Source organism: Melospiza melodia, chromosome 18 (genome assembly GCF_035770615.1).
Source record: "Melospiza melodia melodia isolate bMelMel2 chromosome 18, bMelMel2.pri, whole genome shotgun sequence".
NCBI classification, from domain to species: Eukaryota; Metazoa; Chordata; class Aves; order Passeriformes; family Passerellidae; genus Melospiza; species Melospiza melodia.
In genome coordinates this window covers 13,201,820-13,468,533 of record NC_086211.1, presented here as the reverse complement: position 1 = coordinate 13,468,533, position 266,714 = coordinate 13,201,820, and the positions used below count along the sequence as shown (strand labels likewise).

Sequence of the window (266,714 nt, the reverse complement as noted above, 5' to 3'; positions counted from 1 at the left end):
AAAAGCCCTTAAATCATTGTAAAGCATGATAGCACTGCTACTGTAATGGTGTAAAAAAAAGGGGGGGGGGAAGGAAACATGAATAAATCTTAAAGGTATTGATACTAGAGATCTCTGTGTGATGCTTTAGTTAAAATAGATAAAAATACACTCACAAGAGTGAGAAATCCCTGGAGGGAGGTTACCTGCTGGCTGCACAGATGTGTTTAGCTCCAGTCTGAAACGAGCTGTTTGTGTATTAGCAAAGAAAACAATCATTTAAAAATGATTAACAATGTTGACTGAGTGTCTTTGAAAGAGCATCTCGGACTTCCTGACTTGCATGGTTCACATCCCAGCTTTAATGTGGTAATAATATAAAAGAGGAAGACCAGGAAAGTGCGTGAAAAGGAAGATAACCAAACATCAGACTGATCTTTCAGCGAATTATGAAACTTAAAGGAGAAACTGAGCAATAAGCAGAGCTGTGGGGAGGATTTCCTGGGGTCAGACTAGTTCAGCTCTGCAGACATTTCCCCTGTGGGAGGCTGTGGGACAGGCACTCTCAGGATGCTGGCTTCTTTGGCAGCAGATCTATTTCATGCCCAAAGGAAGTATTTAAAGCTTTTAGCACCTGAGGAATGCAAATTGCTCCAAGCGACAGCATATGCCATGTTCTTCATTTGTCCAATAACTTCACTGTTACAGAATCAATGCCTAAAATAGCCTCCTGTAAAAGCAGATCTGTTTGAGAAGATTAAAGTTCCCCTCCCTGTGGGGCAAAAACTTTTTAATGTGAGAGGAATGACTTGGAATCTGCAGTTAGAAAATCTGGCTGGTGGAGACCCCGGGGTCTGTGGCACAATGGCTGCACACAGCACGCCAGGCTTTTCTTGGAGCAAAAACTGTTTGCAGAGTGGTTCCCTACAGCTCCCAGGCTGTGCAGAGCCCTGACTTATCATCCTTTTCCAGCCAGCACAGCAGAGCAGCGTGGAAGCAGGACAGAGCAGTAGGGGCAGATTTTCAAGTTTTCTCTTTGTAAGGTGCCAAGTGAAGCTCAGCAGTGTCTGCTGAAAGCCTCCTCTGTCCCGTTAGGAAGAGCCACGGAATTCCCCACCGGCCATCGCCTGGACACTTCACGTGGCCACGCTGCTCTTGCCAGCAGCATGGGACAGCTGCAGCTCTTCATGAGCCAACTCCTGAAGAATTCCTGTGGATGAAAGCACTCCAAGCAGCACAGGGTTTTTATGACATCCCCTCCTGGCCTCTCCTGACATCCAGTCTTGGCTGCCGCTTCCTGCTTATCCGCAACTGCCAGTGTGTCTTATCCAGAGCTATTTCCAACCAGCGTCTGAGGTACATGCAGCACTCCAAAACCTGGTGCTAGGAGGGAGAGGTGCTTGTAGCTACTTTGGTATCCCCCACACCCAAGCTGAGCCACAGATCAAATGTTCAGGTCTGTAAAGCAAGTCCATTCAATTCGTTATGTGAGCAGATGTGAGTGTATTATCCTAAATTTGGGGGTATCCATGGTAGGTACCGGTCCACCTGCTTTGCACTCAGGATGCAGGGAATTCTTCCAAGTGCACTGCAAGCAATGGGAAAACCCAGTAAAGCAACACAGCTTCTGGGAGCCTCAGCTCTGGACCAGACAGGGCAACTAAGTCCTATTCAGTAACCTATTAATGGATTCTACTCAGTCTTATTTGTTTGTTTGCTTTGTGTGAAAGACATTTTTGTCCTCTGACAAGAAGAAATGGTTGACTTCACAGGATTGCTCAATGCAGAGAAACAAATAGGTTAGATATTAGGAAGAAATTCTTTCCTGTGAGGGTGGGCAGGCCCTGGCACAGGTTGCCCGGAGAAGCTGTGGCTGCCCTGTCCCTGGAAATGTCCAAGGCCAGGTTGGATGGGGCTTGGAGCAGCCTGGGATAGTGGAAGTTGTTCCTGCCCATGGCAGGGGGGGGAACTGGATGGGCTGTAAGGTTCCTTCCAACACAAACCATTAAAAAAGAACAAAAGCTAAAAACCCAGGTGAGCAGAGCAAACTGCTGAGCTCTGCTCCCTACATCTGTAGGACTGACAGCTTACTTGGTATCCCTGGTAAAACTGGTTTTGGTGGTACCATAGGATATCTGTGCCTGGGAGCCTCTCCCAGCTGCACAGGAGCAATGGGAAGCTGGAGAGTGAGACCAAAGGCTCAGCTAAACTACCAGGAGGTGAGGAAGGATGAGATGGAGCTGTACCAACAAACAGCCAAGCTTTTTAAAATACAGTAGTTTCCTGTTCTGAAGGGGTTAAAGACAATTCATTCAGTATTTTCTAGATCAAGATGCAATCATGCTTATAAATCAGTCAGAACAGAGAGAGGGTATTCATGGGAGTGTTGGGGGGATTTGTGGAGAAATCTGTAAATGTCTGTCCAGTCAGAGCATTGCAAGCCTGAGAGCTGCTAAGCATCTCCAGCTCTGCCCCTCTGCTGACAGTGCTCAGAATGTGCTGGATGCAGGGAGAAAGCCAATTAAAGAAATTCCTCTGGCTCCTTACCCCTAACCACTTATTCTTGCCTCTCCTTCAGGAGAGTTTCCTGAAACTCCACTGTTCCAGTGCAGTGACGTGCTGAGCTGTGCTTAAACCAGGTCCCTGAGCTGGAGGAGGGTCACATCCCTTCTCTGTGTCTGTGCCCTCTGCACTGAACCACACCTCACCTTTGACATGAGTGGCCTGGAGCAGTAAGAGCACAAACAGGCATAAATGGGGTGCAAAGCTGAGGTCAGGGTAATGCACTGAGGAATCACCATTTTCCTGCATCCTGTGCAATGTCAGCAGACAGCAGCAGTGCAGATAAGCTCCTCCAGTGACTCATAACAGATCAAAAATTGTGCAGATTAGGATGCAGTTGAGCTGATGATGATCATTTGTTTTTACAGGAGTAATCCTGTACCTTTTGCAATACAGAAATGCTGCTGGGAGGGAACTTTCAAAGATGATGCTTATGTGTATGAGTGTACTGGGATAAAAATTGGTCACATTCTTACTGGCTCCCCTGGGATAAAACATCAGAGCATTTTCCAAAGGAGACCAGAAGTTAAGTAGTGAGTGGGGGCTTGCTCACTCTCTGTCTCAGAGGTTCATTACAAACTTGGCATGGAGAGTGGGCAAAGACTGAAAAGGAAAGAAAGTGGCCTAGAAAGTGCCAGGATCAGAAAGACAGGGACAATTTACACATAGACCGAGGAGCTGATTTCCACAGGACACTGTGAGTACTAAAATGTTTGGGTTCAAGAACCTATTGAAGAAATACCAGGAAGAAAAGTCTGTCTAGGCTGTTACAGACAGACAGCATCTCTGCTTCAGGAAGTCCCTGAGCCACAAACCACTGGGTCTGGTGGAGTATTTAGGAGAAATATTACTCCATACATGATCTGTTTTCATACTGTCTGTAAGCTTTGACAGTTGGCTGCTGTAGGGGGTGGATATCTTCTGCTCTGTGGATCTGTTATCTGACTCATCCACCTCTTAGAAACATTTTGCAGGAGTCACAATTGGTTTGCTCATCTGCTTAGCTGATATCTTCTAGTAAATCTGAATTCATCCAGGAAATGCTCAAAGAGCAAAAATACCCCAAATTCTTCTTTGGTGAAACAGGAGTGCCCACCCAGCCCCTGGTGTTTGCTATCACAGACATCCAAATTTAGGAAATATATGGGCGTGGGCATACTTAGAGTCATTGAACACAGGCATGACATAGCACTGGTTACTAAAACTGACCTGAAGCTGTTTGCCTTGCAGGATATGGTAAAGAGACTTGGATTGAATATCATTGAGTAGGGTCACAAGAGTTAAGCTTGAAATAGCAGAACTTGAGAACATTTGGGATGTAAACAGGTGACTGGGGGGAGTATGTCACAGGCTTTTTGCAAGGGATAATCATTGACCAGAACTGTTGGCACACAGGACCTGGTCTGAGAAAGGCTTTCCTGCCTGAATCCGTGCTGCCAACGCAAAGATTAGCTCTGCATACACTGCAAGTTAATTATAGTTGGAGTAATTTGTGACTCCATCCTGCTTGTCCTCTTAGGTTAAAAGAAAAATTAAAATGCTTCAAGAGACAAGCTCATCTAAACTCACAAGGCAGAGCAAAAGACAGAGAGCCCTTCTCTTGGGGTCTGCTTTTCAAGTTTAGTTGTTGTAACTTAAATTGCTGCTACATTTCCCTGTTAACTTTATTTCTCAGGGTAAGAAAATTTACACACTCACCTTGCCTATCTCCTTCTCTTTTAAATCTGCAGGTTGAGTTCCTGTAGTTTCTGTAATAAAACCTGGTTTCTGGATAGAGGGAAAAGAACTGGAATCACACCCTCCTTCCAAAAAGAAACAAGAATGTGCTCAGCAGTTCCCTGCACTGTTTGAAGTGTTCTGGGTGATCAGAACTGGCCAGCCAGTGCATGCACTGGCATGCAGCCTGTGGGACACAGGAGGTGGATGGTGTGGGAGGGCTGGGGACAGGGCAGCTGTCAGCATCACCAGGTCCTCAGGAAAGCAAGAGGAGACAGAGGTTATTGTGGGAAGGAAGGGAAAGGAAATGGGACAGAGGAGCCTAGGAAACTGTACTTTGTTCCATTGCTCAAAGAGCAACTTAAACATGAAGGATCTCCAGTTTCTGTCTGAGGCCTCATTTAAACAAAAGGGTTCTTGAATCCTCAAATCTGTCTTCAAACAAATCCCTTAGGTTTGATGTGATTATTTGTTTCCCAGAAAAGCACAGGCAGCCAGAGCTCCAGGGTAAGAATTCAAGTAACTGGAAAGCAGCAGGGTGCACCCTCTGCATATCAATTTTTCAGTTGGCATCAGACTTAATGTTCCAGTTCCAAGAACTGCCACAGAAAACAAACTCCTCCTTTTGAAGAGATGGGAACTCACATATTCCCAGGGAAAAAAAAACGGTCTAGGGACATAAATACAATATAGGTAAAGTTTGCTTTTGCATGTAAATCACTAATGCTTTTTGCAGTGCTCACTCATTTTTAACATCTCCATCCTCACCTGCTGCTTCAGTCAGGATGGGTCTGTGTTGTGGCTCTGCAAGACAGCAAAGCTGTCTTTTACTTTAGAAATGTAAAAAATAAATTAAAAAAAGAAGAAAGAAAATATCATATTCTCACCAAAAACCCCCTATGTTGGTAAAGCCCCAGCGTAAATGTAATTGATAGTGAAAAATGAGTCCCTTTGCTAAGGGATCTTGCTCTCTTTGAGGTACTAATTCCTCCTAAGTAACCAGGAATGCTTCTTGGCAGTGTAAGCCTGATCTCTGTGTAAGTGGATTTTATCCAGGTTCAGGAGTAAATCAAGTGCCTAAGGAATCACCTCTGCTGAGATTTCTTCTGAAACTGGGCAAAGATGGTGGCTGAGCTCCAGCTCTTTTGGGCCATCCAAGCCTCTCTGCAACCAACTTTCAGATGACCTTGTCTGGGTTACCAAGATTAAACCCAAGACACCTTCTCTGCCAAGCAAAGCTAAGGCAGCCTCTCGTGGCATTACTGGGCAGTTTTGGGTCATTATACTGAAATCAGCAATTCCCTGGGGCATATCTACCCTAACCAAAGGTCTAGATACACCTGAAGCAGCCAATTTAACCAGAGCTGCTGAATCTGCTGCTTCCCCATCTGCTCCAGTGTCATGGGTGGCCAAAGAGGACAGGTAAGAACTGCATCAGAAGCAGCTTTTATTCCCATAGCAGAATATGTGAATTTCCATAAGGAATGTAAACTGTGCTCCCTTTCCAAACAGGAATCCCTTTCCCCTACTGCAGATTGCTGCCCATCAGAGCTTGGTTTCTCTTTTTGGTCTAGGAGCTGATTGAGATCAACACCACATCTGCTTGCAATGATCTGAAACTTTCTTGCCTTTCTCTGGGCACCCTCTCTGAAGGCAAATCATGTGTGTACAACGTGCACATCCATGTTGCTTTAGTTGGAATATGAATCCCTTTTGGCCTCATGTTAAAATACATCATCACGTGGTGAGAAACAGAGTTTTGACTGGAAAGATAGGAACACAGAGCCAATATAAATATTCACTGAAAAAAATAGGAATTACTTTCAAAAGAGCTAAACTCCCAATTTATTTCTTCCTGCTTCCTGAAAATTTATCACACTTGCCTAGCTCATGGCTTTTTCCTACTTACCTGTTTTCTCTCTGCTGATGTGTTTCAGAAAGTGCAGCAGGAGCTGTCACTTGCTACTTTTGTGGGCTGCAGTAGCTATTTAAATCAAAACTTGAAGTTGTGTCTTTAGTGGGATTGTGGGTTAGTTCTACTCTTAACAAATTTGTAGTGACACACAGTAACCAAAAATACTTTGGAGTAAGTCAGAATTCCTGCATTCCTCTTTGTGTATATAAAATGACCAGAGTTGGGGTTTGGGGTTTTCTTTTTTGGTCTGATCTGCTGGAGAATTCTTCAGCATATCTACAGAGAAAAAGAAAATAAAACTGCCTTGGTGCAGTCAACACATTTGTTTCACTTTTCTCTCCACCTTTCTGAAGAGTAAAGCAACCAGTACTGGAGAGAGAAGGACAAAATGAGGAGTTCAGTGGCCGTGGGAGAGTGGTTTTTGTCACAATGGAGGAGGTGAGGGAGGGGGATGAAATCCTGGAGCTTACAAGGACCTCATAAATGCAGGCAGCCACTAGTAGTAACAAGGACATTCTGCTTGCCATGCACCAGACAGGCCTGGAATGGTGGTGGGACCTCCATCCCTGGAGATTTTTAACTCAACTGGGCAAGGCACTGACCAATTTGCTCTGGCTTTGCAGCCAGACCTGCTTGGAGCAGGAGACCTCCAGAGCTCCTGTGCCACCAAAATCCTTCAGTAATTTTTTTGTATGACTTAAGAATCAAGCAGTCCATTGCTGCTGTCAACCACAATCACCACTTTACCCAACTCAAAGCACACAGATTTGCAGTTTGCAGGCCCTCTACTGCAAGAATCCCACCAGCAATGGTTTCCTTGATTTCACCAAAAAGGCAACTGCTGCTCCAGCAGAAATGTTCATCTTTCACAACCTGATGAGTGCAGGTTTCTTACAAAGAGTGCACAGAAATCTGCTCTTTCTGCCCATGGTGGAACTCAAAGAGCAGTTGCCTGTTGTTGCCTGAGGGACTGTTCTAAGCCCTTCTTTGTGAAACTCTTCCTTAAAGGGGGTCTTCCTACCTCCATGCCCCATGTCCCCTGCCTGCAGTCTCATCTCCTGAGATGCTAAGGCCCCAAAGCACCACGGAGGAGCTATTTCAGAGGTTCTTTTGCCTTGAGAGAAATGGCTGCAGAGGATGAAAGGATGGGAGAGGACCAGGGTGGCTTAACCAGCCTGTGGGAGTGAGGAGCAGAGAGGGGCACTGGAAATGTTGAGTGACTTGGGGGACTCAGATTGCAGAGTGTGCCTTTTTTCCAGAAACTGGGACTGGCCAGATGTCACATCCCTCCTGGGAGGGCTTGCAGTACAACAAGGTTTCATGCCTGTTTTTGCATTAGGAGCCTCCTGACAGGCACTTTATCACTTACTGCCTTGCATCTGGATGCCCATTAATTTTGTTCTGTCACTTCTGTCATTTTCATTTCCATAGCATATCCCATATTTGGCCTGCTGATGTGTAGCATTTCTACAACATCCCTTCTCCAGATGTCAGCTTCAAACTGGAGATTGAAACATCTGGGGGGGGACAAAAAAAGGCAGAAGCTTTGGCAGCAGCTGAGGTGGTGCATGTTATGACAGGTTTGGAAGGGAAGCACAATAGCCTGATGTATTTGCTGCAGTGACTACAGCCAAATAGCTGAGGTGTTATTTACACATGCTATTTACACACCTCACACTGGCATCCACACCAAATTCATTACAACCCAGCTCCTATTGGAATTGAGCTTAAGCTTTTTGACTAAGAGGTTTAGAAGTTAAATGTTGTATAACCAATTTTTGGAGTCGGTGCTGCCTGTCTGGAGCAATTTCTCTGGATTAGTTGAGCTCTCACAAATGCTTTCCACAAGCAATTTGCTGGACAGTTAGAAGAACTGCCATCCTATTTTCCCAGGCTGACTGATTGAAGTTTAAAAAACCCCAGCTCTAATCAGAGATAAACGGAGTGATCATGAGAAAGGAAATGCTTCAGTGAGTAACTCCTCTGTCCTGCCCTGCCACCCCACAGCGTGCTGTTTGTCTGCCCTTTCCCAGGAGAAGGACATCCTTGTGGCTGATCCCACTATTTTGGGATAATGTATATTCTGGAGATTTGCTGTGGGTGGGAACAAGAGAAGCTGAGCTTCCATGGCAGCCCTCTCCTGTGCTCTCCTGGCCATGGCACAGTGAGGTGCTCCCAGTGAGGCTACTTTGGAACCTGGGTCTCTGCTGCTGGAATCCACAACAGATTTTGAGCCTGACCTCTAAAAATGGAAAGGAGTTAAACTATTTTAGGGACTGCAGGGAGGAAGGTCAAGGGAGTTTCAGAGCTATGGGGAAAGAGCAGGATGCCAGCAGAGAGGGGTGGGAGCAGTGATGTGGACTGCAGCCACAAGCCTGGGATATGGAAATATTCCACAGTGAGAAACAAATGAGCCACTGGCACGGTGGGCTAGGGTAACCAAAAACCTGAGGCATTAAAGAAACTGCAGAGCAACATTTTACCCAGTTGGTGTCCATGGGATGGGTCTTCCCACAGCTAAAGGCAGGTGCTAAAGTGGCATTGCAGACCACAGGAATCTGAGCAAAACAAAAAAAAACCCTCCAAAGCTCCAAGGTTTGTCTTTAGCCATCCCAGTGCTGTCAGAATTCTTGGTCCATGCGCTCTGAGATGTGTTCAGGAAAATCCCTTATGTCTGAGACCCCCCTGGAGCTTTCCAGGGCTGCTCTTGCATTAGCCAGCAGCTATTTTCTAAGAGGTTTGGAAAATGGGCAGCACAGGAAGATGTTACCTTGCACAGGTGAGGGTCACTTGTCTGGACAATATATTTTTTCAATTCCCAGTTTTCTGCATAGAGCTGTGCTGAAGGTGACACAAGTTTAACACTGGTGAAATGCATCCTCTGGAAGCTGTCTGCTGTGGGCTTTTGCAGCTGAGCATCCCAGGGGCTTTCTCAAGGAGCCTCTCTGCCCAATTGCACACAAGTTTCTAGAGCTGCCCTGTGCTCCCAGCAGCTCTGGAAACCTGTGTGCAATTGATCCCCAGTGCCAGGGAGCTGCCCTGGGTGTCCCTGGGGAAGCAGAATGGGCACATACCCAATGATCTGTCCAAAAAATTCATCCAGCATCCCAAGCTGGACACAGGCCTTCAGCTGGTGTGGTGCCATCACTCAGCTGGCTGCAGAGACATCTCTGTGCCCCCTGGGGACCACCAGACCCCCACCTGAAAAGGGACAGGGTGTGGGGCAGTGAAAGGGCTTTGAGACTTAAACTGAGCTGGCATCCTGCAGCTGTAAAATAAGATGTAAACTCTGTGTATATTTGGAGCTAAGTTTAACCCCAGTCCTTCCAAACCTGTGCCCACATAATTGGAGATTTGCCAGCCTAGCCCACTGTAGACCATGTGTGATATTTTGGGAAGAAGAAGGGATTTTTTTTTTATCCCCAGAGCTTTTGCCAAACCTCAGTTTCTGAGCATGAGGATGTAGCTTAGGCAGCAGGGTCCTGTGCAGGAGCTCTCTGCGTGGCCTAGGAAAAGCAAGGCAGGATGAAGCCCAGTGGGGGTGGGTGGCTGCAGGCCCATGGCTTTGCCAGGCTGCCTGAGCTGCCCAGCACCACGGCACTGAGGGATTGAGGTCGGGCAGGACTCACTGCTGCTCCCTCCTGCTCTGCTCCCAGCCTGAGCTCTGAGGGAGCCCAGCATTCCCAAGCTGCTCTGGGCACTAAGCCACTGGCCTCCTTCCCGTTAGCCATAATCACTGGTTTGCTGGAAAGTTTATGGGACCTGCTCTAGTGATATTCACAAATACAGAAGCTGTTGTAAATGTAATTTGTTTCTAGCATTTGACACTCTTTATCTGAGCCACTCCAGGCACCCATCATTTGCAGTGGTTATGACAGAGCTTCTGCTGATGGACTTAGATAGCCCTGAGCTCCTGTCAAGGGTTGCAGGTTGATCCCTGACTCTCCCAGAGTCCAGCTTGTGCCAAGAAGCATGGCAGTTATTCCCTCTGCTTTGGAGCTATTGCTGGAAATGTTGTTGTTAGCCATTAAAGTCACTAACCCTATTTTCAGGGTTATTACAGTATTTAACTTGGCTGCTCCAGCGTGGTTTTAAAGTTGTATTTCCAACATATGATATGGGGTAAAAATAGTTGGTGTCTAATTAGAATAATCCCTGGAGAAACTCAGATTCTTCAATTGCACAGTGAGTTGTTCTCCTCACAACATGGCAGGCACATTTCAGTCAGTGACAGGATGTCAGCCTGGACAAGGAGAGGCTGCAGTCAGAGACCCCAGGAGAAAATTCCTGAGAAAGCCACGGGAGCATTTCACATCTCAGGAGACAGCAGCTTTTCCAGGCTGGATGCTTAGGTAGGACTTAGGTGACCATCATCAACAGCTTCTGCATATACATTTAGCTTTTCCTTCTCTAAGTTCCTGTGTGGGTGTGTGAGAAAAATCCCCGGCCTCATCCATTGCTGGAATTTCTGGGAATCAGGCAGACTGTGGCTGCAGCATTGCAGTTTGGGCTTTGGGATGCTGCTGGTGCCACAAATAGTATTTTGCAAGCAGCAGCACGCAGCGCTCCGGCGGGCAGTCACATTCCACTGGGCTATCACTGTCCCATGGAACATTCCTGTGTCTGCAGTGGGGCACGGGGGCTGAGGGCCAGTGGTGGCCTTGGGGCTGGCCATCATCCCGGCTCCATCCCGGCTCCATCCCGGCTCCACCCCAGCTCCACCCCGGCTCCATCCCAGCTCCATCCCGGCTCCATCCCGGCTCCACCCCAGCTCCATCCCGGCTCCATCCCAGCTCCATCCCGGCTCCATCCCGGCTCCATCCCAGCTCCATCCCGGCTCCATCCCGGCTCCATCCTGGCCCCATCCCAGCTCCATCCCAGCTCCACCCCAGCTCCATCCCGGCTCCATCCCAGCTCCACCCCAGCTCCACCCCGGCTCCATCCCGGCTCCATTCTGGCTCCACCTCAGTTCCATCCCAGCTCCATCCCGGCTCCACCCCGGCTCCATCCCAGCTCCATCCCAGTTCCATCCCGGCTCCACCCCAGCTCCATCCCGGCTCCATCCCAGCTCCACCCCAGCTCCATCCCAGCTCCACCCCAGCTCCATCCCAGCTCCATCCCAGCTCCATCCCAGCTCCATCCCGGCTCCACCCCGGCTCCATCCCGGCTCCATCCCGGCTCCACCCCGGCTCCATCCCAGCTCCATCCCAGCTCCACCGCGGCTCCATCCCAGCTCCATCCCGGCTCCATCCCAGCTCCATCCCGGCTCCATTCCAGCTCCATCCCGGCTCCATCCCAGCTCCATCCCAGCTCCATCCTGGCTCCATCCCATATCCACCCCATCTCCACCTCAGCTCCATCCCAGGTCTACCCCAGCTCCATCCCACAGAGGGAGATGAGTCAGGGCCTCTGCTCTGCTGCTCTGGTAGCTGGAGAATGGTCCAGATCTATGATTCCCAAAGAGCAATCAGGGACTGTGCTCTGGGGAGCTCTGGTGCAGGTGATGAAGTCTAAGAGATCTGGATGAGCTGCTGGCTGTGCTGGGCAGCCCCCAGTCCATAGGTGGCTCCTGAAGTCCTGCTCAATCCCACATCCTGAGGGATCATGGGGAACATTCTTTTGGAGAAGATGAGAAGGGCTGGAGGGTTGCTTAGCTTTCCCTCTCAAAGCCTGCCAGCTTGGGCTTACCGTGGCTTTGCCCAGACACCCTCAGCAAGTGCTCTCCAGGGCTCAGTCTTGTTTCATTTTTTTGTTCAAGACTGAAACCAGATACACAAACAAAAATGCGAGGCAGATGCTATCAAGTTAGCAAGAAGTTGTTTGGACATCCCCTCCCTGTGCTTCCCAGGGCACTGGGAAGTGTCCTCAGCTGGCCAGGACCCCCTGTCCTCCAGAATGACAGCCCAGGGCTCAGAGCTGTGCTGGGATTGTGCTCTGTGGGGGAGCCACAGACTCCCTCCCCCAGATGGATGGAAATACTTCTGTTGTCCAAAATTAGTTTCCAAATGTGGTGGAATTTTCTTTCAGCAGGAATTCTTGAAAATCTGGTCCTCATTGTGAAGTGGAATGGCAACTTTTTCCAAACCCTTTTCCTTGGAATGTCTCACCCAAAGAGAAGAGCAGATTTCAAGCATTTTGTCCCAGGGTAGCTCTCAGGATATCCCAGAGAGGCTGAGGCGGGGGTGCTCTGAGGCTGATTGGATTTTCACTCCTAGGAGTGTTTTGAGTGTTACAGTTACAAAACAATATTACTGTGCTGGTGTGAAAGATGCTTCTCATCTCCCCCAGTGAGACTGGGCTGCTTGGAACCCCACACAAATCCCTCAAGACACCCCCTCTTTGCAAAGGGCTGCAGAGCTTTGGGTCATGCACCCCAAACCCACGCCGGTACAATGAGAGCACAGCAAGGCAGAGTGTCACTAATCTTATTTAAGAATGACATCTCTTATTTTCCATGTCTTTTTGTACCATCTGGACCTCTGGGGAAATATCTGGAGCGGCCTGGCAAATCCCCAATTGCACATCTGAAAAGAGTTATTTTCAAAAGGCCACAAAACCAACTGTTTGTGAGGGCTGATTTCAGAGTCTGACCTCACTTTGAGCAGTGGCTCCTCAGCAGTTTGGTTACCAGGGTCAGGCTTTTTTTTAAAATTTATGACAAAACTCAAGCTCAAGACAGAAAACACAACTGCCTTTCAATATTAAGATGGACTCTTTGGCCCTGAACAACAAGGCAGATAATTTTATTTGAAGCCTTGATTACAGAATCTCTTTGTGTGAAATCCTTCCAGAGAAGCATTATCTCATTGCACTGAACAACCAGCCTCAGTGGGCTCCAAGGGAGCATCCATGACCAGGCCTATTTTGGAACTCTGATCCCAATGGCTCTCTTGCTCAAAAGTAGGTCAGATTTTAGTCCTTTTCCAGAAGGAAAATTTAAGAGCAAGTTCAGATGCAAGATTTCCAGGAAACCAGAAGAAATTGCTGCTTCTATTTCTAGAAGCCCTGCCAGGGAGAAGCTCCTTTGTACTCAGGCTAACTCTTCTCATAACTTTACCTAACTGTATGATTGATGACTCAAATTATGAGGTTTCATTTCCCATTTCTACCTGAGATTTCCTGTTTGGGCCCTTCCCAGATGCAATGAGAAAGGTTACCACAAAGATATTTATGGACCTAGAAACTAGAGCTGCTAAATTTGTAATTGGCCAGCCCCAGGGCAGAACACGCTTTTAGCTGAATCAGTAGCTGCAAGAATACAGCACATACCATGAAAAACTGGCCTCACTTGCACCACCACTCACCTACCAAGGCTCCTTGGGGGTGATGATGCGCAACAAAATTAAATTAGACTTAGTGAGGGCTGACTCTGAGGCAGCAGCACTGGATGCTGTGGTCTCTCCGTCTTCCCTGGTCCCTGACATGTCCACAGTGCTGTGCTGGCACTCTCCTGCCTTTCAAATGCTTCTCCTGGAGGAGTTTCTGAAGTGTTTGGTTTTGATGTTTCTGGGGATTGCTGATTTTTCCTTGGAAATGTCCATTTGGAATCAGAAGCACTGCTGCTGTGCACAGCACAGTGTGTGTATCAGCCAGTGGTTCATACAAGACCAGTGCTTAAGATGCTGCAGGTCAGTCTCAGCTCAGCACCAAGGCTGAAGAGCTAATGCTGGAGATGTGCCCCATGCAGGAGCTCTGTCCCAGCAGCCTGGGATCCCTCCCACGTGTCCCAGCCATGCTCCTGTTGGAATGCCACTGGGGCTGATGCCATGAGCCCAAAGGATGTGTGCACACCTGGGACCTGGAGCATTACCACCAAGCAATATATCAAGTCACCTTTGCTAATCAATTCCACTTGCAGCTAGATCCAAACTTACCTCAGGAAAGGCACAAAAACATTTGTTCTCTCCATGGCAACACATGGAAAGGATGATGGTGGGGACAGGCCCATTTCCAGAAAGGAGGGATGCACACTTTCCAAACAAACAGGGCAGGAGTGGCTCCTCTCTGCCAGGGCAGGAGGCCTGATCCAGGAGGTGTGAGTACCAACATGCCTTGGCTGTCTGCCTGCAGCACCCCTGTCCTCATCTCTGGTGTCTGAGCTGTCAAATCCTTCCACATTCCTCACCTAATCCACCCTCAGCAGTACTTGCTGCTCCTGCCAGGGCCATGTGTGCCCCTTGTCTCAGGAGCTCCCCGTGGCAGAGTGGGATGCAGTGGTGTGCCTGGGTGCCTGTCCTGTGACTGAGGGGCGCCAGGCTCCTCTGGCCCTGTCACTGCTGCAGCCAGGCTCAGGTGTGAGCACTGCTGGCATGTACAAATAGCCTCTGCTGAAAGAACTCAGTGAGCAGAAAGTGTCCCTTGCTGCCAGGAAAGCACATCTGAGCTCATTTAGCACTGCCCTGCCACTAATGATCATCAGTGAGCAGCTTTGGTGGTCAGCTTATCAGCACAATGCTGATTAAATAGCTCCAGCTTGGACAGCCTGAGCCTCCCACAGAATGAGTTGGGTTGGAAAAGACCTCTGAGATTGAGTCCAACCTATGACCAAGCACCACCTTGTCACCCAGCCCTGAACACCGAGTGCCACATCCAGCCTTTGCTTAAACACCTCCAGGGATGGTGACTCCACCACCCACCTGAGCAATCCATTGCAATCTAATCATATTTTCTGTGAAAAATTCCATCTAATTGTCCAACCTAAACCTACCATGGTGCTACTTCAGACTGTGTGCTCTTGTCCTGTCCCTGGTTGTCTGGGAGCAGAGCCCAACCCTTACCTGGCTGCCAGTGTGGTGTGTGCTCCTGTGAAAGAGCACGGAGCCTCTGGAGTGAAATCTGAAATCCTGCTGGGAAAGGGCACGAGGTCCCAGCTTGCTCAGTTACAGCACTTGAGTTGGAGAGATGGTGGCACTGTGGAAGAAATATCCACCAGCACAGCAATCCTTCCCATGGGCTGTGGCCTGCTCTTGGGAAGGCTGTCCCTTGCCTGAGGCAGGTTGTGTTCCTGGAGATGTCACGGACATGAAGAAGTTTGTGGTTCCTCCCTGGGAGCTGAGCAGTGAGCGTGGCTGCAGGGGCTGCAGACACTACAGGGGTGTTTTCCAGCAAAAGGCCATGTAGGAGGCTGAGGAGGGAAACCATACTGCTAGCAGTCACAGATGGTGAAAAAACCACAGAACCAAAAGCCATCCCTGAGAAAACCAAAAGCCATCCCTGAGATCACCTCCCGCTGCAACCAGGAGTCACTACTGAGCCATTCACAGCAGACATTCTTTTTTCTGTGAGCTTGCACAGACCCAGGGGTTCCTTCTCCTCAGCAAACCCATGGTGTGCCCAGCAGGGACACCCTGCCACCCCACACCACTCCTGAGAGCTCAGCTCCCACATAAAAAGCATCTGGACAATCTTTATCCTGGTCTTTCCTACACTTCTCCAAACCATGATGGAGCTGAGAGCTACGAGGAAGGATCTGAGGCTGCCAGTATGAAGGTGGCATTGTGGTGAGCAAGGTTTGTCCATTTTTCCTGATTTCCCTGCTATAAATGAACCTATGAGCTGAAGGACAGCTTTGTCCCTGTTCCCTCAATGTCTTCCTGTAGGTTTTTAGACAAGACATTGAGTCTCTTGATCCCAGGGAGGATAATCACTTCCATGGCTGTTGGCAAGGGTAGGAGCTGGCTGCCCTCCGTGCTCAGTAGCTTGAGGCTGAGCATTTGCTCCATTCCCTTGGTGAGAGGAGGAATTATTTACTAGGGAAAAGATCCTCATTAGAGCTGGAACATATCCCAGGGACCAGTGACCTCAAGAAAAAGCAAATTTGCTGGTGAAACCAAGAGCAGAGGTGAAAAGGCCAGTCTGGTGCTGGGGTCTCTGCCCAAGCCAAGCCTGGTCAGCAGTGGCTGATGCTCTGCCAGGCTCAGGGAGCACCAGGGGCACAGGGTGCCCACAGCAGCGTGCCTGGTGGTGGGGTTTGTGCCCCTGCTCCATCCCCCCCTGCTCTGCAAACAGGAAGCTGGCAAGCAGCTGCTGAATAAGTCATTTTGGGGAGTTTGTACCAAACTGGCTTTCAACTCCTGAATGTGTAGGAAGGAAAAAGCCGTGAATACGCCTTTGTGACCATGTCTGGCACCAGTCACGCTCTGCAAAAGGGACAAGAATGTGGCCATTTAGAGGGGATTCAGCTGCCCTTTAAGAAATGAAATGATCCCTTCCCTTTCCTGCAAGGCTTTATTTGGGGGAGAATAGGACTGAGACAGTGAGCAGCTTCTTTCTCTTTCTGGCACTGAGGGCTGTGATCCAAACTGTCGATATTGGAGCACCCCACTCCAGGGAGCTGCAGACCCCAGGGATGTCCCTCCTGCTGCAGCCTGGCTGGGAAGAAATTGCACTGGGGCAGCAAAACTCCAGATCTGCCCTTTTCTGACCTATCACATGCACACTGAGGTGATTCCAGTCAGATTTCAGCAAAATATCTGTCTGCCTCCTCCACAGGGCTCAGAGGGCTTTTGGAGCAAGCAGTTTGGAAGGTTTTGCCCTTTTCTGAAACAATTCTCCACCCAGTTTTTGAGAAGTTTCTGTATATTACATGAAAAAATGGACCGTGTCCAAGCATTTGCGGGATTTGGTTTGTTTTTATTTTTGGAAAGGCTTAGATATTTCATACAGATCTTTGCTTTGTGAACAACTTGAAATCCAGGGGCTCTGTCGTAATTTGGAATGAAGACACACTCTGTTTTATCAAACCCTTCAGGATGCTGGCTGCCTGCCTTCTGCCTAGCTGAAGCTTTGACCACATTCACTGGTGCAATTGTCACATCCAGTGACAGAGGGAGTGGGTCTCTGGGACAGCCAGTCTGCTTCAGCCGAGGCTCCAAGGGAAAAGCTTGGTCACACATACACCCAAAAGTTTTCCAAAGGGTGACTTAGGAGTCTTCTGAATCATGGGCTTTGGGACCTAGTAAGTCCTGAAGCAGTAGGAAGTTCCAGATGATTTCAAAATGCTTCATGTGCCAGGAAAAAGGAAAATCAAGCAAGACAGATATTAGTAGGTTGGCTAGTGCTGAACCATGTCACTCCACTGGGATCATTTGATCCATGTGTGGACTTTTTGTAAGAAATGTTTCTAATAAAATGTAATACATGCAGTAGGCTTGGGTAGGAGTCAAGATTAACAGTTGCTTTCTTCTGGGCTTTCATTCCTTTCTTGCCTTCCCCTTGTTCGGCATCTTATGACAATCATCAACAGAGTATTTGTTAAAAACTTTGCTGTCAGCTTCCTCTTTCTGCCATGTCCTGCAGAAGGTCTGGAAAGGCAGAGACAGCTCCACCAGCACTTCCTCAGCTAAGGTCAGCTACAGCTTCCTCAGTTCCTGCTCTGAAAGTCCTGCTGGAAAGCAGGGAGCCTTTACAGCTCAGCGTGTGTGCCAGATGTTTGTAGGCTCGCTGCTGATGGGGTTAAAGTACAAATAATCTTTCTGTTCCTGTTTGCATAGCACCAGCGTTTCAGTGCACATCACAGCATCCCACCTCGGATCTCTGTACAGGGGAGAGGCACTGGAGAGCCCAGGAAGGGCCACTGGGAGCACTGGGGAGAAGAGCTGAGGGGTGGCTTTGCTGTCCTGCAGGATGAGGTGGAGAGGATGAAACCCAGGGGTGCTGGAAGGGCAGGAGGCACAGGAGTGACAGGGAGTGCTGGGATGGGACCTGTCCCTGTGAGAGTGGCCCAGCTCTGGGACAGCACCCAGGACCCAGGCCCAGGTGGGAACTCTGTCCTTGGAGGCCTTCAAAATCCAACAGCAAGGCCACGCTCCAGACATGCCAGAGACAGAGCTCAAACACCTTTGGAAGCTGGGAACCCCCTCCTCTTCCATGGCTCCTGTTTCAACCTGAAAAATCAGGAGTAGTGCAGAAGGGACCAAGCAGCAAAGCAGTGACAGACTGGGAAAGAGGAGCCATTTCCTGGCAGCACAGGGGGATTGGCAAAGCCTAGATCAGAACCCATAAAATTCGATTGTTTGGAATTGTTTTTACACTAAATATTATTGTTCCTTCAGTCTAACTAACTGCAGGGTGACATGATTAAATTAATTTTTGCTGGAGATAGGATCTCTGTTACTGACTCTGAGAGAGAGTTGATTTTACTTTGAAATTTCAGCTTCTTACTTTGTTACTTGCCTATGCCAAAATTATTCTTACAGATTTGTGTAAAGATTTGCTGGATTTACACAAAGCCCTGTTATTTTAGCTGAGCAAGTTCTTTACAAGCTTGTTGTCAGTAACTGAATTATTTTTTCTCCAATTACTGAGTTCATATTTTTACATCAAGATAGCATAACTCTCCACTTTCTTCAAAAAGTAGCTTACTGCTGACAGACAAACCAAAATTCCTCAGTTCCTTTATGAACTCTTTCATTTTTGAATAATTGAACTGGAATTTTTTTTTTGTTAGTTTCAATTAAATCCCTTGTAATTAATACAGGAATTTAGGAGATGGTGAGCTTCACTGTGCCTGATTCAAAGTCTGGGTCCTTTCTGCAGTGTTCTGTCTGAACTGGATCACTCTTATTGCCAGTTTTGAATGTTCTCCTTCAAGGCTTGTCCACTGCAGCAGGTTAGAAGCCAGGTTAGTAGAACCTGGACATTTAAATGAAAGTGTCTGCTCAAAACCCAGGAGGCCCAGGATTACAGATCAACAACTAAAAGGTAATTTGTGCAATTTGGATTCAGGCTCTCCCAGGCCTGCATTCCAACAGTGAAGGTTTGATCACACCCTTGGCCACTGCTCTCTGTATTTGACTGCTTTATAAGAGTCCTTGTGTGCCTCTTGGAAATAAATCTGCTCAGTTTTGAAATTCTGAAGCAATATTATTTCATCTCTTGCCAAGAGTGGATTGGAAAATGATAAGAGTCTTTCAGGCTACATAAGAGATATTTTGGGAGTTTTATCTTACTTCTTCCATGACATTTTTATTCCTTCCATATGAGACACACACATATATGTATGTTAAAAGCACCTTTTTGTGTTGAAGTAAACTGGGGAGAAAGAAGCTATTTTGCTAAGTGACATTTCCTAAATATTTTGGAAATCACAGTTTGCTTACACATGCTCTTTTTTTATTTTTCTTTTCCCTTTTTTTTGGCCAATTCCCTCAATGAGTTCACCAAAATGAAAATTGCTATTTTGATCTGAGTGGATTTTCTGGGTAAAATACAATTGAAAATAAATATTTCTTTATGGGCTAGCCATGAAATCCTAGTTGTATCTCATTTCCACTCCTCCACCTCCTCCTGGCACTGCAAGCACACACATTCCCTGTGGCTAGAGCCAGGAATGATTAATTGCAATTAATCTGGGCAGAAAATGAAGGGCCTGAGTTTTGATGTGATTTCCTTGTGCTCTGCTGGGCAGCAGCTCCTGTGGCTGTGAGTGGTCTGGGGCACCACCATCTTCCCAGATCAGCATTTTGGCTCCTCTCCCTGCTTGTCTCCTGCTCCCCAGCCCCAGGTGGACTCATTGATGATGTCTGTGAAGGGAATTATCTGTGCTGATTTGGGCTGAATAACCTACAGGCAAGGATGGTGGGGCTTGGCTTTATTTTTGAACCTCTTCCATGGGCTTAAACCCCCAATCCCTGCAGGCCTGCTGCCAGCTCAGCCCCTGGCACATCCTGAGCAGGTGCATGGAACTGCCAGGCCAAAGTCACCTCTGTGTCCCTCTTGCCACAGGTGTGGTCCCACACAATAATGTCTGCACTGTCTGCTGCTGCCTGAGGCTTCCAAAGACCTTCCACCCAGTTTGAGGTTTCTGAACTTCATGTAAATTGAGTGGGTTATAGGAAATGGAAGTTGCGACATAGCTGCTTGTTAATAGAAGTTGTTTGGTTCTTTGGGTTTTTTTTTTTGGGAAGTGAAAGGTTTGCGCTCCAAAAAATGTCAATATTTTTTTTGCAGGTCAGCAGCACCATTCCCAGTTTTACATCCACTCTGGGGGACTCCAAGCATGTTGCACCAACACTCCCATGGTGTGTGAGGAAGGGCACTGCTGAGGCTGGGTGCTCAGAGCACCCTCACTGCCCTCCCTGGGGCAGAAAGCTGGGCCAGCTGCTCACCAGGAGCTGCAGGTTAGTGAGGAACAGGGGCAGATATGGAGATATTTCTGTAACAGCTCTGGTCAACAGATCCTGCTGTGCCATCCCCACTTTTCCTGTCCACAGGGTCCCACACACCCATGTGCAGCTGGGGGTGAAAAGCTGATTTGCTGTTGGTACCAGGAGCCTGGTTTGCTCCCCAGCAAGGGGCTGCAGGTCAGCCATCCACCCTGGGAAGGCATTTCCCAAAGGGAATCCCCGTCCTTTCCCTCCTGGCAGTTCCCTCTCTGGCTCCCGGCCAGGCCACCTGCCTTTGAAACTCCGTGGGACTTTGCCTGGGTTTCTGTGTTATTAATCCTCCCCAGAAGAAATCCCAGGCCTTTCTGGACCTCTTCCCTGTTTGCTAGGACAGCTGCCAGGGCTGTGCTGCTGCTTCATGTCAGCACAGGAGGCACTGCAAAGCCCATGTATTTCCAGAGGGCAAGGGGAACTCTGTTTTTACTGGTCAAGGCTGCAATCTGACGCTCTCTGCTGTGCTTGCCAGGTACTGGGATGCCTTCTTGGCCCAAACACTGAACAAAGCAGGTTGGAATAGAATCATCTGTCCAGGGAACTAGTGATCCTGATAAAAACAGACCTCTGTGCTCCTATCTGTCCTCACAGAACTGTCAGGCAAGGCACACAGGCTGTAACACCACCAGTTCTCTGCCTGGATTATAATCCACATTCAGTGGAGCCACAATTTAACACTTGATGACACAGGATCAATGCTCCAAGGAGTGTTGCATAGAAATGTGCATGCAGGAGGGGATTCAGCAGGAGTTGAGGTGTTGAACAATTCTGTCCAGCACCTGAGGGCCATTGTGCAGCACTCCTGGCTGGTGCAGACCCAGCAGAGCCTGGCTGGAAGCAGGCAGGTGTGTGGCTCATCAGGCCTTGAAGCAGTTTTAGCAAGCTGCAGCAGTGAAAGTGCTGCATTCACATGCTGATGGATATCTATTTCATTGGGTCTTTAACCATGTCTTGTGGCAAGATCACAGTTTCTCATGGGTTTCAAGTAGGGAGGAAATTCCAGTTTCCAGCAGAGAAGAATGAAACAAATTCATGTAATCACATGTTCACCTTAAACATAACAAGCAGCAGGAAAGAGCCCTCCTTCAGCTGGTCCACATTTCAAATAGAAGTATTCCCTGAAGAGAGAGAAAACAAACAAGGTTTTTGGGCTAGATGAGCTGCTCCAGGCCAGGAATGGTGGGTGCTCAACACTGAACTGCTGCCATTCAGCATCTCGTGCTTGAGCAGTCAGAACCTGGCCTGAAATCACCTTATTCCATCTATTTTAGGCTAGGAGCACTCAGTGCACTGAAGGAGAAACACTCTGGCTGGGGATGGCAGCGATGTAGGTGTATGCTTTACCAACAGGGTAGATTTTATCCAGCTCTGCAGATTCCTCCAGCTTGGGTAAAAAAGCTTGGGAGCTGGGTAGGGAAGCACTGGGGAACAGGAATTTGTGGGATGGGGTTAGCAGCACTGTCTGCAAGAGTTTTCTACAGGAGCAAGTCACGTTTCAGTGACAGAGCTTTGCTTTTCTTGCAAAACGCACATACTATTGGCAGGAGGCAAAGAACGAGCAGGGGTGGGTCAGATTCCTACTCCAGCTCCAGAGTGTTCCTCCTGGGAGATGCTGAAGGGCCCTATGAGTGCATTACTGGATGCTTCTTTTCCTTGTTTATGTGGTAGAAACATCTGAAAATAATTTGTGCCTGTTAAGCTTTGCGGACAGTCAGGGTTCTGCGTGCTATTTGCTCTCCACCTCAGCCAGGACTAGCTGGGGCTGCTCTGGGTTTGCTCATTAGCTAATGAGACATGATATGGTTAGCAGGGCTCTCTGGGGGCTGCCTTCGACGTGTGGCTGCCGCGGGCACGCGCAGGGCTGGGTGCGGTACCGATGAGCTCAGCTCGGCTGAGCAGGTCGTGGGGAAGATGCAATGAGATGGGAAAGGAACATCATCCCCCCCAGTTATTACTAACATTGAAAGCATCTGGAGCTGTGGGTTGGGGACCTGCTCAAGAGGGATGTGCACCCTGCAGGCCTCGCTGGAGCTCCAGCAAAGCTCTGCGTGAGCAGTTCATGGTGACTGATGCTCCTTGGAGGATGGATGGAGAAATCTTCTGCAGCAGTCCCAGGACAAGGGAGAGGATGGCTGAGCAATCGAGGTGGGAGGATGGCCTCCAGAAGGGAAAAATGTTTAAACTGGGAGGAAAGAAACAGCTTAGAGGAGGGATGACACGCTAACCACATGGCTGGAAGAGGAGGTGTGAAGGCTCGGTAGGAAACACGGCACTAAGCGTAGGAGAATTGGCGAGAAGAAGGTAAAGTACAATGAAACAGCCAGAAAGAGTGAGGGACCGTGAGCATCACAGCCCAGTGGACGGGAGGCTTAGCGGGGAAGGCTCCCGCGTGGAGCAGCGGAGCCAGGGCTTGGCAGCTCAGCGGTGCCCAGCCAAGGGGACTCCCGGCACGGGAATCCCCGCAGCTCCCGCGGGCACGGCAGCGGTGCCAGCACCCGCAGGGCCGATGCTGACGGGAGCCGGCGCTCAGCCCCAGCGCAGCGGCGGGGCTACAGGGCGCTGCCCACCGCCGCGGCAGCGGGGAAGGCGGGGGCTGCGGGGGCCGCGGGCGGGCCGGTGGCTTCCGCCCGGCGCGGCGCATTCCTACCCCGTGAGTCAGGGCGGCGCGGCGGGATGCGGCGTCCCGCGGCCCCGGGCGCTGGCAGCTCCCCGCCGGGACTCTCAGCGCCCAGCGCCGCTCGGCTCCCGGCTCCCATTTGCATGCCGAGGCTGTGAATGGCGTGCCCGCCCGGCCGGCCCCTGGCACGGGGGAGGAGTCTCCGCGCCCTCCGCGGGCCGAGCTCGGCGGCGCCGGTCCCTTAAGCCGCACCGGGGGGCGGCTCGAGCCGAGCGGCCGCTGCGCTTCGCCCTCGCCTGCACGGTGAGTGCGGGGCCGGGGGGACGGGAGGGGCAGCCCGGGAGGGGCAGCCCGCGGGGGCCGCTCCTGCCCCGCCGAGGTACCGGGAGCGCCGGGCGGGGAGCGGCCCGCGGGGTGAGAGCGGGGCCGGGGCAGGTGCTGCCCCGTGCGTGGATGTCGGAGCTTGGCGATCGCAGTGCTTTCGGCTGTAGGTGGAGGTGCGCCTTCGCGGCTTGTTTCGGCTGATCCGAGTCCACCCCATCCCCACGCTTTCCCAGCCGTCCCTCCCCTGATGCTGGCACCCAGTCGCGCTTTGGCAGCGACTTTGGGAGATGATCTGGTGGAAAATATATGGCTTTATACATGTTAAGGTTAGTTTTCCTGCCGGATCGAGTCTCTGAACTGAGTTCTCACACTGTGCGCTGCTGGCACGAAGCAAGGGGATCACGGCAGCCTGACGCGAGCACGACCAAAGCTTTTGCAGGGTGCAGCTCAGTGCCAAGTCCTTTTGTAGCAGCCCCATCCTGCCACACACATCCCTGCAGTGCAAAGTGCCCCATGTGTACATTTTGCCCCGTGTTTTTCTCCAGTGTAACTCAGGAGAGGTGAGTGGCAGCACAGATGAGTTTTGTCTGGTGCTCGTCCTGGTGCCCCGCTCGGTTCTGTGGCCGCTGCTTCTCTTGCAGGTTGGCTTCGTGGCGGGGTGCACGGTGCCGGTCAGAGCTGTCTCCAAGCCGGGTCTTGGAGCAAGCAGGAAGTTGTTTCCTTTCTTCCTGTTTTTGTCCCCATGCCTGCTAATTTCCTCTGGGAAGAAAAGTGCATTCTGCAGTAAAGGGAAAAAATAGTCACACGTAACGGGAAAGGACAAAACAGCAAAGCTTCTGAATGAAGCATGGGACAAGGAAGGAGCACGGGGTGTTAACTGCAGTAACGCTGATAGGGCAGCAAGGACAAATAGCTGCCTATGAACTGTGACCACGGGGATAAAAATGGCCCAGTTGGGACAAGCTGGGGAGCAGACCCTTGGAAGAATTGCATTTCCACTCCAGTGTATGGAGGATGCTGCTCTCCAGCTGTTCTGTCTCAGTGATGCAGGTTTGCAGGAGGAGGGGATGACTCGTGTTAGATTGGTTGATATAGTTGGAAGAAAGAGGTGAACTGTAGATACTTCCTTTAAGCTTTGATTGTTAAATGGACTTTATGAAAGGGCTTGTCTGCCTTTTTATTAACCCTCAGTTGCTCTAATAACAGCTATCATCTCTCCTTCCTACTGCATCCCTCATGCCCTTAAATCCTCATGGCTGCTGCTGCTTAGCCCAGGTCTGCCCTGTGTGTGCAGGCTCTTGGGAGCCTGTGCCATTTCTGAGCTGGGATACTGCCAGCTTTCCAGGAGGTGCTGTGCATTTGGAATAGGTCCCCGGCTTTTTTCCTGGCCCCTGTGCTCATTTGTCCTGAGCCCCCAGGAAGGCAGCAGCTCTGGCATGTGGACGTGTGTCCGTGCTGTTCCTGCTTCTGTGCGTTCCCATGAAAGGAGGTTGATGCTGTGCAGCGTAAAAGCAACTCCCACAAAACTAGTTCTGCTCTGGGACTTCCCATGACAGGCCTTTTTTTTTTTTTTTTTTTTTAAGCAATCCACTTGCAAGAGATCTGCCTACAAACTGGCTTTTCAGGTTCTGGGGAAAGCCATGGGTTGGCCCTGCTCTCGGGAATGTCTTGCTGTGTGCTGGGTAGGCTTCAGCCAGGGGGATGAGCTTTGAATATGCAGAGTGCTGCTGGCCTGCAAGCACAGCAGAAACCTCTTCTCCAACGAGCTTGTCCTCTCTGTGTCTTGGTACTGAGACTGTGTGGCCCCGATGTGTCACCTCAGGCAGGAATTATGTCCCTCAGGGAGGGCCAGCACCTCGTCACTGGCCTTGGCAGACAGCTCGTTTCGCTTTCGTGGCAGGGACCGCGACGGGGCTGCAGCCTCGCGAGGTCGCCGGGCAGGAATAGGAATTCCTTTTGGGGTCATCAGTCCTGTTCCTCTGGAATCCAGCCCCGGAAAGCAGCCAGCAAGTCCCAACATGTTCCCTTGAGAGAGGCAGGGTCTGCCTAGTGTGGCATGATAGGGCAGTTTATTCTGGGCACAGAGCCCTCATGCTCGGATATAATTAGTAAAAGTTTGATTCTCTTCAGTGTGTTGGATTTGTCTGCAGTGCAAACACAGCCTGGTTAGTGCTGAAGGCCTGAGATGGGCAACATGGCCAGGATTACCAGCTTGTTTTCCTCTTCCATTCAGTGTGTCCAGCAAGGAGTTGAGCAGAGCCTGTGTTGTGTGAGCCCTGTGTTGCTGGGGATGTGCCTGCCAAGCAGGACTGGCTGTGAGCTGAAGATCCTGACATTTCTTTATCTGTCACTCTACAGCTTTTATCCAGCAGACTGGTCTTTTGATAAGATTCTTCCCTTGTGGTTGCTGCCTTTCTTCCATAGCTATCTCTGGAGGCCTTGGCATCCCGTGGAGACCATGCATCTTTCTCAGAGTTTCCAGCATTAATTGTGGCCTGACATGACACCTCTGTTAATTGCTGTTCCTGCAGCCACCAGCCTGTCTCCTGTCTCCTGACACATTTCAGTAGAAATACTTAAAACTCAAGGATGGATTCCTTCCTTAACATTTTCCCTGAGCTCAGAAGTGGATTAGTTTCCTTTCTTTTCAGTTGAAGAGGTGCTGGACTCCAAGTCTAACATTTATCATCATCTAGTTGGAAGGAAAGGAAACATGAACTGTGCAGATCTCACACAGTTGCTGTGAGGTTGACTCCCAGCTGCTGGGTATGTACATGTTGGAGTTTTAAGGAACCCATGGAATGCATGTGTTGCCTGCCTGCTCAGGGAGCTGTATGAAAACATCTCAGTGTGTGCTGTGGGTGCTGCAGCCTGAATTTAATGGGATTTGTGTCTGGGTTGTGGGTAAAACATCCCAGTGCTGCTGGAAGGTAGGATGGAGATGGTTTCTTTCTACAGAGCAGGGGAAGCTCTGGTGTCCAGGGTTGTGCAGGTAGTTCTCTCCCTGGTGGTAGGCTTCATTTTTAGCCTTGTGGTTGGTTCTTTTGTTTTGTTTTCTTTTTGTTTGTTTATTTTTTGCCTCGTTCAGAACTAGCAGACCTGAATGGGCACCAGGTTGCTTACTCTGCTAGTGCTCAATAACTCCCCTCTAAGAGAATCACATTTAAAAGGGACAGGATTAACCCTGCAGCTCTTAGTCCCAAGAGATTAGGCTGGCAATAGGCAGATTTAACCTTGGAAGGAAATGGATCTGTTTGGCAGCATTTCCCATGGTCATGCTGGCAGCTCTGTTTCCATGTCCTCGAAGAACCCCAGGCTAATTTGGTGTGTGGTGTGTGCTCAGACCATGCAGGCCTGCTTGCATGGAGTGTGGAGAGCCTCCCTCAGTGCAGCCTGAGCTGGGCAGGGCTTGCCTGCCAGCCTCTCTGTTTTCCCAGGCAGAATGTCTGTGCCCCTGGGGGTGAGGTTTCCAGAGGGAGAAGTGGAAATGCGTCTGTGCTGATTGCCCATTGTCATTTCCTTGGTAGTCGAACTTCTGACTGTTTGCTCCTTTTTTTGGTCCTACCCACCTTGTTGCTGTCCAGGAGCAGTTGAAGCTTCAGCTCACACCTCTCATCTTTGTTTCAGTTCATGCTGCTGTAGGAATGAGGAGGTGGTTTTGGTTTTTTTTTTTAATGTGTGTTGGGATGATGCAACAAAGAGCAAATCAGCAGCTGAGTTTTTGACCAAATCATCCAAACTATGGTCAAATCCGTCTGAGTAACAGTGTCTGTTTCCCACTGGGTGAAGACAGAGAGCTTATTCTTCACATTTATCTTAGTGGTCCAATCTCCTAAAGCTGTAAGAGTGCAAGTTTCATTGCTTGTGTGCTCTACTTGCTGCACAGACAGCAAATGTCACATTGACATAGGGCTTGTTTTTGCTGTAATTTCCTTTGGATGCACTCTTCAACTATCTAGGTAAACAATTTATTTCAAATATAATTACAGCTCCTTTTTGCCTACCAGAGAGATGTTGGAAGTGCGGTGATGCAGACCTAGCAGCGGATATGTTCCTGAATTCTGGGGCCTTCAGCAACAAACAGACCTTGCTTTAGTAATCAGAGCATCTCCAAAGCACAGTGTTTATTAAAGGAAATGTAATTTCTTCTCAGTGAAGTCTGAGGTATTATTGCACAATACTTCCCTGGCACAGCAGAGCCTTCCCAGGGGGAGAAGAGATAGCAAGCCATGCCTGATCTTGCCTTTTCTGGAAAGCTTACCTTTGCCACCTCCTCCCCTTCCTGTTTCCACTGTGCTCAGAGCCAGCCCCTTGCTCTGCTGGTCAGCAGCAATCCCTGCTTTGAAGGTTTGCTTTCCTTTAAAAAGGAACAATCCCTATGAGGTCATCCTGAAACTGCACAGGACGCTGCACTTACAGTCCTCCAGGTCTGGCACTTCCTTGGCTTTGGCTCAGTGGAAGTTAGAGCTGCTTGGATTTTAAAATCTGGAGGGCTCAGACAAATGCAGCTTCTGTATTTCAGGAGTCACTGCCCTGTAGCAGTCAGCACACGGGAGATTTGTTACTCTGTTGCTTAAATTCAGAGCCCTAAAGTGAACTGTAGAAAACTGGGAGTTGTTTTGCCAAAAAGTGTGAGTGTACCTTCCTTTTCCCTGGCTGTTCTGGGACTATAATTTCAGGGAGTACAGTGAGTAAGGATGTGCCATTCACTCAGCCTGAAGAAGTGTGGTTCACTTAGAATTTTAATTTTTTTTTTTTTTTTTTTGCTAAACCAAGCTAGAATTCTGATTACTTCTATTTGCATTATGAATGAGTTGTTGCACCGGGCACATGATGAACGTGCAGAGGTGTGCACACACCTGCAGAGCAAGACAAGCTCTTCCTGCAGCTATTTCCAGTTGGACACAGCAGGAGATGGTGTGTGCCTGGCCATCAAGCAGAGCCAGAGGGGAATTCAGAGCACCAGAATGGCTCTCCTGTCCTTGGCTGCATCCCCTAATGGTGAGGGACAGCAGCCAAACCAGCTCTGCTCTGAATTCTTGGCTGTTTAATTGATCCTTTGAAGGATCTCCCCCAGGCCTTGGCTGCTGTGGGCATTTTTTATTCTCTCCCTTGTGCCCAGGTGGCAGAACTGTGGTGGTGCTGGAGAAAGCCAGGTGCGTGATGGGGAGTGAGGATGCTCTGAGTTTCAAAGGAGCACTCCAAGAAAGTTGTTCTGAGTGGCTCTGTGGCTTCCATCCTTCCTGAATATCAAGTCTGTCTTCTGGTGGCTCCAGCATTTGTTATTGTTATTTCCTCTAAGATTTTTTTTTTAGGTTGCTATTCAGAGTGGTTTTATGTAACTTTCCATAGGAAATGTTGTCATTTGTGGCAGTTTTGATCTCTTTTGCCATTGAAACGTTTTTATTTAGCACAACAAACAGTGATTCTTAGCTGCTTTTAGTATCCAGAGTCTTTGCTGTAGAGGATGAGTGGCTTTTGCTCTAACATAATTGTTGGTTTGGCTTATTGTCATCTTTTTAGGGGAGTTGCTTTTCCATCAATTGTTTATTGATATTGTATTTCTAAATGAACAATGTTGTAATCACTAAGACACATTACCAAGAAAATGGCTCTTGAGCTGGGTGCACAGACAGCTGTTCCAAAATCAGCCAGAGCCAGTGTTTACTTCTGTCCTGAGTGTCATCCCAGCTTGCCTTGTGTCCTGAACCCTTACAGTACTTGTGATGAGTATGAGAGCTGGTAGAAAAAAACCCTTCAAAATGCAAAATTTCAATGAAAATAAAACCTTTGTTGGGTTTGTCTTTTGTTTCCTAGTGTGGGGTCATGGCTGCACTGACAAAAGCCTTTTTGTGACTCTCACCTTGCTGTATAATTGAGGCAGTGACTGTGCCCATGGTACTTAACCAGGCATCTGCTTCACTAGTAATGGGAATAAATCTGGAACAGAGTCCTCTGAAGTCCCATGGAATCGTTTAAATGAGTTAAATGTGCATTGCAATAGTGTCTGTGATCACTCTTTCCTGAAGAAGGTGCAGAGCATTGTGACAACTGTGCTTAGAGGCTGCTGGGGACCCAAAGGGCTCTGCTGGCTCAGCCCAGGCAGCACTGAACCATCAGGCAGCTGTGGTTGCCTTCAGCCAGGGTGCAGGAGCAAGGCTGGCACAGATGATCCTTCCCCTGGTAGCTGGTAATGGATCTCTTGGTGGAAACAGCTGCTGTGGAGGACCAGGCAGAGCTCTGCTGGCTTCCCTGAGGAATGGCAATGCTGCTCAGAGCTTGGTGTGCCATCACTGCAGCTGTTGGCAGGTATCTCATCATGCTGTGCCCTGATGGAGCTTGTAAGTGCCAGGCTGTGACCAGACTTTTAGGATGTGGCTGCTGGAAATGTGGCTGTTGGATGTGGTGGCAAAGCCACAGGGTGTGTCACAGAGAAACATAAACAGGGTGAGAGCCAAAGTGCTCCAGAAGGTTTTCCACTGCTCCCCCCTTGTTGTTGGTTGGTTTGTGTGCAGGCTGTTGCCCTTGCTGGTATCTCAGTAGGTTGTGGATGGCTCTGGGCTGGATTTGCTCTGGAAGGTGGAGTTGGAGATCCCTCATTGCCCGTGCCCTGTGTGGGCCCTGGGTGTGCTTGGCTGGTGCTGCAGACCTGCCCCTGTCATCTGGGCCACACATGCTGAGGACATGGAGAAGGCTCCTCTGCCATTCTGCTCTGCTTGGCTCCCCTCACCTCCTTCCTTGGGGTGCTCCAGGCCATGGGTGAGCAGGGGAACTCATGGAAAAAGACCCCTCTGCTCAGCCTGCTCTGCTTGGCTCCCCTCACCTGCTTCCTTGTGGGTGCTGCAGGCCAGGGGTGAGCAGGTGAAGCTCCTCCCTCTGTGGAAGCTGCCCTGGTGTGAGGCTGGGCTGTCAGCACTGGAGCAATCTGTGGATGGTTTGGGTGTTTTCCCATCTAATGACCCCACCAAAAAATTCCCTCTGCCTCTGGTGGTACAGCAGTGTTTTATTGCTGTTGCACTCAACACCTGCACTGAGGGTGCTTCTCAGAAGATTAGAGATGCTGAACCCACCACCTCCCTGGGATAATTGTTGGCTTCCCACAGTGCTACAAATCTGAGTTTTGGCCATGTTTTCAACAATCACTTCAAACTATTCTGCCTTGAGAAGCAGTCCAGTCATCTGGCTCCAGCTGCTCTGTTTGTTCCTGTGCTTTCTCCTTTCCTTCTGCTGGCACCAGTGTTTGTGGAGCCATGTGGGAAGGAGCTGGGGCTGGAAGGAGCCATTTTCTCTGCTGAGCTCATGTGGGTCAGTTCCCAGTGTGGATCACCCAACAGCTGTGGGGATGCTGGTGCCAGCAGGAGGAGGAGGGCAGCACACAGGGTTTGGTCACTGCTCCTTCTGTTGGCTTGCATCTCTTTCAAGTGTTCAAGACATCTTTTTAGCTTGAATTTTGAGCATTGGTTTCCAAATTCTTGTTTCTATTTTGCACTTTGTCTGCTGCAACAAAAGGACCTTGAAGATCAGCCTGTTGCTTGTGAGTGTTTGCATGTTGCAGTTGGGGGTCATCTTTTAACCTGTGTTTGAAGGAGCTCAACTACAGATCTGGGGACTATCAGAAATCAGAAGAGGTTTTTGAGCTTCCTGTTTTTCCTCTCTCTGCTATATGAGGGCAACACATCTTCAGGTCCCAGGTGAATCTGCTTTGAAAGCTTTTAATGCTGGTGTTCAAGTAGGAACTAAATTTCGTTTGATTTCTGTCATAACCTTCATGTTTTTCTGAAAATCAAGAAATTCAGTTGCTCAAAGGGATATCAGATCTCCTTTCTTGATCATGGGATTGGCTCACGTACATTCAGTCTTCACTGGTGGATATTTTCATTACCTGTGCTTAAAGCCCTCTGTCTCTGTATGCAGCTGAACCTTTTCCAAGTTCAGTGAGTCCCAGCTGAAGCTTCTGAAGCTTTGCACTCCTGCTGTGCCTCTTTGAACACCATCCCTCTACAAGGCTTTGCCTGAAATACCAACCCAGTGTAGCTTCCCATTTCCTGTCTAGGGCTCTGCCTGGCCTCTCCAAACCGGGCAGTGTCAGCTGCTGTTTCTCAGCTCATTCAATTCAGTGGCTCACGGTGAGATCCCCAGTGGGGATGGAGCAGGACAGTTTCACACAGGCAGGGGATGACAGCTCAGGGCTGTATTTGATGCCTCACCTGAGCTGTTGTCATGCTGAGCCATCGCTGAAGAGGTTGGTCCTACCCTTCCTCTCTGGGTTGCACAGGGCTTATCTGAAATTATCTAACACTCTTCAGGCTGCCAGATCAACAGGAAATAATTTACTAGGGTTAATTTGTGCTGGTAAAACACCTTGTGGAGCAAGGCAAGCCTGCTCCCTGGGCAGCAGCTAGCTGGCAGATGGGTTTGCTCACGAGCAGAGCCCTGAGGAATTGCTGCCTGTGTGATTTGGTGCAGGCTCTTGGAAGTGGCATCAGCCTCCGGCAGAGCTCGTGTGTGGCAGGGAGCAGTGAGAGGGACAGTGGGGTGTGTGTGGGCATGGCAGTGCTGCCAGCTCCCTGCAGGGCAAGGCTCACAGGGCACTGTGTCTGCACAGCTCTCAGAGCTGCTTGGACTGCTCAGACCCAGCTCCTGCAGAGCCTCCCAGCATTGCCCAGCTCCCCAGCCAACCTTGGGAAAGCAGGAGAGGGCCCTGGGCAGTGCTGATGGCTTTGTTTAATTTTTCAGGTATTTTCTTAGGGTGGGCAGTGGTGGTGGGCTCAGCCAAAGCCTGAGTGTTGCTGAGCCTTTAGCAGCTTTCCCCAGGAGTGGCCTGTCCCACCTTCCCTGTCCCTGCCTGCCCTCAGCCCCTCCATCTGGCCCGTTTCAAAGGGCTGGCTCATGCCTGGTGTTTGGGATATTGTTTGGAGCTCCTTGGGTCTGATCCATGCTAGATGGTTTTATTGGCAGCCTAAAAACCCATTGCTCCTCTTCTCCTTGGACTTCCTGCCTTTTCCCTGCTGTGCCAGCAGCAATCCTCCTGGAGAGAGGCACAGCCAGGAGCTGTCTCCTCCTGTCTGGAGGGCACTGTGAGGATCCTGCTTTCTTTGCTGGATTCCTGTGCCTCAGCCAGACCCCTTCAGGTACATGGAGCTTCCCTGGGACTTTGTGTAGCAGGCGCTGTAAATAAGATTGTTGCAGTGATGGAGTTTGAAAAATGGAGAAAAACAGCTGCAGTCTGAGCATGGTGCTCAGATTGCAGTGGAATAACCCCTGTGTGTGTTACTCCTGGGGGTGTCTGGAGGAACATGCACACACTGTGCTGGAGAGGAGCAGTGCTGTTGGAAAAAACAGATGCTGTTTGTTTGTGTCGTGTTGAATTAAGTTGGGGTTTTGTTTTGGTTTGGTTTTTCTTTGGAATGTTTCTTGGGGGGGAAAAAACCAGCATTATTTTAAATGGGAATGCTGGTGAAATGGAGATTTTGGAAGTAAAGAAATCAACATGGGAATAGCTTCAGTTGTCTCTTTAAATGGAAGGATGGTCTTTCTTTGAAATGACTGTGCAAGCTTCTAAGTGTGTTTAGGATGCCTGTCAGTTTTAGGAACATGCTCAGGCTTCTGGGCAAAGCTTTTCCTTCGCTCTTTGGGTCAGTAGATTTCACTAAGCAGCTTTCCTTGATCATGTGCCAACTTTGGTATTTAATGTGCTCTCCCCTTTCTTAGCCTGACCCACAGCACAGTGGATTTGCCTTTCATTCTGCTTCTGTGACCTTGCTTTGGCACAGACCTTTTGAAGATGAATTTCCCAGACTATCTGCCATTGATATGTTTTTTCTTTTGTTTGTTTATTTTAATTGAAATGGACATTATTAGTAATTTTTATGTTGCTACCAGCTGATCAGTTAGAAGAAGCTGGATTTGCAAATACCTCATTCAGCCTTATATTTGCATATTCCTGAGTTTTGTGATGCTGGTGGAACAAAGTCCAAACTAAGCAAGTGCAAGAGGTCTGAAACAGCCCCTGTATGAGGACTGAGCTTCTGGATGTGGGAAGAAGGAGTGGTAGGAAGACATGGAAAAGATCTGTAGGGTCAGGACTTGCATTGAGAAAGAGGATAGGGAGAAGCTGATCATTCTCCTAGTCCAAGAACTAGAGCAGCAAGTGGAGCCAGGGATGGCAGGTTTGCAGATGAGATGGAGTCACACAGCATGTGTTTCAGCTCTGGAGCTTTGTCATGTGCAGTTATGAACACTAGAAGTTTGCTTGGATTAAAAAATGATCTGGATAAATTCTGGAATAATAACCACTGGATGGATGTAGAGATGGATACAGAACTGTTACGTGCAAAGATTTCTGGCACAAGAAGCCTGTGAGTTATTCACAGCATGTGCCATGGGAGAAAGGACTGTTGAGTGATCCTGTACTCCTACCCTGTGCCAGGCATGCTTAGCTGGAAATGAGGCACTGGCTTTAGAGGGACCCTGAGCTGACCCTGCATGGGTCTGTGTGTTCCCTGTGCTCTGTGTGTTCCCATCCTGCTGCTCTTGGTGGCCTCTTGACAGTACTGAGAAATTGAGATTGATGGTATGGGACCATTCAAACAAAATATGCATCGATGCAGTCAGCTTTGAAACAAAGCCCACTGGCCTGATGAAATGCATGGACACTGGACCCTGAAACACTGACCCCTAAAATAACCAAGGGGTCAGTGTGAAACTCAGCAAGTGCTTTCACTGCAGTGCTGGGGCACAAATTAGCAGCACTTTGAGTGAGGGCCAGGTGTGGTAATGGTTGCTACCTGCCATGCAAGGGCTGTTGGACCATGCTGCTGTACATCTGTGCACACAGCTATGCACTGATGCTCCTCTGGTCTGTATATCCATTTATTCAGCTGGATCCACATCAGGCTCCCTGTCAACCCCTGGAGACCTGTCTCCCATGACCATACCCCAGGCCTTTTTGTGCCTGGGGCAGAGGCAGCTGCCTGACCTGTGCTGTGGCTGATTATTCACACAGAATTCACAGTGCTTGCCCTGGCAGGGCCTGATGCAGTCTTGGGTGTTTGTAGGGTTTATTTTTGGCCACTCCAAATGCATGCAGGGAGTTGGGAATGCTGAACAGCTCTGCCTTCACTGCACTCTTTTAGTGGGAAATGAACCTGATAGTGAGTAAAGAAGGTTGAACTGGTAGAGGGATTTGCTCCTACATACTCTGGTTTCCAGCCACCCTGGAAATTTATCTGAGGTTTAAATACTGAATGCATTTAGAGAGTTATTATATATGCATTTTTGTGCTTTGCTACTTAAAGAACTCTTTAACTGCTGAAGCGAGGAGAAAGCAGAGCAATCCATTGCTCTGTCAGAATGTGAATTTCATATTGACATCTTCACCTTGCCTAAAATGCAAAGTTAAGTCAACTTTGGGGGTAATTACAAGGCCACAGGCTTTACCCTTGTGTGTGTTTGTCCTCGTTGGCAGGTGTGTACACCCACGTGCAAGTCTGCAAGGATGGCAGGGAAGCCAGTGAAGATACATGGACATCACTGTCTGTGGTCTGTGGCAATTTAGGAGGGGAAACTCAAACCAGATTTAATCAGAAGTCTTTCACAGGGTTTCATGTTATTGCAGCAACTTTCGGGCAATACGGGCGTGATTCATCCTCTGCCTTCCTGGCCTGGCCTCACTGATTGATAGAGCTGCAAATCCTACACATTTGTATTCTTTACACCCAGAGCTCCTGCTCACAAAGGCTGCTCTGTAGGTAGACAGGAAGGATGTTGAGTGATGTTGGCTCAGTGGTGAGATGCTGGAAAAAGCAGAGTTGCTACTTTGGAGGCTCTGAGTTTGCCCTTGAAGGCACAGGAAGGAGGCTCTTGAGTTGTGTGAAATAGATTGTGTTTGGTCATGCCAGTGTGGTGGCTCTGTCTCTCTTGGCTGGTCTCTGATTAGGACACCCTGAGGACATGTGGTGTTTGTGATCCTCAGAGGTAAATGCTGAGGCTCTTTGCTGGAGTATTTCAGGTATGAGAAATCTGCTTTGCTTTCTGACCTCACTATGAAGACAAATTTGCAAGACCTTTCAGTAAATTGTGTCTCATGGCAGATTTACTCATACCAAGCACAGGCAGGAGTTCCCCTAATACTCTCACTGTCCTTATCTTGCAGGAAGTTGAACAGTTGTATTTAGCCACCCCTGCAGCTCGGCAGGGAGGGAAGGAAGGATTTGTGTCCCTCTCATGCACAGCGCTGCATCTGTGCAACAGGACTGTGGTGCATGTATGAAGGGCATGTCTGTACAGGCCAGATCATGAATTCCCAGACTTTTGGGGGCCTGTGGTATTTGCTGAAACCCAACCTTCATCCACCTACAGCTGAGTCCTCCCTTTCTGTCGTTCTGGCTCAGCTGAGCACAGCGCTCCTGGCAGCCGGCCCAGCCCCGCGACTGAACCAGCAGCTGGCCTTCAGCTCCTTTTAGATGAGATTCTCTCCTAACCCAATCCAGATCATCCCCCACTCCCATTTGTTGACCTGTTTCCCCCCTGCCTGCCCCCCTGCCCTGTACCTTTTGCAGTGGTGTGTGCAGTTCCCTCTGCAGAGCTGCGGGAAGATGGTGGCAGTGCCCTGCAAGGCTGTGCACGTTTCACAGAACCAGTGCCTAATTTAGGTTGGGAGGGACCCGTGCAGGTCGACTGGCTCAGCCACTGCAAGGCTGGGATAATTCAGGCAGCTCAGGGCCTTGTTTTGTTGCATGCCAAATGTCTCAGAGGGTGGAGATCCCTCTGGTCCTGGCCTAGGACTTGGCTTCTCTCAAGGAAGAATCCTTACGTGTTAAACTCACTCTGCATTTAAAATAAATGGCCTGTGTTAACAATGTAAGAGCGCTAAGTTTTAATTCCAACAGAGTTTTTCTCCTACTCCCTGTCAAAGCATGTGTGCCTGCTGATTTAACTGGTTGCTTATTCCATCTGTCCACTGTGGTGAAGAGGCTGGGGCACTTGATTATTTTTGTCCCCTGTGGCTAAGGGCTGCAGGCCAGGCTAGGGCCATGCAAGGAGAGAGCCCGCAGGGAATGGAATCTCTTGTCCCATTCAGCACACACGCTTCCCACTGTTCACTTGAAGCTGTGTGTGTGATAGGAGAGGAAGAAATACAAACTTGTAGCATAATTTAGGCTGGAAAGTACCCGTGGAGGCATCTGAGCTGATCTGCCTCCAGTGAAACCTGTTTTCTCTGAGCATGCACAGTGAAGTGGGTGCTCTGCCAGCCTGAAGGACTCCTGTGGTCCCAAACAGGAGGGCAAAACTGCAGCAGAGTGGGCAAGATGACAGCGAGTCACTCTGCTCTCTGCGGCGTTTGGATTACACAGCGGTTTTTATTTAAATACCATATCATTATTATTTATGTATGAAAACCACTCTTAGTTAAGGATTAGTGCCAGTTCTCTAATGTTCATGCTATACTGGTATTGCTCTGTGCACTGTATTATGTTTCTAGAAAATCACTACATTTAAAAGAGATTAGAAACAGCGATGAGAAATGGCCACTTGTTAATTGCTAAGTGGTGGGTGGGTTGGAAAGTGTGGTGCTTGGCTTTGGGTGGGCAGAAAAGGGTGTTGGTGAGTCACAAGCTGGTTTTAGAGGGAGGTCAGTGGCTTTTGATACTGCAGTTACTTAGCTGGTTGGTCTGGATCCAGATCTCATTAAGATTTAATTCATGGCTTGTTCTTAAGGAATCTGGATCTCACAGTAGTCTCAGCAAAAATCTTAATGGGAGGCAGCTCAAACTTGTGACTGCAGTGCCTGTATCTGGCTCGAGGTTCTGTGTCCTTTAGTGTCAGGTGCTGAATGAGCAGTGTGGGCACAAGCTGTGACCCCCGAGCCCTCATGAGGCACTTGGGGAATTCATCCCCCATAATAAGGGGAGGGGTTAGATGCAACTGCCAGCCCCCCTAAAACAAAGCACAACCCTAAAAATAAAACAAATTCTATCATAAATTCCTACTCGGCCTCTCTCCAAGATCTATGGCCTGAAAAACCATTGTTACAAAATTTAACTACAGGAACACCTAACTCTACCCTTTCTCCCCACACTCCCCATTCCCCCCCCAGCATAATTTCTTCATGCTTCACACTGTCTGCCCCATCAGACAGTCCATGAAATGTGGGATAGTCCACAACATACGCTATGCCTGTCCATCAAAAACCCAGACATTATCTCCCAAATGGATGATATTTGGTTGGTACACCCACCAGATACCTTCTTGTTTCAGGTACCACATAGCCCAAGTGTACCTTCCTACAGCCAAGCTGCAAGTGTTACCCACAGACCCAGAAACTTATCTACTGTGCACAACACAGATTTAATTCATGGCTTGTTCTTAAGGAATCTGGATCTCAGTAGTCTCAGCAAAAATCTTAATGGGAGGCAGCTCAAACCTGTGACTGCAGTGCCTGTATCTGGCTCGAGGTTCTGTGTCCTTTAGTGTCAGGTGCTGAATGAGCAGTGTGGGCACAAGCTGTGACCCCCGAGCCCTCATGAGGCACTTGGGGAATTCATCCCACGTGGGGCTGGGGGCCCATCAGTCACAGCTGGGAGGAGAACCCTCTGCTCACCCTCTGCCAGCATGGGCTGTGAGGGGTGAGCCAGATTCCCTCCTGACTCTGGTGTCTCTCCTCTCTAGGCCTGAGGACAAGCGTGGGACGATGTCGGAGGCGCGGCACGACAGCACGAGCAGTTTACAGCGCAAGAAGCCGCCATGGCTAAAGCTGGACATCCCGGTGCCAGTGCCCCTGCCCGTGCCAGAGGAGACCCTCCAGCCCGTGCAGGTACAGAGGGAAGGGTTTGTGGAGCTGGGGAGGGATGTGCTGGGGGCATCCCTGTGCCTGGGATCCCCATCAGGGAAAGGCAGCGTGTGATGGCAGGTCGTGAGGCCACATGAGAAGGGGAAGAGCCTTTGAGTAAATTTATGAGCAGTAATTAACTCCCCTTGAAGGGGATGTGGGAGGGATGAGGGTGGGTGGCTGATGTGCTCACATCAGTGGATGTGAGTGTTTGGATGTGGGATATGAGAGTGAGGTATTCAAACAAGCATTTCTTAAGGGAACTGGAGGATTGAAGGTCTCCCAGACAAGCATGAGGGCCTGGAAGTGCTGGAGCTTGTGCTGAAATGAGCAGGGTATGAATCTGACTTGAATAGCCAAGATAATGACAGACTTTCATCAGCAACAGCAAAGAACAGTTACTGGCAACAGAAAGCTGTTAGCAGCAGGAGGAACATAAGAGGACCATGTGGGATGGGAAATACATAACATTTAGGAGTGCTGAAGTGGAGATGAGGTGGTAGGTTAATAGGAGCAGTGCAAAGCACGAGGGTCAAACACCCTCATTTGTGCTGGGGATAGGGAGAATATCAGGAATAGCTGCTACAAGGTATTAAAAACTGCTCTTGGGATGAGACCTGGGTATGAATGCTGGCTGCTTGTGTGGCCTTGCTGCAGGAGCAGAGGCTTTGTGCACCGAAGGCAGAGCCAGAGGGTTCTTGCTGCCCAGCTCCATTGACCTGGGTTCAGTCACTTATGTGAAAAAAGTTTAGTCCTTAGAGAAATGGAGGGTTATACAGCTTCCCTGGAGGGGGCTGAGGACAAGCTTCAGAGGGAACTTTTATTGGAACATCAAGGACTGTCCTCTTCATCATTCTGTGATCCAGGGACTCAAATGCACTTCACTCACATGACAGCTCCTGGCAGATAAATCTTGGTTCTGGCCTTCCCTTGGAAGGAAAGAGTTTGGAGGTCAGTCTGTAGGGATTAGAAGTGGAGTTCAGGGTTTTACCAGTGCAAGTTGAAACTTTCTGAATCAATTATTTAAGGCTCTGATGGATCTTGCCTTGTCTGGAATCTCTAAATCCAGCTGGGCACCTGGAGGGACACTCCGTGCTTATGATGGAAACTGGTGGAAGTGATGTTCTCTGCATAGCCCAGCTGTCAGGATAAGAGTGCATTGTGTGCACCTCTGACTTACAACCTGAGTATCTGTGTGCTGCTTTTACATAAAAGATATCAAAACTGTTAATGTAAATAGAAATCATTATCTTTCTGGGCTAGAGAGGCTGAAGTAGTCTTGAGGCAGAGACAGTGTCTGACCAGAGGATCGATCAGAGCTTCCCTTGCCAGAGGGGCAGTCTGCTCAGCCTGCCCTGTACAAATGGGACATGGTGTCTCTGCTGAGCTGATAAAAATGAAATCCAGAGCAGCCCTGGAGAGGCAGTTGTGTGAGCTGAGAACAGCGTGGTGAGTTGTGTCACATTTGGTAGGTGACATTTAGCCATGACATGTGAGTGTGCCCAGGCTGTTAGGCTATGAACAAAGCCTTTCCCAGCTTCCTTAGGCTGCACCAGGCATCAACTGCAGACCCACCCACAGCTCTCACAGGCTTTTAGTGCAGCTCCAGAGCTACTTAAGAAGCAAATCCCACTGACTGCGTTTCTCTTGACCTTGTGGAGCGGCCTATTCTCTTGACCTTGTGGAGCAGCCTAGGAGAGTGTGGTTTGGGCAGCCAGCAGCCAGGAGGATGTGCTGCAGGAGCTCAGGCAGTCCATGTTGAATTTTTGACCTGCCCACCCCAGGAGTCTGACTCTGGCTCCCTCCCTTCCCTCGCAGCCGACGCGGCGCCAGGCGTTCCTGCGGAGCGTGAGCATGCCGGCCGACAACAGCCGCGCGCCGTCCCTGCCGCACGACCCCGCCAGGAGAGCGGGGCTGCAGCGCCAGACCTCCATCACCCAGACCATCAAGAGGTGAGGCACGGAGCTCCCGGGGCCTGCTGCACTGTGTCCTGCCGTCCTGCAGTCCCTCATGGCCTTGGGAGGTGGTGGGAGGGTGGGTGCAGGTTGGTCCCCAGTGTAGAAGCCCAGTGGTGCTGTACAGCCTGTCTGCAGTGCATGAGGAGGAAAGTCCTGGCAGGAAGATGCTGGTGACCAGGACAATGAATGGTGTTTGCCACTTACAGACAGATTTTGGCTGCCCCCATGCCCTGGAGGGGCTGTTTCCCAGTAACAGGATGTGTCAGGCCCTGATGTTTAGCTGTGAATTTAGGTGGGGTGTGCTGGGTGTGCTTTGGTGAAGTGTCTGAGAGCACATGGTTGCTGGGGGAGGCAGAACCCATTGGAGCTGTGCAGGGCTCTCAGCAGCTTGGCTCCTAGCACTGGCAGGTCCTTGAGATGGATCTGAGGTGGAGAGCAGGGAGAGGCTGCTCTGGTCCTGTGTCCCACTCCTGCAAAGGGTTGTCATTATGAGACTCTGGAGACATGGCCACACAGAGCTGGATGCTCTTTCCCTCACCATGGCAAAGGCTTATCCCAGTTTGCCCAGAGGGAGTGGCTCTCCCAGCCTCCCTCCTGAGAGGGCTCATTTCTGTCCCTGGCAGTGTGTCAGGCCTGCCTGGATCCCAGGAGCATCCCTGGAGCTCCAGGGGTCAGGGTTACTTTCAGCCAGCCAGGCTTCGCCCCCTCACAAAGGAGCAGCTTTCCAGCTCTGGGACATCTCCCACACACTGTTTTCCTTTGCCTCAGACCTTCCCCAGCTGCCTTGGTGCTGAAACTCTCCTGCATCAGCCCACTCTGATCCTACTTCTTGTGAGGTTGAGAGGGCTGAGCCTGTGAAATGGTGTCTGCTCTTTTCAGGGCTGTGGGCAGCCTCTGGGGCTGCTGAGGCTGTCCTTGCACACTTACTCTGCCTCCTCCCTTGCCTCCCTGCTCCTGACGTGTTCCTTGCCAGGACAGCTAGGCAAGAGCACGTCAAGGATGAGGGGATATCCTGGGAGGGTGCTGTGGAGGCCCTGACAAGAAGCATTGGGTAGAAAAACCTGGCTAACCTGTCCCAGAAGTCCTCACAACCTGCAGTTTGTATGTAGGAGAGTGAGGAAATGTGAACTGCTTTGGTGCTACTGTGACAGATTTACTTTGGGAAGGACTTAACAAGGAGCAGAACTGCAGGAGATGCACACATTACACAACACTGGCAATAAAAGCATGAAATGAGTGGATCAGAAACAAGGCCAGGGAAATGGAAAGTATCAAGGCCTAAATCCCTGTTTTCCATTTAGCAGAGCTAGGAATACAGTGGAGAATGCAGACCATACATCCCTAAATTGTGTTTTGGGATTTGTTTTGTGAGTCCAGGAAGGCTGACTGCCAAGTTTTCTGTTTAACACAGCCCTCAGAATACACAGAATGTGAAACTGCAGCAGGACTCCATATCATCTTCCCTGGAGGACACAGATCAACTGTGAACATAATGTCAAGCCTGTGTAGTCCAGAACAAGGCATGGGAGTGATTCATATGAAAGCATCTAACACCATTTCCAGTCTTCCAGGGTGTCTGAGATGTCCATGCAAAGCAGCAGATGTGCCACAGATACACTTGTGCACCAGGCAAGATCCTGTCAGGGCACCAGTCACCTGTCTCTAAGCAGATCATATCTCAGCCTGCTGACACCTCCATGGATTCACACTGGTGTGCAAAGCCAGTTGTGGAATCTGTAGCCATGTCTGGGCTGAAGAAGGCAGCTCTTACAGGGGAGCTGAGGGGGATGGCAGTACCCCTGGTACCTTCCAGAGCAATGTGAGACATGTCACAGGTGCACCAAGAGGATTCAGCAGCCTCCTGGGCTCAAAGATGCTGTTTCTGTGTGGCTTGAGCTTGGTTGTTTCTCTTAGGTCGTGCTCTCAGCTCAGGCCACTGTCACATGCAGTGGGGCACCGCTGCTGCCCGTGGGCTATGGAAGGAGATGCAGTGGCTGCTCCTCCCCAGAGCCCTGGAGGTTCCTTGCCCTCAGCTCTCTTTTCTTTGCAGCAGGCAGGTTCGGTTTCAGAGGAGTCAGACCCTGCCCGCGGGTGGGCGCCGGGGGGGCAGGAGCTCCCTGCGAAAGCGCCAGTCCCTGCCCCGATCCTTCTTCAGGTACTGGTAGCACTGAGTGTGACACCCACCCTGCATGTGTGTGCCAGGGCTGTTGTGAACTGCGCAGAGGCTGCCTGCTGCTGAGAGCACATTGCCTTCCCAGGGCTGCCCAAGAGGCCTACAGACAGGCAGAGTGAGAAAGTTCATGTGTGCCTCTAACAGAAAACAATTGTCACTCCTACTAAATGTGTAGGCAGCTGTCAATAAGTAGCATGGACTAACAAGCTGTCCACCCGCCAGCCTCACTCCCTCCTGCCTTTCCTAACAAGCTGTCAACCTCCTGGTGTTCACCATAGCTGGAATATCTCCCCGGGGCAGTCTCAGCCCAGCCTGCCTTTGCTGGCAGCAGTGCAGCATATGTTGGCCCCAAAGCCTTCTTGGGGCAGGAGGGGAATGAGAGGAAGCAGCACCAAACAGATGCTGTTGTGTTGGTGCAGAGGAGCTCAGAGCTGATGAATGGAATACAGCATCCACTCTTTCCCTGTTGACATCATGGCTTTTTCTAATGCAAATGTGATTGTCTTCTTTTTGAGGTGGAGGTCTTTGTTTACTTAACACCAAGGAGATGAGCCACTCCAGGAGGCCAGGGCACAACGGGCCCATTGACCATCACCCCAAATCTAGAGTTTAGGAAACTTTTAAACCAGACAGACAGTGTGACTTGGACCTACTGCCCTGTATTCCTGTCTTACCATGCTGCCCTTGGCCAGCTGCCACTCTGGCACTGTCACCACCTTTGGGGCTGCCTGTGTTTGGCCTTGGGCTTTCAGGGCTGCTTGGCTCATCGTGACAGAAGGGTGACAGCTGACTCTGATGTTGGTTGTTACAGTGCCCTGGCGACTCCACAGGATGTGAATGAATGCCAGCTGAACAGAGGCATTCAGCATCTTCCCAGGGTGCCCTAAACTCTTTAGTGGATTATTTTGGCTATGATCAGGGAGGGGTGGGACAGCTCTTCACCCTGGCCCTGGCCCAGCAGTGGTCTCTGGCTGTTTTGGAGTGTTCCTCACAGTCCCAACACCTGTGATGGTGTTTGTACTTCCAGACCAGTGGGAGCACAGCTTTGGAGATCTCTGAGGCTCATATGGGCCCAAATCACCCTCAGCCCCTCTCCCTTTGAGGCCCTGTGTACAGACTTGTCACCCAGGGTCACCTTGCTGTTGAAATCCTGGTTACAGCAGTCTGTGGGGAGCCCTCTGAGTGCTCAGGCTGTTCTGTGAAGTTTGTGTTGTGCCAGAGCAACTTGACCTCTGTGCTGTGGGCTTGGTGGGTCTGTCAGGGCAGGGGCTGGCCCTGGGCCTTTGCTCTGGATGGAGAGGAAGATTGCTCCAAGGAGATGTGGGTCTGTGGGAGCACAGAGGTGCCCCAAGATTTTCACATAGCCCCATCTCCAAAGGCTGGCACGTTGACTTGCTGGTGGCATTTGGGTTTTAGCCATCAAGGCTGTGGATTTCAAACACACCTTTTGACATGGTGGCAGAGCACCTTCACCTGTTGGTTTGTGGGGTTTTTGCTTGGAAGTGTTCAAAACCACAGGATTAATTTCCTGTCTCTGTTGCACTATCTCAGTTCCCCTGTGTGGCCTAATTCTAGATTTATCCCAGCCTTTACTCCAGTGTGTATTTTAACGCTCACTTTGTGATCTGTGAGGTCTTGCTTCTCAGCAGCTGGAGATCCTGCCCCTGAGCAGGGGGGCTGAGGCCAAGGGTTTGGATTTGGCTTGGACTTTCAACACCTGGGCCAGTCTGTAGGCTGGGACAGCTTGTCATCTCCTGAGGATGGATCAGCCATGGTGGGAACTGCTTGGCAGGGCTGCCATGACCCCTGTGAGTTTAGGGTACCAGCTGTCCTGCAGGATTTGAAATAGGCTTTTAGTCTGACTTATCCTGATCCCTCCCTGCCTTCCTGGGATTTTGCTTCTGATCCACTGCTCTTCTGTGGCAGCAGGCACTTGGCAGCAAACCTGCCTCGTGGCTGCAGCCTTGTGCTCCTGCTTCTGCAACCAGCAGCTTAGAAGTGTGTGTGTCTGCCTTTGCAGAGACCAGAACTGCAGCAAGTTTTGCTCTTTATGCTACCCTTGAGGAGGTTAGAGACCCTGCAGCATGAGATGGAAGTTAGGGAGGTTCTGGGAGTGTGGAGGGGAGGCTGGGAGAGAAAAGAGATTTCTGGTGGCTTTTGGGACAAATCACAGAGCTGTGAAACAGTACAGTCTCACAATGGGGACCTAGAGCTGGCCTGAAGATGGTAAGTGTTTGCAATAGATGGTTTTTAAAGTAAAAAAACACCTTTCACCAAGTTACTTTCTGAATTTCTGTACCATTTCTTTTCCTTTATTTTTAGAAAAACTCGGAACAAACTGTCCTTTGCCCACAGTGAATATCTCCTGTCATTTTTCTTCTGTCCTAAGAGACAGAACGCTGTTGATGGTCAAGCATTTCTGGCCAGCATCTGTCAGGTTGAGGACAAACTGCGAGATGCTCCTGGGCAAGAGTTCTGTCTCTGAATTGGGGTGGGCTGGAAGTGACCACCAGGGCTTTGTCTTTTCACCTGCACAGTCCAAGCAAACATCCTTCTCCTTAGCACTTGTCTGCTGGCATCTTTCAGAGGCACAGCAGACTGGTTTGGGGTGAGCAAAGACAGCGATGCAACTCAGAAATGGCAGAGGAAGAGCCTCCGGCACTGCAGCCTGCGCTACGGGAAGCTCAAGCCTCAGGTCATCCGGGAGATGGACCTGCCCAGCCAGGACAACATTTCCCTGACAAGCACAGAGACCCCTCCTCCTCTCTACGTGGGACCCTGCCAGCTGGGCATGCAGAAGGTGAGTGACCTGGGACAGAGGGACAGAGGGACAGGGGCAGGGCCATGGCTGAGCTCCCTGCTTGGTGCGTTCAGCGCGTTGGCAGCCGTGACCTGTCTGCGGGGTGAGCTCTGCCTCGACACGTCTGGGCCCTGTGCTCAGACACTTCTCACGGCCCAGGTACAGTTTGGCAGCTCTCTCTCCCCCAGTCTCGTTGGCTGAGATCCCTCAGCTGTTGTGGTGGCTCAGAGCTGTGTTTGTCATGCTGTGACTGTGGTGATCAGGGGTGTGCAGCATGAGCAGCAGCTCTCAGCTTAGGTTTCCTGCTGCCATTTTGAAGGACAGAATTGTGTTCTGCTATGTTGGACCCAAATGTGCAGTAGCAGGGCTGGAATCACTGGGGACATTTGCCCTGCCCCAAGCAGAATGCAGGCTGTAGCAGAGCTACTGTCCCCATAGAAACCTGGTTATATTTCAGGACTTTGAAAAGTGTTGCATCAGTGGTGCTATAGCCCTGCTTATGGGTCCTCAGAAGTGGTTTTGAGTGTCTGCAAAGGGCACCTGGGTTTGGTGCTGCCTCCTGCTCATTACCTTTAAGTGTGACCCAAGGGGGCAGGGCCCAGCTGGGCACATGCAGTGACCAGAACTAACCACAATATCCAGCTCTTCCCACTGCTCCTCTCAGTGACACTAATTGGTGTGGTTGATGGCTGTGCTTTACTGAGTGAGTGAGTGAGTGAGTGGGAAAACAATTCCTTCCAAAGCAGATCAGTCTGTGACCTGCAGCCTGGTGGCAGCACTACAGCAGAGGAGAGTGTAGTGAATTTTTCCATCACATTTTGCCTTGTTGTCTTCTTTTCTGTTAAATGTCTTGCACCTAATCTTTGCTCACAGGAGTCTTAGAAATATTGTTGAGCTGTATCTGGGCTAACATTAAATCAGAACGTGGTGTCAGTAGGTGTGAGCCCATTAAGCTTCCTGTTGAGTGTGCAACTGTGGATTAAAAAAGCTCGTAAAACCTTGGGATAAAGCACAGAGGTCTTATGGAAACCACAGCTGTGATGATGTAAGGACAGAGGCAAGGTTTGTAGCTGAAGGCAATATTTTCATTACGTTGATTCGTATGTTTGGAATAAGTGAGAGCACTGGCCTGAGGAGTCCCAAAGAAGGGCTTGCAGCTCCTGGAAGCTTGCCTGCTTTATCCAGCTGTTAAATTAAATTAATGGAAGCAGATGTAAATATACAGTATAGTTTCAACAGGATAACAGGAAACTGCTTAAGTCCTGGGTTGCCCAGTATCAGGAAGGAAACTAACTAAAGAAAGAACATTTCTGTTTTTAGGGATTTCTCAGACTCCTATTTAGGCAGCACATTCTCTGACTGTTGAGCTCATTGGCATGGGAGACAATGAAACCAAGAGCTTAGTGTGACTGTGTTCACAGGGGTCTGAGGATAAGGGAAGAGGTGAGGATCTGACTCCATGTTTCAGAAGGCTGATTTATTATTTTATGATATATATTACATTAAAACTATACTAAAAGAATAGAAGAAAGGATTTCATCAGAAGGCTAGCTAAGAATAGAAAAAGAAAGAATGAACAACAAAGGCTTGTGGCTCGAACAGAGAGTCTGAGCCAGCTGACTGTGATTGGTGTTAATTAGAAACAACCAACATGGGCCAATCACAGATGCACCTGTTGCATTCCACAGCAGCAGATAATCAATGTTTACATTTTGTTCCTGAGGCCTCTCAGCTTCTCAGGAGGAAAAACTCTAAGGAGAGGATTTTTCATAAAAGATGTCTGTGACAGCTTAGGAAGAGCTGGAGGAGGTTCGGAGTCTTATGTGAGGTACTGAAACAGACTGGTTGACAATAGTCAATACTAGCAAAAGAAAAAACAAAAACAAATATAGGTTATTCCTATTGTAGAATTGCTTGTTGGTCCCTCCAGGCTGGTTCTTGGTCAATGCCTGGGCCGTGGTCTCAGGAGGAGAGAGGAGGTTTGGCAGGACAGGCTTTGGGGGTGGCCGGGCTGACGGGCTGCTCCTCTCGGCAGATCATCGACCCCCTGGCGCGGGGCCGGGCGTTCCGGATGGCCGAGGACACGGACGGCTGCAGCATCCCCCACACGCCCATCACCCCCGGGGCCACCTCGCTGTGCTCCTTCACCAGCTCCCGCTCCGGCTTCAACCGCCTCCCGCGGCGCCGCAAGCGCGAGTCCGTGGCCAAAATGAGCTTCCGGGCGGCCGCCGCGCTGGTCAAGGTACTGCCTGCCTGCCACAGGGGTCTCTGCCCTGGACGTGGGCAAGGAGCTGCTCAGCAGAAGGGTGGGGAGAGCTGTGATGGAGGGAGGAAATGGAGTCACCTCCTGCTGGGTTTCGGCCGCGTGTACAGGAGGCAGGATTGGGAAGAAAGTGGGAGTGGTGGTTTGGTTTTGGTACGGGTCTTGGCATTCTAGCAGGTCCAGTTCAGCCTGTCTGGGCTTTTGGGTGGTCCATGTGCACCTGGTAAGCAGCCAGGGAAGAGCAGAAGTACCTGAGGCTCTTGCTGTACAAGTGTCCTGGTTTGAAAGGAGGTGAGTTTTTTGGGATGCTGCGGTCAAACCAATGGGTGCTCAGATTTGAATATTGGCACCTGGTGTGGCCACTGAGGACATGGATACGCCTCTGAGAACACAGAGGGTTAAAAGCAGAGAACTCTCAGGGGGAAGCTCTCTTGGTTCCAGTGGGTGAAAGAGGTCTCTCCATCCTGCCCTGTGCCTGCTGTCCTGGGCTCAGTGATGCTTTTTGCTGTGTCCAGTAGCAGCCATCACTGTGGTTTGGCCAGACACATTGTCCAATATGTGCTAGAGGAGCACATGGCAAGCCTGGAGGTGGGTGCTGTGGGTTGAGAAATGGGGTGACAGCTGTGTGTGTCACCAGAAAGGTGTCACACATCACATCTGCTGTGCTCCAACCAAGCTCAGCACGTGGGCTGCCTGTGCACTGGCTGGGGTGGGTTTGTGAGGTTCTGGCAGTGCCCCATGTCCCTGTCCCTGGCTGCAGGGCCGCTCTGTGAAGGACAGCACCCTGAGGAGGGCCCAGCGGCGCAGCTTCACCCCCGCCAGCTTCCTGGAGGAGGACACGGTGGATTTCCCAGATGAGCTCGACACGTCCTTCTTCGCTCGGGTGAGGGGCAGGTCTGGCGTGGTGCTGCCAAAGGCAGAGCAGGACTCTGGTTCTGGCAGGCCTGTGTGTTGCAGAGAGCAGCACTGCTGTCCCAAGGGGGATGTTGGCCTATTCTGATGGGGCTGCTGTCTCTCTGCCCAGGAAGGAGTCCTTCATGAGGAGCTCTCCACTTACCCGGATGAAGTGTTCGAGTCGCCGTCAGAAGCTGCGATCAAAGATGCGGAGGTGAAACCTCCAGATCAGACAGATCTCACAGGAGGTGCTTTGGACAAAAATGAGCTTGAGAGAAGCCACTTACTACTGTGAGTATCTTCATGGTAGCTGCCAAAGCTTAGCATGGGGTAGCCAACCCATTTGGAGTGGGGAGGCCAAGATGTGAGTGCTGTGGGTGCTTGGTGCAGAGCTCAGAGCAGTGCAGGGATGGGTTTTCTTTAAATCCAGCTGAAGACCTCCTGCCCCAGCTACCCATGATGTGAAAGGTGACTCTGAGGCCACTTCTGCAGTCACTCCAGCAACTTCCAGCTTCATACTAATGTGTTTCAGAGATTGTATTATGCCTTGAGGAAGCAAAAGACACTTAAATCAACTGTGAGGATGCTGAGGGCCCAGCCTTTGGCTATGGAGAGCAAAAGTGAGAAAGCTGTTGCCATTGCCACAGTCACCAGTAACTGTTCTCATGCTCCAAGGAGTGGTGAAGCATTGCAGAGTGTCAAGCTGGGCTGCATTCCTCACTTGAAACGAGAGAAAGGTGTGGCACTGGTGCTGAGAGCCCTACAAATATGTGGGTGGTGCTGTACTGTGTGCCTGGATTTTTTCCACCTGAGTAACTGGTACTGAGTAATTGCTCTGTGCTGCTTCCGAGTCAGCTCACCCCAGCACAGGGCTCTGCTGGGTGTGAACATGGAGCAGACAGGGAGGTCCTTGTTGTGGTTCTGCTGCTCTCAGCCTGTCTTGCTGTGCTGGCACTTTCCCTTCAAGTGTTTCCAAGAACTTCACTGTGTTTAACATAAGGGGAAGCACAAATGGTGGGAGTTTGTTGTCACTCCTCTGAGATGGTTTCAGTCTTCTTGGTTCCCTTTCAATCTCCTTAAATAGTTTTATTTCTTGAGGAAAATACATTTTTTTCATGTTTCAGAGAGCTGTTATCAGAGTCACAGTTGGGTGTCCTTTCACGTGGTGAGGTGTTTGTTTGGGCATGGGGAGATTTCCAGCACTGCAAACACTGGGAAGCACCATGTCCACCCCACAGAAACCACTTGACCTCTTGGGCAAGAGCAGGCTGCAGTTGAACCTGCACCTTCTGCTGCAGAAGAACTTCCAAGGGCAGGTTGGGATATTCAAATGCATCTTCTGCAAGGTGCAATATGACAAGAGCTGAAGTTTCCAGCAGTAATTTGGCTCCAGAGGTTCAGATTCTCCCTTATGCTGCTGCTTGCCTGTACTTCAGAGCTGTCATGATCTCTGCAGATACTCCAGTTGTGTTTCAGAAGAAGGGTTGTTGGCTGTTTTCTCTCAGCACTTCTGACAGGCACTGTCTTTGTGCAGAGTGGGACATTTGGGGAGCCAGAGGGGGTACACTGGACTAGAGCAGGTCTCAGCAGCATGCCTCCTGCAGGGCCAGGCAATGAGGAGGGGGAAATGGGAGGGAGTTGGGTTTTTTTGGTCAGATCTGACTGCTGCAGATGTGACCTTCACTCTGCTGTCTAAGAGCAGGGAAATACAAATTGATCTGGATGTGATAGAGTCTTAAAAAGTAGGTGTCATTCACCAGTAACCTGTGCAATGTTAATCAGATCTATTTTGACAAAAAAGCCTTGTTTTAGCTCGGGATGCTCAGGATTTTTATTGTGTTGATGAGGCCTGCTTTGCTTTATTCTGAAAAATGCACACATTGGTACAAATAAGGGAGGAATGGAAGAAATATTGGGAGAGGTAGCTGGTACAGCTTGCAGCCTGTGACAGTGCTGCTTTCTTGGTCTGGGAAGCTGCTTGGATTCACTTTTGTCCAATTTGCCAGTCCAGTGACATTGAAGTGAGACATTGAAGTGACATTTAAAGGTATTTCCACTGCTGAGCTAAACTCCACTTGCATTTCATAGCAGAGGGCAGAGTAAGAGGATTGGAGTAGGGGAGGAAGCAGACACACCTGAGGCTGCAGAGGTGCCTGTTGCACCCCAACAGGCTGCAACTTAAAAGCCTCGAGAGCTCCTCAATGGTGGAGCTTAGTTTGGCACAGCAGCCTTGTGCCACTCTGTGTGTTTGCTGTGCTTTCTGCCACTTCTGTGCTTTCCTGTCCTGACTCTGTGTTACCCTTTGAAATACAGCTCCCACTTCAGGGCTGCTGGAGTGGGTGGGACAGACAGAGGCTCTGCTACCACCAAATGCCATGCAAAGGCTGCTCCCTACTGCTGTGCTTTCTGCCCTCAGCTGCTGCCCAGCCTGGAGGGGATGGGACCCTGCTGCCACCAAAGGCCACGCAAAGGCTGCTCCCTACTGCTGTGCTTTTTGCCACTTCTGTGCTTTCCTTTCTTGGCTCTGTGCAACCCTTTGAAACACAACTTCAGGGCACCTTGTCTGCCATCAGCAGGTGGCACAGACAGAGGCTCTGCTGCCACCAGAGGCCACAGAAAGGCTGGTCCCTACTGCTGTGCTTTCTGCCACTCCTGTTCTTTCCTGTCCTGGCTGTGTGTAAGATTTTCGAACACAGCTTCAGGACACCTTGTCTGCCATCAGTGGGTGGTACAGACAGAGGCTCTGCTGCCACCAAATACCATGCAAAGGCTGGTCCCTACTTCTGTGCTTTCTGTCACTTCTGTGCTTTTCTTTCCTGGCTCTGTACAACCCCTTGAAATACAGCTCCCACTTCAGGGCACCTTGTCTGCTATCAGCTGCTGCCCAGCCTGGAGGGGGTGGCACAGACAGAAGCTCTGCTGCCACCAAAGGCCACGCAAAGGCTGCTCCCTACTGCTGTGCTTTCTGCCATTTCTGTGCTTTCCTTTCTTGGCTCTGTGCAACCCTTTGAAACACAACTTCAGGGCACCTTGTCTGCCATCAGCAGGTGGCACAGACAGAGGCTCTGCTGCCACCAGAGGCCACGCAAAGGCTGCTCCCCACTCGTGTCCTGCTTTTGTTTCAGCCCCCTGGAGCGCGGCTGGAGGAAGCAGAAGGACGGGGCCCTGGCGCAGCCCAAGGTGCGCCTGCGGCAGGAGGTGGTGAGCGTGAGCCCGCAGCGGCGCGGGCAGCGCATCGCCGTGCCCGTCAGGAAGCTCTTTGCCAAGGAGAAGAGGCCCTACGGGCTGGGCATGGTGGGCAAGCTGACCAACAGGACCTACCGCAAGCGCATCGACAGCTACGTCAAACGGCAGATCGAGGACATGGATGACCACAGGTGGGAGCTGCGCTCACGGGGGTTCCGCGTTTTGGGGGAACCTGTGGGAGTGTTCCTCACTCGGGGTCACCAAATGTGGTGGTGTTGGCAGGGAAGAGATGAGAATCTTGACTCCGTGTTTCAGAAGGCTGATTTATTATTTTATTATATATGTTATTTTAAAAGAAAATATAATTCGTACTCCTACGGAGCCTCTACCGACAAGAAAATATCTAACTCTCAATGGCACACCAAGCACATTCTTATCACATAGTAGACCCTAGCCCCTGACCACCTCAGGACTAACAATGATTCCACTACAACTCCCCGTGACTCCTTATTCTAGGCCTACTTTCCACTATTCTTGTCATGTTCCACGATGACGTGACATTGTACAAGAAAGCACATTCCAAGGCCACCATACTCCCACTGTACAGAAATAACTACAAAAGAAAATGATATATTAAAACTGTGCTAAAGGAATAGAAGAAAGGATTTAATCAGAAAACTAGCAAGGAAAAGAATGGAATGATAATAAAATCTTGTGACTGACCAGAGAGTCCAAGACAGCTGGATGTGATTGGCCATTAATTAAAAACGACCACATGAGACCAATCAAAGATGCACCTGTTGCATTCCACAGCATCAGATAATTATTGTTTATGTTTCGTTTCTGAGGCCATTCAGCTTCTCAGGAGAAAACATCCTAGCAAAAGGATTTTTCATAAAATATGTCTGTGACAGGTACCAGTCGTGGGTTTCTCTAGGTCTGGATTGAAGGCACTTGGGACATTAATTCATGTTCAGACTCGTGTGTTTATTATTTATTATCAGTAAAACAGTCTCACTACTGTGAGTTTGGCAGCTTTTCATTAGAAGGTACAAAATGGCCAACAATCTCTTGTTCCAAGGTATTTTAATACTGAACTATTCAATTAAGAGCTGACACCTAGATTATTTCCCTTTCAAACCAATAACTGATCCCACAGAGCCTGCAATGTGGACTTTTCTGTCCAATTACAAAATGCTACCCAAACCCATAAAGAAGAAGAAAGAAAAAGCATGAAAAAAAACCTAGGATGACACCCTGTGCCCTCTATCTTGCTTCCACCCACAACATACTAAAAATCCCAAAAGCTAAATTTCTCACCAAGTGATACACATACACTACTCTCTATAATCTGTTTCACACTTTTGTGGATTCCAGTCTATCTTGAAGTCTAGGAAACTTTCTCCATGAATGAGGGTCAAAGTCAGTGCTGCCTGGGGGTCAGGACACCCCAGAGCAGAGAGAGAAATATTGGAGTGCCTTGGATTTCCACACCCATGAGCTGCTGAGTGAGGGATTGCTGCTGGCCCTGGGGAACTCGGGGTGCTGCTGTGCCCCCCATCTTTGTCCCTGGGAGAGCAGAGCCAGCTGCAGCTGACAGCAGTGTGTTTGTGTCCTCAGCCAGCTGTTTGGGACCTCACCCAGCTCCCCACGGTGTGCCTGTGTCTCTGTGCCACCAGCACTGTCCTGTGGTGAACAGCAGGGCTCAGCTGTCCCTGCCTCTGGGCATTCCCCTAGAGTGATTATTTCAGAAACACAGCACAGTTCAGCAGTGGGCTTTGATGTTCCCATGGATATTTTGTTGGGAAAGGGTGCTTGTCCAGGGTGATGGGGGAGTCAGAGTAAACAGGTTATTGCCTCCTGTCCTGAGCACTCCTCGGTGATCCTGGCTGTGTACCCCAGATTTTGGCAAGGTTTCTGGGGGAAAACAGCAGCTTTTCCCCTCTATTCTGTTAGCAGATGTAATGGCCTGTGTTTCTGCCTCTGATCTTTTTCCCTTCCCTCCTTGCAGGCCTTTCTTCACTTACTGGGTCACCTTTGTGCACTCCCTCATCACCATCCTCGCTGTGTGCATCTACGGCATCGCCCCTGTGGGGTTCTCACAACACGAAACTGTTGATTCAGTAAGTGATGCCCCTGACCTGCCTGGAGCGTGAGTTTAGCCCTCAGCTGTTGTGTCACAGCTTGTGGCTCCTTGCCTGCCTGGCTGGGTGCCTGCTGTCCAGCCTGGGGGGCTGCCTGCAGGGTCCCTGGGAGCCCCACACCCCCTTCTGTCCCTCCTGCAGCTCCCTGATGTCAGATTTTATCTGGCACAAAGCTTCCAAACAGCTTGTTCCCCTCCTGGTGGAGACCAGAAGGATGATCAAGGCAGGGAAATACTTCAAACCAAAGCTAAGTTTTTGCTACAGTTGCAAGATTTTGCTTCTGCCAGGGGCAAAACTGACTTGTCTGTCTGACTTTGGGAGCTGATTTGAAGCTGTTTTTAGCCTTCCCACACGTTGTTAAAGGTTTCTGGGGTACAGATATCTCTACAGCCATGTCCTTGCTCCATGCAGGAGATGCCTGGGGAGCTTCTCAGCTGTACATCTGACAGCTTTCAGAACACCTGGGCCTGCACTGCCTCTGGGTGCTGCCTGTGCTGCTCAGCTCTGTGGAGCTTTGTGCAGGCTCAGGCCACTCCAAGGGCTCCAGGCCCTGGCATTTCTTGAAAGCTGAAGCAGACAAAGACAGACATTTTGAATAAAACCTTAACTTGAAGGTGCCCACACCTTGATGGCTGCAGAAAAACAGATGGAGGGAGTTGTGGGTCCTGTCTTTGGCTGTGGGGATTCCTGTTCATCCTGGAGCCTATTTTCACCAGTCCCTGGGGGCTGGAGCTCACAGGGCTCTTGCTTCCTCCCCTTGTAGGTCTTGAGAAACAGAGGAGTTTATGAAAATGTCAAATATGTTCAGCAGGAAAACTTCTGGATCGGCCCCAGCTCAGTGAGTGCTGTTGGTGGGACTGTTGGTGGGTGGGGGATTGTTCTGCAGCTGGGCCACCCCATGGACCAGAGCCCTCTGCTGGGTGGAGTTAGGGATCTGCTGTCACTGTCAGGGAGCAGCAGTGCTCCCAGCCCACAGCTGCCCTGTAGAGTGGGGTGCCTGGAGGTTGGGATGAACCTTGGAGCCTGTTCTTACAAAGACAAGCATGAAGTTAGAAAAAATGCAGGAGTTGTATGGTGTGGGACAGCTTTCCTGATGCCATTCCCCTGGGAAACACAAAAATGAAGAGAAAACCTCTCAAAGTTTTCTTTCCCAGCCGTTTTGCTGGCCTTTTCTGGGGCTATGGGCAAAGAAATCCCTGAGCTTTTGTTCTGGACCTGTCTCCAAAGCAAATATGGAGAATGTGCATGGTGTGTGTTGGGCCTCATCATGCAGGACTCGTCCCTGGCCCTTGAGTCTGGATAGGGCTACCCCAGCAGCTCCCCCAGCCTGCTCTGCCCAGGCAGTGATTGCCTTGGCAGAGCTGAGTGTTTCCATGTCTGGTAGGAGGCCCTGATCCACCTGGGGGCCAAGTTCTCCCCGTGCATGAGGCAGGACCAGCAGGTGCACAGCTTCATCAGCGCCAAGCGCGAGAAGGAGAAGCACTCGGCGTGCTGCGTGCGCAACGACAAGTCCGGCTGCGTGCAGACCTCGGAGGAGGAGTGCTCAGTGAGTGCATGGCCCTGCTCCTGCCAGCCCTGCAGCCTCAGGGCCACTTCTGCTCGTGCTTCTTCCCCTGGCCTTCCTGGTGACACCTCTCCTCTCTCCTGCAGTCCACGCTGGCCGTGTGGGTGAAGTGGCCCCATCACCCCAGCACGCCGATGCTGGCAGGGAACAAGAGGCAGTTTGGTTCTGTCTGTCATCAGGATCCCAGGTAGGTCCTGCTGGCCCTGCTGCCATCCTCGGGGGGACAGGGCTGCTGTGCAGTCAGTCCCAGGCCAGTGGATTGCTGGATGAGGCAGCAGCAGCTCTGGAGGGGTGTGGGGCAGTGATGTCCTACACTGCAGGGGAGGCTGATGCAGGATGTGACCATATTTCTGCTAACCTCTGGTCTCTGTTGTGGGCTGCTCACTTGAACAGAAGCCTGTTGTGAGCTGCTCTTAACCCTGTCCTTCAGCCACTGTGACTGTAAAAGCATAATTTAAAACGTACTAAGCCTGAGAGTCTTGGGTGCCTTCCTCAACCCTCTCCCTGTCCTCACCTGCTCCCTGCACAATCCCCTGCTTGGGGAGCAGCAGTCCTGAGCCTAGCACCCCTCTGTCCAGGAGCCCAGCCAGCTGCTGGCTGCCCTGGCACAGTCACTGTGGGCTGATGTAGAGCTGAAACCAGCTCAGTTCCTGCCCTTGGGGTGTGTCCACCTGGAAGGGATCCAGTTTGTTGCTGGGCAGCTGTGTGCTCTCTGCCTTTGTGATCTCTGCTGGAAGGAGGCTGAGGCTGTGACCAGCATGGCCTTGGCTGATCTGGTCTGGTGTGGCAGTGTCACCACCCAGGGACACAAGGAGCTGTGGAATGGGCACAGGCAGAGTGTGCAAACTACCTGGTGCTGGGGAAGGGTATTTCTCAGGCTGATGTGTGCTTTGTGTGCTTTGTTGCTGCAGGGTGTGTGAGCAGCCAGCCTCGATGGAGCCCCACGAGTGGCCAGATGACATCACCAAGTGGCCGGTGAGCATGGCCAGGGGGACAGTGTGCCATGGGCAGCTGCCATGTGGCATTTGCATCCCTCTGTGCAGAGCCCAGCTGTGCTGCTGGGAGGGCTGGCCCTCTGGTGCAGCTTCTGCTGCTTGTCACAAACACCAGCTCAGGGCAGCCGTGCTCTGCCCAGCCAAGACAGAACAGCAGAAGCTGTCCTGTGCCAGCTAAAGCCCTGGATCCTGTCAGGGTAACGGGGAGATGGAAACCAGCTCAGCCTCGGGCTGGAGAGGAGGTGTCAACTGATGCTCAGGCAGATGGAGTATCAGGCACCATCCTGCTGTCACAGGGAGCTGTGTCTGGGATCTGGCTTCTCCCCAAGGGGCTGGTTTGATTTTACCCAGCCAGCGAGCAAAGCTGTGGCTGTCTGACTGCAGCCTGTTGTTGTTTTCCAGATCTGCACAAAAAACAGTGCTGGGAATTACACCAACCACCTCCACATGGACTGTGTGATTACAGGCCGGCCCTGCTGCATTGGGACCAAGGGAAGGTAGTGAGTTTTCCTCTATGGAGGGGCTGGGTGTTGGGGTGAGACATGGGGCCCTTTCAGGTTTTAGACACAGCCATTGCCCTCCTTGTCCTTTCCACCCACAGCCCAGAGCCCTGCTGGGAAGGGGAGTTGCACAGAGCCATGACAGGACTCCCAGGTGGAGCAGGAGTCTGGGATGAGCAGGAGTTAACAGCCAGCCTGAGGCTGGCACAGCAGGGTATCTCACTCAGCTGCTCCTGCAGTATGGAGGGATTTGGGTACCAGTTTGGAGGGATTTGGGTACCAGTTTGGAGGGATTGAACCATTCTGCTGGGGAGTCCTGCACTTTTCCTTGGGAATGGCCAGCTTGTTCCTGACAGGCTCCATTGTCCCCAGCCTGCAGTCCCTAGGCACTCAAAGGAGATGGCAGGAAATGGTCCACTCTGGGTTTGCAAAAGAGGAAGATTCTGTTTTTCTCATGTTATCCCTGAGCTTGATTACTAACCCAGTGCTTGGGCTTGGCTTTCCCTGCTAGGGAGAAAAATGTGTGTTGCCCCAAGGAGTTTCTCTGTCCCTGAGGGTCATGACCAGGACACTCTTGACATAGCCCCCCTTCCCCTCTGCCAGCTGCAGAGGCACAAGACTCCCCCAGTCTGAGACACAGCTTCCCCAGGCTCTGGTGGTTATTCCCAGCTCCAAACAGCAGCTTTAGGATCTGTCTTGGAGCCATGGCAGGTCTGTGGAGCTTTCCTGGAGGAGAGAAGCAGCAGGAGTGTGTGAAGAGGCACTGGGCTCCAATGGGAATGTGTTTGTGCCTTTGCTGTGACACTGCAGCATGTCAGGGGCAGCTGAAGGCATCAGTTCTCATGGATGGGATGGGAAAAGGAGAGAGGATGGCCTGGGAGGGCACAGGAATGATGTATTGTGCTTTCCCTGTGTGACTTGTGCCTCCTGCAGGTGTGAAATTACCTCCAGGGAGTATTGTGAATTCATGCGGGGCTATTTCCACGAGGAGGCGACGCTCTGCTCTCAGGTGAGGCTGCACACGGGGGGTTCTGTGGCTGCCCTCCTCCCTCCAGTGCCCTCAGCAGCTTGGCAGATCTGGGGTGGCAGTGCTGCAGATCGGGTGGGACTCCTGTGCCCTGTCCCACCCTGCTGCTCCCGGCTGGAGTGGCTGAGTGGCTGCATCTGTCCCCATTTGGGGCCAGTTTGGGACTTGGGCTGGCAGCTGTGACAGCCAGCATGGGGCCACTGTGACAGCAGTAGGAGAAGGATCCACAGTCTGCTCTGTGGGCAAGCAGATACCTCAGCTCTGGGTGCTGGGGTAAAAATGAGGGCTTAAAGCTGCCACAGAGAAGGGATGGGGTTGTGTAAATTTGTTTTGGAGGCAAGGCCTGGTACTTGGTTCAAACACAAGTGGGAGGGGAGCCCCTCTTCCAGAGCTATGTGCAGTGTGCCCTGGGCTTGGAGAAGGACCCCTCTCCACACCCACTTCTGCCATAGGTGCACTGCATGGATGATGTCTGTGGGCTCCTTCCTTTCCTCAATCCAGAAGTCCCTGACCAGTTCTATCGCCTCTGGCTCTCCCTTTTCCTCCACGCTGGGTAAGCAGAGGTGTAAAACTTCCACTGTTGGGGTGGGGGCACCCTCAGCCTGGGGATTGCTGTGAGGGTTGTGGCTGTCCCTCGTGGGGACACAGGGATCTGAGCTGTGCTCTCTGCCAAGGTTTGCCATCCTGTGTTTGTTGGGAGGGATTAGCAGCATGGCTAAGGCCAGAGCAGGGACTCTGAGCGAGGCTGGGGACAGAACATGAGCACAGGGGTGACTTCAGTGGCTGCTGCTTCAGCTCCTGTATCTGCACTTGGCAGGATCCTGCACTGCCTGGTTTCAGTGTGTTTCCAAATGACGATCCTGCGGGACCTGGAGAAGCTGGCAGGATGGCACCGCATCTCCATCATCTACCTGCTCAGTGGCATCACTGGCAACCTTGCCAGTGCAATATTCCTACCCTACAGAGCAGAGGTGGGTCTCCTGCAGCCCAGGCTCCTGGTAACTTGTCCTGAGCACAGCCCTCCTCTACATGCCTGTGCCTCTGTGGCTGAGGCAGAGCCACCAGAGCTGGGCTCAGCACTGCAGCCTTGGCACTCAAAGATGGCACCACACCAGCATTTAACTGCTGAGCAGCACCATCCCCCAGGCACCATGGGCTGTCCAAGTGACTGGCCTGGGCTGGCTGCAGGAAAAAGGCTGCCTCTCCTAACAGATGGGGGATTGTCCAGCCATGGGGTCAGAGAGGACCCAGGCAGGCTCAGAATCAAGTGTGGTGTTACACACCCTGCACCTGAGAGTGGCAAAGAGCAGAGCTCACCATGCCCACAGGACACTGCAGGGCTGGAGCTGCAGGAGCCTTCCAGCTCCTTTCATAAGGAAAGCTACATGGTGGGTGGGGGGAGCCAGGACACTGCCTTCAAGGGCTTCTCCCCTCTGGAAACTTGAACCAGATCTGCCCTCCTTAGTCTGTTCCGGCCTCACACCTTGATCCTAAATCCAACCAGGCCCCTTTACTCCTGGCACCCCATTACATGGATGAAGTTGCAGAGTCTCTTTGCCAAGAACCACTGAACAGGAGTTGAGTAAGAAGTAACTAACTCCTGGAGCTGGCTGCAGAGGCCAGGCAGGTGGCACGAGCCTGACATTATCTGTAATGCTCTTCTTCTGCAGGTTGGCCCTGCAGGATCCCAGTTTGGAATTCTGGCCTGTCTCTTTGTGGAGCTCTTCCAGAGTTGGCAAATCCTGGCACGCCCATGGAGGGCTTTCTTCAAGCTGCTGGCTGTGGTGCTCTTTCTTTTTGCCTTTGGCCTCCTGCCTTGGATCGATAATTTCGCTCACATTTCAGGATTTATCAGTGGTTTCTTCCTCTCCTTTGCCTTCCTGCCCTACATTAGCTTTGGGAAGTTTGATTTATATAGGAAACGGTGCCAAATTATAGTTTTCCAGCTCATCTTCATTGCACTCTTCTCAGGACTGGTGATTCTGTTCTATTTCTACCCCATCAAGTGCGAGTGGTGCGAATTCCTCACTTGTATACCCTTCACAGACAAATTCTGCGAGAAATACGACCTGGATGCACAGCTCCACTGACAGCAAAGACTGCCTTCTCGAGCAGGCCCTGGAGATGGACTGTCTTTGCATTTGCTGTGCCATGGGGACAAAGCCTCTAATCCAATGACACTTCTAACCCTGCCCGTGGTTAATTTAAACTGTCTCCTTAGCACTTGGCAGGCATGGTTTGCCTTATCTCAGAAGACTCTGAAAAACAGAACGTTTGTGCCTTGTTCAATTGTATTGAACCTTTTCTGCTGCCATTATTTTTATTACACTAGTTTCAATACTACATTTTTAACCAGAGTTGTTTACTACTGCTAAGGTGGTGATTAAACGGTGAGTAGCGTTTTAGCTACTGTGAATTGTTCTGAGTAGTCTGTGCCTACCTTTGTTATTTAATCTCACTCCTGCTGTTTCATGTACCCTGTGGAGCACCCAAACCAGCCAGATACACATCTGCAGCTGGAAATAAGGGCCTGAAAAGCTTTAGAAAACTAGAGGGTCTCTTTAATCCCTGGAATCCACGTACAGCTCAGAGGCAAACACAAACAGCAACTGTAAAAAATGTGAGAATGTCCAGGCAATGGAGTTTGTTCCTCTTTGAAGTGTGACAGCCTTTTCCTCCAGGAAGATGCTGAATCCACTCTGGTCTTGGTAGGGCTGGATTCTCTGCTCTCTCTGTTTAAGAAAGAAAATATTTGTCAGTGACAACAATTACTGCATGCTGGGCTTTTCTCACCACGCTGCCATGAGGGTCCAGGAGGGACCAGCCAGTGCCAGAGGTGACTGCTGGTCACAGGCACCCTGGGGCAGGTGGCTGTTGTTAGGGCACACATGTTATTACATTGGATCTTGAAAATATGGCAGTGTTGAAAGAAGAATTAAAGGTAACTGTGGTCCAAAAGGAGCAGTTTTTAACCCAGCTACCCAAAGCAGCAAAACAACACAAGGCTGTGGACAAGCTGCTCTTACCTCTGTTCTTCAGCCACTGTGGCTATTTCTAAAAGCATAATTTAAAACTTACTAAGCCTTAGAATCTTGGCCACATCTTGTGTTTGTGTGCACAACCTTCTCAAAATAGCAATGTTAATACCAGAATTATGTCTGCATGAGTTAGAAACCCAGCCATGCTCCTGAAAATGATTTCCAGACATTTAAAAAGCCTAAAAGAAAGCAAGGTCCTGGAAGCAATCACAGCAGCCAAGGAAGACTGTACTTAATGAGTCTCAAGACAATGTAGAAGCAGACTGAGAGTCTAAACATAGAGGCAGCTATTCCTGCTGCTGCTCCCAGTGTGTGTTACCTGAAGTAGCTGAATTATCATTCCCTGCCCAGAGGAGCACAAACAACACTACCAGGATCTGGAAACAGGCACCAGCCTCCTGCAGACATTGAGAAATACTCTGCCAGCCAGCAGGGAGCAGCAGCATCAGCTCAGAGCCTCAGCACCATGGCCTGGGGGAGATGAGGATGGGAGCTCTCAGGGGACATTCAGCACTTACCCCACAGGTCACTTGCGGAGCTTCTTTATGAAGCTGACCTCGTCCCGGTTCCTGATGCCGTAGCTGCACACAGAGTGAGGCTGTTACATGCCAGCTTCCCAGGGAAAACAGCTGTGAAACCCCAGAGCTTCATCTTTCCCAGGGACAGAGGGACTCCTACCGTCCCATGCTGTGCTCTACTCGAGGACACATTAAAATTCTCACTCGTGTATCTGGGATGTGCTGCCAGCACTGAAGGAGCCGCTGATCTGCCTTTAACTGCAACAATCCTTTAAATGCAACATCTGTGCCCTAGGCTCACTCTTCCAAGTGATTTGGGCTTTGATTTGGGCTGTCTTGCTGAATTTTTAGTACTTCAGACCAACTTTTCTTGCTGGTTTGCAAGAGGCTGGCAGACCCAGCACTGCAGGGAAGTGCTTCATCCCACCTCACCTCAAGAATGGGTAGGGAAACATGGGAGTCACCTGGCAGTGTTGTTACCAGACTGTCTGAGCAGCTCCAAAGATCAACACCAATCCCTGGGTTTCCTCTTTGCTTGGTGTTCTTCATAGAATCACAGAACGTTATGGGGTTGGAATGGACCTTACAGAGCATCCAGTCCCAACACCCTGCCATGGACAGGACACCCCTCACTAGGCCAGGTTCCTCAAAGCCTTATCTAACCTGGCTTTGGCCACTGCCAGAGCTGGGGCATCCACAACCTCCCTGGGCAACCTGTTCAGTTCCTGTTTGCTGCTCTTTCCTATCCTATTCTGTACTGAGCTGAGTAACTGTGGCCATGTGCAGGAGTTCGGGAGGGATGGCCAAGGGTTCTGTGGGGTGCTCTGAACTGGCTGAACCCAGCACAGGATGGTGCTGGCTGAGGATGAGGAACCCCCATAGGCCAGCCCGTCCTGCAGAGAGCCTCTGGGTCTGTCTGTCCCACTTCTGTGGGCAGTGGTGTCCCACCTCCCAGCCAATGTCCAGCACAGGACCCCCGATCCAGGGCACACTCCCAGCTCAGCCCTGCCCCGGGGATGCTGCGTGGGCTCCTCTCAGCCCCCCAGCGCTGAGAGTTACTCACTCTCTCAGCTTCTTCCTGTCATCCGCCAGCTTCTCTCCATTGAAGGTGAGGTGGTACGTCCTCCATATGTACTTCCTGCGGGAAAAACCCTCAGGGGCAGCCGCGGAGCGGGGCCGGGCTGGGATGCGCTCCCTTGCCGTCCCCCGGCCCCGCTCACCAGCTGAGGTGCTGGACACCGCCCTGCCGGGCCTGCCTCAGCTGGATGTGCCGCCGCAGCGCCTTCTTCAGCTCCAGCACCGAGGCGTTCTGCACCACCACCACGGCTGCGGGCGGAGAGAGCCGGGTCAGGCCCGCCGCCCCCGGCCCGGCCCGGTCCGCCCTGCCCGCCCCCTCACGTACGCACGGTCTCGCCGTCCGCCTTGCACACCCGCACCGTCATGGCCTGCCCGTACTCCAGGGCCACCTGCGAGCCGATCTCCTCCGCCGTCACCTGCGGGCGAGTGGCACGGCCGTGAGGGCAGCCCAGCCCAGCCCAGCCCCATCGGCCCGGCCCGGCCCCGCGCCCCGGGCGCACCTGCGGGGGGAGGTCGCAGAGCAGCGGGTCCTGCACCAGCCGCGCCAGCGCCGCCTGGAACAGCTCCAGCACCTCGGCGTGCGCCAGCTCCTCCGCCGGCTCCTCGGCCGGCTCCTCGGCCGCCATCGCCGGAAGGGGCGGGCGGCGCGGCGGAACCGGCGATGCTGCTCTTCTGCCCGGCCTGCGGGAACGTGCTGGTGGCCGAGGAGGGGCCGCGCTGCCACCGCTTCGCCTGCACCACCTGTCCCTACGTGCGCAATGTCACGCGGAAGGTACCGGGGCGCGGGGGGTGCGGGGACGGCCCGGGGCGGGGGGCCCAGTGCCGTGTGCCCGGGGCCCGCTGAGCCGCTCCCGGTGCCGGTTCCGCAGGTGACGAGCAGGAAGTACCCGCGGCTGAAGGAGGTGGACGATGTGCTGGGCGGCGCCGCGGCCTGGGAGAACGTGGACTCCACGGCAGGTAGGGCCGGGCCGCGGGGCCGCGCGGGGCTCGCCGGGCCCTGCCGGCCCCTCACGGCGCTTTCCCGCAGAGCCGTGCCCCAAGTGCGAGCACCCCCGCGCCTACTTCATGCAGATCCAGACGCGCTCGGCCGACGAGCCCATGACCACCTTCTACAAGTGCTGCAACCCGCAGTGCGGGCACCGCTGGCGGGACTAAGGGGTAATGGGATCGCAGTTATTGCTGCTCCTGCAATAAACGCGGCACTGCGGGCAAGCTGCGGCTCTGCGTGGTTGTTTGGGCCGGGCAGGGAGGGGAAGCGGGCTCAGGCTCCAGCAGGGCTCTGTGCCCGTGCTGCGGCCCCGGGGGTACACGGCGTAGGGGTGATAAAGTCGTGCCCTGCACACTGAAACACCCGTGCTGAAAACACAGACAGGCCTGAAGGTAACAGAGCTGAAGCACGGTGAGGAAACCCTAGCCCTGAGCACAGCACAGAAGGCAAAGCAGAGGTAAAGTGTAACCACTGTGGCCTTACAAAGAACCAAAAATGAAAAAAGGGGCTTTGCTGTGACCTGTGAAAACCCCCTCAGTTAAAGCAGGAACTACAAACTACACACTGCAGCCAGTTACTGATAAAAGGAGAATGTGCTTCAGGTAGGATCATGAATCACTTGTGTTTTCACATCAAGCTTTATTCTCAGTTTAAATACATTCAGAAGTAAAAACGATAAATAACTTAATAAAAACATGATGGAGCACAAATTGTAACATTTAATCTCCATGAACACTCCCTCCCACAGGCTAAGCCAATTTCCTATGACCCCTTCTATCCAGGGATAATCTGCACCCATTTATTCCAATTCATGTCACAGGGGAACACTCTCCCCAGCCTGAGAGTACAGTCTATTGTAGGCTCATAGTAGATGGTTGGGCTTTCACTCAGTTTGGGATTCTGTAGTTGTTCATCCACAACTGGCTGAGAAAAAAGTGACACTGGGGATGGCTTTTTCATGTAGAATCGTCTGATGCAACCAAGAGTTTCCAGACCCTGCAAAAAAATTCACATATTTTAATATGCTGTGAATGCTGCTCTAGCTACAATGTTCTCAGAAATACTGGATAGTTTATACCAAAAGTGACTTCACTTAAGCCCCTGAAGAGCCCATGGTTACAACACAGAGGTAAAAAGGATAAACAGCTTAATAAAACCATGCAAGTTCTGACTATAACTGGATAGATCTAGTTACTTTCAAGCACAGTGATTGATACATGGTTACTGACACAGAAGTTGCTCAGCAACAGATGTTGACATTTAGGACCAGTTACAAAAAATCTTAAGGCTGCTCTAGATGTCAGTTCCAGACTTCTGTGCCAGTCCTTGTTAATGGTTAATAGGTGTATGACAAGCTCTGTCTGTGGTTTCCAAATTCTTAGTGAATTTATTGGTGCAGAAGTTACACTGAAGTTCCCCACTCTGTAAAATGTAGAGGTAATTAATTGTTTGATTTTGTGGGTTTGAATTCACATTGCCCAGGAATCCATTCTGGAACAGCCAGAACAGGACTGGCAGCACTCCCAGCTGCCACTGTCACCTCAGGGTACAAACCCTGGGGGAAAAGTGGCACATGGACACTGGAAAATGGATTTCCAATTAGCAGGGAAGTCATGCTTTTGGGAAGGCCTGCAGGATTACTGCTCTGCTTCAGATTCTGAATATTTATAGGAAAAAAATATAAATCAAAGTTCCATTTTCAGTGTAGTGGCAACTGAACGTCAAGATGTGGGAATAAAATTACAAGAAACTCAAAATTTTCTTGCCATCCTTTGTTTGACAATTAAGGACCTACAGGCAGGTCAGAAGGTCTGATTTACACATTGTCTAGCACAGACACATGGCAGTTTGATTCTCATGGCAGATTACCCATCTAGAAGGCATATAAGAAAAAAAAAATTAAGAAGAATTAGATTATCTGTGGTATATGTATTATCTGTATCCCCCAGAGTGGGGACTGGAACCAGAGGATCTTTAGGGGGCTGAGCAGCTCCAAAGATCAACACCTGTCCTTGGGTTTCCTCTTTGCTGGGCATTCTTCACAGAATGCTATGGGGTTGGAATGGACCTTACAGACCTTGGGTTTCCTCTTTACTGAGCATTCTTCATAGATCATAGAATGTTATGGGGTTGGAATGGATCTTACAGATCTTGGGTTTTCTCTTAGCATTCTTCATAGGGTCATAGAATGTTACAGGGTTGGAATGGATCTTATAGACTTTCCAGTCCCAACACCCCTTCCAACCCAAACTATTCCATGATCCTGTGATTAACACTGCATCAAACAGTCAGTTTCATGGTGAAAGCCCCACTCTTCAGCAACGACCTGGACTCCACCTCCCTGCAGATCCATTTCAGAATCAGGTTCAGAGTGTGGAATCACGGGTGCCCCAGGCTTCCCTCCTGCCTCCCTGCGAGCACTGGCTCGCTCTGGCTGTGGCTCCCTGGCCCCAGAGGGAGCACTGGGGTGTTCTCCCCGTGCCCTGGGCTGGCATGCTGTGCTGCTGGCTGTACCTGCAGGATCTCCAGCACGGCCACGGGCTGCAGGACTCCGCTGTAGTGCTGCAGCAGCCGCGCCTGCGGCACGCCCGGCTTGCTCATCACGTGGTAGAGCACGGCCTCCATCATGCCCTTGCACACCGGCTGGTTCAGCCTCCCATCCACGATCCTCCACGGCCTCCCGATGAAGGAAATGCTCTCACAGGCCCTGCCAGACACAGGGGAAGCTCAGCTCTCAGGAATTCTTTGGGATGGGTTTCTCATGCCCAACAGATCACTGCATCCCTTTAAACACAAGTGTAAATCCCGTAGCTGCTCTGAGCAAGAGCTGGTGCTGCTCTACCAAATTTGCATTTTTCACCCATTTCAGCACCATTATAAACCCAGCAGCTGCCCTAGGTCTTAATGAACAGGAAAGCTTTGTTTGGTATAAGCTCCAATATCCTCCAAAGGTTATCCAAGACCTGCACCATGCAGCACCAGTGCTCTGATGGGAAGCAAATCCCTCATTTTTAGCATTGTGGTGTCCAAAAGACAGTCCCTGCATGGAAATTCACATTCACAATTTCTAATACTGCAGGTTCCTAGGCACCTTGAAGCTGGCATTGGGCTTATTTGTGCTGTAAAATCAGTTTTGGTCCCCTGATATTTGGAACTTGTTGGTTTTTGGGTAAAAATATCTCTCAGAGACATTTTTTCAGCATGCACAGGAGCACAAGGAACATTAACAGGAACAATGGAGTGGGGTTTCTCCATCACTGCTCATCAGAGCACAAAAGTGAGGTTTCCAAACCACTGCTCCCAGTACTCTTTTGGCAGAGCCAAGTGTTTGGTATTCTGCAGACATCTCTGTTACTCACCGGTCCCTGGCTGCCTGGGAGACATCTGTCATGGAGCTTCCTGGAAAGAAAAGCACACATATTTTCTAATTAACTCAAATTCCTTATCTAATGGAAGGAGAGTTAAAGGTGGCTAAGCTGGGAAGTGCAAGAGCTTGCTAGAAAACCACAGCAGCAAACTACTCCACGTGCTGCTCTCAGTTTTGGGGAGCTCTGAGCTGCCCCTCTGCCCTGCCTGCAGCACACTCTCCCCACACCTCCTCCCACAGCCACATCTCTTTACTCAACCACACTTTCTCTGGATCCTTTCCCCACTTCCAGCAGGTTTTATTCCTGGAAGTCTGATGCTGTGGCTGAACCATGGTGACTGTATGGGCTGAAGGAGCTGAGGTGCACAGAGAGATGTGCAGGGTCTCAGCCTGGAGCTCTCCAGGGGTCTGGGTAACCTAAAGCTCCTAAATCAGCTAAAATCAGCTCCTAAAGCTAACCTAAATCAGAGGGATGTAGGGCAGACCTCCCAGGAGCTGGAGATGTGAATGCAAACTCAGGATTCCAGCAGGGCTCACTTTCAAAGCAATGGCTGTCTCTGCAACTCCCATTACATTATGTCATGGGTTTTAATTAGACAATTACTTAATGAGGTATTCCTACCACACCCAGAGGGTAACAGCTTTGGCTTAAGCACATGTAAACATTCACTGGCCAGGGAGGACTCTGTGTTTGATAACAGAACTCCTGTTTTTTCCCTCCTATGCTTCAAACAAGTCAAGGATGTTAAATCCAGGGAATATTTCAGTAGTTTAATTTAAGAACTGCTGAGGTCTCTGATGTTTAGACAGCCCTGAGTGCATTTCCTGCAGGAAGGCTCCAGTTAAACAATCCCAAGCTGTGGGATCTTAGGGATCACCCTCTGGACCTGGGTTCTGGCAGGGCTTGGCAAGGTACCACAGGAGCAGTGAGCTTGTGGTTCAGTCTGAGATTAGAGCTCATAAAATCCAAACCAAAATGAAATCCCTCACAAAATACTAAATGTAAAGCTTGGCAAGAACTACCAGCTATTAGAAAACTGGCAGTAAAAAGGAAAGGAAAATGAAGTCCAATTGGGTTACAAATGAGGCTGTTAAATCTCACTGGCATGTGCTGCTTCCTGGTGAATGCTTTAATGAGTTTAGGATTTTCAGCCATGGACATTCCAGCTAAATGCACACCAGCAGGGCTGTGTTTTCTAGGCTTAGAGAGGCCTGACCTTTGAACTGAAGCCAGAGATGAGAAACTTTGGATCCAAATTATTCTGGAAAAATTTAAGACATGGAAACAAGTTTCTAAGGAAAACATACTTCTGCACTAGTCATTCCAGCAAAAGGCATAGGAAGGATTATGGGATGTATTTGAAAACTCAGAGACTTTCCAGATAAACTAGTGTTATGCCAATTTATCTGTGAGAGAAGACAACCTCTCTGGTACAGCTGCATAAAGAATAGCATTTGCTTATAAAGTGGAGCTACTGGTTTGGGATCACCTGCTGATGAGCTGGTTTGTATTTCAGGGATGCAGAGGGCTCTCCATACCTTTAGAGACTCCTGGGTTCTCCTGGAAGCAGCAAAGATCATCATCCTGCTCACTGGCTGATTGTTCAGGGACAGGGATCTGCTTGCTGTGCTCAGCGCTGAGCTCATCGTTCTCTGCTTCGGGTTCTTTCCCCTCAGAATGAGATTGGGCTTGTTCCTTGTAAGTGTCCCCATCCCCAGCCTCTGGGGGTTCAGCTGGGGGCTCCAGGGAGCCTCCTCCTGCAGCTTCTTCACCCCCAGTAACAGCTTCCTTCCTTGGGGCAGGCTCAGAACCAGCTGCATCCAGGTTCCTGCCATCTGCAGGTGCCAGAGCAGGCAGTGCACCCTGGCAGAGGTGACTGTCACCCTCAAGGACATCAGTCCTACATCTCTTCCTCGGGGGCTCATCATCACTGGCACACTGTGTGTCTTTGCCCAGCTGCTGGTCCTGTCCCTTCTCTGGCTCTGAGGGCAGATGTTCCTGTGGCACATCTGGGGGAGCAGGCTCTGCCCCTGGCTGCTCAGCCTCCTCTGCTTTGCTCTTCAGGCACACCGAGCGCAGCAGCCAGGGCTTGGCAAACACCACTGCCACCAGCCTGACACTGTGGCCTCCTACTTCTAAAACCTGCTGCATGTCAATGAGGTCCTGTAAAAACCAAACAAAAAACCCCACAAGAAATTATGTCAGGAGCTTTCACTGAAAAATGTCACTTTAACCCAGTGTCATGGAATTGTCATGATTTAACAGGCAGCAAGGGAGAGCAAAGTTTAGTAGAATATTCAATTTTGCCTCCAGCTGCACTGAAGTTGAAAAGATGCTTTACCCCTAAAGCTTCTTGAAATTACAGCATGAGATGTTTTTCTTCAGCTTAAAGTTAAAAATATAACTGGGAACAAGTACTTTGCTTCCAAAGGTTGATGTTAGCACCTCTAGGTTTCTGAAACAGTTCATTCCTATCTTTGATTAAGAGCTGCTTGAATTTTTGGCCTTCCTAACTTTGAGACAAGATTGCTCTCAGGTGTGGTGTGTTTCTCCTGCCTAACATAAATAACTTTGTTCAATTTATAGCTGCTTCCAACAGCCTGGAAGCTCATCCTGTTCAAGGGGAATACTAAGCATGCAAACATTAATGTATGGAAAGCAGCTGGCTGTAAACCCACCTGGATGTACTGCTCCAAGCTCCTGCTGCGTTCAGCTCCCACCTGCTCATAGCTGCAGAAATGTTTGCTCAGCTCAGCTTTGCAAATCCCAAAGTGGGAAGTGGCCTCTATGGCCTTCCTGATCTCCAGAGCAGCCTCCACATCCCCAGGGCTGTACCCATAACGCTCCGTACACTCGTGGAGAAACTTATCCACATCATAGTTCTCTTCCTGGATTTTTATCAGCCTGGTGAAAGTTTCAGGGAGGCAGGAGATGCCCACAGCCATGTGATCCAGCAGGGAAGGAACTGCAAAGCAAATAAACCATGGGAGTTTAGGCTGTGAAGCAGCAGTTACTGTGCAACACATAGCAGGAAGACAAACAGATTAGAGGCGCTCTAAACCAATTAAAAACAGAGCTCAGCTTTCCCTCTTCATTACTGCAGTTCCCTTTTTTTCCTTCTGCCTTGCATATCTGACTGAAAAGACCTGCAAAGAGGAGCAAACTGGTTCACAAGGGCTCACCCTCCCAGCAAAATGAATCATGGCTGGAAGGCAGTGAGCACCTGGGGGTGTTCTCTCTAACACTGGGTAAGCTCAGCTCTGAGCTAATGAGGGAATTCTCTCCTTTGTTCTTGAAGGTCAAGTAAAAATCCCAGGGCAAGGAGATGCTGTGGAGGACACTTTTAATCAAAAATCCACAGCAGAAAGCTGTTGGCCAGATCTGGTTTGAACTACCACCTGACAATGCTTCAGACAGTTAGTTCAACAAAACATCTCTGTGTTCAGTGACAGGTCCAGCACTGCCCCAAAGTGACCCTGTACAGAATATCCACAGCTGGAGCCATGGAACCCCTATCCCAGTCCTGGCTGATGAGGGGACAGCTCTGGCACTGCTCCCTTCCCTTTTACCTGCAGGCTGCTCCACATTTGCCTCTGGAACTTTTGGAGCCAGGAAAAATGGGCTCAGCTGTAATGAGCAGTCAGCTCAGCACAGCTGGAGGGCATGAGAGGCAGCACAGACAGGAGAAAGAATTTCTGTTGTACCTGTCACAACAGCCATGGAAATGGGCAGGGGCAGCACCAGATGATTTCAGCTGCAGAGCTCAAGGCTCTGGTTACATTTGCATTACAGCTGAAAACAAGATGCTCTTCCAGAAGGGGAAGTGATGATGAACTGCAGACAGTCAAGCTCTAAATATTATAAAAATGTTTAAATTACTGACCTAAGAGGCCAGACATTAGACACCACTACTTCAGGCTCTTGCATGAGACAAGTTAAATGAGAATTTCCATTCAATGAACTCTGAAAGATTTTCTTTTGACAGAAGAGAAAGCCTGGCTGTTACATCATATGCTATTTTAAGCTGCTGTAGGGACTGAAAAACCTCCTGGAGAGGGTTAACAGAGCAGAGGAAAGCCTGCACTAACAGTTTAACACAACATCAAATAGAGGCAAGGCCTTGTTACCAACAAAAAGCCTAAGTCAGCCATCTGTTGTAAGTCAGGAGAGAAAGCCTTACAGACTTGATGTGTAATGCAAACAGAATGTTCCTGTCAGGAGGCTTTGTTTAAATCAATTCCTCAGCAGGTGAGCTCACCATCCCTCCTGCTCCAAGCCACTTCTGGGCACTTTAGACCAAGCAGAACTAACCTGGAGAGCTGAGCCTTCCTGGGATGGGGGTGCACCTGAGCCTGACCTTCACCTGGCAGGAGTTGACCACGATGTTGTCGCTGGGGCTCAGGTTGCGCGTGCTGACGATGCCAGGGCAGTAGTAGCCTCTCATCAGTAAATAATTGGTGTGGGAGGCCTGGCGGGGCTTCACCTCAATCCTGCGCTTGCCTCCAGAGCTCTCTTCCAAGTCATCATCCTCATCATCCTCGTCCTCCAGGCCTTCTTTTCCCAAGCTGCAGCAAACACACAGGTTGGATTTGTTTGTGGGGTTTTCCCCAAAGAAGGAGGTGATTGATGACACTGAGGACACGGCGCTCCTGCGCTCTGGGCAGTGGGGCAGTGTCCACACCAGGCTGATGCAGAGCACTGAGAACAACAACTACACAAAGGGAAATACACTAAAGGTCCCTGGGAAAGGAAACTCTCTCTTTTTTTTGCAAAATGTGTAGAAATGAACCCAAAATATCTCAGCTTCCACTGCTGAAGCTCTTTGGTTCAGCAAGCAGATGCTTCATCTTGAGGGAACATCTGTTAGACACTGAGAGCACAAAGGATGCTGCAGGATAGGGCAGACTGTTTATTTTTCAGGGCGAAAAGGAGGAGAGAGAGTTACAGATTTCAGCTACTTTAAAAAATAATAATTAAAAAACCACCAAAAACCAAACTGCAGACATCCTCCAAGTAAAGAAAAGAATAGCAGTAGCAGCCAGGGTGGATTTCCCAGAATCAAACTTAGTCAAACCAACATATTTTATTCTAGGACATGACAAGAGCCACTATGGATAAAAGTGAAGGCTCTGAACAACCTGATCTAACTCTGAAGTGGCCTCTGTTTCAAGCAGATTATGCCAGGGACTATGAAAGGTTCCTTCAACCTTTTCTAACATGAATTAGACTTTAAGTACTTCCTTTTAAAATAAAAAAGGGAACACATCACTTAGAAAATAAAAAAGGGAACATATCACTTAGAAAAAACAATGAGTGCACTACTCAAGATGCCCCTAACTCAGCAATGGGACCAGGCCAGGGCTCAGTGTATTTTGTTAATGACCTGGCTGATAAAACAGCTCATTCAGCTTGCACAGGATCACCCAGCTGAGGACACTGCAAGTATATGAGAAGCTGGGATTTGCATTCAGAACATCTCCAGCACCCTGGAGAGCCAGCCTGGAAAAGAGCAGGGAGCAATTCCCTATGACAAATCCATGTTATTTGTATTATAGTACTCTGCATCTGTCCTTCCACTGAGAGGGAACAATTCAGCAGATAAAGGAAAAGAAGCTTGGGAGGTGAGTCACAGTGCATGGATCACTGCACTGGGGGGCTTGGCTGGTTTTTTTTTGCAAGGCCATGGCCCTTCAGAATCTTGGGATGCATTAGCAGCTATTTCACCTGTATGACAGGAGGGAATTGGCACAGAGCTGCCAGCAGGAGCATGGCTTTTGTTTCTTGACATCATAATTCAGTGCAGGAGAAAATAATGAGAAAGACAGAGAACTGGTTAACATCAATGAAGTGAAGGAACTGAAGCTGCTCATTTTAAAGAACAGCATGTTATGGGAGAGGGGCCACAAGAACAATCCTCAAGGTGGAATTAAGCTGCCCTAGAGAGAAAGAGAATAAAGTATTTTCCATGTGTACTCACACTAGGAAGCAGCAGGTCAGCTGAGATTTTAGTTGCACTTTTAAGAAAGCACATAATGGCTGTAAGGAAAAGGGCTCACAGGCTCCCACTGCCTAGGGACAGTTTCAGTTCATGCCATTATTGCAGGCTTGCAGGAAAATGAAATCCAAGAGGAGAGAAAAGCACTGCTGTGGTGAGAGGTTCCACTGATAAAGCTGAAGCCTTGTTACCAACCCTCTCATCTGTCACATGCCAAGGCACAGTGCTGATGAAATGCTCCTGTAGCACCCAGTGCTCTCCTTTCCATGCCAGCTCTGATGGCACTGAAGTGTCAAGCCATTGAAATGTCACATGAGAAGGGAAATGCAGCCCAGGGCTATAATGACAGACACTGACTTAGGTGCCATTAAGTCTTCAGAGCACCCCCTCAGAAATAAAAATCAAAACAATAGCACAGTAAAAATGCCACAGTGCAGTGCAGGAAATCCCAATTCCTGTCCAATTTCATCCAAGTTATCCCCAAACTGAATTTTCTAATAGAAATAACAGCATTTACCTTTTTATCACTTCATTTTCCACCATGGAGCTGTCCACCACAATGATCTGCTCTGGGATTCTCACATGCACAGCCAGCAGTCCCAGGGAGAACAGGGAGAGCATGGCCACACACTGGCCACCAGGGCCATCCATGGGAAATGCCACCATGCCTTCTGATGATGCATTTTCTTCATCTTTAAATGAGAAACTGTGTGGCTGGTCTGATTTTTCAGCATCCTTGAGCTTCTCCAGGAACTGGAAGGACTCTGTACAAATGGTACTGGGGAAGCGCCACGTGAAAACTCTGCACAAAACCACAAAGAAGCACAAATGCTTCAAAATCTGCTCTGACTTTTACAATTATGCTGGCACAAAGGAGCCAGACAGTTGAAGTTTCATTCTAGAACTGGTGACCAAGCACACTCCACACCTGCTTTCACAGTTCTTTTACTATTTCCAGCACATTAGGTGTTTATGCACTGTGTAAAGGTCAGGTAGCATACAGCAAATAAAAAGCAAAGCTATCATCTTCTGCTTCACAGGAGTGCTAAAGAAATCTTCCCATCACATCTACAACTGTGCTGCTGCATCTCCTCCCCTCTCCATGTGTCTCTGAGCTCCTGCCCAGCACTCTTGGCTCCATTCCCTCACTGCCCTCCCCATATAAGGACTGCCTGATGTGATGCCAGCTTCATCTTCACCTTCCTCTGCACCCTTAGCTGAAGGTTCCTTGCTCTGGACACTTCTCCTGTGTTATCACCATTAAGAGCTTAAATGAGGGATGTGGGACTCCAGGCAGCTCTCCAAACTGCAGTTTATTGTATCCAAGGTGTTACAGCAGTCCAGGGTTGTGGGTGGCAGAGCTGTGCCTACAGCTGTCAGCTTCAGCTGCAGGCAGGCCTGGAGACCTTTAATTTAGGTTACATTGCATTATATACTTTTCTTTTGGTTACATTGCATTATATACTTTTCTTTTGGTTACACTGCATTATATACTTTTCTTTGCTGAGCATCTTAATACAGTAGAACCAATCTATACCTTAACTTTTACCTATAGCCTATCATAACTACTATAATTACCATAACCACTATAATTACCATATTCATGTTACTGTTCTCCAATCACTAAAAGTCAGTACATTACAGTTTAGGCTAGAAGTTGCTTTTCAGTGTTCTTGCAGTGGAAAATTCTGAGACCTTTTTTCTGCCAAGAAGGCATGAAACCTTTGTGATAAGGAGACAACAGCATGGAGCCCCTGCAGGAGGCTGGCACCCACCTGTAGTAGCTCTGGGACAGCTGGTAGGACATGGGCACGAAGGGCAGCGCGCGGCTCTTCTTGGGCCCCAGCGTGTGGTTGACCCTGCGGCGGTTCACCAGGCTCCTCCTCTGGCACTCCAGGAAAGCCTTCACCAGGATGTCATCCCGGTACTCCTGGTACAGCCTGAACGTCTGCAACACACCAGGGACAGCCCTGCACCCCCTGCTCCAGCCACGTGCACCCAGGGGTGGGAGGACACAAGCCAGGATGAAAATCATCCATCAAAATTCACTTTACTGCTCTGCTCCTTCTATGGCCTTCCAGGCGTGTTACATGTCAATTAAATTAACTAAATACAGAACACTTGATATTCAACATGGGATTGGGCTCCCACTGCAATTATAGATGTGAGAAATGCTCCTCTGCCACACATTTTAGTAAATTCTTCCCCTCATTTCAGCAAGAACACTTGGTTCTGAGAGCTTGGCTATCCAGGTTCCACTCTTGCTTAGGAGCTGTTAAACTCCCTTTGAACCTTGACCTTACTTAAGCACTTGACTGATTGATAATCTCTTTTTGTAGTCCCCAACACTGAAGGAGAGACCTCCAACACCACTGCTAGCTGGGTATTAGGATTGTTTTTGTGATATTTCCTCCAAAACATTCCAGATGCTCTCATAGGCACGAAAGCATGGTACAGACTGACCCACTGGAAGTGATGTGGAGCTTATTTCATATGGTTTTAAGTGACTGAATCAACATCACATCTTGCAATTTCATACTCAGAGAGAAAACAACAAACTGAAAATCTTCCCACAATATTTAATTTCCTAAAAGCAGAATACTCCCCACAGAATGGATACAAATCCAAGCTTCCAAGTTTCTTTTCTCCCATTTGAAAGAGGAATGTGCAAAGGGAGGGAGGAGAAACTTTAGGGCTGTATGACCTGACATGGATGTGGCACTTGGAAACATGGTTTAGTGGTGGCCTTGGCAGTTCTGGACTTGATGATCTTACAGCTCTTTTCCAACCTAAACAATTCCATGATTCCATGAGCAGTTACTAGACACTGTACCTGAAATGACTGGCAAGATTCCATCTGGTGATCTGAGAGTGCCAGTGTGCTCTGAATCAGATTCTGTAGCACCAAAAAATGAATATCATAAATACTGAAAGAAAAAAAATAAAAAGAGAAAAATATTTATTCCAGGTGATTTTTGAAGGTGAGGTACCCATTAAACCAGCACAAAAATCTACAAACTCCACCACCTGCTTCTGAAATAAAAGAATAGAGGCACAAGATTTACAGCTGAGGATCACTCATGTAAAGGAATCTGTTACATTTTCCTTCACCTTCCACCCTGAATTTCTGGATTAGTCCAGATAATGTGACACAAAGTTCTCCCTGATAACATCTCCTCCTGTTGAGATACAACACCCACATAGAAAATGTACAGTTGTCCCAGTGATAAAATCATTTTGAGGTCACAGCTGTTATCATTTTATCTGCCAAATCTATGTCAGAGGTCCCTACAGTCTTGTCAAAGTATTTTTCTGTTAATAAATTTATGCACTGCAACAAACAGATGGAAACACTGAATTAGGACACTCTTTATATGACTTCCACAGAAGAGAGGGGCTGATGTGGCCTGATCCTAAAGAGGAAAATGGTGCTACTGCTACTCACCTGCTCAGATTATCCTCTTTTGTGCCTTGATCTGTGTCTTCTCCAATTGCCAGCACTCGAAATCTAGTTAAGGGAAGGGAAAGAGAACACTGGAACCAGATTTTCTATGATTTGCTGTGATTTTGCATCAGCCATGAAGCCCAGAGGCTGATGAGCACAACTGCTAATGAGGCAAGGGCTGGGCCAGCCCAGGGGACTGTGTGCTCCAGCAGCCCTCAGCACCAGGGTCAGAGAGGAAAAGAACTGTCCACATCCATCTCCACTCAAATATCTGCTGACAAGGAGACAGAAAAATGGACAGGACACAGATCTAGCACTGAAAGGATTTGTCATTTTATTGAGGTTTTGGACTTCCAGTTATGGCCAGCAGCACCTTTGCTGTAATACACAGCTCTTCCCAAAATAAGAAAAATTACAAAGGTGCTAAATTTGTTATCATAAAATGGTCTGAGACACAATTTTTCCACACTTCTTTTCAAGTGTTAATCATCATGAAAAAGCTTAATGACTTGGAGCTGGAGAATGCTGCACAAGGCTGAGTGCTCTTCCTTATCAATACTTTTAGCAGCACTGAAATGATTCAGCTGAGCAACCAGCTACAAATTGTGATAGAAAATGGGGCCAGTTAATCTGAAAAATGCTAGATTTCTATTGCAATGGAAGTTACACTTGAGTAGCAACATCTCTAACAGTAAGGTTGAGGACTTGACAATTTAGGAAAATCTGCTGTAGTGAATTTCTGGTTTAAAAGTTTTATTTAGCAATAAGAATGGTTTGAAATCAGTAAAATTGTGCAAATAACTGAAAATCACTTATATGTATTTAGGAAGTGTGGAAATGAAGGAAACATTGCTGGTTGTATTTAGCAAAACTTGTTTTCTTACTAAGGGTACAGGTACAGAGGGTGTAAATCATGCCCAGAGAGGAGACCTGCTCTGAAGTGCTGTCCCCTGCCTCACCCCATGTGCAGAGCCAAAAGCACCAGGATTTAAATACCTGGCAAAGAGTTCCTCCAGAGTGTCAGGAATCTCCAGTTTGGGGTTCCCCAGGGTTGAACTGAATTTTTCTTTCAGTCTCTCCACAAACTCTTTAAACTCATTTGCACAAACCTTCGAAAAGAGGAGACAGAAATGTCATCAACCTCAATTTCTTAGAGTGGAAAAACCTCTCTACTTCTAAAGTGTGCATGAAAATTCCTGTAGCAATAGCTGAATTCTGAAGTCAGAAGCAGTCCAACAGGCAAGGCAAGGCAGGGAGAAGCTGGTGCAGTTTGTGTTTGCTGATTCAGTGAACAGTTGCAGGTTCCATCTGTAACCAGCTCACAGCTACAAGCCAAGCACCATGAACATATGTTCTAAGACAATTGCCTGAATTAACAGCAAGATCTCTTGCTAGAGCTATGTTTAAGTTTCTGCTCAAGCCCTGCAGGCTTTTCCATGTTCTCCATGAAGTGTTTGCACAATCATGGCTGGGGCAACACCTGTTACATGAGAGGAATCATCTCTGGAAACAAGTTTCTATTTGCTTCCAAGGACAGACTTTGGGGATGGGGACACATATTTATTTTAGTGATGTCTCATTAATGAACAACTGCTCTTCCTTTAAGTAACATGAATCTAACAACAGAACTGATGGGCTTTTCTGACAATGGTATGAATTGTCATTATTAAATAAAAATGATCTTGTTATGACACTGTCCCAGTTCTGAGAAAATTCTGAAAATCAAAATGGAATTGCTTGCACTGGAAGTGTAAACAACTTTTCAATTTGAAATAATGGTTAATTTAAATGGAAAAAAAAGAAATAAAATCTTTTAGCTGCTCAAATCAAGTCTGATAAAATTTGCTTGTGTTCCTGCATTCATTCACAGAAGCTAAGGTGCCAGTTCAACACACAACCAGAATAAAAATTAGAAATTACAGAACAAAAATGTTTTCTTGCTCAAATAACAATGTGGCTGAAAGGATAAAAAAGGAATCAGCAGATAGAGATGTTTGGTCATGGATATTTATAAACAAGCACATTGAAGACACAATGGTTGTTGCACAAGGGGCTGTTTATGTGCCTTTGGAAAGCTGCCCTGTGTCCACTTTATCCCAAACCAGCCATGATGCTGCATTTTTACAGTGATGCTATTTTAAAAATAGCTAAAGGTTCAAGGGAGAGAAAAGACATGAAATCAGTGCAAGTACTCAGTTATCCAAACAGCATAAAGTACTCTATGAACTTTTGGAATACTTCCTCCTACCTGTGGATCTTCATAATTATTTTCTCTATTCATGAAATCTTCAATGAGGGCTTTATCTTGGTAAACCTCAGCAAGGCAAACTCTGCAAGAGATAAAATGGAAGGTGTTGCTCAGAGCTGAAATTCTCCCAACTCAAAACAGACCCGACAGAAGCAGGATGCAAACAAGATGCAATTTTTAAGCAACATGAAACAAAAGAAATATGTGGGAGGATCATGTCCCTCCAGGAGAATTTAGCCTGTATATAGAACACAGAAAACTTCTTACTTGTAATTGAGGTAGGTCTGTGGGTTTCTGACAATGTAGCGGGCTCTGCGCCCCACGGAATGGGAGGTTTTATCCAGGGACTCCTCGAAGCTGGAGTGCATCAGGTCCCTCACCACCTGCCAGGGCACAAAGGGCCCTTTCACCTGCAGGAGGAACAGAGTGTCTGCAGTTAAACCTTGCTGTGTGTGCACATGGTGAGAGCAGGATGAAGCCCTGGCTGGTGAAATGTGTGTGTAGCACCCAGCAGCTCTGTGCTTGTTGGACAATGCCCTTTTGTGACCCAGAGATGGGGCAACTGAGAGGTGTTTTAAGAACTTTCATTCCATTTTCAGTCTCATGGGAAGGGTGAGATAACACAGATGTTATAATTCATGCCATCACAATCAGAAGCCAACTATTTCCTAATTACAATATATTATAAGTGTTCCTTGGCCTATCAGCTTTAGCCACACCATGCTGTAGATGCCTTAAAGACAATAATCAAAAGCAACTCCTTGTGGGTCCTATTACAATGCATCTTTCACAGTTCTATTTCTCCAAAGTATCCAGTCTTATTTGCAAGGCCATCCTTTGAAATGTTTTTCTAGCTCCATTTTTCTCTCAATAGTATCTGTCCTATCCCATGGCATTTCTAAGTCAGCATTTCTTATCTCAGTTTGCATACAGTGTGGGCTTCTGTCAGGCCCTGACAACTCTCTACAAATCCATTTCCCCCTCTCTCTTGGATAGAAAAAACTTCTCTGATGACAGGTACTATCACTAACATTGTGATGATAATAGTCAATGTATATAAACTTATTTTGTAAAACTCTTTTAACTAAGGTGCAAAACTCCATCCTTCAAACAAGTCCCTTAACCATGATCCATCGTTATTTTAATTTGATTTGTCAAATCTCTTAGATTTTGAAGCTGTTTGTGGATGGATACTGAATGGTTAGACAAGTTCATAGAACACAGCCTTTCAAATTCAGCAGTGCATCACCTTGGCACTGAGCACGTGGCTGGCAATCCTGCAGAGCATGAGCAGGCTGTCCTCCTGCGCCGTCCAGGTCACGTGCAGCCGTGCCATCCTCTCTACAAATCCATTTCCCCCTCTCTCTTGGACAGAAAAAACTTCTTTGATGGCAGATACTAACATTGTGATGATAATAGTCAATGCATATAAACTTACTTTGTAAAACTCTTTTAGCTAAGGTGCAAAACTCCGTCTGTCAAACAAGTCACCTAACCGTGAGCCATCATTTGTTTTAACTTGGTTTGTCAAATCTCTCAGTTTTTGAGGCTGTTTGTGGATGATACCGAATGGTTAGACAAGTTCATAGAACACAGCCTTTCAAATTCAGCAGTGCATCACCTTGGCATTGAGCACGTGGCTGGCAATCCTGCAGAGCATGAGCAGGCTGTCCTCCTGCACCGTCCAGGTCACGCGCAGCCGCGTCATCCTCAGCAGCGCGCTCTGGTCAGCCTTGTCATGGTAGCGCAGCCGTTTGCTTTTGTCTGCAGGATCCTCTTCTGGCAAATCCAGAGAAACAAAACCAGACACTTATCTCAGCACCTTGTATTCTGATTAACTCAAACTTCTAGCTCAGGCTCAGCAGCAGTTTCAAGTTTGTAAGAATGAGAGGCAAGCAGGGAAGGAAGTTGCAGTCTAGAAGTGAAATGCAGCAAGAGCTCTCCCAGGCATGAGAAAAAGAACACTTTAATTGGCAAACTGACAACCTAGAGCATCATTCCAAGGAGAATCTTTAAGCCAGCTATCAAGAGCTGATAATGGATTGCAGGAGCTGCTCTGGCACAGGCTCCATGAGGATTCCTCCAGCCTGTGCAGCCGTGGCTCACACACACAGCTCATGGGCACAAGGTGCTGCTGCTCCTCCCCACTGACTGAGGCAGCCCACAGACACAGCCACAAAGCTGCCCTGTCCTGCCCTCTTTGCCAAAGCACCTTCCTGCAGGGCTAGGCATAGTAAAGAATGCTGCTTTTTCATGTTTCTTACCTTTCTTTTTCTTCTTTGGCTTCTTTCCAACATCTTTCCTAAGCCTTTTCCTCTTTTGGCTTTTTCCACCTCTCACTCGTTTAGTTCGATCCTGGGTTGGTTCTTTAGTTATTTCAATGCATTCCTCTTTCTGGAAAAGTGACTCTGCTCCTGCCTTTGCTTCTCCCAAAATATTAATTTTGTTACCTAAAATGACACATATTTACAGCAGTGGAGCTTTATAGCAATGACATTCTACAATGTTAAGGTATAGATACCAAATGACAAATTTCAGTAAATTAAAAGACAGATGTTCTCTCAGAACTGCTCTTTGTTAGTCCCATCATTTCATGCCCCTTCTCAGCAGCTCACAGAAGAAATTCCTACATTAATGAGGAATCATCAAGTAATTAAGCCTAGTTTACAGTGCACAAACACAAGGGAACAGAGCTGAGGTTTTACATTCAACCTGAAGCATTTTCTCCTCCTTAGCTCAAACATTAGGCTGGAAAACAGTGCTACAAAACATTGGTCCCTCTGGACTTTCTGCAAACTGCACATCAGAAATTACAAAGGATAGAAATGATTGTTTTATAAAAATTTATTTACACATCTATTTTACAGCCCCAGAAGTACTCTAGATCACTGTAAAGAGACAGGACCAGCCCATGTTATCAATACTAGATAAAAAATTATTGTTCCATATAGTCAGTAATAGGGAATGAGATCATTTATCTGTTTTACTGCCCCAGGAGCATCCCAGATTACTGGAAGGAGACAAGAACAACCCTCACCCTTCATGCTGGGTTTGACAAAGGCAGGAGAAGCTGTGGCAGTCTCAGGCCTTACCTCCAGTACTGAGTGGCAGGGAGTGTTTGGTGAGGAAGGTTGGGAGTCTTGCTGTCAGCCCATTTTCAGGACCTGTATTTTCCTAAGACAATATAACTTTAAAAAAGGTAACATACAACAACAATCTACTTTTATAATCTCAGTAGTGTCAGCAATAAATTTTCAGTTTAAAGGAAAAGATCCTTGGCTATAAGATAGAACTCATTTGTATTATTACTACCACACATTAAAATGGCTCCAGAGCTTTTCTTAAATCACCCTGGAATGACCACTAGACTGTGAAGGTTAGAAATGTCCTCAGGTTAAAAGCAGTAATTACTGGAAAAGAAATGCTTGATTATTTCATTGCTGCAGAGGCTGAGCAGAGTTTGCTGTAAAACAGTGCTAGCATTTTACATTCCAAAGGAACTTCTGAAAAGCACAAAACCAAAATGCAAACACAAACAGAATGTGCTATAGGAGGAGTAAATCCCTCCTATAGCACATTCTGCCCATCCTAAATCTGAGCCTGAACCAACTGCAATGTGTTGGGAGTTTTGCCATTCTCTCCTAAACCCATTTCTCTTGTTGGGGGCAGAAGTTGGTCACAAGATGTGGAGAGGAAAGCAGAGAGGAAAGAGCTGCTGGAGGTTGTGCTACTGCTCAGAAATGAGGTGACTGAACAGCAGAAAGAATTAAGAGTGAAATGATCCTGCCTGAGGGAAATAAATTAGCACCTTAATTTTACATCCATTGATAGGCTCTGATTTGTGCACTGCTTAGGGGAGAGTAATTACAGGCAGCTCTGTGAAAGTCCCTGCTCAATGCATGGTAATGGTGAAAAAGCAAAGGAAATGCATGGAATTCTTAGGGAAGTAAAGCAACACTAAGCAGCTGCAAAAATCTGTGCTTGGCCACAACCTTAAAGCACTCTCAGACTGTATTTCCACCTTAAAAAGGACAGGTGGAACTATCACAGATTAAAATAAAGGCAACAAGAATGATTAAAGACAGGACAGTTCCATGCTGGGAATGGCAGATGTCAGTCTTAAAAAAAGGAGACGAATATGAGAGACATGAGAGATGTGTACAAAAATCCAGTGAAACAGTGAGATAAATGAAGAATGTATTTTTCACAGCTTCCCTCAGTTCTTCAATTACTGAGGAGCTTAAGGCATCAAAAGGAAGTGGTGGCACATAGCAGGAATTTGAAACACTTTGCCACAGGAGGCTGGGGATAGTGAAGACTTACATATGCTCAAAAACCAGACATATTAATACTAAAAGAAAAAAAGCTATTACTGCTTTGAAACATCAGTCCCAGATTTAGAATGGCCTTGAGCCAAAATTGCAGACAGCTGGGAGAGCATTCTGAGGAAATATCCCTTGCTCTTACAAGCTTCCATCAGAGACAGGACATTAGCCAGAGTCCTGATTTGCATGTGTTGGGCTCCCTATTTTTTAAAAATATTTTTCCTTGTGTATTTCCTTGTTTTGGATGTTTTGCTTTTTGTCTGACAACTTCTACATTCCAGAAAGGAAAGAGGAACCACTGAGTAGTGTGAACTGCTTGCTCATTGAAGTATTTCTCCTTTGGTTGAATGTATTAACAAATTCAAAGTTCAGTTTCAAATAAAATTTATATCCAATTCTTTCATTCACTTCAGCACCAAGATTTGTGAACATCTGGCACTCATTTTGTTCCAGTGCTGCAAACCCTTACTGAGAGCACACAAATGGAATTTGGTGTCACTACCTCAACCTTAAGAACATTAAAATTTGGAGAAGTGTACAAATTTTAAAATACCCACCTTCCTGGTCTTGTTGATGATGTAGCTTGTCCAGATCCAGTTGCGTTTCAGATGCCCATAAAAGCTGGAATCCAGACCTGCAGCTCCCAGCCCATCTCCAGGGATGGATCCATCATCAACCACCTCCCTGCTGCCTCTGCCAGCAAGAAGAACAAACCCACAGGAATTATTTTGTGCAGATTCCTTCTCAGAGCTCTTACTGGTGTGTGTGCAATGTGCAGAACTCTCACCTTGCCCTCCCAGTTTAGGGGGTAATATTATACCTAATTACACCATTAATTACATCCCTAAACTGTTTCTTTCTTAAAGATGTCACAGTCATCCCCAGCCTAACTGCAAGTAAATACCAGAAATCCAATTTAAAAGATTTACTGCCACACATATGCAAGTTCAAGCAAGGATCAGTGGAATTGGGTCCCTCAACTCCATTATTTTTTTCAAGGTAACTTGATATATTTACCTGCAACATGGAACTAACTGAAAATACTTTTAAACAGACTGTTTATTGAAACAGAATAGAATATTGACAGAGCTAAACCACAGTGCACAACACAATCAAAAAAATTTAGCTGGTATTCTGCATGGCTGTCAGATGTTGTGAGCATGCAACTCTCACAGGTATTCTGGGTGTGATTAGGTAGAAGATTAAATGCTCCAGAGATCACCTCCAGATCACAGTGCACATTAGAAATTAATCTGCAACCAATTACAGCCGAGTGCAGCACAAAGGGACAGGATTCAGGCTGTGGCACTGGGGAGCTGCTGAAGCTACTTGAGATACCATGATAAAAAGCACAGGAACAGGGAAGCCTTCCCTCCCTCCCATTTCTGCTCTCCTCAGGACTCTTCCAACACACATTTGTACTGCTCTGGAAAGAAATCCCAATCTGCTCATCCCATCCCTCCAGCACAACAACCTGGCAGCCAAATTATTGGGAACATGAAACAGAACAACATCTCCTCAGATTCAGTTCAGCTCTGAACTCCACAGAGCACCCAGCTGAGACTCTCCAGTCTCAAGGGCTTTTGCTATTGAGTAACATCCTGAACCCCTGCACAGCTTCTCTGGCCTGCCCTGCTGCAGCACCTACGTGGTGTATTCCAGCATGGCACACTTTCTTTCCAGGTTGTGTTTGTTCACTGCTGACTCCTGCTCCTTCTCCACATCCAGGGCACTCTCCTCCCCTGCAAGGTTGCTCCTCTTTGTCCGAGGACAGCGGACAACTCCTGCACAGACAAAGGGGTTGCACCGTCAGCATGACAGCTCAGAATTCAGCTTATCTCCAATCCACCTTGCTCTGGCAAACTGCTACTCCCACATAGTGCTGCCATTCTTACCCCTTCTCAATACAACATGGCTGCTTCTCACTGAGAAGGGCTACTGTCAACTTTGATACTTCCAAGAGGGCAACAATGCTTTGAACACAAGTGGATCACAACTTTATAGAATTATATGGACACAGCTCCCATTTTTTTTTTTATGATGCACAGGACAACATTCCAAAACTGTAGAAGTGGAAAAGTGTGGTATTCACATGCCCTCTGAACAGAGAGAGATTTAGCTTCCTCAGATTTCTCCTGAGAGAAGCTGTGAGAGAAGCAGAGAAAAGAATGATCAAAACAATTCTTATCTGCTGCTCCTGTGTTTGTGCCCATGTGGAATATGTTCTGGAGATTGTTTACCCGAGGTGATTGCTTGATTGGATTCTGGTGATGGTGTTTGGATTCAATGACCAACTGGATCCACGTGTGTGTGTCAGGACTCTTGGGGAGAGAGTCATGGGTTTTCTAGGTAGTTAGTGATAGTGTAAAATAATGAAATATAGTTTTAATATAATATAGTATAATGAAGTAATTAATTAGCCTTCTTATATAATGGAGTTCTGTGCATCATTCTTCCTATCTGTTGGGCATCGTAGCATCCGACAGAAAACCAGAGCCTGGCTCAAGTTTTAGGAAGGGAAGAGGAATTGGGGTGTGCCCAGAAGGGGCAGAGAGGGTGCTCAGGGGGTCCAGGTGTGCCATACCCAGGGGTGTGTTCAGGCAGACACACTGCAGATCAAACCAGAAGTTCTCCACATCCTGCAGGGTGTTGAGGACGTAGGAGCGGCGCTCGAAGGGGCGGCTGCTCTGGGCCAGGTTGTAGTGCAGGTCACAGATGGTGGTGTCCACAATCACAGCATTTCTCTTCATGTACACAAACACCTGCCACACACAGCACAGCTCAGGCTGTAAACATCACTGAAATTACCTAATCAGCAGGACACACCAGCTGGGTTAGGACTGGACAGTTTCTGTCTTTGCTGTTTTTAGGCACTGCTCTGACAGAGGCCACACCCATTCCCACACTATTGCTCTGTATTCCCAAATTCCCTTGACAGCAATTCAGAAATTTCCTTTCTAGATTTAGAACAGTTTCTTTTCTCCCTTGTGCACAGGATATGCCAAGTTTCCAGAGAGTGGCTATTTCCTGCAAGTCCTCACTTGGGATTTGAGTGGATGTGTTTGGGGCCTCATTACCTTTCTGCTTTCTCCTTTGCAGGTGCTCCCTATCTAAAAATATGCATATGAATCTCATTATTTTACTCTGATCAGTGTCTTTATTCTGTGTCAGACATCCAAGCTTAACAGCCTGATGGAAAAGAATCTGTCATACTCATTTTTCATTAAGTCTTGCCAGTCTGGGACATCCTGGGTCATTATTGTGTGCAGTGTTCAGCATTATACATTTGAGGAGTTCCCTTCCAGAGAAAAGAGGTGAAAAATTACCTGCACAACTTTCAGTATCAGTTGGATCTGGAGGTTTGCACATACCTCTGAAACATCACGAACTCCAACACAAAATCTTGGAAGATTCATAAAGAGTAATTGCCTTTTAAATTTTAATTACCTGGTCTTTGTCTTGAAACTTCTCTGTTGGGCCAAACTGCAGCAGTCCCATGTAACATAATCTCTGAAGGTTTTCTACCACTGAGAAGATGTACCTCCTGTAGCAATGGCAGGAGTGTTACAATTAGCACCCATGAAAATAGAGAAGTGATACCAGAAAATTCAACATTTTCATGTAGCAACCTGAGCTTTCAGCAAACCACTGAGTTATACAATTTCTGAAGTGGTGTGGAAAACATGTAATACCCCAAGGGTCCAAACTTCCTCTCCTAAAATCACAAACCCAGTATTTTAGTCAAATACTGAGCAAAATTTTGCTAGCAAGAAAGAAAATAAGACATAAATAACATATGTAAAAATGAATTAAATATGGCCAACAGCAGATCTGCAGACAATTTCATGTTACGTAAAGAAGACAGGAGTAAGCAAACATGACTGCTAAGTACAGGCCTTCATACATGTATGTAAGGAGAACTGGGCAATGATTCTTGGAGTTCAGATTGTTTAAAATTACTGCTCCAAGAAGCTGCTTTCAGTTGCTCAAAGCTTTGGCAGTGCAAAAAGTGCAGCATTTTCCATCCTGCATTCCTACATCTATAGCAAAATTCTGGCAGTTGCAGGAACCTTCTGCAAGATTTAGTTTCTGAAACAGTTTGTAAAAAATTAGCTTTGCCCACATTTACCTTCACTAAGATCTAATTAAATGCAGTTAAATGGGAGTTGGATTTTGGCAGGAGTTTTCTCTGGGGGTCAGAAAGATCAAGCTTAGAAATTTGGCTCAGTTAGAAGTTTTAGTGAAAGGAGGCTGAAGAGACAGCTTGGTTATGTGTCATATTGTTTTGCATCACCCCATCAGATGGAGCCTGCAGATTTCAGAAAATGCCATCAATCCAGTTTCTAATTGCTAAGATTTAACAATAGGTTTGGAATTGCAAACCTGGGGTGCCCATGAGCCTTGGCTGCTGATACTGCCCAGCTCTGTTCCCTCACCAAAGGCACATTTGCAAGTTTGGAAAATGTCATCTAAACCTCCAACCATTCACAAATTGTCAGCAGTGACTTTTTGGGGAAAGCTAACATGGTGCTCTTGATTCCATACATTCACATCACTCTCCTTTCTTCAGTCCAACCTCGTTTTACATCTCCTGGAAGAGAAATGGCAAACCATGGCTGATGTGCCACAGAGAGAATGAGGAGAAACTGAATGTGTGAGAGGCAGGAGCTGGGAAATGTGGCACCTCTGGAAAGATTTATGAAGGACAGCAACACTTAGACCCTATTAAATTCTGAATTTAGCAGCAGTCTGGAGTGTGTTTTATACAGAAACAACATCCTTCTCATGAGTTATGAAGGACAGAACCTCCCAGCTCTCAAGCACTGCCTGACAGCATACATGAATATTGTTTATTAGTTTCTTATTACCTTCTATTTGGGAGAGAAAAATACAGTTTGGCACACTACCCTTGGAGGATTGATGGTCCTTGTCTTAAGTGCCACAGTTCTCTTTGACACAGGCAGGAAATAACTGAGAAAACAACCAGCCACTGTTGGTGCTTCTCTAGAGCCTCTTATTTTGACTCAGCTGCTTACCTTTTGTAGAGGAGCTGCTGTCGGACTGGCCTTGGAAGAAATCTGATCAGAGTGTGCTTTTTTAGTGGATCATTTAAAAAATCTTCCAGACCTTCCACCTAGAATTATTTTAGAAGTTAATCAAAATGCAAGTATCCCCTCAAGTATAAAGCTTTGCTACCTGAATTGCCTACTAAAATATTTTCTAAGTAAACCTTACTGCTTTTGTAAAATGCTTTAACATTATTCTTGTTAATCAATAAGGCAGAGGATTCAGTGAGATTACAAAAAGCTCTTGGCAAAATAGTAGCTTAAAAATTTGCAGTATTACAGGGCTATACATTTTTTTTTCAGTGAGCCTGTGAAACGCAACTACTTTTTCTGTAAAGCACTGAAGTGTCTCCTCTCCTCTCCAGGGTCTAGTTTTGCTAAAACAGATTAAGGGAATATTTGTTCCAGCCTATAGGTACAGCTGCCATCATCAGACTTTGAAGGAAAACAAAAGAGCACCTTACCTTGTAGCTGACTTGTACAATCTGAACAAAGACTGAGAGAGGCAAGCAGAGGAGGATGTCACTGACCAGAGCCCATCCAAAGCCAAACTCCCTGTGCACGGGCAGGGGAGGGATGTAACGCATCCAGGAGGAGTCATCCACGTACACTGCCAACAGGAACACAGCCTCAGACACACAAACCCAACACTCACACCTAGAGTCTCTCTGTGACTGCTCAAGCACAACACAACTGGCAGGTCACAGTCTGCAAATCCAAAATGACCTGAAAATTCTCTAAATTCTTGACATTCAAACCTTTCTGAAGCAGATTTTTATCTATTTTGCAGTGTTGAACCATGGTAAGGGCTGTAATTAAGTCAGGATGTGCCACTTCTTACCTGTTTGATTAGACAGATCTACTTCAGTCTCCTGTGCAGAGCTCTCAGGATTCACCACAGTTGTCACAATTTCTAAGGTCCCATCTGGTTGCGCTTCAATTACAGCTGCATTCTCATCCAGCCCTTTTGTTTTCTCACCATCAGTGCCTCCTTTTCGCCGTGTTTCATTTAAAGGGTGTCCATAAATTAAGTACCAGAGGAACATGTGGACCATTCTTAAACGGGGCATTTTGGGAAGAAAGCCAAGAGAACGTCCAAGTCCTGGAACTGGGAGGGAAGATTAAAGACCAAATAGAAACAAAAAGAGGATTAGAGCAGGAGAAACAGCTCCCTGCACAAAAATAATATGAAGTAAAGTGGAAGGGAAGATGGGCAGTTGAAAGCAAATACAAATAGTAAAGAAGTAGTAGTAAATACAAATGCTTCAGTTCACAATTGTAAAAAACACAAGCAGCTAAGAAAACATAAGTTAGACTGCTTTAATAAATAATATAAATCCAATTTTATTTTGATAGGAGGAAAAAAAAATTGTATCTTAGGAGACATATGGAAATTATTATAAATAATAAATGGGAAGGTGAAGGATGACAGAAACCCCAAAGTTGGCTGTACCTGTAACAGGATGATAGTTCTTTAGCTGTGCTATGCCCATTTTATCATCAGTTTTTCCTGCCCGACTATTATCAGCTTTGCATGAGCTTTCTTGTGTATTTCCTGAGTCAGAAACTGCCTCTTGTCCCTGGTTTTCCTCCTCACCATGCTCCTGGGATGTTGGTGTCTGGGGGACTTTAATCCTGCAGTAAAACCACACAGCACTTAGGTAAAAAATAAGCAGAGCTCAATTCCTGTTCTTCCCTGACTTCAGGAGATACCAGCACGTCGCCTCAGCTTCGCCCTCCCATTTCTCTGTTGCTAAAGAAGAGGTTGTTTGTTTGTTTGTTTTTTTTTTGCTTACCTTGTGTTTATTTCCTCTGCATATTTTTGCATAGCCTAGATAAGCCAAGCTCCCCCAGGCCATCCCAGGCATGCCAGACTTGCCTGTTTGCAGTGCTGGAGTTGGAGATGCGGAACCGCACCTGCTCGATGGCGCTTTTCACCAGGGGATCACTGGGACTCACTGAGGGGTGCACAACAAACTCCACCTGTCCACAGCAGCACAACACAAACAAAAGGTGTCTATGGAGATACTGGCTCTTAATCAGATGCGTAATCATCTGAGATTAACAGTAAAATAATTTTATTTTTGGATGAAAATTCCTGTTGCCACTTTGTATTAAACAAGAGGTCGAAGTACATGGTTTTTGTAGCAATAAACTGCTAATGACATTTCTACAGACCTTGGGGTTTGGGTTTTTAAAAGCTGAAATATCTGAGAAACAAGTACTTTGACTTGTAAATATTAGGCTGAGAAGGAAAAATGAAAAGTCAGAGCTCATTAGGTGAAAGGCCAAGCTAACACATATTGCTGCTGAAAGCACACAATTCAGATTGGTGAGATTTCATATGTGCTCTACACTAATTAGGCAGCAGGTCATTTTCAGTGCATTCAATTCTCTGCTTATGAGCACTTCACACTAGAGTAAGTGACAAGTCTCAGCTCTACAACCACTGACTTCCATAAACCTCAGTAACAGTAGGTTTTTGTTTTAAAATTAAAAATCACCTTCTATAAATTTCAACTCAGAAGCTCACTGAAGATTTTTCACACACTTGGCTTTCAAAAGGGATTAAACAGATTTTTGGTGCAGCCTGGCAGTGCAGAGAAAGAACCATGAATCACAGAAGAGATAAGCAGCAGAACCTCTGGGAAAGGAGATTCAGAGACTTTGATCTCTGGCCTATTCCTTGGTCTCAATTATCTGCAGCCCAATAACAGAAAGCAGCGATCTGGCTCTCACAGTAGCTTAGTTTGACAAGAAGCCTCTGGGAAGCTCCCCTGTGGGCTCTGCTACAAGAAGTGAAGTCAGCCATGCATTCCAGCAGAAGGGCCCAGGGCACAGTGAGAAGTGAGCTGAAGGCTGTGTCTGTGCTGTCACCTTTTTGCTGATGCCATCCTGGATGACCGTGGTGCGGTAGAGCCTGAGGAGCCCTTCCCGTGCCAGCCTCTGCACCAGCCGCACGATGGACTTCTTGCAGCACTTGGTGGAGACACCTTCTTGCTTCTCCTGATCCATCACCATCTTCTGAAGTCTGAAAGATGCCAAAGATACCTTGCATTTTAAGGCCAGCAATGCTCCAAACTGCCTGAGTGGTTTGTTAGAGGATGTGGGGTCAATGGCCATTTCTTTCCTTGCTCCCTATTCGCTTTTGCTGGAGACAACTGCAAACTTTGCTTTACATTTCAGCTCTTTTCTTTATACTCAATCTTTCCCTTGTTAGGGGAGAACTGCTGCCCTGATGACAGCAAATTCTCAATGCCTGATAGCCACTGTACATGGCTACAGTGCAATTATGATTGCAGCCTCCCTAAGGTCAGGAGAGCCTACAGCTTTTTTAGTGGTGATTTAACAAATGCAGTCAGTTCTTGCAGTTGTGAGCTCAGTTCAGCTTGAGGCAGAAAGGGTTTTTTCAGTGGTTTCAGAGCACAGAAATGACTCTTGCATTCACAACATGGACACAAACACACATATCCCACCATATCCCTTCTCCTTTCTGCCCTTGCCACAGTTGGCAGGGGTGTGCTCACACCTTGCTCTCCCCCTGCCTGTTCCCATCCCATGCACTTTCCCACAAATGTCCCAGACCCTAATTCTGGGCTCCTGGGGACTCAATTCTGAAAAAGACCTGGCACATAACAAGGGAATGAAGCAATAACTGAATGTACACACAGACTTCAACTGTCCCAAAAGATTACCACATTCTGGTAATTAACAAATGGAAGGCAAACACCAGTAAATTTCCTTGGCAGAGAACTTCCACTAATTCTGAGGAACCTGTGAGGAACCTGTTGGCAGCACTGAAGGGACAGAAGAAACCTGAAATAGCTTCCAAGCTGTGCTTGGATGTGACTCAATCAATCACTGCTGAGGCTGGTGCCAGATGAGGCTCTAATTTTGTAACACTCTGCAATTAAACAAGGTGACAGAAGGTTTCAAAATTCTCAGACCAGAGGAGAGTAAGGCCATGATTTCTTACTAAATTCCTACAGCAAGCAGCCCTGGGTCTACTGACATGCCAGGATCTTCTGAGCTGACACAGAAGATGGATGCTGCAATCCTACTTGTGACAACACAGTACTGCCAATCCAGCAGAACACCAAAATTCCCATTTCTTTTTGGAGGTGAAATCTTAAAGGGCTGAAAGACATTATAACATTTAGGGAAGTATCTCCATCTCAGATAAGGTGTTAGGAGAAGAGATATAACACCACATAAAACTGCACTGAAAATCAAACTTTGAGGGCCTTGCTAGGACGCCAGTGAGCAGTGACACGAAAACCTGAGTCTCTCCAGTCTATAGAGAACAACACATGAACAAAGATGAGATAAAACTGATGCAGATGCAAGAATCCTGCAGCAGGGAAGTGCTGTACAATGACTTGGGTCACAGTGATCCCAAGTCTGGCACACTGTGAAGGGATAAATAAGTTCTTTGATCTGTATTTGAGACATAATGAAAGCACTCTTGTGTAATTATCTGCATGGACTATTGCTGCTTCCAAAGAGCTGATAAAGATCCAACCACCCTCCCCCCATCCTTACAGCAATGGTGCCAGCAGGGACAAGCCAAGGCAGAAGGAACAAGCCCCCAGTGCTCCCAGCACCCCAGAGGGGAGGCTCAGCCCTGGCTCACGTGAAGAGGCTCTCGATGAGGCGCAGGTTCCTCACGGCCTCCACGATGAGGTTGCGGCGTTTCAGCAGCCTGTAGGTCTCGTGGGGCCTCTCCAGCGCCGCCGCCTTGCAGCGCTTCTCCTTCCTGGGGCCACAGGGCTTCTGGGGACAGCACAGCACAGCACAAGGGCACATCAGCCAGCCTGTTTGCAGCTGAGCAATTCCCCATTTGTCACCCTGATTTTTGAAGTTTTTCTAAGCTTTCTGATATTTACATTCTTGTAACGAACTTTCTCACACACTTGTTTCACATTCTTTTATGGAAGAGAAGTGTCACAGACATCTTTTATGAAAAATCCTCTCCTTAGGATTTTTCCTCCGGAGAAGCTGAGAGGCCTCAGAAACAAAATGTTAACAATGATTATCTGCTGCTGTGGAATGCAACAGGTGCATCTGGGATTGGCCCATGTTGGTTGTTTCTAATTAATGGCCAATCACAGTCAGCTGGCTCAGACTCTGTCCGAGCCACAAGCCTTTGTTATCATTCTTTCCTTTTCTATTCTTAGCTAGTCTTCTGATGAAATCCTTTTTTCTATTCTTTTAGTATAGTTTTAATGTAATATAGATCATAAAATAATAAATCAGCCTTCTGAAACATGGAGTCAGATCCTCATCTCTTCCCTTATCCTAAGACCCCCGTGAACATGAACATGGTCACAGAGGAGAAATTTGATAGACTGTTAGTTTGTCCAGTGTCATTGGACAGGCGGCACTGTCACCCTCTAATCCACAGTCACTTTTGGAAACCTATAAATGTTGGAGTCAGAAATTAAACCTGCTCTTTTTACCTTGGAATAACATGTTGTGTTATTTTGTGTCCTATAGCGACACCCGTTTGGATGGATTTATTTATAATAAACTACTCAGATGAAGATTGTCTCTTATCTCCCCTTCCCAGCAAGGCAGACAGGGGATGATAAGCAGCCCTTGTGTGCTACATTAAGTTGTGACATGCATTCAGCCAGCACACAATTTGGAGGGCACCAGGGAACTAACCCAGAACTGTTATTTTGGACATCTACCCTCCTATATATATCCTATATACACACCTACCCTCCTGGAAAAATTTTCACTTATATCTACAATGCAGTGCAGCCAAAATATGAATGTACTTTGAAATTAATTTTAAAAAACCCCAAAACAATTTGATAAATAAATATAAAGACTCTAGTTCAAAGTCTTGCTATAAGTGCACAAAACTTAGCCAGGTGTATCAACAAGAAGATATTAAGACATGTGATCTTACCTTAGGATCTTCAAGTCTGACTTCCTCCACCTCAGCCACATCTCCATCTTCCTCCGTGGGATGAGCACAGGTAGAAACACTGGACTCCTGCTTTAGAGTTCCCAAAGTAGAGCTATCCCCTGAAATGTTGTCTGGGAGCTCCTCAGGATCTTCAAGAATTTGAGGGGAAGGCTGCTGCTTCTTTCCCTGAGACTTCACAGCTGTTGGCTTTGAGCCTGGTTTGAGAACAAAAAGCTTTGTAATTGTTCTGCTCTCCCTGTTCAGCTTTCTCTCCAAGAGGCATTCTCCCATCTACCCAGGAAGCTGCACTTAAAAGCATTCTGCTACACTTTTCATACATTCTGCCCTGCTGGAAGCAGTGGTTTGACCATGAAAGACTGCATTCAGCCTCCAAAAGTTAAGCTAAAAAAAAAGTGAACTCTCTGTCATCAAATAATTCTCTCCACTCAGAAACCTTTTCACAGCTGGGAAAGTCATGAAGAGATTATCCAGAAACTGCTGTCTGAAGAAAGGAGAGTTTCTGTCTGAAAGATTTTCAAGTTCTGTCAGAAACATGACTCTTCTGACTCAAAGCAGAATAAGAATTTAATACAACTCCAAAGATAATCTACATAGAAAAATAGAGATCTCCTCTCTTACACTGGAGTTTATCAGAGAAGTTATAGGAATATCTAAATAGTTTTAAAAAATTAAGTAAAAAAACCTCCCACTATATATATTTTTTTAAATATGTCCCCTCAAGGCTGGTAGCCTTCACACTAACATGTTCCAAATAACTAAAGAAGAAGCTGAGGTAACTAACTTCAGGGGACAAGACATTTTTGTTACAAAATACTCAGGTGAGTAAGGCTGTGGGTCAAGTCATCCCAACCTTGAATATCCAAGGAGCACAGTGTGTGAGCTCAGGGAAAAGGGGAGACAGGCATGGGGTCAGGAGAGGCAGCACAAACATTACTGGGACACAGACAGCAGTCACACTTCAGCCCTGAGAATCTCCAGAGGTTCCCACACTTGGTGCTCCAAACCAGAACAATCTGGGGGCAAAGCAGGGAAATAACCAAATAGGCTTAAAAATAAATATGCGACCAAAAGCCATAATGGAAGCTAACAACATGTTATTTGTTCTTTAATAAAATGATCCATAAGAAAAATGCAGGCTGTTCTCCAGATTTCCAAATCACAAGTTACCTTTGGCTGGTGGTGTCTGCTGGACATCATCTTGGACACGTGGTTTCACTGGAGAACCAGAGTTGGCTTTTTGACCTTTTCCTCTCTTCTTCCTGTCCTTCCCTTCTTCCTCATTGTCAGACTCTGAGGCCACAGCCTCCTCTTCTCCAGGAGATGCCTCTTCCACAGGTGGGGAATCTTCTGGCACCAGAGCCAAAGTGACTGTAGCCAGCTGCTCACTCCTGGCCTTCTCCCTCTCAAACTGACGGTTCAGATCACTCTCCTCTGCAAAAATGTAGGAAATGTACTTTGTTGTCCTTTGCCGACCTTCATCCTCCATAAAACCCTGAGGAAACAGTTGGAATGTTATTTTACCACCTTGCTTCTCCATTCTATCAGTGTTCTCCAGCATCAACAGAGGGAAAATGCTCTCAGTGTTATTCCCCACCCATCAAAAGATATAATATTATTTTTTTTAAGTAACAAAAATGTCCCTAACCTTCACATAGAGAAATCAAAAAGAATCCTTTGCCTGAAAAATAAATCTGCATTACCAGTGCATTAGAATGAAACTCCTACAGTATGTGGGATGGAGAAAAGTCTGTGGAAGAACAAACTGTGTGTATTCAGAGTGGAAATCAATTTTTTCAGAACAAAAATGTTTGTGAAATAAGGGCACTGCAGCTCCCTGGGTGACTCAGACTTCAGTGGAAGTCTGCCCTGTCTGCTCCAACAGGGATCTACAAACTCACACACTCCACTAATCAATAAGGGAAGATTTCATTTTCACAGCTGACTGGGGGAAAACATGTTAGATATTCCAATGGTTTATACAGCTTGTTTTTAACTCTACAGAACATTCTAGTAAATGACAAGATTTTTTTAAAAAGATTCCCCATTGAGGGAAGATGGCAATTGTCCTGCTTTTGTAGAAAGGGACGGACTGCTGGGCATGGAAGACATGATATCTGGATTTGTCTAGTGAAATAAAAACCACTGAAATATCTGGAAATAAGAAGTTTAATCGTAACTTGTAGAGAAGTAACTGTTTTGCTGCAGAATTTCCTGGTATTTTCAAAAGGCAAGTAGATTAATGATCTTACATGGACAGAGGGTCTTTGAGAAGATTCTTCAGTGCTCTGATTACAGCAGGCTGCAATCCTAATACTGAACCCTTGCCTTACACACCTTTTCCTCAACTGCATTAATTCTCTTTTCAATCTTACCAGGACTCTCCTGCTGTCATTATCAAATCTCTGCTGTTTCTAATGTTTAAGGTTAACAATGTTATTCCCCAAATAGCCAAAATTGTACCTTCAGTTTCAAAAAGTACCAGAATTATTTGATTTTAGCCTCACCTTGACAACTTTGTACCTCTCCAGAAGACGACAGAGCATCCTGGCTTCCAGCTTCCCCACATTCATAGCCAGGCGAAGTTCAGCCTGAGAAATACCTTTGGTTCCTCTACTTTCAACTGTTGCAGAAAGGAAAACAAAAGAAATATCTCAGGGAAAGAATCTGACTGAATTTTATATATATCTATTTCTATGCACATTAATATTTCCCTGAACAACACTATATGCCAGAATATTAAATTTAAGATTCCCCACTAACTAAAGACAGTTTTACAGACACATAAAATATTCAGCTAAATACTGTCATAAACCACAATTTTACATGAAGCAGTGCCCAGCAGAATGAGGTATGGAGGTGACAGCTTCAAATTAGAAGCACGGATGATTTTTCTTCCCTGGCAGCTTTCCACAGTTAGATATTAATTTCTCCATTTGGAAAGGAAAAGAGATAGGAGAATAATGAACACTGTTTGCTTCATCTTTTCTCATCCCATCAAAACATCCTGTTTCCGCTGGGTAGTTGCTAAGCTTCCAGGAAGGGCTAACAGGTGGCAGCATCTCCAGTCTAATCTGGATTTAAAGCGCATTTTGCTATGAAAAAATGACACTTTCTGATACAAAAGCAACCAGAATGTAGAACCACCTGCAATATACACATTTCTTTTATACTACAAGGAGTAAGGAAGTAATGGGAAAAGTCTTCAGATGTCTTAAATCACCTACTTAACTGATAAGCCTGGGTGAGCATATCCCTTTCACAAACAATATCCACAGGCTGCACAACTTTTGTGATGATCTCTTCATCATCATCATGATAATCTTCCATTTTCTTCCGAAATTCCTTCAGCAGCTTAAGGCAGCGGACCATGACATCAGTCCCTGTGAAAAATGAGTGTGAGTAACAACTCCTAACAAAGTGCAGGGGGTGTGCACTGCTTCAAACCATTTTACTTTTTACTCAACATGTAGAAGTAGCAGTGCAATGGGGAACAAATGACTAAAGAGAGCTGGGTATTTCTAGGAAAGGTTTGCAACAGCTTTTCCCTTTGTATGAATCTGGCAATCAGGTGAACTCTTGAGGCGCTCCAATCCTTCACATCTGTGCCCATGCTAGGACTGTCCAGGGGAAGAAACTTTCACAGCACAAATAAATCAATGGAAGGATTAAGTGTTGATCCCTAGAATTACAGCTGGAGAACACTTATTTGACTGGGAGATCACTCACTCTCTATTAACCCTTTCCTTTCCACAAGGACAGAACACGCTACTGCCCACCCAAGATTCTTGTTGATTTAATTCCACATCTTAGCTTGTTCCTGTCCATCAGCTGTGCTGTGCTAACTCTCCACACACTGGGACCTCCCAGCAAAGGGCAGAGTGAGGACAGAGGCTGCAGGAGAGCTGAGATCCTGCTCTCCTCAGTGTCACTGAGCTCCTGCTGGGCCCTTCACACCAGTGATAACTCAGACTGGGTTACTGGACACTGCCACCCGGGCAAATTGTAGTGATTCAGGAGCTGCTGCAGCAGTGGGGGGAACATCTCCAGCCATTCCTGCTCCTCTGCTACACACTGCTGTGAAAAGGCCAGGTGAAGGCTTTAGCTGGAATCACTGAGCTGATGAATTTTCTCTTGTGTTTACATATCTGAGCAGTTGCTGCTGCCCAGCTGACACAAAGTTAACCCACAGTCACTTCACCATGTGACTGTGCTCCAGCCCACATAATTCCATTAATTTTACTCAAGCTGAATCCTTTCCCTAGGATGCTGCTTAGGATTTAAGTGCTGACATTTTGGTAGGGTTGCAAGCACTGTTATTACATCCTTTGTATTTCTACAGCCCATTAATTTTCACTGGAAGCAGCATTTGAAAAAACAAACAAAAAAGCCTCCCCATAGAAAAGAAATCCCCCAAAACAAACCAATTCCTTTTCCTTTATCTCCTGCCCAATAATGTTCTTCCCATAGCAGATGCTCTGGCTTCATCCTCAGTGTGTCCCACATATTTCTATCTTCTTTTCTGTATAACTCCAGAGATTAAACTATCTTGATCTCTGCTGAAAATCAGCTATTATTATTTCATCCTCCTTTAATACCTAGTGTTTTTAAGGCATTTTTGTGGATTTTCAGCTTTTACATCTGTAGGATGGAATTATCATTCAAGTCAAAGATTCATCAAGTGGCATTTTTCCCAACAAATCTAAGCAGTAAATGCAGCTGCTGTTTTGCCCATCTCTGACAGAGCATAAAACACCAGGTTTGTAAGTGGAGCTGTATTTTCTTGTCTTCTAAGAAAATACCTTAATTGCAAGCTAAATGCTTTTACTACTGCCTATAAACAGTTTTTTAAGAGTGCTGTCTGGTCTTTTGGGTGTTATTTCCAAATGTTTGCAGCTCATTAGAACATCCCTGAAAGACCTGGGTCATTTCTCTCTCAGCCATGTTTGATGCTGTACCTGCCTTTGGCCTCTGCTTCTCTTTGTTCAGAATATACTTTCCCTACAGAGAATTTCCTTTCCCCAGACTTAAAAGATTTGAAGGAATTTGTCTTATTGACAGCCTTAACCCAACTCTATGTAATCAGCACTCTTTTTTGTCTTCTGGAACTTTTCATGGTTTTATTGGCTCTTTCACTTGCTCCTTTAAGATCACTACTGTTCACACAAAGACTATGTAATTTGCAATGTTTAGCTCATATCAAATTTTTTTCCTCACAAACAGCTCATTATATCTCTAAAACACACACTTCATCTTTCAGAACTATTTTCTTTTTAACCCTGCAAATCTGCCTCTTAGGATTTTCTGTGATTAAGGATTTGGTTTAGATTTCCTTCAGGAATTGTATTAATTCCATTGGAGGTACTATCCCTCCTCATACTGTCCATTATTATTTCCTGTAGTTTTTTCCCCATGCAAGTTTTATCTGTATCTCTTCCTGAGAACAGTTGCTTTGTTTTGTTCCCTTTCCTCATGCAATCCTGCTCTTTGTCTCTCCATTACATGTTTGGAAATTATCAGCAGTTCCTGTGAACCAATTAAACTGACATTCAAAGCTGGTTATGCATTAAACCACCCCTCAGCAGACTGTGGCTTTTTGGGACAGCAATTTTGGGCATCTCACTTTCCTCAACCCTGTTATCAGCTCAGCTGGTGAGATAATAATGCCAAGGGTGTGGGTTTGACCCCTGTATAGGCCATTCACTTAAGAGTTGGGCTCAATGGTCCTCCAAACTCAGAATATTCTGTCTTCTGTGAATTCCAAGTGCTGTAAGACCTTCCATAATTTGACAGGAAACTTTTCAGAGAAGCTTTGCATTCTCATGACTTTCAGGAAAAGTCATAACCAAGAATGGTCGGGTTTTTAACTTATTTCATAATGAGCCTTCTTTTCAACATTAAGTTTTTGTATTTTTTGGTCAAGTTTATTGACTTGTCATTTAACTTCAACCTGAAAGTTGTTCCTACTCTGTATAGGCTTGAGCAGTCTTATCAGGTCCCAAGACCACAGCTTACATTGATATCCAACCAACTTGATGATATTCACTCCTTAAAAAACTGTAACAAATGCTTAATTCAAGTGGGCTGCAGCATTTTAACTTTAGTAGCACACTTATCTACATAATTGCATGGATAGATTTTTTACTTACACCTCTTTTAATTTAAGATATGAAGCTCACAGATAGAATGGCATCAATGCAATCATACAAAAAGAGAGCAAAACCAAGACCTTTCTTTGTCTTGCAGGGTCCTCCACTGGGATTTATGTCTTGCAAGGGGACAGACACAACCTTGGCCAGGCCAGCATTCATCATGTACTGATAGAGACGTTTGAAGGTTCTCTCACAAAGGCCCTGATGCAAAGAGAAATGGCAAAAGTCACTGCAGCCCAAAAGCTTCACCTGCTGCTGATTGGTATCAAAGGCATTCACACCACCTGCTCTTACAGCATCATGTTTTGGGGTAGGATATCCATAAGAAACTTAAAAGCCTTTCAGTGCAGAAGAGATGCTCCTGAGGGTGTTGTACCCCTCCAGCTCAGCCCCCACACAAACAGCAGCAGTGGAAAAGCAAGAACTGCATGATGACATCCACTGACAAAATGTTTCTGAGGCTGTGCTTGGAACAGAACTGCTTCCTATGACAAACAACACCAGCACCTTGATCTGGTAGGTTTTTAAGATCCTTCTTTTGCTATCCTAGTCCAGAATTTTGTGCAAATTTTGAAGCAGGCAGTATGAATGAGTGCCTTTGATACTCAGCATCTAGATTCTACTGAATGAGAATGTGAAGGAGTAATGAATCTCACCAATTCTTCCCTCAAGTTTCCTAATGTTTCCATCTGGTTTGAACGAGCACTTAGCATACTTGAGAGCTTCTCCATCAGAATATCATATTTGCTCCTCCTAACCAAAAAAGAGAGTTATTTTACATGTAAGTATGCATATAACTTCATAAACACGAATTGTAGCTTTAGAAACTGTCAGTCACTAGAGGAAGTATGCTAAGTGTTCTCAGATTGGTTTAGGAATTCTAGTTTTCCTTCTGTGAATAGCACATGAGAGAATTTGTCTCTAAGAAAAAACCTCAAAGAGGAAACAATGACTAAGCCCAAGCTGTTATTTCACTGGCAACCCACAGAAGCACAAGATCTAATCATAAACAAGATAGGAAAACAAAACAAGAAATCGACTAGAAATGTATTTAAGTGAAAACAGTCAAAATGAACAGAATGATTAGTGCTACAAAAAGAAGAGTTATGTTTATGCAGGCAGGTGACAGGCACTAGAAGAACCTGCTGTTTACAGCTCCAAGACTAACTTAAGTGTCCGACATTTGGAAGAGGAGTTAATAAACTGGAAAGCATCAATTGCACGAAACTTTGATGGTTCTGTGACAACAGAACAATCCCTCATCACAGTAAAAGGTCAGGAAGTACCCAGGAGACCCTTAAAGCATACCTATCAACATGGAAGCGAGTCAGGAGGAGCAGAATTGAGTACTGCTGTGCTCCGCTCGGCAGCCGGATGACGTGGGACTGCATCGTTATCAGACCACTCCTGTCCAACACCCTCCTGTGGTAATGCAGCTTTCCAGCATCCACCCTAAAGAAAAGATGGCAAAATATCTACAGCAATAGGAACTTCTGCAAACAATTCTAATTATCCACTACCCAGAACTCTTTACCTATATTACCTATAGCCTTAGTGACATGTGCTAATTTTCAAAGTGACAGCTCAAAGTTAGGAAGTTCACACTTAAGAAAACCTGTGAAATTTATTTTCATAGTTAATCCAATTAAACAGAGAAATACCTCTGATTTTAACCTACAGCCTTTAGGCACAGAGTGCCATGATATGGTTTGATGAGGGGATTGAATCAGCATTGTATCCCCATGCCCCTTTTCCATCCTCTCTTTCTAACTTGTGGCTATGCTGCAGTCACTGCCCTTCTTGGAACAGCTCTGGGATTCATTTCCCTCCTTGGTGAGCTGGCTTAGGCCACCAAATTGACAGAAAAGCACCCATAAGAGTTTTCCTCGTCATCTTATTTACCTACAAGACCTCCCTAAGTGGCAAAAAACAGCACCAGGTGGTGCGCAAGCTACAACCCACCCATGTCCTAAAAGCAGTGAACCCTTAGAGAAATGCTGATGTTCTCCAGAACTTCAGGACACATCCAGAAGTTCTCTAAGAAGGTGTGTAATGCTCCTCCATCAGTAAAATCATGGCCTAGTTTGGGAGCTGGTAACTCAGGCTCCCTCTCAATGGAGATGTCACACAGGGAGATGCTGTGGACAAAAGGTGGCTGTCCAAGAATTCCTTCAGAACGTGGGTAAGATACTTAGACAGCAATTTAGAAAAGGAAATGAAAATCATTTTTCCATCCCAAATTAGAAGAAAAAGTTATTTAGAAAAAACAAGAACTTTCACAATAGAAACCTATTTGGTGTATTGACCCAACAAATTTTTGGCTCTCTGTGAAAATATCAGGAAGGGCAATGAACTCAAGGATGAGACCAGCACAGTTCCACCAAACCAAGCACTCCTGGTAGTAAGGATGAAGCACTACAAGAGTTCAAATATTCACACAAATATTTAAAAACAACCTTGGATTTAATTCTCAGAGCAAGACACAAGCTTACTTGAAAGCCCCACTGTGCAGGTCCCTCTGCAGCTCCCCCTGCCAGCGAGCTCGGCCCAGACGCTCCAGGATGCAGTAGGAAAAGTCAGGGAGTTTCAGGTCAGGGTCCCCCTCCCAGCCTATCAAAGCTCTGCAACGCTGCTCCTGCGAAGCAACAATGACTAATTTCTCTCCCCATCTAAGAAACAGAAGGAAAAGTAATGTCTTGTTATTGGCTCCATAAAAACAGAAAGATCAATCCCTTTCTCTCCACAAACGCCATTCCTGATATAATCTGCACAAACTGAGCAAGGACTAAATTTTACAACTTAGAAGTATTTTAATGCTATATAAAAGGATTATAGATTATAAGATATAAAGGTTTCAGATATAAGGATCTCACTTTTCAACAGCTTCTTTGTAAGTATAACAAGGCTGCAAATCCTTCTTCCTTATTTGATCAGTGATGTCTACTCTCTCCTTAAAATACTGGCAGGAACCTTGTATGCCATCTTTGTTATCCAAAATCATGTGGATAGGATAAATATCATGTGAAGAAACAGGATCTCTTTTGGTTTCCAATATTCCTGTCTCAAGGTCTATTTCTTCATATCTGAAATAAAACCAAAGAGCCAATATTTAACCAAGCAAGGAGAAATACAAGATTGTCACAGACAATGCTGATACCTCTAGGAATTATCTTGGAAAAACGAAGCTCTTTTGAAAGGTCCAAACTGGAAAAATATGAAGAGCAGAGCTGTACTCCTCAAGCCTGACCAAACCTTTTCAGCATGCAGAATGCAGCAGGAGGGAGATGCATTATTTAATCTTTAAAAAGTCAAAGATGTGGTGGAAATAAGAGAAACATCTAGTTCACAGGTAAGGAAAATGACAGGTACATCCACCCTGCTGACCAGGACACACAAATTCTGCCTGTACCTAGATAGCATGCAGTCATTTGAATGGGTATCAGGCCAGGACTCATATACAGGTCTCTCACATCATAGAATCACCAAAATTGGACGAGACCTCTAAGATTATCACCAGCACTACCACTGTCACCCTAAAACCCATCAGTGAGCACCAAATCTTAAACACCTCCAGCCATGGTGCCTCCACCACCTCCCTGGGCAACCTATTCCACTGTTTGACCCCCGGAAGAGTGAAAATTCTTTGTGTAACACCTAAACAGCGGCTCAGAGCCACCCTCGGCCCTGCCTGCTGTCACCGGCTACCGAAGGGCTGCTGCAGCAAAGCCTGGGCGAGAACGGCAACCGGGCCGGGTTTAGCCGGCAGTGAGTCCGGGTTTAGCCCCTCAACCAAGCCGGGTTTAGCCGGGCGACCAGACCCGGGTTTAGCCGGCAATGAGTCTGGGTTCAGCCCCTCAACCAAGCCGGGTTTAGCCGGGCGACCAGACCCGGGTTTAGCTCGGTAATCGGGACATGTTTATCCTCTCAACCAAGCCGGGTTTAGCCAAGCGCCCAGTCCCGGGTTTCGCCCGGTAATCGGGCCGGGTTTAGCCCATGTTTCGCCCAGCAACCAGTCCCGGGTTCCCTGGCGGGAAGGGGCCGCGGCCGCCCGCTCGCTGCCCTCACCGGTCGTGCAGGCGGAGCGGCGGGCGCGGCCGGGGCAGGAGGTAGAAGCGCACGTCGGGCTGGGCGCTGAGCGCGGCCCAGAGCAGCTGCTGCGTGTCGGGCTCCAGCGGCAGCGGGAAGGGCGGCGAGCGGGCGGCCAGGCGCTGCCAGAGCGCGGCCGCGGTGATGCCGTCCAGCCCCTCCAGGGCCACCTCGTCCAGCAGCGCCCACAGCGGCTCCATGGCCTCCATCCCCGCCGCCGCCGCTTCCGGGCCGGCGGCGCGCAGGAACTGACGGCGGCCAGGCGCGACCGTCGCCAGGGAGACCGAGCAACAGGCCCGGCCCGGCCCGCGCTGCCGGGGGTTGTGTCTGCCCGGGGCCGTCACCGGGGCCGGTGTCTGCCCGGGGGCCGTGACCGGGGTCCGTGTCTGCTCGGGGGCCGTGTCCAGGGTCAGTGTCTGTCCGGAGTCAGTGTTTGTCCGGGATCAGTGTCCGTGGTCCGTGTCCGGGGACTCTGCCCCGGGATCTGCGTCTGTCCGGGGTCTCTTTCCCCGGTCCGCATCTGTCCGGGAGCTCTGTCCGGGGGTCAGTTTCCGTCCTGGGTCCGTGCCCACCTGGGGGCTCTGTCCGGGGTTATTGTCCTCTGGAGGCTCTGTCCGGGGTCTCTCTCCGGTGTCAGTGTCCAGTGTCCCATCTGGGGCCTCTGTCCCGGTCCGTGGCCGTCCTGGGGCTCTGTCCGAGGTCAGTGTCCAGCCAGGGCCTCTGTCTGGTGGGTCTGTCCCGGGTCTGTGCCCATCCTGGGGCTCTGTCCGGGAGTCTGTCCCGGGTCCATCTGGGGCTATGTCCGGGGCTCTGTCCCAGGGCTATGTCCATCTGGGGCTGTGCCCGGGGCTCTGTCCCGGGCCCGTGTCCATCTGTCCCGCCTTCGTGTCCATCCGCGGCTGTGTCCGGGATCTCTCCCGGGCCCGTGTCCATCTGGCGCTGTGTCCGGGATCTCTCCCGGGCCCGTGTCCATCTGGCGCTGTGTCCGGGGTCTGTCCCAGCTCCGGGTCCGTCCGGGTCTGTGCCCGGGGCTCTGTCCCGGCTCCGTGTCCATGTGGGGGCTGTGTCCCGGATCCGTGTCCATCTGTCCCGGGTCCGTGTCCATCCGGAGCTGTGCCCAGGGCTCTGTCCCGGGTCCGTGTCCATCCTGGGGCTGTGCCCGGGGCTCTATCCCGGCTCCGTGTCCGTCCGGGGCTGTTCCCGGGGCTCCCCCGAGGCGGGGCCGGGCTCTGGCAGAGCTGCCCCGCGGTCGGTCCGGGACAAAACAGGCGGTTCTCTCTTTGGTACAGAGCTCACCGCAGCTGCTGCTGGCACGTCCAAACTTCGGGCAGTGTAAGAGCACACCCTGGCACAGCTTGCGGCAGCGGTGTGGTGAGAATTGCTGGAAAAATTCAGGTTTCCTGAATGGCAAGCCAGGTAAAATCTTTAATTAAACACTTCAAATAGATACAACCTCAGCAGTGAGTAAGCTGTAGGATGAACTGACCTAGCAAGTAGCAGCTCAAAGAATTCCTTCCACAGCTGGGCTTTGGGCACAGCTCTTCAGCTGTGCCCCAGCTTCTCTTGCTTGCCAGGTGTGGCATTATAAACTTGTCATGGCATATGCCTTCTACTTTTAGGATTTTTTGGTTCTTCCGTAGATTGTGAAGGGTTTTGAAAAATAAGTAAAACAGCTACTGTTTCCTCTGTTCTTCAGGAGTTTTATTTACAGCCCTGACAGCTTTATGTGTGGTTGAAGGAAGAATGTTTTTCTGTTTATAGCCTTCTCATCTATTGAGGGTGCAAAACCAGTGGTACTCCATAATAAATCATTCAGTGTGACCATTATATTCTCATTTCAGGTTTATGTTAAGACATGGTGACTGACTTTGATGAAAAACATGACGAATATTTAATATCCCTTCAGCAGAGAAACCGGTAATATTCACATTTGTTTCCACTTGGGGTATGAAATATTTGTTGTATTGTATCAAATACCAGCAGCTGTGATGCTGTGCCTTAAAACATTCAGGTGTTTCTCTCTTCTTCCCTTTGCTTGCTAAAAGTTCTTATTTCTAGGGGAGGATACAATGTTTCTTCAGCATTTAATATAGAAATACATTTATTAATAAAATAGTTACTTTTTCCACAGTGGCAGGGAAGATTTTTGTTTATAGAGCAAGAGGTTGTAGATTCAGAAGTAACTGGCAGCTCACACTGTGTGAGGATGTAGTTAAGAGGCACAGTTGTTATGTTGTCAGAAAAACAGAAAAGTGGGAAATAAGGACAGCCAGGTTGCCTTTACAAACTCCAGTGTTTTTCAGACAAGTTTCAAACATTTCTTTTCCTCTTTCTTCATGTGTTTCTGTCACTGTAGCCTGGACAGATGAACTTCATAGCTTATTTTAGAGGCATCTACAGAACTTTCATGCTGGATTCCTTCCTTTAACACAAGAGATTTCTAATCAAATTATATTACAAACTGCTTTGGTAAAAAGACCTTAAAGCCCACAATTATGTTAAAAACGCACAGGTTTCTTTCCTATATAGTATCCTAAAGCAGTATTGGAAAAGGATAAAACCAGTTTTTTTAGTGGTTAAACCAATGTGCATCCTTGGTATCAGAGCTCTAATGCTGACTGCTGGGGACATGCTCTTGGGAGAAGTCAGAGGGAAACCAGGTGGTCCAGGGGAATTCACAAATTGTCACCTCATGATGCCAAGCTCCTGGCCTGCATGTCACCTCACCAAAGGAATTACCATGGCCCTGGTATAACCCATGGTGAGAGGAGAGAAAATTAGAGTTGGAAGAGGGAGAGTAGCTGAAACTGAGCCCGTGGAAGGGCATTATTTTGATATTATTTTAACCAGCATTTAATTTTCTGCTATCTCTAATTGCAGTATTGGCTGGGGGCTTTCTACCTCCAGTTTCAAAATACAAATCATCATTTTTATTCTTGAAAAGAGGCCAACAATTTTTAAGCTTTTTGAAACTCTAAGTGAAATTCTTTAAAATTCTTAAGAAGAAAGGTTAAATATGCAAAATACCAAGTGGAAAAGATAATGTAAAATAAGAAATAACATGGGAAAAAACCTCAGAAAGGAAAAGCTTGGTCAAATTTCCTCTGTCACAGTGTGTGGGTACTCATACACACGTTACAGAACAGGAACAGACCCTGGAAGATAGATTCTGAAAGGGTTCCTTGAACTGGGAACATATTTTTCAGCTTTGTGACATGGTGTGTTGCTGTATTTATTGAAGATCTGACCATCTGTGTATGCACTGTGCAAGGATGAATTATTGGCCTTTTTCCTTCAGGCTGCAGGAGCGCTTAAAAAGAAAAGATCCCGTGCAAATCAGACTGGAGCAGTTGGAAAGAGGATTTTCTCTGTATGTGAATGGAGCTAACTCTGAGCTGAGAAAGTACCCCAGGAAAATCACCCCACACAGCTACCCGAGAAACAGGCTCAGACCCACCAGGACAAAGGGTGAGTGCCCTGGCAGCCTGGCAGAGCTGCACCAGGGCTGCCACTCATTCAGAGAGGTCACTGGGATCCAGGGACAGCACCTCTGGAGCCTGGGGGGATGAAATTCCGTGGAAATCAGGGTGGTTAAGCTGCTTGTGTGTCAGGAAGAGTCTCTGCAACACCCTATCCATTTTTCACTTGATCCCTCTTTAATTCCAACATTTAACTTCCCTGCCTCTCCATTTGTTAAACAGCTCTAACTAAAAGTAGAAGATTAGAAATGTATATAAATTGTCAGGGGAAAATAATGGTATACCTTTGACACATAACACCATTTAAGAGGATTTAAGATCTGATGGACTTCAGTGTTATCCAAGCCTGCTGTCCTGAGGACAAATGACATTTGATGACATAGACTGTAATCAAATTATATCCAGTAATAGCTTCATTAAGCTCATAAATTACATTTAAGCTATAATAGTTGTCTTAAAAAGATAGCTAATCTTTATTTAAATATTTGAAGTGAAGAAAATCAACCATTTTTTTCCCAGTGATTAGCTGGCTTTATGGAAAAATGGGTATTTTGTTTCTAATTTAAGTCTGTCTGTCATCGAGAGCAGTGCAGTGACAGGAATAATTTTGCATGCATGAAAGTATAAAGTATGAGCTTACTGGCCTTCTAATCTATTTAGCATAATGAAAAGAAAGTTGATTTCACTAAATCCCTGTGTAAAGCAGTTTACCAGCCTCAGTCAGATATGTTCACACTTGCTACAACCTATCTCAGAATGTATTTTTAATGTGTGATAGCCTGCTTAAGCTTCATTTTCACCTTAAATGAAGACAAAGAGTTAAAAAAGTTACCTACTCTGATAATTTATTGATTGAAAGTTTATTAATCTCAACAATACCGGAAACAAACTTTTCCTGCAATAACTGTTCCAACCATGGCTCTAACTTCATCTCCTTAATTTGTTTTCCTGCTACACTGGGCACATACTCCTTGTTTGCAGGCTTAGGTGTGTTCAGCTTGTATAATTTCCTGCAGGCTGTGTGGGATGGTGATGAGGAATCAGCTTGTCACCTGGCTCCACTGCTCTCTGTGAAAGTGAAACTTTGTGTGCAATGATGTAAAAATGGTCATGTTCTGGGAAATGGTGGAAATTGGGTGTTCTGTCACACAGGGTTGATACATCTTCTGGTAGCTAAAGAGGGTTTAAATCAATATCTTGGACTTTTTGCTCCAAAAATTGTCAAGGGATGTTGTGGCAGCAGCTCTAGTGGAACTCCTGTCAAGAGAAATTTCCTCTTTAAGTTCTGCTGTGCAGCTGTTATGTCTCAGCTTAACTAAAATTCTTTATTTCTATGGTCCCTTAAAGCCATTTGCTTCAGTCAAGGTAGAATACATGTCTTAGAGATCTCTGAAGACTCCAGTTGCAGTCTCTTTTCTTTTCCTCAACTCCATCTATCAGAGACTGTAGCACCAGCTCTGCAGAAGATAACTCAGTGTTTTGCTGTTTAACTCTCCAGTGGTGTTGTTTTAAACCCATGAAGCTGCAGTGAAAGATACCAACTGAACCATTATCCTGTCATTTTTCCTCTTCCATTTGATTTTGCCACTGGAGTCCAGAATGGGTCACTGCTGGTCTGTATGAGCTTCTTGCCTGGGAGCTCTGCCTTAGCAATTTTGTGGTCTCTTTCCTTTCAAGGTATTTCTTCTCAATGATTAAATATGAGTTTACTTACAGGAATGATTCCTAGCTGAGATACAGCACTGAGTTTTCTTCCCTATCCATCTCCCATGAGAGTTATTGCATCATTTATTACTTCTAAAGCATCCATCTATAGGATTAGTCTTCACTGAAAAATTAGGAATGGGTGGTACTTAATAATCCAGAACAGGCATAAATCCCTCTTTCTGGTTCCTGAAAGTGTCATCATAAATCTGTTTGTCAGGACTGTTTTCTTTGTGTTCCCTAGGAGTAATTACTGATAATAGTGATTGATAAAGTTTTCATGCTTAGGATTGGTAATGAGTTAAAGGAAATGATGGGTTGGAGGGTAGTGAAGCTGGGCTCTAGGTGTGCTGGCATTTCTTTGGGTCTATAACCCACACATGGTTTCACAACTCTGTTTTTTATTCCAGTGAGTGTGTGGGGGGTCACAAATATGTGGCTTGAGGGTAGTGTGGGGGTTTCCTTGGCTTAGGACTAATATTTTGAGGATGTACTTCTCAGTCCTTGCCTAGTCAATAGGCACTGACAGTGCAAATCCCTGAGGGAGTGGCACCAGTGGAGCTGTTCTGTGTGCCCAGAAAAGAACTGGTTGGTATTCACATCCCATCCATCCCATGGGAAGGATATTTTTGTTCCAAACTAATGTTTGTTGCACAGATGACTTGCTCAGCTGCATCAGCCCCTGCCTGGGATTTCAATGACTGTTCTTCCTTGCTTAGAGAGACCTGGTCAGGTGAATCCATGTCAAACTATGACCACTAAAAATCCATCACTAATAGAGTTATGGAATCACAGAACTGGGAGGGACCTTAAAGCTCATCTTGCTCCATCCCTGCCATGGCAGGGACACCTTCCACTGTCCCAGGGTGCTCCAAGCCCTGTCCAGCCTGGCCTTGGGCACTGCCAGGGGTCCAGGGGCAGCCACAGCTGCTCTGGGAAACCTGTGCCAGGGCCTCATCAACCTCACAGGGAACCATATTTTCTAGTATCCAATCAAAGCCTGCTCTCTGTCAGTGTAAAGCCATTCCCTCTTGTTCTGTCACTCCATGACTGGTAAAGAGTCTCTTGAACCACTCAGGTTCTGAGGATGAATTCCTCAGCAGTGGTAGCATGAGTCCTGCCATCTCCCCCTTTCCTACTCACAGCACACTTGAGGGGCTTCTGGGCAGTTGCTTTGAAGAGATGGATTCTCAGAGAGTGTAAGGGAAAGGTGCTTCCAGTTCTCTCCCAAAGCAGTGACTGAATCCAGCCACACTTCTCACAGTGTAAACTCAAGGCAGTTCAGTGCCAGCAGAGCCAACATTGCAGAGCAATCAGCACCAGTGGTGGCTCAAAGGATTTCTGGTGTTCCTTGGGAATAGCCCATTTGAGCTCTGGTTGGAAGGGCTGGTTCTCTTCCTCAGAACAGTCCATTCCTTTTCCCCTCTGTGTTTAGTGCTGTTTTGGGCTTCTGAGACAGAGAGATACTTTGTGCTGGAGCAATAGAACAACATAACAACATCCTGCAATGCTGCGATCACTCCAAATGGACATAAACAAACACTGTTCCTCCAGGATGGTTTTGCCCTGGGCCTGCTCCCTCCTGTCTGCTTGGACCAGCTTTTGTGCAATCTCCTGGTGAACCAGATTGCCCAAGGGCCTATAACTAAAAGGAATCTTTTATGTTTTCCCACATTTAAAACTTGCCATATCAGTTCTCTGAACAGGTTACTGCACAGGTGCATGTAGGGTTGTCCAACCCCCAGAAAAGAAAATATGGTATTGAGAGCTGTAGTGAGCAACCTGATTTAATTCTGAAGTAAGCCCTGCTTTGAGTGGAAAGCTGGACTTGTGAGCCCCAGAGGTTCCTTCCAAATGAAATCTTTCTGTGATTCTCTGACCTTTGTAGGACAATGGCTTCTTTTATTGTCAGTGCCAGTTCCTGCAGCCTTAGGGTGACCATTAAATTATGGCTTAAAGAAAAAAGGTTTTGCATCAGCTGTTTTTCTCCACTGAGAAGAAATGGAAGCTGTAAATCTGTCTTGGCCATAGGAAATGAGATGCCTTTATTTAGGATGCTACTGAGAGTGTTGGTGATGCCTTTGTTCCATTGAGGACGCTGATGTGACCTGCAAGTTGTTTGTCTCTTTCTCTCAATCAAAGCATCTTCTCAAAAATCCATTGTTCCACTCTAAGTTGGGGCCATTTCCACCACAGAGACCCTTCATTCTCCTTGACCATACAGAAATTTTTTGCAGAAGTTCCTGAACCAACTCTTCCTTGCCTTAGAAATGAAGGATAATGGTTGTTTGTCCTTCATTTATGAGTCATACATGAAGAATCCTTCTCTGCACAGTATGTTAAATACCCAGTACATTCTGTTTAATCTGCCAATATTTCATGTTTCCTTAATTTGAGAGTAAATACACACAATTCCTTTGTGAACCCAGCATGTCACCTGTTCACCAGAGCCCTGTCTGCCTTTGGTAGCTGGGTTTTGGGCTCAGTTGGCTTCCTCAGACAGGTTACTTTCTAACCAGCTGGGAGTCGGAATGATGTGTACCCCTGTTCTAGAATGTATTTCTATATTTTCATGTCAAAAAAGGTGGGGCTTCCCTTGCTGTTAAGCTGTTGTATCTTAAAAGAACGTATTCTCTTAAAAACACTTGATGATAACTGTCCCTGAAGAGGTTCAACACTCCTGCTGCTAGAACTGGCCAGGATCTGATGTGGGATCTTTGCAGCTGTTGATTCTATTTATGTGTCAGATTTATTCTTCTATCCTCAGCTGTGGGGAAAACAAAACCACACAAATCCACAAACAGAGGTGTCTGTTTATTGTCTAATATTGGATTTCTGCTTTCTCTCTCCTGTCTCCTAATCCTTGTGTGTCCCTGCTGAAGAAGCAGCCCAGCTAGAAGAGAGTGGGCTGTCAGAACACAGCCCTCAGACTGTCCCAGGCAAGATACAACGCAGGAATTGGCTTCAGGTATGGGGCAGGTGGGAGAAATGGGGCTTTGATTCTTAGGTTGCAAATTACTTCAGGGGAAATTGGTTGTACGTGGTACAGAGTGGGCAGCTGGGGCTCTCTGATGGCTTGGGCTGGATGCTGACAACATGAAATATTACCCTGCCCACATTTGTGTCTGCTTGGAAGCCTGAAGAGGCAAATCTCATTGAAAGGGTTTGGTTTCAGTGACATTCATCACAGAAAGCCTGTACACGAGTGGCTCAGTGTGTCCTCCAGCAGAGTGGCTGCTGCTGGATAGCTCTGGTGGCACCCTTAGGGAATTTATTTAGTGCAAAGGATGGGGAAACTCATTTTGGAGAGACATCACTGCCTGTTACTGCTCTTCTCCATCTTGCAACAAGATTGAGGGATAAAGAAATGTAATTTACATAATTTGAGTTGTAATTTGTTATAAATTCTTGTAGGTCATAGGAGAGGGAAATGCATCTGAATAAAAATACCCTATCTATAAGAAATTTAGAGCCATCAGCTCCACAGTTGTTGGTTCACCAGAGAAGTCTCAGAAGAGAAACCTATTTTCTTTTAGCCTAAAGAAGGATCTGAGTTAACCTGTCAAGGACTTAATTAAAACAATAAATGGGAATTCAGAACAATGGAGACATGTCACCCAAGTAATTACACTACTTGATTAGCCATTGGCCTGGCTGGATGTTCAGTCTGTGCTTGAGTGATGGGATCAGAGGTCTTTGGCACTGTGGATAAGTGTTTGTGCTGTGCAGGTTTTCTTTTCTTTCAGAAAATACTTCACATTCAAGCTTGAAGGCTGCATTACTTTGTTTACCACTCTTACTGCTTAGCTGAATTCATTTTCTCAGCTTCCATTATGGCCTGTCAGGACTTCTTTGCTGAATTTGCCAGATGTGTGGCTCTGTACTAAAACCTGGTTTCTACTTGGGACTAGCTTAGGATGATTCCTTAAGTCTTTTATGCAGTTGGATGGCAAGATAGGAGTTATTATATCCTTATAAACAACTGGAATTATTTAGCTAGGGAAAAGTGCAACCACAGACTGAGCAGTTTCCTTTCCCAGTGATTTTCCATGGGGATTTTTTGGATATCTAGAGGACCCAGCAATTCCTGGCCAAACCTGTCAAACTTGGGCTGTGCTAAGGGATGCTGTGAGGGGGAAAGATGGGCTCACTGAAAGAATTCATCAAGTTATCTGAGGATATTCCCTCTGGGACATCTTTGCCCCTGGCACTAAGAAAATGCTAGAGGGGTGTAGGAACAACAGAGAGCAAGGTTTAATATCCCTGCCCTCTCTGGGCTCAGCAGTAGCAGGTGGGGAGTTTGACCAGGACTGATAAACTGTAATTCAGGGGCCCAAAGATGAGCTCAGGGAGGACAGAAACCTTCTGTGGATCAGAGGAGAAAAGCAGTACTTGATCATGCTGTTGTTATATAAAGTGTGATGGTTACTCTTCTTGTACTGCTGATACACAGAAGAAATCTGATTTCTTTGAATGCTTCTTCTGACAGAAAACTGTGGCAATTAAAACAGAAGAAGGGGGTAAACTCTACATTAACCCATCTCCAGAGTACTCTGAAGATTTTGAACCTTATGAAAGCTTGAATGTGGAGAGCAGCAGTGATGATGATGACAATGGTCCTCTCTCCCAGGTACAGTTGGCAGCTGTTTTCTGCTGTTTTCTGCAGTGTCATTTGAAATGTGATCACGCCCAGGGATCAGCCTCAGCACCCAAACCCCTCTATTGTGGTGTCTTCATTAGAGAATTTTGCTTTGATGAGATGTCACAAACAGAAGGAAAAAAAAATGAAAAGTAAAGCTGCTTGAGAAATCAAGTCTCAATCAGCAACACTACAAAATGTTAAACCTTATTTTTAGGAGGGGGAATATTGTCTCTGTTGAGTTGAATTTAGATATTTCCTGCAAGGAGCCTCTTTCAGTTCAGTTAATGGTTGTGCAAGTGAACATCACTCCTGGGTATCAGGTTAGAGAAAGCTGAAACAACAGCTTTTGCTGCCTTTAGGGTAGTCTTTAAATAATGATGTGAAAATTGTTGCATGTCATTATTTTGCCTAACAAAAATCAGACTATTTGAAAATGTTCTAATCAATGCAGTTGCTTTGCATCAAGGATTGTTGTTGTATTGACTGTGCAGCCTTCCATTTGATCACTAATTGCAGTTTGTTCTAGCACACTTCACAAATGTGAAAGAAAACTAATCAATGAACAAAAATGTATGAATGTTTTTCTGCCTAAGCAATTAATGACATAAATAAAGCTTTTCTGCGTAGTGGAGTAGCATCTGTATATGAAACTGTTAACAGATCTTACCACTGACATCAGACAAAATTCCCAAGCATATTTTCCTAGCTTGCATCTTTCTCTCATTTCTATATTTTGCCTTGATGATTATTTTTTGCTCTACAAACTGGTAATTTGTTTACACTGATGAATATTTATATCTTTTATGTGTTTTTAATAGGAAGCTAATAATTTCAAAACAACTCCCCTTTTCTTTTTAGTCAAGATGGAAATAATTTTGATTTTGCTGGGGCTATAATGTATTTTTTTAATGTCTTGTTACAATGCAGATGCAGAGGTTTCAAAGGAAAAGAGACTTGTACAATTTCCTGTCAAAGAGCTGGAAATATTAGTTTTGACTGTCTTAAAGACATGCTCAATATGAAGGCTCAGGTTGCTTATAAACCCTCTTTTGAGGCTGACTTTGTCTGCTCTTTGTAATATATTTCTGTCAACATGGATTTCCTAACAGGTATAATCTGTAGGAGCTTGAAGCTTTCATTGCAAACTGAATATAGACTGTCACAGTTCATTTGTACCTAAGGTACCTTCAGGTTTTCATTTTATACAGTTTGCTTACCTATATTTATCTCAAAACTCTTAATACCAACAAAGCAGGGGGAAATAAAAAAGCATTTAAGAGACGCAAAGTCTTTTCCTTTTGCATTCATGAAAACCCACAGCTCTCCAGCATCATCTGTGCTGTTTGTGGTGTGAGATGGGAGAGGCAGGGCAGTTTTTTCCACAGTAAATTTCAAAATAGGTTATTTTTTGCATAAAATCCTGTTAGAGTGTATCCACTTCAAAAAACTCAGTGCAAGCTGGGAGCTTAGCCCATCAGAGCCCAACTCTTTTTCTGCTGGTTTTTGAAGTACAGATGTGTACCAGGCAGGACTATTATCATCTATCATGTGCTTAAAAAGGAGTTGCTGCTACATGAGCTTGACAGTCTTGTTGAAAGCATTTGGAAATTCTGGTTTGCAGCTACTCCTCAAACAGCAAAGCACAACTGTGAGACTGCACAAATATGTGCCTTTGCTCTCCCCCTTACTTGCTTTTTGTAACTTATTCCCAAAAATTGGTTTTGCACATAAAAGCTCCTTGGCCTAGAGAATGTTCCTGCTGGATACTGATGAGAAGGAGCACAGCAGTTGTAGGATGATTTTTCTTTACAAGCCCTCATCAAATGAGGCAAGACATGACAGAGGAATGGGAATATTTTTAGCTGCATCATGGCTCTGAGTTCCTCAGATTTTTCTTTCTCCTGGAGAGGGACTGGCAGCCACTCTGGTTTATTCTAAAACACAATTTTGAGCTTTTCTGACAGATGTGTTTATATTGTAGCAGAAATTGAGAAACAGCTTGCCGCACAGTGTGGAAGAGGAGAGGATGGAAGAAGACTCCCTCAGTGATGATTATGACTCTGTTGAAGAGGATGTGTTTTCAGACCCATCTCCCACTGAGGAAGCAATTACAGGCTTTGAAGGCCTTCAGTTGGATAGCAGTGGGGCACTGCAGAAGGAAGGTTCTGAACATCAGGATGCTGGGAGATGCTCTAGCCTTGATTCTGGTGCCACAACTGTGCTGGAGTTCAACCAGGATCAAAGCAGTAAGTCTGTGTCTTGCACAATTCTTCCTTACAATAATCATTCTTTGAGGGAATTGCTTTTAAGGTTGATCATTAGATGTTACTCCGTACCCTTTCAAGTTCTCATGCCCTGCAGCAAACCTGTTGTTTGATCTCCTGATTTGGGACACTTGCATCCTCTTGTACTTCATTAGGAACTTTTTTGGCAAATCCAAAGATACAGACCTGGTTACTGCACCTGCATCACCACTTCTAGACACCTGAACTGAGATTGTCTGTGAGATTTCTCAAGGAATTACCATGTTTTTAGATACATTTTTGAACTGTTTTTGCAGTAATTCAGGCAGCCAAACCTTCCCAGTCTCACCTTTATTTCACATACCTGTTCCAGTGTGTGCTGCTCATCCCTGGTGATTGACATGAACCACTTCTTTTTGTCTCTTTCTGTCTCCTTTGGAGCCTCAGTGTCCAAACCCACAACCAGTCATTAGGTCTCAAAGATGATTTAACAAAGGGTGAAGAGTTCAGGCAGAAACCAGACCTAAGCCTACCTTCAGTATTTCTCAGAATTCCTTCCCTGCTTGTTTCTGGTACAGTAATTGGTTTTGGTTTCTTGGTTTTGTTTATTTCACTGCTTCCTTTTCTTTTTTTTTTCTTTCCCTAATGTGGAGTTAATTGCATAAATTCAGAGGAACAATCTTGGAATAAATTAAGTAGAAGAGTATTCCTTTCATTATCATGGATGTGAGTGGAGTGTGAATGGGGAGAGGGGCAGAAGAAGAGAGAGGAGCAAGGGATGGAAGAGCAGTGAGAACAAAATCTCTGGGAGAGTGCAGGACTTTTTTTCCCAAGAGAAATTTCAGAGCTGTGATGCATTAATAATTCCCAAACCAAAAAGTGAAGAATTACTTCTATGAGCTACTCCCTCTCCCCCTCTGAAACTTCTAAACATGATAACATTTGTGTCTGTATTTTAAGAATTTTCTTTGGTATAACTGTGTTAACTAATAACTCAGGACTTCTTTTTTATTTTTGCTTTTCATGACAGTAATGCAGGTAAATATCTGGCAGAGATGAGATGTCTTGGTACATTATAATACTATTTTTATTTTGTTTGAGTTAGTGCCAGCCATCCATATGTGCATCTGCATCAACAGAACAGTGCCAGTGAAAAGGATGGAAATTATCACTTTTAACTATGCCAACATAATTAAAGTGGCAAAACTTTAGCATTAAAAATCCAATAAATTTTCCTAGGCTGGCTGCTTCCACATAACTTTAAAGTTTTTTTTTTTTTTTCTTTTTTATCTTGCAGAAGTGAAGGCAGTGCAAGTTCTCTCAGCCAAAAGAAAGGACAGTGCTGAAGTGTACATTCCTGTCAAACCAGGCATGCTGAAAAATAAAGGCACTCGGCCACTCTCTGCTGTGTTCCTGCACCAGGACAGACATGAAGCAATGTATTCTAGTAAGAAATAAGAATATATGATGTCAATAAGGAGAGTTTTCATGCTTTTTCTCCTTCTGACTCAGATGCAATTTCAGCTCACATCTGTCATTATGTGAATTTTTTAGCTGTTGCTCCCCTGCCTTTTCTTTTAAAGTGGGATTTTCTGTGGTTCTGTTGTTGTTTTTAACACCTTGAGTGTTCTGACTTCAGTGAAATTGTGATAAAATGTAAAAGCCTGTGAACTTCAATCTTCTGCCATATCTTTACTATCTTCCTTCTCTTTTTGTTTCCACAGCACAAGATTTTCCCTCTCCCTTTCAATCCTTGGTCAGTACTTGCTCTGTGTTTCCCACTTCCCTCGTGGAGGTCTGTTCCCTGTGGTTTTAATGGAAATGTGTGTTCTCCCAGGCAGCAGCTGATGTTTGGTGGAAGAGTTTAACACAACACATTTGTAGCAATACAAAATGCAGAGTCCTCTACCACAATAAAGGCACAGTTTTTCACAGCATGACAAAAGAGACCTGTGGCTGCTTGGGACTGTAGTTGGATTACACCTTGAACACTGACATCAGTCTGCAGTGCTGGGTAGATGTGCCAGTATCTAGGAGCATACTGGAAAATATTTTTCATGGACTGGAGAACATAATTTGAAGCCACTGCTGCTTATTATAAATATCTTCTGCTAAGGTGTGGTCTTTACCTGGGGAAAAACCCCAACAAAACACAGCAGATCCCAAATGTAGGGGCTGAAGTTGTGACTGCAATTGTAGTTCAGTGCAGTCCTTAACTGAACAAGTCTGATCAGCTTGAGTTTTGGAAGGTCTGAGGTGAAGTTTTCAGACCTGCCATACTCTGTGGTCAAGCTGCTCTTTTCAAAAAAACAGAATCCAGATGTGTCCCAAGAAAGCACTAAGGCCAGTGGTTTTGAAAAGCCAAAATAATTAGTTTCTTAATTAGCAGAAAACCAAATAGAGAAAAAAGAAGTTAATTCTTTTTGGCTTCAGAATAAATCCCCTTTGTAGCTTCTGAGACCCTCACCCACCATCTGTTGAAGCAGATGTTGCTTTGAATTCCCAGAGATGTGTGCTGCATTTTCTCAGGTTATAGTAGTGCTGGTTGGAGCTGTTTCTGTCCAACTACTGTGATAAATCCTAAATTAATTTCATTTCAGGTGGATGATAGAGTACAGAAGAATAAGCAGGTCTTTATTCCATCCCCGTTTTTGCAGAGATGACTGATGCTTGTTGAAAGTTTTCATGGGTGTATGTGCAAGGAGTGCATGCACACAAATCTCAGCTCAGTCTGAACTTCTTGTCTTTTCAAGGTGGACTTGATGTTACTTGCACTGTGCTCTCTTCCCTGCAGCACTGAGAGCACTCTGGCACTTCAGTTATTTCCCCTCACTCTAAATGTCTGTACAACTTCAGTCTCTTCTCTTCCCTCGACTTTTAAAGCCCTCAGATATAACCACTGTGCTTCTCTTTTATCCAATCTCACATCATCTGTTGTTAAATTTGATTTCCTTTCTTTCAAACCTGTTTCTAGGCTGTGATGTTTCTGTTTCTCCATGAAGTTTGGGAAGATTGGGATTCGTGTGGGCATTGTGATGACTGCTTAAATGACAAGGTCATTTATTTTGCCTTGTAAATAGCAACTCCTGATTCCCCTTGTTTTGCTAGAAGTCTCTGGGGATTCCTACATAATAGCTGAACACCCCAATTACAAATTCCTGCTGTGCTTAAATTATATATACTTCATTTCAATGGACTATTACAAGGCATTTCCACTAAATACCAGAACAAAGCAATCTAAAAGCATAAAAATTATGGTTCTCATTTGTTGGTTCTCCTCTTCTTATGATGCTATTTTAACAGTTGCCTAAAGAAGATGTGACTTGGAATCTTAGCATAAAACCAAATTAGGGGAATTCAGCTTCATTTGGGATGGTTATAGATGCAAAAAAGCCCTTTGTCAGGAACTGAATGGGAAGTTTCAGATGTTGTAATGTTCTGTACATGTATGTCCTGAAAAAATGAGTATTTCTTCCCTTTTTTTGGTCCCAGAGCCCTTAAGTCGACCAGAAACCTCCCTTTCAATAACCAGGAAGAGTGTGTGTGAGAAGGATCCTGAGTTCTCTGTTTCAGCTGTTGTTCAAGCAGTGCAGATTGAGAATGAATTCTTGCAGGGAGATCTGCAAAGGCAAGCAGCTGCCACCAACCCCCAAAAGGTATGGCAGAAAAAAAGAGAGCTGTTTGTTCAACAAGCAAAACCCCCATGATTTACAATCCCTTACACATTAGGATTGTGTATGAATGCATGGTGATGGCCTCTAAGTGTAATTTAATTTGTATTATTCTTCCAAAGCGTTGTTTCCTTTAATCTGCTTCCTCAGGATGGCATCCCACAGCTCCCTCTTGATTACAGGGATCACTGAGCAGCTGATAGAGCAGCCATATGATGTGTCTGTACAATCAGATGCACAGCTGCAGGCCCACTTGAGCCATTTCCATCCTGCAAGCTTCTGAAACAAGGCAAAGTGGGATTTCCATCCCAGTAAATCCTGTCTTCCTCCAGGACTCTGTAACATGGACACTGCCCCCTGTTAGTGCATCTCTGCTTTTGGAGCAGAGCTGTCCTGGACACTCCTGGATCTCACTGAGGATGAGCTGGGGAGGGTTTTCTGCCCCAAGGTGTGTTCATCTCTTAGCTCCAGAAACCATGTTTAAAAACAATTAAAAACTTATAAGCAAGGAAGTCGAGAAAAATCAACAAAAAAGTTGAGTAGAGTAGAGAAAGACCCCATAGCACTGTAAGAATGCAGCACTTCTGTTTTCTCTTGGGTGTCTTACTGATAGGTCTTTATTTAAAAAATAAATCATTATGGTATTCTAATAGAATTGAGAGGTTTGGGGATTTTAAGAGACTTGATGGTTTTGGAGGAGAAAGTCTAGTAGACCTGTGCCAAAGGTTTGGCTAACCCTGAATCCTACCAAATGTATACAATGAGATTTTATATATATATATATATTTTTATATATATGTGTGTGTGTGTGTATTTTACAGTCCTCAGAATTTGCTTCTATGTTTTCTTCCACACAGAAGATCAAGCTCCAAGCTCAGCTCTTTCATTATAAATCAAGACCAATTCCATGAAATGTTCTTTAACTTTATAGAGTTACAGATGAGCTGGGCCCAAACTCATGCTTGTTCCAGAGATGCAGATTGATGCTGTGTGGTGAGAACAATCTGAATGGAACATGTTCATCTTTTTCTTACTTAGGAGACATTTTCTGTTTCATCTGTTCTTTCTGCAAAGGCTGAACCTCCAGAGAAACGCCAGACAAGGACTACAGTGACCAGAGCTGTTGAGAGATTCTGCCCTTTTGGAAGCAGGTATATATTTAGATCTATTTGCTTTAGGATAATTTCCTTTTTAAAGAGAGGTTTTTTAGAATGCCACCAGTCCAATTACTACATCTGGTAATCTCCAAATACTTGAGACACCGTGGAAGTAGCAAATCAGGCAGTGCAGCCTTGGGCCAGTTTCTGTGGAGCAGGATCTGCCAACATCTCACTTTATGGTCCTCAGATCACCTCTGCATTCTCTTCTCACACTGCCTCAGAACCAGCTGGAAATGGAGACCAGATTTTTAACCAAACTCTGTGTATCCAAGGTGGAATGCTGCAAAAATTGTCATTTGGTGTTGGTTACTTTTTCCTGTGGGGTTCATCCTATCACCTCTTCATCTTTGCACCAACTGTTTCTTAAAAATGCAGGAATTATGAGGAAATAACCCAGAATATGTAGTTTCAGACAAAAGAAGAGACTCCTGAAAGCCTTTGTGGAGCATGGGGGCCATTCTGCCTGTGACAGTGACAGATCCCTGGCTGTTGGCAAAGCTGGAGTAAATTCCATGTGGAGAGAGAAGGTTTGTGCATATGTACACCATAATTGGTGCTTCCCAGTGCTACTGAAATAAAAGTACATTGAATGAGCTGTATCCCTCAGTTCTGCCCTACATCAAGTAATAAACCTATGGCAGGGTGAAAAAAGAGAATTTGTCACTGTTCATCAGAATGACAGAGGAATCAGACAAAGAACAGAGAGTTAGTTGCCTTCTCTTCAGGCTTTTTAAGAGTGTTGATGTGTGGCAGAATTGGTGTAACCCAAAATGATTGATTGAATGTCATCCAAATAGCCATGGCTTTGCAATCTTTTTTTCTTCTGACCCATCAGTTTTGCAGTCTGAACAATCTTTCCTTTCACGTTTTCTTGGTTGGTCACTGCTGTTTTTACCATATTTCATTTTGGTCTAGATGACAGCCAATATGGATGTACATGATGCCATTTATGTGACCATGGAACTTCTTTCCAACTGGGGGAATCCAGCAAATGTGGGCCTGAGCCAGGTGGAATTCTTTGATTTCCACAACCAGAGGATCTTTGTGTCTCCTCACGACGTGGACATTCGAAATGCTGACAACGCAGGGGATTTGTGCTGCCTGGTCAATAACAACTTAAATGTAAGACAGCTTAGTGCTGGGGGTTCAAATCTCTCAGTATAATATTCCTATAATACTCTATCTCCAGGTTTTTTGTTCAGAAACATTTTGAACCTCACTGGATAACAATTTATCTGATAATTTAACAAAAACCTACAAATATTGCTTCTTATTAACAACTCTCCTATTCAAGATGTTGGTATTCAGTTCCAACTTTGTTTTAGAACTGGAGTAATCCTTGTGGTCTCAATGTACAGAAGCTTCACTGCTATTTTTTTTCAGATGGATAATACAAATTTAAGTAAATTTATAAAGAAAATGTGTCTGTTTTTTCTTGTTCCCTTGTTATCTTTTTGCCTAGGGAAAGATAATGGAAATATAAGACTGTGTAGGTAGTTTTGAACAAGAGATTAAGAAAAATATATGGCAGGTAAGAGTCTTTCATGGCTCCTGTGTGAGATAGTAAGATGAGGAGACATGAGGGGCTCCCACACTAATGACAATGAGCAAAAGACAGAGACTGGTGTGAAAGAATTAGCAAATGTCCACAGCCCTCCATACAGCCACAGTTTTATTTGTGCTGCACATTCACTCTGTGCCATTTTTCATGGGCCTGTACAGCAAGGATTCTAGTAAAAAATTAGTATGATTTTAGTGGATGAGGATACTGATGGACTTAGTCCATTAAAAACATAAATTACAGCTCATTTCATGCTAATGGTGCTTTTCTGCTCTCAAGGTAAATGAGATTTGAAAGAGGACAAATATGCAGTATTTTGAAATTTAGTTGAAACTCCTTATAGAATATTATTTCCAAATATTTTCACCTGAAGCATCTTCCTTAATTTCTCCTGAGAATTGTATTTGGGATCTCATAAATACCCATTCTCCTTTTTAGGCTGTGCTGGCTGGCAGGTGACACTCAGTAGTAGTGGTGGTAGTAGCAGTTGTAGTAGTGACTCTCAGACTCTCTAGATATTTATAAATTATGTAGTAATACATTCATTAAGCCATTTTGAACCTGTTACTCTCAGTATTACTCATACATTTATAAATCTCATTATTCTTAAGAAATGAGCTTTTATATTGCATTGATTAATATATTCCCTTGATTCGTGACTCTGTAATCTCCTCTCTTGAGGCTGCATCCCAGATGGCATCTGGGCAGGGAATTTGCTCTTAGGCTGTGGGTATGGGGTGCCTGAACTGCAGATTCCTTCAGAAGGCAGAGCAGCACTTCCAGTTTGTGCACATTTCAGATCATACAGGAAGGCTTCAGGGTGCATTAAAACCCAATAAATTAATCAATCTCCAAGCAATGAACATTTTCAACAGAACAAAAACTTGAAATAAAAACTTATTGTGTGGAAAACTCATTTTACCATGCTTAAAACACTTCCATCTTTGATCATTTAGATCAAAGTACTTTTGTCTTTGAGAATACTCTCATTGAAGATGAGGGATTTTATTTTATTAGTTTATTTATTACCCTTGCAGACTTTTAAGAAGAGCACTTAAACTGCTTCCTTCCTTGCATTTTGTGATGTACTGTAAAAGAAAAAAAATGCCTGGCAGAATATCTGGTGCTCTCAACTTTTTAGATTAAATAAAGGGAAGGAATTTACTGTGAGGGTGGGCAGCCCTGGCACAGGGTGCCCAGAGCAGCTGTGGCTGCCCCTGCATCCCTGGCAGTGCCCAAGGCCAGGCTGGGCAGGGCTGGGAGCAGCCTGGGACAGTGGGAGGTGTCCCTGCCATGGCAGGGGGTTAGGACTGGATGGTTTTTAAATTCCCTTCCAATCCAAACCATTCTGGGATTCTCTGAAAATATTTAATAAGTCTTAGATTAGGTATTTATTGAAATTGCTTTCCACAAGCCTTTTTGGTTCTTATATGCATATAGAGGTCTTTTAAACCTCAGGATAACAAGGACAGGCAAATACTAACAAAGGTGTTGCTTCCCCCAGGGAACCTTAGACCTGTGTCATTCCTCTTCACAGTGCTTGATGCTTCCTTTACTTTCCATCATTTACACCTTCAGTCCCACAAAAAGCAGTGCCAATCTCTCACAAAATCTTAAGATTAAAGGTGTTCACTCTCCCCTTTTACCTTGGTCCAGTGAAAATACAATTTCTTCTTCTTAACATACCAGGTTCACCCTCATGGTTCAAAGAATTTTTGGGTTAGATTTTTCAGCTCCAAGAAAATAACCCCAGGCTCAAGTACCTCTTGTGAAGGCAAAGACATGAGATCACTCTTTGGGATAAAACATGAGAGTCCTCCACAGTCTCTTGAGTTTTGGCATGGATCCTTCAAGGTGACTTGAATTTCTGGTGTCAGATCTTTGGCACCCTCATGGGGACTGTAACACCTGTGAGTTTGTGTAAGCTCACCAATATCAGTTATTTCCACTGATGAGCAAGATGATCTCCATGGCTGCCTCTCACTCAGGACACAACACTAAGCCTGGCTCTGATAAATCTCTGTTTTTGGAACATTGGGTGCAGTTTTACAGAGAAGCCAGTGAGAAGCAGGAGCAGATCATTTTGGTGCTGAATCAGGTACCCTCCTGTGAAGGCACCTCTGGCTCTCAGTACACACCAGAACCTATTGATTTCTGGGGAGTCAGCTCCTGCCTTGAGAGGTCTGCAGATGGATTGCTTATCTGATGTTGTCTGCAGTTGGGAAATTGTTTTTTTAACTGTTCTTATTCAAACTATGGCTTCAAAAACATGATGCAGCTTTGAAGTTGACCCTGGAGTTGGGTTCACAGTGATTTGAGGGCTGTCCTTCATTTCTTTGATGTCAAGAGGCTTCTTTCTTTTTAAGTAATAAAGGACAGAACCTGTCTGGCACTCTTATGGCTGTTGGTGCTCCAAACTGGTGTTAAAGCAGAAACAATCTCCCAAAGCTTTTTAAGAGGCTTGGGGCAGAGACCCATCAGAGTCTGGAGAAATGAAGAGAGGACCATGGTGAGGAGAGTATCTGATAGCTATCATATTCATGCTGGCTCTGAGCAGGCTCCAGGGTGCTGTACTTACCATTGTTAGACACACAGATAGAGGACTCTGTGGTTAACACCTTCAGGAAAAACTGAAACACTCTCTTCAGAGAGAAAGGTGTGGAAAAAGACTGCCTGTTATCTTGTGGGTGTGTATCTGTGTCCTGTGTGTCCCTGAGAACAGGAGGGGAACTAATTTATCAGCTACTTTCAGATCACTGGTATGTAACCTGCATGTGGGTAACACTGAACATCAAATATATTAATATTGAACATTTTGATTCTGAAACTTCTTCCTTCTGAGCTGCCAGATATCCTTTTCTTACATTCTGAACATGTAAAGATAGCAGTTCTTAGCAATGTCCAGAATTAAGCATTTCTTGGTACTTTAAAATCTCTTTATTGCCAGTTATATGTAAAATTCAAGTTGGGAATTCTGTGATGTCTTAGAAAATTTTCAGAGTAGAGTCCAGTATAACTCTGAGGAGTAGACCTGTAAGTGAAACTGATTATCTGCAAAGCCTGATTAAAATAGAGGCAGACAATAAAGTAAAATTCTCAAAGATTCCCCTCCTTAGAGGACGAACCAGAAGCAAAGAAATTGTGAAATGATTGTAGAATGCCCATTGTGCTCAGTGATCCCCCCTAGTGCCAGCAAAGCTGATTAATTTGATAAAAATAAACTGGGCTTGCTCTGCCTGTGCTCTGAGCGTGCAGATGTCTCCCTGGGACAGCAGGCAGCTGACCTTTAGCTCATTGCCAGCTTGTTGGGAGCTGTCTGGCAGGCGGGAGAGTGGGATTTACTCTTGGGAAATGAGGCTGAGGTTTTGCTCTTTACGTAGCAGATTTTATGAAACCTTTACTTTCCTAATGGCCTCCTGTGCTGCTGGGGGGGTGGGGAGTTAATTAAAACACCTGCTCCAGGAGAAGGAGCATTAGTGACAGTCTGCTTGTCTGTGTTTTTAGCTCCCCGAGGAAAGCTGCCTTTGGATGTGCCCTTTCCACCCACCCGTCCAACTTTACTTTGTTATCCGCAATCCCACCCGCTCACGTGACTTTGGTATATCCAAGATCAAGATTTGGAATTACAACACAACAACTCCCAGTGTAAGTAGTCTTTTCTCAACTCCTCTTTATATTTGCTCATGCTTTGCCTAGGGAAATTCAGTGTGCTCTTCTTTCTAAAAGCACGAAATAAAAGTAGATACAATTTCCTGTAATAAAACAGGAGCTGTGAGGTGTCCCTGTCTGCTGTGAAATTTGCTTTTGTCTTAATTGTAAGTGCTAACAATGTAGTGATAATGTTTTCGTGGGCACAATGAGCATTTGTTTTCAAAGCTATTAAAGATCACTAAAGACCTAATAAAAGGCTTGCACGTCCTGTCATTAATCCTTTACTGTGGTGAGAAATAGAGATACAAAGGTAAGTGCATCTCAGTATTCAGGGCTTTCAGCTGTTTAATCACAATGTAAATAAATACGTGTTTAAATATCTGTTTTTTGGTGTCTATAAATATAAACAGGCTGACTGTTGCTCAGTTTGGGGTTTGTCACTTTAATCGTAAAATGGTTTGGGTTGGAAGGACCTTTAAGATCATCCAGTTCCAGCCCCCCTCCCTGGGCAGGGACAATTAAAAAGTCCACTACTGTGTGCTCATAATAAAACCAGTCATCTACTGTTACAAGAGAGACATATCATGGCAGATGGCAGATGGTCTCTTGTCTGTGTGTTTGAATGTCACCATGAATATCATTCTTGTTTGTACACTGCAGTGTTAAGAAAAAAAAAAATCTCAGGTACTGGATCAAAGAGGATTTGCTGTCCTGGATTATAAATAAGAAGCTTTATCCCTCTGGTTTTGCTCTCATCCATGTTCTTATATAAGCACATATGGTAATTTATACGTACGGAAATGGCCGTGGAAGGGACAGCTTAAAACAAATTTACTACAACATGATTTATATTTCTTTTCCTGGAATTTTAATAGCTTTTCTCACTAAAATGTGGTCTACAGGATGTTCCATCATCATTAGAGTGTGCGAAAGGGCTGCTGTTCTTGGAGGTAATGGTATGATTTGTTACCAAACCTACTGAATAGAATGCAGGACGCACACAGAAATGTTTGTCTGTGTTTCAGGGCTCTGCTTCCTTAATAACCTGATACAAGGCAATGTGTAAAATCCATTGGGAGTATAATCCTATGGATTTTGATGGAAAAATTTCTGTGTGCAGAACACACAGAGAAATGTTTGTCTGGTTTCAAGGTTCTGCTTCTTTAATAACCTGAAATAAGGCAATGTGTAAAATCCATTGGGAATATAATCCTATGGGTTTTGGTGGAAATGCAGCAGTTTATCCTTGCTGAAGAAATGTCTCATTATCCTTAGCATGAAAGAATAATACAAAGCAGTTCTGCCTAAGTCTGTAATTTGTCATGAGGAAGTTTCGTCTAAGAAGTATAAAACCCCAAAAGACAATGAATGAACAATTTTCTTCCTGCTAATGTAAATCCAGAGCCAGATTTCTGTGTAGATTTTGGGAATCATTCTAACTGCCTTCTCTCCCTCAAAAACCACATAAGTGAGAGATGTCCAAGTACTGCTTCCAAAAATAGGCCAAAAATTAAGTCAGGCTGGTACTTTTGTATATTTGAATTTCAGAACTTGAGACTGGAAGGAGAAAAAAATATGTCTGAAGGAAGCTGTAAAAGTCAGATGACATCATTGTCATAGATTCCTTAATTCATTGAATTACAAGAAAGGTCTCAGAGGATGTTTCATCTTGCCTTTATTTACTTCAGTTGAGGCCTCCAAAAAAGGAGGTGAATTTTAGTCTGCAGGAAGGGAACAAGTGTAAGGGCAGCCAGTTTTTTTCAAATTTATCTGCAACAGTCAGACACTTTATAAGTACTTGATACAGCCTTGAAATTGCATGGTTAATGGTGCTATTAAAACTTTTTTGAAAGATCCAGTCCAAAGTGTGTTGTATGTCTTCACAAAACTGGGAATGGAATCAATACCTAAATGCATTAAGGTCTTAGGTGCTCTCCAGTTGAATAATTCTCTTCTTCAGGGGGTTGCCTGTGTGTTTGTTCCTCCTGTGCCTATGTTCCTGTCCATTCTCTTGGGGCTTTTTTTCAGTGCTGGTGTGCCTGTAAGGATGGAGCAGCTTTCTTCCAGCACAATCAGTTTTGTAGAAGTATTTTCTTTGGTTCTTGGCTTCTTTTCTACTGCTTCTTTTTCACACTTTTCTGAAAAGTCAGAAGCAATTTCAGGTCCTCTGTCCAGGAAGAATTCTCAGAAAAGTGCCTCTGGTTTTAGGCTCTATCCTTTGTGCATGAATATCACAGAAATGGCCAGAAATACCATCCCTATTTTCTCCTTGGGAGGCACTGTCCCTGCAGACACCCTGGGAGGGCTGAGGGTGCAGGCTGGGAAGGAACATCCAAAGGAACCAGAATTATTTTCACAAAATCTTTTTTCTTTCTGACAGTGCTCATACCCACTTGTTTGTTCTGAGGCACTGTGACCTTTTAATTACTCTTCCAGCAAGGAAAAGCCCTGCCTTGGCTGAAGTATTGAGTGGTTGTTTACAGGGTGGGATTACTCCTGAGGAAGGGATTTTTCCAGCCTCCTCACGCTTGAGGAGAGCTGAGCAGTGGTACTGGGGATGCTAAACTGTCAATCTTTTCCACCAGAACAGATCACTAAGCAACTGGAAACTCAGAAGAGGGGTGGGAGGGAATGAAAAAGAGCAGTTCTTAGTCTTGTGCCTGCATATGTTTGTTCTTGGAGTCTCTTGGGATCTGTTCAGATTTTTCCTCCCTGAGGCTCAGTCTGCTCAGGATTTTGGTGCAGATTTTCATCAGCTCTCCTGAGCTGTCAGCTCTTGGAGTGCCTGCCCCAGTCCAGTCTGTCTCTGTTATCCTAGAAATACCTGGCTGCTTCATCTTGGTACCCTTCAGATCTTTTCTGCTTCCTAAAATACCCATCCCAGACATTCCAAAGCATCAGAGAACAGTCTCCCACTGACTGGAAAAGCATTTTTGAAGTGAGTGACCCCTTTTTGGGCTTGACTGTCCCTTTTCCAGGGAGAATGAGCTCCACTATCTCATTTTGTAGAGTTTCTCTGCCTACCTGACCTCCTCTGCTGGTGAGTGCAGTGGGATTCATTTTAAAACATGCTGTTCTTAAGAAGTTGATTTTAATTTAAAAAGATGACATTGACAAATACTTTTCAATGTACATCTGTATTTTTGTGGTCCCCTTCAGTTTTCACCTATTTCCAGGTAAAAATGCAGAACTAAGGCCTGGGTATTCCTAACAGTAGTAGGGCTGGAATATTATGGAGAAATGTTCCAGTTATCCTAAATTCAGCTGTGACTGTTCAATATCTCTAGCATTTAAGGAGGACATTGGCAGTTTAGACATATAAAAATTTTAAAAATAGCATTATTGGGACATCCTGATAGTCTTTCTCTTCCAGGCAAAGCCATGCAGGTAGTTTTCAACAGATGTAATTATTGAAATGTTCTGATCCCCTGTTAGATCAATCTAGCAGTGTCCTCATTCAAGGGGAAAAAATATCCTGTTTTATGGCTGACTGCATCAGCACAGAAATGCAGCACTTTATGATCCTACAGGAGTTCCACAGGCAGCCAGGCCATAATGGCCAATTAAACTGGTTTTACAGCTGCTCACTGGGAACTCAGGGAAGGTTATCTTTTTCCTTTCAGGAATGTGTCCTGCATTCCTGCACCCACTCCCCTCCCTCACCTGGAGCTTTCTTGTCATGTTTGCATCCCCTGCTTTTCCTCTGGGTACATCCATATTGCATTTTTTTGGCCTCAGAGATGTTATTATTGGGAAGGCAACAGGATGGAAGCTATAAAAACTTGTAAGGCTTAAACAGTGTGTGTTCAGGAGTGAAGAACCAGAAACTTTCATGCTTGGAAGGGAAGGAGTGATTGGTTTAGTCTGGGAGCAGAGGAAAATGAAAATCAGTATTCAAGGAGAACTGACAGGCTGGAAATGAGCAATGAAACTGAAACTTCTTACTTTCACAAAAAGCTTCTTAGTTTTCACAAAAAGAAGCAAAGAACAGAGAGTCTCTGAAAGACTCCATGAGATGGACAAGTTAGAGAACAGAATGGAGATGGATTGTGTCTCATCTTCTGTATTTTCTTTGAAGATAATGGTATTTTTGTCAAGAGGGAGAAAAGGTTATATTGAAATGGCGAAGAGAACAGAAAGAACATTAGTTCTAACTTCAATGGAATAAAAAAACCAGGTATTGGTGAGTGCCACAGAGAAGAACATAGAGATAAAGTTGTGAGTGGCAGAATTGTGTCTGAGATGAAGGCCTGTTGTTTAAAAGGCTAGTTAAGTGTTGGAATAGGCTATCAAGGCAGATTAGTTGAAAACTGTTAAAACCAGATTTCCTCACAATGGTGTAGGTTATTTTATATTCTTCAGAGAGAGGGACTGGATGATTTTTTTTTCCTAGCATTTCTGTAACTCTCTAACTCTTTTTAACTCTGGTGGCTTTGATCTGGGTGGTTGTTCACTGTGGAACATGTCATGAAAGTGCTGAATCTTAGGGATGAAAAGCAAAATGTGCCTCTGGAATTTATATCCTGATCAAATATAATTGTACTTAATCTGGGCTTTTCCCCTCAAGCTTTTCTAAATAATCAAACCTTGTCAGACAAAGTGATAGCAGTGTCTAGCAGGGTTTCCTGTCCTTTAAAAAAATCTTATCTATTACACAGTGTTTCTTAGTCATTTCAGCTTCAGATTGAAAAGCAGTCAAAAGCACATACTGACACAGGGTTTAATTGTTTTCATCTGTCTATTGATTAAGTGTTCAAATGTCAGAGTCCCAGAGCTGTGATATCTAATGCTTAAAAGCTTGACTGAAATCTTCCTACCTTTATTTTTGTAGGACCTTGATGTTGGAGCAAAGAAGGTGAAGTTGTATGTTGATGAGAACCTTGTGTTTGATGGTGAATTAGAGAGAGGCTCTGGAGATCTCCTTGCTGACCAGAGCACCACAATTGACCTCACAGATCACAAGCAAGATAGCTCAGCCTCTCCCTCAGCTGAGAGGAAGGAAGGAAATGCACCTGCAGGTCCAGACAAGAAAACAGACCTACTTTTAAAATGCTCAGAATCAAACAGTGCTTCATTGAACTGGACAGCTCTGCCAGAAGAGAATCTTCTTGAGCCTAAGATGAACTCAATCAGCTTTACAAAGAAAAATTTATCACAGTTAGAGGATGATCTAAAAGTGCCCCCATCTCAGGTTTGTATAAAAGATGCCAAAGAGGAGGAAGCAGCAGTTGCAGAGCATGTTCAGTCTGATGATGAGCTTTGTTTGAGTGAGCAAATGGAAAGGTTAACAGGAAGAAAACTGACTGATTCTGCAGGTGCAATTCCTTCTTGGTTGCAGTCATCTTCCCAGGTAACACAGAATAATCAAGACACTCCCAGTAGGCAGAAGCCTCCGTGGCTTGCTACAGAACAGAATTTCAACTCAAGATTTCAAACACAGCCAGATGAAATCATGAAAAACTTCTCAGATCTGATAAATGAGGATGTCAAATGTCAGAGGCATGAACTGGGAAGACCCAATAGTAGAAATGCAACTGGAGATGGGAGATCACAAACGCTGACCAGAAAGGATGCTGATGTGGACTTGGACATTTTTGACTCCCTTTCTAACAAAAACTGCAGTTTGCAGTACCCTGTGAGTGGAAGGAGAAGTGTCATGTGTGGTAAAAAGCTGGGATTAAACACTACAAATCTTGGAGAAGATGATTCTGCTCTCAAAGGTAAGAGTCACAATAGCAACCTTAGTCCAAGTGCTGATGTATTCTCCATTTTGCAGAGGCACAAACTCATTTTAGGTGGAAGGGACTTCTAGAGACTCCTGGAAGTTTAGACAGTGGATATTAGTCTGGCTATTTGTGATATTTTCCTCATGAGAATACTCAGTCTGTCTCCTACACCTGATATGAAACACTCTTCAGAAAAATTTGCATTCTGATTTAGGGGCTTTTAATTTATTTGGAGCAGCTGGAAGATGAAATTTCAGTAAATTACATTCTAAAAATTGACAGTCCTGTAGACAGCAAATGTTTGCTAATATCAATTAAAATCTGCAGAGAGATAAAGAAGATTACATCCCAAATTTGCAGAGTTTATTTGTGTAGTAGCTTTGTGTCTTTCTTGGTGAGAATAGATGCTCAATATATTTATTCAGAGTGAATGGAAAATTACCCTTATTTTTCTTCTCCGCTCATAATTTTATAAACCTCTCCCTCAGACATCTGGCTTATTTATGAAGAGTTTTCTAATAAATTAGCTGTTGTCTGCTCTGTGCTGTTGATTATCCTTGTCCTCCTTCCCCAGACCTCCTGCTGGAGGTGGATCCAGCTTTGTGCAGTTGTGTTCTGGCTCTGGCAGGACCAGCTGTGTGTCCCCAGGGAACAGCAGGAGAACTTCCCAAGCTCCCCTTTATCCCAACATCTGGCAATCCATGGCTAGGAATTTTTCAGGGTATGAGATATTTTTGTCTTTAACAAGTGTAAATAACAGAAAAGTAGAATTTCTTACCCACAAGCTCTGGCTTTGGCTCTCTTTCACCCAATTTGCCTTTGCTTGGGGTATATGTTTGTCTTCCATTTTCAGTTTCAAGCCATGTCACTCTGACTCCTGGGTTTTGGACCCTTCATGCTCCTTGCTTGGCATTCTGTAATCCTTCAGCATTCAATATCTTGTCTCAAATGAAGATTTAATACAAGAACAACAAGACTCAGAGAATTGGAATAAGATGTTACAAAGCCACAAATTGAAATTTTGAGAGTGATTGAACATCAGAACAATTTACATGAAAATGTATCTTGCTGTATATTGAATTTGGGTGTTTACATGCAAGTAAGGGTGACAAGGGACAGCAAATTCACCTAAATGAAGGAGTGTCAGTTCAAATTCTACAGCTGGTACTGCAGGGCTTTTTCAGACAAAGGTAAAATGGTTCTTTCTAAACTTAGAATGTCTGAATTTTTCCTTGTCTGACCCTCTGTGGAGAAAACAGCAATTTCATCAGTGTGTCTGAAGTTATACCTCAAAGAAGAGAAGAACAGAGGAGTTTGGAATAGGTGCCACCTGCCCTTCACCCACTCCACTCCCTGCAGCCCCATTTACTGTTTCACACATTTCACAGTATCTGTTACATGAAAACTTTCATGTTGTGAAAACTGTAAATAAATCCCACCTTGAGAAGTTCTGTTCAGTTGTGAAAATGGAGATAAATTAGGAATTTCAATGCAAACTACAAGATGAGGGTTATAATTTTTCAATGTAAATTTTCTCTGATTTTGCTCAGAGCGGGTTTTCCTGTGGTGCTTTAAGCTCCTGATGTGTTTTAGTCCCTGCAGCCACCCAGCAGCTTTTGTTCTCTCTGCTGTGTGTGCAGGGTAAAGCCATCTTCAAATGGAGCTGAGAGAGCTTTAACAACAGGAAAACCTTTAAAATGTTTCCCTGAGAGGGCTGGATTTTAATTGGCCTGGGGCTAAGAGAAGGGCAGTGGAGGGTGGGACAAAGGGAAGGCTCAGAGGCTCCTGAGGATGTCACAGCATGGCTTTGGTCACTAAATGCTTCACAAGAACAACAGGAATTAGTAACAGCACGTACAGGCTTGGCTGGAGTTAATGTTGCTATAAAAACATCAATTTTTCTTTGATAACCAGTTTAATGTGCGAAGGAAATGGTGGGAGTACGCTGATAAAATTTGCAAATAACATATAATTTGGTTTATTATGAGTTAAGAAGATTGAAGAACTGCACAGAACGATGAACTTGAGGACTGGAGCAATGGAATGCAATTCAGTAGAATGCTTGCAGGCTCATCTGGGGACTAATAACCAAAAATTAAGTTGTAAGCTGAGTAATCATCAATTGCAAATGACCGAGGAAGAGAAGACTCATGGTTGAGTAGCTGATGGCAGATTGAGTGAAATGCTGGGGTGAGCAGTGATTGGAGCAGTGCACTCCCAGGATGGATCAGCAGAGGCATTTTGGCTACTTGGGAAACCTCAATATCTCCAGACAGGCACTTGTGAGAGACCTCACTTGGAAAACTGCAGCTCTGATCATCCATTTTCAGGGAAAGCTGATTACCAAGTGGAACAGATACAGAGGAGAGCTTTTAGAATGATTTGGGAAATGAAGCATGTGATTGCAGCATGGAAATATGATTGCTGTTTATAACTGCAGGGGAGTAAAAAAAGAGATTAACACAACAGAGGGAGAAGAAAGGTGGTTTTTTTCTGTGTAGTCTTGCCCCAAAATGTAGTTTTCTAAAGTTTTGAGAGGAATTGTGTGTGGGGTGTGTGGCCATCAGAAGCTGAATTGGTGGTTCAAGACACTCCTGAACCCACAGAGGAGCTGGATGTTTGAGGTGTCATTAATCAATAATGCATTTTAGATTCTTGAAAGATAAAAGTCACACACTATAAACCTTCAGCCATTGGTGTCTGCTTTTGGGCAACCTCTGCTTTCCTTTGAGAGCTCCACTTCTCCTCTTACCAGTCCTTAAAGTAGGACTCACAAACCTTTTAAATTCCCCTTGCACTGCCCTAGAAGGGGTTCAGGATTGTAACCTCTGGACTGTTGGAAGTATTTCATATTTGTAAAGAAATGGGAAAAACTCTCCCAAACTAGGAAAGTCAGTGGATGGTAAATACTCCTCTGTACTCTGCTCATTCCAAAATTTTCAAGCTTTGACATTTTCAAGGGGTAAATATTTGTACAGTGCCTTGTCCAGGTGAATTGTGAGTATTGCTGGGGATCAAGCACCTCTTGGTAGTGGTGTGAGCAAGAAAGTGACTTAAAAATGTCTGATATTCTCTGAAATATGAACCTTTCCTTCATGTCTGCCTTTTCCTTGTGGTGTAAGGAGGAGTGCCAGGTTGGTCTCCAGCCTTTCATTCTGGAAGACAACCCTTTTCCAGGTAGTTTCCCATCTGCTCTAAAATTCCTTATTTTATCTCACGTGTCCCCACTGTAAGTGGTTATTTGCCATAGATAGATTAGGAACATTGCCTCTTTCCAGTATTTCCAAAAACACAGTTAAAAGTTAGTCTTGAGCAGTCTTTTGGGAAAATTTTGTTTTGCATTTCACAGCAATTGGCATTTATTCTTGATAACCATTTGTTTTAGTATCCACCCAAGGACACTGTACAGAAGTAAAATCTGGCCCATGGGCCTGTAATTGTTCAGTACTGCACTTCCTTTTCTTCATTTATTTGAAGGAAATACATGAGTGACTGCTTTATTGAAAACCTTGGTTATTATCTGTTCTTAATTGTTTTGAGATTGAAATGAAGCAGTGCCCCAGTGCAGCCACAAGGAGAAGATGCTTTGCTCCCACTGGGTCCCTCTGATTTGTTGCCCTCCCATTGTTGCATTCCCATTGGATATCTTGTAATTATTCTCTTTCTACATCTCACACCTGCTGAAAAATAGGAAAAATATTTGGACATTACCTGCCTAGAATGCAATGCTCACCTCATCCTGCCTGTCTGCTGAACCTACTCCTTTTCCCACCACTTTTCTTTATATACCTGGGGCTCATTTTGAGAGGAAGAACCAGCTTTTCTCTGTAATGCTTTACATTAACCAGTTCAGCCATTTCCAGCTGTATGAAAGACCTGCAGAAATGCAGAGGGATGATTTAAACTCTTGTGACAGGCACACAATAAGTATCACTGAGCAAAAATCCCAATTTCTTTAAGGGCTGAGGCAAGAATTCACAGCCTCTACTTAGTTGCAGTTTGTACCGTGGCAGGAGTTCTCCTCCATAGGTAAAAGTGATTTTGTTCATTGTGTTTGAGTGGGGAAGGGGAACTGGGACATGTAGTCTTTGTGACAGAAATGCAAACTAAAAGTGCTGCTGTCAGAGAATTTCCCAGTGAGGTACACAACATCATTCTGCAGAGTCAATGTTGGAGTGGTTTGCTCCCTGTTTGTACATTAAATGCCTTTGTAATGTTGTTTTCAGATGAAGACATTCCCATCAAGGACGTAGCAACCTCTAGAATGAAGTGGTGCAGTGAGCAAGAACACACTCTGCAGGAGTCCTGGAACTCCTTGGTGAAATTTAATTATTCCCACCGTGGTCGGATCTCAAACATGGATTTTCAAGGGGATATTTTTGATGAGTTCCTCCATCAGCAGAAAATCAGCCGGCCTGGAGAAAATCAGAGAAAAGAGGGACTACAAACACTACCAAAGAAGCAAGAGGAAGAAAATTCTGTGGAGATCCAGGATGGAAGTGATTTTAAAATCCCAGTTTTACCTTATGGGCAGCACTTGGTGATAGACATCCGAACAACATGGGGAGACAGACATTATGTTGGTCTTAATGGAATTGAAATTTTTAGTTCTAAAGGAGAGCCTGTTCAGATTGCAAAAATAACAGCTGAACCCCCTGACATAAATATTTTACCAGCTTATGGAAATGATCCCAGGGTGGTAACCAACCTGATAGATGGGGTGAATAGGACCCAGGATGATATGCACCTCTGGCTGGCACCATTCACCCCTGGAAAAGCTCACTTTGTCTTCATTGACTTTGTGGATTCCTGTCAGGTAGCCATGATTAGGATCTGGAATTACAATAAATCCCGAATCCACTCCTTCAGAGGTGTGAAAGACATCATCATGGTGCTGGATGAGCAGTGCATCTTCAAAGGAGAGATTGCCAAAGCCTCAGGAACCTTGTCTGGAGGTAGGCTATCATTTCTGATTTTCCTTGTGGAAACAGCAGTACAATACAAACAAAATACATTTAGCTTGCTTGTTATCATTTTCCACTTCAAAGCAAGCTGGCACTTTGTTTGGTGTTTAATTTAAAAACATAATGCAAAGCCCATTAATGCATTCTTCACTGATACTGGGGATTTTAGCAGCATACAGAGCTAATCTCCATTTTTAACTATGTTTTAGCAACCAGTTTGTGTTTCAATCCCATCAGATAAGCACTAGAAATTTCAAAGTTGCAGCTTTTTGCTTGTTTTCACATACATGGTCTTTTGGAAAAGGTGATTGGGAAGCTTTTTTCCCCATTTGCTTTTCTATGTATCTGAAATCTGACTGAATTCTCTAGTGAATTCTCTAATTTTCCATTAGAGAAATGGAATTTCCATTGAAATGAATGACCATTAGAGAAATTGTCCAGAGAGTTTCTGGATAGCCCAAAAGCTTCAGGAGCAGTTCCTGGTCCTTTGACAAGAGTTTCCAGCACGGTGTTAGAGAATCCATTAGAGAATTGAAATTCTCTAATTTTCCCTCTGAATTCTCTAATTTTCCATTATGCAGTGTAAGTTTGAGAGTGAAAGCCATAGTCAGTATCAATTTGCCATACATTATCTTTAAACACTGCTGCAAATTAAATGCAAAGAAGGGCCAAAAATAATTTTTCTCATTATTTTCTTTTTGCATTATTTCTCCATTTAATTCTGTGTGTTGCCTTCAGCTCCAGAGCACTTTGGGGACACCATATTGTTCACTACTGATGATGATATTCTTGAAGCCATTTACTACTATGATGAGACATATGATGGAGAAATGGGAGATTCCAGCTCCCTGAGATATGAGGAAGAGCTGAAGAGGCCAACAACTGCAGACAGGGAGGGAGATGAGAGACCTTTTACACAAGCAGGGTTGAGAACAGAGGAGCAACAGGTGGGGGCCTCTATGTTTAAAACTCTCTATAAATGTCTGTTTGAAATATGGAAGTAATAGCCACATTTCCAGGCTGGAATAAAACTGCAGAAGAACTAACACAATTATTACTATTTTAAAGACATTTTTTCACCAGATCAATAATTTATGTTATTTTTTTAAAGCTCTAAAGGTCCTCCAAATTGTGGTTTCCCTGATTAATTAATAAGCTTATTTCTTTACTTAATTGGAGAGGGACTAGGGGGAGTTCTTTATGATTTAGGTACTCTTGAAGGTTTCTTGTCTGTCAGTGATTTTTCCCATACAGCTACTTCTGTCATGAGTAGTTGTCCTCCCTGGCCCTCCAAACAAAAGATTTTTCCATGTTTTCCATATTGTGGGTTTCTTCCTCCACAAATTAAGGATGTTAAATAAGAAGGGTCTCTTCCTCTCAACTCTCCCCTTATTTTTCCTCTTTTTTTTTGGCTAGCATCATCACAGGTGTGGGTGCATTTTGCATCATAAAAACTCCTCTTTTCTAGTCCATGCAGAAGGCATTTCCCTCCTTGGAGGACAGCTGTATTTCCAAGCACTTGAGCTCTTTCTTGCCTTTTGCCATCCCAGCCCAGCAGTCCAGTGTGTGAGCAAAGATCCCACAGGATTTTCTCAAGATGCTGTGTGGCATCTTTGACCTGTTTTCCTTAAAATTTTCTACTTTCTCAGAATCTTCCTGAGCACCCTCAGTGAGGTTGTCTTTTTCTAGGGTTCACACTCTTGTGTGTCAGGAGATTCAAAGCTGAATCAATCCAAATTCCAGCCGCTCCAGCCAAGATCTCCACAGGGATGTGTGGTTCCTAATGAGCCTCCTGTGGTTCCAAACCTTCCCCTTCTGTCCTGTCCTCTTTTTCTTGTGGCTCACAAGACAAAAGGAGATCCAGTGGTGTTGGAATTTGAATCTCGCTGTTAAAACCACAAGTCAGTGGCTTTAACCCTTGTGCTTCTGCAGGAATTTTGATCCCATCTTTGCATGCAGTAGCTGAAACTGCTCAGAGCCTTGCACAGTGCAGGGTTTCATGAAGACAAACTGCAGCTGACCTTTCTTTTCCTGATCATGTGTTTATTGTGAGCATTCACCAGGTCCTCTCCCATGGCAGAAGCTTGGCCCTGGGCTGTCTGATCCTTGCTCTGATCCACAGGCCCTGCCTTCATTTTGCTGCTCAGCTCTGATGCCCTCCACACCCTGCTGTCCCTCTGAAACTGCTCTATCAGCAGAGGAATAACACAAGCTGTTGTGACTGAGCCATTGATCTCCCTGTCACTGGGTGTTTGCTGGTGCCATCCAGATTTCTGTAGGGGGATGTTTATGCTCCCAGAATGATACAGATCCACTGCACAATTTGTCTTCCCCAGCCTAACCTTGTCAGACCATTATTGACCAGTTAGAGCAGCCCTGCTGTTCATTGCCCTTTATTCCCTGTTGCACATTCAGTAGATGAAATGGTGGGTTTTACTAAAAACTTTTCAAAAGCTCTTACAAAAGTGTGTTGCTTTTCTGTCAGTGTGTTATCCTTGGCCATCTTTCTGTCCATGAATTCAAGAATCCTTAACATTGTTGATTTTATAACAGATCAGACCTGTGGCCACTGCACTTGATTCAGCTCTGGGGCCAGCAGTGGCTGCTGAGAGAGAAAGAAAGAACAGCACAAACATAGAGTGCTGTTTCTCTGGAACACTCATTCAGCCCTCAGAAATGTGTCTCACAAGGACTTTTTAACTTAACCTCTGTGTTTAATATCATGCCACCGATTTTTATTGCATTAATTCATCCACCAGCTTTTTGAACCCACGTGCACTTTTAAAATTTACAGTGCTCCGTGGCAAATTTCCCAGCTGAACCTGCATGGCACAAAGAACCTCCTTCTGTTTGTTGCTGGCTTCATTTAATGTTCTCTGGGTTTTCTGTTGGAAGAAACTAAGCAATTATTCCCCACTCCCTTCTTCAAGCCACTCAAGAGATTTATACCCCTGTGTTAGTCTTCTAAATCTTTTCCAGAGTGGTTGCTCCTAGGAAGGTGTTGAACATTTGGTCAAGTGTAAGATCATGGTAATACTTTCTGCTTTTTATTGCTTTTCCAATATCTCCTGTATTATGGTGGTGTTTTGTTTTAGCCATAAGAATTTAAGAACACAGGTAGGACAATGCCCACTAGCAGAAGTAGTTAAAATAGTAGAAAATGAGACCATATCTGAAAGAAAATACATTATCACCAGGAAGGGATCTGAGTAGATAAGAAAGGGAGAAAAGAGGTGATAAGGTGCCTTGGCACAAATGGTTTATGCTCTGCTAGGGAGAGCATTATTTTGCAATCAGTAAACCCACTGTCCATGAGTTTTGATTTTCAGTAAAGATGCAAATTTTAATTCCCAGCCTGGTGTTTGAGAATTGCTGTGAGGAACAGAACTGGCTTGTGAGAGAGGTACCTACCCCAGTGGGAGGGATTTTGCACTGTGTAGGTTCTGTGGGTTTATTTCAGAGCCCATTTCTTGTTCAGTCTCAGCTGAATTAGTTTGATTCCCCCAGGGACATTTGCTGCCACATGAAGGATATTGCAGTCTGGGAGCCCATGAGATCCTGGGGATCAGTGGTTAAATTGCAGGGATCTAATGGAACAAGGAGACAAGCGTTGACAAGTCTTTATTTATTTTACTTAGGCACTGTGTAGATCCATTTGATGTATTGTGGCTGACTGGAAGTTTATTTCTAATGATGAATTAAAGAGAAAGAGTCTGGACTTCTAATTTCCTGTTTGGCCTTTTGACTACTAATGAGGATTGAGCTGATGTTTATATAGAGCTACTTATAAAAATGCCAAGATTTCATTCTAATCTACTGTTATTTATTTTGGAGCCAATAATGGTATCTGTGAAGTTAAGATTGTTTTCTCTGTTTTACATTTTTCCACAGAGAGCAGAATTTGCCATTTTATCCCACTCGCTCAGTGAAGTGAATTCTATCTGCAATCCTTTGCCATTTTTGTCTTTACTACCCTGATTGCCCCAGTGTGATCAGCAAATTTTGTCATCTGTTTCTTCACTTTTCTGAGCAGCATAGGCAATTTTTAATTAGCATTGCTAGAGCACAAGCACAAGCTTTTGGACAAGTTTGCTTGTTTGTTCTGCCTCTTAATTCCTGAGAAGAAATTGTGGTGGCACTCGCTGGTCTTGACTTCCTTCCAGTCTCCTTGTGTCTGCAACAGATTTGCAACATATTGCAAATACAGCATATTATCACTTGCTGATGGCAGTCAGCAGGGAAATAAGTGTTATTTAAGGATTTCAGCCTCTTTGAGAAGAGGTAGCTCACCCTATGTAGTCTCCCATTTCACATTTCTATATGCACTAAGCTAAAACCCTGCCCTAATAGTCTGGGTTTTCTAAGAACCCACCTGATATTTTACACTTTGGGTCATGTTTTCCATTTTTTGCAGGACAGCCTGGGTGGGGAGGCAGGGGAGAGATTGATATACAAAAAGAAACAGGTACAAATAGAACTTTTATACAAATATAGATTTTATAAGCAGCCAGTGTAATACTGAACCTGTTCCTTGACTTTCTTTATAGGTTCAAGAGCCAGACCCTGTCTCTGAATGCACACCAAAGGAAACAGGAATATTTACTGGGAAATGTAAGTTCTTATATTCACTTCTTGCTTTACTGGCCTTCCCCAAAACATGTTATCAAGGATGATCTGATTTGTCAGAGCTGTAGAGCACTTTGTGACAGATGCCAGGTCTAGAATAAAGAAGAGAATTGAATATTTAAGGCAGAAGCTTTGTTTGCCATGGCATTTACAACATTATATTGCAACAGTTGGCTTTTAATCTCAGAAAAACAACATTAGCCATTTGCCTAGTCCCTGAATGGGAGTTCTAATAGCTGTGTCCCTTACCCAGTAATTCTCTCCCAATCCTTTGTATTTGTGTAGACTGACTGAATTTTTTAGATTGGATTGACAATAGAAACCCTAGAGTAAAGCTAGATCAGAGTGTTATATCCCTGCTTAACCACCTGATTTATTATCCTGTACCAAACCAGCTCTCTGTGGGCCTTTCAGCTGTTGTCCAGAGAATTTCTGGATAGCCCAAAAGCTTCAGGAGCAGTTCCTGGTCCTTTGACAAGTGTTTCCAGCACGGTGTTAGGAAATATTTTTACCCTGAGAGAATTGAGAGGGTTTGAGATCTGCCAGCCTTGGGGACAGGAAAACATCCCCTGGATGCTGGACTTGTTCTGAGCTTGGAGCTGGATTAGACCCCTCCAGAGGTTCCTTTTCCCTGTGTCATCCTCAGATTGGAATCCTAAACTCTGGGGAATATTAAATCTGTGTGGATGGCTGCTTTGCACTGGAGAACAGGCGGGTTCTGCTCCTGCCTGCTGTACCCTGAGCACTTTTATTCTCAGCGCTGGCCTGGGGACTGGTACCTGCTGTCAGTGCAGCCAGAGCTCCAGATTTGTCAGCTGAAAGCTGTTTTATTTCTTTGTGTCCCTGCAAATGCTGATGAAATCTCACTCCCAAGTGAATCTCTGTGTGTATCAAGACTTGCTCTGGGTTTTTAGGGGTAACTGGGCTGGAGGGTTTAAGAGGTTTAATGCTTGTTTGTTTTGCAAACATAAATTATGACTACTGGTGCTTCTTTAGACATTACATTAGATTATTTGTGGGCTTCTGTAGTATGTGAAATGAAAGGCAGTTCTAATTTACAGGGATGGATTTTTATGGAACCTGATCAGATTGGAATTTTACTTGTTATATCTGTACATGCTATTTCTGTCTTTTCATTAAGGCATAAAACAGGTGGAACAGGAGATTCACATTCAGTCATTTGTCCACCCAGCTTTTTTCCTGTTTATTTTCTGGAGATACAGCCTAATCAATATTTGTGCTTTTCACTGATGCTATCCCATGAAAATTCTTCCATATGTCCAGTTCTGACATGAAGAAAATAACTTAAAAACATTAGTAAACCACATTTTTCTTTGCTTTAACTGGGAGTAGGTGTTTTCTAAAAATATATGGATTTCTGAAAGGCTGGATTTAAATGAATCTATACAGTCATTTAGCTGGTGAAAGATGATGGATAGACTTCAGACTAATGGGTCTTCTCTGCATCTGCATAATCACAAAATCTGTCATGTAACTGCTTAAATGTGTCACTGGCTGGCTGGCAGGGTGCAGTCCCACTAATGAGGCACTTGGGAACGTGCTTGATCAGCAGTTGTGGAATTTCAAGTGAACAGGGTGTTGGTGGCACATGAAAGGGCTCTGACACAGATTAAAAGAAGCTGCTCTTACATGGAGGTGGACAAACAGAGCAGGAAAAATCCAATTCCTGCATATAAAGTGATTTAATCTATACAAAATATCCATGCTGCTAATCACTGGGATTTGCACTCGTGTTTACATTGGTTATCACTACAGACCAGTAAGTTTCCAGAGGCATTAAATCTTTATTCCTTTATGCAGGCCTGCAACTGAACTTCACCATGACCTGGGGAGACTCTCATTACCTGGGGCTGACAGGACTTGAAGTGATAGGAAAGGATGGTCAAGCATTAAAAATCAATGCAGAACAGATTTCTGCTTCACCCCAAGACTTAAATGATCTTCCAGAGTGCACAGGAGATTCCAGAACATTAGAAAAGTAAGTAACCAAGGACTTGGGATGCATTTTACATCACATTTTCTGAAGTGACACATTTCTATAAACTTATGTTAACACATGTTAATGTGAACATGATTTTTATCCCATCGCTGCTCATTCTTGGAATTCACAGGCTGTCCAGGAACAGCTTGTTGTAGAAACATGAATGAGATGTTTCCAAAAGATGGTGTTTGAGCTGGGAGATGAGAACATGCCTGCTTGGTTTTTCTGCCAAGGACTTTCCAGGAAGGAATGTGGGTGTTCTGTAGCATCTGTCTGTGCATATTGAGTGATATTTATGCAGGATTTCTGGATAATTTCAAGGAAAAATTGCACGTTTGCAAAGAGTGAGGATGTGTTGTGGAATTGCACAAATAGGTGCCAATCTTTTGGCCAATTTGCAGCACTTTTTTTGGCAAATCTAATGAAGTTTTATTCATTGACAAGTATATTTCCTCAGATTAACTTGTGCATCTAAATGGCAGCAGTATAGAAATGATAGGCTGTAGATCTGGAGAGGACTTGGCATTTTGGATGTTTTTGAAGCTGCATCCTGTTGTTTCTGAGTCATCTCTCCATTTTAAAGGGTATTTTTGGTTGTAATCCTGTCTTGCTGGCATGTTTATGGCCTGTGACCAGGTTTATGAATTAAGACTTGTCTTTTCAAAGGCTCTGGAGTCTTCCTTAGAATGTTGTCTTTATGTCCATGCACACTAACTCCATTTGTAATTTCTGCTAATCTGACTAATGCAGATATCAACCTGACTTGTGTGTGATTCCTTGTTCCTTCTGCCATCTTGTATGAAAATCTCCTCTGTAGACAGTTGAAATAAGAAATCTTCCCTGTGATGGGCAGATTCTGCTGGGGGAGTCTCTCCAGACCCCATCCTGATGGACTCAGATGCAAAGGATTCATTTCCCTTTTGTTGGTGCCTTCTCCTCTCTGAATGCTCCTTTTGCAGCCTGGTGATATGTTGATCTTACAGAATTTCTGGCAAGCTTTCTGCCCCTGATGTATTTGAGGGATTTTATTTATTGTATCTTTTGCTTGCTAGCCTTCAGACTCTTTTTTTGGCCTGTGTGTACGCATTTAACCTTCCAGAGTTTATGAGTCTATCAATTTAGAGCTTTTTTCATCATGAATTTTGCTGAAAGATGGCCCATAATAACTTTGTTTATCCTGCTACTGAGCCAGGCTGGCTTTGAGTTTTCAAGTCCTCCTTCTTTCTAACATCTTTCTCAGTAAGTGGGTTATATTTTTAATTTTTATTTTATTTTTTTACATTCTGGATTGTTTTGCTGGAGAACTTTTTTGGGCACAAGAAATAGAGGCTCTTTTGGCTCTTTGGATATTCCTGCAAGCATGTTGAATTTGAGTACATTGCAGTGCTCTCAACTGTGGCATTTGGAATAAGTCCCATGTACTATTCAGGACCAAATCAAGAATTATCTCTTCTCTCATGGACTCCCTAATCAGTTCCTCTGTGAAAGAGTTATTATTCAAATCTTTTTCTTTAAGGAATTGCCAAGTCTGGCACCCATTCTTCCATTAAACTTTTAAATAAATAGTAAGTATAAACTTACTTTTTTGGCAGTGTACCAAAGTAATTACAGTGGAAAATTAATTCATATTCTCCTTTACTCCCATCTTCATATGGCACAGTTTGTGGTAGAAGAATATAATGTCAGAAAAAAGCAGATTTAACTTTATTTAGTCAGCCTGAAGCCTGTGCTGCCATGAAAAGACATTGTCCTGCTGGTTGGAAGCTTTGTAAAATAGCAGGGATGTGGCTAATTGTGTCCACGAGGGATGAGAGCAGTCCCAGGTCCTGCTCAGGGTTATCCAGCTGCCATCCAGCTCCTCCTCGGATGCAGCAGATTGTGTTGGCATAGAAACACCCTGCAGGGTGCCAATCCACTGCTTTGGCTGTGGGAATTCAGGAATTCCACTGTGCCTGCCTCTGGGTTCTGCCTTCAGTCACTCTGCTGCAAAGGCATTTGAGCTTCCCTTTGCCTGTCCTGTTCACACTGGGAAAACCTAAACATTTTGTTGTTTTTCCAACTAAAGAAAATACTGGGTTTTTTTTCTCCCTCCACTGCCTTTAGTTCAATACTTACATGCTATTTTTGATGCTTTCTGTGCTTTTAATTGCATGCACAAGGGCACGAGGAGCCCTGGAAGCTGGAAGTGGCTTCCAGAATAAAAAGAACCTTAGGAAAGTCCCTGCCTTTGATGAGAGAAGCCAGCTTTTCCCTTTGTGCAGCTAATGGACTTTTCTCTTTGTAGGTTAATAGATGGCACTAATATCACAGTGGAGGATGACCATATGTGGCTCATTCCCTTCTCTTTTGGAGAAGATCATCTGCTCACAATCCATTTTGATAAAACTGAAAGTATTGCAGGGCTTCGCTTTTGGAACTATAATAAATCTCCAGAGGATACCTACAGAGGGGTAAGTAAAAGAAAAGGAGCATTGCCAGCAAAAATATACAGCAGTGCATTGGAAAATTGGTACTGTGATGAATGAATATAGCTGCCTTAATGGAACGCCATAAATCTTTCTAGATTGTCTGAGGCTGAGTTTTGTGGCAGGTATAATGCATTCCTGTCTCCACAAACAGCAGATAGTAAAAAAAAAAAGCAAGAAATGCTTTAAAGAACTCTTCACAGCTGATTTTTCTAAGAGACACATACAATAGCACATATTATTTTCAGGATGTATGATTCTGAACTGGTATCCTCTCAATATCTTGTCTTTAGACCTGCTGTATGATTCTGTATTTCCTGAAATGCTGGGAATGATATGAGGGAAACTTTTCCAAAGAAATTCTGTTTAGTTCAGGTTCGGGAGGCCACTCACTCAGTACTGCCTTTTCCAGGAAGAGTCTTTTGAAATATTAACATTTAATAAATGGAAAGTTGCCACCTTCAAGCAGTTTAGCTAAATTAATTTAGCTAAATAATTTTAAATTCTAAAATAATTTTTATAATTAATTTAGCTAAATAAATTTTAATTTTTTTAATTTTAGCTAATTTAGCTGAATAATAATTTAGCTAAAATTTACATTTAATAAATGGAAAGTTGCCACCTTCAAGCAGTTTAGCTAAATTAATTTAGCTAAATAATTTTTAATTCAAAAATAATTTTTATAATTGATTTTTAATTTTTTAATTTTAGCTAATTTAGCTGAATAATAATTTAGCTGAAATTAACATAAATCCTCTCTTATTTGCAAATTGCCTGCTTTATATGTTTTTTTCCATACTAAATTGTTAGGATTTCCAATTGACACTTGATGGAGATAATTTTATACTTTTTCACTCTGAGTTTGGCTCCTTCCCCTGCTGGATTTACACATGTAATGATAACACTTGTAATGATAATTATAACTAACCAGAGGTTGCTGTTCATTGCACAGAAAGTTTAGGAATCCACCTGTCCCCAGATTTTCCACCCCAAAAAGCAACTGTTGCATTCTCAATGTCCAAATTCAGGCAATAAATAAGAACAAAATTGTTGGCATAAATTAAATTGGAGGTAGGACAAAAATGATTTTTATTAAATCCCAGCTGATGCAGAGATTTGAACAGAGGGCCCTGATTTTGTGCTCCATCATATTTGACACATGGGAGGGTTCTGGAGCATTTTGAGCATTACCTAAACATACAAATGAGGGGTTTTAGTGGCATTTATGTCCTGATTTCAGCTGGGATAGAGTTAATTTTCTTCCCAGGAGCTGTGTTTTGGATTTAGGTGATAATAATGTTGGTAACTTAGTGATATTGTAGTTGTTGCTGAGCAGTGCTTATTAAATCTCTAAAATCTAACATGGAATTTGGTCTCTGGAGGCCAAACCAAGAGAAAAAAAAAGAAGAAAGGTGTATTTTTAGCAGTTTACTTGGCTAGGTAATAAAAAGAAGTGAGTCTGATACAGGTGATTCTGATACCTGCATGAATACTGAAAGTCCCGTGAGAGTTAGTGGATACCACTTAAAGAAGGAGCCCATACCTGCAGTCTTGGAGAAGGATAAAATAAATTATTTGGAAAACAAAAGATGCAAGGTCCACTGGGCCACAGGAGAGGAGGTTTTAGGCTGTAAACCCAGAGCATCCTGACATCTGTCTCTTGAAGTATTGCTGCTCCTTGTAGGAGCCAGTCCCTGGGTGTGAGATGGGATGATTTGTTAGGCAGCTGCAGGCTGGGGGATTCTATTCACAGCTTTAGTGTGAGAGGGTAATGGCAGTGACTGTCAGAATGAAGGCTTGGGTGCTATTTGCAGCTCTGTGAAAAATCACCTTGTGAGAGCTTTGTTATGCCATTTGTAAAATGCAATATGTGACGGCTGAGTGCCTCCTCAGATGATGAGAATTACTTAGAAATGAGGGCTGTAAAGGGCACATAAATATAAGCAGCTGTGGTGTAATAGGTAAGATTCCATCTCTGACTCTCCACACTTCCCATTCACTGCGTGTTTCCGTTTAGGAAAGTGGATTTCAGTGGATTTCTCACTTCCTCTCCTTAGCCTGGCAGACTTATTCAGCTGGAAAACAGCATGCAGAAGAGTTTCTTATATGAAAAAAGATGTTTCCTTTATTTGATCCCAAGTGTATTGAAGATGAAGCCAAAAATAGTTATTTCTCCACACTTGGTAGTCTTACAAACATTCCCTCCTAGTTAATCTTCATGGAAATTAACTGAGCCCCTCCTCCAGTCTAGCACAAACTGGTACTTGGTGAGAGACCCAGGGCAGTAAATGCTGCTTGTGATGAACATTAAGTTATATTTAACAAATTAGAGAGCAAGGTGCAGTGATTAATTGTTGGAGCCTGGTTGAGTTGTTCTGCACCTGGGATTGTGCATACAGCTCCATACGGTGCTGCTGGGGGAGGGTGAAGGGGCCAGGACTCCTGCACCACCTGAATAAATGTGCCTGAATTATTCACTTTGATCTCCAGAGGTTGGATAAAAGTGTGCTCTCTCTCTGAGGTGGCCACAGCTCAATTGTGTCTGTCTGGTACAGGCACCTTTTCTTTATTCATATGCCCTGAGGTTACACACAGCACTGCTTGGCAGAGGAGTTTGTGTGATCCTGGAGAAGTCCAAGTGCCACCTGCCACAAAGATAAATAGAACTGCTGAAACACAGGCTGCTGTGAAGGCAACAGAAACACCAACATCTGCTCTGCAGAGAGCAGCAGGCTGTGGGATCTCTGGAAGGGTGCCCCAGCCAGGCTGGGCAGTCCCAGCTGCCTGAGCAGAGCATTCAGGGGCATGATGTCTCCTCAGATCCCCTGACTGAGAGCTTCCCATTCTCCTCATGTGTGTCAATATTGCTGCAGGCTCAGGGCTCAGAGGATTGTTTAGGTTGGGAAAGAGCCGTAGGGTCAGCATGTCAAACTGCAAACCTCACAGTGCCAAGGCCAGCACTGAGCCATGTCCCCACATCTACACCTCTGAAATCCTCCAGGGATGGGATCTCCACCCCTCCCCTGGGCAGCCTGTGCCAGTGCTTGAGCACTCTGGGAAGAAGGGAGGCTTCAGTTTGCTGAGATCTAGTGCCATGCAGTATTAAAGGATCTGTCAATGCCTTTTTTTTAGTATTTTTCCCCCCAAATCCTCACCTCTGTCATCCCCATCAATGTCAGTGATGACATGGACACTATGGATTGCAGCTTTCTTTTGCCAAAGGAAGTCATACTGTAGAGGAATGAAATAAATACAGCTAAGTGAAATTATTCCAGTCTCTGAAGTGAATAGAATTATTTGCAATTATTTTAAGAAGTCTTGTAATGTAATATGAGATAATCTGATGTTTTGCTCTTTTAAACCAGGCTAAGGTGGTGCATGTGGTGCTGGATGGGCACAGCATCTCCCCCCTGGAGGGCTTCCTCGTCCGCAAGGGACCAGGCAACTGCCACTTTGACTTTGCTCAAGAAATTCTCTTTCTTGACTATCTCCAGCCCCAGGCAGCTCCTAAAGCACACAGGAGGTAAACCAGGATGTCTTTGTTGTCTGAACCACAGGATTTCTCTTCACTGTTGCAGTGTAATTTCACATTCCCTGTTGGAACTGCCTGTGTGAGGCTCCTGGATGAAAACATGGAGCACTTGGAGCAGAGCTTCACTCGGTTTTAACCCTGACCAAATTGCTCTGAGCTCTAAGTCTGGTCCAGCATTACAGCTGCAGGTGTTGGGGTGGTGTCTGTGGAGATTTAATTCTTTGGGTTTGTTCTCTTCTTTTCTGAATGAGCCAAGGGTACATAAAAACTGTTTTTCCTTGTTTTTTGTTTTTTTTTCCAGGAATGCTTCAAGAACACTGGAACAAGCCAGTATGGACTATGAAGCACCATTAATGCCCTGTGGTTGTATCCTTCCCTGTCATCTGGAATATTTTAGAGTTACATACCATGGTTAGGAGTCCTGAGCTTTATAAATCCAACAATTTTGTGTGCTTTAAGGTATTAACCAGATACCAAGAATATGAGAAAGGCTTCCATAAATATGGCTTAAGAATAAATCAGTGAAATATCATATGAGTATGTGGCCTGTTCTCAGATCCTCTGGTAGCTTTTTCTCCTGAACTGCAAATAAGAGTGTCTGACATCCTGGGCTGCACAACAATTTTTCAAACTGCAGATTAAATTGCCTGTTAAAACAAAGCTTCTGTACTGATATTTTCCTTAACAGACTTTTGCTTTTTAGTTATTTTCCAGTTCCAGCTGCTGACGAGTTGGGGTGATCCCTACTACATTGGTTTGAATGGGCTGGAGCTGTTCAATGATCAGGGAGAGCAAATCTTACTGACTGAAAACAGTATCCTTTGCACACCAAGCACCCCTGGCCCTGCTGGTGCACTTTACTCCCTGGCAAATTGCCACAGGGCTGAACTTGGCTTCTCTTTCTCTGTGTTTTGGTGATGAATCTCTTTTCCATATGTTTTTGTGGATTCTGTGTATTTCCAGAATGAGTGGGATGCACCAACAAAGCAGGACAAAGTTAGAGAAGGGAAGGCTTAAGAAGTGTGTGGTGTTTTCTGCTCTTGATATTTCTTCTGTGGTGGGGAAGGACCAGAAAGTTTGCTGAGCTATACATTCATAAGAAAAGACTGAATTCAGTGCTTTTTTTCTTTTTTTTTTCTTTCTTTCTTTTTTTTTTTTTTTTTTTAATGGAATCTTTCATTGTGCCTCAAGAAAGAAATTTTTCATAACTCTTGTTCTGGAGATTTAGGCTGTTGTAGACACCCAATGCAGTGATGAAAATCAGGGCTGAGAGTTTGAATTTGATTCAGTGTTCCCTGGATATCCAACAGAGGGAATGAGAGGTGTATTGGGAAGATTGATGTTCATTAGGATTGCACTTTGTGCTCTGTACCAGCTAAAGTCTTCTAAGAGCTTCATACCCAACATACAGCTAACATAGTTCAGGTACATGGAAGGAACATTTATTAGCCTCCTGGAAAGAATAAATAGCACAAATGCTGCAGGATTTGTTTGTCTCTAAGGATCCTCACTGCCTAATAAATAGGGAATTCCATGAAATAAAGGCTTTTCCCCAAGTGCTGTTTTGATTTTTATCTTGTATGAGACGCCCTGACCTTGAAACATTTATAATGGACAAGAAACATTTTGAAATTGAGAAATGGTTACAAATTTTCTTTAGGAACAAGGATCTTTAACTGACCTGGTTCAGCTCTACAGTGCAAAACAGTGGCAGGTAAAGAACCCTCAGCTCCTTTTGAACGATCAGCTCTCCTGCCTGTGCAGTTGTGTAGGGATGTATTAGGATCCCAAAAGAGCATATTTGTCTTAGTGCAATGTTTAATGTGATAATTCACAACTGAATCAAGCTTTTCTTAAACACTTGAGGCATTGCTGTGTCATTCCTTCAATTCTTTATGAATACTTACAGACTTTTACAAAGCAGGACAGGAGGAAATTAATGTCCCTCAAACTGGATTGCTCAGGATTCATAATTCTGAAGCCAGTGCCATCCATCCATATTTTTTCCATGTCTTTAACATTCATATATGTTTTTAATGTAAATGTTCTCTTACAGAGAAAATCTGGTTGCCTGTTCAATGGGGGTTTAATCTTTCCCTTTCAAAGAAATGAAAAAAGATTTTATTACAGTTACTGATTTTTACCACAGACCTTGAGAAACTCAAGCAAAACCTAGTCTGACTGATGACTGCCTCCTGCATAGACACTCTTCTTGAGATAGGTTTTATATGAGGAATTTGCACAAGTTTATGATAAAAATATGGGACTTTGTCACCAAAAAGCTGGGAAGTGCCTCTTCCTGCTAATGGGAGTTTATTGGTGAACTCATAAGTACATATTTGAGAATAAATTAAATGCAGCTAGTTACTTGATTCCTATTTTAAAAGTAAATTGGAATGCCAGAATATCTAAGGGTTGTCCTGCTTTTAAATATGTGCTCCAAGTTCCTTAGCTCTGCAGTCCTGGGAGTTCTGCTGTAGTGATGGAAACTCATTCAAAGAGTTTGGGAACAGCACAGACTTTTAAATCTGGTGTTTCTAAAATATCCATTTTTAGGTTATTTATGCTTAAAAGTTTTTTTTCAGATATTGCTGCTTTTCCAGATAGTGTCAACATTTTAGATGATGTATCTGGAGACATCCGGACTCCAGACAAGCTGATTGACAGAGTGAATGACACCACTGATGGCAGGCACATGTGGCTGGCACCAGTTCTTCCTGGTTTGGTACATTTTCCCTTTCCATTCTGTTCTAGTCATGTGTGGGGATGGAACTGCAAGCATGGAAGCAAAAAGGAAGCATATAGAATTCAGAGCTAAATTTGATTTTAGTAACAGATGCTAAATCATGCTTTTTAGAAGTTGTTTTTATTGCAGCCTCTCTGCACAGCACAGGCAGCAGCAATGGAGGTTCCCAGGTTTGTCATTTCCTCTTTCCATGGGACAACAGCAGAAGATTTTCCAGAGATGGTTTTTGGGTCACTGTGACAAAGATACTGATGAAGGAGTTCTGTGCAATAAACACCTTTCTGGTGCTTTTCAGCTCATTTTTACAAAATACAATGAATGTTGTTCAAGCAGTGAGAAGTTCTTTTTTAATCTCATTATCTATGTTAAGTTCAAATTTGTAGATTAGGGATGGCAGACTTAGTATTTCATGTCCTAAGGCCACAGATGATTCAGCCTTTTTAAAAGTCTCATGTTTAATAGCTGGGATATCAAAAATCTAAACAGGAAAAGTAGATAAACTTAGATGATTTCTGACTTTGTTTTGGGAAAGGACATTTTTTGGGGCCTGTAATGGACATAATTAAGGTGGTTTTATTTCTTATAACAAAATGGATTTAGAAAGAAATGAAAGTAAACATGACATGTGGTAAGTTATCACTTACTGTGTTGGTGAACTCCTCACTCCAGATGTTGCAGTTATTAATTAGAATATTAAAAGTAAGAAATTGTTAATTTATATCATGATGTGTTGTAATGAAGGGCTATAATTAAGGTAAAGCTTTTAAGTATACTTGGGAATAGTGAGTGCTTGCATTTCCTGGGGAAGTGGAAGGTCTGTGTGAGGCTGGAGGCTCCTGCTGTGCACATCCCAGATCTTGAATCCTGGCAATTTGATGGGATGCTCAGATGTCTCTTATAACAGGATGACTGATTGATTTGACAACCATCTGAGTGTGCTCATGTCCTTACAAAAGACATGCTTGCAGAGGCTCTTTCACTTGGGAAAAAGGAAAATAACAAGCTCTGGAATTCTCTCTCTTTGTGTTGTTCTGCCTGACACCAAAGTACTGCAGAAGAGCACAAAATACCAGTATTAAAGGGTAAATTGATAATGTGTGAAATGCAGGAGGCAGAAGCCATTTAATGGTGTTTTCTGTCCTTGAACTGTAGCAAATTACACCTCTGTAAGATCCACAGAGTCCTTTTCCCTCCTCCCTCTCCCTGGGTTGGTTGTTGAGCTGCAAGGTGCTGGATGGAGCAATCAGCTATTGATGCTCAGCCTCTGGAGCTGGGCTGAACCAGAGCTGTGATTGCTCCCATCCTCAGTGCAGGCTGCCTGGAAAGCTGCTTTAACTCTTTGATGTGTTAGAAGCTTCAAAAGCTTGAAGGGAATTGGTATTATAGCCTTTCTTTTCCTTCCTAAATGGCTTTTCCTTTTTAATTCTGAAAGTGGTTTCCTGTTTTTCACATTCATTACTTACATAAGCAGAATTTGAATTGTTTGTTCTCCTGTAACTGATTGTCATTTTTATTCCTTTGTTTGAATGGATTTTTAATCAAATATATCATTTGCTGTGGGATTAACAGTTGTTGTTGGAGACAATGCTCCAGTTGTCTCATGGAAAATCACAGATGCAAACATTTCTATTGATCCAATCTACCTTTCTTTCTTCAGTAAAAAACCCCAAAAAACCCAGCATAATGATTTAATATAACCTACACTATCTTCTCTAGTACATCAAAGGATTAAAACTTCAGAGGATGCTAAAGATGAAGCTTAAGATATGTTGATCTGAAATTGATATAGTGGCTCATAAAAGGAAAAGCATGGAATTAACTGTAACAGGCAAGATTGGTTTCCTGCCTGCCTAATCTTTGGTCTTAACATCTTGACATTAACGTCACTGAAAGGCAGATGAATAATACCTCCAGCAGTAATTGTTTAGCAAGCATCTGGAGGATTGTCTCTAAATTCCTGGTAGTATAATTCACACAAAAAAATGCAAAATTTCTGCAATAGCTTGCAGGGCATACAGGGGAGATTTTAGTCTTGCAAATGGAAAAGTGGATTCCATTCATATTTGGTAGAAAGTGATGGAATGGAATGGAATAGAATAATGGATTCATAGAGTGGTTTGGCTTGGAAGGGAAATTAAAAATAATTTAGTTGGCAGGGACACGTTCCACTATCCCAGGCTGCTCCCAGCCCTGCCCAGCCTGGCCTTGGGCACTGCCAGGGATCCAGGGGCAGCCACAGCTGCTCTGGGCACCCTGTGCCAGGGCCTGCCCACCCTCACAGGGAACAATTCCCTCTCAGTGTCCCATCCATCCCTGCCCTCTGGCAGTGGGAAGCCATTCCCCCTTATCCTGGCACTCCATTCCTTGGAAATTGTCTCTCCGTGCAGAATAGAACAGAACAGAAGAGGCACCAGCTTGTCTTACCCCTAAGGCCATGTCTGTATTTGGTTTATGAAATACTCATTGAAAGTGTCTCTCTCCCCTTCCTCCAATTTCCAGGCAGTCCTGGATGACAAGAATGCTCCAGATCTCATCTTCTGTGCTTTTGAGAGCAGCTGTGGGGTACAGCCAACATCTGGGAATTATCAGCAGGGATGATAGCTGAACTTCCATCCTCAGCATCAGTTATCTCTCCTCCAGCTATATTTCTTTAAAAATGAACCTCTTTTGATGTAACATGCATGAGAATTCAATTTCTTTGGGGACTTTGTGCTGTTAAATATAAATTAATTCTCTTTTGCAGGTGAATAGGGTATATGTCATTTTTGATGTACCTACCACTGTGTCAATGATCAAGTTATGGAATTATGCCAAGACACCTCAGAGAGGTGTGAAGGAGTTTGGTGTAAGTAATTTTCCTGTGCATTTTGTATGTCCTGGTGAGTCAGCTGCCTCCATTCTGAATGTGTTCTCACAGTTTGTTGAAGTGTGATTCCATGGAATCTCAAAGGATGGGATTCATCTCATTTAACTCTGCATTTAATATTAAAATGACTAATCTATGCCAGTCATCTGTCCTCCCTTTTTTTTGTCCAGGGAAGGAAAACTTTATGTGATTTTTCTCTTAGATAATTGTCTTAAGACAGGATAACACTTGCCTTTTTCCACTGACTGTAGAGTAGGCCTGGAAGAGTAGTTTGAACTACAAACCCAAGTTTTAGACAGCTGAAGTGAGGTGAGATTCATTAATTCCCAGATTTAAGAGTGATTCACTCCAATGAATAGAAAAGGCAATTATGTAAAACACGAAATACATTTTTAATTACCTACTTGAAAGCTGCATTAAAAAACATCAGTGACAAGATAAAAAACTTAGAGAGGAAAAAAAAAAACCAAACTCCAGCAGCAAATAGAGAGAAATGGAAGTTTTAAGGGACAAAAGCTAAATTAATGAAACAAATAGGGCAAAATGCTTTTTCGAGACAACAGCTGAAAGCAAGGCCTGATTTCTTGATGGAATTTTGGTTTATTTCTTCAATGTTTGTAGCTTCTGGTGGATGATCTGCTGGTGTACAATGGGATTCTGGACATGGTGAGCCATGTGGTGTCTGGCATCCTCCCCACGTGTGACCCTGTGGTGCCCTACCACACCATCCTGTTCACGGATGATGAGAGGATTTGCCACCAGGAGAGGAGAACTGTTATCAGGTATGGGACTGGGTCTGCCTTGGGACAAAGAATTTAGCCTTTAAAAACTGGTTTGATGTGACTGATGTCAGCAGTGTGTGTATTGCTGAGGAAAATCCCCTCCAGAGCATCCCTGGCCTCACTTATGGAGGGATAACAAGATTTTTAGATATGAGGACCAAATTACCAGCTTTGTTTGCAAGCATCTTTTAGCACTTCCTGGTGTTCATGATTTATATTTACATCTGTTTTCATGAAAGCCTGTAAACACAAAATTAAAAAGTTGGGCTTCCTTAGAGAAGGATTAATAAATCCCAATGTTATTACATTAGAGGGAGAAAAAATAGAAAGTTCATGAAAAAACCAAGCATCAAAATTAAAGAAAAAAAAAACTTCTCTGATTTGACACAAATGCTAATTAAGAAGCCAGAATTCTACTATTTTATAAACAGTCTAAAATAATGAACTTCTAAAATGAGAAATAAATTGCATTTGGGGGAATGATGATTTAAAACCACTAAGTTGGCAATCTCATGGAGAATGTGATGAAATGCAGTGAAAAATGCACTTACATTTAGAAGGTCAGGATTGGTAGGATCTAAAAAACAGTCCCTGGCAAGGAAAGTAAAGATTTGAAAGAATAATTTATTTTAAATGGGATTGAAAAGTGAAAAAATGAAAGCTTATAGAAATGAACACTTTCTTACATGTTGGACAGCTGACAAATAGAGTGTTTTGCACATGCATCACTTGGAAAAAAAGGCAAGTTTTGCATTGATAAATGGTGTGTGATCCCCCAGAAGGATATTCAAACATTTAGAAATAAGCAGAAGGAACATGAGAAGCTCTGAATAAAGACAGAAGTTCACATTTGCCTGCAGGGTTTGTTTTCTTGTGTTTCCCTGAAGCATTGGCTGTTGGCCACTGCTCCTGCCAGAGGTTAAATAAATGATTATTGTTTGGATGTGTTGTGTTGGACCTGTGTTTTTGTAAGAGTTGCTGTGTTGTCATGGTAAAACTTGGAGGTGAACAATTTCTCAAAGTGAAAAAGTCACTGAAATGAAAATGCCTAGAGGAAATGAAAGTTTTGAGAAAATTTTCAGTGGGATAGAAAAAGCAGGAGGATGGGAAACAGACCTTTACTTTCCTCAGCTTCAGATCCTTCTATGAGTAAAATATTTTTACTGAAACCAGGGAATCACAGATCTTTTTTACATAACTTCCTTTGCACATATTTATAAGACATATGTCCTTTGATGTACTTTAAAGAGGAGTTTTTGGGGTCACAGACACTGCTTGGTCTCTTTTCCAGCTGAGCCTCTTCTCCTCCAGACTCCTGGGCAGGAATTTTCTTGCTCTTTCTTCCAGCGTGGTCTGCAATCATATTTTCTCTTTTTTTCCACCTCCCACCCTGCTAAAATACAGGGTACTCCAGCAGCAATGGAAGACATGCTGGATAATATCCCTTCATTTTCAAAATGCTCTGGAGCTTTTGGATACTGTTTGTGATGTTGGCCTGTTCTCTTTCACATGGCACTGTTCAGGATTTTATGAACCTGAACTTGAGTCTGATATCATCATCAATAGTTTAAGTTTTGGTTTGCTTCAGTATTGGCTCTTCTGCTTCACTCTGACAGTTTGAGGGACATTAGGTTTTTCTTCAGAAATAGAAACCCATTTTGTGCAGTATTTGGAGAGAAAATAAAAAATACACTTCCTTTATTGCAGAGGCACAAATGGTTTTTTATGGTCTGCGTGAAAAGGAGATTTTATTCGTGATGTTTTCCTTACCTTTCAATTCAGCTCATGTTTTTTCCTGTAATTTGTTTATTTTAATTTACCTTTGAAATTATTACTTTTTTCCCCAAAAAGAAATGGTTAAAATTTTGCAAGCAAAAAAAGCCTGCAAGCTTTTAAAAAGCCTGCAAGCAAAACTTGTCACAGTAAATGAATTTTGTTTAGTTCAGAAAAGTTTCAGTGCTCTTTCAGAATTAGAAAGCAGTGTGGAAGCTCCATATGAGGATTTTTATACTCCCTTTGTGCTCTGATTTAAAATCTCACTTTGCTTTGTGGTTCAAGCTGTGTAGGCAGGCTGGAAAATTGTAGAGTGAATATGATATTTATATTTGAATGTGTGCCTGAATGAATGCCACTAATTAAAACTGGCAGGAAATCCTTCAGGTGGATGAGGACAGGATAATTCCTGTGTGGGTAATCCTGTGTGCTGTGGCTGTGCTGTGGAGCTGTTGAGCTTGCAGGACTCCAAACATCCCTTCTTTGGTATCCTTGTCCATAATTTTTATTCATAATAACTCTCATAATTTTCCCCAATGTTGATGATTTTGGCCCTTGTGCTGATTTCAATCTTTTCAGCAATCATGTGGGGGATCAGGATGTACGAATGATGAATGAAAATGAGATTGTCACCAGCAGCAAAAAGAAACAAGTTGTGGCTGATCCGGGTGAGTTCTGCCTTCCACATTTTTCTTCTGCTCAATTCCTGCAGACACAGTGTGGATAATGAGCATTGTTACAGCCCTAAACTGGGAAAAGTGGGAAGTCTTAATGTATATTTAGCTCTGCTTTTTCTGTCATAAAAAGACAAACTGCAAATCTCATCATCTGGTGGGTTTCTGCTCTGTATCTAAATCTGAAATGGGATGATGTGGTTGTGGCTCACAGCAGCACAACTGCAGAAATCTTCAGCAAAGAAACTGGCTGAAGATAAATTGAAAATGGCTGTTAATTGTGCAGGTTCATTGATAGCTTTTGGAATAAAAAGCTCTTTGCATCCCCACTGGCCTTTTAAGCAGCTTCAGAGATGGTTCAGATGTGTCTGAGAATCTGCTTGTGGCTCTTGAGCAGACCCAGAATCACAGTGAGTGTAACAAGGGGGGAACCCTGTTGACTTTGTTCCTCCCACTGTCTTTCTGGTTGGTCTTTTTGCTTACCAAGTGATAATTAAAAAGACAACCTCTCTTTTTTTCCCAAGGAGAAAGACTAGATTGTATTTATAGTCTGAAGAGTACCAGTCATTCATTGTAAATTACTCAGAATAGCTCCCTAAATACATCTCAAATTCTCAGCCAAGCTGGTATATTCATGATTGGTTTTCCCTCCTGAGCATGACACTTTCTCCAATTAGTTCTCTAGAAAGTGTTACAGATATTATTTGATGGCTTTTAATAACAGTTCTGTAGGAGAAGGATTTGAAATGCCATTGCCTGTGAAAAAATGGCTTGAAAGTTATTATATTTAACAATACTTGTCAAAAGTATCCTGGACATCTCTGTCCCCACTGGAGTGGCATCCTGGCTTCCAGAGCAGACCTGTCCAGTGAAGAACAGCTGTCTTTGCCATGGCCATCACAGCTTTGCCAGCTCTGAGGACATAGAACCCCTGAAGTCACCAGCTGAGGGTGCCTGTTTCCCCCTGCCCCATGTCCCCTCTGAGTCCTGGCTGGTATCAGCCACAGAGGGTGTTGATAACACATTTATGGAATTATTTGGGTTGGAGGAGATCTCAGGGGGTTCCCTTCCTGGGGGAGGGTCCAGCCTCCTACTCAGCACAGTGCCAACCCTGGATTCAGAGCAGCTTGCACAGGAAAGGAATTCCATGGGGCTGAAAAAGCTGGCAGCACTCAGTGTCACAAACATCACTGAGAAGGGCAGCTCTGCTTCATTCTGGGGTGGAAGGAGAAATGGGCATTTTTGTTCCTCATTTTACTCCATGTTATTTTATTCCATGTCATTTTACTGCACTGTTAGTCCTAAAGCTGCCCTTCATCTTCCTCAACAGCTCTGCGCCCCAAAACCTGCATCAATGAGAAAGGACAGCAGAGGAGGAAAAGATAACAAGGAAAGTCCTGGATGCATCCAGCCCTAAGAACTGCACTCCAACTCTCCAAAATCTGCATATCCAAATGGAAGATTTTCTATGTCTGCTGCTGCTGAACCACCTCCTCTTGTGAGAGGCAGTTTTATTTGCTACAGGAATTTTTTTCAGAATGAAATCTGAAGCATGAATTCAGTTTCCTGGGGTTTTTTTTTTTGGTCATGATCTGTCTGAATTTTCCCCCTTATCTCTTAATTGAAAATCCAGGGAAGAAGGAACATAAAGGAGAGAGTGAGAACCTTTCTGCTGACAACTGTTCTGCCAAGCACTGAGAACTTGGGTTAAGCAGGATTGCCCACAGGTTTTTTAGATTATTTCTAAAGCTTTTATTCCTAAATCCTAGCTGGATGAGCACGAAGATCCTCACTGGAAGGAGGTGTTGCTTTATTTCTGATGCCTGTAAATAGTTCTCAGGGAAATGCACTTATTAGAGGAAATACTCTTTAGCTGTCTGTCTCTGGGCATGTTTTGGTGCCAGGGCTGTCTGCAGGAGCTGCCACTGTTTCTGACACCTAGACAGGTTCCACTGGGCTTGCAGAAATGTGATGGATGCTTTTAGGAAGTAGAGATCAGGAAGTGGCTTTATCAAGGTTTAATAAGTGCATTTCAGCTGTCACCTTTTCATGTTTTGCAGTGAAATAATTATTTCCTTCATCATTTCACTACCATGGAAAAATCAAGTGAGGTGTTTTGCCTGGAGTGCCATTGACAGGCGCTCTGCACATCCTTCAGAGTTCTCCTACTACAGAGCAATGTTTTTTCCTCCTATTTTACCTGAATTTTTATGAACAAGGAGGCCATGCCTCTGTGCTGCACTAGCCAGATGTTGCCAGCAACAGATCATCACTTCTGAGAAATGGTAAATGCCTTTTAATTAGCTGAAGGTAAGGAGAGAAGTGCATTTTTAAACAAAAATACCCTGCACATGTAGTCATTTAAATAAAAACTCTAACCAAGTAAAAATGCTGCAGGATTTGCTATGCAAATGTACTGTTCCCTGAAAACTTGCTGTTTGTGACAACCTGTAAATCTCTTCCATGGATTCTCATTTAGAACTTGCTCATTGCTGTGATTCTGTGATTGTTTCCAGAGAGAGTTGAATGCTGAAGTCAGGATGTGCTTTTACACATAAACCAGAGATAGTGGTGCAACTCAATTTGGAATCAAACTGTGCTGCTTCCCTTTCTGCCCTGTCAGGAGTGTAATATCTTGTATATTTGCTTATTAAAACTTCACTGCTGTTGCCTGAGCTGAAAGGACACAAGATACCAATGCATTTCCCAGGTTTCTGTGTACTGATGGAGCAAAAGAATTTATTTTGTACTCAATACAAACTACTTTACTTTTAAATGTAAAATAGTGTGTGTGAGTGCACTGTACTTTGTTTAAGGGCTCTTCCCAAGCTGCACTGACTAAAGAACCCTCTTGTTCTGAGAACTCTCCCCTCATTTGTTTCTGGTGTATTTCTACCAAAAAACAAGTGCTAATTTTTGCCCCAAATCATTTAACAGGCAACTCCAAATGAAAAAGAGGAGGAGCTGAGAGGAGGGGTACTGGAAGGGCTCAGAACAGATATAAATGTCTGTGTTTGGAAGGGGAGAGGTTGTAGCAAGGTTTTCAAGGCTTAAGGCACAATCTCAGATTTGTCATGTAGGCAATCTCTGGATGGGATGGGGCCTGTCACATTGTTTGTTCTTCTGAGAAAATTGCATTGGATGTGCAGAGAAATGAAACCTGCTGTTTCCTGGCACTGAACAGCATCTCTCTTATTGATCTGAAAAGGTGAGAGGGGGAGAGGATTTCCTGTGCTCACCTGTCTTCTCTGGATTTCTCTGGAGCATCTCAAATCCTCCATGGTGGGCTAATGATTTTTCAACCCTAATGCTCCAGGTTTGGAAATTATTGCAAACTATTTAATCAAGATCAGACGGGTCACAGTTCTCTCTATATGTCCCTGCCACCAAGTCTTCCTCACCTCAGCTCATTACTGCAGCCAATTTTCAATTCCTTTTGCCCCTGGACATCTGTATCCAGTGCAGCTGGTCTGGCATCTGCCACAGAGTGCAGTGGCTTCAACATTTCCATCCTCTCCCAGCTCCCTTGGACCCATTCAGATTCCCCACAGCTGCCACATTGTGTGGAAAGAGCATGATAGTGTTGAAAATATTTTAAAAGATTGTCAGGTTGTGGAACATCCTCCTCTGCAGTGTCTGTGTATGAAAGAAGGGTTTGCCAGGCTGCTGTCTGGGATGACAGAAACCACCAAGGCACAGCCTCATGGACTCCCTGGTTCCAGTCAGTCATTCCAGAGAGCAGCAGAATGTTTAGAAAATACTTCATTCATCTCTGTGGGGTAGGAGCTGTCAGTGTTTGCCCTCCTAATTGGAGCTGAGATGTAATGACCCTTTATAGAACCAAAGATAATTAATTGTCCTAGTCAGCCCTATACACTCAAACATAGACACTTGACTCATTTCTTCAGTGAATCAGGGTTAAAAAAAGGCTTTATTCAATTTTTCACCTTTTTTTTTAAAACTAACTCCTCACAAGTACATTCATGTCAGACTGGCATTTACAGGAGGGACAAGAGGAAGAGTAAACATGCAATCAAGAAAATCCCCACAGAGCTCTTGAGTCAATGTCAGGCACAGTTTCATCAGGAGGAATTCAGCAAGGATGTGCCCAGTAACATCATTTGACATTGTCAAAAGCACAGCAAAGGAAAAGGAAGGATTCATAGGAATTCTTGCTGAAGATGCTGATGTAAATGAATAAAGTTTCACCCAATTTCAATATCTGGGCCCTGCAAAGACCTTCATGGTATAGTTGCTCACCTTTACCTGTTGTGGTTGGATTTAAAGGGCTTGGATCAAGATAATAGAAATCAATTTGTTTGTCCCACAGTGACACGGAGAAGGGCAGAGGATAAAGCAATAATCTGTGAGGAAGTACATGCCAGGCTGCCTACTTTTTGATCTGGAAAAAGATATTTTTGTCAGTGTTCACAGTGTAATCTGAGATGCCTGGGAAAGCCTGCAGCTTTTCAATTTCTGCCTTTTTGTGCTTTAATCCAGGAGCATTTAAACAGCAGACAGAGGCACCTGTCCATGGAAAAGGGAGCAAGCAGTGGTGCAGGGTGTGAAAGGCAGCCCAGAAGACATGGAAACCTATTTATTCCTGAGTCAGGACACTCATCCATAGGAGCTATATCCAGCAGCAGAATGAAACTGAGCCCTGCTCATGGCTTGGGCTGCACTGGGCCATGAATTGCACGCAGCATCCTGCTCAGGTGGTGCTGTTCTCTAAAATCTGCTCCTGCTGCACTTGTGCCATGTCCCTGCTGTGTCATTCCCCTGGGGATGCCCAGCCAGGGATGTGCTGGGCTGTGGCACTGACAGTGCCCATGAGGGACTGGGTGGGGGTCTTGAACACCCTGCAATGGCCAGGGACAGGAGCTGCTGCCCCAGCTCTGAGGGGGAGAGCAGTGCATGAAGGAGGTTGAGTGGAGTCTTGAAGCTTTCTGAAGTTTGCAGGAAATGCTCATTTCCCAGCAGAAGTCAGGCAGGAGCACACATGAAGGGCTGTATTGACAGCTGGGTTCTGCCACATGCAGGGGATGAAGTCAGATTTCCTTTGACTGATTGTGAGAGAAGCATTTCCCATTCCCTCCTGCTCTCTGCTGTCCTCCCTGCTGGATGCAGCTCCACACCATCCAGTGGTGGGAACCCAAACCTTGTCTAGGTGCCTTGGGCTGCCCTCTGTGTTCTGGGGCTGCTCATCCAGGGGGCTGAGCTCCAACAGGAGCTGCTCTTCTGCCAAAGTCACTGAAGCAGCCAAATCTCTTCAACATTCTTCAAGAAATGTGAACAACAGACACCATGTGGTGATGGCTTCACCATTGTCCTTCAGCAGGTACTGAAACTGCACCCGGCAGCATCCTGGGCTCCCTTTTAGCTTAGTTCCCATCATGACTATCCTTTAGCTGCATCACCATGCTTAGAAGGTCAATTTGTCTGCCAAAATCCTTCTGAAAGTGCTGCTCAGAGTCACTCTTTGCCTTATTGGGGTGACCAACCCATTCCACTCTCCAGACATGTGCTCAGATGTGCTGCAGGATTAGTTTAATTTCTTATATTTCCATAGGAGGGGCACTTGCTCTCAGGTCTGGGGTGTCACCCACTCCTGTGTCACAGCACTGTTTGTGTTGGGTGCTATTTTTGGGGATGGCAGTGCTGTGTTCTTGCTGGGCTGTTGTGTGCCCAGAACTGCAGTAGGAGAATTGTTCATTTTGGGGATGTCTCCTCTGTGACACCCTGAGAGGGCACTGTGACACCCTGGCAGGGTGTTTGCTGTTTCTGCTTCCCTCTGTGGGCTGACCCTGCTGCTCAGAGCACAGGAAGGGAGGGACTTCCTGGCTCAGGGGCCTCTTTGCCCATTTCTGTGACTATTTGCTTGTTTGCTGAGAGATGACTTAGAGCCCATGTGAGACACAAACATCCCTTTATCACGCTGCTTGTATCACCCTAATGGAATTCTGTCAGCTGAGGATAAAATGTGGACTAAGAAAGCAATTATAGAGTGAATCTCCAAGCTGCAGGAAGAGCTGAGAGATGGGGACCCAGTGCCCAGCTGGAGTAATTTCTTGTCCAACTGCCCTCTAAATCTTGCTGGGAAGAGATCAATTTTCCACCCTTGTCTGACAGCATCAGTTCCCTTCACCCTGGCTCAGGACCCTGTGAAGTGCTGCAGTGTTAAAGATCTGGGCCCAAAAGGAAACACTTGCAATTGGTGACTCCCTTCTTACTGACCTAGGAATTCCTGGAGAAGGGGGAAATCAGGCTGCAAACCTTCTGACTGCCATCTCTGTGGTGTTCCCTCCCTGAGCTGCTGCCTGAAGGAGAGGACTGACCATCCCAAGGAGCAGCAGGGTAGGAATTTCCCAGCCTGGAATAATATTGCTGCCTCCACCCATGGCTCACTGCTTTGGCTTTAATTAGGAGAGGAAAAGCACCTGACCTGTGAGCTGCTCTCCCCAGGTGTCCTGGTTATTTCTGGAAGGTCTCAATTATGCAGTGAGACCACAGAGAGATCCTGCCTTTAGCTTTCAGCTTGCTCAAGGTCTCTTTGGCTGTGACTAAAATCAACTTGACTCTCAAAGTCTTAGTGTTGATCTCTGCTCATGGGACTTCCAAAAATGCCCAGATTTTGTGCAGTTTATGGAAAGAGAATGGACATTTTGGGGACTATAAATCCAAGGAAATATATTAGGTAGATTTAGCTCACCTGAACTTCTCCCTCTAAGATATCACAGAAACATTAGGAATGAAAAAGACCTCCAAGATCATTGAGTCCAGCCTGTGACTGATCACCACCTTGTCAGCCAGACCAGAGCATTTATAACTCCTCAGTTACAAAAGCAGGCAGGTCTCTCAGCCAGCTGTAAAATAAAATATCCAAAAGAATGATGGAGGGCAACAGCACATGAAAGAATGACAGGATTTTGTTGGCAGCTGAGGGAAGGTCCTGCTTGTGCAGGAGGAACATGGAATGGAGCTTGAGGAGGATAAAAACACAGAGTGAGGGCACAGGAGCAGATGGGTGCCTCAGGGAAAGTGCTGCCTGCATGGAGGAAGTGAAATGCAGCAGTGCTGGTGGGAATCATGGAATTGGTTGTTTCAGAGCTCCATTTCTTGTTTTCCTCAGCTTATCTGGATCTAACTGGGAAAGGAGCTTCACTGGTTTTTGACAGAACATTGTGCTAAGCATGTGGAGGTGAATGTCAGTGCTAGAAATAGCCAAGGCTCCTCAACAAAGGAGCATTTATAACATGAAAGTCTTGTGGCTCTGGAGGAGCCTGGGGTGGGAGAAGTGGAAGGGGAAGTTTTGGGTCTGGAACCTGGACACTGCACCTCAGAGCCAACATAAGGGCCAGGAAGAGACTGGAACTCAGCTGCTGCCTCCTGAGAGTGTGAGCCCAGCTGGGAATTATGGACTGAACTGGTCTCCGGACTATCCCTGAACTGCTCTCCAGACCCTATCCCTGAACAGGTCTCCAGACTATCCCTGGTCTCCAGACCCTATCCCTGAGCTGGTCTCCAGACCCTATCCCTGAACTGCTCTCCAGACCCTATCCCTGAACTGGTCTCCAGATCTTTTTCACCTGGAGCTGGAACAGATGTGAGGCCAATTCTGGGATGCAGAACAAGTGTGGTCAGCAGCAGGGCAAGGCAGCACAGAGGGAGCTGCTGTGGCTGGGAGGTTTCTCAGGGAAATGATTCCTCACCCAGGGGGACCATTGTGCTGGAGAAAGAGAAGGATGCTGTGGTAAATGCAGTGAGCCAGGACAGCTGAGCCCTTTTATCTCTTTCACCGAGAATTCTCTTCTGCCTGACAGCATGAGGTGGCTGCCAGAACAGAGGTTGCTGTGTGAAACAAGCTGGGGAAAGGACTTTCATCTTGAGCAAGAAAGAGCTTTTATGTCTCATCAGAAAGGGCCAGGGGCCAAGGGAGCCCCAGCAGAGCAGGAGGATGCTCTGGGCAGCCCAGGGAGCTGGGACATGGTGGGGCTCAGCCCTGGAATGCCCCACTGGGGCTGTTCCTGCCTCTCATTATTCCTGGCTCTGTGCTCCCATTCATCAAAGGCTTCCCTGGCTGCTTTCTGCAATTACACACCTCTTTTTTTTAACCTTGCAGAAGTCAGACTGGGTTACACAGAGCTTCAAGCAGTTTGGCCTGAAAACTTCTAGGAATGGAGGATGCAGAGCTTCTCTGGGCAACCTGCTTTAATACTTAACTGTCCTCATAGGGAAAAAGTTTTTCCTTTGGCACATAATAACCTGTACCCTCCCCTCCCGCTGATTAAAGGCACAGATCAGCATGGATAAAACTTCTGGCATTGCAGAAAGGTCATCTCTGTTGTTGTCATTGAGCTGTGTAATAATAAATTCCATCTCTCAACTATAATTTCAGATTTGCAGATTAGCAAAAATCCTATGATCCACCTCTTTCCCGGGATGCTGGAGACACTGCTAAAAATAGAGTGAGTAGCAAAGCTACCTGCAATGGTCTGAGCCGAAACAGTGGTAAAAACTAATTTACAGTGAATGTCAGTTCTGGCTTGTTTCCAAAGGAATGTTTTGGGATGGCTAGCTGGATACTGGAAATTGTTTGGTAAGGATTCCTTGGTGAACAGATGAATCAAAGTGACATTTCCATTACCAACAGGAGATCTGTCTGTGGCCAGAATTCATGGGGAAGGATATGGGATGATAGTATGACTTTTCATTATGTTTAATATTGTCAGAGAAATTAAATAGCCACTATTATTCATCTCTCTGGGGTAGTAACGTATCTGAATATTAACACAAAATGAGAGATCTGATCAAAACCCACTGACCCAGCAAGGCATTGATGTGTATTTTAATCACTCTCTTTGGGCCACTCAGATAATTTACTCTTCATTATAAATTGGCCAGAAGCTGTGGTCTGCATTTCTCAGGGCAGGGCTGGGGAGGATCAGTGTCCTGTCCTTGTGTGGGAGCCCTTTGGGGTGTCCCAGTGCCACCTGTGTTCCTGGGGGAGCAGCATCAAGGCCCTCAGGACATCTGCTCTGTTGTCACCTGCCTGTGGGCTGGGAATAAGTAAATAAATAATCCAGAGATTATAAATCATCCAGAGATGATTTATTGGGCTCTTGTTTCCCTGTCAGGCTCTGAGGAGGGGAGAGGTCTGTGGGGGAGAGCTCCAGCTCAGAGTGGAAAAGAAATGGAAACTTTTACAGAAATGGATGGATGGGAAAAATGGAAAAGGGTCTCAGGAGGCACTTTCACCTTGGAAAACAAAAATTGTAGGTTTATTGTGAAATTACTGAAGTCAGGTTGAAATGTGCCAGGGGCAGTGGCTGTATAAATGTATAGAGAACACATCATGGGGAGCAGACATTCAGGGAGGACTGATGGAGAAGGCATTACTGGTAATTAATGGCACTGCCCAAACCCCTGTGACTCACAATTCAGGCCAGATGATACCTGTAATTGATAAAAGATGCAGACAGTTGCCTAAAATTTGCTGTGTTGTATTTTAAGTCATAGAGCAGAAGAGCTGGTGGACTTGTTTTGCATAAAGCATTTGCATTATGCAGGGATATTATTATTAACAGGATGAAGGGGTAACCCTTGAGGTCATAAAATGCATGGTTCAATGAGTGACTTTGACTGCAATTATGCATTAGAGATATTAATGAGAAGGCTGACAAATGAATTGGTGATGCATGTAGAACTAACCACAGCAAAGAGCTCTCCAAATCAATGCTACAAAAAGTTTGCCATTTATCTTCTTTATCCACTGATGCAGATGTAAATTAAGTTCTTTTATTCTTTTTAAAATGTTTTTGTTGTTAGAAGTTTGGTTTCGTTTTTTCAGCACAGAGTTTATTATTCAGGATTTTTTACAGGATTTTACAGGATTTTTTACAGGAATGCTGTCTGATCAGAGGGGTTGGACACGCTGACCTCCAGAGGCTCTTTCCAGCTGAAATTATTCTGTGATTCCACGAGCAGCATGCATCAGGACCCTCTGTTTAACACAAGTTATCTGCTGAAGAATCTGCTCTGCCAACTGGAGCCCATGGAGCCACAGCAGGGGCCATATTAATAGGTTGCTTATTTAATGCAATCAATCAGTGCAAACTACACATTGCCTGAGGCTGGAAAAAAATATTGTTGTCCTCACACTTCTGACCAGACATCTGCTCTGGGAGATGACAGGGGGAGGCAGGCTGTGTCAGGCTCTGAGGCCCTCAGGACACAGGCAGGATGAATGCCCAGCATGGCCCTTGAATGAGTGTGATACTAATGACTCTGGACCCAGGCATGGCTGGAAAATAGCAAATGTAATGCCTGTAGTTAAGAGAGAAAAGGAAAGAAAGTAATTTGGTCTGGTATTGGGTCTTAGAGCTCGAGAATATGTGTTCAAGGGGAAAAAAAACCAGTTTAATGAAGAGTAGACAGAATGCAACATGGATTTAAAGGCTAATTTTTCACTGTGTGTCTGATTGCTTGCCCTGCCTGTCTCCATACAAGTGGAGGTGATAACATTTTGGAGAGAAGGCTTATTTATGCTAAGGGGCCAGGCAGGAGGGGTTGGAATCAGTGTGAATTGTCCAAGAAGAACAATGGCTGAATCTCTTTAACTGTCACAGTAATGGGGCTGTGTAATTGCTTTTCTGTCTGAATAGCAGGCAGCAAGACCTAGGGCCTAAAGACAGAGCAAGCTTCTAACAGGGCATATTCTGGCAAGCACAGGATGTTAAAAATCAACGCCAACAAAATGGCTTTCAGGCCTGTATATTTAAGACCCTGCTGTCTTGGTTTGGTTGTGCTGACTCAGTTCTGAGCTGTGCAGGAAGAAGGGCTCTTCCTGCAGGTGTGGGCGGCCAGCCCTCGTCCTCCTGTTGTGTTAGGAGTGGGTGGGATCAGAAAAAATAGACTGGACACAGAAAAACTCTCAGGGATGGTGGGCAGACAGCTGTGCTCCTCTCCCCAGCAAAGCAGCAAGGCAAGCTGAGACCTGTGGAAGGATGAAAGGACTTGGTAATGCACATCAACAAGAGGAAAATGAGTTGAAAATCAGTGGATTTTTCTACCTGTGTAGAAATTGGAGAAGGTGCCTCAAGCACAGGGAAATGGTCACAAAGATAATGCAGTAATTGAAGGCTGAGACATCTTCACAGGGAAGAGCTGCCTTCAAGGTATAAATGCAGCAGGGGGAAAGGAAGAATTGAGGAGTTCTAAAGGACAGGTGGAGTCGGTTTGTCCTGCTGCTTTCTTCCCCTTCCCCTGAGCACTTGGGCTGCTGTGGCTGCCAAGGCTCTGGGACAGACTGTAGGGCTCAGAAGGTGCAGATTACTACTACTACTATTATTACTATTATTAATAATAATAAAAAATACAATAATTATTAGTAATCACTATTAAGGTAATAATAATAATAATAATAAAAATTAAATAATAGTAATAGTAATAGTAATAATAATAATAATAGTAGTAGTAGTAGTATTGTATAGAAGCTCTGACAAGACTGGCCAGCTCCAGCTGGACGCAAATAACCTAGAAATTCCTCTGGAATAGCTAAAAGCCAAGACTATCAGGGTAAAAGACCTGATGCACATCTCCAGAGTGGGTGGAAGTGATTCACAGTACAACTGACCCTGTGGAAGAAGATACTGAAACCTGAAAGGGACCCAGAACTGACACTATTTGACAGAACCAGCCCTGGTGATGTAAGGTTAATAAAAATAATTCATGGGTTTGTGCTAGATCTGAGGCATGAGGAGAATGAGACTAAAAGAGAAAATTGAGCATATTGTTTGATCTCATGAGCATGAGAAACCACAGAGCCTGTTCTCACAGGAACAAATGGATTAAAATTTTACAGGCAGGGAGGGCAGGCAGTGCAACATATAAAGATGGATATTGCTAAATGTGTTTTTTTCAGTGTCCACTGGAAGTTATAGATAGCTCCAAAGAGAGACCTCAGAGAGAGATGGGGGTCTGGTCCGCCCCAGAAAAATGAGTGTGGAGCAGTTCCTGTGTGTGTTCTGTGGGAGAAGGATCAGCCCAGCTCATCCAAAGGGACAGGCTTTCCTACAAGAAAGAGCCAGGAAAGCAGAACAGGGTGCAGGGGGTGTTTGTGTGAGACTCAGTGCACAGAGCCTTCCATCGGGTTTGTGATGGTCCACCCTGGGGGATTTGCTCTGAGAGGACACTCAGAACATCTCCAGTGGCTCCAGAATGCCTCCAGTGGCTCCCATCACCCTGCACAGCCCTGTGCCCACCTGAGCCCCCAGTCCCTTTGGGGGCTGTCCCTGTCCCAAGGGCACACACTGCACAGCCCTGATTTCCCTGGGGGTGCCACCTGTGGCTCTGTGCCTCAACAGTGGCACAGGGCAGTGTGGGCAGTGCCATGCCTGTGTCTGCACAGCAGCTTGGAAGTGAAATAAATTGCTACAAATTTATTGGAGCAATTTATTTTACCTATTTTAAAGAGAGCTTCAACCAATGTCTTTGTGAGTGCAGCAGAGACCATCCTGCTGAAAGGGAGGTGCCACCAAAGTCAGTGTCCCCACAGAGTTGTGCCCAGCAGGTCCAGAGTGTGGCTGTGTTCCCCTCCCATCACCCAGGGTGTCTGGATCTGGGCTGGCACTGGGAATGATCTCCTTTCAGTGCTTTTGTAATTGTTTTTTTTTTCTCCTCCCTGTTATTTTTGGAATAAGCTTTAGAAGTGGATTAGAGCCCAGCAGAGGGGAAGGGGGGCTGAACTCTCAGGTTACCTCTTGCCCTCCCCAGGGCCTGGCAGGAGCAGCAGGATGGAGTGTTCTGAGACCAGGGAAGTGACTCTGCCCAAGGAGTGTCCCTGACTCTGAGAGGCACTGGGTGAACCAGGACAGGACAGTGTGGCTGCCACTGCCACTGAACAACAGGGACATCCCTGCAGCCCTCCACTCTCACCTTTACAGAGCAGGCTGCAGGGCCAGGCCTGTGGGGGAACCTGGGGGACAAACTGTTCATCCATGGCACGGTGCTGGTTCCCAGATGGGAGGAAGGAGCTCCAGGGCCATGTTCCTGTGTGTCCTCCTTTCCTTGGGACAGGCTCCATGGCAGTGTCCCTTTGAGGGACCCCTTCAGCTGGGTTAACACATCTGAGCTGGTCTGTCAGCCCAGTCCCCACAGACTGGGAGAGCTGCAGGCCACAGACCTTCCCCTGTCTCACTGCTGGGGTGGTGATTTAGGAGCACATGGCAGAGCTTTGTACCCTGATCCCCATGACCTGGCTGGGCTCACCACAGCTGCTCACCACTGTGCCCTGGGTTTGTGCCCCTGAAACCAAGGATTCAGTTGGGCAGGGGAACGTTTGGAATTCCCAGGTCTCCTTTCAGTGTGTGTTCAGGTTATGGTCCTGATTGATTTGATGTGCAAAGCCCTTTTAGACAAATAAATAAAAAAAGAACAGGCAGAATTTTCTAACAAGTAATGTCATTTAATGAATGATACACTCTAGAAAATAGAAACTACCCAGATGCTGGTTGGTTGGTTGGTCTGTTTGGGGCTGGGAGAAGGCCCTTGCTTGGACGTACAACGCCTTCGTGGGATTCTTTTGTCAGCATTTGTAGTTGCTGGAAACAAGGACACGTCCATAGATTGAAAGAGACACCAAAGGAGCAATTGTTTTCTAAAATGTGGGAAGAGTGCAGGGTGCCATCCCACTCTGTGTCACTGGGCAAGTGGCATGAGGGCTCAGAGCTCACCAACACCTTCACAGACAATCCATACCTAAGGGACCAACGGGACCTAGCACAGCCCAGTCCTCTGGAGTCACTGCAGACCTGGCACTCTGCACAACACTCTGGGCTCTGCTGTTACTGCACTGCACTCTGGGTGCCTTTCTGCACGTGCTGTGTCTCTTCCCTCAATGTCTGGCTGCTAATTCCAGGGAATATGCTTTTCAGGATGTCACAGTAGACCGTGTACAGCTCTGGGTCTATGTTGGGCTTGGGCAGGGAGCAGGAGTTGCAGGCCTGCTCGGTGCCTGGGTGCTGTGGCCAGTACACATCACTGAAGAGAGCAGTGAGGATCTTGTGGGCAGCCTTGTAAGGGTCATCCTCAAACTGCACCATGGCCTTGAGCTCCATCAGGGTGTAGCCATTGTACCTCTTGCTGTCCTCGGCCAGGGGCTGCACCGTCTCACCTATGTGTCTCACCTTCCACTTCAGGCATTTCAGGTCTTCCTTTACATCCTCTAGCTCTTTCTCCATGGCTTGGAATTCCTGTGTGGTTACAAATCTCCTGCCAAGGAAAGAAGTGGCAGAGACAGGGTGGAGTTCAGAGGCTTGGAGGAGTGGGGTGAGCCCAGCTTGCCTGGGGTCGGAGCAGACAGTGGAGCTTTGGGGGGACATCCTGGCCATGTCACGGAGCACCAGCCCCTGCTCTGCTCTGCTCTGCTCTGCTCTGCTCTGCCAGGCTCCAGGGGACAGCAGAGCTTCTCTCTGTGCTACAAGGGGAAGTTGTGCTGCCTCCTCTGGAAGGAAAGGAGGCACCTGAAAATTGGGCCCTGCTGGAGGAGCTGAGGGTGACAGCCTGGCCCAGGTCTGTCATTAGGTCTGGAGAGCTAAATGGGGATATGGAAATTGGGCATTTTGCTTCCTGAGTAACAGGGTTTAGTGGAAGCACAGGGTGGGTACTGGAAAACAAACACTGGGAACATCTGAATCATAAAAGATATTTAAATTTTTTTTATGGGAGGGCTCTTACTGATTCTATGCCAACATGGGCTGTTTGAGGACTTAGACACCTGTGTGCTCTGGATACATACCTCTCATGATCAGGATCTTCCAGATCTGATTCAAACCCCTTTCCTGTATTCTTTAATTCAGTTTCAGAATAGCCAGGAGCCTGGGAACTCTCTTCAGGAGTCGCTGTTGCTGGAGGCCTTGTGCTTGTCCTGGTTGGGGTCAGTGTGTGATCTGAAGCTGAAGCTCGTACGTTTTGTGCTGAGTGAGGACAGAAGGTGGAGAAGGAAGCTGCATTGATCCCTGGGCTGACTGGAGAGCAGTCAGAGTATTGCTGTGGCTTGGCTGAGCTGGGTGTTAGACTGAGCCTGAGGCTGGCTGGGCAAGATGCTGGAATAGTCCTTGCTCCGAGTGGGCTGGAACACGATATTGCTAAATTTGTATCTCTTTGCTCAAGTGGTTGAGGGTTTGGTGATTCCCCTGGGGCCAATCTAGTGATGGAGGTGATGTCCAGCAGGGTTTGATCCTGAACCATGGAGATCTGGCTGGTTGGTTCTGATGAAAGTGAAGAGCTGCTTGATGTGTCGCTGGAAGAGCTTGACGTAGCGAATGGGGGGATTTTCTGAGCATTATGGTCACTCCTGTTCCTCTGCGGGCTAGTGACACTTAGAGCTGGGTGTTGTGAAGCCCTAAAGAAAGACAAACACACACTTTTTCCTCTGGACTGGGCTAAAGGCTTGTAAGAAAATTTTAGGCCTATTTTGGGACAATTTTAAGCCTGTTTCCCACAGCTGCATTTCCCCACAGGCTGATTTGCTTCTCATGTCTGTATAAAACCCTCTGCTTCTCATGACCAGGAGCAAAGCATTTGAGAATAAGGCACAGGAATTCAGGACCAGCTCCTCCCTGCTGCTGACTGAGCCCATGTCAGCTGTCCTCAGTGTGAGAACCACTGGGACATCCACATTCTCCTTCCCAAAAATCACGCAGCTCTGTGAGAACCAAGGGTTTGGTGCTGGGGAAGGACAGGAAGGGGTGAAAGCTGCGGGCATCATGGCTCTGAGAACACAAAAACCTGGCTGCAGGTGGCCACAGCACCTCTCCCTGCCCTTCCTGCCCAGTGTGAAGACCTGCCTTCCTTCCATGGCCCTCATGCTTCAATCCCCTGGGAACACTGCCTGGGAACCCAGGGAATTAGGGGATGGCTAAATTTTTCTTAGTTTGTCAATACTGATGGCAAGAGAGGAAAATGTTGCACCCCTGTGGCCTGGAACTTTACTGGCAGGTGGGGAATGCAGCTAAAAATGCCTTGCCCTTGAAGGGGAACAAAGACAATCACTGTGCAGATCATGGTGCAGGATTTCCAACAGCCAAAGGACATGACAAGCTTTTGTAGTGATGCCAGGGAACAAGTGAGTCTTTTTGTGCATCTGGTAAATCCTTGTGGTGGAAGGACAGCAGCAAATCCTGGTCTGGATGGGATGTGTGAGATCTGTGCATGAGGTCCTGTCCTGTGGCCTGAATTACCTACATAGTCACTCCTCCTCCCTGCACTTTTCTCAGTGTTGGATGCAATTAAACACCAAACATTTAAGGTTCTAAAGAGCATGTCTCACACCTCTGGGCTTCAATAGGGTTAATTTGCTAAATCACGGCTTAATTATCAGGTCTAAATCAAATTTGAAAGGTTTTATAATTGGAAATGCAGACAGTTACAGAGCTACTGCATAAAAGCAGGGCCTAAAAGGAATCATAAAATGGGTTATGTAAAGGGCAGGAGAGAAAACAAGCTCAAAGAGAGAAAATGTGTCCCAGGGAGCACCTGGGAGTGCCTTGCCTTCTTAAGCTGGCTGAACAGCACTGGAAGGCCAGAATTGCCAGCTGGGCATGAGGAAAGCGTTTTCACCCTGAGGGTGCTCAAACAGTGGGGTAGAGGCCAGGAGAGGAATTGGGATCTCCATCCTTGGATGTGTTCAGATCTAACTGGGCAAGGAATGAAGCAGCCTGATCCACCCTGGGAGCACAGGACTGGAGCAGAGCCCTCCAGGGTCCCTGTCCACACTCTGCTATTCTGTGGTTCTGCCTAACTATGAAAATAATTTATTCCTCCCCTGTTCCCCTTCCTCCTCTCACTTTTCTCCCCTCTGAGCCCCACCTCACCATTCTTCTCTTCCATTGGAACCTCTGTTCCCACTGACTTTATGGTGCCTGCTGCAGGAGAGTCCCTGATGAATAAAAAGCTTTTTTTTTTACAGAAAAACCAGAGTTATTTGGCTCAGAGGGATTGCTGTCCCTTCCTTACATGTCAGGGTCAGTAGCTCAGGCTTTGGACCATGGGAGACAAGACACAATCCCACTTTAAGACAATTAAAACAAAAAAAATGCATTTTGGCTGTTAAAATTACATGTATTTATCCTAAAATATCTCACCATGTCAAACTATCTGAACTGAGAACAATCCCCACCTCCATTCTAGGGGGGATAGGATATGCACAGTAAGGGAAAGGCTATTTGGGTGCACATAAAGTCTGAAAGACTTAATTTCACATGTTTAGCAGTGTGGGACAGGGTTGGCTTTTGAGGGGGGTGGTTTGGGGAGTTTTTTTGCATAAATCCAGGATTAGCTGTAGGAGATGAAGCATTTATTGAAAGATGCAATTTAAAAGAGTGACAGAAAGCACGTTTCATAACTAATCCCACTGAAATTTATATAAGAAACCTTTCAATTCACCTGTGCACTGGAGGAAACAAAAAATGTATTATAAACTGTCAGCTTATTTTTGCTTCCCTTTTCCACCCCATAGTTTTCAGGAGCTGCCATGCTCCACACAGGACTGCATTTACTTTTATCACCCTCCTTATCTCGGAAGCAGAAAAACTGGTAGCTCAAGAAGCAATGTTAAAGCAAAATGTCAGTCTGGATGTTAGCAGAGGTAAATGAGGACAGAACTGAGACCTTTAGCTTTGGAATTTCCTAGTGGGCACGGCTTTGCCTGAAGACAGGAATGAGATTCCCACTGCTGTCAGTGCAGCAAGGCTGGATCTTCGACCCGTAACCATGGTGCTTTATCAGAGGGGATTTTTCCCCACTCGCTTTTTTTTTTCTACGTGGTGAATCACTACGAACTGAATAAATTACAGGAAGAATTGCAAGACCTGGAGTTGGAATCAATGCTGACATGAAACAGGCAGCTGATTGCAGCTGTCAGGTACCTCCACAAGGAGAAACCTTGGCTCAACTTTGAGCGACACTTCAAATGCGTCAAGCCCTTGTTGTCTGCCGCCTCCCAGCCTGTGCTGCTCAGCATATAAAGCATGTTCCCCGTTGTCACAGTGACCTTGGCTGCCGTCTGTGCCTTGCCCTCTCCAGCTGAGCTGGTGCTACACGCTTTTTTGGAGACATTTGAAAGTTGCCTGCACGTCCAGCAGCACTTCGCTTCCACGGCGCTCATGACCGAGGGAAAAAAAAAACCAACCAGTGGATATTATTTGGTTTTTGTTTTTTATGAATTGTTTCCACTGTGTTTTAAACCTAGAGTTCTTCTGATGAACTTGTCTGAATAGGAAAAAATTACACTATGCTTCAGAGTGAAGCGCTGAGGGATTGGTTGCATAAATCTCACTGTAGACAGCCGGGGTGGGAGGATGGTAAAAGAGCTGTAGGATGGACCCAAGGGAAATGCCTACAGGGTGATGACATGAGAATAAAACTATTTTTTTCAAGGCCTCCTCTTTGTCAGGTGACCCTTCTGAAATGCCCACGCTGCCAAAACAGTGACATATTATTTCTTTAACACTGAATTAATTTTGAATAATCTCTCAGTTTTCTACAAGAGCAGCTGGTGTCCTGAACTCTGGGTTTATCTGCCTCAAATAACACCAAGGCTTTCAGTCACAGACAGTAAGAATTTGCTGTTTCCTGCTCAGCTCTTCCTCTTCTGGGCTATTTATCTCTTCTTTGGCTCTGCCAACACACCTGTCCCTCCTTGTCCTTTGTGATATTTCTCCTGTCTCTCTCTTGCCCATTTGACTTTCAGCATCTGCACCTCTCCCACCTGCCCTGTGGCATCCAGGCTCCTCATGTTAATGCCTTATGGTGGGACAGCTCTGGAGGGAAGGGTGGGAGTGGCATGGACATACAGATGTCTGAAATCAGGGACTGTTGCTGGATGTGAGCTAATAACAGTGTGCTTTTCTTGCTAATAAATAACTGTGCAACAACAACAAAAATATTCTGAGGTGAAACTTCTATATTTTTGTGCAGGGGCTATACACAGCTGGAGCACTGAGATCTCCCAGCTTTGCACTTCTGAAAGAAAAAGCTGAGACTTCCAAGGTCAAAAATGACAGCAAATAGACTTTAAAAGTGTCTGGAAATGCTAAATTTGGTATGTCCGGGGGTATCAGATGTATAGGGGCCGGTACCATATGTTTGCTCAGGAAGGCAGCTTGGGGAGAGCAGAGGATGCCAAGTTATGGTTAGAGCTCCCTGGTGCTCAGCTCAGGTAAGTTGAAACCCTGCTAAAGGGGTTTAAAGGAAAGAAAATAATTTTCTTTTTAACCCCGTTAAAAGAAAATTATAGTTCAGTGATGGACATTAAATGGTTTAATATAGAATTATCGAGACTGAATAACTGCATTGTCCTGATTGAGTCTACTCTGGATTCAAGCTTCTGATGGAATTTATAATTTAAGGTCACTTCTCACAATGGAGAGCTCAATCTTGCCAACAGAGGAACCTGATATCCTGCCCTGGCATAAGGCCCTTTGTGCTACCTGTGCTCCCACAGTGCTGTTGGGCTGCTCAGAAACCTTTAACATTCTCTCTTCCAAAATCACCTGGCCAGGTAGTGTTTGTCTTCCACAATTGCTCAGCCTCGTTCTCCTCTTTACAGCTTTTGCTCTTCCACTCCTCAGGGGCACTCCCCCAGATCCTTTCCTCTCAACAAGGACAGATGCCCTGATTTGTCTTGCTGGGAGGACAGAAAGATTCACGACGCCTGAGGATGAGCCAGTTCTCCTCATCTGCCGTTTGCTCCAGGCTGGAGCCTCCTCAGAGCCCTCTGGGTGAGCTGCAGGTCCTGCAGGGGATGGGGTGCTGGCTGAGGAGAGCAGCAGGAGCAGCTCCAGGTGGTGCCTCCTGGTGTCCTGCTGGCAGGGGCCACCCCTGTGGGACGTGTCCTTGGAGTGCTCCTGGTGACCTGCTGGCGTTTCCTCTGCTGGTGGCCCTGGCTTGGTCTGTTCCAGGTGATGTGTCCTCTTCTTCCTCACCACCCATGGGGTCAGTGTGATCTTGGTGGCTGCTCTGCTTTTAGCCAAGCCCTTCTCTTGCTGTTTTCTCTCCGTTCTCAATCCTCTGCTGGCCATGGGCCCCTGGAATGGGGAATGTGACAAGGACTGGGAGTGTGGGACCCTGGAACCAGCATCAAGGAGGATCCTGGGGTCAGGCCCAGGCCAGTTACGGCTTGGTGGACTTGCTTGAAGAAGGAGAGGTTCATCTGAGCGTTGTGAGGCTTTGTGCCATCCCAAGCAGCAGTAACTAATGGTTTTTCTCCCTAATAAGCATGGATAATGAGCATTTTGCAGCTTCTATTGGATTTGTAAGCAAACTGTGAACTGAGAGCACAACTTCCCTCCTGTCACTTCATTAATATTGATCTGATTTCATTACAGAAGGTAAGGATGTGAGGCTGAGCCTGATGGAATATTGAGGGATGGACACTGTTCTTTAACCTGACTCTGGGCTTCTTGTTTGGGGTTTGCCTTCCCAGTGCTGTCAGCACTCTATGGGGTGAGCTCTGGGTCCTTTAAAATGGAAACACTTGGGACAGGGCTGGCCATATTCCTTGGAACACCTATTGCCAAGACTTGTTATTGGTTCTTTAAAACCAAGACCTCTGGACAGGCTTCAGTAATAAGATAAACACATTTGAGAACCTGCCAGGAGCTTGGCAGGTGAGGAACATTCTCAGGAAACATGACCCAGATCAATTTTGTACCAAGAGACATTTTCAGGCCTGTGAGAATGAAGGGCATGGATCTGCCTGTGGAGAGGTCCATGACTGACAATGACATTTTCAAGGAGCAGGAGTTACCAATGAGCTGATGACAAACCCAGCTGGAGAGCAGTGCCAGCACTATCATGCCTGTGGGGACACCACCTGCAGTGACATGGGACTGGAGAGCTGTTCCAGCAGGTCTGGGCAGGGAGCAGGACCCTCACGGGTGGGGGTTACACACACCAAGCTTCCATGAGAATGTGGCTGAGATGTGCATCTCAGCAAGACAGAGGCAGCAAAATGCCATCAGGTTTCCAAATTTTAATAGCGCAGAGCCAGCAAGTCACTCTCCCAAGGCTCCCTCCTGCTGAATGAAGGATCACTGGCTTTCTTTCCAAGGAAATAGATGCATGAAACTGCACACATCTTTCCTGGAGAGTAAAGAAAAAGTATAGTATTCAGAGCAGGGCAGGAGCCATGCTCCAACATTGCTCTGTACATTGAACCACTGATTCCCACAGCTTAAAGCAAGGGCTTTTTGCAAACACTGAATAAAAGCACAGCAATTTCCAGAGAAAGTGCAAGAAATGGCATTAATTATACTAACATTATTGTCTACCAAAGCTGCTTTCAATCATTTTTATATTCAATAGCATGCATCATCATGAATTGGTGATAAAGATAGATGAAAAAAGGTAGTGATAATGAAAGTTATACAGGTGTAAATTAGAGCATATTTTTAAACTACTATGAAGTCACAGCTTCTTGAGATAACACAAAATTATAGGATATGTGCACATCCTAAATTGAATGCTGGAGAATTCTGTACTGTTCTTATGCTGGTTGGTTATCTCTTGGGCAAGGCTGTCTGGGAAAGCAACAAACCTCTATTCCCAAAGCTTCCTACTCCAAACCTGGTTCTGGGCCCCGGGAGCCAGCGTGGGGACAGTACAAGCCATTGTGTGCCAGACACATTCATGGTCACTTACTATTTGGGGAGCAGCTATGGAGGCACTGTAACCTCAGGTCCCCAGCCTCAGCCCTCTCCTCCTCAGTCCTGGAAAAGAGAATATAGAAGTAGCACCTTGAACAGAAAGAAAAGCTGCTCCCAAATGTACACAAAAAGGGTAAAAACTAATTAGAGTCCAACGTACCTGGGCTCCTCCATCTACAGCCAGGCCCACCATGCAGATGGTGATGGGCTCAGGAAGGACTTGGTTCCCCTGGCTTTGCCCCTCTTGGGGGAAAGCTCATGTAAAGAGGCCTTGGGGAATAGAAATGAGGGGCTCAGGGCTGCATCTCTCCACTCTTCCCCTCTCCAGGGTGGATCTAAGCACCGGGGCCCAGCAGCACTGGACAGTGTGTGTGTGTTGGAAGTGGGGATGGAGCTGCTGCTGCTGCACCATTTTAGTGCCAGTGCATGTGATTTCCAGAAGGAGCAGCTCTGTGGATAAAGCTTCCTGTGTTGCAGAATAAAGTACAGAACAAATCCAAGGCAGGAGGTTGCACTTATCCCTGTGCACGGATGAAAGGGGAACAGGAAGATTGGAAATATTGATGTCTGTGTGAAGAGCTACTGACTCTGCCAATGGGAGGTGCCTCAGGTCAGTAACTGAAACCCTGCTCAGGTACCTGGGTGACCAAGCAGGAAATCAGAGCAAAGGTTGGCATGGCTTTGGAAGGCATTGGTATGATCTGCACATCTGACACGAGCACAATGGACTTAGAGGAAGCAAGCTGTGAGTATGGTACATTACAGAAATGTGCAAAAAGAGGAAAAATGGTGTATGAATGATAATTTGAAAAGTTCTGGTTCTCACAGTGCTGGGAATAGTCCTGATTTATTAGCTCTGCTATAGCTTTGGTCCTGCTGTCTGTTTCAAACTGCTCCTAGCACTTAAAACTACATTTTCTGTCCCTGCAGAGACATTTTGTCTGCACTGCTATCAATGGCAGTTTGAACTCAGCTCACTCCAGAATTTCACCAGTAGCATCTGTCTGCTTAGGTTGGTGTTGCAGATCTGAGTAAGGGCCCAGTCAGCAAGAAAAATGTTGTGAAATGTTGTGAAATCAGCTGCAGTGGCACAATGGGTGTTGATGGACAGCTGCAAACGCTGTGCTAGGGATGGGTGAGCTGGGGGAGGCTGAATCTTGCAGATTTACTTGCTAAATGTGTTGGTTTAGCAGCCCCTGGTAAGTGGGATTGGCTTCACAGGGAGCACAAGGCTGGATCCCAGACTGAACCAGGGCTCTGTGATCTCTGTGTGGGTCCCAGGGTGGGAAAAGACCCTGACCTCTCTCTGCAGTGGGATTCTGTAGCCCTGACCAGCCTGGATGCACATCCAAAAGCTGCTCTTGTCCCCACTAAAGAGAGCCATGGGTAATTCCAGTTCCCTCACATCACAAATTTTCATTCCTTGCCCAAGGCAGTGATGAGCTCTCCATTGAGGATCTCACTTGGATTTGATTTCCACCCTTTCAGGCCCCATATCCCTCACCTCAGGCTTCAGTCCTCACATCCCTCCACCCCTGGACATTCCCTTGTCCTCCCTGGAGCTGCTCCTGTCCCTGTTCCTGCAGCTGTGCCTCTTGCCCAGGGCTCCCTCTGCCCCACCAGCACAGCCAAGTTTTCATTCTTTACCTGAGAGCAAAATCCACCAGAATCCTGGGAGAGGGAGAGGTGTGGTGGGGACGGTGCCTGAAAGGGTTTTTTAAATATATGAAAAAAATTGAAGGCAAGAAACTGAGAAGAAACTTGGGAAAGAATTGAGTCTGGGTGAGCTGGCTGTGCTGGCCCTGCCTGGATGGATGTGGGGATGGTGTTGGTGGAGCTGCTTGGTCTGAACAAGCAGAATTCTTGTGAATGCATCTTAATTATTACACAGCCATAGGGAAAAAGCTGCCAAAACAGCAGGGGAGAGCTAAAGCTGCTCAAACAGCAGCTCCTAAACAGCTGGGCAGGGGAAGAGGAGAAGGTCTGGCACCATCCCTGCAGCTGCTGTCACAGAGATTATCAGACTTTATGGGACAGAACAAAGAATCCCTGTCCCTTTGGCTTATTTTTGGCTTAATATTTCATAAAGGCTGTAAGATTTAGAAATTAATTATTGATTAATTAATTGAAAATGACTAATTGAATAAATGCACATATTTAAGATAAACCACAGTTTCTTGCTTCTGTATCAATCATTTCATGTTGGTTATTTGAAAGATACAGAGTTGGATTTTTCCAATGGTTACCTGTAAAATGCCTTTTTTCTGCTAGGACAGCACGGCCAACAGCAAAGGCCAGGTTGCATTTTAAAGTGACATCTAGTTTTTACTAGATACCTGCAAGAATTAATCTCCATATCACTGAGCTAATTTTTTCTTCTAGCAAATTAACCCAGCAAACAATATTTTATTACAGATAAACAGGCAACATGTAAGAGCTAGTTCCTAAAGGGATCCTCAGAGCAGGAAGGGAGGAAGCAGGAGGGCAGTGAGGGCTCCTCTTCTCCTGGCTGGGGTAAACCTCAGATGAGGGACTGTGCTTATGGCCACATGGGGCAAGAGTGTTCATGTGGAACAGAGCAGGAAGAGAAACTGGGAGGGATGGAAGAGAGACACTTGTTATGAACTAAATAATGAAAAAGATGAGCAAAAGCTATAGACACACATTCATTTCAAAGGAAAACACAAAAAAAAGGAAGGAAAAGCACTTGAAGGACAAAGACTGAAAGCTGACTTTGCAGTTAATTCTGATAATTTTCTGGAACACTTAGAGCATGAATAATACCTCCAATTCAGTATAATTGAACTGGTTTTCTCAGAGTTACCCTGAGGGCTATTGTACCTATTATATCTGAAGAGCTCTGGTGTCTTTCAATTGTATGGTGTGAACCACAGAATCTGTTTTGTCTGGACTTCTCAAAGTATCCCAAGCCTAGATGGGACATAAGGGGACCTAGCACCACAAATCTTTGATTTTTCAGCAGCTGCTTCACTGTTTTCCTAGTTTAGGAGCAGTGAGGTGCTTGGGTACCGAGGATTTGGATGTGCTCCTGCCTGGGGCTGGGCAGCTCCCTGTGCTGGCTGAGGTGGGCCCAGAGCAGGCTGTGGGGCAGAATTTGGGGTGCACACAGACATTCCTGGGGTGTTAAAGGCCTCCCCACGTTCTCAGAGCAGAGGCTGCCCTGGGATGGGCAGGCTGAGGTGAAGGAGCAGCAGGGCCACAGAGGGTGAGGCAAAGGATGGAGCTGCTGGAGGGGATCAGACAGCAAACCATGGGGTGATGAGGCTCATCCCCTGCACATCCCCTGCACCTCCAGCACAGCTGGGAGCTCCCAAGGGGCCATTTCAGCTCTCACATCCACATGTCCAGCAGATCTGCTGCTGTTCTATGCAGTTGCATGCAATTAAAACGAAGTGCAATGCAATGAGAGAGTTGAGAAAACACGTGCAAGATTAGCGGCGTTTTACTGTCAGTACTTTTCATAAAGCAAATTTCTTCCCTGGGAGCAGAGGCCTGTAGGATAATATTCCCACCAAAAAAAATTTATCATGCAAAATGGGGCTGACACTTTCCTTCCCTGAGTCCCAGGTGCTAAATGGAGCTGTTGGAGTAATAATAAAGTTTAATTTTCAGAGGCATACAGGAGAGTGCCTGTTGCACAGGTGTGCCCAGCCCAGAGGTTGGATGTGTGCTCCAGGGGGTGCTGGCTCTGCACTGAGGCAAAGGAACAGGCAAAAAGGGTGAGGAGATGTGCAAAGTAACTGGAAGGAAGAAAGGCTGGAGGGTTTTATTCATGAGGTATGAAAAGGAACATGGAGGTGGAGGAGTAGGAGGGAATGTGAAGTATCCCTGGGTATGTGCACAGGAAGGAAAGAGGATTTATTTTATTTTCTATTTGTGCAAAGGCAGATGGGAGCTCAGGGAAGTTGTGTGGGACTGAGGGCACCCACAGCATGCAGCAACAGGGTGCTGTTAATGGACTGCCCCTGGACCCCTGCAGTCAGAGCATCCCCAGGGCACAGCAGTGAAGCTGAGCATGAATAGGATCACTTTAAAGATGAAAAAATTTGGTATATTGCTGCACAGCTTTGAATCTCTAGAATGATCCCATGGTAACACTGTCTCTGGGCTTCCCATTATGTATTCAGATACAACAATTAAAATAATGTGATATAAAAAAAGAAAGTGATAATCATGAAGTTAGGGAACACCACATGCTTGAGCTGAGTGTGCCAAGTGTGTGTGGAAGGGCTGGGAGGAGGTGACTGAGGAGGGAATTGTTGGGGGTGGGATTGTGTCATCTTGTGAGGGCAGGAGGAGCCCAAAGCAAACCCACCATGCCCACGTGAGAGAGAGAGAGAGGTCCCTGTCCTCTGGGCCATTAATATATTCTGCTATTTACTGTTCCAGTAGTGCTGCTTCAACAAGTCTCCTTGGCATTTTCCAGTCTAACTCAAGATACTGCTCCTTATAGTTCTCCTGAGCTCCCATCTGCAATTCTCACTTCAAAAATTCATCTGGTTTCCCTCCCTGAGTGCTGATTTACCCTGAGGCACAGACTGACCCCTTCCTCCTCACTGTGTCTGGGCTTTCTTTGCTCCCACAGAGAATTTTTTAGAATTCACTGTCATGTCCAAATGCAAAATTAGGAAAATCATGGTTGTTTGCCTCATTTCTCTTTTCCTTCCAGACTGTCTGAAAGGCAGACAGAAAACCTGGATGTTAGCACACGGATAACTGCAACAACAGAATAATGAATGAGATAACCAAGGAAAAGCAATAATCATGGAAGCTCTCTAGTTCTGCCCTCTCAGGAGAGCTCCTCACTCTGAAATTCTGAAATTCCAAACCTTCTGTCCCCCCAGAGCTTCTCCACCATGGAGAAACGGCCCCACTGGTCTGACAAACAGCCATGCATCCTGCTTATATTTCCTGCCCCCAAAATATCTTTATATCACTTCAGGCCATAGATTTTGGTGAGGATTTTCTGTACTTCTCAGCTCTTCATCCTGCGAGGATCCATCTCTGCTGTGTGAGCTCGGGATCTGTGCATTCTTCACAATCCACAGCTTTAAACAAAGCCTGAACTTTCTCTCCAAAGAATGAGGGCAGGGGAGCAGAGTGACAGAGCATCTCAGGGCCTTGGGACCCACCAGGACTGCAGTCCCCCTCAGACCCTGGTGGCACTGGGTGGGTGTTTTGCTTTATTTGTGTGCATTTGGCAGCTCCAAAGTGGCCTGGTGGTGGCTGGAAAATGCCTCAGCAGCTTGTTGGGATTATTGGGAGGTGCCTGTTGCACGTGCTGGGGGAGGATGGATGTCACATTTGGCACACCCCCACAGTTTTACCTTTCTAGAGAGGGAGAATCAGCTGACATTGGCAGCACAGCTTTTTGTGAATTGGGTGCATATTGTAAAGATTTCAATGAGTACAGGAGAAAGGGTGGGCACTGGGACAGCACAAAATTGATGAAAAACCAAACCAAGGAGGACCTTTTGAGTTTGCCTTTCACACCTTTTGTGTTTGCCTTTCACACACACCTTTTCCAGGCGCCTCAGAGACTTCACCCACGAGTGCTGAATGGGTGAGAGCCTGAAACTAGCAGAGTCCATGGAAACCTCCCCTGGTGGAGTGACTGACTGCACTGACCTTTCTCTGAAGTACTTGATGGCTTCCTGGTCTAGGAAGTTCTGTTCTTCTCGAAAGCCCTGCTCAAAGATTTTGCGCTTGTGCCTGAACTCAATGACAGTCTTGGTGTAGGAGTTGAGGGTGGTGACAGAGGCTGCCATGCAGCAGGTGAAGGAGCCCCAGGCCAGACTGTGGAGAGAGAAACCAGCAGACAGAGCTGGGTTACACAGCAGCTCATGCCACATTTCGGACACACACACACAGGCTGGGACCAGGCAGGGGAGCTGGAGGTGACAAACCCATCTCATCTAAGCTCCTCTTTCTTACCTCCAGCAAACCCATCTCATCTAAGCTCATCTCACCTCAGCAAACCCATCTCATCTGAGCTCATCTTACCTCCAGACACCTGTGGCTTATGCTCAGGCAGGCAGGAGGATGGGCTGGGGCTGGCCCATGGTTCCTTCATGCCATGGAGAACCCTGCGCTAAGGCGAACACTTGGTGACACTATGGCCAGACACCTCCTGATCTCCTCTGAAATGCCTCAGAGCCTTGCAGACAAATGTTAAAACCCACACACTCCTGGAGGGAGCAATGTCAGAGAGCCTTTTGGAACAGTTTAGCCATCCCTGGGACACTGGCTGCACAATGCCACTGCAGGGGTGGGTTCTAATCTGCTTTTTATGACTTCCTCAGACTACTGTTTTTCCTTCTTTCCTGGTTCATGGACACCTCTGGCCTTCCTGCCTTGTGTCTGGTCTCTGAAAGCCTGACCAGAGCAGAAGACAACAGTTCCATTTTGTGGAGTCACCAGCCTGGGGGGTTCCTGGCTGAGTGCCCCAGAGTGAAAGCAGTGCCAGCCAACCTTGGCCAGCCAGCACACCTGCAAGTACCAACCAGGAGCACAGGGAGGGAGAAGGGAAGTGGAAAAACATAAAAGACTGGCCCAGGTTCAAGCTGGCACAGCAGCAAGTGTTGTCCTGGCTCTGCTGGCAAGTGGGGTCAGCTGGGAGCTGCTCTGGTCCCTGCTTGTGGACAGAGGTTCCCTCCAGCTGCTCTTGTTCTCCCTCAACTCAAGTTCAGATGGGGGTGGCAAGGGACTCATGGCCCCAAGGAGTTGAGGTGCTTTTTGAGCATGAAATGAGGCTGCAAAAACAGGCCCTGAATTGATCCTTGTGTCTGCAGAGCTCCTCTGCTTTCCAGCTCCCCTCAGCTTCACGCTCAGCCCATCAGCTCTGGCTACACAGAGCTCACAGTGGCTGCCTAAGCAAGCTGGATTAACTCCATCACCTGTGATGGTGACACACTTTACCTGCTCCTTTTTTTGCACTTTTTCTGTAACAAATGGATGTGAATTATGCAGAGCAGAAAGTATCCAGCCCCAGTAGCATTATCTTATAAATACGCATTGTCAACACAGCTCTCAGCATGAGCTTTTTTCCCATTCTGCAAAGGACCTGCAGACAAGGAAGCAGTTTCTCATTTCAAATTAGACAAAACTTGAAAAAGAGCACATATTCATGGACTGAAAAATCTGGGGGAAAAAATGGCTCAAGTAAACAGAAATGGCTCATTTCAATGATTTCAAAATTCAGCTTATAACAAGTCCTGCAGGGACTCCTGAGGCAAGGAGATGTGTGGAGGCAGCTCTTTCCCTGTCAATTTTGAACCTGTTAGCCAGATGGATTCAAATGAGAAGGAAATGCAGTGACCCTGGGGTGACAAAGTCCCCTGAAGTTCCCCATGGCAGGAAGGGAGCTGGGGCTGGGTGTGAGGGGCACACTCAGCATCTCCCTGGCCTGCCTGGGTCTGCATCCCACCTGGAGTGTGGGGAGAGCTCCAGCAGGGCAGACATTTCCAGCTGGGCTCCCAGACAGTACCCAGGAAGAAACCAGCCAAAAAGCACACGCCTCACTGTGCCTGGGGAATGGAATTTGAGGGAGAATTTCTCTTGGATGTTTCTGATGGTTTCTGATGGAATCAGAAGTGCTGAAAGGTTCAGAGAACAAAATACTCTCAGTGCTTGGCATTTGGGAAATCACAGTAATTAGGCAATTAGGATAGATGTACTTTAGTTTTTATGGACCTTGGTTAAATGCTATTTATTTTGAATTGTAAAGAGTGGTTGTCCTACCTTAGGAGTTACACCTGCCTTAGGTGAAGGCCTCTTTAACAGCAGTGTTGTTAATACTCCATGGGCTCTCAGGTTCCCCCATGGCTCAAACAGCTCAGGCTTTTTATATTTATTTGCTTTAGAGAGTCTGAACTCCAACATCTCCTGATCTTCAGGGGCACTGAAATTCCCACCCTGGAGAATCCCCTGGGCCACTCCTGACTCGTGCCAGAGCCCAGAACAACCTCCAGGCCTTGCCAAAGGCTTGGGAATGGGGTTGGACAACAGACACCACCCTGAGACATCCGAGCAGACCAGGAGCAGCCCTTCCTCGTTTTGGGGAGAGGTGTTTTTATCATTCCCTTTTGATAGAGGGGAAGCAGAGTCACAGAAAACTTAAGTTTCCCACTGGCCCTTGGGAAAGGGATGGCAGTGTGGATCCCCAAGACCCCCTGGCTCTGGGACATGGGGACAGTGTTCCCAGGGCTTGCCAGGGCTGTTCCAGTTCTCTGGCTGGGGCTGCAGTGGCACATTCACAGCAGATGGAATTAAAGGTGGTGGTGACAGCTGCTGGCACAGGGCTTCTCAAAGCTCATGCTCCAGGACATCACCACAAACCAGGTGGAGCAGAAAATGATTCCTGCTGTGTGGTTTTCCACCAGGCTGGGTGGGCATTCGTAATTAACCCTTGTAAAAGAAGGTGTTTGAGTCAGGGTGGTGCCAGGGGAGGTTCTCTGGTCTGTACAACAGTGCTGGCTCAGTGTTAGCTGGAAGGCAGAAGCCTTGGTTTTGCTTCTTTTGACCTCCAGCCTGTCCTTTTCCAGGTCTGCTACCCATCAGTAGCATGGCATGGAGACCCCATGGCTGTGCTCAGGCTGGAAATGCTGCTGCTGCTCAGCCCTGTCCCAGCTGAGCTGGTGTTTGCACCTTGCCCCACATCCTGCACGGATCAATGGGCTGCCCTGGAAGCACCTGGGAAGGGAGGGATGCAGGGAGGGAGGGAGATTGCTAAATGCAAGAAGGAGCTTTGTGGCTGCAGTGGCTGGAGAGGGCTCAGCTCCCAGGGTGGCTGTGTGGAGGGGAGCTCAACTCTCACCCCAGGAATTCGGGCCGAGGGGATGTTGCTCCCACGTTTCCCTGCCTGTGAGTATCTCAGAGTCCTCCACAGTGAGACCCAATCCAGGGCCAGTCCTGCTCCTTGAACCAAAGCCCACTGTGCCTTCCCTGGCTGTGGCTGCCCAGGGAGAGCTGAGGGAGAGGCTGCTCTGGGACAGGGCTGGGGTCTGGACATCATCCCTCATGGAACACAGCTCCCAGCCCCATCTGCCGTGGGACACATCTCCTAAACCCATCTCCCATGGGACAGAGCTCCCAGACCCATCTCCCATGGAATACCAGCTCCTAAACCCATATCTCATGGGACACCAGCTCTATCTCCCATGGGACACAGCTCCATCTCTGTGGGACACAGCTCCCAGTCCCATCTCCTCTGGGACTGGACATGGCTCCCAGCTCTGTCTGCCATGGGACACATCTCTTACACCCATATCTCATGGGACACCAGCTTCATCTCTATGGGACACCCACTTCCAGCTCCATCTCCCATGGAACACCACTCCATCTCCCATGGAATACCAGCTCCCAAACCCATCTGCCATGGAACACCAGCTTCATCTGCCATGGGACACCATCTCCCAATCACAATGGGACACCATCTCCCATGGGACACAGCTCCATCTCTGTGGGACACAGCTCCCAGCCCCATCTCCTGTGGGACTGGACATGGCTCCTAGCTCTATCTGCCATGGGACACATCTCTTAAACTCATATCTCATGGGACACCCAATCCCAGCTCCATTTCCCATGGGATACCAGCTCCCAACCCCATCTCCCATGGGACACCATCTCTCCATCTCTGAGGGACACAGCTCCCATCCCCATCTCTATGGGATACCAGCTCCATCTCAATGGGATACCAGCTCCCAGCCCCATCTCCCATGGGATACAGCTCCATCTCCCATTGAACACAACTGCCAGCCCCATCTCCCATGGGACACAGCCCCCTCTCTGTGGGACACAGCTCCCAGCAAGGAGTGTGGGTGGGATGAGTGGGCCCAGGGAGAGCTCGGGATGCCCTGAGGGACCCTGGTGCCCACTCTGAGCCATGGGGGCTCTTGGCTTGCACAAGATGAAGGAGAATAATCTAATGAGTGTTTATCATGCAAGACATTTAACAACATTTTGAAGTCTGAGTATTGCAGTAAATTGCAAAATAGATTACTGAAGACAAATATGCCTTATTATTTAAATCTATTGAAAATTATACAATTATTGTGACAGAGTTGTTATAAATATTAATATAAATATTATAAATATGTGAATGCAATGTATTTATAAGTCCATTATCACATGCAATAAATATTCATTATTGAGACACCAAATAAGCTGTATTTTAAATATAATGTGATTTGTATTTTGTAGCACGTTGCTAAAATGGTAGAAACTCCTCCTATGGAACACAGTGGAAAGAGGTGAGAATGAAAGACTAATAATTCCCTGCAGTGCTGTGCATAAGAAGTATTTACTTGTTGGTGTTAGCAAAGATTGTTGTCTTTGTTTTGAGATGGAAAGAAAATAATGTGCTATATTTGGAAAGTACAAGAAGAAAGTATTTTCCCTATCCATCCAAAGAGGCTGATGCCTCTGGAGGATTGGGGATGTTGTTTGCAGGTATTTTTATTCTCCACAGCCTCCTACTTTTGGTAAGCTTCTTATAAACGTGCAAGCAATATAAGACAGTTGCTGTGTCTTGGCCAAATTAGTTTTATGTGATTTTAGAAGATAAATGGGAAAGGTGAAAAAAAAAAGCAAACAAAAACCCAAGTCCATTTTCCCAAGCCTTCTCCCCATGATCCACAGGGAAGTCTCATCATGCCAGGAGCACTGCACCTTCCTCTGCAGTTGTGTTCAAAGCTGCACCCTAAGGTTCAACTGAGACATTAATTAAAAACAAGGGGTGGAAAAAAAAATAAAAAAGCTCAAAGTCTCAGAAATGCCATGGCAATTATGTTCCTAAATTGAACTTTAATGAGAGCGCTCAATCTGTGTTGGTAATTGTGGGTGCTGTTTATTTACAAATGCTCTGTACCTGCTGATAGCGCAGCTGCTGCTGCACAGAACTATCCCCACACCTCCAAACCTGCCCGGCCCTGGGGGCTCCTGCTCCTGCAGGTTTGGCAGCTGGAAATCCACAGGGATGTTCCTGTTAGCTGGAGGTGGGAGGCTGGATGTGTGCAGCATCCCAACAGCTGATGGAACAGCTCCAGAGAGAAAAGATGAACGTGGGGTGACACTTACCAGAAGGACCATCCATAGTCCCAGGAGTGTGGTCGCCAGTCCTCTGGCCCAAGGCTGACTGTCACTTGGAACACTTGAGTGTACATCATGTGTGCCACCATCCCCAAGAGACCTGGGAAGCAGGGATCAGAACAGGAATTTTTGTGCCAACATGGTTTTTTTTAATCATTCTTGAGGGAGCTACTGCTGGAAGTGCTTTGAGAGCTCCAAAAAAGTCTTTGTTGTACTTTTATGCCTCCTGTTCTACTGTGGAGGAGGGAGCTGCATGGGCAGAGGAAAGATGTGACTGAGAGCTCATTATTTTACATCATTCTGAATTCTCAATTAAGAGAGGAGTTGAAGAATCGTTGAGGAAAATGCTGCACAAGGAGCATCCTCACCAACCCAGCTGCTGCAAACCAGGGGTGTGCCACCCACAGAGATCTCCCAGCCCGCCACAGACAGGCCCAGGTGAGAGGAGGAGGAGGAGGAGAGAGGCTCCTGCAGGCAGTGCAGGCTCAGTGTGCTCATGCCACACAACCATAATCTGTCCCAGCAGTTGCTAAGATTGACGAATTTCAACGCTCATAAAACACTTGGAAGCTGCACCAGGAGGTGAAGTGAGCTGGGTTCTCCTGATGTGTGGGGAGAGAACACCACTGGGGCACTTTTGGTGGGGCAGGGCAGGAGATGCTTTTGTGACGCTGTCAGAGCTCACTGAGAGGACTGCAGCTGTGTGAGGATCAGACTTGCAGTCTCTGTGAAGTTAAAGAACAAGGCTGCAGTAAATCACAGGGTGGCCTGAGTGGCTCTGCCTTTAGCTGGCCACTGTGGTCCTGCAGTTTAAACAGGAAGAAAACACCTGAACTTTATATTTAAACCGCCCTTTGAGGAAAACCAAATCCCACTTTTCAAGCAGTGGTAGTCAGGAGCAGCTCTGAGGCTTGGAGAATTTTCTAGCTACAATAATTTGGGATGTTCCTGCCATGGCACCTGGGCAGGGCAGGGTGATGATTCCCAATGGGCTCAGGCTAAGGAGATGGGGCTGGACCACTGTATCCCAAATGGTTCTTGGACCTACAGATGTGCAAAAGCCTCTAGTGCTGCAGTGGCAGCTCCAGGCACTCAGAAATACCAATATTCTGCCATGGTGGGTGCAGTGAGGTCTGTGTGACACACTTGGACCATTCATTCACTGTTCCCTCTGACCATCTAATTTTTCCCATGGTTGCCCTTCCCAAACATGGAAGATCCTGATTTCCCTCCCCCAACCACACCCACTTTTTGGCTCTTCTTTCCTTCTTACTCTCAGTACCTAAACCACTCCATTGCTCTCCCCAGGCCTGTGGATGATTCAGGGCAGCTCTGGGGGAGGAAGCAGGGGAATGTTTGTGTTGTGGGCACGTTGAGCAGGACCTTCAGAAGACAAATGTCAGCTTTGATACAAACAAGTGCAGAGGCTGAGGGAAGAGTTGTGTTTCAGGGAGCTTACAGGGGTGATTTGCTCAGCTGCCTCGTGCTGGAGTGACACACTGCAAAGATAGGAGGTGGAAAGAGCAATTCACTCCAGGAGAAATGAGATTTGGGCAGGGTGGGTGGCCTAATGGGAGCACAGCAAAGTGCTGCACACCTTGCTTTTTTCCTGCTCGTATTTAATTTCCAGAATGCACCTGCAGCTTGCTGAACTTTTTAAATCAGTGGATTTTTTTTTTCAGCTGACAGTTATGCCTTGATCTTAAGTTTGGAGTTTGCTGTTTCTACATGTCCTGTGAGTAATTTTTCAACCCGAATAAAATATTACAGCCTGCCCTGAGAGCTGTCACTGTCACTGAGAGGCAGCAGGAGTTTGACACAGGCAGGACGAGCCCCAGCAGGGCTCTGTCACGCAAACCTTGCCCAGGGTTTGAGCCACCCTCAGCCCTGTGGCTGTGTGGGAGGCTGGGGTGACACTCGCTGATCCAGGTGAGGAGGAGGAGGTCACCAGCAAACAGTGGAAATGTTCTTTGTTTTATCTTGCTAATGCCAGGGTGGGATGGGGCTGGATCTGCACCTGGCAGGGCTGTTGGTGCTGTTATGCCACATCCAAATTAAAGCAGAATAATGCAAATCTTTTGTTGTGCTGCTTCATGCACTTTTGGTTTGGTCTATTTTAGCTGTGCCTTGCCAAGTTCTCCGTGGGGAAACCCTCTGGTCCTTTTTGCTGTACATTTAATGAGCTGAAATGAGCTGCCTGTGCCACAAACCAACAAAAGCTCCATGCCCAGGATCATCTTTTCTCCCAGCTGGGCAGGGAGGGCACAATGCCTGTGCCCATCCAGGCTCCAGGGCAAGAGATGTTTGCAGGTGGAAAATCCTGGTGATGTGGAGTGGCTGGCAGTGCAGAAACATTGATCATTTTCATAGCTGGCTGGAGATCCTGAGCCTTGCAGGACCAGAGCTGCATGGAGGTGTCAGCAATGGGAGAAATTGAGGAGCTTTGGAAAGCTGGAGATGAAGGAAATTTGTAAAAGACAACGTATTTTAAAGCATTTTCCTATATTTTTTACTACAAATGCCATTTGTGGAGTATATAACATTAATGAAAATGTTTTATTATAAATACTATGTGAGAAACATATGTAAGTTTTTTAGTTTGTGTAAGGTTAAGAGGGATGCCAAAATTGTGATGTTGTGGGGTATTTTTTAGTGGCTCATAGAAACAACAATAAGTGACCACACTGTTGGGATATTTTTTCCTGAACTTTAGATGTTGAGCTATGAGAATGTGGAGATCTCATTGCACTTTTATGAGGGAACTGAAGCATGAATTTAATGAAGAGTGTTATGCTCCAATGGAAAGTCCTCTTCATTACCTAATTTCTATTAAGCTATGTCATTATAAATATGCTAAGCTTAAATAAATATAGTTTTCTTCTTTCCTCTAATATCCCATGCCATTGAAAATAACAACTAGCAGTGTACTGGGGTCTGGGGTTTTATCCTTGCTTCAATTCCTCTATCATTTTTCCCTGTAAAATTTTGAAGTTTATATTTGGACTATCTTGGCAATGTACTTAGAAAGAGGGAAGGCCAAAATAAAAATAGAAAGTTGTGTAGGAAAGAAAACTTCATCATTCCTACAAAACTTTAAAACTGCAGTTAATGGTGAAGGGAGAGAGGAACAGCATGGAAGTAATTGACTGAATGCTGAAGAAATCCACACAGTTTGATTTTGAAAATGGAACTGATTTTTTTTTTTTAAGTTCCAAATTATATCCAAAGCTGAAAAATATGCTTTGGCAGTTCTTATCAGGTGTTTTTGTCACTCAGCTCTACTTCTGACGTTTCCTTTTTGTTATTATTTCACCATTTGCAGCTATCCCTGAAGATACAGAGTCCTTCCCAGAATGTACACTGCCTGTTGCAATGTCTTCCAGCCTGAAATGCAGCAGGATATAATGCACTTCTATTGCAGGAATTCTTTCTGCCAGAGAGGTCCATGCAGGAGTGCTCACATGGGTACCCTTGCTGTTTGTATAAATCCTGGAAAGTGGGGGTTTAGCCAGAAAAAGCTTCACAGAAGTCAAGGGGCACTTAACCACATGGTTGGGGTTATTTTAGAGAAGTGAATTCCTCAAGCTGATATGGTGAGGGGCCCCAAGTACAGACTGAGCACAAACCAGCCCAGAAGAGCTGTTCTGAGAGATGTCCATGTCCCAGCCCATTCTTGGGGCTGCCCCTCACTGCCAGCATTAGAACCCTTTTCACTCTCAATTGTGTTAATTAACAAGATGAGCTCCTTCCTTTGGTTTTCCAGCCTTCACCTACTTTCAGGATTAACAGAGAAAAAAAGTCTTTTCAGCTTTACATGTTTTTAATTTTCCTCTGGAAAATGAGTGTGATGATGCTGCAAATGGAGCTGAGGCTGGAGCTGTGGTAATGGCTGTGCAGGCTGGGGAAGGATAATTACTGCATTGCTGCTGTGAAATCAGGAATGAGGATATTCACTTCTCCCTGGCAAGAGGAGAATTTATCATGCAGTCTTTGTGCCAAAGGAACAAAAAATTACAGTGAAAAATTGCGATAGCTAAACAGGGATAAGAGTCGTGGAGCCTCCGGGTTTTTATCCTCTCAAAGTTGTGAAATTTTGCTTTGTGGTGGTAAAAGGGGGAAGGGGAGGTTCATACCTGAAAGCACAGTGAAGACAGCAGCAAAGGCATTTAACTTGAGCCCATCTATGACACTGCTTGAATGAAAGAGCTCGAGGCACATGAGGCTGAACCCGACGACCAACAGCATGATGTACAACACCTCGGACACCACTGAGAGCCACAGCACACCTGGGGGCAAAGAGCAGCAACCTGTCAGCACTTGGGCAACACTTGTAAGAGGTTAAAGTTGGCAAAAATTAATTACGAAGTCAGGAATGTCTAGGAGTAACTGGGTATTAGGATTTTTTTAAAAAAAAAAAGGTTGGTTTTTGAGGTCGCCAATTGTAATTTGTTTTTTTTTTTTTTATGTTTATCACATCCACTATATATTGGGAAAAAATTATTCACTGAAAAAGTCATTAAACACAGTCTGCCCAGGGGAGTGGCAGAGTCACCATCCCTGGAAGTGTTCAGAAAACAAGTAAAAGTGGCATTTCCCAATGTGGTTTGGAGGCATGGGGGCATTTGATAAAAGGTTGACCTTTGGTGATCTTGATGGTTTTTCCCAGCCTTAATGATTCTGTGATTCACAGAGTTTAAACTCAGCAAACCACAGCCCAAACTGAGAAAACCAGAAAAAGCAGCGAATGAAGATGTGAAGAGTGGCAGGGTGGTAAAGACACTGCAGAAAGAACAAGCTGTTGCTTGCTCTTGCTCAGCTTGGCTACAGAACCTCTGTGGGGACGTGTGAGAACCTCTCAGCTCCTCTGAGCCCAGGCACAGCTCACAGAATTAATTTCCCCACCTGTTCCACAGTTTAGATGAGCACAATCCCCCAGGCAGGGAGGTGATGGCACAGGGTACCTGCCTGCCTGTGTGCTGCTGGGAGCTGGGCAGCCTTGGATGCCTCTTTTCCACAAAGAAAATAAATTCAGTCCATGTTTTAAAATTTTCAGTCCAGGTTTTAAAATTCTTGCCACAGCCTAGTGCTGGGGGCTGTTGGCTGGGCTTACATGGGGTGTTCTCACAGGGTTTGTGCCACAGGACTGGCCCAGAAACAGCCACAATTACAGCAGGGTGGGCACAGATGTTGATAACATGCTCAGCTGAGGAGCTGCAGATGCAAAAATGCCTGGCTGGAGTTTCCTGAGCCCCTGGGTGCAGTCCTGAGGGTCAGGGCCCTGCTGGAGCTCTGCAGGACTCGGGGCAGAGCTCAGGGCAGAGTCCAGCAGGGACTGCTGCACCACCAGGAGATGTCACCTTTGGGAATTCCAGCAGCACAAAACCTCCAGCAGGATCTGCTGAGTCTTTAAAAGTCACCAAGCCATGGGGTAAATTGGAGAGGATGGGAACAGATGATAAGATTGAGTCCCTGCCCAATTTCCAATTGCTGTTTCAGCATGAGAATCTGCTCGGATTCTCCAGTACATTTGCTAACCTGATTGCTAGAGAATTCACCTGGAAACAATGAGCAGTGATGGAAAATTTCAGCCTAAGCAGTTGAAACATGGAAAGTTAAGCATCTGAAGACAATGGCTTATATTAGAAAATGTTAGCTGTAACCATAGAGACTGCTACAGGCTTCACTTATATTAATACCTTCTCTCCTCACTGCCAGAGCACATGTGTGATAAAGCCCACAGTCCAGCTTATCAAACCAGATATACAGTCTCACTTTTATCAAATATTTGAGTGGCCTCTTGGTGACCAGGCTGATCCCAGCTCATATTTTGTCTGGGAATTCATCTTTATAATTACATCTAATTAATATGTGCTATTCGTTGTTGCCACTGTAGCTGACCTTCTGAGTTCTTAAACCACACTACAGAGATAGCAATAAATAAAGCTTTTAATTGCTCACAGTGGCTGTGTGTGCAATATTGCATCTATCAACAGCAAACAGCTGCTTATCTCACTCCTCTTAGTCAATTTGGTATCAGGCAACTCTTCCAAAAAGGAATGCAAGTGAGAGAGAGCAGATACAGCAGGGTTTAGGAGGGATTTTGCCTCATTTTCTCAAACCAGCAATGTCCATGATGAGAGAATGATGGAATGATTTGAGTTTGGAAGAATTAGCTGATGCAAACCTGACCCACAGACTGAGGCAGCAGAGAGCCCTAACTAATGAGCTGTAATTAATTCAGCTCACACTTGAAACATTGATGTACAACACACCTGCCCAGGTGATTACTGCCCTGAATCAAGCCTTGAGAACCCCCTGGTGCTCTGTGCACACCAGGGCAGTGCTGAAACACTGTCTGCAGCTCACCACTGAGATGTGGCTCCAGCTCTGCTTCCCTGGGGGCACATCTGGGCTCAAAGAGCTGCAGTCCGTGGGTGACATCAGGCTGGTGTGCTCAGGGCTAGGGCCAGTTTTCTTGGATGTTTTTGTCAATGATCTGGGCACTCAAGGAATTTTGCTTCTGGTGATCCTAAATCAGGAGTAGACCCTGAGTCCCTTGAGAATGGAGGGTCCTTAGAGAGAGATCTTGGTAGATTTGAGTGTGTCACCAACCAGATGACATCTAACAAGGACAAATGCTGAGTTGAGCATTTAGGTTCTGCTGGGTTCTGCTCCTGGGCCAGGGTCATCCTGGAGGTACCTACAGAGAGGGCAACAAGGAGCTTGAGTGCAGCCCTGCAGGACGAGTCTGGGGATTTGGCTGATGTTCTGGGGGTTTCGTTGGTGGTCCTGGAGGTTTGGTGGATGGCTCTGGGGGTTCAGGTGATGTACTCAGCTCTATATATGCACACCCTACCTGCTGCCCACCTCTGGCTCAGTGCCTGAAGCTGATGCTGCAGGCACCAGTGCAGTAATTTTGGAAGGAGCAGGGGGTGCACATGTCCCTGTGGGAACACCTAGGTTTGTGTGTCCATTGCAAGGGGACACTCTCAGAGGGACAGGAGGGCTCTGGGAGCTGAGCCTGGAGGGCCTGGGGCGAGCTGGTGTCCTTTATTCTGCTAAGGAAGGAGAAAGGAGCAGCAGGGAGGAACACCTGGCTGTGTGGCTGGTGTCTCAGGGAGTGCTTTGCCTTCTCTTCCAAAGGGCTGGGATAAGAGTGGCTTTGCCAGCAGGGTAACCTTTCAAGGAAATGATGAAAAGCTCAATGAGACGTGAGTTTTGCTCTCCTGTAAATCCTTTTTCTGATGAGACACAAAGGCTGGGTGAGTTTGCTGTGGGAGGCATAGTCAATTACTGCTTTTTTGGGGCCCTGTTCATATCTACCAAGGAACTCTCTTGTCTTATTCCACGGTGTTACTGAATGCCTGCTCTGAGCCTTTTGTTTAGTGCATCTAATGTGGGGAAAGGCAAGTCCCACATGCAGTGTTTGCATAGTTCTATGTCCTGTCCTGCTCCTCTGATTTTGAATTTCATCTAAATAATAACACCCAGAAAATGCATCCTGTGTATGAATTTTGGATTTTCCTGTGGCTGCCTGAAGCAGAACAGTTGCTCCAGGTTATTAATTCAGGAGACAGAGTCTTTCTGTTCTGTGCTGATGGTGAAGTGATCTCCCACTGCTCCTCTCTCAACATGAGATTCATGAGGCAGTCACTTGGCATCACTTCCACTCACAACCTCTTACAGCCTCCTTCCTGCAAAGCAGAGAGCTCCTTCTCTTGAGGGGACCTCAGTCATTCCAGGTGACAGGGAAGAAGATCTCCAGGGTATTTTTCTCTTTTCCAATCTTCCCTGCTGTCATCTTTTCTGTCTGCTTACTCCCCTCCAGCCTGTGTCCTCTGCCCCAGGGATCTGTCTGGCCTAACTCTGCTTCTATGAAAAATCTCTCCTTCAGAAGAGTCAGGACTTGGTTCACTTAGACAGTTCCACCTGGATGGCCTGTACCTGAGGCTCTGCACTCTCATCAATCAGCAGACTCCTCTCATCTTTTGGTCTCCATCGTGTTTATTCATGTTTGTTTGTCCAGCAAACCCACTCTGTGCAGAGAGGGGGCTGGGGAGGAGCTCAGCTGGGCTGTGCCTCTGTACCAAGGACATTCCAATGTGGGAAAGGAGAGCCTTGGACTGCAAAGCAAAAGCAAACCCAGAGAGGTTTCAGTGGCACACCCACACACACGAGGGTGGGGATGTGTGAGCAGCCCACCCAGCACGCCAGCACCAGGACACCATGTGTTCAACCCATCTTTCCAGGATTCCCTGGAATAATGCAGAGGATGACAGCTGTCAAGTCCTCCTCATGCCTGCTGGGCTTTTTTTAGGTGAGAAAATCGTGCTGGGTTTGCATGTTCCCTTCTGTGCTGCCCGGGAGCTGGCAGGGCCCTGTCTCGCTGGCCTGTCACTCTCTGGGGAACATCAACTTGTTGTCCTGTGTCTGGGCCTGTCCTGGTGTCCTGTGTCTGGGCCCATCCTGGTGTCCTGTGTCCTGTGTCTGGGCCTGTCCTGTGTCCTGTGTCTGGGCCCATCCTGGTGTCCTGTGTCTGGGCCCATCCTGGTGTCCTGTGTCCTATGTCTGGGCCTGTCCTGTGTCCTGTGTCTGGGCCCATCCTGGTGTCCTGTGTCCTATGTCTGGGCCTGTCCTGTGTCCTGTGACCTGTGTCTGGGCCCATCCTGGTGTCCTGTGTCCTATGTCTGGGCCTGTCCTGTGTCCTGTGTCTGGGCCCATCCTGGTCTCTGGGATTCTGCAGGACGGTGGGCACTGTGATCTGGATGACCACTGACATCAGTACCGTCAACACCTCCTGCTCTAACACGCCTTCTCCTGTAATTTTTTTCCCTGTCTGTCACCTCTCAGCAGTGTTGCTGACAATGACAGAGCCACTTTTGGGCACTGTGGGACACTTTGGATCTTTGCTCCCACCCACAGATAGGCTGTATGTCCCAGGTGGGATTGCTCTGATTGCTCACAGACTGTGAGGCTTTTCCTGGAGGAAAATGGGGTCACCAGCTTCAGGACAACATCCCTGTGAAGCAAAATCCCTGAAAGTGCAGGACCTGGGCTCAGCTTCTCACCTAGAATTTGAGGTTGAAAATCTGGGACTCACCAAAAGATTTCACATAAATCAACCTATATCATAGGGCTCCTGCATCAGAGGGAATCATATCACATTCATATCATCTGATCTCATGGCAGGAAGAAGATCAGTGCAGTAGCTGGGACATGAAAAGAACTTTGTGTCTATGAGCTTTGTTATTTCCTAGCCAGTGTGTGAGACTCGTCCATGGAGCTCATGGTGGGACCCCCAGTGTCAGCTCCTCAAGGGCTCAGGCCCTGCAGCAGCATTGTTACAAGGAAATTCATTTCCCAGCACTCCCTATTAAAGTGAACTCATTCTTCATTATGGCTGGGAGGAGAATGTTACCCACAAGATCTCTGGCATTTTAGGCACTCAGACACTCCATGAGCCATCTGGCAGGATCAGTCCCTTGCCCTTCTGTCTGACAGCACAGAGCAGCAGCATTTTGAAAGAAGATGCCCTGGTTGCATCTCTGCAAGGTGGTGATCAACTTCAGTGCGCTTGCCTGAACTGAGATGTTAGAAAAGGGATATTGCAAACAGTCCTGAAGGGATGAAACAAATGGAACATTTCTTCTGATAGTGAGAGAAAGAATCTTTCCCTCAGCCTGCAATGAGTCTCACAAAGCTCTTCCCAGAACCTGAAACCACTTCAGGTCAGCCCTGGCCCCTGAGGAAGGAGTGGACACCTTTCACCATGGAGTCAGGGAGATCCAGTACTGAATCCAGGGATTCTGATAAAAGCCATGGGAATTCTGCTCAGATCTTGAAGCATTCAGCATCCTTCCTGATGAAGGAACCCAAAGAACAGCATTGTTAATGACTTCCAGGAGGTTTGAGCTGAGTCTGACTGCTTGGTACCCAAAGTTCATTCCTTGCTCAAATCCACTGCCATTTCCTGACACAAAACAAGAACAGTCACTCCATCTTCTCCATGAGAGCTCTGGTTAAACGGAGCCATGTCAAGCCTGTCATGTTCTGTGCTCCTTCCCCACAAAATCCCAAGATGATTCTTGTGTTGCATTATTAAACCATGCCCAGGCTTGTTGGCAGTTTGGATTGAAGCACCAAGAACTTGGATGACATCTCAGTGGGATTATGTGCAGGATGATAAAGAAACATTTCCTGCTGTTTCTGGAATGCCAGAGTTCCATAATTTCAATTCCTATTGAGTTTTTGAGATTGATGAGGCCAGCAAACCAGTTCTGGATAGTTTAAATCACATCTATACCTCCTACCACCTACAGTCACATGCAGCCATGGAGTTTGATGCATACTTGTCAAATCGGAAGAGTTGGCTTTTGGTGCCAGCTCACTATGCCAACGGGATCTGATGGCAGATTTTGAGGTCCTGTCTCCAGATGAAATAATGAAATCCTCTTCTGGATGCTCCTTCAGGCTGGCCAGGCCATGGAAATGACTGTCAAAGATCCAGTGTTGGTGCATGTTCTCAAGGAAACACTGAGGAGGTGGCCAACACAGGAATTGCTGGGAGAGTTCAAAGCATTTTGAATCCATAAACATGAGCTGTTTGCTCTTAAAGGATTTCTTCGGGGAAAGTCATATTGCTATTCCTGAAGGATGTTGCTGAGTCATGTTAACCATGTTATACCCAGCAAAGGCAGGGATTGTGTGCCTGGAAATGTCTGTCATGCATTTTGGAGAGTGGCTTGGAAATTATCCAGCATAAAGAAGCCCATAAATGAATGTATTGCCTGCCATGCTGTGTGACACTGCCAGCCTTCCTGAGCAGTGCCCGAGAAGAAATGGTCTGGAATCTGCATTGATTTCTGAGGGCCCTTTCAGACAGAAAATTAGCTTCCTAATTGGGGCAGGCTCACATTCAGAATGCCTCAATGGGAATTCATCCTCCTTAGGAGCACCCACTGCCTCAGCCTGTGCTCCCTGGGGATCTGTGGCTGCTGCATCCCTGCCCTTCCCAGAGCACAGCTGCCCTCCTGGGGTCAGGGACTGCCCAAAGCAGCCTCAGCTGAGCTGTCACACTTTGTCATGCTGTCCCTGAGCAGTGACCAGGCTGGACAATGCTGCAGGCAGCCTGAGAGCTCTGGGAGAGCTTTGGAGCTCCTCAAATCTCAGTGTCACACATCTGCCCTGAGAGCCAGGCTCTGTCTGAGCTGTGGTGACACCACACCAGCTCCAGCCACTCCTCCGCCAGTTCAGCCCTGAGCTGTCTGACAGACTCTGATGGGCAAGTAGGAGCTTTGGGGGGTTTTCTGCATCACAGTTCATCATATGACAAAACCCCTTCTGTCTGCTCAAGGCAGTGGAGCTGAGCAATGTGTGCTCCTAAATAACCACTCAGATCCTCGTGCCTGACTGAGGAGAAATCAGGAATGTGGCACTTGAAGGACAAGCCAGGGCTCCATTGTGGAGCAGCTGAGGAGACACCAGAGTCCAAGCAATGCTGCCCTGGAGAGTGTGGAACCTTCTCGCCTCCCCACTGGCAGCGGCCAACCCAAGCACTGCTGCTGCCTGGGGGAGAACGTGCTGCTCTCACCCTGTGCCTCACAGCCATTGTCCCCAACATCCCTGAACTGCCACAAAACACTGGGAAACCACAGGAGGCTGGGAGAAGTCACCTGGACAGATGTCACCCCCTGTGGGAGGAGAAGAGCCATGTCTGAGGGCCAGCCCTGGTTCTGGGGGTGTGAACTTGCACCCTGCAGGTGTCATCTCTTCTTTGTGCAAAAGAAGATTCATTCTCCTGTGATTTCCTGAGAATGTGATTTCATTCTCCTCCTTGGTCAGCCAGGGACATGGGGAGCTGTTACCCTTGCTCATGTTAGCAGCAACAAAAAGCTCTGCTCATGTGGTCTCCTAGGCTGTCTTTGCTGTCCTTGTGTTTCTTCTTGACTAATTGCTCTGTTTTTTCAGACTTATTGAATTTGTTGGAACTGACACCTGGCTCTCACTTAAATCTCTCTTCTTCAAGAGGGAAGAGAGGAAACAATAAGGCAAATGGGCACCCACTGAGAAATACTGTGCACATTGTTTGGAAGAGCAGTCAGGCCAGCTCCATGTAAGTCTCACTCTCTCTTCCAGTGCCATTCGGGTGGGTTTAGTCATCTGCTCTTCCCTGCTACTCCAATACTGGGAATTCCAAGCCAGAAAAGCTGGAGTGATCAATAGGAAATGGTGAGGAGAATGAACCCTGGGCATGTTGTTGTGGCTGGCAGCGGGCTGAGCGCTGCTGGTTAATGCGTCACGGCAGAGCCGACCATCTGCCCGTCCTCTCGTGCTCAGAGAGGCACACACAGAGCCACCAGGGACACTGCCAGCCTCCTGACCCCAAATGCCACCTGAGCTACCTAAAACTGCCTGCTCCAGTCATCTGAATGGGGCAGCAAGGGTAAATAAAGGGCTGGCACCCAGACAAGGGACTGCGCCTTGCAAAACGTGGGAAACCAGAGGAGGAATACCTGACACTGCTGAGGGGACAGAGGAAAAGCTGTGTTTTGGTTTTGTTTAGCTTTAGCCCTTGGTTAGTTTCTTTATTTTGGAAGGTGAGGTGGAGCAGTGACTCATAAAATGATTCTCTTCTATGTGATGATGGCTTTGGATGGCTCTGGCATGGAGCAGATTGAATCTGTGTGTGATACTGAGCAGACTGTGGGATATCTTTGTAGCCATAATCTCTTTTTCCTGGTGTGGTAGTAATATAATGAGTAGAGCAAGAGAGTGGAAAAGATGATGAAAAATACTCAAGAGAATTATCCCATGTGCCTTACTAAATATATTTGGGCTCAGTGTTTCCCTTTGAAGAGCACCAGTGCAGAGCCTGTGATGTACTTCTACCCTCAGCACTGGGCTGAGAAATGAATGATGTTCAGACCAGTGTTCTCCACATCTTTGGCATCCCCAGTGTGAAAAACAAGGCAGTTTCCTCCTTCAGTAATTAGGAATTTAGCTTGAATTCTGCTGGTAAGAATGGTTTCATCTTTGTATGTCTAATTGCCCTTTAAAACTAACTTCAGTGATTCATAACAGATGTGTAAAAAAACACAGATAAAATAAAAGTAACACATTTTTTCCCAAATATTTAATCATAGCTCTCCTGTGACGAGTGCACAGGTATTTGTGTGTGTGGGTAAGGATTTACCCTATTGCAGATATATGAACAATAATGCAATAGGAAGTATTCAAGAGGAATATAGAGCCTGTTTTCGAAAGTGTACAGTTCTTTTGGGAGACCCAGTTACATTTCTTTTTACTGATGCAGGTCTCTAAGTGCTCCTCTTAGAAAACTGATCCTCTTTTTTTCTTCTTAGGAACATCTACCCAGTACATAAAAAAGGAGGTTTGTTTTTTAACTTGACTGTTACAAGTCTCGTTTGTCTCTTTTCTAGCCTCAAACCTGCTCTGCGTTGTCCTTCTCATCCAAACAAGTATTTCCCTATTTTTGACCATAAATGTCACTCTTCCCTCTGTGTCTTTAAATTTTATTGTCAGTGCTTTGAGCTGGGGCTGGCAGGGGAGGGATGAGAGGTGCTCACAGGGTGGGTGGGTACATCATGAGTACTTGTGGTGGCATGGTGACTTCTTGTTTTGTTCTTGGGTTCCTATGATGATCCTAATATTTCTTTTTCATCTTAATCTCTGCAGAGCAGTGAATTAATGTTTTCATAGAAGTGTCTGTCATCGCCCAAGAACTCTATCCTGAGGGGAAAAGCTAATTCAGAACCCATCACTATATATGTAAAGGTAGGATGACTCCTCATCTTCCCCACTTGGCATTTATCAACACTGATCATTATCTGCCATTTGCTCTCAGTCACTCACTTTGTGCATGCTTCAGAGGCCTGCAGTGTATCCAGCGGTTTTCAGGCTTTCAAGCTTCAGTTGTCCTTTTAGCTGAACATTTTAATCTATTTTAAGTAACTCTTGCTTTTCTTGAGTTTCTTTCTTCACAAATTCTAAACCCACTTTTATTGCTTCTGAAGGATGCTGAATCCGCCGTATAAGCCATACAAGGGATCTCCTACTAACATTTTGAATAAAGTGCAAGTCAAGAGTAACAAGCTTCCCACTAATTTCTCCAGCTCACATCCAAATTTTGTCTCTACATCATGGATAACATTTCTTGGTCTGTGCATGGTGTTTTAGTCAGCTCCTGCTGTTCTGTTTTCTATCCTTACACCTTCTCTGCTATCAGGTTTAACCCTGCTGTCTCTGAAGCTGTCCCAAGGGGTGATCACTAACATAATTCTGCATTTTTTATCTGAACATGGAATCCATCCACAGAGATTGTGTTGCTCATTAATGACATTACCTTGTTATTCTGATTCAGCTTTAGTACATGACATCTGCTTTGTCTTTCAGTGTAATCAGCAACAAGACGTTATTGTCCCTCTAATTATCTTTCTCCCATCAAATTTCTGCTACACCTATTATGTCAGGATCCATTAAAATCAGGCATCTAGTTTTTCTGTTCTCATTAATTGCTGCTGGAGTGTGGTTTAGGAGCATGCACAGAACTGGCTTAGCTTTCTCTTTTTTCTGTGCTGTGTTTAGGTGAGACTTGTTTTGTTTACTTGCTGTTTGCCATGTGCTACCTCAGCTCTGCCAGCCACTTTTTAGGCAATGCAGAATTGTTATTGCTTCATCTCTCCAGGATGCACCACCACAGGCTGTGTAGAGGACGTGCAGGAGGCATCTCCTACCTCTGCCTGAGGACAGGCTCTCATTAAAAAGCCTCCCTGTAAGACTTTGGACTGTTCAATGTTCACTAGCCATGAGCATTTTCCTTCTGCAGGGTTTTGCCTTGCCTCAGCCTCTGTGGTCTCTGAAAAGCCTGGTTTATTTTGTGAGTTTATCAGCAGTGTAGTGCAGGCAGCTGCTGGCAGCCTGCTGCCTTGCCATTCCTTGTGGGAATTGTTCCACAAAATCAGGTACCACAGAGTCCTGGAGAAACCTGGCCAGGCTGCAGCACACCTGTGAGGAGCCTGCCCTGGGAATCCTGCCCTGTGTTTGTGTGGCCATCTCAAAGCTCTGAGCCAGCATTGACATTTCAGCCTGTTCCTGCAGCACTTCCCAACAGGGGAAGAGCCCCCCATCTCCAGCTCTGGGCACTCCAGGTGCTTGCAAAGTCCCAGCCTCCACCAGCACCATCCCAGGAACTGCTGGGGGCACCACATTCCCTGCAAAGCCCTGCTCTTCTCCAGCAAAATGCTTCCAGCACAAGGGCTGCTGGTTTCTCCTGCCCAAGGAGCTGGGTTGGAGAGCTGGCAGTGATGCAGAGGAGGATGCAGGAGCTGCAATCTCACACAGCAAGAGGAAGAAAGATAACACCTGTGGATGTGTCCACCTGTGGTGGTGTGGCCACTGAAAGCTTTTATCTGATCATTTATGGGACTTTTTGCTCTCCATTGTGATGTTGTGGTTCCCCTTCTTCACAACTTTTAAAACCACAGCTTTTAAAACCACTATTCCCGGAATTCTTGGTCTTGGTTTTTTCCTTTTGGATGTATCCTCTGTGGCCTCTTGGGATTCTTCTTGGGCACGGATTTGAGGCCATGGGAATGGGATGACAGAAGGTGCCATGGGAGGAGGAGGAGTGTGGTGAGGAGTGTGCCAGCCTCAGTGTCCTGGTGGGACACCACAACCCCTTGCTGAAAAAAATCTCCCTTTTCTTCCCCAGGCAGCAAAATATTCAGCAGAAACAAAACTTTGATTAAGTTCTGTGGAGAATATCCCAGAAGGAACTGAGAACTGAAATATCAGGTCCAGCCTACTTTGACAGCTCCCTTCCAACTCCTTTTGGAAATATTTGCTGTCTTACTGCTCATGTCTGGAGTGAAAATTAGAGCACTTTGTGGGCCCCAACATCTGCTCAGTGAGAGCCCATTAAAAGCCTGGCCACTGTAACCAGCTATTGCTCTATCATTTTTATCAATAGCAAATGTAAACTCTCAAAGGAAAATGTGGTTTTTTTTCCCCAGTTAATATCTACCATCATGAAGCTGATTTTGCTAAGCAGCTTTGGCACTAAGAACCAGCAACAGCTAATAAATTCAATGTTAGGCTTATGAGGTTCTGACAGATTGCTGGCAGCTGCCTTAAATGCAGGAAAAAGCTCTCCTAGTGTGGGTTGGAAATGCTTATTTATACCATACTGTGGGTCTGTTTGCCCCAAATTTTGCTGCCTCCTTTTAGTAGATGTCATTGGTGAGATATATGACAAGGGTACAATAACTGATCAGAGATGCATTTCCCAGCTACACTGGAGATCAGCACTAATGCATAAAGACAGGAAGCTCAGCCATAAAATATGAGATTTTTACTGGAAGAATTTTCATTTATGAATGCAAGGTTTGTGGTGAGGATGTGACTAGACCTCATCATGGATGGTTTTATTTACTGTGAGTTTTTATGGTAGTTCTTTTTCTATATCAGAGGGTGTTAAATAATCTGCAGGAGTTTAACACCACCTTGCTGTTAACTGGTGGTGGACCCAAGCAAAGATGGGCTGTGCAACTGCACTGAGTGTGTTCATAGCATGTCCTAAAAGTTGTCTTAAAAGTGAAGGATGATGTGCATGGGCTTCAGGAGCCTCTGTTTAGCTTAGAAGTTGGTCAGACAGGGATCCTCTTTGGGCCAGGGAAAACCAACTAAAAGGAAAACTTTGGGAAACCTGAGGTCTCAGCTGCAGTAATGGAGAGACATTGCAGAGACATTTCAGATAAACAAAATTGCAGAGACATTTCAGATAAACAACCACTTTTGGTGGTAATGATGCTAAGGATATGTACAGAAAGTGAATAAGTTGCAGTCTCATTGTGAAGCTAAGTTTAGTCCCAAATTTCCCAGTTACATGATTGCCTGTGAAAACCACAATGTTTGAACTGAACTCAAATTTGCTTTTCACTGTATTTCATCCCTTCTCATTGACTTGGACTGGCTGGAACTGAGTAGTTGATGAGCCTCTGCCCATTAAAGTCAATGCTGAGTGAGGGGAAGAAATTAAAGGAATGGGAATTTCCTTCTAACTGGAAAAGAGCAGATTAAATCAAGACATTAAAGAATTGTTCAGTGAAAGTAAATCAGGCATCAATTTTCTCTTCACATGTGGTGAAAGTAGCTCTGGAGAATACAAGACTGATGGTGAAAATTCCAGATTAACCATGCTGCAGTGTCCAGCTTGATGTACAGTTGTAGAATTTATCCTGGTTTTGTTTATTAGTCTGATGGTCAGCACTTTCCATCTCTGACAAAGCATTCCCCTCTCTTTTTGTCAATATGCCTTACAGCTCTATGGAAAGTCTTTGAAATAGATAGAATTTTCTTCATAACACTACACAGAAAGAGCCTTCCTTCCTCAAAAAAAGAAAAGCAGAATCATCTAGAAATATGCACTGACATCATGCAACAACTCTAAAATTCTCCTGGAAAAAAAAAATGCTGACAGCATTTCACACAACCAAAAGAAATCCTGAAAGTAAAGCACTAAATGCTGTTTTGGAAAGTGTGTGGGTGATGCCACCAAGCATTCTGCAAGTTCCAGAGAAAGGGGATAAAGCAGGAACCCACCCCAGTGCCTTTAGAGCAGGCACCTTGAGCCAGCTCTGCTCTGTCTGCTGGAGGGGCTTGCTGTGCCCACAGCCCTGGCAGGGCAAGGCAGGGACATTCCCTTGTCCAGATGAGATTCCCTCGCCCAGCTGAGATTCCCTTGCCCAGCTGAGATTCCCTTGTCCAGATGAGATTCCCTTCTCCAGCTGAGGTTCCCTTGCCCAGCTGAGGTTCCCTTGTCCAGATGAGTTTCCCTCGCCCAGCTGAGATTCCCTTGCCCAGCTGCCCTTCCAGCTCCTCTCCCAGCCCTGTCCATTCCATTTCCTTTCCTGTGCCTCTCCTTCAGCACCACTCCCACTCCCATCCTTGGACAGAACTTTCTGGAACTTTGAGATCCTCGTTGCTGTTCTGGGAGCTGCACTAAAAAGCACAAAGTAACCCAGTGTATTACAGCAAAGTGCAGCTTTCAGCTCTGTGGCTCTGCCCTGCTCCTGATGATGCCTTAGAGTTTTCGCTTTTATATTTTTCATATATTTGTAATCCTGCATTTTTTAGTGTATAACTCTGAACTCCACACACAGTGTGAGCTGCTGCTGTCCCATTTTGGGCAGGCACAGCAATTCCTCTCCAGGCCTGGGAGTCAAGGACACCTCACTGCCTCAGGCCCCAGAGATGGAAACAAAAGGGAGCTGGGGGGGAGCAAATCTGGGGTAAATGACTTCATTACCTGAAGCTGGAATTGGAAGATTGACTCCCAATATGCAAATGGACCAAACTTATACAAATGTGAAAATCTATGACCCTTCATTCATTTTGGGTGCAGCCCCTGGGGATCTTCATCTGCCCTAAATGTACCTGAAGGCCCTTCAATAAATAGAACTGCTTTTTATTCCCTTAATTCTGTCTGGTCTCTGATTTTAGATAGCCCAAAAGGCATCACTGAGTCCTTTTGTCATGTTTTCTATCACAGAGTTTGTTTTCTGGTGGCTGCTGAGCGTTGAGCTGCTGGTTTTGTAAGAGCCTTTGTGCCCCAAGGTCCCATTTGTGTGTGTGAGATTTAACTGGGAGCCCATTAGTGACACTAATCCCAGGCTTGTTCTTCCCTTATGTGCATAATTTATTTGGGTTTGCTTACAATGAATTTCACAGAGGCTCTGTGGCTGTTTCTCTCCCTGCAATATCCCCCTGCTTTATTAGCAGTAATTGCCTTTCTTCCCATTTTCCAGTGGATCAGCAATTCAGGCAAATTAAGGGAAATTGTTCCTTACACCACTTACTGCTGCTCCACCAAGCCTGAGGAAGGCACCCTGTGTCCAGAAGGTTTTGGGATTGTCTCAAGTGACCTGACAAAATATATGGGGCATCTCATCAGCTGGGACCAGGATGGGCTCAGTTCACTTTAATTGAGCTCTATTGAGCATTTTTTTCCCCTTATAGATTTTCAAAATGAAAGAAATCTCAATGATCAATTGAGCTTCAATGCCAGGGTGAGGAAAATGGTTGCAACCTGCTTCTTTGCACTTGAATATATAACTTTTCACAAGGGTAAACCAACCAAAGAAGTATCTGGATGATTCCTTCTCACAAAGAGATAACTTTGGTATTGTGGCTGTATTTTTCTGACCATTAATATCTTCATGGCTTGAGGAGACCACATAGCATTTCCTTCCTCACTAGAGGAAGAAGGGAAATGTCTGTCTGTGGTATTTGCAGGGTCCCCAGGATGAGGTGAAGAGATGAGTCTGACTCCATGTTCTTAGAAGGCAAATTTATAAATATTATATTATATTATATTATATTATATTATATTATATTATATTATATTATATTATATTATATTATATTATATTATATTATATTATATTATATTATATTATATTATATTATATTATATTATATTATATTACATTACATTATATTAGCTATACCAAACTATACTAAAGAAAGAGAAAGGATACAGACAGAAGGCTTAACAAGAATGATAATGACAAACTCATGACTGACTCCTCAGAGTCTGACACAGCTGATGGTGATTGGTCATTAATTAAAAACATTTCATATTAAACCAATCAAACTTGCACCTGCTGGATAAACGATCACCAGCCACATTCCAAAGCAGCAAACACAGGAGAAGCAAATGAGATAATATTGTTTTTTCTCTGAGGCTTCTAATTTTCCCAGGAGAAGAAATCCTGGCGAAGGGATTTTTCAGAAAATATGACAGTGACATCTGTCTTACAACATAAATAAATATTTTTCTTGAAGAAAGCCGTCTGAGTTAAGACCAAATAAATGACAGACCTGCACAAAGTGAGCAAACAGCTGTCACAGAGCCTTGGAGCTTGTTCCAGCTGGCTGTGTGTAGCATGGATGGCATGTGGGTCCCTGTGTGCTGGGGGATCCTGCCTCCCCTGGCACTCAGGCCCCACAGGACACAACACTGATGCAATCTGTAAGATGAGAGGAAACAGCCTTGGCTGTGTGCTCTTACCTTTTTCAGAAGCCGGGGCAAGGTCAATAAAACTTCGACATTTTTCACCTTTAAAAGAAAAGCATTGTTTTAGGAGACAGGAGTGGGTTGGTGTCGCTCTGGGGTTCCTGCCCTCACTCCCAGCCCAGTCTCTCCAGGACATGGGGACACACATTCCCCTGTGCCCAAGGGCTGGACTTCCCTTGGGATTGCAGCTCCTGGATCAGGGAGAGCAGGAAATCCTCCCTTGCTGGCTGAGCCCCTGCTGGGCCAGTGATGCTCTTCCCCAGGGCAGGAGCACTGCTGGGCTCTGGCTGGGGTGACACAGGGGCCTCAGCAGGTGGCACTGGCAGGGCATGGGCCCCTCTCACCCACACTTTTCCCTTCTCATCACCACACAATGCCTGTGCCCACCCAGAGTGACCAAAGCTGCCAGTGCTGGGGCACTGCCACGGGCACAGAGCTCTCCATACGCAGATGTGACTGAGAACAAACCTGAAGCACAAAGAAGCTAAGGAAATGTATAAATGTTTTAAAAAATTGTTTCAAAAGTAGGCAAATGCCTTGCTCTGAGCATCACAGCCTGTGCTCCACTGTAAATTAAATTTTCTCTGTTTAGGACACCACCTTTGCCCTTGCAGGAATTCTTGAGGAGTTTCTGAACAGGAAATGTAAGGGGTGGGCCCTTTGACCTTTCTTTTTACTTCTTCAGGTAACCAAACATTATCAAATAATTCCTCTGCCCTGGGTGCATCCCTCCACCAAGTGTATGTGTTCCTTTTGATCTGATATGCTCCAAGGAGTGCTGGCCAGAGGTCATGGAAAAAGTCCATTTTGCCCTTTAAGACTGTAATTGATGCAAAGGTAGTTATAGGACTAGGCTGTTTTATTTTTTCTAAATTAGCTTTGCTCATTTTTAATTACAAAGTTCAAAAGACTAATTTAGGAAAGGTGAGCCATTAAAAAAGAATAAACAGTGAAATGCCACAGTGATGGTGAAGTCAGTGTATTTTTTTCTTATTTGTAATTCAGTATACATATAAAGCAATATAAAGTGTTCACCTTTCTGGTGTCTTTGCTGGCAAGATTGAGATAAATGCAATCATTCAAATGATAGCTGTGCTGACCTAAGAATCTATTATTTTAATGCTATTATTTCTTCTTTTTATTTACTTTTAGCAGTGTTAAATCCATGCTAAATACACTGAGAGGTGATGTGTACCTAGTCAATTGTCTAAGTAGCTATAAAAGAAAAGGTTCACTTGACATTGACATGCACATTTTGATTTGTCCAGGGGAAGGATTTCTACTCTGTGAGTCCAGAGGACAGCCAAGAAAAGGAAGTGACACTTGGCTTGCCAAAGCACCATCTCTGTTTCCAGATTCAGGGCAGGCTCTGTCTGGGCAGAAGGAGTGTCAGTAAGTTTTGGGGGAAACAGATGGAAAGATAACTTCTGGATCATAGAAATTACCAGCCCTGCACATTTCCTGTTCAGAACAGACAAGATTTTCCCACCCAAATTCTGAAATGCTCCAAGGATGGTAATACCCATCCCTTAGTGACTCAGAGATGGATTTTCTTCCCACTCTGGTCCACCTCTAGAGAGTGTTTCCTGATACCCAACCCAAACTTCTGTAGCTGCTCTGGCATCAGTGCAGTCATCCTTTGTCTGCTTGGAGGGACAAGAACAAGCCCAGCTCCCCCAGGTTCTTTACTTTAGGTTCCTGACCAAGAAATCCAGGTAAGTAAGTGGACTATGAAAGATACTAAAGTGTAAGTAGAAAACATTCTCATCCAGAGCCTCTGAGTTTAGGGTGTGAGGTTTTTCAGGAATTTTATTGACATAAAATCAAGGGAATATAGGGAGAGTGACCTCTAGATTTGGACTTGATATAAGCAGATTAAGCAGGATTTTTCATTCTAGCCATATGGATCTGTAGTTTGGCTCTGTTTTTTGTGTTTTTTTTTTTTTTTTTTTTTTGTCAGATGTAAGTTATTACTTTTATCACAGTTTTATTTGAACCTGACTTCAGGCTGACTCTCACTGATCATCCCTCACTTGTGTTACAGGGAATCCAAAGCCATATTACTGGAAACCTTTAACAAATACCTGGCTCTCCAGAATGTTATCCCAAGAAAGGCAAAGGGGAATGGCCTTTGCTACTGGAAAAACTGCACAGGCTGCTCTGAGAGCTGGTGGTGCCTTTCAGCAGAGTCTCTGAGTTACCAGAGTTTGGCTGCAGGACAGAGGAGAGGGTGGTCACAGGCTGCTGGGAGGAATGAGCATCCTCTTCCTCCCTTAAATTCAGCCTGCCCAGAACACCATCTCTCCCTGTGGTGAGGCCTCCAGTTCAAATAACGTGGACAGAAAGTGCTGGAGTGTCCAGAAAAAGTCCTCTAGGAGCCATAGCAAAAAGAATGGCTGGAGACAGAGAGGAGCCTGATGCCACCTCACTTTCAATGCCTGATTGTGCCTGCTTGCTGCTGAAGGTCACAGTAGGAGCTGCACAAGCAGTTCCTGACTCTTCCCTTTGCTGTTCCTGCTGCTGGAGCACTGGAAAACCCTCTTCCATTTTCAATGGTAGCCACTGGTGGTATTTATAAAGCACAGTCACACTTGCACATGCAGACATGCATCTCGCTGAGAACTGAAGATGTCAGCAGTGCTTTCACTGTTCCTCTTAGGATTTATTCTAAGTTATTTTTGGGTATCTTGTATAACTGATCTCTTAAGCCCTCTTAAGTTTAATTTTAGACTTGGCAGAGTTTATCCTGCTGTGCTGTCCTTTTCCAGATGCATCTTCTCCCCCTATCCATGCTCCTGGAGAGTCTTTAGAGAATATACAAAAGATTGTTCAGAGAAGCAACAAGAAGAGTCTCTGGGATTCATCCCCTGAGAGCTCTGCCCTCCCCTGTTTGTGGCTGTGATCCTGACAGGGAAGAAAGCCAAGGAGTGACCTCTCCTCTCCTCACTCAAGCAGAAAGAAGAGGTGGGACCTGGCTGGAATTATTCTCTGCACTTGCACACAGGAGCAGTGGCCATGAGCAGTGCTCATGGGGCTGAGTGGAGCTCAGCATGGACAGGGAGATGCTGGAGGCTGAGCAGAGAGGGCTGACCAGCACCTGAGCAGCCATGGGAAAAGCATTTGGCATCAGCTTCTCCTCAGGCTTCCTGAGGGTGAGGTGAAAACATTGTCCCTGCAAACACATTGCTCCTAATCACACTGACCCTGCAGGGGCTCTGCTGGGCCTTCCCAAGGAGGGGACATGTCACAGGATCTGCAGGACTGGGAGCTACCAAGAGTCCAAAGTTTATCTGTAGCTAATGATTCCTAATTAATGAATCTAATTCTGTATATGTGCATGTCTGAGTGTTTGTAGCTTGCTGGGGAACTTCAAGCTGGAGCAGCCAGAGAGTGAGAGGAGACACATCTGGAAAGACTGAGCTGGTGGGTGGGGAAGAATGTTGAGGCTGTGTGGGTAACAGATGCAGAGCCCATGGAAATATCTGAGGGAGCCCCAGTGGGATGTCCCCATGAATCTGCAGTGGGAACAGGTGGAGGTGTTCCAGCAGGATCTGCAGAGCTGGGCAGGCAGAGGAGGAAGAGGAGCCAGTTTGGTGCTGGGGTGATGTTTCTGTGGGTGCTGATGAAGGCACAGCTGTCTCTGACACCTCCCTTTCCCTGCAAAGTGGAGGAGCTCCATCACCTGCCCCACTGAAGGGTCAGTGTCACACACACAGGGACAGCTGGGGCTCTGCTGGAGGCAAATCCTCACACCAAGACAGAGCTCAGAATTCAGCTCCTCTCTAGCCTAAAGAAAGCCCAAGTTCCCCCAAGTTCAATCCTGACAGAAAATCGAGATAAACAGGTCCAAAGAACCATCGGGTCCCAGGGTTTGCTTGCTCCAGGGCCTGCCCTGCCCTGCCCACCTTGTGGGTACCTCACACATGCCTGGCTGGGGCTTCCACCATGGAATTCCTGGAATTCCTCCTGGTCCTGTGGAATTAGAGAGCTGCACAGGGCAGCTGAAAGGCAGGTCTGTGTGCACAGAAATTGGGTCTGAACTCCAGCACACAGCTGTTCACCCAAGCCCTGTGTGCCCTCTGCCTTCAAGCCTTTGGGAGACCCACACTCTACTCCTTCTTCCACATAAAAGGTGGAGTTTGTTTGCTCCTATTCTCAGAACCTCACACAGCCCAGGAGCCTGGTGGTTTAGACTGGAAATAAGGAAGAGGGCAGAAAAAGCACCAAAAAAGCACTTCAAGACAATATTCTGTTTCTAACATAGCTGTTGTCATAGCAAAGAGCAGAATTTGATGTTCTGGGTCCTGCTTATTGGTCCTGCATTCTCGAGTTCTTTCCTCTCTGAGCCAGGGGAAAATGCCTGATTAGTAATGACAGCAACAAAATAAAAACAACCCTGAAAAAATCCTACTTTGTATGTCTTGCAATGACACGGTTTGAAAATATTCAAGTTAAATAAATTGACTTAAAAGAAATCTGGTAGTTCTGGCTGAACTCTGTTATAACTCTGCTTTTCATCTCGCGAAAAAAAAGAAGAAAGAAAAGCTGTCTGTATCCACTTACTCTGCATAAAATTTTACGAGTTCAAGAGTGCAGTTATGATGGAAATTTAAATGATTAAATTTCTTTTAAACAACATTCCCTTTTAGTAACACCCTGGCTCCCAGCCTACGACAGACAAGGTCCCCTTTTTTTCCCACTAGGCCCTAACACATCTTTATCTCTCCAATTATATCTAGAGTCATGTGATTCTGATGAGATCCCACATCATCTACTGAGAGTAAAATCATTGTATTTGTCTAAAAAAAGATATAACCCTCCAGGGATCCCAGCCTAGATGAGGCTGAGGACTCCAACACAACTTCAGTGAAAAAAAGCACTACATGAGGGAAAATACAGGTTAATAGGCTCACTCAAACTGAGCTGGATCAGGTTAATTACCAACTGAAATATGAAAACTTTGTTTAAAGTCATCTCAGAGCACTTAATTGACTTTTTTTTTCCCCTAACAAAAAATTGAGTGCTAATCAGTAAAATCAACATTTTCCAGTTGACCCTGTTGATTTTGCTGAAGCGATATTTTCTTCTGGAAAATAAACAAGCTCACAGGGAATTGCACAAAAATATGTCTTGAACTACGCAGATAATTATTTTCTCTTCCTCTGACAGCTGCCACTCATCGCTGGAGCCCATCAACATTTCTTCTACCTCTAAATATCTTGAGAATTTGCCCAATTTCTCAGGGATTACTCACAGCCTGTACTGCCTTTGGGATTGCTTCTAAACCTCAGTGTTGTGCTGCTGTTCTCCTTCAGCAAAAACCAACCCCTTCCAACTTCCTACGTCTCCAAGTGGGAAAATGCAGAGCTTCCCACTTTTCCATTTCAGGCGCGGTGCGCTTCTCCTCATTTTGCACATTCCCGAAGGAATGTTGCTAATTTTACCCCAGAGGTCCCATTCCCACGGCGGGGTTCCCTCCTGGGGGGTTGGAGCAGGGAAGGGCTGTGCAGGGCAGGGAGTGTGGGCAGAGCTGGGACTATGCCATGGCAACTGCTTGTTCCGGGCTGCAACTCTTCCCTGATGTGAAAAATCTTCCCCAGCATCTCAAAGCAAACATCTCCACGGGCTGCTCTCAAATCATGTCTAATTGAAAGCCAGCCAAGTCACAGGATTCAGCTGATTATCTTGGTAAGACCTGGAGGATGTGTACACACATCCGTCATTTGGAGAGCTGGGAAGGAGGTTGGGTTTCCAAGTGATTGTGAAAATCGGGGGAACAGCAGGGCTGAGAGAGGTTTTCAATGATTTTGGTGTCAAATTAGAGCTGACTTCATTAAATCAAGGAGCTCTGAGTTGATTTAAGCTTTTGAAGCTGTACAATGGGAAGGGGAAGGTTTCACCTGCTCATCCCAGGGGTGACACATTGTGCTGACCCTGAGCCAATATAAATACGCCAAAGTAAAGCAGATATTGGCAGTCCAGGATCCCTGAGACACCCAGAAAGATGGGAAAGACAAACCCCAATGCTCTTCACAGAGATGTAGCTGCTGTCTGTCCCTCACTGTATGAAGTCCTTCCTTCTCCCATCCTCCTGTGCCTGCCCTGGCTGCTCTTTGGGTTGAGATTTCCTGTTTTCCCAGGCAGGAACCCCTGGCTTGGGGTATGGAAACAGGTAACTTCAACCTTTTCTCCATGACTTTTAAAGGAAGTGAACTGCAGCACACTGGAAATGAATATCCAGTTTTGAAATCAAGTGGAAAAAAGTTGTGTTTGCATTTCCTCTTGTGAACCTTATTCCCAAGCATGTACCCAATAAATTTGAAACAAACTTCTCATTAGTGTTTTTTGTCTGCCTGGGAGATGCACAGTGAAATCATGCTGAATGATGAAGTTTTTTGGTCTCTCCAAACCTAGTGAGTCTAAGCATGGTGAAATGTCTCTGCCTAACTGATTTTCCACATTGTGAGCATGGCTTGAGTCCTTTTGGTGGCCAAATGGAAGGTGGAAAACGGGCAAGTGGAAACATGCAGAAACAAACCATGTCATTCCATAGTAATTACACCTGCTTCTTATTGCTCACTGGCTTTTGTATTCCTTCCTAAGCTACATCAGCAAAGGCTGATGCTGCCTTTTGGTTCAGCAGCAAGAACACTGATGTCACACCAATTTGTGACTGACAGAGGGTCCTGGTTTCAGCAGCCCCATTCCCTGCCATCCTGGTTCCAGCAGGGACAGAGTCAGTTTGGTTCCTGCAGCAGGCACAGGGCTGAGTGTTGGTTTAGGATGAGAACAGTGCTGATAACACAGAGGTTCTTTGGGTGTTGGTGAGCAGGGCTGGCCCAAATCAAGGGCTTGGCAGTGCCTCATGCTCTGCCACTCAGGAGCTGCACAAAAAGCAGGAGGGGGCATGGCCAGGACAGCTGACCTGAGCTGGCCTGGGGGATATTCCAGACCTTAGAATGTGATGCTCAGTGTGTAAACTGGGCAGAGTTTAGCTGGGAGCTGCTATCACTGCTTTGGGCTGGGCAGCAGTGAGCAGGTGCACTGTGCAACACTTTTTGGGGGGTTTTAGTCCTTTCTCTCCCCTTTTCTCTCTCTCTCTCTCTCTCTCTCTATATATATATATATATATAAATATGTATATAGTTTTTAATATTTTATTTTATTACTTCTTGTTGTTGTATTCTATTTATTAAGCTGTTCTCATCTCAACCCACTGTTGTTGCCTTTCTCTGGCTCTCCTCCCAGCCCTCTGGGGCAGTAGTGAGTGAGGGGTTGAGCAGCACTCAGTTATCAGCTGTTAAATCACAACAAACTGCACATCCCAATTGTGAGATCTGCCAGTCAGCCAGCTCTCCTAACCCCACATAAGGAAAGTTTTAACATCAGGATTGAGTCTGGTGTAATTTAAAACCCACGGGGGTACCGGAGTCATTGATCTTCCATCCCTTATGCGTTTCCTCAGCCCTTAAAGCATCTGTTCATATTTTGCACTGACACTGGGGTAAGGCATCTCAGTTCCCTTTGAAATCTGGGACCTGTGTGTTAATCTTCCAGCACTTTGAAGTTTATCCCATTTACAAGGAGCCACCAGAACTCCTCAGATGTTTCCTTTAAGGCTACCGGGTTAAATGGCTGAGAACAGACACATCCAAACACATGAGGAACAGTAACACATCTAATAAGGAGTAGTTAGCTGCCTGGTCCCTTCCTTTGCTCTGTTATGAGGCTCAGCCTGCAGGGACTTTATGTCCATGTTTTGTGGATGATGGATGTTCACACAGCTAGTCTGCCCAGCAGGATCAGGAGGACCTAAAATCCAAAACTCCCAGAGCACCGCAGACACAAAATATCCCCAACATGCTATAAAAACCTGAATGTCTGCAATAAAGCAATCACCAGCACAGAAATCACAGCTATCATGTACCACAGGAAGGGAGCAAGAGTTCTCGTGAGGAACACGAATAAATCTGTAAATTCCTATGGCCAGACCTATCTCATCCTGAAAGCAAAATACCAGGGATTTGTTAGGAGGAGTTCACAAGTGCTCTTCTGCAATGGATCCTTCCCAGGCTGTTAAGGAAGGCAAAAATTTGTTACTCTCCCTGATATCTAGCCTGAGGGAGATTTCCCTTCTGATCCCAAATTAGATCATCAGTTTAATGTTCAGTGCATGAGCAGCCATACCAATTATCTCCTGAGCAGCTGGAATAATGTCAGCAGTGGCAGAGCAGCCTCCTCTCACACTGCCTCCACCTGGAGCCAGTTTCTGCTGCTTTAGATGAGATTAAAACCTCCAGAAAACGTGATGGGCACCCAGTCAGCAGCTATTTTTGCCTTGGCTCCCACTGGCGCCCAGCAGCCCCCTGGGGCAGGGATGTCACAGAACAGGCACCTCCTAAAACACCAACACATCAGCTATGCAGGACTCACTCCAAGCCTCCTCATGCCAGAAACACTCCTCTTCTCTCCTGCAGCTCTTCCTGGCACTTTGGAAGGCTCCATTTCAGCCCCTGGGTTTCCTTTGCTCACACTGCCCTCTGTGGAGGTGAGGTCCAGACACACTCTGCAGGAACCTGTCCTTGGATTGACACATTTTTTCCCCCTCAATTATGAATTATTTAAGTAATTTTATTTTCTTTATCCATACATATGTAAGGTATCACTCCATCCCCTCTAGCTCTTCAGTCTGGTGCACTACAGAACATCAGCTTTCTTTTCTTGAAGGAGATTCTCTTCTCCTTGACTACCTTGGAAATCCCACTGCACCTGTTTCACCTTCCCTTTTTTCTTACCCTACCCATGCACCGTGGCATTTACAAAACACACTGATGTTGCCTGTGGTGCTGATTTTTCCCTAGAATAATCTCTTTTTTATGCTCCCCACAGACAAGCACTGCCCCCCAACTTGGTTCTTATCCTCCCCCTGCAATTGGCACCTACCTGTGACCTCACAGAGCTTTAGGCCTTGGCATCTGGTGCTTTTAACCTTCTTTAAAATGTAATGCTGCTCTTACAACTCTATCAGGCCAGCTCACATTTTCAGTTATGCAGAAAAAAAATCTCTCCTCTGTAATGCCAATATTCCCAGATTTTGTGTGGCATGTGCGTAAGAGGCGCAGTCAAAGCAGGATTATTCTCTCCAAATTAAAACTTCTGTGGTGGGAATTGCAAGGTCTTAGACTGATTCTCTTTGGGCCAGTGAGGCAAACACATAATCCCAGGGCTCAGTTGATTCCACAGGAGGAGCAGTGTAACCTCCCAAGGAGTGCAATGAGGATGCTGATCAGTCTGGGCACAGACATTTGCTGATGGCCACGGGCTGGCTGCAGGATTCATCTCACCTTTATTTCTTTAGGTGACACAAATTGTATCCTTAGCTCCTTTTTTTCCCTAGATTTCTAATCCCAGCAATAACAGAATCAGTCCCAAAAGCAAATTTGAGGACAGCTAGAAACATCTGGTCTCCATTGGGATAATTCTCCCTTTTGTATTACTTGCCACAGTCTCCTTGTAAGACTGTCCTTTAGTCAGTTTACAATCTATTTATCCCAATGATAATCAATAAAGTGAATCTGCAACACAGGTTGATGCAGAAGGTCTCTCTACTCCACTGTCTTTGTGTTGTCTGCAATGACAGGTATTTAGGGAAGCCAGTGGCAGATATTTAGGGAAGAACAAAGGGGCGGGCACGGGGTGATTGTGCTCCTGTGCTCCCCTTGTCACACCAGAACTGCAGCAGCAGTTTGGGGATTGCTCTAAAATCATCCTGTCACTGACAGGAATGGAGGTTTGCTCTCTGGATCCATGCAATTCCCAATTTTGGCCTTCTCAGCATTCCCTGGCAGGGGGCTCTGCAGGAAGGAGTACTTATTTTTGTCTGTTATGCCTTTTTATTCTGGAATCATGGAAGCAGTCAATGGTGTGTTTTGTCTGAGCTCTGTCACTGTCACTCAATCCCCACCAATGGAACATCTCTGTGCCCTGGGCATTCTGTCCAGCCTGGAGCTCAGGCTGTTCACTGTGGAGCCTGCCTGCCTCTCCCTCTGTTCTCACCATCCTCCCCACTCTCTGCAGCTCTTCTGGAAAGAATTTTCACTGGACATTCCACCAAATATTTTTTTGCAAATCCACAGAGACTGGGTCTAATCCATTACCCTTGTCTGAGAAATGATTCATCTTGGTAAATGATTTACATTTAATAAACCCATACCTTTGATAAAACCTATTTGTGGCCATGAAATGAGTGCTTTCTCAGAAAACTGTCCTAAAATCCCTGGGTCAAGTGGTCTGCACAATTTTTTCCCACTTTTCTTTAAAGTAGTGATGTACAGATTCTTCTAACCCTGCATTTTCATGTACCAATTATTTCAACATCCTCAGATGGAGATTATCCTAGCCCCCTGGGTTCAGTTCCTCTAGCACTGGAAATTTTATCTTTAATACAGAGCTCTACCTCCTCCATTCCTTTTTCCACTCTTTCCTTCCTAACAATTTAGAACCAGCAATTTTTACATTCCAGTCATGCGAATAAACCTGCCAGCTTTCAGTCATGCCAATTATATTGTATTTCTCATAATCCAGCAAGAATTCCCAAGTCCTCTTGCTTTTAATTATATACTCACAAGGTACTTGTGCCCAGCCCCTCTCTGGGCAGCCACCTGTGGTGAATCACTGTGATGTGTGATTATCACAGGGGCGGGGGACAGAGGTGCTGCAGAAACACTCTGCAGCTGGGAAAGGCTGGGGCAACTTCTGGTGTTTATGGCACAGATTTACTCATTTCTGCAGGAGAAACCCCACTCTGCAGCTGGGAAAGGCTGGGGCAACTTCTGGTGTTTATGGCACAGATTTACTCATTTCTGCAGGAGAAACCCCACTCTGCAGCTGGGGATGGCTGGGGCAACTTCTGGCTTTTACTCATTTCTGCAGGAGGAACCCCATTCTGCAGCTGGGAAAGGTTGGAGCAGCTTCTGGTTTTTACTCCTTTCTGCAGGAGAAACCCCACTCTGCAGCTGGGAAAGGCTGGGGCAACTTCTGGTTTTTACTCATTTCTGCAGGAGAAACCCCATTGTGTAGCTGGGAAAGGCTGGGGCAACTTGCAGCTTCTGGTGTTTATGGCACAGATTTACTCATTTCTGCAGGAGAAACCCCATTCTGCAGCTGGGAAAGGTTGGGGCAGCTTCTGGTTTTTACTCCTTTCTGCAGGAGAAACCCCACTCTGCAGCTGAGAAAGGCTAAGACAACTTCTGGTTTTTACTCATTTCTGCAGGAGAAACCCTGCTCTGCTGCTGGGAAAGGCTGGGGCAACTTCTGGTGTTTATGGCACAGATTTGCTCATTTCTGCAGGAGAAACCCCATTGTGTAGCTGGGAAAGGCTGGGGCAACTTCTGGTGTTTATGGCACAGGTTTACTCATTTCTGCAGGAGCAACCCCTCTCCCTTGCTGGCTTCTCCTCAAGGCACATTCAGGACCCACACCTCTGACCCATTTTGATATTTACATCCAATCTAAATTCCACTCTCCCATTTCCTCCTTCAGGAGTAATAGGTGGTATAGAGCACACAAAGGGCTACAGGCCCCTTGCTTTCCAAAAAATTCAATCCAGACCCACAAAACAAGTTATGCATACCCATTCCTGCTCTCCTGCTTTCTGGGGAGCATCCTTGTTTATTTAATGGGACAGTACTGCTAAAAGGCAGCTGGGCAGCTGCTCTTCCCCTCTGGCTGTGGATGTTAATACTGAGCTTGTCTGTTCACTGGCAACTAAAGCAAGGTCTGAGTTCATGGGTTTTTCTATTAACATCAAAGCAAACACACAATTGAGCAAAACTGGCTGACTGCTCATTGCTTCCCAGCAACTCAAGCTACTTCCTACTCTCAAACTCCCCTTTAGAATTTGATATGCCACCTTGCCTACTTAATGTGCTAATTTTTTCATGGCGTGCGTGTTCTTGAGTCATGGAATCCACAGCAGGTTCACCACTGCTGCTGCCAGTGCAGCACTGTTGTGGGGCCGTGTGAGGTGCCCGAGCACAAACCGTGTGTGTGCAACAAGATACGTGCCCAAAGTCACATTTAAAAAGAAATTAAACGCTGGTCAGCTTGGCTCTGAGGCAGCTGGCCCTGGCCAAGGAGTTCACAGCCCAGGAGGAGCCCCAGGTGCAGACCATGAGCAGCTCAGTCTGCAGAGCTTTACCCTCATCCCCCTCTGAGGTTGGGCGTGTTGCTCCCACAGAAGGCACCTCCACCTGTGTGGCACCCAAAGCACTGAACCCACTCTGAAAGGGACAACCTCTTTCTGTTAGACTGAGATTCAGCACACTTTTGAGTCAGAAATTGTGCTAAATAATTACAGGACTCCCCCAGCAATGAAATAGAAGCGCTCCAGTCCCTCTTTTCCCAGAGGGGATTCACAATTACATTTCTCAGGTACTAAATGCTTTTTGAATTCTTGAGGTGTCCTAGACATGCTGGATAAAAATAAACTCTAGATTCACAAATTATTTCAGAAATAATCACAGCATTCAATCTCTGTTAGAGCTGTCAGTGGAAAGCAGAAACTGGCACCAAGAGGCAGGCACGCTCCACTGGGCTCTGCACAAAGTAGATGGCATGCTGCTTGCACCTCAGCCTCTGGAATCTAAATGCACCTTGCAGATAAACAGGGGCAAGGAGGAGACACTCAAAAATGTGTTTGCTTGCTGCCTAAATGTCATTTTAAGGTGTGACCGAGTCCCAGCTCCTCCAGCCAACTGGGAGCCTGGAATGCTGCTCCATCAGCCTGCTGGGAGCTGCTCCTGTTGGCACTACAAGAGCTGCTGTGTTGCAGCTGCACCAGTGCAGGGAGCAGAAAGTTTTGGCAGTGTGGCTGGAGGAGAGAGAAATCAAAAGTGTGGTGACTGGAGGAAGAATGTGGCTCATTGGTGTGGAGGTTTGGAGGCTCTGGAGAGTTTTGGAAGGATCACACAGTGAGTCCCTGGCATTCACCTGTGCCTGCTGGGATCCAGCACGGAATCACAGAGGGAGGGGACCCACAGGGATCATCAAATCCAGCTCCTGGCCCTGCACAGACACCCCAACAATCCCATCCTGTGCCTGAGGGGGCTGTGCAGACACTCCTGGAGCTCTGGCAGCCTCAGTGCTGGGACCATTACCAGTACCAGTGCCCTGGGCAGCCTGTTCAGTGACCAAACACCCTCTGGGGAAAGACCCTTTCCCCAATATCCAACCTAAACCTGCCCTGACACAACTTGAGGATCCTTGGATGCTGTCACTGGTCACAACAGAAGAGACCAGTGCCTGACCCTCCTCTTCCCCTCATGAGGCAGTTACAGACTGTGATGAGGTCTCCTCTCACATTGCCTAAATTCAGACATCAGTGAGTCAGGGAGGCATTGGGATGGGATGGGAGCTGTGGGAATGGTGCTGACCACGGGCTCTGGCCATATGTTCTGCTGACAGAGTGTGAGCCTGGGAGTGACTGGGGAAGGGACTTTGCCTGGAGCAAGGCTGCTGCTGCAGTCACTTTACAGTGCTGCTGGTAGAGCTTCAAGGAAGATGCTATTGACAGTGTACATCTGAGCTGGGGACTTGGGCTAATAGATACACCACTATTTAACAGTATTAATAAAATGCTGATGCCTGCAGGACTGGGCTCAGCAGGTGTGCTGAGGGTGGGGATGGGCCTGTGGGGTGGATTCCTCACAGGATGAGCCTGTGGGGTGGATTCCTCACAGGGATGAGCCTTTTGGAGTGGATTCATCACAGGATGGGCCTGTGGGGTGGATTCCTCACAGAATGAGCCTCTGGGGTGGACTCCTCACAGGGATGAGCTTCTGGGGTGGATTCCTCACAGGGATGGGCCTGTGGGGTGGATTCCTCACATGGATGAGCCTTTTGGAGTGGATTCCTCGCAGGATGAGCCTGTGGGGTGGATTCCTCACCGGGATGAGCCTGTGGGGTGGATTCCTCACAGAATGAGCCTCTGGGGTGGACTCCTCACAGGGATGAGCCTGTGGGGTGGATTCCTCACAGGGATGAGCCTTTTGGAGTGGATTCATCACATGGATGAGCCTCTGGGGTGGATTCCTCACAGGGATGAGCCTCTGGGGTGGATTCCTCACAGGGATGGGCCTGTGGGGTGGATTCCTCACAGGATGAGCCTCTGGGGTGGATTCCTCACAGGATGAACCTCTGGGGTGGATTCCTCACAGGGAGCTGGAGTGGGGCTGTCTGTGCAAGCACAGCCCTGTGCCTCGGGGCCCTGCAGCTCAGATAAATGATCATCAGTCAGGCTGCAAGAGGCCATGACAACACTCTGACAGTCTGGCATTCCACAGCCATCAGTCTGAGTGAAGAGCTGTCGGGTATTTTATGTTGGCACTATTAGGGACAAATTTAGACCCGTGTCCATTACATTGTTCCTGTCCTTCCCAGGAGAAGATATGGTAAATCTCAAAGAGGCAGCTGTCTGTCTAAGCCAATGTATCCCTGTACCTGCCTGGGTTATTTCCAAAGGTTGGTCACTCAGTCTGATAACTGAGGAGTTTCAGATAAGAGGAAACACTCACTGAGCTGCTGTGGGGGTGTGGGGAGGGAGAAGCAAACCCTTCTCTCCTGCTTTCACCATAACTTTTTAAAGCTGGCTTCCAGCTCTCTCCTGAAATCACCCACTACAGCACAGCTTTGTTTACCCAGTACAGAATAGATCTCTGTGTTTCTCTTCTCCCACAGATAACTCACTTTTCTGAGTGGGCTAGAGTCACACAGTTACAACTTATCTCACACATAAATCTGGACTTGGAAGGATTTCAGTATGTGCCAGAAATATGGGCATCCTTGATCATGCCACCCCAGCTAAGATGCTCAAAAAGCCAGAGAGTCTTAGGCTGCTCACTCAGGCTGCTGTGGCCTAACCTGATTCCCAAATCAGTAAGACAAACCAGCTTTTTTCCCTGTGTTTTTCTTTCCAACATCAAGAGTGTTGCTTTGGTGCTCTCATTTCAGCCTGGAGCCGTTGCAGTCCCAAGGCTGGAGTTCATGAACTTTCCCTTTTTAGCATTAAATTCAGTTCTAATAAGCAACTAATTCTGCAAGTACTCTCCTCAAAAACACCAGGGAGAATACACAACCCCTTGGGATGAAACAGGCTGAGAGCACTTCCCCAGGTTTGCCCCATTTTATGGTACATACTCACAGAGAATTCTATCAATTTTACCAGAATTCTACCCCAAATTTCCCATTACCAGAGGGGCTGTGTTCTCAGAGGCATAACACATCCATGGTTAGCTGTTCCCTTCTCCCAGCAGTGAAGGACCAACTCCCTGATCTACTCCTAGGGCAGTGGCAGGATGGGATGGGATGGGATGGGATGGGATGGGATGGGATGGGATGGGATGGGATGGGATGGGATGGGATGGGATGGGAACAGCCCAGTGAGGAACAAGTGTCCACAACCCATCATCTCCTACTGGGTCACATCTGCAAACTTTATTTTTCAGTCACATAATCTAGAAAAGAGCTCTTTCAAAAGCAGAGTGTGGATGCTGGCTCCAGCAGACAGCTCTGGGAGCAGGGGCTGTCAGTTTGCATCTGCTGAGACTCAAACCGGTCCCAGGGCAGCTGCCTGCCATCCACCCTCCGGTGTTTTATTCCTCGGCAAGCGCCAGGCTACAGCAGAGGAAATGAATGCGCTGATAAGCTGGAGAGATGTCTTTCTGAGCGCTTCCCAGCAAGTAAATCGCTGAGCAGGGAACAGAAATGAGCTTTCTTGAGCCCGGTTGAGCCCTTTAACTGCATCTCTCTGCTCGATAACCACACGCCCCAGGGAGGGCTGGCGGGCGGTCATTCACTTCAGGGAGAGCACAAAACAGGCAAAAGCGGGTAAAACCCGTGATGTTTGTGCTCTCGCTGCCCTCGCCCCGCCGTCCTGGAGGGATTGCTGTGGGATGTGTGCCGGAGCGGCGCCGTGCGCTCGGAGCGCTGCCCGCCCGCGGCTGCAGTGCCCGCCCGGCGGCTGCTCCGGGGCTCGGCTGGAGAGCTCAAACCTGCAGCAGCCAGCGGGTAAACACGCGAACCCCTGCTCCCGCAGGAAACAGGTTGCTTTCCCGCAAAGAACTGTTAAACCCCTGCCTCTCTCTGCTCTAAGGTAGAGCTCGTCTATCCTCGCCGGTCGCTCATCGCGCCGAGGCGGACACAAAGCATCGCAGGCTGGGAGGAAGTTGTTTTATACTTACCAGCAGCATTGATATTTTCCTCACAGGAGTACCAGATCCCAGTGTGGAAATACCTGAAAAGGAAGCGGTCATCTCCCGTCTCCCAGCTGTAATGAACCACATTCTGGTTCGTCTCATTTGCAGTCTCATTCCCGCCGTAGTTGAGGCAGTTTGTCTTCTTCTCTTTTCCACAGCTCGGCTTGGGGACCCTCTGTGTGCCCTCACACCAGTGGGTCGTGATAAAAGCTGTTGTAGAGAAGAGGAGAGCCATCAGATTCAGACTCACTGCTAGCAGGGCTCTGCATCTTCGATTTGTCTTCATGGTAAATCCGCCCTCCCTCCCCCTCCTGCTGAGAGAAGAAGTCAAAGGGGTTTGTTTTATTTGGGAGAGGGGGGGGTGGGTTTCAAAGCCTCTCACGATTCAGAATCCAGTTGTCCAGGCATCAAAACTCTCAGCTTCTTCCAATCTGCTGCTGAAGCGGCGAAGGAAGCTCTGCAGCCAGACTCCCATTCTTCCCCCTTGACTTGAAGCCCTGCCTTTGTTGGTTAGAGCAGCAGCTGCCGGCGCGGCAGCGGGGCCGGTCCCTCGCAGCCGCGGAGCTTCAGCGCGCTGAGGGCAGCGGAGCGGCTCTGCCTGCCGAGGAGCCCCACAGGCGAGTGAGCGTCTGCTCGGCCGCCGCACACCATCCTCCCGAGGGGCTCCGCAGCCTCCTCCGCCGGGAGACACCTGCAGGCTGCCGGGCTCGCCGTGCCCTGCTCCCGGAGGATGGGCAGGAGCGGGCAGGGACAGCTGCCACCCGCTGCCACCCGCTGCCACCCGCTGCCACCGCCGTGCCCGGCGCCGCTCCGAGCCCACTGCAGCGCGGCCGGCCTGCGGGAGGCGTCACGGCTCAGTCCCGACAAGAATTAGTGTTGTTATTATTAATGTTGTTATTATGTGGAGCTGCGAAAGGCATTTTTCGTGTGCCCCGAGGTAGAGATTCGTCCAGGAGGAGGAGGAGGAGGAGGGGTGGAGTGGTACTTTAGCATTTCTGCTCTGAGCTACAGAGGAGTAAATCCAGGGCTTGATTCTGCTTTCAGAACATTGGTGCAAATCTCTTTCTTCAGAGGCTTTGCTCTGGCAGCCCCAGAGGAATTTAGATTTGAAAGTGTGTGATGTGTAAAACCCACATCACACACTTTCAAATTGTCTTTCATAATATCAAGCAAAGCCCCTTGCCCAGGCTTTCATTCCCAGACCCAGCTCGTGCAGATGTTTTGGTTGAAGTGGATCTGGAGGAAATTTTGTAGGTCCTGCTTTGTGCAGACGGACAGAGCTAATTAGAGCAAACCCTGGGCTTTATTCACCAGATGGCAATGCTGAGAGCAGGGAGCAGTTAATACTCAATATCCCATTTCCAAATAGAAGTGCATGGTCCTCTCACCATGTCCAGCTGGCTCGTAGAGTTTCTGACCCCCTGCACACTGCTCAGAGCTCTCTGCTGAGTGCCCTGAGGAGCAGAGCACCTGGGGATGGTGGGGACACAACCCTTGAGACCCAGTGTCCAGCACTGAGGTGGCCACACTTGTCACACAATAGTTCTGTCCCTTGGTGGATGAACACACTTTTCTGTGGTGAAGAAGCTGTTGGTGCCTTCTGAGTGGGGTTTCCTTCCAGCCTAGTTTGGACTCTTTGCAGGGGCCTCTCAGAGCAGCCCAGCAGTGGCTTTCCCTGGAAATATCCACTCTTGGAAATATCCAATATCCTGGAAATATCCAATATCCTGGAAATATCCACATAGCCAAGCAGGCTCACACTGACACACAGGACAATGCCCATGCACCCACAGGCAGAGCTGCTGCTGTGCTTTGCTGACAGAACATGGGGAGTAGCTCCTCCAGCTCCTTGAGAAAGCCAGGGAGGATGAGGTGAAATTTGTCCTCAAGGCTTCCAGGACCTGTTCCTGCCCTCCTGATGCCCCTCACAGGTAGCCACAGAGCTCATGGCTTTTTTTGGTGCCTGTCCCAAATGTCTGAGCCCACCTGTTGATGACATTTCCCACTGTTTTCTACACTCACTTGGCTTTGGTCATCTTTTGTTATAAATACCCTGGAAAGGTAATAGAAAAATTTTGTGAGAAAACTCACAGGGCTCTGTGAGAGCAGTTGTGATGGCAGCTCTGCAAGTTTGGTGGAATAACTTTGCACCCAAGAGGCTTTGCCTTGCCCACTCCTGCCTGTGCCTGGTGATGCCACCTCCTCAGTGCCAGGATTTTCCCTGTGCTCTGCACTATCATAGTGCCTCTCCTTGTCCTGTTGGACTTGCAGAGCACCTCTCCCTGTCCCACCTCTTGCAGCCAAATAACCAGCATTCTTTCCTTGGTTTTAATTGCAGGCAAGAAATGGAGGTGATACCTATTCAGAGGACCACAGGATTATTATTTCAATTATTTTTATGTTTAGGACAGTTACTCAGGGATGCATTTGTGGTGCTCCTGTATTTCTCAGGGTTATCCACTTGCTAAGAGGAATAAACAAAGCACTTGAAACTTTGACAGAAAGCCTTCACAAGAAAGCTGGTGCTGTTCTTCAGGACTGTCTTTCAAGTGGCTGCCAGCATCTGAATCATCACACTTCTCCAAGTGTGAATATAGGTCTTTACAGCTCTTTTCTCACAAATTCTCTCTATCTGTTGCCCTGTGAATTGTGTTTGCTGGCCTGCAGCACCAACACCTGCACACTCTGCTTCTCCCTGTGCCCATCTCCCTGAGGGGTGGGCATCCAAGACTTTTGTTTTCTGGGATAATTTTGTCCTAAATACTTCTTACATTTTGTTTTTACTCCTAATCCTAACAGATATTTCTATTTCTGTTCCTCCTTATCTTCTTCATTCTTGTTTTTCAGATTGGCAGAGCTGTTGAGAACTGACATGGTGACATGGTGGCAGTAAATAAAAAAACAACCACAAAATAAAGCAGAAATTTGGGTTGTTTTGTGATACAGAGCTTTTAGAATCTTAAGCATTTAAAAAAACCGAACAGAAAGTAAAGTAGGCTCAGTCAGAGAATCTTTTAATATGAATAATTTTCTTTTTCCTAAAGGAAACCAGGTTTTTTTTTCCATTGTTAGGATTACTTGAGAAGAAGGAAACTATTCTGTGCTATGCTCATGCTGTAATACTCCAATGACTTCTCTTTATATAATCTCTGTTTATCAGATTTGTTGTGTATAAAAATGGAAAGATCATGCATATGTTGCAGAAGGCAGTTCAGATGCCTGGATTAAGTAGTATTTATGTGGTATTATCTTTGATGATAACTTAGAAGGGTTTGAATGTTAGAGAGATGTAGTTTTCAGGTTGTGGTTACAAGAATCTTTAAAAACCTTTTTGCAGTAATAACTTTTCTCGGATGTTGTGAGAAAAATTACCTTCCCAGGTTATAGTAACCCATTTTCCTTTAGTATTTCTTATAGGATCAGTGTAAATTGTTATTACTCAGTGTTTACTGTGTACAAAAACAATTTGGCCGGGAGGATTTAAAATAATGATAGCTTTTGCAAAAGGAATCTTTCAATCAGGCTCTGTTTTTCACTAGTGGAAAACAGAGGCACCATTCACTGAAGTGAGAGGAAGCCCTACTTTTGGGTCCTCTGGTGCTGATGGGGACATGGTGACCTCAGTCTGGGTGTTTATTTGAACCAGCAATGTCAAATGCATGGGATTATATCCTGGATTTAAATCAACATTTTAAACCCCCTATAGTTTTATTTAAATTTTCATTTCTTACGGCTCTGTCCTCCTGGGCTTCCTCATGTGTTTATTTTGTCCTTTTCAGCTGTCACTGGACTGGATTTCCCAGCTCCTCCTGCCACTTTGGACTGGGCCCTTCCTGGCAGCTCCTCTTTGCTTTTCCTCAGCACCACAGAGCCACAGCATTCACTTGTTCAATTCATTTGTCTTGCAAATGGCTCAAAATCTCCTTTTCTGGTTGGAATTTTCCTCCCTTGACATAGAGCTCTGCATAGCTCATCTTTCTCTTGCTCTCTTTCCAGGGTAAATATGAATTATTGGTGTGCCCCCAATGCACCTCCCCTGTCTCTGCTCTGTCCAGCAAAATGGGAAGTTTCTCTTTACCTCAGTCACTTAACAGGTTTTATTTTTATATTTGGAGAAGAGGGCTGGGATGGAAATGCTGTCCATATTTCCCCAGACTGTGTCACCCAGCTGCGAAGTTTGTGTTCTCTCCACCCCAGACTCAGGCTCCTTTTTGCCGTTTTCACCCCAGTTTTTATCTTTTCCTCAGAGCTCTGGCCCCAAGCAGTCTGTGTTCAGCAGTGATGCTTGGCACCCTGAGCACACAGCCTGGCCTGCACAGTCCAGCTCATCTCAGAGATGCTGCTCAGAGACAATCCTGATTTTCTGACAGAAATTAAGCCCTCAGCAAATGGGCAGCCCCCAGGGGTCCGTGTGAAGGTGGGCAGAATGTTGATACCACAGGAAACCTTGGTCTTCACTTTAACTCATGACTTGCAGTGTGTCTTTCACGTACTTTGCTTGTGGGCATTTAGGCAAGGACGAGAAGATTGCTCAGGAAATTCTCCCTGTTCCTAAAGCAACCAGGCAAAAAATGATTCCTGACAGTACTGTAGCAGAGACCTTTAGTAATCTTGACAGAAATGAAAGTGGTAAAATAAACTGTTGCCTCTCCCATAAAAATTTCCTTGGTCCAGCATCACTGGGCAGTAGAGAAGCCATCCCTGAGTGCCCTCTCTGGGTGCTGTGAGCAGCATTGCCCATCCTGGCTGTGCTTTCAGGGACTGCAGGCACCATCCTGCAGCACACAGGCTCCCTGAGTGTCCCAAACACATCAGATCCATCAGATCCATCCATCAGGCTCCCTGAGTGTCCCAAACACATCAGATCCATCAGATCCATCCATCAGGCTCCCTGAGTGTCCCAAACACATCAGATCCATCTATCAGGCTCCCTGAGCATCCCAAAGTGTGACCGTGTTCATAGGGGTTTTCAGATGAGGGAAGAGACAAGGATCTGACTCCATGTTTCAGAAGGCTTGATTTATTATTTTATGATATATATTACATTAAAACAATACTAAAAGAATAGAAGAAAGGATTTCATCAGAAGGTTAGATAAGAATAGAATAGAATAGAATAGAATAGAATAGAATAGAATAGAATAGAATAGAATAGAATAGAATAGAATAGAATAGAATAGAATAGAAAAGGAATGAATTATAACAAAGGCTCTGTCTTGGCTCTCTGTCCAAGCCAGCTGACTGTGATTGGCCATTAATTATAAACATCCAACATGGGCCAATCACAGATGCACCTGTTGCATTCCACAGCAGCAGATAATCAATGTTTACATTTTGTTCCTGAGGCCTCTCAGCTTCTCAGGAGGAAAAATCCTAAGGAAAGGATTTTTCATAAAAGGATGTCTGCAACACCAAAGAGCATCAGATCCATCAGATCCATCCATCAGGCTCCCTGAGTGTCCCAAACACATCAGATCCATCAGATCCATCCATCAGGCTCCCTGAGTGTCCCCAAACACATCAGATCCACCAGCCAGCTCTGCTCTTTGTGTCACAGCTGGGTGGGACTGGGATGCCAGCAGATTTGCACTCATCTGCTATCTGCGTTTAATTCTTCCAGCAGCTGCTGGAGAGCAAGGGAGATGAAAAGAAGTGACAGGTCTGAGTCATGCCTTGATTCGTGTCTGGGGGAGCTGCCTGGCTGATGGCCTGAAGAGGCAGTCCAAAAGGTCAGGGCTGAGCAAGCACGACATTCCTGAGGCAATTCCCAGCCAGCTATTTACATGTGCCCACCTATGGTGGGAGTGAATGAAGTGTAATGCTATCCTACTTTTGATCCTGGATTAGAAATTTTTCTGTCTTAAAGTTACAAGAATTATTTCCTCACAATTGACAGTTGGATTGGATTAAATTAATATTTAGTATTCTTTGTTAAGGCTAACTATGATATGAGGCAGTCCAAAAGGTCAGGGCTGAACAAGCACAATATTCCTGAGGAAATTCCCAACCAGATATTTACATGTGCCCACCTATGGTGGGAGTGAATTGAGTATCACACTATCCTCCTTTTGATCCTGAATTATAAATTTTTCTATCTTAGAGTTACAAGAATTATTTCCTCACAATTGACAGTTGGATTGGATTAAGATGAAAGTTTAATTACTATTTAGTACTCTTTGTTAAGGCTAACTTTGATATGTCTTAAGTTGTCACAAGGAGCTGCAGGCCCACTTAAGAAGAACTCTAAAAGCAGAACCCACTTCATTCTTTATTGCTGTAATTAAAGAAGCATTCTTGCACATCAAAGCCTTAATGGCAGCTTGTGAGTCTTTCAATATTCCTGGGCACCCTGGCCTGGCATGAGAGCAGCCCCAGAGCAAAAGTGGCCACAACAAAGAGAGCAGTGCTGAGAAATGTCAAAGCGTTCATTACTCAAACATGCTCTTTTATAAGCCAGGCATCTGATTTCCATATTCATATAAAGTTATATATTGTCATATCCTACTGTGCTTTTGGAAGCAACTACACTAACTACAGATGAATTCATTTATATTACTTCCTTGTTGTGTTTTTTAAGACATTTTTCCCTTTCTCTTATCAATGTATTTTTAGGGACAGAAGCTAGAACATTTAAATATTTATAGTTTTCAATTTCTGCTTGGCAAAGGATCAAACTGTGTGCATTTGGTGTCATTTATATGAAGAATAATATTGCTTATTTGTATGTCCACGTATTTTTCCCCCATAATTAGGATTCATCCATATGTCCAGGCATTTTAAGTAGTAGATCATGATTTGCAGTGGGATTTTAGTTCAGAAAGGAGAGATCAGGGAGATTTGTTGGAGCAAGCTCTATACCTGGAGCTTCATGTTTCTATATCTTCTCTGCAGAAATCGGACCTTTGCAAAATGCAAACTTGGGGAAATAGACTTTTCCAGAGCAGAGTAGAAGAGGCTGCTTAGGTGCGGGGATGGATTTTGATGGGGCCATGCAGAAAATGGGTGCACATGGGGGTATATTCCAAGCCAGGGCACCAAGAGCCCCTGGGATGTGCCCATGACCCCATCAAGGTGGTGATGCTGAAGGTGAGGGCAGGGAGGCAGGAGGGTCAGGCTGGCTCTTGAATGTAGCAGGGCACTGCATTTGGTCTACATTGAGAGAGAAGTCATACACCACACCAAATTTATACACACAGCCAGCAAAGGTTTTAAACCTTTCGGTAGCAAACCTCAGTCTGAGCAGAAATCTCTCCCCCAGGAGCAGGGCAGAAGACAAAGCAACCAAACTAAAAAAATCAAGAGATCAATACTGAAAGCAAAACGAAGTGGCAAAGATGTGTCTCCAGAGCTAAGGCAGGTAATTGCATAACTGTTCCAAGGGGAAGAGAAAAGGTCAGCAGGCAGAAGACAGGCTGCTGCTTGGAAAGCTCCTGCCTGGCTGGGGACAGCTTTTCACAGCGCATGGAAGGAAAAGTGAGGAAAATGAGGATGCAGAAGTGCCTGAGAAAATGCCAAACTGCCTGAGAAGGCCTGGGCAAGACTGTCCCAAAATGGCACAAAGTCTCATGGGGAGAGACATCCCCCAAACTGAGGGACTTTTGAGGCAGCAAACCAAACCCAGCAGAGTGTGGCTGTGAACAATGTGAAATTTCACAATGAAGTTGTAGCAGATGGCAGAAGAGGGAGTGAAGGCCAGGACTTGGCAGAAAGAGGGAGAATGCCAGCCATCAGGCTGTCTGGAGAGCAGCAGGAGGGAGGAGATAGATGAGCAACCTGGAGGACGAGCAGGACACTGAGAGGAGGGAAAGCAGAGAGCAGGGAGGGCTGCAGCAGGGGAAGGCTGCTTTGGACACCACAATGAGATAAAAGGACAGAGCTGCAGATGGCTGCTATCAAAGACCACTCTCACAAGTCTGCATGAACTCTCTGACCTCAGCAAAGGGGCAAAATGAGAGAGCAATTCTTCAAAGGGAAAGTGTTATGAATCTTCTGGGAGCTTAAATGGGAATGGGGCTGCAGGAGGGAAAGGTTCAGCAGCACCACACTGACTGCTCAGCTTGGGAGCTGTATTTCCAGCTTCACAGCTGGTCATGAATGTTTCCTCTTTCCAGCCCCTTCCTTGGCCGGGTTTTGGATGGGGAAGAGTCCTTTCTATTCTCAGTACCCTGCAAGGTTTCAGGTAGGGAACGCTCTGCCTCTGCCCTTGACCTCTGAGGTTGTGTGCATCTTTGAAGAGACCTTCCTTTCCTCCACCAAATCATCCATTTTTCACAGACTCCTGGTATTTGTGTATGTTAATACAACACCCTCTGGTATTTACATTTTGTGAAAAAATTATTTTGCTTAAGATTTTTTTTCTTAAGAAGCTAAGAGGCTTCAGAGGAAAGGAAAACAATTCTTATTTTGCTTTTTATGTGTTGTGTTTGTCTGGAATGTGTTTGAAGATTGTTTACCCACAGGTGATTGCTCCATTGGATTCTGCTGGGAGTTGTTTTCACTCTTTGGCCAGTAATGGCCAAGTTGGGACTCTGAAGAGAGTAATGAGTTTTCATTATTATCTTTTTTAGCATTCATTAAGTGTCCTTTCTGTATTCTTTAGTATAGTTAGTATAGCATTCTTTAATATAATACAGTATAATAAAATAATAAATTAACCTTCTAAAAACATAAAGTCAAATGCATCATTCCTGCCTTCATTGGGGTAACCCCTGCAAATACAATAACACCCTTAACAGAGACTGCAGGATCGGATACTGACAGAGACACTCAGTTAAAACAGTTCTGCCAAATGGGAATTGTTTGACTTAAGGTAGAATGTATTGACTTAAACCTGTGCTCAGTCTTTAAAGAGGCCTCATACTCTTGATTCAGGCGTCTGATCTAAGAAAGAATAATATAAAATATTTTTAAAAATAAAAAATATAAATTAAAATATTTTAAGAATAAAAAATATAAATTATATATATATATAAAATAAAAAATATAAATTAAAATATTCTAAGAATAAAAAATATAAATTATACATACATATATATATATATATATATATATATATATATCCCAGCCCTGAGGATGTGTGAATCCAGGGGAAGCTGCTGCCAGCCCTGCCGGGGCTGTGGGGTGGGCAGGGTGTGTGGTAGGACCACTGCCTGCATGGGGACAGCATGTCCTTGGCTCCTAACAAAGCTCTGAGCTGATCCCAAGCAAATCATGGACATTAAAATCCTCAGAAGGGGCCATTTCTGTAGTAACAGTTAAATTATAGCCCATGCACGGCAGGAAACCAAATTAGGGCTCCGTGTGCAGTATTTACTTGGGCAATTTCACTTAACCTTGCCATCTTTTAATTGCTTTTATGTCTTGATTTAGTAATTTCTGATTTTTTTTAATAGTTCCATTTATTGAGAAGCACCACAAGAGACGTGAACTGAGTAATTTTCTGTTTGTGCTGTTTTGCACTGTAATAGCAACAGAATCATCTGTAGGCAAATTCTTCAAGCAATAAATATCTGTCTCTGGTTTGGATGTTTATTATTTTCGTAGCAGTTTATTTGCAGGACAGAGTACCACCTTCACAAGAAATGGAACTGATTTGCAGTCCAAGTAGTGCTTTTGGTTACCTCTAGATTTTGTAAGAAAAGAGACAAAACATAAAGTAATAATGCAGGAAACACGTAAAATGGTAATTTATCAAGTTAAAGATCTCGGTTTGATTGGAGAGAGAAATGAATAAAAATTGCAAAAAGCAATATACTTCTAATGAAATATAGTTCAGAGGAAAAATTACCCTATATTCCAGGCTGTTAGTGTCATGGAACAGATAATTGAATTCCTTGCTTTCTTGTCAGTGCAGCAATATGTAACTCTGCTGAAATTCTCAGGTAATCCATAGTTTTTATGCTGATCTTCATAATTTTTTCTTCGAAAACTGTTCTAATTACCTCTTCTTCTGTTCTTAAAAAGTCTTCATAAAAAGGTTGAGTTTTTGGACTCACATCCCACAGGTAACAGAGCACAAAACCAAAACTCACTCAGAAGATGATGCAGCTTTGTGCTTTATTTTGATGCAACATTTTTTAGAAAAGTAGAAAAGTTTATTTTGAAAGAAATGGAGCCACTTGGTACCTCATGAAGGGAAAGGAACAGAGCAAAGCTCATCTGTACACATTCTTCACTGTGGTGAATGGCCTGGGCCTTTTTGCAAGGTGGTATCGTGGTGGTGGGACCAAAATTAGTAATGAAAAGCAGTGTTTGCCATGCCAAAATCAACCTTTGGATAGCAGGAAAATGAATGAAGGAGTCAGTGATGGCAGCTGCCCATGCCAGGGCCACCCTGCCCTGTGCACATGGCAGGCAGGGGAGTTGCTCTTGTTCTCTACCATGATTTTCAGGCTTAACAAAATGCAGCACATTGTTCCCAAGGAGGAGGTTGAAAAGCATTTTCAATCACCATCTCAAATTACGCTTCAAGCTGCCATAAACTGGAATATCCTAATGTAAATTGAGAGTAGTCTGCTAAGGAGGCAGTGGCACTTAGACAGCTCTCTCCCATGTCCCCATTTTAAGAATTTTTTCTTGGGTGTTTCTTTTGTTTAATGTTGTCTGTGCAGTTTTCTACAACAGTTTAACTGCTTTATTGGCAATGAGGAAGGACATTAAATCTGTTATTGCAAGTGGGGAAGAAACATATGCTCTGTGCTTAATGTGCAGCTGGAAAATACACAGGAAAATAATTTTTTAAAAGCCCTTCACATTCAATGGCCTTTTATTTCCCTTCTTTTCTATATACCCCTGAATAATTGCTGGTGCTTCCATGGCTGGTTAGAGGATGGTGCTGATAATGCCAAGATTGTGGGTTTGATCCCCATATTGGCCATTCACTTAACAGTTGGGCTTGTTGGTCCTTGTGGGTCTCTTCCAGCTCAGAAGTTTCTGATTCTGTGGTTCTGAAAATGCAGCAGTGTGGGGGCAAGAGATAGGAGGAGTTGCTTGAGGCTTCTTGGATCTATGGCATGGACAAGCCAGAGGATCATTTCATGCATGGAAATTTCTATACCTCTGTGGGGTGTCTAGAAATCAAGGCGCTGAGAAATCAAGTCACTGAACTTCTCTGAATCAATGGGGTACAAAATAAAGACAAATGTGAGGCACAGGAGCTCCCTAAACCAGCCCCATCACCTCTGTGATGTGGATCTGCCCTTGACAATTCAAGCAGTGGGCAAAGCTGTGCAAAGGGATGCTTGCCCAAGAGCCTTGACCCTGCAAGGAGCTGAAGCTCTGTGCTGTGTGTGCTCCCCAAACACTGCAGCTCACTGCCAGCATCACTCCCTGCCTGCCTCCCAGTGCTGCTCCAATTTGGTTTAGGGAGGGTGAGAGCTGCTGGGTCATTTCTGCCCATGGAAATGCCCTTTTCCTCTTTTCTCCCAAATCATCTCTGGGCCCAGCATCTCATGGGTGCTTGTAGCCAGGCATTCCCCAGCTAATTATCAACAAACTAATAATGAACGCTGAGTCTTCAATGCCCAGACTCGCATGGATTTTCTCACCTTGTAATTTGCTCAATATTCAGCGATATCAATCTTAAAGTTCAACACCAAAGCTCTGCACTCCAATATTTCCAATATTGTCCAGAAAGAAGCAAATGGGATAGGAATCCACCAAACCAGTGGGCTGCAGGAGGAAAATGAGGGGCTGGCCAGGAGCCAGGGCTCACAGTGCCTGGGCAGAGCACAGGTACAGACTCCTGAGCCACTTCTGCCTTTCCACGGTGCTTTGTTGCCACCCCATGGCCTCACACAAGGCTGCAAGAATGGAACTGGAAAAGGTGCAGTCTTTGAGATGTCTTGCATTTCATTAAAACCACTGAGAGCCTTTGAGAAAAGCTTCTCAGGTCAATGTCTTTTCATGTCTCTGCTTTACAGGTGATAAACGATTTTTTTTCCAGTGTGACAGCCATAATTGCAATATACACAACTCCTGTATTTCATCTGTATTTAGAAGGAATTTCTCTTGTCTTTTGCAATTTCCTTCCTCAAGAGGAGAAGATGCCTGGAGGATAATGGTGTTATCAGGCGTGGGATGGTCACTAAATGGCAATGCTGTGATGCTTGATCCATCCAGCCTGATATTCCTGTTTGCCAAGATGAGAACTGCATTTGCCCCTCACTCTGGCCCTCCTGACCACAGCAACACATCTGCCTGGTGTGAAATAATCCCTGTCCTGTTTCAGATATGGTGTTGAACCACGGGGATGCCCAGCAAGCACTCTGGAAAATCCTGACCACTATTCACACATATTTTTTTCTCTTTTCCCATTTCTTTTACTATTTCTGGAGCCTACCTTTCTCTGTCTTTTCCCAATCGTTCTCAACTCCAATCCTCTCTCATTTAAATAATTCACCCCTAATTTTCTTCTCCCTAAAGGTCTTGGTTTTTCCTTCATGTATACACTATTATACTTGCAGGGAATGTCCTGACAAAGACAGGAATGATGAGTCTGACTCCGTGTTCTCAGAAGGCTAATTTATTACTTTATTATACTATATTATATTAAAGAATGCTATACTAAATAATACAGAAAGGATACTTACAGAATGCTAAAAAGATAATAATGAAAACTCCTGACTCTCTCCAGAGTCCTGACACAGCCTGGCCCCGATTGGCCAAAGAGGGAAAACAACTCCCAGCAGAATGCAATGGAACAATCACCTGTGGGTGAACAATCTCCAAACACATTCCACATGAGCACAACACAGGAGAAACAAATGAGATAAGAATTGTTTTCCTTTTCTCAGAGGCTTCTCAATTTCCCAGGAAGAAAACTCCTGGTTGAAGGGATTTTTCAGAGAATGTGAATGCCACAATACACAGCTTTTGCATTTCTGACACCCTGACTGGGTGATACTGGAGCTGTATACTGTCAGTGATGCTCTGTTAGTCTTGCAGAGCTCCCTCCAAGCACTTCAGAGATCTGGCTGTTTCCCACAGCACTCCTTCCAAAGCACTGGTGAAAGCAGGCATCCCTCATGGTGGTGTCTGCAAGTTTTGGTGGCACCAGCACTGTGCCTGTCACGTGCACAGATTGGGATGCCACATCCCCTCATGCCTTTTTCAAAGAATTTCACCTCACTTCAGGGTCTGCATTTTTCCCCCTGATCATTCCAGCTGGCTTAGCCACACAAGAAGCTCTTACTGAGATAAAAACAACGAGGCTGAAATGATTTGGAGTAAGAGACTGGGCTCTCCTGGTGTTGCTCTGGTGAAAAAGGGGGCCTGGGTCACCCCATGTCTGCTCCTAAGGGTATGAAGGACAGGGACAGGAACTGGCAGCTGCCACCTTTACTTGCTTTTGATGGGATGGAGGAAGCTGCTACAAAGGGGCTGTTGGTTTTCTGGGCTGCTCTGAAGTGCCTTTTGAATCCATAGCTGGAGAGCTTCTTCTGAGGGCATCACAACCACCATCAGGTCACATTGCTCAGCTTCTTCCCTGCCCCGCAGGATCAGCTGGGTGGGGGGCTCTGATTCCTTCTGGAAAACAAATGCACTCCCTCAAACACCCTCAGGCTGCTTGTCCTTTTCCCCACAAAGTGTTCCTCTCTTCCTTCCCGCCACAGCTGTCCAGAGAGCCCACAGCCACAGAAGCAGCTAAGCTGCATTCTCACTTGAGCTGGACATTCTCACATTTTCCCCAGGAGCTGTTGGTTGATTTCTCCTTGGCAGGCTGCTGAGAAGCTCAGAGGGGTAGCAGGGACGTGCAGCAGTGCTGACAGTGGCACAGCTGGTGGGGTCAGGGAGCAGCTGGGGCAGTCCCTGCCTCCCCAGCTCAGAAGCACCAGGAGCGTCTTTCCTGCTCAGGGTTTGGGGCTAAAGGCAGTTCAGGGCTGCTGCATCCCTGCAGCTCAGCTCCTCATGCTGGAAAGGGAAAAGATTCCGGGCGATCTGCTCTTTATCACTGCCCCATGCTCCTGTGAATACCCAGCATGCTAAAATCCAATAAAACACAGTAAAAAAAAAAGTTACCAGTGTGTCTGGCAGGACAGCAGCAGGGCAGCAGGAGTGTTGGAAGATTTTACTGATTTTCCAGGCAAGGAGAGGCAGGGTCAAAACTGCCACAGCAAAGCCAGCAGAGGCGATGAGGGCAGTAACCAACCACATGGATTTGTCACCTGCAAATGAGAGAGCAGCAAAACTTCTCAGAGACCCTGCAGGGAGCTTACACTCACTGCACAGCCTGAGTCCTCTGTGGCTGCTCTGCCACCTACCCTGGGGACATCCCTCCCCAGCCGATTCCAGTGCCACGGTGGGGCTGCACCCTTCCTGTTGCACCTCTGCAAAGGAGCAAACACAGCAAACCAGGCAGGAGATTGGAGTGGAAACAAAAGGAAGAGCAGATGTTGGATTAAGCTTTTTTTTTTACTTACAGATGGGGCAACTGAGAGGTGTTTAAAAACTTTTATTCTATTTTTATTATTATTTATTTTAAAAATCATAATATAACTTTTAATTTTTTATTTCTATTTATTTAAATTACTTCATTATAATATTATTATAATATTTATTATAATAATTCACTATAATATCACTGTAATATAAAATAATATAATATTGCTTACAATAATTTATTATAATAATTATATTTTAATACATTTATATAATATAATGTTATAATGATTAATCTGATATGATATTATATAATGATATAGTATCTCTAGATAAGTATTATAACATTATTACAATATAATAATATTCTATAATTATTACAATAATAATAAAATAATATAATACTATTAGTATAGTTATAAGAATTATGATATTATAATATTATTATAATGATATAGTTATATTATTTATTTTTAATTTTTAATTTTTAATATTTTAGTTATTTAAAAATTAAAGTATTTTCTTTTTTTAATTCTACTTTTTTAGCTTTATGTGAATGGTGAGACAATACAGATGTCATAAATCACGCCATCACAATCAGAAGCCAACTATTTCAGAAACTTACTTTAAAATTCTCTTCAAATTGATTTCCCACAAGCTTTGGGCAGGGCAGGGGGCAGGAGGGAGGGCTGGCTCTTACCCTGAGCCCTCACACACTGCGTGGGGCTGAAGCTGCTGCTCCTGTTGATGGCCTGGACGTGAGTCTGAGCCTTCACACAGTACTCAGCTCCTGCCTCCATGGTGTCCAGGTGAACCACGGAGCTCACCTCCCTCAGCACCTTCTGCTGCACCTGCCACAGCCCCACAACACAAACATCAGGGCAGGGATCTCACCTCAGAGAGCAGCCCTGCATTGGTGCCTCAAAGGAGCTGGGAATGAAACAACACGCCCTTCTGAGATAGTATTAGTGCAGGAGGTAACACAAAGGTTGATCTTTATTGGAGGCCTCCAGGGGCAGGTATGGAAAATGTCCACAAACCCCCCCACCCCCGCCACAGGTTGAATACAGTTATAACTTCAGTAAATTTGTATAAATATATAAATACAGAATCATAACTTCAGTAAAGCATCATTGAAAAAAGCACCAATTAAGAGCACAAGTGTTGATTCAACTCCCCCCTTCCACATCCCCCAAGTTCATGCCCCTTCTAAATCCTCCCCCTTCAGGTGGAACTGAAGTTTATTGGTGAAAATGTGTCTCCAAGAGCTGTTTTTTGGCCTTGGTTTCTAAGAAGAACCAAGGTAGGTGAGATGCTTTGGAATATGGTGGGGAAAATCACTGGGAAAAGCAGCTAGGAATGCAATAATGGGCTACAGAGCTCCAAAACTCAGTGTAAAGGATACTGAGATATAGAAAAGTGAAAATGCACAAAATGATCTGGCATCACCACAATGCTCATCCAGTGAGGAAAGGAGGGAGCAGCAGGGGATGTCTGAGCCTATGTGAGCAGGACAAAAGGAGGATGAAAGCAGCCAGCAAAGCACAGTGGGGTGCAGAATGAGCCCACATACTTCAGGAAGGGCAGGGGGGGCTGAAGGAAGGAGCTGTAAGCCAGAGATAAATGATGATGTTAGGCCACAACCCTAGAGCAGAGCCTGGCACCCTGCTAGGAGGGACATGGCCGAGGTCTCAATTGATCTGAGCTTTTTCTGGGTGTGATGGATGCCAAAAGCATCACTGTGCTGGGACAGGGTGTGAGAGCTGTGCCAGGGAGTTCAGAGAGGGGATGGACCAGTTAGTGAGGGGCAGTGAGTTTGGTGTGTGCGCCTGAGACACACTGCAGCAAATTGAAACAGAGTGTAAGCAGCAGTACATTAATTTATTGCCATAAATAGGTCTGCATTCATTGCTGGCAAAATGAATTTGCTGTTTCAGTGTCCCCAGCCATGAGAGGATGGCTAACAGCTCCCCAGCTGCTCCTCTTGCTGTGCTGCAGATGCAAACCTGTTCTCACAGAAGGCCTGATCAGCCTCTAGCTCCACACATATGGAAAACTCCAACGAGCCAGGAGGGCTCTCCTGGCAGGGCAAGTCCTTCCCACCATCAAAATGGCCTTCTCCACAGAAACATGATATGGAGAGCCATTAGTTTGAAAAGATTTCAAGGAAAAAATAATGTGTATGACTACCTGGAGTGATCTCTTGCAAAAACATCAAATGAGACATGTCAAATGTAAAAATAATTGAAAAAAAAAAAAAAAGAGTCCCAGCGCAGGACTTGTCTTGACCAGTAAAATTAATGTTTGCAACAGTCCAGTTGGTAGAAAGTATTCTGAAATTTTTGGAATGAATGTTGAGGTCATTAAGATCACATAATGAAGATTTAATAAATAATTAAGTTAAATTAATAAAATTAATTCATAAAAGACAACCAGATGCAAATCTATTGATTGTTTTTAAGGTGTCAGAAAGCCTATTGTCTCATTTAGCTGGATCTCACAGTGGGCAGTCCTGCTCCTGCTTCTCTTTATAGGCTAAAGACTTTTGTATGTGTGTAAATTGCTTATTGAGAGTGGCAGGAAGCCATGGTGGGGACTCAGTATTAGCAGAGGTGATCAGGAAGAATAATGAAAACTGATACCTGCTAGTGGTGCTAAAAACCCACTTCACAATAGTAAAGATGACAGACAACAGTGAAGAACAGCAGGAGGATCTGGTAATAAAGCAACAAATGCAATTCAACCCTGAGAAATGTGGAATTATGCTCATGAGAATTCTTCTACATTTTCACATCATCCTCCATCAGAAACAGGAACCTGGGGTTCAGGTTCCATGGGATTGTCAGCTCTGTGGTGCTCACATTAACAATTGCTGGAGAGACAAGGGAAGACTTGTTTTGTTTTGTGGTGCTAACACAGAGTGTTCCTGCACCTTGGATTCTGCAGGTTTCTCCCTGCCCACACCCTGGCAAAAACAAAAATAGCTGTGAGGGCTTCCATAGGGAACAGCTGAGGAGTCTGGGAGTCCTTGGCCTGCAAAGATACAGAATATGAAGCTAATATAGTGGTAGGGAAAGTGAATGGAGAATAATTGTTCTCTCTCTCATCCCCAAATCAAGGCTGAGACTGCACAAGAGTCAAGGTGCAGAATTGCTCATTGCAGGAAACTGTACAAGCTAGAAGTTTACACAGATTGAAAGCCAGAACAGATAAATTAATGGAACAAAATCCATCAAGGACTACTAATGCTGAAGTTTCTGACTCAGAAAATTGAGGAAAGTTTGTCAGCACCTCACTGTGACACCTTAACCCCAGTCTGAGTAAACCAGATGAACTCCAGAGGGAGAAGTCAGCACAAACACCTTTGGTTCCTGACTTCTGGTTTCTAGCTATAGTTTGTCATATTTTCTGGGAAAATCCCTTTGCCAGGATTTCTCTCCTGAGAAGCTGAGAAGCCTCAGAGAAAAAGGAAAACAATAATTATCTGATTTGCTTCTCCTGTGTTTTGCTGCTTTTGAATGTGGTTGGAGATTGTTTATCCAACTTGTGAATTGTTTTAACTTAATGACCAATCACTGTCCAGCTGTTGGGACTCTGGAGAGAGTCATGGGTTTTTCATTATCTTTTAGCCTTCTATCTCTGTCTTTTCTCTATTCTTTAGAATAGTTTTAGTGTAGCATTCTTTAATATAATTAATATATAACTATATATAATATAATTAATATATAATTATAATATAGAATATAATTAATATTAATATAATTAATATATAATTATAATTATAAAATATTTAATATAATATAGATAATAAAATAATAAATTACCCTTCTAAGAACATGCAGTCAGATTCATCATTTCCTCCCTTCAACCACAGAAAATACCACAATAGTTGAGGTGTCGAGGGGATTCATTTTCCCAGAGAAGGAGATATGGAAAGAACAGACAAACTCCTCCATGAGGAGCCCACAGCAACCCCTGGTGTGTGCAGGGTGAGGTGGCACCAACCCACTCCAGGCAGGAACCGCAGCAGGAACTGGGATGGGCTAAGAGGCCCTGTGTGCATCCCTCAGGGAACTCTCAGTTATTTCCTGCAGCCTGAGGGTAAAACTCACCCTGGTCTCCTGGCCCTTCCTCCAGTAGAGCACCCGGAACTGGAAGGAGGGCCCCATGTCTGCCAGGTCCACCAGCAAATGGTGCCCATCCGCCACGGCCCTCAGCTGGGGTGGGGTGAGGGATGCTGCCAACACAGAGAGCACCATTAGCACCCAGAGCCAGCCCTGAGATCCCCTTGTGCCCAGACAGGAGGGACAGAGGCTGCCATCACCACTGGAACAACATCAACCTGCAGGAACAGCTTCAGCAGGGCAGGAACCTCTCTGCTCTTCCTCCCTGTGCGTTCAAATGCAGGAGCAGACTTTCAGTAGGAGAGTACCATGGCTGGCATTGCAAATGGGAATTTGGCAGCAGCTGAGCTGCACAGAACTTGAAAGGCTTTGAATTTTCTCCTCCAGCAGTGGAGGGACTGCCTGGCCTGAGGGTGCCATGAGAGCTGCAGCAGAAGCAGCTGGGCCACCGAGGCTGGGACAGCAGATCAGGGCAGCTCTTGTGCTCCTGGGCAGGATCAGCTCTGCCACACTGAACAGGAGCTGGAAAACCACTGCTGTTCCTGGGAATTTTGGCAGTTATTCAAAGGTGAAGGAAAAAACATGATGAGCCTCAGGGTAATTCACATGAATCCTGATTTTCTTTTAGTGTCTGCATGGTTTTAGACAGACTTGGGCTGAGGATCTGCTCTGACTTCAGGTTTTGGAAATGTATGCAAGTGAATCTTGAGGCAATTTGCTTCCTGCTTACTTTCATATTCAAAGCTTGGTTTTGTCTGGGATTCTGCTGTGAGCAATGTGAGTGAAATAATGAGAATCAATCGAGCAGAGATGAAACTGCACTGTACATTTATGAACTGGGAAGTTCAAGGCAGTACAGAGATCATGTTTGCACTATTTATCTGTGCCATTATTCACACTTATCTATGCCATTTTTTACCACTCTGCTGTAGCTGAAACATGTTTCAACTTCTTTGCTTTCAAGAAAGGAAGGAGAGTGATGCATGGTGCCATATAGAAGAGATGTTCTTAATAGAATTTGCTCTTACATCCAGTGAATTGCCACTAATACTGAGCAATATGAAAACATAAAATCCAAGCATGTACATGATGAGTGTGCCACAAATGGGAGGCCTGGAAATCTACTTTTTACTTCTAAATGAAAAGCTGAAAAAAAAAAGGTGAAAATCTCCTTAGCACCACATCTCAAAATTAAAAAAAAAAATCAAACTGTTATCATTTGGTGGTTAAAAGAAAATATTGTGCTAATGTATTAACAAAAGGACATTGCAAGATGCAGCTGTCAAACAGGAGCATTTCTATCTAGCTCTGTGCTGGCACACTGGATAGCAACTTACTCTGTCAATGATGAGAAATGAAGAAGGAAGACTGACTAAATTCTTTGCTTTAGGAAGATTTTTTCAAAAAGTGTTTTCCATGACTCAATGTGCTTCTGCCCCTGTGGCTTTGGCCCTGGGGCTCTGCTGCTGGCCTGGCTGCCTGTGAACCCCTGACAGGCCCTGTGGGCTGGGTTTGGATCCCTTTGCTCCTCTCAGGCTTCCCAAGAGGTGTGACAGCAGAGCAGGAAAAATGCATAAGGACAAGAACTTGCAGGGACTGTTCTTTTTCAAACATCTGTCACATTCACACTGAATCCCAGTGCAAGCGGTGGCCTCTGAAGTGTCACACTCAGTCTGAAGGCTGCTTTGGGGTCCCTGAGACACAGGACCAAGCTGCCAAACACTTCACTGAGCCATGAGAAGCCGCTGCTTTTGTTCCTGTCCCAGGGGTGTCCTTGCCCTGTATCTGCCTGACAGTGTGGCCTGTGCCTCTGTCTGTGCCTCCATAGCTGCTGGAAAAGGGAAGGATTTTTTATCTAAAGCACTCTCTAGACTATGTTTCCACACAGAGACACAGTCAGCAGCTTAGGTGGCACTTCTGATGGTGCTGCTTTGACCAAGACTTCTGTGTGAGTGAGGACTACTCCCTCAGGAAGTAGTGAATAACTTCTAGAGTTGGAGGAATTTTTAATATTGGGTCAGTTCTGGTTTAGGACAGAGAGTTTCTTGCCTGGCTGAAGCTGATGAATGCTGCCCATGCCAGGCTGAGAGCTGCAGTCCAACAGTGACCTCAGCATAGCCTTCCCACCACAGTTTTTGTTGACTACATGGCAGAGAGCAGAGGAAATGATTCCAGAGAAATCCTGGAAACAGTATGCTCATTTTAATCCTTGGGTTGAGCTGGACCTCAGGCTTTGCAGGACTTGGAAGGATGTGGAGAAAACATCCTGCATTGCTAGGAGGAAATCAATGCTGTGTGTTCCAGTTTTCTCTCTTCTTCTGAGGTTACCTCATAGATCTGACACCATGGGAAGAGGGAACCATGGAGTGGGATTTAGTACCAGGCACATAGAGCATGACAGGGCTGTTTTCTAGAGTAAAAGCTCCGTTAGGATCAGGTTCTGGACCTCTTAGAGGTGACTACATGGCTTGGATTAAATGACAGCAAGCCTAGTTGAACACAATCCTTTAAATTTAAGGGTAAGAGTGACCAGCCTGTGAAAGGAAATCCCTGCAGTCATCTTGCTTATCTTTGAAATCCTTGACATTCAAGCCCAAATGATTATGGCTCTGCCTTGGGATGAACTCATACCCAAGAATATTGTCTGAACCCCCCAACCCAGGATGAGAGCAGCTGAGAAGCAGGAGGTGCTCTGTGCTTGTCTGTGCTCTGCCTGCCACGCAAGGGGGGACAAACAGGCACCTGAGCACACCCCAACACCCAGATCTGAGAATGCAGCCCAGGAAATGTCATTTAAGGGCGCAAACAGGCACCTGAGAACACCCCAACACCCAGCTCTGAGAACACCCCAAAACTCAAATCTGAGCACACCCCAAAACCCAGCTCTGAGAACACCTTAACATCCACCTTAACACCCAGCTCTGAGAGCACCCCAAAACTCAGATCTGAGCACACCCCAATGCCCAGCTCTGAGCACATCCTGACACCCAGCTGTGAGCACACCCCAACAACCAGCTTTGAGCACCCCCAGCTCTGAGCACACAGCCCAGGAGATGCCACTGAAGGCGGGACGCACTCATGGCGCGGTTGAAGAAGCCCTTGGTGGTGCCCCACTGTGACCTGGTGGCACCGAGCTCTGCCCTGACACGCAGCTTGTAGGCCACGGAGGCTGAGATGTCCTCGGTCAGGTTGCAGATGGTGGCTGTGGTGAGGGAGCACTCCGAGATGGGGATCCAGCTCCCGTTGGCGTATTCCCGCTCGTATTCCCTGAGGAGGAGAGGAAGCACACAGGCAGCGGTCTGACATGAGCTCCATCTGTGCAGCCAAAGCTGCTGCTGGGTTCTTTCCAGGTAAAACCTGCACTGGGGTGCACTGGGGATGGAGCACCACAGGTGTTGGAAGCAGTGTGGGTGTGTTTAGCATCTTATCTGGAGAAAATCACCCTGACTGGTTCGTGAGCCAAATGCAGCACGGTGCTGTGGGAGGTGGGGACAGCCCACACAGTGTTGATGCATGAAGCCTGGCCCACTCAGTTGACTTGATCATCCTCTCAGGGGGGACCAGTCCTTGGTTTTTCTGGGTATGGATTGAAGGCACTAATTGAGACAGTAACTTGTGTTTGGACTCAAGTGTTTATTATTTCTTACCAGTAAAACTGTCTCACTGCTGTGAGTTCACAGCTTTTCATTAGAAGGCACAAAATGGCCAACAATCTCTTGGTACACGGTCTTTTAGGTCTAAACCATCCAATTAGGAAGTAACACCTAGATTATTTTCCCTTTTAACCCAGTAACTCATCCCACAGAGCCCCCAATGAGGACTTTTCTTCCCAATTACAAAATGCCACCCATACGCATAAATAAGAAGAAAGAAAAAGCATGAAGAATAAAACCCAGGACTACACCCTGTGCTCTCCATCTTGCTTCCACCCACAACATACTAAAAATCCCAAAACCTAAATTTCTCACCAAGTGATACACCTGCACTACTCTCTATAATCTATTTCACACTTTTGAGGATTGTAGTTTGTCTTGAAGTCTAAGAAACTTTCTCCATGAATGAGGGTCAAAGTCAGTGCTGCCCTGGGAGTTGGGGCACCCCAGAGAAAACAGAGAAATATTCCCAGTGCTCTGGATTTCCACAGTCCCCAATCCCAAAGCCATATTGTAATAAAAGTCAGAGCTCAAATGTACCAGAAACCTGCTGTGGTGTCAAATGTTCAAAATGTTTACAAGAAATAAAGCTCAATGTTTTCTCCTTCCTCCTCTAAACAAAATGTTGCAAATCTTCTTAATTTTGAATTCTTGGATAGAGGAAGATTTCTTATATGGAATTGATGCACACCTTGGATTACTCCAGCATCTATCAACTTGCAAACTGTTCCAGAACTGGAACAAAAGGAATTTTTCCTTTCTCATTAACAGTGCTAAACTTCTCTTAGGCTTGTGAACTGAATATGAACAAGACAACCAAAAATTTAGAACTGAAAGTTGAGATAAACAATGTTCAAAATGCAAAAAGAATAAAAAAATTGAGTAGTTACCCTTGAAACTCAACAGAGTATCTCACAGTTTCTCCCTGGACGATCACAGGACTCCAAGTTAAGAAGTGTTTCATGTTGGTTGAAAGAATGGAGATACTCTGAGGTGCTGGCAACAAAGCATCTCCTCCTAAAATCCCAGCAAAAGAAAGGAAAAAAAAAAAAAAAAGAATTTATGGTTGGGGGGCGGGTTGGGAGAAGCTTAGAAGAATAGTGCAAAACACTGTTTTGCATCAGATGCACACGCTTCATTTCACTACAGTCACTTCAGTGTTTGAAGTATTTTACAGAGAAGAAGAAAAGATGGAGCAGCTCAGCTAAAAGTGCTCCTTTGCCTTATTTCAGTTTTTCATTTTATCACTAAAACAGTTTGACCAAGACCTCTGTGTGAGGATTGCTTCCTCATGTAGTGAATAACTTCCAAAGTTGGATGAATTTTTAATATTGGGTCAGTTCTGGTTTAGGACAGAGAATTTCTTGCCTGGCTGAAGCTGATGAATGCTGCCCATGCCAGGCTGAGAGCTGCAGTCCAACAGTGACCTGAACAGAGCTTTCCCACCACAGTTTTTGTGGTGGGAGGAGAAGGCCAAGCCCTCCAGTTGGGTTTAATGGAGCCAAATAACAGACTTGGCTCTGTTTCACTCCATAAACTGCTCCAAAGAAACCATGTTTCCAAATGCGCTGCTCCTTTCCAGGCTGGATTTGCTGCTGAGGGAGATCCCAGCTCTGGGACAGTTCCTTTATTATATTTGCAGGGAATGTCCCAATGAAGGCAGGAATGATGAATCTGACTCCATGTTCTCAGAAGGCTAATTTATTATTTTAAGATACTATATTATATTAAAGAATGCTATACTAAACTATACTAAAGAATACAGAAAGGATACTTACAGAATGTTAAAAAGAGAATAATGAAAATTCCTGACTCTCTCCAGTCCTAACACAGTTTGGCCCTGATTGGCCAAAGAGTGAAAACAACTCCCAGCAGAATGCAATGGAACAATCACCTGTGGGTGAACAATCTCCAACCACATTCCACGTGAGCACAACACAGGAGAAGCAAATGAGAGAAGAATTGTTTTCCTTTTCTCTGAGGCTTCTTAGCTTCACAGGAGAAAAATCCTGGCAAAAGGATTTTTCAGAAAATATGACAGTGAGAACTGTGCTATCACAATGTGTTACTTAAAGATTATTTTTTTGATTAAATTTGTCTCACTTAACCAAGTTTGTCATCCAATAGTCTTTAACTGCCACTAAAAAGGGTGTTTTCTTCTGAGCCATGTTTACAAAGTTAACCAGTAAATTGTCAGTTGTTCTACCCAGGATCAAACCAGGCTGACAAGTCCGTGAGCAATGTTTTTTTAAGCATTGGAACAATAGCTGTCTAATTTCCTTTATCATATCTTTATAAAATCACTAATGATGTGGGGAACTGTTATGCCAACTCTCTTATGATTCTTTAGCACAAGTCATACATTATTGACACAATGCTCAGCTGCTCTTTCAAATAAAATTCAGATTTTCTCTGGGATGAGAAATTTTCTTCCTTGTCCTTCAGCAAACAGAAGGGTCACTCTCTGCCACATCAGCAGTTCTGGTGGGTTGAGATTCTACACACTCAGAGCACTGTAGTCAAGGCACTCTTAGTATTTAAAAAATGAAAAAAAGCAAAGTTTTTAATGACCTTCATACTGCAGTAGAATCACAGGATGAACAAAGTTGGAAAGCAAAACATAATCATCCATTTGGTCTCTTGTCCTCTCCGTTCTTCTCAACATTCAGATTTCTTGCTACTTTTCCCTGTGTTTGGTTCACATTTTAATTTTGGGATGTGGCATACCTGAGGGTGTGAAATCCATGCCAGATTTCATTCCATGAACAAACATTGGCTCTCCCCAGGACTCAGAGACACAATGGAGCTCCAGGTCTGAGCAGGGGTGAGCTGCACTGAAGGTTTTCCTATTTTTTCAACTCTTGGCTTTAGGACATTTTTGATATAAATTTTTTTGCATCCAATAGTACTAAACCTTATATTATTAAACTATCTAGAAACCCATTTTAAAAGCAGAGAGTTCTGAATTGGACTATCAATCCTGTAATGGCCCAAGGGTTATTCCCTGTCTGCTGAGTCCAATCTCCATTTCCTGGCTATGCTTGGCTTAGGGCACCTTTTTCTTGTCAAAACCAGTGAGTTTTCTACTGGCAGTGAATTGCCATCTCACTTCAGCTGAATCACAAAAGCTCATACAGAAATTAGGAAAACACGGAAATTATGAAAAGTTCATACAGAAATTCTTTCCTGCTTTCACTAGGAAAAATTCTCTATCCAATGACAATATATGTGCAGAGGCACATATAATTTATCTCTATTTTATAGAGATAAAAGCAGTTCACTGATTTCAGTTTCTGTTTGGCATTATATGCTGAAAATTACGGTTTGGAGGAGAGTTCATGCTTTTCCAGAGTACTTTTGATCTAGACATAATCCTGTGTCATAGCCAAGCAAATGATATTCATGGTTTCTCCCACCCATCTGTTGCAGCAGCCCACAAAGCAACACAAATTTTACACTGGGAGGAAAGACAATTCTGGGTTATATAAACAGCACAGAGTACAAACAGTGAAGTGTTTGAATGCCGAATTAATCCATCAGCTCTGGTTTGTTCATTTTGAAGGAAAAGGAAACAATGATCATCCACAGCAGGAGACAACTGGACAGAGAGCACATGCAGGACCCAGAGGGCTGAGAGCCCAGGGCTGCCACATTTCCATCTGGTTTTGGATCCACCAGCAGCCTCACTGGAAAAGCCAAACTGCACTCATTCAAGCCAGGGTTTTGACTCTCACCCTAATGTTTCCAGTCATGCCAAAGAAATGATATTTTCTCTGTAAATAGCAATTTTTTCTCCTACCATATCAGCAGTATATTCTATTTAATTTGTTACTCAATGAATACATTTCCATTTAGAATGGGATGACCCTTTTAATTTAGAATTTTTATCCTCTTTGCATTAGAGAATTACAATTTAAAAACCAAACAAACTATGGTCAAGTCTAGTACATGTGTCTGTCTTACATTTCAGTTTAAAATACCTTAAATAAACCTTGATAAAGTTTAATTACTCTGGAATATATTTTAATATCCTTGTTGCTCTGTGAATATAGAACAACATAATATTTCCTATTACTTGCTGTTACTTCATCACTACTATCACCACTACTTATTGCTAAGTATATGTGAACAGTGTAAAAATATTAATACAATTACCTCTTTATTTGTAATATTATCTCCTTTCAAGGGTTCAACAAACACAAGAAAAAACAGCAGTCTCAGACTTGGTGCTGTACAGTGCTCAGGAGTGCTTTATCTGGTAAATCCCTTAAAACTTTATATATAAAAGGCTATATATATATATATATATATATATATATATATATATATATATATATATATATGGCTGAAAAATCCTTCCTGCTGTGGAATTAAGCATTGGTTTTTTAACTTCCAGTCATTGTATTGATTAATCTTCTTTTGCTAATCTGGAGGACAACAATGCCACCAGCTTTTTGTATCTTGGAGCATGGTCTGACTCTCCATTTGGAGAAATTTCAGTCAAGGAGAGTCTGACAAAGGAATTCTGAATTCTCAACACTGGTAACAAGAAAATAGTGTCTATAACATCTTGAGAAGATAAAGGCATTTCTTTATTAGCTAAATGTTGAAAATGAAAGCCACACAACTCTCAGTCCTAGAAACAGCAATTTCCACAAGGGTAATATATTATGTTAAAATCTCTTTGGCTAGAATCCCAACCTGCAGGCTCTGGGGCCATCCCTCCCTCATCTGCTGATTAACCAAACTCACAGCAAGAGGCAACACCCTGGTACATCCCCCTTGGCTTTTTGTGTCCCCAGAATCAAACCCCAACTCCTGGGCTGGACAGGAACACAGTGCCTGCTGCCCTGGAGTCTGCTCTGCACAGCCACAGGGCAGCTTGGGGCATCAGCACTGCACAAATAAATGTTCTCTGCTCAGAAAGGAGGCTGGGATGTGAATTTTTGTATGTCAGGCCGAGGCCAAGAGGATGGCAGACAGGGTGTAAGTTATCCCAGCTTCCCTCCCACTCTCTGTCACACTGTGAGGCTCGCACTCACCACCCACACAGGCAGCAGTGCTCCTGCCTGGAACAGCCTCAGGTAGCCAAGCCTTAAGCAAAAATACAGCAAAAACAACCCCACATTTCTTAAAAAAAATATTGTCTAGCTCTGTCATCTTATAAAATATGGTTGTCATAATCTTCCCTATTGCACAGAAGAAACTTTCCCAGCAGAAACCACTTGATGCTGTCACTGGATTCTGTCTGAGCATCTAAGAGCTACAAATAGTGAGGCAGCTGTAAAATGATTTTTTCTGAGGAAGAGGAAAAAAAATAAAGCACAAGACAACCAGAATGTTGTTGACATAACCTAAAATGGCACATTGAGGAAACCTGGACCAGGGAAAACCCAAGCACGCTGGCAGGCCGTGTTTGCTTTGTAGAGGACTGAGATTGCAAACACTGGAATGCAGTCAGGAATTGAGACCAAGCTCCTCTGAGATGGGTCTGGTGTGGAGCATTTACCTGGAGAAGCAGATTCCCAGTTGCACAGCCTCCTTCCAGGGTGGTAATCCTGAAGGAGATGTCTCCTCAGACAAGTGATTCTTCTCCTCAGAGAAGAGTGATTCACTTCTCCTCAGAGAAGTGATTTGAGCTATTAATTAGCTCTTTCTATCCTTCCTCTCTGACCCTCCATCCCTGTACTCAGAGTGATCAGCATTGAAAGAAGAATTGAGAGTTCAGCTTCTCACAGAGCAGCAAAAGAGCAGAGACAAAGACAGCATTACTTAAATTCCTTCAAACTGAAATTTCCCTCTAGAGTTTAGGAATCACCTGCAGCACAGAATTTACAGATTGCCTTTGCTTATTTACAGATTACATTTGCTTATTCTGATATTCATTTTAGAAAAAGAATTAAAATTCAAGATCACCTGACCTTGTACTCATTTGATTTAAGTGCTGCTGAGGCATCTTGAACAAAGGGAAAGAGGAGTTTGTTACTCACAGCCTCTCTGTCTCCTGCCTGGGCCAGTGAAGATCTTTCAGTGATTTACCTGAGAGACTTGGAGCACTCAGAGTGCACAGGAGGAGGCAGATGAGCTCTGGTGCCATTTTGCTCAGGTGTACCCCAGGTTCACTCCCTGTTCCACATCTGAGGAGCTTCCCCTGGCAGCCAGGGAGTCTTTTCTGAGCCAGCCATGGTGGGCAGCGAGGGGAGGCTGCTGTGAAACTCCTCCTGCAGAGTGCCAAAGAGGCACAAAGATTGTTTGGGAGGTGCAGCTGCAGGGAGTGCCAGGTAATTGCTGCCAGCAGCTCTGTGCAGGTCTGTGCAGCTCTGCTGGATGGGGCAACTCTGCTTCACTCCCTGGCACATTACATGGCTTCAACAGAGGCTGGAAAGGGGGAAAGAGGAGGTGTTGGGTTTTTCCATGCAACTGTAAGTGCTCACTCCTCTGCTCAGCTGCTGGATCAAGCCCTTTTGTGACCCAGAGATGGGGCAACTGAGAGGTGTTTTAAAAATTTTCATTCCATTTTCAGTCTCATAGTAAGGATGAGACAATACAGATGTTATAACTCACACCATCACAATTAGAAGCCAACCATTTCCTAATTACAATACATTTGGAAATGTTTCTTGGCCTATCAGCTTTTGCTACACCATGCTGCAAATGCCTTAAAGCTAATAATTTAAAATTACCCCTCATGGGCCCCACTACAATGCATTTTTCACAGTTCTATTTCTCCAAAGTATCCAGTCTTATTTATAAAACCATCCTTAGAAAATTTTTTCTATTTCCATTTCTCTCTTAACAGTATCTGTCCTATTCCATGGCATTTCTCAGTCAGCATTTCTTGTCTCAAGGTTTGCATACAGATGCACACTGTGTGGGCCTTCTGTCAGGCCTTGAGATTTCTCTACAAATCCATTTCCCACATTCAGCCCCAAACTAGATAAATCCTTGATGCTTCCAAGCATGAGGAAGGTTTCCTCATATTTCTATGGCATCTCTTGTGTCCTTGAACAAAGAACTGATGGAAGGGACTTGAGTCCTCTAGTTTATCTCCAACATCACTCTTCTGGTGGCTGTGTACTGAGCAGGAAATTGTGTTTCCAGGTCTGATGTGGTGCAGGCACAGGTATCCTGTGGTTTTCCATCTCCCAGAGTCTGCTGCTTTCCACCTCACCTGGAGTGAAGGCAGGGTTTTCATCTGGATGCAGCTCTGAGACCTGAGAGCCCAAACCACCCTGGGCTCCAGGGCAGCAGCATCAGCTCCTCTTTGTGCTCCAGGCTGGCTCCTTCAGAGTGGAGTATTTTCTGTGTGGTATTTTCTGGGTCCCCCGTGGCAGGAAGGAAATGATGAGTCTGACTCCATGTTCCTAGAAGGCAAATTTATTATTTTATGGTATCATATCATATCATATCGAAAGGATCCTTACAAAAGGCTTCATAAGAAAATAACGAAACTCGCGACTCTCTCCAGAGCCTGACACAGCCTGACCATGATTGGTCATTAAGTTAAAACAATTCACATGAAACCAATCAAACATGCACCTGTTGGATAAACAATCTCCAAACCACATTCCAAAGCAGCAAAACAGGGAGAAGCAAATGAGATAATTATTGTTTTCCTTTTTCTCTGAGATTTCTTAGCTTCCCAGGAGAAGAAGGCAAAAAGGATTTTTCCAGAAAATACGACAGTGATAGCCAAGGGAAAGGCAAAGTTTAGGGGGAAGCTCCTCATGGTCTGCAAAAGGTCATTTAAATGAAATGAAAGTCTGGCTGTACAGGTAATGTAAGCAAAGGCCAATCCCACCAAATCCCACCAAATGCTTTTAGCTCTGATGAAAGCAAATATTAGAAACCTCCCTTCTAAACTACTTCCTCCTCCTCCTCACCACTAGCCACATTAGAAGGGGCTTTTAGTTCTTAAAAATTTTGTCTCCTCTCTAAGACCTTTTAATTCAAATACATGACTTCTGTTTAAGTGGTGAACAAAAGGGATCTGTCAGACTTGTTTAGTACATATTTTCCAAGGAAAGAAACTGTGTTTTTTGGATTTATGAAAGAATAAAAATAACATTCAGTTAAGCAAATGTCTCCAGATTCTCAGACATGCAGGAGCAGCATAATCAAAAATCTCCACATTTTCTCCTCCCTCCCCTCATCTCCCTTCTTCCTTCCTTTCCTTTCTACCCCCTCTCTTCCCTTTCCTCCTTCCTATCCTTCCTCTCACTTCCCTCCTCCCTCCATCCTTACCTCTGTTCCTTCCTGCATCCCTCCCAACCTCCCTTTTCTTTCTCCTCTCCATCTTTGGGACAGACTGATAGGCCCTGAACACTTCCCAAACTGGGAATGTTTTCCCTCCACGGTACAAGAATGTTCTCTGAAACACCTTTCAAGTAATTTTTATCTTCTTGCTCTTCATTATCCCAATCTCCAGTTCCTTCTATCAAATATCTGTACAGATAACCCAGAGGTGGCTGTTGTGGTCAGTGACTTTGTTATTGTTGGGAAAATCATGAGGTCCAAGAGGAAAATATGGATGTGTTTAACAGTATTAGCAATAGGAAAATGTGCTTTTTGCTGGGAAGCAAAAGAAAGATTTGCAGATGAAAGGCAAAATTTACTTGTCAGTAAAGGGAAAAAACACTAATTTGTTCAGGGGAAAAACACTAATTTGTTCTCTTGTTGTACAAAGAAATTATAAATAAGGCAGGTCTGAAGTTTGAACTATTGTTCTGTTCGAGCTGTGTGGCATATCTGCATCTTAACTAGATTGTTCTTGTGGTGCCATAAACATGTGGAGGAATTCTGATTAAATATCTTGATAAATATTCAGACATAAGCTGAGGAGAATCTCAAAGCCTGTATGATGTGTCAGAGTTGTGTCTCACACCTTTCACTTTATTACTCAAACAGATGCACAGAAAAGAGTTTTCTCACAGTTTGCATGAAATTTACTGGGATTGAGTCCACAGCTGGAAGTTTTGCTTCCCAAAGATTTCTCCCTGTCTGTGAGCGAGTCGGACCTTTCATTTTAAGGGGTGGGGAAGATGAATGCAGGCCCATTTCATAATTAATCAATCATTAGCAATGAGAGGGAGAGTGGGTCTGCCATAACAATGAGGATTGCAGCTGCCCTGGGTTATCAGCAAGGTTTCAAAATGAAAACTGTGATAATAATGTATTATATTTCCTGCCTTAATGTGGATAAAGAAAACTCAAGGTGGAAGCTGAAGGTTTCACATCCAGGGCTGAGGGGTGCAAATCAGCAGGCCTGGAACAGAGGTGATTATTTAGATTACAGCAGCAATAAAAGTGGCAAAACACCTTCTGACATTTCCCCCTGTTCTGAAATGCTGTATGAAAATACATGGTTTTATAGAGATAAAATGGACTCTCAGCTGCACTGTTTTACTTTCAGAACTCTACCAATTTTACAGGTATTTTTGAAATTGCTGAAACAAATATTTTATAACTTTTCCTTATCAATTATGGTCTTAATTATGTCTCTGTGAACTATTTAAATGTTATTCAGCATGTGTTTCTAAAGATAAAAGATACTAAACATGTATTTCTAAAGATAAACATCTTTTGTTTTGCAATTCTTGCCTTGCATTTCAAGTTATTCAGGCCAGTAGTTGCACCAATAAGCCAGGATGCTGTGGAATTGCTGTGGAATCCATACCTAATTTAGTGTGGCTTGATCCTGTGAGGTTATTTCCAAGGAAAATGGATTGAGGGAACAGAAAAGAGAAGACTCAGGTGACAATTAAAAAGTTTTAGTTATTTGAGTAGCAACTGGGCAGGGTTTTATACAACTCCCTATGCCATCCTCTGTTATACACAGATATCCTGGTGGATGTTCAAACATTTCAATGACTGATTTGTTTATATGTGTATTGTGATATGCTTAAGATTCCAATCTGTAGAAGAACCTACATAAATGTGAAAAATATAGAAAAATATTTTATCTGGATGAAATCACAGAGGAAGATATCATCTGTGATTAGGAGACCTGAAGCCTTGCAAACCTGACCAGTGTGTGTAAGTTGTGTCTGCTGGAGGCTTCCCCATGACCTTGCTGTCTGTGCAGAGCCCTTGCTCAGGATTTACCTGCATTGCAAAACCCATGTGTGGGAGTGGAGGGAAGGGAAAACCACATTTTGGGAGGCAGCATGTGGCTGCCATTCCCAGGATTGGAAACAGGTCTGGGAACTGCTCTCATTTCCTAACAATAACAAAGTCACTCAGCACAACAGCCACCTCTGGGTTATCTGTACAGATCTTGGGTAAAAGGAACAGGAGATTGGGATAATGAAGAGCAAGAAGATAAAAATTACTTGAAAGGTGTTTCAGAGAACATTCTTGTACCATGGAGGGAAAACATTCCCAGTTTGGGAAGTGTTCAGGGGCTATCAGTCTGTCCCGAAGATGGAGAAGAGAAAGAAAAGGGAGACTGGGAGGGATGCAGGAAGGAACAGAGGTAAGGATGGAGAGAGCAGGGAAGTGAGAGGAAGGATAGGAAGGAGGAAAGGGAAGAGAGGAGGTAGAAAGGAAAGGAAGGAAGAAATGAAAGGAAGAAGGGAGATGAGGGAAGTAAGGAGAAAATGGTGATTTTTGATTGTGCTGCTCCTGCATGTCTGAGAATCTGGAGACATTTGTTTAATTGAATATTATTTTTATTCTTTCATATATCCAAAAAACCACACTTTCTTTCCTTGGAAAATATGTACTCACAGTTCCAAACCGGTCTCTTTTTGGAGCCATTGGTACCTGCAGTGCTGCTGGGAGGCAGCTGAAGGGTTAATGTGGCTGAGCTGCTTGGGAGTGGAATGATTCAGATCTGCAGCTGAGTGTTTGGGCAGTGCAGAGTTCAGGGACTTGATGGATCAGCAGAAATGAGCTGTGAGGTCCCTGCTGCTGGGAGATGGCCTGGCCACACCAGGGTCCCTGCCCTGGACATCAGTGCCACCAGAGCTGGGGACAAGCTGGCACAAGAAAATAAATTACCAGAGGGAGAAGTACTGCAATAAAACACAGTGCTGAGTTCTTCCAAGAGAAATTACAGTGCTACCTGACAGTAACTCGTTGCTGTATATCTACAAAGCATTTTTAAAACTCTTTAAAGGGAAGAAGTTTGGTTGGGACAGACAATGGACCCCTAAACAGCTCTTTAAATTCAGGACTTTTGAATGTTAAATACATGGCCAGAAAAGCTGCAGTGTTGTGTTTTCACAGGTTATAGGTTTGGACAGAAAGGTCTCCTGGAGCTTTCTCCAAACTGAGACACTAACTGCAAATATTGGCTTTTTGGGTACCAAGGAATTATGTGCTCAGTTAAATAAGTGGACTCAGGAGGAGGCAGTCATGTCCTTTTTCCCATGGTTAGACAAATAGCAATTTGACTTGCTTTACCCATCCAACTCTCCCTCAAGTCTCTGATCTCCACTCTTTCAATGCTTCCAACCCTGTAGATTTTAATTTGCTGCTTCCACTGAATGGCAGCCTGTAATATGGATAAGATGAGTACAAGAGCTGCTGCTGCTGGGCTGGAAATGACATTACCTCAATGCCTGATTTTCTCCTGTGCTCCTCCAACAAGCATTTTCTCTATGTGGATTAGAGATTCAGCACAGGACACTGGGTGGGCTCTGGAGTTTACACATCGGTAGATATGTAGACCTTGTCAATGGGCTAAGCTAAACAATTCTGTTTGAAAACAGTGCCAAAAGCCCTTTTAGGTTCATCTGATCATTGCCAAATCTGATCTCCTTTCTTATTATAGATGGAGTCCCTGAAATCAGAGTGGAAAAACACAGAAGAATCACTCATTTATCTCATTTTTAAAATCCCAAAGGAGCTCAAATGTCACTGTGGTGCTCGATAAGGAAGGATGCAGGATGGTGTAAAAAGAAAAAGATCAATCCCAGTTTATTTCACATGTCTCTTTTTATAGGGTTTTTAAAGAACATCCCCTGTCTATCCTCAATTGGTCAGTAATGAGTTAGCCTGTATTGATTGGGCACTCAATCCCCCTGCGTGCAGGAAAAGTTGTTTGTGAGAGATAGTTTTCATTTTTCCATTGAATGGTGTAAAAACAGTTTATACAGGTGGCTAGTATTTATCACAGTCCTAGAGCACTTTCTCAGGGAAAGCAGGTTTTTTTCCACAGTCCTAGAGGGAAAGCAGGTTGTTTTCTACAGTCCTAGAGGGAAAGCAGGTTGTTTTCCACAGTCCTAGGTGCCCTTTCTCAGGGAAAGCAGGTTGTTTTCTGCAGTCAGAGCTCTTTCTCAAGTAAAGCATGTTGTTTTCTACAGTCCTAGAGCTCCTTCTTGGGGAAAGCAGGTTGTTTCCACAGTCAGAGCTCTTTCTCAGGGAAAGCAAGTTGTTTTCTGCAGTCTTAGAGCTTTTTCTCAGGGAAAACAGGCTGTTTTCGACAATCTTTGAACTCTTTCTCAGGGAAAGCAGGTTGTTTTCCATAGTCCTAGAGGGAAAACAGGTTGTTTTCCACAGTCAGAACTCCTTCTCAGGGAAAGCAGGTTGTTTTCCACAGTCCTAGAGGGAAAACAAGTTGTTTTCTACAGTCTTAGAGCCCTTTCTCAGGGAAAGCAGGTTGTTTTCCCCAGTCCTAGAGCTCCTTCTTGGGGAAAGCAGGTTGTTTCCACAGTCAGAGCTCTTTCTCAGGGAAAGCAAGTTGTTTTCTGCAGTCTTAGAGCTTTTTCTCAGGGAAAGCAGGCTGTTTTTGACAATCTTTGAACTCTTTCTCAGGGAAAGCAGGTTGTTTTCCACAGTCAGAACTCTTTCTCATGGAAAGCAGGTTGTTTTCCACAGTCTTAGAGCTCTTCCTCAGGGAAAACATTGTTTTTCACTGCTGCAGAGCTCAGTTCTCAAAAAGAGCTCTCAGCTTTCTCATGGCTCCTGCGGGCTCGGGTCAAGGTTCGGTTTGTAGGCCTCAGTCCTGCCGTTCCATCAGCACACTCGAAGGCCTCATTTCACATGCAAGGCTGTAATAAACTTCACAGAAGCTGCTTCTGTGTGAGCAGTGAGCTGTACTGACACCTCACAACACATGGCAATGCACCCACAAGTGTTCATGGGGTGGGCAAGGTTGGGGGATGCTGAACTCAGAGAGGCTGAACTTCCCCAGGAGGTGGGAGCTGTGGGTCCCAAAATGTCCTTCTGGCATTGAAACCTTTGGCTGCACACATTCAGTGTCAAACTTTTCTACTCTTGGCACTCTGCTGAAGTTTTTCTAAACCCTACATCAGAAGGAAACTGTTTTAAACCAGAATAACTCAACTTGAACTCTTGTAGGGGTTGTTAGGGCTGGATGCTCATTCTGCTGAGGGGCTGAGCATGGCTTTGTGTGGAAGAGTTTTTACAGTGACTTCTGTGAGCCAGAGAGGAGTTTGATAAGTGTGGTATTGTGAGGATTTTAGGACGAGCTGAGAGATGAGAATTTTGACTCCATGTTCTCAGAAGGCTGATTTATTATTTTATATTATATTACATTATATTAAAAGAAATGCTCTACTAAAACTATACTAAACTATAGAGAAAGGATTGGAAGGCTTCACAAGAGTAATAATGAAAACTCATGACTGACTCCTCAGAGTCCAACACAGCTGATGGTGATTGCTCATTAATTAAAAACAATTCACATGGAATCAATCAAAGATGCACCTGTTGGTAAAAGATCTCCAGACCACATTCCCAAGCAATCAGATAATTATTGATTTCATTCCCCTCTGAGGCTTCTCAGCTTCCCAGGAGAAGAAATCCCGGTGAAGGGATTTTTCAGAAAATATCATGGTGACAGAGGAGAGGACCCATGTCCACCCCTGAAAGAATTTTCTATCAAGGTTATTGACATAGAAACCAAGAGAGAAAGAAGGATGAATAAGAGAAACCTGCAACTGCCTATTCCAATGAGAACTTTGTTTGACAAATAATGGAAATAAGGGAAATCTAACCCTTGCAATCTGATCTGTGCAATGCACTGCTTCAGTCTGATTCTCAAATGAGGAAAAATTTCTCATTTTTTCATTATTATTTTTTTTATCATGATATGCAAAAGAGTTGATTTTCAAGGAAGATCCTCAAAGAAGTTTTGTTTTTAAAATATCTGTGTTGATTTATTATAGAAATAGAGCTTTTTACCCCTTTGCAAACAATGCATTACAATATGCAAAAGGGAAAATTAGGTGTGAATTTCAGTGGAGGCGACAACATCTGGTAAATGTTCCCGGGGTCATCGAGACATTAAAGGAACAATAATATTTAGGAATTTCTTTGGTCACCACTAAATGTCACTGTTGCTCCACAAAATGACTGTAGGCATCTTATTTTGTTGAAGACAAAACCTTACACTGGTAAATGCATTTCTGTTACACCTGTGTGAGACCCATCTTCAGCTCATCCAGAAAAAAACATTCATTTTAGAGAGACAAGCATTTTGTTAAACCCCTCCATGAAATTAACAAAAAAGGAGTCCTTTTTTCCTTAAAACCACTTGATTTCTGGTATGTTTTCTTGAATCATAAATCTAGCAAGCAGTCTAAATCAAATAATAATCTAGCAAGCCTGGTGTAGCTGAGAAAAGTGATGGATTCTTTGGGTTTGGTTTTTTTTTGTTTGTTTGGTTTTTCCCCCAGAATCAGTATAAGAAACAAAATAAAGCACCTTTAATTGTTAGATTGTATTATAGGCATCTCTAGGAGGTACATCCCACAATTCAGTGTAAAAGATAATCCTGGAGCCTTAATTTTGGGACAAAACCTAATGTGTGTTCTAGTGAGGATAAGTAATTTCATGTGTGAAAAAAGTATGGATGAATATTTAAATATTTCAAATTGGCCCGAGATACCCAAGCACAGTGAAAAGACACAACAAAACTCCAATAATCAAAGAATATTTTTTCTTTCTGTGGGGTGAGATGTTTATGCATGTTTTGCTGTGTATATAGCAGTTGCTTCTCATGAATTCCATGTTAGATTTTCCAGAAGCATGGAAATAAGGAGAAACTGTCAGTTAAAATAAATGGGATCTAGAAGGATTTGAAGAAAAACAGAGTTAACAGGAAAGAAGTAAGCATGCTTTGAAATATTTGTACAGGTGAAGGAGCCAAATTGCTGCATTAAAAGCCTCCTGGAGTTCAGAAAATATGTGTAAGCATTCTGCTAAGGAACAGCTCTTACTATAAATCACTTTTCTTAATCATGCCTTTTTAAAAACCTGTTTATTTCTAAGGATGCTAACATGGGAAGTGTGTATTTATTTGTTTTTCTGAAGTTCATCTCTTCAATTTAATGTCATTTTCTAAAGCATGAATTACATCATCAGGTTCTTTCCAAACACAGCCAAACCCAGTGCAGTTGCAGTGATCAGTCTTGGAAAAACTCCTCCCACCTGAGATTGCAGCCTGGGGCTGAAGAGAGCATTGTGGGATCACCAAAGCTCATTTTTGATTCACAGGTGTTTATTGTCTGCAGTTCCAGAGCACTGGGAAGCTCTGTAAATGCAAAATGTCTCCATAAAGACGGGGTTGCTCCTCTGATTTTCAGAAGTGAAAACCAGGACATCTTTCTAGATTATAAACAATGTATAAAATCCACTGGGACTCCACAGTGAGAAAAGATTGCTATTTTATAGAGTAATTTAAAGACTCCAAAGCCATGTAAGACCATCCATGCTAAATCCTCAGCAGATGCAGGAGGGTGCACACTGATATCTGAATATTCCTATGCTTGGGTGTTATAGGAGAGACCATTCTTTATTGTCAGAATTCTGTGTCTGGCCTGAAGGTCAGATATTGGCAAAGAAAAATGGAAATAAACTGAAGAAACACTTCTACTTAGCTCTCATTGGTACTAAGGATGAGGAGATAAGAATTTTAAAGAAGCAAATCCTGATTGTGCTGAAGATGGTTTCTTGAATTAAACTGAAGAGCAGAAAGGAAATAAGCCAGGTAAAGTAGCTGTGACCAGTGAGAATAATCCCTCTGGCATTCAAAATTGTGTTCTAGACAGTTAAAAAGATGTACCTAAAAGCAAGCCCATTAATTCTACCAAATCAGGTAAGAATGCCAATATTTCCTATTTCAATATGTTAGTGTTCAGGAACACATAATCACAGAATTATTCTATGCAGGTGCTTTTATTGAGAGCTCTGGGTGTCAGGGGTACAGACCCAACTCTGACATGGGTTTGGGCTGAACATGTTTTATATTCTATTATTATATAACTTATATATTAATTATTAAACATACATTGTTCTGTTGTATACATTGATTCCATCCAAGCATGGGTTTCTTGTGATCCTCCTCAAACCCATAAGAGAGTTTGTCATGATTCTTTAAACAATAATTATATCTAATAACATCTAACAATGATATAATTTATCATATACTGACTACACAGGTGTAGTTTCACATGATCTAGCAAACACAAGGCCTAAGGTTTTCCAGGGCTTACCTTTGACATTTCCCAGGGTCTACTAAACCTAACTTTCTTCCTAGCTCCCTGAATTTCCTGTGATTTTAAAATATTTTACTATCATATCTGTTCTATCAGCACAAACTGTCTCAGGAAGGGTTTTCCTTGGGAGAGTTTCTATTCCATAACCTGCTGCTGCTGGGGCAGGAATCTCTTTGTCTTTGCTTCCTGCCCCTCCTCTCTGACACCTGCTGTTCAGAGAACTTTGGCTTGGACTCTCTGCTGTGGCTGTTCATTGATTTCAGCTCACAGTTCATGCAGGGATTTCATCCCCCAGCTCCTGGAATGCCATTTTGCTGCACACCACTGAAGTTTGGGAGGATCAGGAGTCCCTGGCTTGGGATGAAATTTTCTGCCATGGGTCAAGAGCTGAAGTTCAACTATTTCTGATTCTTTTATTCCATCCTGTGCTCAGTGGGTGAATTTCTGTTCCAGATAAATGAACCCATCAGATCCTGCTGGCATCTGTCTGCTCTGGTGACTGGAGGCGAGACACTGCACCTGAAATTAAAGGGGGAGAAGGGAAGGAAAAAGAGGAAAGGTGCCCAAACCATCACTCTGTTAGAACCCTACAGCACAAGCCCACATGTCACCGTTCTATTTTCTGAAAAATCCCTTTGCCAGGATTTCTTCTCCTGGGAAGCTGAGAAGCCTCAGAGAAAAATGAAAACAATAATTATCTCATTGCTTCTCCTGTGTTTTGCTGCTTTGGAATGTGGTTTGGACATTGTTTACCAACTGGTCATTGTTTGATTGGTTTCATGTGAATTGTTTTAACTTAATCACCAATCACAGCCAGC

General features: G+C 45.6%; 7 protein-coding genes across 22 annotated transcripts; 3 read left to right on the top strand and 4 right to left on the bottom strand.

The window, feature by feature from the left end:
* The first annotated feature begins 23,180 nt into the window (after positions 1-23,180).
* Positions 23,181-60,027, top strand: RHBDF1 (rhomboid 5 homolog 1). 5 transcript variants are annotated; one of them, XM_063171167.1, is made up of 19 exons: positions 23,181-23,251; positions 37,943-38,087; positions 39,921-40,054; positions 42,111-42,215; positions 44,820-45,033; positions 47,069-47,275; positions 48,057-48,179; positions 48,321-48,481; positions 51,316-51,567; positions 53,388-53,499; positions 54,284-54,358; positions 54,905-55,066; positions 55,171-55,271; positions 55,996-56,059; positions 56,482-56,576; positions 57,513-57,588; positions 58,059-58,159; positions 58,424-58,577; positions 59,277-60,027. In XM_063171167.1, exons 2-19 carry the CDS (start codon positions 37,965-37,967, stop codon positions 59,694-59,696), a joined length of 2,679 nt encoding a protein of 892 aa, XP_063027237.1. In that variant the 5' UTR covers positions 23,181-23,251; positions 37,943-37,964; the 3' UTR covers positions 59,697-60,027. The 5 variants fall into 5 exon arrangements, with proteins under 5 accessions (XP_063027237.1, XP_063027236.1, XP_063027234.1 ...); XM_063171166.1 differs by lacking the exon at positions 23,181-23,251 and adding an exon at positions 25,913-26,038; XM_063171164.1 differs by lacking the exon at positions 23,181-23,251 and having other exon boundaries at positions 42,114-42,215.
* Positions 60,028-60,145: 118 nt separating this feature from the next.
* SNRNP25 (small nuclear ribonucleoprotein U11/U12 subunit 25) lies at positions 60,146-62,865 on the bottom strand. The gene is made up of 6 exons (XM_063171169.1): positions 62,740-62,865; positions 62,565-62,655; positions 62,383-62,488; positions 62,226-62,300; positions 61,163-61,225; positions 60,146-60,338 (listed from the first exon to the last, which is right to left on the bottom strand). Exons 1-5 carry the CDS (start codon positions 62,863-62,865, stop codon positions 61,171-61,173), a joined length of 453 nt encoding a protein of 150 aa, XP_063027239.1. The 3' UTR covers positions 60,146-60,338; positions 61,163-61,170.
* On the top strand, positions 62,861-63,451 carry POLR3K (RNA polymerase III subunit K). Its single transcript, XM_063171171.1, has 3 exons — positions 62,861-63,011; positions 63,109-63,196; positions 63,267-63,451. The coding sequence occupies exons 1-3, from the start codon at positions 62,901-62,903 to the stop codon at positions 63,392-63,394; spliced, it is 327 nt and encodes a 108-aa protein (XP_063027241.1). The 5' UTR covers positions 62,861-62,900; the 3' UTR covers positions 63,395-63,451.
* A 395-nt stretch (positions 63,452-63,846) lies between these two features.
* On the bottom strand, positions 63,847-104,056 carry GTF3C1 (general transcription factor IIIC subunit 1). Of its 2 annotated transcripts, XM_063171162.1 has the most exons (37): positions 103,827-104,056; positions 102,635-102,844; positions 102,254-102,430; positions 101,070-101,213; positions 100,418-100,514; positions 99,839-99,962; positions 96,837-96,992; positions 96,117-96,232; positions 94,780-95,104; positions 93,592-93,806; positions 92,308-92,447; positions 90,552-90,705; positions 89,554-89,657; positions 89,128-89,309; positions 88,516-88,782; positions 88,139-88,284; positions 87,645-87,742; positions 86,056-86,152; positions 85,193-85,370; positions 84,257-84,392; positions 83,166-83,301; positions 81,376-81,457; positions 80,548-80,733; positions 79,905-80,062; positions 78,551-78,693; positions 78,284-78,365; positions 77,032-77,144; positions 76,036-76,098; positions 75,424-75,517; positions 74,366-74,538; positions 73,108-73,392; positions 70,907-71,160; positions 69,274-69,560; positions 68,134-68,758; positions 66,587-66,626; positions 65,742-65,934; positions 63,847-64,223 (listed from the first exon to the last, which is right to left on the bottom strand). In XM_063171162.1, exons 1-37 carry the CDS (start codon positions 104,054-104,056, stop codon positions 64,002-64,004), a joined length of 6,432 nt encoding a protein of 2,143 aa, XP_063027232.1. In that variant the 3' UTR covers positions 63,847-64,001. The 2 variants fall into 2 exon arrangements, with proteins under 2 accessions (XP_063027232.1, XP_063027233.1); XM_063171163.1 differs by lacking the exon at positions 103,827-104,056 and having other exon boundaries at positions 102,254-102,396; positions 102,635-102,757.
* A 101-nt stretch (positions 104,057-104,157) lies between these two features.
* Positions 104,158-160,693, top strand: KATNIP (katanin interacting protein). Of its 10 annotated transcripts, none has more exons than XM_063171155.1 (28): positions 104,177-104,255; positions 105,137-105,263; positions 105,689-105,764; positions 107,146-107,315; positions 111,916-111,998; positions 113,520-113,660; positions 115,657-115,918; positions 117,213-117,362; positions 119,408-119,571; positions 120,625-120,737; positions 121,153-121,273; positions 121,662-121,868; positions 125,812-125,952; positions 130,790-131,678; positions 135,911-136,639; positions 137,387-137,595; positions 141,196-141,259; positions 143,096-143,273; positions 145,561-145,726; positions 149,107-149,264; positions 149,575-149,639; positions 149,977-150,087; positions 150,964-150,987; positions 151,859-151,998; positions 154,763-154,864; positions 155,507-155,667; positions 158,020-158,108; positions 159,445-160,693. In XM_063171155.1, the coding sequence occupies exons 3-28, from the start codon at positions 105,703-105,705 to the stop codon at positions 159,498-159,500; spliced, it is 4,755 nt and encodes a 1,584-aa protein (XP_063027225.1). In that variant the 5' UTR covers positions 104,177-104,255; positions 105,137-105,263; positions 105,689-105,702; the 3' UTR covers positions 159,501-160,693. The 10 variants fall into 10 exon arrangements, with proteins under 10 accessions (XP_063027222.1, XP_063027225.1, XP_063027226.1 ...); XM_063171156.1 differs by having other exon boundaries at positions 104,178-104,255; positions 111,919-111,998; positions 115,654-115,918; XM_063171154.1 differs by having other exon boundaries at positions 104,178-104,255; positions 115,654-115,918.
* A 10,862-nt stretch (positions 160,694-171,555) lies between these two features.
* Positions 171,556-228,072, bottom strand: GSG1L (GSG1 like). 2 transcript variants are annotated; one of them, XM_063171148.1, is made up of 7 exons: positions 227,261-228,070; positions 211,017-211,064; positions 195,061-195,213; positions 190,916-191,027; positions 185,468-185,635; positions 172,909-173,514; positions 171,556-172,382 (listed from the first exon to the last, which is right to left on the bottom strand). In XM_063171148.1, exons 1-7 carry the CDS (start codon positions 227,559-227,561, stop codon positions 171,956-171,958), a joined length of 1,815 nt encoding a protein of 604 aa, XP_063027218.1. In that variant the 5' UTR covers positions 227,562-228,070; the 3' UTR covers positions 171,556-171,955. The 2 variants fall into 2 exon arrangements, with proteins under 2 accessions (XP_063027218.1, XP_063027219.1); XM_063171149.1 differs by lacking the exon at positions 171,556-172,382 and adding an exon at positions 179,814-179,881 and having other exon boundaries at positions 173,275-173,514; positions 227,261-228,072.
* Positions 228,073-239,781: 11,709 nt separating this feature from the next.
* On the bottom strand, positions 239,782-257,726 carry IL20RB (interleukin 20 receptor subunit beta). Its single transcript, XM_063171457.1, has 9 exons — positions 257,675-257,726; positions 255,470-255,486; positions 251,325-251,439; positions 250,321-250,447; positions 248,854-249,044; positions 245,766-245,890; positions 242,354-242,504; positions 241,294-241,439; positions 239,782-240,801 (listed from the first exon to the last, which is right to left on the bottom strand). The coding sequence occupies exons 1-9, from the start codon at positions 257,724-257,726 to the stop codon at positions 240,613-240,615; spliced, it is 1,113 nt and encodes a 370-aa protein (XP_063027527.1). The 3' UTR covers positions 239,782-240,612.
* Between the last annotated feature and the right edge of the window lie 8,988 nt (positions 257,727-266,714).

What these genes read in the sequence shown, in the direction of transcription:
- SNRNP25 (XM_063171169.1), bottom strand. Translation starts at nt 62,865, where the DNA reads ATGGCGGCCGAGGAGCCGGCCGAGGAGCCGGCGGAGGAGCTGGCGCAC. An exon ending in TCTGCGACCTCCCCCCGCAG is followed by an intron (nt 62,656 to 62,739) that starts GTGCGCCCGGGG and finishes ACTCGCCCGCAG; the next exon opens with GTGACGGCGGAGGAGATCGG. An exon ending in GGTGTCCAGCACCTCAGCTG is followed by an intron (nt 62,301 to 62,382) that starts GTGAGCGGGGCC and finishes TTTTTCCCGCAG; the next exon opens with GAAGTACATATGGAGGACGT.
- RHBDF1 (XM_063171167.1), top strand. Translation starts at nt 37,965, where the DNA reads ATGTCGGAGGCGCGGCACGACAGCACGAGCAGTTTACAGCGCAAGAAG. An exon ending in AACACGAAACTGTTGATTCA is followed by an intron (nt 53,500 to 54,283) that starts GTAAGTGATGCC and finishes CTCCCCTTGTAG; the next exon opens with GTCTTGAGAAACAGAGGAGT. An exon ending in TCTGGATCGGCCCCAGCTCA is followed by an intron (nt 54,359 to 54,904) that starts GTGAGTGCTGTT and finishes CATGTCTGGTAG; the next exon opens with GAGGCCCTGATCCACCTGGG.
- POLR3K (XM_063171171.1), top strand. Translation starts at nt 62,901, where the DNA reads ATGCTGCTCTTCTGCCCGGCCTGCGGGAACGTGCTGGTGGCCGAGGAG. An exon ending in TGCGCAATGTCACGCGGAAG is followed by an intron (nt 63,012 to 63,108) that starts GTACCGGGGCGC and finishes CCGGTTCCGCAG; the next exon opens with GTGACGAGCAGGAAGTACCC. An exon ending in GAACGTGGACTCCACGGCAG is followed by an intron (nt 63,197 to 63,266) that starts GTAGGGCCGGGC and finishes GCTTTCCCGCAG; the next exon opens with AGCCGTGCCCCAAGTGCGAG.
- GTF3C1 (XM_063171162.1), bottom strand. Translation starts at nt 104,056, where the DNA reads ATGGAGGCCATGGAGCCGCTGTGGGCGCTGCTGGACGAGGTGGCCCTG. An exon ending in TCAGACTTGAAGATCCTAAG is followed by an intron (nt 92,448 to 93,591) that starts GTAAGATCACAT and finishes TGCTGTCCCCAG; the next exon opens with AAGCCCTGTGGCCCCAGGAA. An exon ending in GCCACGTGCTCAATGCCAAG is followed by an intron (nt 78,694 to 79,904) that starts GTGATGCACTGC and finishes TTCCTCCTGCAG; the next exon opens with GTGAAAGGGCCCTTTGTGCC.
- IL20RB (XM_063171457.1), bottom strand. Translation starts at nt 257,726, where the DNA reads ATGGAGAGGAGAAAGAAAAGGGAGGTTGGGAGGGATGCAGGAAGGAAC. An exon ending in TACTCTGTTGAGTTTCAAGG is followed by an intron (nt 249,045 to 250,320) that starts GTAACTACTCAA and finishes TCTCCTCCTCAG; the next exon opens with GGAATACGAGCGGGAATACG. An exon ending in GCAGTGTGTGAGGGCTCAGG is followed by an intron (nt 241,440 to 242,353) that starts GTAAGAGCCAGC and finishes TCTCATTTGCAG; the next exon opens with GTGACAAATCCATGTGGTTG.
- GSG1L (XM_063171148.1), bottom strand. Translation starts at nt 227,561, where the DNA reads ATGAAGACAAATCGAAGATGCAGAGCCCTGCTAGCAGTGAGTCTGAAT. An exon ending in TGCCCCGGCTTCTGAAAAAG is followed by an intron (nt 195,214 to 211,016) that starts GTAAGAGCACAC and finishes CTTTGCCCCCAG; the next exon opens with GTGTGCTGTGGCTCTCAGTG. An exon ending in TGTCTTCACTGTGCTTTCAG is followed by an intron (nt 191,028 to 195,060) that starts GTATGAACCTCC and finishes CCTGCTTCCCAG; the next exon opens with GTCTCTTGGGGATGGTGGCA.
- KATNIP (XM_063171152.1), top strand. Translation starts at nt 105,703, where the DNA reads ATGGTGACTGACTTTGATGAAAAACATGACGAATATTTAATATCCCTT. An exon ending in ACAATGGTCCTCTCTCCCAG is followed by an intron (nt 113,661 to 115,653) that starts GTACAGTTGGCA and finishes TTTATATTGTAG; the next exon opens with CAGAAATTGAGAAACAGCTT. An exon ending in ACAACACAACAACTCCCAGT is followed by an intron (nt 125,953 to 130,789) that starts GTAAGTAGTCTT and finishes TTATTTTTGTAG; the next exon opens with GACCTTGATGTTGGAGCAAA.